This window comes from Hyperoodon ampullatus (genome assembly GCF_949752795.1).
Source record: "Hyperoodon ampullatus genome assembly, chromosome: 15".
NCBI classification, from domain to species: Eukaryota; Metazoa; Chordata; class Mammalia; order Artiodactyla; family Ziphiidae; genus Hyperoodon; species Hyperoodon ampullatus.
In genome coordinates this window covers 86565255-86852387 of record NC_136928.1, presented here as the reverse complement: position 1 = coordinate 86852387, position 287133 = coordinate 86565255, and the positions used below count along the sequence as shown (strand labels likewise).

The 287133-nt window shown below is 51.9% G+C and overlaps 4 protein-coding genes and 1 long non-coding RNA gene across 8 annotated transcripts; 1 reads left to right on the top strand and 4 right to left on the bottom strand.

Annotated features, from left to right (window-relative positions):
- Positions 1-86551: 86551 nt before the first annotated feature.
- EIPR1 (EARP complex and GARP complex interacting protein 1) lies at positions 86552-175515 on the bottom strand. Of its 2 annotated transcripts, XM_079721244.1 has the most exons (9): positions 175384-175515; positions 170660-170743; positions 160327-160459; positions 123049-123205; positions 108073-108172; positions 93186-93322; positions 90572-90739; positions 89249-89401; positions 86552-87112 (listed from the first exon to the last, which is right to left on the bottom strand). In XM_079721244.1, the coding sequence occupies exons 1-9, from the start codon at positions 175423-175425 to the stop codon at positions 86938-86940; spliced, it is 1149 nt and encodes a 382-aa protein (XP_079577370.1). In that variant the 5' UTR covers positions 175426-175515; the 3' UTR covers positions 86552-86937. The 2 variants fall into 2 exon arrangements, with proteins under 2 accessions (XP_079577370.1, XP_079577369.1); XM_079721243.1 differs by lacking the exons at positions 160327-160459; positions 170660-170743; positions 175384-175515 and adding an exon at positions 132785-132797.
- A 10197-nt stretch (positions 175516-185712) lies between these two features.
- Positions 185713-240057, top strand: TRAPPC12 (trafficking protein particle complex subunit 12; the record flags this gene model as incomplete). Its single annotated transcript, XM_079721095.1, has 12 exons — positions 185713-186924; positions 194451-194567; positions 204954-205067; positions 206160-206298; positions 217861-217973; positions 225806-225882; positions 226015-226145; positions 227965-228038; positions 231540-231638; positions 236426-236526; positions 239583-239670; positions 239815-240057. The coding sequence occupies 12 exons, from the start codon at positions 185713-185715 to the stop codon at positions 240055-240057; spliced, it is 2508 nt and encodes an 835-aa protein (XP_079577221.1).
- A 2625-nt stretch (positions 240058-242682) lies between these two features.
- Positions 242683-244218, bottom strand: LOC307064831. Its single transcript, XR_013811308.1, has 2 exons — positions 244026-244218; positions 242683-243516 (listed from the first exon to the last, which is right to left on the bottom strand). It is a non-coding gene; the product is annotated as an uncharacterized lncRNA (long non-coding RNA).
- Positions 244219-249083: 4865 nt separating this feature from the next.
- Positions 249084-255372, bottom strand: ADI1 (acireductone dioxygenase 1). Its single transcript, XM_079721369.1, has 4 exons — positions 255065-255372; positions 253183-253302; positions 251393-251572; positions 249084-250266 (listed from the first exon to the last, which is right to left on the bottom strand). The coding sequence occupies exons 1-4, from the start codon at positions 255182-255184 to the stop codon at positions 250147-250149; spliced, it is 540 nt and encodes a 179-aa protein (XP_079577495.1). The 5' UTR covers positions 255185-255372; the 3' UTR covers positions 249084-250146.
- A 16063-nt stretch (positions 255373-271435) lies between these two features.
- Positions 271436-282359, bottom strand: RNASEH1 (ribonuclease H1; the record flags this gene model as incomplete). Of its 3 annotated transcripts, XM_079721094.1 has the most annotated exons (9): positions 271436-271661; positions 272391-272481; positions 273597-273721; positions 274213-274297; positions 274664-274718; positions 275548-275647; positions 277623-277787; positions 280962-281077; positions 282229-282359. In XM_079721094.1, 8 exons carry the CDS (start codon positions 282357-282359, stop codon positions 272395-272397), a joined length of 864 nt encoding a protein of 287 aa, XP_079577220.1. In that variant the 3' UTR covers positions 271436-271661; positions 272391-272394. The 3 variants fall into 3 exon arrangements, 2 of the variants coding, with proteins under 2 accessions (XP_079577220.1, XP_079577219.1); XM_079721093.1 differs by having other exon boundaries at positions 271436-272481; XR_013811293.1 differs by lacking the exon at positions 271436-271661 and having other exon boundaries at positions 272307-272481; positions 274213-274293.
- Positions 282360-287133: the final 4774 nt, after the last annotated feature.

The following is a 287133-nucleotide window of genomic DNA, read 5'->3' as shown; positions in this document are numbered from 1 at the left end:
GGCCTGTGTGTGTGTGTGTGTGTATGTGGTGTCGCCTGTCTTGTGTGTGCATGTGTTTGGTCTCTGTGTGTATGTGGTGTGGTCTCTGTGTGTGTGTGTGTGGTCTGTGTGTGTGCGTATGTGGTGTGCTGTGTGTCTGTGTGGTCTGTGTGTGGTGTGTGTGTGGTATGTGTGTGCATGTGGTTTGTGTGTGTGTATGTGGTGTGGCCTGTGTCTGTGTGTGTGTGTGGTCTCTCTGTGTGTGTGGTCTGTGTGTGTGTGCATGTGGTGTGCTCTGTGTGTATGTGGTGTGCTGTGTGTGTGTGTTTGGTCTCTGTGTGTGTATGTGGTGTGGTCTCTGTGTGTGTGTGGTCTGTGTGTGTGTGGTGTGCTCTGTGTGTGTGTGTGTGGTGTGCTGTGTGTGTGTGTTTGGTCTACCATAATGATGGTAGTGATGATGCTGGTGGTGATGGTGATGATGATGATGATGATGGTGGTGGTGATGATGATGATGATGATGGTGGTGGTGATGATGGTGGTGGTGATGATGATAAGGGTAATGGCAGTGACCGTAACGATGATGATGATGTTATCATGTGGTTTCCCCCACCCCAACACCCTTACCTCTTCCCTCTACTTTGCTAAATTCTGTTTATTCTAACTTCAGTTCTTATAATGTTGGCATGAGTTTTCTAAATGAAAATGTATATGCACACCTTTTCTCAACAGGAGTGAAATACCACTAATTAATGGGCAACGGATTAAAAAATGCTCATCATTTCATCCAATGAAAAAGATATTTAAAGTTAAACTATCAATTCAGCAGAGCAGTTCACTCAGCAACCCCAAATTAAAGACACGGAGCTTGCAAGATAGGAAATGACAGGCCTTTTTGATTTTGAACATGGTGAATTACTGTTAGTGATAATCACATATGGATTTGTAGTATCTAAAATGAAAATATAAATCATATTACCCATGATCACAAACAACAGGAGAACTTTTATGCTCATTTTACACAGTTGCTTTCCTTTAATATAACAGGCAGTCTTTTCATGTCGCAACACCCCACTTGACAAATACGGCACACTTGGAAAAACTTCGCATTCTTGGCAACCTTCTATTGTTAACGGTTTAGGTTCTACGGAACGTTTAAAAGCAGTGACGAGTATTTTACTTTGTTACTTCTATGAATTGCAGTTTATATTGGAAAACTGGCTTCAGAGAGGGAAATTACACAGTGTTGTTTCTGAACAGGCAGACTATACCCAGTCTGTTAAAACCTGGGTTTTAGAGATTTAACAATGGAAACCGTGTGGCAGCGGTGGCATCTGAACGTTTCTTTGTGGGGTCTGCCCCAGCTCCGAAAGAAGTGGAAGTGAGTGTCAGCATCTCCTGGACTCAGCATTCATTCAGCAAACATTTCCTGGGTGCAAATCCGGGAGCCGGGTCCTCAGTCGTTGTTGGAGGGCACAGATGAATAACACCCAACCCTGCCTACCAGAGGTGCCCGATCCAGAGAGGACGGCAGGGTTAGTTCATCACAGCACGGCGGCCACAGAAGGCGGTGCATGTGGGCAGTCCATGGAAGCACGCATGTTCAGACTTCGCTCCACGCTGGACCATCAGCCCCTGCAAGGCGGCAATGCTGCCTGACTTATATCACCAACTGTCCTGGCACCTTCTCAGCACAAGACAGGGCGGATCCCAGGACCAGAAGATTTTGTGCTTCAAGTCCAGAAGGGAATGGCTACATTACCTGGAGGAAACACTGTTTCCTCACTAACCTCCTAAATCTATTTCTCAAAGGAGTAAAAATAGGCATCTTCTGAAAAAAGCAAACAATCACCAGAGCGCTGTTAATTGTGTTGCTCAGGATCCCAGCACAAAATGACTAGCACATTCCAAAGGGGTGACTAAAAGGAGGTTACCAAAGGCACGGTTAGAACGATGTGGACAGGTTGAAAGGGAACGAAAGAGACTGAGGAGGCACCCAGGGGCTGCTGACAGTGGTCCTTAGGCCCTGGGGGCCAGGGGAGGGGCCGATGCCAGGGAGACGCTGCCTGGTGGGTGCTGTGCCCTCCATCACGGCCTGGCCGGGAAGGAGCTGGAAGGACATCCACCCACCCCTCTCTCCTCGCTGGGCGCTCCGACACTGGAGGTCAAGGATGGGCCAGACGGTGCAGTCCTTGCAGGCTGCCCCCAGCTCAGGGCAGAGTTGTGGGGGGACACACAGTAGGGCAGCGGGGAAATGCACACCCCACCAGTGAACAGACTATGAATTCTCAAGATTTTCGAGCCTCTAGTACTTGCCAGTACAAGGGCTGGTAGCGAAGGCACGAACAGTGATGGCAGGTGATTTCTTGGCCTCGAGGAGCCCTGCGGTCGGGGGCGATGACGACAGCCAGGTGACTCCAGCTCCTCACCCCACCCCCATCCAGTCTCCGCCGCCACTGGTGGGAGAGTGGAGACGATGGACGGAGCTCCATCCATCGCTCTCCAGACCCGACCAGCTCCAAGGGCCTGTAACTTCCTTGCCTTTCAGAGGTGGGTGGCCCGGGGTGCTCCCCCGACGTGCGCACGTGTGTGTGGATGGGTGTTGTCGGCTTAAAGAAAAACACACAACCTGAGAACTGTGACTTTAAGTTCTAGTCAGGGTCCTACTGCAGACTACAGCCCGGGAGACAGCCTCTCCGCAGCTCTGAGGGAACTGCTCCCAAGAGGAAGAGGGAGAGGCCAGTCTATATATGATTGTTGGCCTGGAAAAATGTGCCGTCAAGCACACATCTTGGTAACAGATCACTGCTAGTCGCAGAGAGAAGATAACTCAAGTTAACGATTTAGTGCTTTTCTACGTAGGGGAAGATGCAAGAATTAAAATCTTCCTGAGACAGACATGTAACTACCTAAGGGGCCTGTTGTCCAAAGCACAGAGGGCCTCGTCCTGATTTCACCCTGAATCCCTCTCCAGGTGCCCTGCTGCCAGCGACCGCAGTGGCTGACGGCTCAGTCCTTGCAGAGCTGGGTGCTCAGCAACCCTCCCTGTTCCCAGAAGGAGAGCCAGGCGGCTGAAGGGCATGGCTGGCCCCTGGGCTTCTGAGTCCTGTGTTCTTTCTCACCACATGTCTTGGGGAAAATTCTTCTCACATTTCCTTTTAGGGAAGAAAATCATGTATAAACACTGTCCAGGAAAGTGGGAGGCGGGTGAGGAAGAGGGACAGGAGCCCGGCGTGTGTGAGACCACGGGGCCCGCATCCAGGAGGACAGACCAGCTGCGGGCCAAGTCAGTGCAAAGAAGGGTGGAAATCATCTGCGAGGTGGCTTTTCTCTTTTCCTAAAGAGCCCTCCAGGGAGGTGATCGTTACTCCAAAGCTTTCCTGTGCCCTGGGTTCCACCCGCCGGCTTCATGGGCTGTGTGTGTGCTCCACGTGGGCAAAGGGGCGGCAATATTCACATCCCAGAAAAGAGGAGGAATGAAGAGACAGCAGAGGAGGCTGTGATGCCCGTGACAGTCACGCCTGGTGACGCAAGATGGAAAAGGAAAGGATACTTGCTTTAGAGAAAAGCACGTTTTCCCAAGACTTTCTGATATTAACCCAAACCCTTTCATCAGTTAACTCGGAGCACAGTTGGATCCCAAGACAAACAAGCCATTTGTCACTGTAGGGATAATTTTTCTTGGGGACATTGAAAGCAATTTTAAAAAGTAATAAAGTATTTAAAGGGGAACCGTCAGGTCAGAAATTAGACTTTTTAAAAAATGTTTTATATCTCTATTTTTCTACCTTACAGTGCTAAGCGAACCCTCATAAAAACCACTTGTTGGTCGACATTTCTGTTTTGTACTTCGGGTGCAAAGGACCTGACCTCTACACACCCGTCTGATACCAACAGCTCTGTCTCTGTGCCATCCGTCGGGAGAGCCTTGGAGGCAACGGCCCCGTGCTTCACCTCCGCTGCTTCCGTGGGAAGACAGGCCACCCACTGCCTGTAAGACCCGGTCCTTCCCCACAGCACGCTCAGCGGGATGTCCCCCAGACCCTCACTGTTAGGTCCACATAGCACCCACGTTCAGAGAACAGGAGAATAAACAGGCAGGCGAGGCCCCATAACACAGCCATCTGCGCGCAAGGAACCGAAGTCAGCTTACAGGGAGCTCTGGGCTCAGCCCCACAAACATCCCACACGTGCTGCAGAGATTCCGCTGCCACCCTCCAGCATCCCCGCCAGCCTCCAGCCCTAAACCCTGGCACGGCCCCTCCTCCACAGCCGACCATCAGCAGAATCCACTAGGACTGACACAGGTTAAACATGCAAATGTGCGGGACTGAGTCCCCAGAGGTCGGGCCCAGAAGGCCACGCGGATCTCAGGGACAGGGTCAGGCCTGGCCAGAGTCGGCCCCAGTGGAGAGCCGGGGACAGCAGCCGAGAGTTGGAAGGGCAGGTGACGCTGAGAGCCGGGGCAGGCGCTGGGGTCCAGGGAATCAGCCCTGAGAACCAGCTGATGGGGAAGAGGCATCGGGAAGGCACAGACACGACTGACAGTCTGCGAGGTCTGAGGCTCCGGGCAAGTGCTTTCTCTCCGCGACATCATTTGACTCCTCCTAATGCGGCGGTTGGGGGGGGGTAAGCATTATTGCCCCCATTTGACAGGTGGGAAAACTGAGACTCCGCTGAGTGACCTGCCTGAGGTCCCAGGTGGTCAGTGAGCAAAGAGAGCCACGACCTGAACTCACCCAAAACCAGCATCCCATTCAGGTCGATCCGGCTAAACTACCAGCCAGCAGGGTGAAGCGTGACATCAGCCCACTTCCCAGGGCATCTGCTTTATTATTAGGGACTCCTGAAATTTCAAAAGAAACTGTGGGTGCCAACAGCGAATTTTAGGTATCTCACTAGAAAAACACCCTGATCAGGCCCTCTCCCCATAAATCCAGGGCAGAAACGGGGCTCTCCTCAGTCAGGGAGCTTCCCTGACCACAGGGTGCCCCGAATGTCCCATAGCTGAAAGGAGGTGGCAGGACACCCAGCTAAGGAGTCGGGAGATGGGACTCTAGGCCCCCGGGCAGGCCTGCGGGGTCACTGGGCTGCTCCCCGGTCCCGGTCCGGCCGGTACAGCAAAGCTTGCCATTCCCTACAGGAACCACGCAGCAGCGCAGCCTTAGGTTCAAAAGCGGGGCAGCTGATTTCACCTCCCTCCCACTGCCCCAGGGACAGCCGACTTCACCCCTCGGCACCCCAGTCCTCACATCTGTCAAGGGCAGGGTGATCCCTGCCTTGCAGACTGGCTGGAACCCAGGGAGATGGTGCAGGGGGCCGAAGTGGTGGTGGGCTCCCTTCCAGGACACCTGGCTTTGTCCTCCCAATTCGCCTAAGACGGACGCCCCATGAGCTCCCTATTCTGAGAGGGGCTTTAAGGGCAACTACTAACTGTAAAGGAGACGGCGGGCCACCTCGAGGCTCAGACCCCTCAGCAAGCGGGATTCTGCGTTGGTAGGAAATTTTCCCCGTGGTAAATGTTTGAGTGAATGACCACATTCCAGCCGCTCTCGAGAAAGAAACCATTTAAGAAACTCTTTGAGGAATTCTGTCTAAACGAAGAGGAGCCTTTCCCCGACCACCCAGCTCTGTGCATGTGGACAGCCCCAGGCAGGGCCGCTATTAAGGACAGTGGAGGGATGCTGCCAGGTCACGACGCAGACAAAGCCCCTCTGGGCTCCCTGGGCCCGAAAGCCGCCCCCGACGGCTGAAAGCTGAGCGAAGAGAGTGACCACTTTTAGGGCCTGTTTTCCGTGTATGGGGCAGCAGGTGTGCATGGGAATGAAGAACAGAACAGAATTCCTGTGTATTGTGGTCACTGTTCCCAGGTTTCTGGAAGCCACGGGGTAACTGGATTCTTTTGCCCCAAGAAGACTCAGAGCAGGCGCGTTCATTCATTCACTCACTGGGCAAACAGGAGCGAGCACCTACCACGTGCCCGGCGCTGCTCGGGGACTTCCCTCTGCACGTTCTGTCGTTTCCTCTCCATCTGGAGACCGGACGCTGCAGTCAGAGGGTCCAGGGATTGCTGAAGACTTCGAGGGCCCCACCTCACGCGTGTCTCAGTCCCCACAGAGGGAACGGGCTGGAAATGCACGAGGGAGAAAGAGGCAACCTTGTCCCGAGTTGCTCGGCCTGCGAGGGTTTGAACCCGGCCCCGTGGCCCCAGCCCCCTGCTGTTCCCACCATGTGGTCCTCGGTCCCCTTCAAGGGGACGTGGCTCTTGTTCCCACACCAGCTGTTTGCAAAGTGAGCCAAAGCTCCATGAGCCAAGAAGCTGGTGTGAGCTGAGTGAAAATTGAGACCGTGAACACCCACTGGAGGCTTAGGAGGACCTGTAAGGATATGTTTTACTCATTGATGCAGAGGACGGAAGCGAATACATGAAGGATCGAAACAGCAAAGTGCCTTCCAGAGCACACGGTCCAACCCTCCCACCGTACAGGTGAGGAAACCGAGTCCTTGAGGGGTTTCTCAACCTCCACACTTTTGCCATGCCGGGCCAGGTAACTCTGTTGTGAGGGGGCCGCCTTGTGCACTGTAGGCGGCTCAGCAGCATCCCTGACCTCTACCCCCTGGATTCAAAGAGCACTCCCCGGCTGTGACAACCAAGATGGCTTCAGACGTTGTCAAATTCGTGGGGGCAGTTGAGAAGCCAGAGTTGAGGCAACAGAACTGTTTACCAATAGAGGCAAGACCAGGAAGCAGGTCCTCCAGGCACCAGTCTGGTGTTAGTACTCAAGACAGGGTTGATCTATAGTCTGTATAAAGATCTCTACAACTCAGCAACAGTGACGACGACAACAAAGCTAACTTGAAAACAGGCAGAGGACCTGACTAGACATTCCTCCAAAGAAGGTACGTAAGTGGACAAAAGCCACATGAAAAGATGCTCGGCGTCAGTGATCGCCAGGGAAACGCAAATCAAAACCACAAGGAGACACCACCTCACACCCACCAGGATGGCTGCCATCAAAGGACAGAAAATCACATGCGTTGGTGAGGATGTGGAGAAGCTGGGACTTTTGTGCACTGTTGGTGAGAATGTAAGTTGGTGCAGCCACTGTGGAAAACAGTATGGAGGCTCCTCAAACAATTAAACATAGAATTACCATATGATCCAGCAATTCCACTCCTGGGTATTTACTCCAAAGAATTAAAAGTAGGGTCTCAAGGAGATATCTGTACACCCTTGTTTATAGCAGCACTCTTCACAAGAGCCAAAAATAGAAGTAATCTAAGTGTCTATCGACGGATGAATGGGTAAACAAAATGTGGTATGTGCACACAGTGAAACGTTATTCAGCCTTAAAAGGGTAAGAAATTCTGACACCTGCTACAACATGGATGGACCCTGAGGACATTAAGCTCAGTGAAATGAGTCAGACACGAAAGGACAAATACTATAGGATTCCATCATGCGAGGCTTCTAGAGGAGCCACATGCACAAAAACAGAAAGTAAAACGGTGGCTCCCAGGGGTTGGAGGAGGGGCCCGTGGGGAGCTGCTGCATAATGCGTACAGAGTTTTCACTTTTAAACATGAAAAGAGTTCTGGAGATGGTTGTACAGCAATGTGAATATACTTAACACTACTGAACTGTACACTTAAAAATAGTTAATATGGTAAATTTTATGTTATACGCATTTTGTCCTAATTAAAAATAAAATAAAATAAGAAACAGGGTTGGAAGTGATGTCCTGGGGGCAGGAAGCTGCTGTGTCGTTCTTTTCCCCGTTCGTGGGCACGTTGCCTTGTCTTGAGTGGCCACGTCCCCCAAGAGCCTCCCTGTTGCCCCGCTGCACCCCAGTCCACTGCCCGCAATACTTTTGCTCTTGCCTCTAAAGCTTGGAGAGGCAACACCAGTGAGGTACGATATTTAGTAACTAGGGATCTTCAAAGCACAGTGGTTAATTTACTGGATTAAATTGTGACTATCAATGGGCAGGACAAAGCCTCTGGACACGAAAAACTTAAAAACTTAAAATCAAAACAAAAAAAAAAGAAAACCTCTTCTCCTGAGCCTATTGGCTCTGGCTTTTGCAGATGACAGAAAGAGGCAGAATCAGCAGAGGAATTATTAAGATATTTTAACATTTTTGTTGATATGTTGGAAAAGTTCTCTTTGAGTTAGATTTGGTCCAGAGCATCAGCCAAGTCCTGTGAGGTGAACCGTGCTGGTGGTTCTCAAAGTGGGGGCCGCGGCCAGCCTACCCGCACCACCCAGGACCACACTGGAAATGCAAGTTCTCAAGCAGCACCCCTAACTACTGGTTTGGAACCTCTAGAGTAAGGCCCTGAGATCTCTAGCTCAACAAGACCCCAAGGGGATTCTGAAGCACCTGAAATTTTGAGAACCACGAAACTGCCACAGAAACTACAAAATCTCCTGAGACTATTCCAACCAAGTAGGTCCTTATTTTGCCCCAAGTGGCTGCAAAGGGCCACAAAAGCTAAAAAACAGAGGAAGCATGAAAACACCTGGCAGTGATAGTAAATAAATACTGTGACCCATGTTATTCCAGATAACATTCTCCAGTTTCCTACTCCAGCCAGTCCTGGAGGATTTACCAAGCTCATAAGAAAAACAGTGACACCACCACCAGCTTCTCCATTTCTAGTGCTTGGTGGTGCCAGGCCCTGTTCCAGCAGCCTTATACAAGCTGGCCCTCTCAGTCCCCACATAACCCTGGGGTACAGATGCTGTTTTATCCCATTTCACAGATGAGGACACTGAGGCACAGAGGTTTGGAAACCTAGGCAGCACCAGATCCAGGACTGAACCTGAGAAACATGGTCCAGGATTTGTGCTCTAGGTCATTACCTTATGCTGCCACAACTCCTTCAGCAGATTTTAAACCACAGTGACCATCTTTTCCTTCCCCAAACCCTAATTCACACCGTTTCTAGAACTATCTTCAAAAACAGGAATCCAGTCACCCCCTGCCTTGCACGGTTTGTGCATAGGCACAAACCTCTATTGCAGTGATGTGCATAAAGCCCGTGGCACTGTGCCGGGCACGGAGGGCTGAGCTGAGGCTCTTCCTGCAAACATCGAACCAAGTATAGGCCAGCTAGACCATCATCTGAACACGCAGTGAGAATCAACTCGGGAAAGAAACAGGAGAAGATGCAAGGACAGATCAGGCAGGGAGGGGCTGGGGGAAGCCCTGCGCCAGGCTCAGGTCGGCCGTGTGGGTGTCCAGGGCCACAGGGCAGACGCGAGGACCCCACCTCCATAAAAACCGGTCGAAAGATGAATTTGGCTTCTGTCTCTCCTGCCCTCTGTGTCCAGTCCGTTCACCAAATCCTGCTGATTTCAACCACAGTTGATAACGTTCTCGCTTATATTAACCAGAGTCCATCATTTAAATACATTTTTAAAATAAATTTACTTATTTATTTATTTTGGCTGCATTGGGTCTTCGTTGCTGCGCGCAGGCTCTTCCCTAGTTGCGGTGAGCGGGGGCTACTCTTCGTGGCGGTGCGTGGGCTTCTCATTGCGGTGGCTTCTCTTGCTGCAGACCACGGGCTGTAGGCTCGCGGGCTTCAGCAGTTGTGGCTCATGGGCTCAGTAGTTATGGCACGTGGGCTCAGTAGTTGTGGCTCGTGGGCTCCAGAGCACAGGCTCAGTAGTTGTGGTGCACAGGCTTAGTTGCTCCGCGGCATGTGGGATCTTCCCAGACCAGGGTTCGAACCCATGTCCCCTGCATTGGCAGGAGGGTTTTCAACCACTGTGCCACCAGGGAAGCCCACCAGTGTCCATCATTTAAAAGCCACACTCCTGCAATGAAAGGTCCCAAACCAGCTTTTCCGTCCAGGTAATCACGAGTCAGGCAGTGAGAATTCTGCATCTCAAGGACAGCCCTGCCTTCCTCTCTTCCTCTCACTCACATTCTTTCTCCATGTCATTCAACCTCTCATTCTTTCTCTCTTTATTCCTTCTCATTTGGCTGTTGAAAAGTTGATAGCAAAATTTAGCAGCCAATTTTAGAAACTTTCTCAAATCCTAAGAGGTATTTTTATTCTTCCTTCTTGTGATTATTAATTTGTTATTTACTATTATTTACTTATTATTATTTTCATTATTTCATATATGATCTAACGTTGTAAGCCACCTCGAATCCTTTCTGGAGTCGAACAAACATAAAGAAATAATAGATTCATACTGAATGCAAGACATCCCCTGAAAGTACTTAGAAATAAAGAGAGAGGGAGCAAGTTGTGATATGAAGCCCTCATGATTTTTATTCTTTCCCTAAAAATTACAGCTTTTCAGATATTGCTGGTAAACTGAGGGTTCCACTCACATAGGTCCTTGGGTCTTTGTCTATTAAGAAATTCTATGACCTTCTTGAAACTGAAGGTTTCGAAACACCAAAACATAAAAGTTGATAGAAGGTGCTATTATTTGACGATGGTAACCACAGCTCAAGTGTAACCGAATTTTAATCCTACCGGGAGGCTTCGGGGCTGGTGAAGCCCCCATTGCCTTTCATGCTTCCCAAGCTGGCTCGTGTGCTGCACCACAGGGCACTGAGCTGCAATGCCGGATGTTGACCGAAGACGTTTTGATGAACTCCAGACTGTCTGCCATCCACAGCGGAGCAAGGCCACTGCAAAATCAATCCTGAATCCTGAGGACCAAGGAAACGCTGCCGAAGGGAGCTGGCTTTCTTTTGTGTTTTTAATTAGCGCTGAACTCAGAGGGGGAGCTAGATTACTATGAACATTTTCTCAAAGAAAAGCAAAATCGAATCCATGAAAATAACAGATAATTATATAGAAAGAGGTCTGAAATATCAGCTCCCTCACAGAGCGCCTCGGCGCCTGGAAAGGCCCTCCATCCTCTCGGGGACGTCCCCTCAGATGGATCAGTGCCTGTGGGCCGGACACGTCCAGCCGTGACTACTGTCAAACCACAAGAGAACTACTTCCTCCCCGGACCATACGGATGGCGTCAACTCTGCAGAGGCAGAAAGCAAACCCTCCACAAAACGAACTGCCCTGTCCCTTTAAGTTCTTCTCCTTGACATCAGATCTTACCCACACCACAAGTCACAGGGAAAGGCGATCTTTCATCAAAGCACAGAGGGACCAGCAACGCAGGAGGAGAAACCACACTCACATGATAATACTCATAGCCTTCCAGAAAAAGATTTCTCTCTCTCTGTGCCTGTGGACTGCACATTCACAGGGCTGCTGCCACCGGTGCAGTCCAGCAACCCCTGGGGCACCGTCCAGGGCTGTCTGCCTGCTCTCCCAGTACAGTCGGTAGCCCAGCACCACCAGCCATGAAAACAATCCACACTTAAATTAATTCATCAACTCCTTTGTTCAACACGTACAAGACAGGATGCTACTGCTGTGGGGAATCACCTTCCGCTCCAAGGGGTTCACAGCCATGGCTTCCAAGCAGTAGGACGAGTGTAAGTAAGGCAGGTACTTGATGTCTGGGAGCAGCTCTTCAGTCGACGTAACTGGGGAGACTGCAGGTCATTCTCGGTTAGGAATTACTGACCAGGAGCCGGACGGATGTGGACCTGGCCCCTGCCCCGCGGTGCCAGCGTAGGGCGTGTACAAATCACTCACATCCTTGAGTCTCCGCTCCCCTGGTGCCTGGAACTCAGTTCCTTCCCTCATTTTATAAATGAGGAAAGTGAGGAAGAACATGGATGAGAAGACCAGCATCCCGACTCCACGCTCTGTAAGATGTAAATAACCGATCTCCTCTTGTCCCCAGAGAAGGTGCAAACGAGGCCATGGCGCAGGGCAGGGCAAGCTTGTGGCCAACCTGGGGCTGGTGGGGAGGGGGCGCCGGCCGTGACGGGGGCTCAGGCAGCTCCCAGCCTCTCCTGGATCAAGTCTCCACAATGCCGCTCCTTCTGGGAAGCGAATTTCTAGAATGAGCAGCATGTTTGCACTTAAACAGGAGGATGAAATGCAGCGCAAGGTGCAGGCGCAGCGGTTTGGGGGTTTTTCCATCGTGAGATCATGGGCAGTCCTGCTTTTTTCCATTACTGACATAATCAGGAGTGGTCCCCCGTTTTAGCACAGACTACCCCAAAGTCACAGACAATTGGCAAATCAAGTGCTAATTCTAAGCAATTAAAAATGGAGTCACAGCTAAACTGCAGTTCACTTGAAATTTTATTATGAAAAACAGCGCAAAACAGCAAAAGCCTCATGTCGAACAGAGATACAAAGACCAGAGAAATTCCCCTCATTGCTCCAAAGAGACGGAACATGGCTGTGCACGCCTGCCCATCAGTGCCTCGTCCCGGTGAAACGGAGCCATTTCGTTTCCTGTCTCCTGCCTGAAATAAATGCCAGTAGAGGGGAAATGATGGGGTGGGGGGGCGGGCAGCCGGAAGCGAGGGGGAGGCAACGTGGCCGACGGAGAAGCAAGATTTAAAGCATCGCGGACGAGCTTCTCAGCAGCTGCACCGTCCCTTCCAGACAAAGGAGATGCTGGAGGGGAGAGAGCGATCCCCCCAAACCCTGTACCCCTGCCCCGCGCCAGGAAGAGGCTCTCGGGAGGGGAGGACCCCTCGTCCAGCCACTTCAGCGCCCCCAGCAAGAGAGAAGGGCCTTGCACATGCTCAGTAAGGCTGGCAGGAGAAACAATGGCTTCCAGAGCAGAGAGCTTGGGAGGCCGGCCAGGCGCGTCCTGGTCCAGACGACGCGCAGGTGTGACTCGTGCGCATGGGCCACTCCCGCGGCCAGAACCGCTGCAAATGTCAAGAAGGGAAAGACAGACTTGGGGACCCCACGGGCCCCCCCTGGGACGGCAATTTCCTGCTGCCCTGGCTGCTTTTAAAACCCCTGTGCTCTTTATGGCTCCTCTTAACTGCGCTGGAAATGAAGCACGGAGGTCAATGTCACACGCGCACACACAAAAGCTGCGGAGGACAAAGAGCCCTCCATGGCATTGTCTGCCCGGGAATGGAAAGACAGATGGCCCTCTGTGACAGGCTGGGTAACGTGAGCCCGAGATCCAGGCCACGAGGACAGGCTATCACCAAAGAATAAATCTGAGCGCGCGGCAGAGTAATCACTTTGGATTAAGGCCACTTTTCCAGAGCCAGGAGGAACAAAGGCTGTGTCCCAGAGCCCGCAGAATAAATACCAGTAGTTGCCCTTGACGAGAGAGGCTTGCAGGGGAGACGACCAGCACACCGGCCAGGGCAGGGAGGGCTGGCCGCCACCATCTGCCGGGACCTCTGCGCCGTCCTCCGGCCTTCAGTCCCTCCGGCCTCCCGCTCTCGGGACCCCTCCTCGTGGTGTAGGCCGGGCCCTTTCCCGGGCTGGAGTGCTCCAGGGAGCCCAGCTTTACCCAGAGCCAGACAATGGGGGGGAGAGAAGGAAAAGCAGCAGAACTGTACCCCTGCGTGGTCTCACGGCCCCCTGGGGGCCTCAACCCTCCAGCCTGGAGCTTTCGTCTTTCCATTTTTCTAAAAGTACCACATGCTGATTTCCAAATAAGAAGTTGTTTCAGCTCGGGGCACAGGCTGCCCTCCCCAGTCAGGGCTGACGCAGGGGGCCCGCTCATCCTGGGGATCCCCACGTCCAGGGAGGGAGCAAACGCAGGCCGCCCGGACGCCCGCGGTTAACCACCCAACCTCTGCGTGCTCTCAGCATCCCCAGACCTCCCGCAGCGGGTCCCCCAAACTAGGAGAAGACCCCCTCTGCACAGGCATCAGAATGTAGCCCAGAGTTTGACTGTTCAGGGAACGCCAGGCCCTCGGGGAGAAGCTGACGGTACCGAGGAAACAGCGACTCCTTCGCGGGGACGGCGTGGGGATGCGGGAGATGCCCTCTCGCGGGACCCAAACCTTTGGTAGAGCTGCTTTTCTGGAAACCTCTCCACATTGGTTGCCTGCACCCACCTTCTTAAACAGAGCATAGTGGTACCTCTCAGGTGATCTCTGTGATGAGCTAAAGCTGACCTGCGTCCCTGCCCCGGGGGCCTCCCTCCTCTCGTTCCTAAACGCAGGGGTCACGTCTGCCCCACAAAGAGGTGGTCACGATTAAAAACCAAATAAGAGGGACTTCCCTGGTGGTCCAGTGGTCAAGGCTCTGTGCTCCCAGTGCAGGGGGCCCGGGTTTGATCCTTGGTCAGGGAACTAGATCCGACATGCATGCTGCAACTAAGACCCGGCACAGCCAAATAAATAAGTATTAAAAATAAATAAATAAAAACAAAACCAAGTGAAATGTGGATTGAGGCACCCAGCACGCATGCGCTAAACAAATTCCGGATCCCCCATCTCTCTTTCTCCCGGCCTGCCGGCCCCCTAGTCCCCAGGCACGCACACACACACACACACACACACACACAGGGACAGAGGAGCTGAGAGCAAGGCAGGGCTTCTGTCCTAAGCTAAGTGATCTCAAGTCGACGTGCTCTGGATAGTCCCCCAGATTCCCCCTACACCAGGCTGTCAGAAGTCCTTTCTTGCTGCAGTAAAGCGTCCCTCGGGCCGGCACACACACAACGCTTCAGTGCATTCTCCAGGCTCCTGTACAAGCCGCTAGGTGGCCAGAATTCTTAACCAGAGCCTTAAGATCGGGCCGGCCTCGGGTGCTCTAGCCTGTGACATTTAAGCGTAAGGACTCAATCTATAGCTTATTTGGGCGCAGGTCTCCAAGGACCCCTGAGGCTGGGAGGCAGGTAGTTCAGCTCTGAGAAGCAGGGCCGGTTACTTCACCTCACCTTCCTCACCTGCCCCTGGGTATTCTGCATGGTCCAGATTTAGGGATGAAAACCCTCCTTAGGGGTGTTTTTCTTGCTCATTTTTTTACATTCATAAAATCTATGTCTCTGACCAACTGAGAATTATTTATCAAGTACAATGTGTTAAGCACGTGACCACGTTTTAAGGAAACTTAAGGTGTGGAAAGAGAAATAATAATAGCTTCTTTGAGAGGAGAGAGGAGCCAGGATCAAACAGGAAGGGCTTTACTTTTTACTCTTTGACGATCAAATTGACTTTTTCAGTTTTGAACATAACTTACCTTTTCTTTAAAAAAAAAAGGAAAATTAAAATTAAAATAATTTAATTTTCACACCCTTTGATCCAACTGTCCATGCTATCCTATGCCTATACTCAGAAATGGTTGCCAAAATATACATGGAAAAAAGAAAGATATTCATTGCAACGTTTTTTGAAACAGCAAAACACTAAAACCACCAAAGTGTCCATAAATAGAGGACAGAGGTGGACATCTACAGTCATTAGAGATAAAGGAGGTGAGGGACTTCCCTGGTGGTCCAATGGTTAAGACTTCGCCTTCCAATTCAGGGGGTGAAGGTTCGATCCCTGGTCAGGGAGCTAAGATTCCACATGCCTCTCCGCCAAAAAACCAGAACATAAAACAGAAGCAATACTGTAGAAGACTTTAAAAATGGCCCACGTAAAAAAAAAAAAAGAGAGAGAGAGAGAGAGAGAAGTAAAGGAGGTGGGAGGGTCAATGTGGGAAAATCCCAGGGTGTTTTAAGTAGGAAAAAAGGCAAGTGAGGCACGGACAGTGCTGTAGATTACCTTTTTTCATTTAAATATTTTTAAAATAAGTAAAAGTTTTCTTTGGGAAAGAATCACAGGAACTCAGTAGGTGCCTTTGGCGAGATGGACGGGGGGAAAGGGGTTTTACTTTTTATTCTGTGTTATCCTGAACTAGGCGAATTTTCTCCCTTTACACCTGTGTGTTGGGAAGAAAACTGACGCGTTCGGTAACTCAGATGGAACCCGCCCCCCCAGCTGTCCCCCGTTGGACGCGGTGCAGAGTCACACGGGGCTTCGGGTCCAGACCTCGGTTTCCTCCGAGGACCTCTAAGCCCACTTCTCGGGACCCCAGCACTTACCCGGAAGGCTCTGCACCTTGACCTCCTGTGGTTCAGCGTGTGGAAGCACGGACCCTGCTGTCTCACAACCTCCACCTCCCCTTTTCTCTCAAATTGCCCAGCGGAAGCTCTTCCACTTCCTCTTCCTGTCGGATGCCAGCTTCCGGATGGAGAACCCCCTCCCTCCCAGGGGTGCGCGGGCTTCGTGGTGTAGCAGAGATGGAGGACGGGAAAAAGTGAGACCAGCCAGCTCGCCTAAGAGAGAGCTGGTAAACGAAGATATTTCAAAATATGCAAATATTTTAATTTTTAAAGAAAATATCAACGAGGGATGCCTAGGTGGGGCTATTTAGTGATTTCTTTTGTTCTCTTCTATGACACCATCAATATTTAAGATAAAAAAACAAATGTTTAGAAGAGTCTACAATTATCAATTTAATCAGAAGAGGAAGCTTGAAAACGAAACACGTTCCAGCAAGTGAGTGAGGCTTCATGGAAAGGAGGGGTCAGGGCTGAGTGAGCTTGAAGAATGAGGCCGATCTGGAAAGATGGACCAAAGGAGGAGCATTCCGGGGGGGTGACCATGACACAGGAACCGGGAGGCGGGGTGACATGAGGCGGATTCAGGGAACAATAGGCTTCTGATCAAAATGTTGTCCAGACAAAAGATCCAGGCCAGAGGAAACGTACCTCTTCTTTTTAACTTTTTAATTTTGAAGTAATTGTAGATTTACAGAAAGTTGGCGGGAAACGTACAGAGAGTTCCCACGCACCAGTCACCAAGTTTTTCCCAAAGGTAACACCTTGCATAACGACTATGCAATGTCACCACCAGGAAACTGTTATCAGTAGCTCCACAGAGCTATTCAATGTCCCCAGTTCTACATACACTGTCAGGGGGAGTGTGTTGTCTTTTTTTCACTCGGCATAGTTCCCTTGTGATCCAACCAGGCTGTTGCAGGAAAGCATTGTTCGTCCCTTTTTATTGCTGAGTAGTACTCCGTGGCATGGTACACCACTGTGAGTAATCATTCACCCACTGAAGGACAGTTAGGCTTTTCCATTCTTTGGTTATTATAAACGAGGTTGCTATGAACATTCGTGTACAGATTTTGGCATGAATGGCAGTTCTTGTCTCTCTGGGATAAATGCCCAGGAGTGCAATTGTTGGCTCATATGATAATGAGTTGCATGTTTCATTTTTTAACTAAACTGTTTCCCAGAGCAACTGCACCTTTTACATTCCCACCAGTTCGGGGGATCTTGTTTCTCTGCATCCTTGCAGCAATGGGTGTTGTCAGCTTTTTATTTTACACATTGTGATAGGGGTGCAGTGAAATCTCACTGTGGTCTCATCTGCATTCCTCAATGGCTAATGATGTTGGGCATCTTTTCATGAACTTATTTGCCATCTGTTTAGCCCCTTTAGTGAAATGACTATTCCTGTCTTTTGCCCATTTTCTAGGTGGATTGGTGGTAGTGGTTGTTGTTCTTTAAACTGATGTTTATATATTCTAGATGCAAGTCCTTTTTCAGATATATGGTTTGCAAATATTTTCTCTCAGTCTGTCATTTTTGTTTTCCTAACAGGAAACTTTAAATTTTGATGAAGTCCAATTTATCCATTTTTTCTTTATGGTTCATTCTTTTGGTGTCAACTTTAAAAACTCTCGGCCTAGTCTTAGGTCCTAAAATTTTCTGGTTTTGTCTAAAAATTTTATAGTTGTGCATTTTACATTTAAGTCAGTGATCCATTTTGAGTTAATTTTTGTAATGTATGAGGTTTTGATCATATTTCTTTTTTTAAAACATATATATGTTCAATTACTCCAGTACCATTTGTTAAAAAGTCTTTCTTTTCTGCATTGAATTGCTTTTGCACCTTTGTCAAAAATCAGATGCCACCAAAAATGGCAGAGTAGGGAAATCCAAAACCCCATCTTGCCACTAAAGCAATGATTAAATTGGCAAAAACAGTCAGGTTGACTTTTTGGGAAACTCTGGAATCTAATCAAAAACTTAAAACACCCACGTGAAACTTCTTTCTTAATAAAGAAAGAATTTCAGTAATTTTGCTGAATTTCAGTAAAAGAGCAATGTGATATTTTAACTGACCTGCTTCCATCTCCCACTCCCCAGCTCAGTGAGGGCTGTGAAGGTGGCAGCCCCCAGAGAGCAACATTGGCCTCATTTTCAAGGAACTGTGGCTGTATTTCACCTTCCTAGGGGCTCCCTGAAGGACTGGCTCAAGGGCTTGCCTTTGTTCCACTGCCTTGGGCCTCTCCCAGGGATGACCCAACTCCCAGGTGATATTTGTCCAAGGTATTTAAAGGCACATGTGGTATCTGCAACCATCTGGAGCAAGGGATGCATGTCACAGAAATCAATAGACACACCAAAAAATCCTGGAAGGAAGATACTGGGGAAGGAGACATTTGGGGGAATGAGGGATCTGAAAAGCTCCTGCATATCTCAGGGAACCTCGAAGTCCACAAACACATGCAGGGCTGGACACATGCTCATAAAAACCTGAGACGACCCTACACTTCCACCTCTGCCTGATGTTTAGGCTCCATAAGAAGAGGAAGTGACGGTTATGGCAGAGCTGTAAACGGCCTCACTAAGCATTGAAGGAGCATTCCGACACAGAGCCAGTCTGCAAAGACCAGGAGAGGTTTTTTTTGTTTGTTTGTTTGTGGCTGCAGGCATTTAAGAAAATCTCTGCCATATCACTCACAGACCACTAACATAATGGAACAGAGACTTCAGTGACCATACATGACAAAGAATATAGTCTTCACAAAAAAAATACTTAGGAAAAGTCACTAAATCAAACAATCCAAACAAAAGCAACAATAAACCCTGGCCGGGGGGTGGGGGTAATTTCCAAAGTTGCCACACTATAATATATTAAATGTCCAGTTTTCAACAACAAAAAACTATGAAATTTTTGCAAAGAAACAAGAAAGTGTAGCCATTCACAGGAAAATAAGAAATTTATAGAAAAGTGTCCCTACAAGACATTGCAGTTACTGGACAAAGACTCTAAATTAACTGTCTTAAATGAGCTAAAAGAGCTAAAGAAAACCATAGACAAAGAATTAAAGGAAACTAGGAAAATGATGTCTTATAAATAGAAAACACTAATAAAGAGATAGAAATTACAAATAGGATTCAAAAATTCTGAAGGTAAAGAGTAAAATAATTGATATGCATGTGCAGGCAGAGGAAAGAAGCAGCAAACCTGAAGATACCTAAATTGACATGTTCCAGTCTGAGGAGCAGAAAGAAAAATGAATGAAGAAAAATGAACAGTGCCTAAGAGACCTATGGGACACCATCAAGCATACCAACATACATGTGATGGGTGCACATGAAAAGATGTTCAGCATCATTTGTCATTAGGGGAATGCAAATCAAAATCACAATGAGATACCACTTCATATCCACAAAGATGGCTGTAATCAAAAATATGGAAAATAATTGTTGGAAAGGATGTGGATAACTTGGAATTCTCACACATTGCTGGTTCTACTTTAAAATGAGGCAAAACAGTTCCACAAAAAGTAAAACATAGAATTATTACATGATCAAGCAATTCAACCCTAAGGTATATACACAAAGGAATTAAAAACAGGTGTGCAAACAAAAACTTATATAAGACTGTTCACAGCAGCACAATTCACAATAGTTAGAGGGTGGGGACAATCCAAATGTCCATCAGTGAATGAAGGGATAAACAAATTGTGGGATAGCCATACAATAGAGTATTCTTCAACCATAAAGAGGAATAAAGTTCTGTTATATGCTATAATGTGAGTGAATCTCAAAAATATTGTGCTGTGTAAGAAGCCAGACACCAAAGGTCACAAATTCTATGATTCCATTTTTATAAAATATTTAGAATAGGTAAATCCATGGAGACAGAAAGCAAATTAGTGCCTACTGGGGGCTGGGACGAAGGGGTAAAAATTTTATTTTGGGACAATGGAAATATTTTGGAGCAGATAGAGGTGGATGTTGCACAACAATTTCAATGTACTAAATGCCACTGAATTGTCCACTTTAAAATGGTTAAAATTTTTGTTTCATGAATTTCACCTCAATAACAAAAAAAAATAGTTGGGCATATTTGTGGGTCTATTTCTGACCTCTGTTATGTTCCACTGATCTCTGTGTCTACTCTTCTGCCAATACCACACTTTCTCAATAACTATAGCTGTATAGTAAGCCTTAACATCAGGTAGAGTATTTCCTCCATCTTATTCTTGTTTTTCAAAATTGTTTTAGCTATTATAGAACATTTGCTTTTATACATACATTTTAAAATAAGCTTGTCTACATCTACAAAAAAAAAATTTGCTGGGAACTTGTTAAGAATTGTGTTAAGCCTATATATCAATTTAAGTAGAAACAACACCTTTATTACATTGACTCTTCCAATCCATTAATACAGTATGTTTCTCCATTTATTTAGGCTTTGTTTTATTTCTTTAATCAGCATTTTGAAATTTTCAGCATATAATCCTGTATATGTTTTGTTAGATATATACCTAAGTATTTCATTTTCTTTCCAGAGATTGTTTATAAGTAACGTGTTTTTAGTTTTGATTTCCACATGTTTATCATTGGTATATAGAAATGTGATTGATTTTTACATGCTGATCATGTATCCTGATACCTTCCTGAACTCATTTATTAGCTCTAGGAGTGGTGGGGGTGGGGAGAGTTGACAGATTCCTCAAGATTTTCTGTGCAAACAGTCATGTCATCCGTGTTATTTCTTCCTTTCCAATCTGTATGCCTTTTATTTCTTTTTCTTGTCTTACTGCACTGGCTAGAAACCCCAGTACTGTGTTGAATAAGAGTGGTGAAAGTGGACATCCTTGCATTATTCCCAATCTTATTCAGTCCAGGGGAAACTTTTTAACAGAAAAGAAGTTAAGGACTAAAAATTACCCTCTAGTAAGACAGGCTGGATCTTGGATACACCAAGATTTCTAAGAAATTAACCTGTGGAAGGGGACTTGGAGAGAGGACCAAAAACAGGTAGGAAAATGCTAAATTGTGGTAACAAACAGGAATCAGCATTTCCAGCTTAAACCAAAGGAGTGGGTGTCTCTCTGTGTAGAGAAAGAAGTATTTGTCCAAATAAGTTGTATTTACACTTGAGTAAATACCATCATGTGGATCACTGTGAGTCTTTAAGATTGCATCTTAGAGTTACTTCCACCTTATTTACCTAAAAATGACAAAATTATAATACACAGTCTCTTTACTTGTGCACCTTAAAAATCTAAATATGTTTCTTTATTTTGAAAATATCACAGAATTAGAAAAAAATTGAATATAATCAAATATCCTGTGTCCAAGGGTTAAAAATACAATTATTTTCTCAGGGTTAACTGGGCCTTCTCATTACTCATTTCAACATGTGTGATCAAATAGTCATCTTTTCTTAAACCTAAGGGCTTTCCTAGTTATTGTCATTGCCATGGATCCTCCCCTAACATTCTCAGCCATTTTACATAGTCAGGCTCTATTTTTTCTCCTTGTCACAGGATGTTGAACAGAAATCTGCTTGTGTCCTGAATTTTGGACTTACTGAAAAGTAGAAGAACAGGTTCAGCTGCTCTCACCCCATTATCTCAACCAGACCATATAAAGAGAAAACAGAAATTCAAAAGGAATTCCTTGAAATAGGAGTGTTGGTGGCAGCCAGAGAAAGAGTCCATCTGAGAAGAGGGTCCTTATGGAAGAACTCTAGGGCTTTTCCCTCCTCTTTCTGTGAAGTAGGGGAGGGGTATCCCCATTTCCTGAAGTCAAGCAAGGAGGGCTCCCAGAGGAGCTGGGGCACCTACATGAGGGGCTACTGGCTCCTTGCTCCCTGCTGGACGCCAGCTGAACCCAGCCTGGCCACCAGGCAAAGCACAGAGGAAAGGTTCAAGACAGCACTGGCCGTGTCCCTGCAGTGCGGGGACATGTGTGAAACAAAGGCCTGGGTCTGCTCCTGTCCTAGAAATCCTGAAGATGCAAGTGGGGCTGGAGCATCCCTGACACCACCCTGATTCCAGCAACGACCGAGGCTATCAACCAAAAGACCACACGGCAGGCTCAGCCGCGTGAAACAATTTTCTGCCATCTTGCTCTCTGATCCCGCATCATCCGGAAAAGCAGGAAGGGGGGAGCAAAGGAGGCAGCGGGAGGCAGCGGGAGAGAAAGGCCCTTCCTGCTGGAGGGCTCCAGGCCACAGAACAGCCTGGGAGAGAAGAACTTTGCATCAAATGTGAGGCTGGTCTTTTCGTGGACTTTCAAATGCTCAAAAGTGAGTGGTATTTACCCGGACAGGACTCAGCTGTGAAGTCAAAAGCAACTCCGAAGCTGTGAGATCAGCCTGGGAGTTCAAATAAAGAGAACCACTATTAAAAGAATCTACGGAGAACAATAATACCATTTCCTGTTTGTATCCACTTATTTCAGCCCATTTGGAAATCAGTCACATATTATGAAAAATTAAACACATGCAGAAACGTGCAGAGAATGAAATTAAAAACACCCAAGTATCCTCCATGCAGCTCTACCATATGGTGACATTTTGCCATATATGATTTATATTAAAAGAATAAATATTTAAATATCAATGACAAAATCGAACCTTAAATTTTACCCTTAACCCTCCCTTCCTGAGAATTAACCACTATCCTGAATTTGGCATGTATCACTCCAAACATGTTTTTATACTAGCACTGCATATGTACAGATCAGGCTGTAGGAATTGTCTTGTAATTGGCTTTCTTCAGTTCACCATTAGATTATTGAAATTTATCTACCTTTATACACATAAACACATATATGTGGAGAGAAAAAGAGAGAATTTAGGCTCATTCATTTTAAGTACTATAAAACTAATCTCTCAGTATACCATAACTTATTCATTTACCTATCAATGGCCATTTAGATCGCTTTGATTTTTTGTGATTTTAAGTAATTCTGCAATACATGATTTTATTCATGTCTCCTCTTGCATATGTGTAAGAGTTTCCCTGGAGGTGTAAACCTAGAAGGTGAATTACTGGATTATCTCTATTATATGTTGCCAAATCCATCTCCAAATTGTTCTAATTTATACCACCCAACATAAACTCACAGGGTCTCTGGGATAACCCCCTTATTCTCTGAGCACCAAATGCTCCAGGCCATGCACTTCTATGCACTCTGTTTCCCATAAAGGGGGGATGTCCAGACCAACCAGTGGGTCTTCCAGCCCTTTCCTTCAGGCCCACTATTCTGGAACTGATTTAACTCTCCGTAGCCAAGCATCTGCTGTGGACCCCCACCCATCCAAGCATTTTGACAACATTTATTTTATGTTATTGAACTAACTGATTAATTTTTATTATTTCATTTTATTAAGTTTTATTCTTTAAGTTAATTTATTTATCTCTTTTTCTTATCCTTCTGCTGATGATTCAGCCATTTATTTAACAAATGTTGTCTTAGTGTTACCAAGTGCCAGGCCCTGCCCTAGTGACCAGGACTATGGATGAAAAAGATAAAGTTCTCACCAACATGGGGCTTAGGATTTAGTGCAGAACCAGGTAACAAAAAGCAATCAGTTAAATGAATAATGTGGTTTCAAGTGCTGATAAAAGGGTAAGAGTTAAGAGAACTACAGAGATTTGAGATGGAACACCTCTCTAAAGAGATGACACCCAGTAGAGGCTTAAGTGAACTGAAGAAATGAGCTGCGTACAGACAGGAGTGACCCTGCCAGCAGAGGCCACAGCAAAAGCAAAGATCTAAGACACACAGGCTCAGCATCGTCAAGTAACGAGCAGAAGGGCTGCGCCGGGAGGAAGCAGGCAGGGAGCGCAGGTGACGGATCCGCTGGGAGGTCTGGGCAAAGAGCGACATGATCAGAGAAACGATTTGAGAGGTTGTCCTGCTCCAGAGAGCAGACTGGAAAAGGGGCACAAGTGGAGGCCACCTGGGGCTACAGGAGGCCATGGCCGTGTCCAGGCAGGAGACAGTGGTGGCTTGGACAAGAGGAGCAGCAGCAGGAAGGCTGCAGAGAAGTCAGATCTGGAGAACACTTTGAAGGTCACTGTGACAAGACCTAGCAGGAGAGTCGCCAATCTTCAACTCCCTTCTGGAATTCTCGGTTTTCTAGGATGATGGGCTTCCGGGGAAAATGGATCCTAGGAGGTTTCTGGTCCAGCCCCAGGCCATGCTGCTTGCTCCTCCAAGCAGGGATTCACTGTGATGGAGAGCTCCTGCCTCAGGGGCCTGGCCAAGCCCCCCAGCGATGACCATGAACGAGCTCCCCTTACACTCAACCCCGCCTCCAGGAAGCTCCTGCTGTCCCCCAGCTCTGCCCTGGGGCCCCCAGAACAAGCCCAAGCACGAGGTGCCATGTCACACATTGCCCTTGTGGGCTGCTGTCAGCCACCTACCCCGAGTCCTGTTCAGGCCTCACACCTCCCAGGACCCTCCAGACCCTCCCCCTCCTCTCCTCCCAGCCAAGCCCGCGACGCACTCGGCAGGAATTTTCTGTCCAGTCTTCAGAGCCAACGATGAATATGGAAACCTTCTTGGCTTCAGCCAATGATCAATATGGCCTGGAATCAATAGGCTCAATCATGTGAAGGGATAAAAGGTTAATAAGAGGTTCCATTGACCCTTTCCTGGGGTATTTTCATATTTACCGACTTTTTTTTTTTTTTTTTTTTTTTTTGCTGTGTTAGGGCTTCATTGCTGCCCGCAGGCTTTCTCTAGTTGCGGCGAGCGGGGGCTCCTCTTTGTTGCGGTGCGTGGGCTTCTCATCGCGGTGGCTTCTCTTGTTGTGGAGCATGGGCTCTAGTCGCATGGGCTTTAGTAGTTGTGGCTCACGGGCTCAGTAGTTGTGGCTCGCGGGCTCTAGAGCACAGGCTCAGTAGTTGTGGTGCACGGGCTTAGCTGCTCCGTGGCATGTGGGATCTTCCTGGATCAGGAATCAAATCCGTGTCCCCTGAATTGGAAGGTGGATTCTTAACCACTGCACTACCAGGGAAGCTCCATATTTACTGTCTTTAAAACAAGAATGAGGTCTGAGAGGTGAGTAACAGGTGTCGAGGTCTGGCTACCACAGAGGCACATGGGGGCGAGGCTGTCTTTCCAGCGATTCCAGTTCACACCAGGGACAGTAGGAGTGGGACCCCCAGCTCTCCTTGCATCCGGCTGCTCCGCTAGGTCAGTGCTGGCTGTGGGCTGGTGCTTTGAGCATCCGGTAGCTGAACAAGAAGGAGCCCCAAGATGGGCAATGCCTGCCACGGGCCAGGGGTGAGCTGTGCACACAGCAGCCGGAAGGTGGTCACCCTTGAAATCGAGTCTGCTTCTCTGTTTGCACACAATTCCCATGTGGACCAGCAGAGGTTGATGCTCACCTTGTTGCCCTAGCAGAGCAAGACTAACCATTGCAGTTAGTTTACCAAACCCACGACGCCAGGCCAGCAGTGCACTTGGAAGCACACTATTTTCCCCTCAAGTTTTCCCAGGTAAGTCCCAGGCAGGTGTGCACATGCTTTCTTAGTCAACCAGAAACTTCTAGCTAAGACACTGGACTGCATGTCAGGATTTCTGGGCTTTAGACAGTGGCCTTGGTGACATTTTAGCCCCAGTGATTCTCTGTTGTAGGGCCACCCCACCCCCTGTAGAACGTCTAGCAGCATCCTCGGCCTCTACCCATTAGATGCCAGCAGCACCTCCCTGCAGCCATGACGATCAAATGCCTGCAGTATCGCCAAAGGAGCAAAATCACCGCCAAAATCGCCCCCAGCTGAGAACCACCGATCCGGCGAATGACTGCGCCTGTGGGGTCTTCATTCTCCCTTTGGGTCCAGTTAGTCTAGAGTGGCCCCCAGGGCCACCCCACTCCATCAGTCAGGACCCCATCATTCCTCCACAGTCACCCTCTTCTCCAAACCGTCAAAGCCTCCGGATCATCCTCCCAGCATCTCCTCCCCGACTGTGGCCTGGGACCATCTGCGTCAGACCACGGGGGTCCTGGTAGAAACCTGCTGAGTTCGTACAGCTTGGGCACACAAGACATGTGAGCCTCTGTCCCGACCCAGACCATTCTGACCACCTCGCTCTTTCTAAGCTGCGTGGCCTGCGGCTCCTGGACGACAAAGTTATTTTCAGTAGAAAACCCAGCAATCTGTGCACATGTTATTAGGCCTCCAAGAGGACACAGGCAGGGCTGGCGCATTCTGCTTTCTCAACGCCTTCTAATGAAAGGATTTCAGTTTATTCTGAAAAGTCTTCATTCTCTTATGAAAAACGTGCGTGCAAAATGCACAACTGTAGAAACATAATCCTGTTCATTAAAAAAAAAAAAACTCCTCTGACAAAAGCTCATTCCCTTTCAAGGGCTGTTTTTCTTAACCCTCATGGTGAATAAACATCATTTTCACCATAAGGAATCTAATTCCTACAGCAATTCTATAACAAACTGAGAAAGTTGCCAGGAGGTAACTTGGCTAGGCAGCTGAGGAGACACCCATGTAGCCTCCGGGCCCTGGGGTGGGAGGAGGGGAGGCCACGGTCCTCTGCACTTCAGCCCCGCTTGGGGGGGTCCTCCCCTGTCTCCCTGACCCTCCCCATGGTGAGCCCCCATTACGCGCCCTCTGTGGGCTGACTCTCAGCAACCACCTGGCCCAGGTGGAGGGAAAAGCAGACAAAGGCAAGGGTCTCTGCTCTCCTTTGGGGAGAGACCCTTCCCTGTGCTTGGCTCTATTAACACACATTCACCACTGCTCGTGAGGTGCTAACAGCATCTGTCTACCCTGGGCCCAAACGTCCCCTAGCACTGCTTGACCGCTGGCATTTCTGTCCCATCCCCCGCCCACAGGAGCTACTCCCCGGCAGGCCCCATGTGGTCTGGCCTGGGTATGCGCAGCCCAGACCCCTAGGATCTCAGGGAGAGCCCACGCGTGGACCCCGGGGTTCCCCTCTGCACGGCTCCCTCCTCCCCTGACCCCTGCCCTGCTGACCCCAAGTGCATCAGCTTCCCCAAATTCTGACCTTTGCCTTCTTGGCCCAGTGGGATCACCGTGCGCCTTTGGACTCCAGCTTTCTGTGCCAAATGGGAAGCTTACACCAGGGCAAGCACGGGCTCACCTCATCAGCTTCCCCCACTTGGGGTCACAGTCTCGCCCTGCCTGCTGTCCACGCCTGAACACAGGTCTCGCATAAACGTTGCCCGATCTTCTGGCTGTTTAACATGGGGGGGGGGGGGTTCGTCCAGGGCTGGTTACTCTGCTACAGCCCAAAGCAGAAGTTCTCCCGATGTCCTTTAATCAGCTCCTTTCACCCAGCTCAGCTATGATCGCTGGCAACCAGGAACCCTGTCTAAGCCACGAAATGATAACATCTCAACATCTTCTTACAGCAGATGGGTGTCGTGGCACCGTCTCCCGTGGTGTCCCTCAGGACAAAAACATCACTGCAGAGCACAGCTCAGCAGAGGAAGTCTTCTGTAGGGAACGGAGGGTAGATAAAACGCAGTCCCCAGGCAAGTCCTCGTTGGTCTCGCTTCATCTACGGAGAGCTCTCAAAGCACCTAGAGCAACAGACTCCAACCTGCAGATTTCAGAGACATCACACCCTCGGGGACCTGGGAGTCACTGTGAGGTTCCACTAACCTGTGTGACTCCAGGAAACAGCCACAGACTAAATTAACACTGTATTCAAATGTGCGTAGATGCTGCTGTATTTTATAAAACATGATTCCATTTTAAAACTATAAATAAATGCACGGTGGTTTTATCTATGCTTTTTTCTCAATCAGCAAGTGTTTAAAGATAACCCACAAAATCGTTGAGGAGGGTGCGCTGAAAGTTTTTGAGATGATCAAGGGGGCTCATTTTCTAAAACATCAGGAGGGCTGGTCCAGGCGAGTATGTAGTCTGCACCTCTGGCCTTCCCCCACCCAGGACTGTGTTACCAGCCTTTGGTCTACATTGGCTCTGGCCACATCGAACACAAGGCCACACTCCCGGACAGAGACAGGGCGCAGGCTCTGGGCTGCCGGCTGAAACAGGCACCCTGGGCCTTTATCAGCAGGTGAGCTGAGGGTGAGGGCGAGCATCATCTCCCCGAGGAAGATAAAGAACGTATTTAGAAGATCTAGCCACCAAGGAGGTATCCCACGTCTCCTCAGAGGTCACCCCAAGGAGCCATGAGCACCACGCTGGAAACGCCGGCTGTCAAGTCCAGTTGGTGCACTTGCCCCATCTAAGGCAGCACATACGACCATCAGCAGTGGCTGGAAATGTGTACGGGGCAACGAAAGCCTTTCTGGTGACCTGGCATGACGCCTGCGTTCTCCTTGGCCGTGGCTGTGTCCCACTCTGCACACCTGGAGAGCCAGGGCGCGGGGCAGGGCGGCAGCGGAGATGCTGGAAGAAAAGATGGGGGGCGCGCTGGGGCTGGAGGGAGGGAGCTTCAGAGCGAGTCCTCCACTGGCTCAAAGTGGTGTCTTACTTTAAGGCAAGAAAGAGGGAAACAACAAAGAACAGGACACAAATAGAGGATGAACGGGGTGGGGGAGGACCAGGCGGGAGAAGCAAGGGATGCAGGGATGCAGGAGGGTGAGCAGACAGAGCAGGGAGGAGGTGGGGCACAGGGCAGGCGGCTGCATCCAGGGGCCGCCACATCTGGGCCAAGGTCGGCACGGTCTGGTCTGTCCACCCAGCGGGAGCGTGGTCCCGCACTGCACAGGATTCCCACGACCGTGCAGAGAAACCCAGCATCGGGGGCCCCGGCCGGACTCCGGGGAGTCGCGAGGGTGGACACCATGGCGCTGGCGACTCCCCACCTCGGTCTCACGGTCCCCACTGTCCCCGCTGCCTCCGCAAACCGGCCCACCCCCTGCTCTGCGTCTCTGCACCCTCCCCGGGGTCCACGGCACCGCCATTCACAGCTGTGGCTTCAGGGCACCTTTCCTTTATGACTCACATACATTTTATTTACACAGATTTGTCTTCTCCAGGTAGCCTCACGGGAGACATTTCATTTTTTTCCCGACTCCTGTAAAAATGCATTTTCATGCAGTATTCATGATGTATCAATTCCCAGAAATACCCAGCACACTCGGTGGGGAGTTGGGGGGTGGGGGGGCATGGAATGATAGTCCAGCGTTGCCAGACTTCAGTATGATCTTCAATACTTTGCTCCTGACTCATTCTATTTAGTTAAAAACATGGATTCTTCTCGTTTCAATATGAAACAATAGTCGCCGAGCGTGAATAGTACCACTGTCTTCACAAGAGCTGTCGAGGGCTCCCTGAGGGCCGTGGACCACGGCTTGGCTTTCGGTCCTGAAAACTCTCCTTCCCTCTGACCGTGAGCCCCGCCCGGAGCGCAGATCCCGTCTCGGGGGCCTCTCTCTCCTGCGCCCGACACCTGCCCGGGAGACGGGAAGTGCTAAGTGACCCCGGATGAGTTAACGAGCTCACGGAGGACTCCGAAGGCTCCCCGCCGACAGCAGCCTGGGTATGGGGAGCGGCCCCAGCACAGGACATACAGGAGGTGCTGAAACAGGAGGCGCAGCCAAGCCAGAAGCCCACACGGTCGGTTCAGGGAAGACCCGAAGCACAGGTGGACGAAGCACGAGGTCCAGGGGGGACCCCACTGCCCGTGTGCCTGCAGGAAGGAAACGCCTCTGGGAAGCGGTGCCTCCGCCCCGGCTAGTGAAACGCAGTTTAGAGAGAAGACTGTACCCATCAAAACTATAATAAGGAATTGATACGCTTGCACAATTTCATGCTGATTTCAAAGGCCCACCCTCTCCACACACCTGAGGCCGGGCGATGCTGGGGGCACCTGGTCAAGGTCACGGAAATCATGCCCGTGAAGCTCTCATCGTTTGGAAGCTTCTCCTCACCAGCCACCTCCCTCGGAGTCAGCCTGCTCCACATCCAGTTGGGAGAGTGTCTGTGAACGTGCGTGCGTGCGTGCGTGCGTGTGTGTGTGCACGCGCACATGTGCACGTGTGTGTCCTCCCATCCGCTCACTCAACAGTGGGCTTTGTATCGACACCGTGCTCGGTGCTCAGGGCTGCAGGGACCATTTCTCAGCAGAAACATGAAGAGCTGGGTGTGAGTCAGCCTGGGAGCAGCTTCACCAGCTAACAGACCTGCTCTCAGATAACAAGCGTTGGCGACGGTGTTGGAGAAAGGGAGCCCACCTGCACTGCCGGTGGGAGCGTAAACTGTCACAGCCACTGTGGAGAACAGTGCGGAGGTTCCTCACAAAATTAAGAATAGAACTACCACGTGACCCAGCAATTCTACTTCTGGCTCAACTGGTGTCTTACTTATTACTTACTTACTTATTTTTCCAAAGAAAACAAAAACAATCATTTAGAAAGATATGTGAGCCCCCATGCTCACTGCAGCACTATTTACAACAGCCAGGAGATGGAAACAAACTAGGTGTCCATCAATGGATGAATGGAGAAAGAAGAGGTGGTGCATACACACAATGGAATATTACTCGGCCATAAAAACAGAAGGAAAGCTTGCCATGTGCAGTAACACAGATGGCCCTTGAGGGCATTATGCTAAGTGAGATAAGGGAGACAGAGAAAGACAAACACCGTATGATCTCACTCACATGTGGAATATAAACAGCAAACAAACAAAAAATAAATGTACAAACCAAAGCAAACAAAAACAAACATGTAGATACAGAGAACAGAGGAGTGGTCACCAGAGGGGAAGGGTTGGAGGGAGGGCAAAACAGGCAAAGGGGGTCACCTGTGTGGTGATGGACAGACGCTGAACTTCTGGTTGTGAGCGCCCTGTAGGGTGTCCAGAAGTAGAAATGTAATGCTGTAATATAAACAAAACTTATATAATTTTATAAACCAATGTTGCCTCAATTAAAAAAAAACCGTAAATAGAGACTTCCGGGTAAGATAGCGGAAGAGTACGACGCGGAGATCACCTTCCTCCCCACGGATACACCAGAAATACAGCTACACGTGGAACAACTCCTACAGAACACCTACTGAACGCTGGCAGAAGACCCCAGACCTCCCAAAAGGCAAGAAACTCCCCACATACCTGGGCAGGGCAAAGCGGAGAGATTCCCGCACAGAGGAGCGGTGCCGACCGGCACTCACCAGCCCGAGAGGCTTGTCTGCTCGCCCGCCGGGACGGGCGGCGCTGGAAGCTGAGGCTCGGGCTTCGGTCAGAGCGCAGGGAGAGGACTGGGGCTGGCGGCGAGAACTCAGCCTGAAGGGGGCTAGTGGGCCACAGCTAGCCGGGAGGGAGTCCGGGGAAAACTCTGGAGCTGCCGAAGAGGCAAGAGACTTTTTCTTCCCTCTTGGTTTCCTGGTGCGTGAGGAGAGGGGATTCGGAGCGCTGCTTCAAGGAGCTCCAGAGACGGGCGCGAGTCACGACTGAAAGCGCGGAGCCCAGTGACGGGCGTGGGACGCGGGGGCTGCTGCTGCCGCCGCCGCCAAGAAGCCTGTGTGCGAGCGCAGGTCACTGTCCACACCGCCCTTCCGGGAGCCTGTGCAGCCCGCCACTGCCGGGGTCCCGGGATCCAGGGGCGGCTTCCCTGGGAGAACGCACGGCGCGCCTCGGGCTGGTGCAACGTCACGCCGACCTCTGCCGCTGCAGGCTCGCCCCGCACTCCGTGCCCCTCCCTCCCGCCCGGCCTGAGTGAGCCAGAGTCCCCGAAGAGGCTGCTCCTTTAACCCTGTCCTGTCTGAGCGAAGAACAGACGCCCTCCGGCGACCTACACGCAGAGGCGGGGGCGAATCCAAAGCTGAGACCCAGGTGCTGTGAGAACAAAGAAGAGAAAGGGAAATCTCTCCCAGCAGCCTCAGAAGCAGCGGATTAAAGCTCCATAATCAACTTGATGTACCCTGCATCTGTGGAATACATGAATAGACAACAAATCATCCCAAATTGAGGAGCCAGGAGTCAGTGCTGTGCCTCTGAGGTGGGAGAGCCAACCTCAGGACACTGGTCCACAAGAGACCTCCCAGCTCCACATAATATCAAACGGCGAAAATCTTCCAGAGATCTCCATCTCAACACCAGCACCCAGCTTCACTCAACGACCAGCAAGCTACAGTGCTGGACACCCTATGCCAAACAACTAGCAAGACAGGAACACAACACCACCCATTAGCAGAGAGGTGGCCTAAAATCATAAAAAGTCTGCAGACATCCCAAAACACACCACCAGACGTGGACCTGCCCACCAGAAGGACAAGATCCAGCCTCATCCACCAGAACACAGGCACTAGTCCCCTCCACCAGGAAGCCTACACAACCCACTAAACCAACCTTAGCCACTGGGGATAGACACCAAAAACAACGGGAACTACGAACCTGCAGCCTGCAAAAAGGAGACCCCAAACACAGTAACATAAGCAAAATGAGAAGACAGAAAAACACACAGCAGGAGAAGGAGCAAGATAAAAACCCACCAGACCTAACAAATGAAGAGGTAATAGGCAGTCTACCTGAAAAAGAATTCAGAATAATGATGGTAAAGATGATCCAAGATTCTATTTCCCAGATCCAAAATCTTGGAAATAGAATAGACAAAATGCAAGAAACAGTTAACAAGGACCTAGAAGAACTAAAGATGAATCAAGCATCGATTAAAAACACAATAAATGAAATAAAAAATACTCTAGATGGGATCAATAGCAGAATAACTGAGGCAGAAGAACGGATAAGTGAGGTGGAAGATAAAATAGTGGAAATAACTGATGCAGAGCAAAATAAAGAAAAAAGAATGAAAAGAACAGAGGACAATCTCAGAGACCTCTGGGACAACATTAAACGCACCAACATTCGAATTATAGGGGTTCCAGAAGAAGAAGAGAAAAAGAAAGGGACTGAGAAAATATTTGAAGAGATTATAGTTGAAAACTTCCCTAATATGGGAAAGGAAATAGTTAATCAAGTCCAGGAGGCACAGAGAGTCCCATACAGAATAAATCCAAGGAGAAATACGCCAAGACACATATTAATCAAACTGTCAAAAATTAAACACAAAGAAATCATATTAAAAGCAGCAAGGCAAAAACAACAAGTAACACACAAGGGAATCCCCATCAGGTTAACAGCTGATCTCTCAGCAGAAACTCTACAAGCCAGAAGGGAGTGGCAGGACATAATTAAAGTGATGAAGGAGAAAAACCTGCAACCAAGACTACTCTACCCAGCAAGGATCTCATTCAGATTTGATGGAGAAATTAAAACGTTTACAGACAAGCAAAAGCTGAGAGAGTTCAGCACCACCAAACCAGCTTTACAACAAATGCTAAAGGAACTTCTCTAGGCAAGAAACACAACAGAAGGAAAAGACCTACAATAACGAACCCAAAACAATTAAGAAAATGGGAATAGGAACATACATATCGATAATTACCTTAAATGTAAATGGACTAAATGCTCCCACCAAAAGACACAGATTGGCTGAATGGATACAAAAACAAGACCCATATGTATGCTGTCTACAAGAGACCCACTTCAGACCTAGAGACACATACAGACTGACAGTAAGGGGATGGAAAAAGATATTCCATGCAAATGGAAACCAAAAGAAAGCTGGAGTAGCAATTCTCATATCAGACAAAATAGACTTTAAAATAAAGACTACTAGAAGAGACAAAGAAGGACACACATAATGATCAAGGGGTCGATCCAAGAAGAAGATATAACAATTGTAAATATTTATGCACCCAACATAGGAGCACCTCAATACATAAGGCAAATACTAACAGCCATAAAAGGAGAAATCGACAGTAACACAATCATAGTAGGGGACTTTAACACCCCACTTTCACCAATGGACAGATCATCCAAAATGAAAATAAATAAGGAAACACAAGCTTTAAATGATACATTAAACAAGATGGACTTAATTGATATTTATAGGACATTCCATCCAAAAACAACAGAATACACATTTTTCTCAAGTGCTCATGGAACACTCTCCAGGATAGATCATATCTTGGGTCACAAATCAAGCCTTGGTAAATTTAAGAAAATTGAAATTGTATCAAGTATCTTTTCCGACCACAATGCTATGAGACTAGATATCAATTACAGGAAAAGAGCTGTAAAAAATACAAACACATGGAGGCTAAACAATACACTACTCAATAACGAAGTGATCACTGAAGAAATCAAAGAGGAAATTAAAAAATACCTAGAAACAAATGACAATGGAGACACGACGACCCAAAACCTATGGGATGCAGCAAAAGCAGTTCTAAGAGGGAAGTTTATAGCAATACAATCCCACCTTAAGAAACAGGAAACATCTCGAATAAACAACCTAACCTTGCACCTAAAGCAATTAGAGAAAGAAGAACAAAAACATCCCAAAGTTAGCAGAAGGAAAGAAATCATAAAAATCAGATCAGAAATAAATGAAAAAGAAATGAAGGAAACGATAGCAAAGATCAATAAAACTAAAAGCTGGTTCTTTGAGAAGATAAACAAAATTGATAAACCATTAGCCAGACTCATCAAGAAAAAAAGGGAGAAGACTCAAATCAATAGAATTAGAAATGAAAAAGGAGAAGTAACAACTGACACTGCAGAAATACAAAAGATCATGAGAGATTACTATAAGCAACTCTATGCCAATAAAATGGACAACCTGGAAGAAATGGACAAATTCTTAGAAATGCACAACCTGCCAAGACTGAATCAGGAAGAAATAGAAAATATGAACAGACCAATCACAAGCACTGAAATTGAAACTGTGATAAAAAATCTTCCAACAAACAAAAGCCCAGGACCAGATAGCTTCACAGGCGAATTCTATCAAGCAGTTAGAGAACAGCTAACACCTATCCTTCTCAAACTCTTCCAAAATATAGCAGAGGGAGGAACACTCCCAAACTCATTCTACGAGGCCACCATCACCTTCATACCAAAACCAGACAAGGATGTCACAAAGAAAGAAAACTACAGGCCAATATCACTGATGAACATAGATGCAAAAATCCTCAACAAAATACTAGCAAACAGAATCCAACAGCACATTAAAAGGATCATACACCATGATCAAGTGGGGTTTATTCCAGGAATGCAAGGATTCTTCAATATACGCAAATCAATCAATGTGATACACCATATTAACCAGTTGAAGGAGAAAAACCATATGATCATCTCAATAGATGCAGAGAAAGCTTTCGAGAAAATTCAACACCCATTTATGATAAAAACCCTGCAGAAAGTAGGCATAGAGGGAACTTTCCTCAACATAATAAAGGCCATATATGACAAACCCATAGCCAGCATCGTCCTCAATGGTGAAAAACTGAAACCATTTCCACTAAGATCAGGAACAAGACAAGGTTGCCCACTCTCACCACTCTTATTCAACCTAGTTTTGGAAGTTTTAGCCACAGCAATCAGAGAAGAAAAGGAAATAAAAGGAATCCAAGTCGGAAAAGAAGAAGTAAAGCTGTCACTGTTTGCAGATGACATGATACTATACATAGAGAATCCTAAAGATGCTACCAGAAAACTACTAGAGCTAATCAATGAATTTGGTAAAGTAGCAGGATACAAAATTAATGCACAGAAATCTCTGGCATTCCTATATACTAATGATGAAAAATCTGAAAGTGAAATCAAGGAAACACTCCCATTTACCATTGCAACAAAACGAATAAAATATCTAGGAATAAACCTACCTAAGGAGACAAAAGACCTGTATGCAGAAAATTATAAGACACTGATGAAAGAAATTAAAGATGATACAAATAGATGGAGAGATGTACCATGTTCTTGGATTGGAAGAATCAACATTGTGAAAATGACTCTACTACCCAAAGCAATCTACAGATTCAATGCAATCCCTATCAAACTACCACTGGCATTTTTCACAGAACTAGAGCCAAAAATTTCACAATTGGTATGGAAACACAAAAGACCCCGAATAGCCAAAGCAATCTTGAGAACGAAAAATGGAGCTGGAGGAATCAGGCTCCCTGACTTCAGACTATACTACAAAGCTACAGTAATCAAGACAGTATGGTACTGGCACAAAAACAGAAAGATAGATCAATGGAACAGGATAGAAAGCCCAGAGATAAACCCACGGACATATGGTCACCTTATCTTTGATAAAGGAGGCAGGAATGTACAGTGGAGAAAGGACAGTCTCTTCAATAAGTGGTGCTGGGAAAACTGGACAGGGACATGTAAAAGTATGAGATTAGTTCACTCCCTATCACCATACACAAAAATAAGCTCAAAATGGATTAAAGACCTAAATGTAAGGCCAGACACTATCAAACTCTTAGAGGAAAACATAGGCAGAACACTCTATGACATAAATCACAGCAAGATCCTTTTGGACCCACCTCCTAGAGAAATGGAAATAAAGACAAAAATAAACACATGGGACCTAATGAAACTTAAAAGCTTTTGCACAGCAAAGGAAACCATAAACAAGACCAAAAGACAACCCTCAGAATGGGAGAAAATATTTGCAAATGAAGCAACTGACAAAGGATTAATCTCCAAAATTTATAAGCAGCTCATGCAGCTCAATAACAAAAAAACAAACAGCCCAATCCAAAAATGGGCAGAAGACCTAAATAGACATTTCTCCACAGAAGATATACAGACTGCCAACAAACACATGAAAGGATGCTCAACATCTTTACTCATTAGAGAAATGCAAATCAAAACTACAATGAGATATCATCTCACACCAGTCAGAATGGCCATCATCAAAAAATCTAGAAACAATAAATGCTGGAGAGGGTGTGGAAAAAAGGGAACACTCTTGCACTGCTGGTGGGAATGTGAATTGGTACAGCCACTATGGAGAACGGTATGGAGGTTCCTTAAAGAACTACAAATAGAACTACCATATGACCCAGCAATCCCACTACTGGGCATATACCCTGAGAAAACCATAATTCAAAGAGACATGTACCAAAATGTTCATAGCAGCTCTATTCACAATAGCCCAGAGATGGAAACAACCTAAGTGTCCTTCATCAGATGAATGGATAAAGAAGACGTGGCACATATATACAATGGAATATTACTCAGCCATAAAAAGAAATGAAATTGAGCTATTTGTAATGAGGTGGATGGACCTAGAGTCTGTCATACAGAGTGAAGTAAGTCAGAAAGAGAAAGACAAATACTGTATGCTGACACATATATATGGAATTTAAGGAAAAAAAATGTCATGAAGAACATAGGGGTAAGACAGGAATAAAGACACAGACCTACTTGAGAATGGACTTGAGGATATGGGGAGGGGGAAGGGTAAGCTGTGACAAAGTGAAAGAGCGGCATGGACATATATACAGTACCAAACGTAAGGTAGATAGCTAGTGGGAAGCAGCCGCATAGCACAGGGAGATCAGCTCGGTGCTTTGTGACCGCCTGGAGGGGTGGGATAGGGAGGGTGGGAGGGAGACGCAAAAGGGAGGGGATATGGGAACATATGTATAACTGATTAAATTTGTTATAAAGCAAAAAAAAAAAAAAACAGTAAATATTAATAATAAAGACACAGGCCCCACGCGACTGAGACCCTTAGTCACTCGCTTGGAGGCAAGGCCAAAGAATTAGGATTTTCAAGCAGCCCTCACCCTCTGCTGGTCCCTGGACCACCTTGGGAGATGCTGAGCCCACATGTTTTGGGGATCCGTTACTTCCCAAGCGCTGCAGGCCTTGAGGGGCACTATACTGGGAGCAGAGTCAGGATGCTGTTCCCAGGGGTCCCTGGAGGGAGAAGCCCGAGTCTGGAGGCCCCCAGCCAGACCCTGTGCCTGACGGGCAGAGGAGAGGCAGGAATGGGTCAGTGGTTTTCAACTGTGCTTAGCTTTGCCTTCTCGGGTGGGGTACAGTTGGCTCTTTAAAAAAAGTGGTTTGGGGGCTTCCCTGGTGGCGCAGTGGTTGAGAGTCTGCCTGCCGATGCAGGGGACACGGGTTCATGTCCCGGTCCGGGAAGATCCCACATGCCGCGGAGCGGCTGGGCCCGTGAGCCGTGGCTGCTGAGCCTGCGCGTCCGGAGCCTGTGCTCTGCAACGGGAGAGGCCACAGCAGTGAGAGGCCTGCATTATCACAAAAAAAAAAAAAAAAGAAAGAAAAAGTGGTTTGGATCCCCCAACAGCTCAGGTCATAGCAACAGCCCTGAGACCCTCAGGCTCGGGGTTCCTATGGTCACTCACAAGGGACACTGACAGGGAGGGAGACCAAGCCCACCTAAGTGCCCTCTGCATACTGCCATGTGTCCTTAGAGCTGGGGCGGGGGGAGGCATTCACTATAGTTGGTCCCTGCAGGGAAAGGTCCTTGCTTTGCAGACAGGGATGCTGACAGCCAGAAAGGAAGCTCACTCTCCAGGTCAGAGCTCCACAGCCAGGCACCGGGCGGACAGAAGTGTTACTCGCTGTTCTCATAAGCACCCCTTGAACCTTGGGGGCTACAGTGCTGCCCTCTTCACAGTCGGCTTCTCACGTCCAAAGTCAGGCATCCATAGGAGGTGACTCTGCATGGCCTGGTCACCCCACCCGGGCCCTGCTCACCACGGTCCCCTCCTCACCCTGCTCCCCCACTTGGCATGCAAAGCTGCCTGGTACAACCCGCCTCATGTCTGTAGGACTAAATTTTTCAAGAAGGGACCAGAGGGAGCTGGGGTAGGAGATGCCGGCTGGATGCTTCTGGATGGTGGGCCCCTGCCTCCACCTCTCTTCCAGATGCTGACATCGAGGTTTACACCCGGCAAAAGTCTCGGGAATTTTTCCCTGAGGAAGCTGGCTAGCCTGAGGGAAAAGCCCTGCCAATTCTGTCAGCCGGGGCTCCATGACAAAATCCCTGGCCCCCCAAACTGACATCCTGCAGCAAAGCTCCCCACCCACCAAGACCTACCAGGCCCACAAAGCTGCCATCAGGTTTCAGTGAGCCATTCATAGACACGAGGAGAAGTGCTGATTATCGCCAGATATTTGAGGGAAACTTCTAACATAAAAAACAAAAACAAAACAGACAAACCCAGAACAAGCAAACAAAAAACAATTCAGACAGAAAAAAACAAAGTGTAAATCCTAAATTATCATCACAAGGATATACATATATATGTGCGATGATATATGTATATGTATACAGTATCTATGTGAGATGCTATATATATAGCATCTAGGTGAGATTATATATATATATATTGTATCTATGTGAGATGATATATATAGTATCTATGTAAGATGATGTATATATATATATATATAGTATCTATGTGAGATGATATATATAGTATCTATGTAAGATGATGTATATATATACAGTATCTATGTGAGATGATATATATATAGTATCTATGTGAGATGATATATATATAGTATCTATGTGAGATGATATATATAGTATCTATGTAAGATGATGTATATATATACAGTATCTATGTGAGATGATATATATATAGTATCTATGTGAGATGATATATATATATAGTATCTATGTGAGATGATATATGTACATAGTAACTGGGTGAGATGATATATATATAGTATCTATGTGAGATTATATATATATATATATATATATATATATAATATCTATGTGAGGTGATTAGCTAGATGGTGGACCATCCACTAAACCTATTGGGTTAATCACTGCATCATTTAAGTAAGTCAGATCATTATGCTGTTCAACCTAAACTTACATAGTGCTGTATGTAACTTATATCTCAATAAAACTGGGGTGGAAATTGGAAAAAATTAGAAACAGGAATATAAGAAAAATTTTAAAAGAAACTATCATTAATTTGCTCAGCAAGAAAAGAACAGAAAATGAATTTGTAAAATGAGACCACTGTGCTATACAAAAAAAAAAATTAAGAGAAAAAGAAAAAAACTCATGGAAATTAAAAAGCAGAATAACAAACATTGAAGATACAATAATAAGTTTGGATTATAAAGTAGAACAAAATAAAAAAGGTGGAAAATGGGAATGAAAATTCAAGCAAGTTACAGAATCAGTTCAGGAGATCCAACATCAAAAAAAAAAAAAAAAAGTAGCAGCACAGGAAAGAGAGAGAAGAGCAGAGAGAAGGAAATTATCAAAGAAATAATGCGAGAAAGTTTCCAAACACTGAAGGATAATTGTCTCCAGCACTTATTAGCCCAGCCCTGTGAGCAAAAATGTCCACTGAAAGCACAACCTTGTGAAGGGTTGCCAACATCAGGCTAAAGAGAAGACACCGTGTGGCCTGGTGGTGAAGACACAGGCCCAGCAATCATTCCACCCAGCTCTACCACACACCGCCTGTGCAAACTGGGACAAGTCAGCCACTCCAAGTCCCAGGAGCACTTGTCATCCTATTGCAACGACTTGTTCAATTACCTGGCTCCCTTTATGTACTATGAACTCAGGAGGGTAAGGACTGTCTTATCCTGTTAAACAATAGATCCTAAACCTCTGGGACAGTTCTTGGCACATAGCAAATGCTCAATAAGTATTTATTGAATGAATGAGTGAATGAAGGGAAGAGCGTGGGTAAGTCAAGTGGCAGGTTGAGGACAAAAGGAGCCACCTAGCTGCAATGTCCTAATTGCCTAATAAATCATGAACAGTTCTTCTACTACTCATGCAACATTTGTAAAGGACCTACGGGGCGGCAGGCACTAGGAAGGTAAACACGAGTGGGATGCAGTCCCGGGCATAGAGGGGCTTGCGGGCTCGCGTTACGATCACCAGTCATCCCCTCCGACACACCCTCACACGCTTACGTGCGTTTCCCCAATGCCTGGACCTCCGGCGGCGAATTCGCCAGCGCTGAGCATCGCAAGTCAAGCAGGACCCCCGAGACAGACGCCACCCACTTCAAAGAGCCCAAAGAATTCTGGGGTCACAGTGTACGCCAGGAACAACACGGGGCAAGGGTCCGGCCGTGCTGCACCCACGGAGCACCTGTGGTTCTCACCTCAAAGGGCTGCCGTCCGAACAGCCCACAGGCAGACACCTGCTCGCTCGGCTTCAGGATGTGATGAGCTCACAGCTGGAGGAGTTTGCCCCCATCAGCCTTGACTGATAAGCCTTGAAGAGCGGCTCTTTTCTACCTCATTACTGTGCAGCTACCACCGCCGAGCTGCTGGCATAAATAAGAGCTATTCCTCCTTGGCTTATAATAACCTCACTCTAGTTTCTTCTTCCTGAAGCAGTTATAGTGTAATGATGTCATGTATTTAAACTTGATCAACATAATTACTATCAACATTTAATTGATTCTTGATTACAATCAATTATATTTCTGAAACAATCAAGCATCCTACAATTAAAAATAATTGATTCATTAGCACACCCCCTTACTTGACAATTACACAAATGCATTATTTATGTAATTAGACACATTTACAGTTCATTATTCCACATTTTCTGCTATTGTTACAAAGCTACTAAACTCTCCGGCTTACTTTTTAATCTTCCTCTGGCTAATACTGAGACGGAACACAAAGTTTATTCAAATGGATCCAGAGAAAAATTGGAAGTTACCTACAGCAGCACAATTAAGTTATAAATCAGAAGCCTGAGTAGCACATCAATTCAAAAACAAAAATTAACCAATTGACCTCCCATATTTTCAGAGGAAGATGTGAGGGCCCGGGGTAGCTGGGATCCGATCATGTATTTTACCAGCTAAGCGCAGGCCAAAATCTTCCGAATGTGGAGCAGGGGAAGGGTATTAAAGAGTCAGGAAGCAGGCTGACCCAGAGCAGTGGCTCCTTCGGTCCAGGACAGTAGCTGAATCTTCCCTTGACCCTCCCCCCTCCCTGCAGGGCCCTCTGACCTCCTGCCCCCAAAGGGCATGGCTCACTCTGCTGGGTGGCCACCGCAGCCAACATCTTAGTCCAAGCCGTTCCCTGCTCTCCAAAGGCCTCTTTCTCCATCTCTCCCAATAACCCTTGACCCACCAAGTTCTTTTTTCAAGACGGTCAAACTGGCATATGTGCATTTTCCTTGTTCACTCCCAAAATTCTATTGCATGAAGAGAAGAATTCACGGGAGCCCCTGAGTCCACACTAGAGCGAGGCTCAGGAACAGCAGCCGTAAGTGGGCCACAGGTATCGGGACAGCTTTCCGGAGACAGAAGGCAGGTGGGGTCGCACTACTGGACGAGCTGGAGCAGGTGACACGATGGCTCCACTCACCTCCGGAAGAAAGGGCACCAGAGGCAGAAGCCTTCATCCCAGCGGGGCAGCGGGGCCGCCGGCACGGCGAACGTAGGGGCAACTGGTGCTAATCTGGGCAGTTAATCAGAAGAGTTTGCATGCAATCCCAAAACCACTGCTTCCCACCCGCAGAGTCCCTGACTCCCAGGATAAAACCGGGGGGCGAAAGAAACCAGCCATCACTCAGGAGACAAGGGCCTTCTCCTAGGGGTGCAGCACCCGTGAGGAACAGAGCAGAGACTGGCTGCCCCAGAGCATCACATGGGAAGGCGAGAGGCCAGGTGTGGGGAGGAGGCGTCGCGCTCAGGAGGGCGGTGCTCTCACACACACCAGGGCACCACGTTCACCAGGGCTGCGGGGCCCCTTTCACATGTCCCACCCTCCTAACGGAGGCAGCTATAGCAGAAGAAAATGTCCTTGAAACAAACAAATCTGGACACTTCACAGACATTCCACATGTCAGTGACAACTGATTCTGAAATCCATGTCAGAACACGGAGAAATTTTTGAATTTTGTGGATAAAGCTCCCTTCAGCAATCCAATGTTAAAAAATAGGTTTTTTTTTTTTTTACAAACAAGTATCAGCCTGGCCTCAGTTTCCCTCCCACAACAGTAAATACTAGAAAAAAGTGAAGTAGGGACTTCAGGGTGTTAAGGAAAGTTGGTGACCCCAAAACTCTATACCCAGCCAAGGTTTCAGAGCCAACACCCACGGGCTTGTCCTCAGGAGTGCACGCCAGGCCACCAGCAAAGACATAAGGAGAAAGTCCCTCAAATATTGGCAAAGGGCAGCGTTAGAGCCACATCATCAAACAACTCCGGACCATTGTTATAAATTAGATGCACCTGTCCTGTGTATTTCTTGAATGTGAAAACATTTAACGTAAAAAACAGCCTGGTGACAATGTAAGGGAGAGACACCCAGGAGAAAGAAGGTGAGGCCAAAAAATAAATGTACCAATTCCCTCCACTTATGTAGGCAAGATCGATAAACAGGTTTCATTCTTAATGTTATATTTAGACAGTATATTCTTTTCTCTTTTCCAGGAAAATGAGTCACCATAATTGAATCAATAAGCAATAGCAAAAAGCTGTGTGAAATTGAACATGTTGTTCAAGAATTTTTTCAAGCAAGCTACCAGCCCCAGACATTTCACAGGCTAGGTTTTCTGACTGTTGTGGAACAGATCATTTCCATGCTAGATAAATGTTTCCAGAGAGCACAAAAAGATGGCATGCTTCCCGATCGTTCATTTCCCAAAGCCAGCATATCCTAGAGACACGAGCAAGAACAGGTTGAAGAGGAACCTAAAGGCAGATGTCCTTTATGAAGACAGACACAAAAATTATATGTGAAATATGATAGCAGTGTGTTAACAACAATACATCTGCTACAGACATGACACAAAGTAAGGACTGATCCAGAGCAGGAGTCCTTTCATACTGAGTGATCGCTCATCACAAATACAAAGGAAAGGAGAAAAGCACCATGATGACGTCAAGAGATGGTGAAAAGCATTTGTGAAAAGTTTTTAATGAGCTAAAGAAGAGGAATACTTTCCTGACAAGATTAAAAATACATCCTCAAACTGCAAAGCCAATGGCCAATACCCAACAGTAAACAAGGGGGAATACAAGGCAGCTGACTGTGGCCAACATTCTGTGGCCACACAACAGAGTGAGAAAGAGCAAAACAGATTTTAAAAGATTGAAGATATATATATATATATATATATATATATATATATATATATATATAATTTTGCCCTTTTTTAATTGGTAAAGAAGAGGCAAAACTGACATTACTCAAATATGATATGATTATCTACCTGAAAAAAATCAAAAATGCACTAATTTTTTAAATTCCATGAATATAAACATAAAAAAGCAATAGTTTTCCTACATGTCAGCCTTAACAGGGCAAAAATGGAAAAAGAATCCTATTTACAGTAGTAAAATTGAATATCTGGAAATTAACCCCACAAAATGTACACTGAGCTCAAAGGACTAAAGCCACAAGCCAGGCAGAGCAACACAGGAAAAGATTTGGATCAATGGATAAATACAGTGTATTCTACATCAGAAGACCAATGTTAAGATGTGCACGCTCACCAAACTAACTTATGAATTTGGTGCAGTGAATGAAAATTCCAATGGGCTTGTTTCTGTAGAGTTGATCATAAAGGCCACCTAGAAGAAGGCAAAGTAAGGAGAAGCAAGGAAGCAAAGAAGAATAACTTGAAGGCACATAGGATCCTCCCTGCTGAGGCGCCAGGGCACAGAGAGGCCCAGAAACATGGCCAGCTGGGTCTAAGCAGTCAGCACACAGGTGGCTTGGCATCTAGAGGTGAGGCCTGGCTGCTGGGGCCGGACCCTGACTCCACCTTCGCAGAGGTGGCCCTGAGCGGCCTGTGTGACTTCTCTTCTCCAGCTCCCTCATCACTAAAGCCAGGGTGACAGCATCTCCCGCCTAGTCTGCTGTGCACATCGAAGAGGTCAGTACGCACAAAGCCCTCAGCAGAGGACCTGGCGCCGGGTAAGTCCTATAAAAGCATGCATGACATAACACAGACAAATGGTGCAAGGAAATGAGTTAATGAGCACGGCGGGGAGGGGGGAACCATGAATGAGACCCACAGGTGCTCACAACGCACACCCACTGCAGGGCTCAGAGTGAAGTCGCAAAACAATTGTGAAGTAGCTGTCGAAAGTGTAGATGGACCTATCACCTTGAGGGAATAAAGTGTTTTTAACCTGAGAGGGAGGGAAGGAGAGAGGGAGGGAGGGAGGGGGAGGGGGAGGGAGGGAGGCGGGGATAGAGAGTGGTGAAATGCGAAACTGGAAAACTGGAAAGGCAGCAGTGTTTAGAGTCAGAAGTCCTCAAAAGGCCGAGAGGGGTCAGCTTCCATTTGGGGGTCAATGCGATGGGCCACAGCACCTCCACAAACCCAAGTGAAAATAAACAGGTCGGGGCAGAAATAATTTCTGGCCTAAGATTAGGAATTCCTCTACCCTCAGCCTTTAATCTACAGGAACCTCCAGAAAACAAAACAAAACAACTAAAATATCTCTAATAAATGTCAGCCTTTTTTTTACATTAAAAAATATTTTCTAAGGAAGAGCATCTCCTCATTAGGGCTACAGAATCCACAAGAATACGAAAGAATGAGCGCTGTGTCCGAGAGGAGTGCGCCCTGGGCCCCGCGCTGTGGCTGTGATGGGGGAAGGCCTCCCGGTTCCCCTTCCTGAGTCCTGCTGCTGCGGCTTCACCGGCGGAGAGCTGCATCCAGCAAATCAAACTGCAGGACGTGAAGCACCGCTGCTCCCGCACTGCGAGCTCACTGCCCTCATTTGTAGGAAATACAGGGCACTAAAATTCTGACACCACGTTCCTTAGAAAGAACGGCGACAGGAAGAAGAAATGGCTCAGCATGAGTCCAGCCGCCCAGATGAGTCACAGCCAAACCCGGACAACCGACCTAGGGCTGCTGTGATGTATCCCATGAGATGCTGACCCCAAAGTCAAGTAGACACCAAACACTCTGGAGAGTGCTGTGTGGGCACCATCAGGCCGGGGCTGCAGAGGAAGCTGCGCCCTCGGCAAGGACTGGAAGGATTTTTACAATCACCAAACAGCAGCAACTGATGGGAAATCTATCCCTAGGCGAAAGAGAGAAGGGGGAGGCGCTTGTTTCTGGTGCTGCCCTCCCACCCCCGATACCTCCCTCCTCCGTTTCTCCCCACCCACCCCACCCGCCTAGGCAGCAGCTTGTCTGGTCCCCAAAATGGCCTGTTGTGTGATTGAAGACGTGACAGGAGGGCAAGCGTTACACCATGGAAGATGCTCGCGCACGCTATCTAATCTCAGCCATCTTGGAGAGAAGCCATGGCCCCATCTTTCAGAAAAGGAAACGAAAGCTCTACAGGCGACCTTGCCAGAGTTAGCCCAGGTCTGCCATGCTTGAGGCCCAGGGTGGAGGGCTCCAGGGAGGTGGTCAGAGCCCCGGGTCCTGGGTGACGGAGGGAAGGGGCCACTGCACACGGCCTCTCCCGTCTGCTCCCCACCCGACCCCTGCTCTGACTGGCAGATCCCCCCATCAACGCCCTCCTGGTCAGGACCCTACTTATCGTCAGGTAGGAGTTCAGTGACCGTCATGCCGAGGCAGCGAGGGTGGATGATGGACTCGATCACTCGTGCCACTCCCTCGACCAGGACCACAGAGGGCCGAGGCAGGGCCGGGCCCAGCGCTGCTCCCAGGGTAGCGGAGAGGCAGGGCCCCGACTGTGCAGACGGCAGGAAGCGGGAGGGGGACAGGGGTGTGTCCCGCTGTCACGGGATTTGGACAAGAGTACTGAGGTTCCCTCCTGCCGCTTCCACCATCTAGGATCCCGGCCCGGCCAGATGATGTGAATTTATCAAAACCCTTCATCTGTACAACGAGCCGACGCCTACACACATAGCCACGCTGTACCTTCTCAATAAGGCGGCTGCGCGGGTCATACACAGGGGTTGTGAAGATCACGACCTGAATCCCGGGAGCAGTGGGGTATGAACAGGCAGAGAGGAAATGAAAGGCTGACTCAGGCTTCAAGAGGACCAGAAACATAAAATGCTTGATTCCTGCTGGCGATGGGGTGAGCGAGATTACAATATTATTTTCTGAAGAGATATGACTCTTTTAATTTCGCTGGAGTACCCAGCTTTAGACAGGAAATCAATTGTCTATTGTTATCAGCCTAGGAGAGGAAATAAGGGCCCACGTCCTTGGGCTGCTGTCTTGGATGTGATTTATTGGAAACAAAGGTTGACTCCTTGATACAGACGCCTGATGGTGGCCCTGGAGCCAGGCTGGTGTGAGCTCAGGCAGCAGTTGGCGGAGCCGCTGGGTGACGAGGGGACAGCTGAGGGCACGTGGCCTCCACTCAGCCGGTCCAGCCACACCGGGAACCAAACACCCTGGCAGGCACAGCATCCTTCCCCATCCGACCTGGGCCGACAGCCTCCAGCCGTAAGTCATGAAGACATGTTCCAGCTCCTTCCTGAAGGACTCAGGGATGCGCCAGGGAGACACCGGCCGCACCACTACCCAGACAGGGCATAGTCACAGTGCTGTTCCTTGTGGAGTCTCTAACAGACGCGGGAGCGACTGAGAGAAACAGGACACGTTGGGCCTGACATCCTCCACGTGCCCGTAACGACCGCTCTGTGTGTGCTCCCACGGGCACACGGTATACATACCACATACACACTGTGCAGAGCAGATGTATCTGGAATGTTTCCTAGCTTTAGTAATTTCGTCTTTCGGAAGGCAAAATCCCTCCCTCCGCAAAATTGGTTTTTGATTTGCTGGCGTTTGCCTGACAGGATGCATCTCCCAGGAAGAAACAGCGCTGTTCCCTATGGCAGCCTTGCCCCCGCTCCTAAATTCCAAGCCGTCTGTTCCTTTAAATCCCACAGAGACCAGTCAGCTGCCAGACAGCACTCTATCCCTGAAATTATTTCCCGGGCAACCGCGCTCAGAGCCCGGAGGAGCCCGAGGACGGAGCTGCTGTCAAGGGGGCACACGGGGCCCTTACAGGGGGACCGGACGCACCCACGGGGAGCTGAGGTCACCAGGCTGAGCCACGGCCTCGGGATGGGAGCCTCCACCCACCCCACCAGCAGCGTCCAAAGGAAGGTCAGAGGCAGAGGAGCCTGTGATCGGGCGTCGGGACGACAGCCGGGCGTCCATCCACCAGAGGCCGAAGGCTGACTGGCGGGAGTGCGGGGACAGGCACAGGGACCGGATCCAGCAGAGTCTGGACCCTCCTCCCTCCCTCCCCCCCCCCCCCCCCCCCCCCCCCGGCAAGGCAGCTCACAGAGTGGCCCCTGGACAAGGTGACTGCATTTCTGAACCAAAAATTGAGATGCAGGTTTTAAAAAGAAAAAAAAAAGATTATTTTCATTTGTAAGTTTACTCGGGACGTCATAAAGGGATTTAACAAGTCATATGTACTTGTATGTTAAAGAATCAGGTTTATTACAAAAATGAAACATTATGAAATCAGAAAAAAGCCACTCACTCCTGTTCTCATTCAGTGTGTGGCTGCCGTGGGGTCCCTGTCACCACACTCCACCCTCCCGGGTCCACCTTTAGCTGGGGGGCTGCGGTGGAGGTGAGAGACAGACACGTGCACAGAAACGACCCCTTTAGCTCGGAAGCAAGAGCCATGAAGGAAACAGCCGGCCGAGGGATGGGGTTACAGGGTGATAATGAACCACTTGGTTTCCTGTTGCTGCCACAGCAAATGACCAAGGATGCAGCTGCTTAAACCACAAAACCCTTTCCTCACGGTTGCGTGGAACCCGGGCTGAACCCCCGGCACGGGCGGGCAGTGCTCCTCTAGGGATGCTTGCGGAGGAACCGTTCCCTGCGAGGCCACTCCCAGATCCAGAGGCCGCCTGCATCCCGGGGTTCGTGGCCCCTTCCGCCAGCCTCAAACCAGCAACGTGGGTAGAGTCTGTCACAGGGCACCCCTGACTCACCCTCATGCCCCTCCCACTTCTAAGAACACTGGTGGTCCCGCTGGGTTGGGTAGCCCGAACCCTAGGGTTGGGCTGAAAGTGCACCCACACCATCAAAGGTTTTAAGCGTCAGAGTGACGTGATCTGATTTCCATTTTTTGAAGATCACTCTGTTATTAGACATTGAAATGATATTTGAGATGTGTCTTGAGGCCACAGGCAGGATCCAGACATGAAAAGGCTGAGGAATGTGCTTTGGGTACACGGAGAGCAAGGACACAGGCCCGGAGGCAGGAAACCTAGACCAGAGACGTAGACCAGGAGCGAGGGGCGCAGGGCTGGGGGGAGGGGGGACGGGGTTGGCAGAGCCGGAAGGGCGGGGCCTCGGAGTGGGGGGCAGAGCCGGAAGGGCGGGGCCTCGGAGTGGGGGGCAGAGCCGGAGGGGCGGGGCCCGGGGTGGGGCGGGGCCCTGGAGTGGGCGGGGGCTCAGGCACAGGGATGCAGGCTGTCGGGTGCCACGTGACTCTTTAGCAAGCCGTCAGTGGCACTGAAACTCTGAGTCAGCAGCTTCCTTACATCATCGTTAGCTGCCATTAAAGAATCAATAATTGGAATAAAGGAGAATCTTTGCCCAAGGTCAGCTTGGGAGCTGCTGGGAGCGGCAGCCCTGGAGAACCTGCGCACTGATGACTCTCCTCACACACCCTCTGACCGACCAGAAGTCTGTGGGAAGCTCGTTAACTTGGAAACCTTGAAGTCAACCCCGTCCTTTTCTCTCTGACCTTCCTTTTTAAATTTTTCTTGTTTCCCCAGTGTAGGAAATTCCACCTCAGAAAATCAGCCGCTCCCTGGGGCGGGGGCGACCTGGGCAGCCTGGGGCCCGAGGGAAGGGGCGGCCGAGGCTGTGTCTGCCTTGTGATGTCTCCAGAACAACAAGGCCCCTGCCCGCTCTTGCTGTCGGGATCCAAACTGCGGGCCGGGTTGGAGCCGAGTATCACCGGGATTTGTTGAAACGGTAAAATGGAAAATGAAGAGAAAATAGTCAGATGAGAACACAAACTTACCTCTTTGAGCTCTGTCCTGTCCAAGCACAGTCAGTACAAACTTCACACACACACACACACACACACACACAGGTACACACATATATATACAAACACGCATACACACATGCACGCACACAAATGCGTACGCACATATACATACACACACATGCGCACACATGCGCACACACGCGCACACACAAACACGTACACACATTCGCACACACAAACACGTACACACATATACATACAAACACACATACACATGCACACGCGTACACGCATATACACACAAACATGCATACACATACACACACGTACACACATATACATACAAACATACATACACACGCGCGCCCAGCCAATCACTAGAACGACTCCAGTTTCCTTGGAAGTGTCAGCCACCCAGCCCCAGGATACCCACCTCACTTGGAGAGAGAAACAAAATCCGAGATCCCCAGCTGTGACCCGAGGCTTTTTGGCAGGTCGCGGTGTCGCGGCCAGTGGTCCGAGCGCAGCGTCGGGGTTGGCGAGCCCCGCTGGCCAGCTAAACTGAGGCTGGGAACCAGTTAAGGGCAAACCCACTTCTCAGCAGACACGGGTCGTTTAACCCTCCTTTCCTTCCACACACAGAGGCACCGCGGTTCAGACACCACATCCTGGGCCGGGGCCCAGAGGGCGCCTTGAAGCGCCTTCCTTCCCAGGCAGCGGGATTTGCTTGCCCGCTGGGGGCTGCTGACCCCTCGTCCTGGGCTCAGAAAAGGGATCGGGTGAGACCGTGTGATTCTAGTTTCAACCCCACCAATCCACTCGAGCACGCACAACGGACTAAACTCTTCACCGCAGGGAGACAGATCCAGACGGCCGGCGCTGAATGCTGCATGACACCGCCCCGCCCGCTCACCTCTGCCACCTGGGACCTGCCACTACCTGGGCAGGAGGCACCTCCCCTGCTCTGAGCGCTCACTGTCTTCCCCGGAGCTCGGGAGCTCACAGGCTGATCTCAGACCGTGGCTCCTGGACTCCTGGATGGGCCTGCGTCCACCCTTTCCTTCCACCCCTAAAAAGAAAACCAGGTCTGTATCTGTTATGCACAGCCGAAGGGAATGCAACACAGTGCAGCCGCTGGGGAAAACAGTATGGACGTTCCTAAAACAAAAAATAAACACAGAACTGCCAAACGATCCAGCATTTCCACGCCCGAGTGTACACCAAAGAACTGAGGGTAGGGCCTCACATTTGTGCACCCGTGTTCATAGCAGCAATATTCACAACAGCTGAAGGTGGAAGCAACCCATGCCTACGGATAAACGAATGGATAAACACAATGCAGTCCATCCACGCCAAGGAATATTATTTATCCTTGAAAAGGAAGAAAATCTGACACACGCTACAACATGGATGGGCCTTGAAGACACTATGCCCAGAGAATGAAGCCAGTGACAAAAAGACAGGTACTGCGTGGTTCCACTTACCCGAGGTCCCTAGAAGAGACACACCTGTAGAGACACACCTGTACAGACACAAAGTAGGGTGGAGGGGGCAGGGCTGGGGGAGGAGGGCAGTTAGGGTTTGTGGGCACAAAGTCTCGGGGTTTTTTTTTTTTTTTTTTTTTTTTTTTTGCGGTACGCGGGCCTCTCACTGCCGTGGCCTCTCCCGTTGCGGAGCACAGGCTCCGGACGCGCAGGCTCAGCGGCTATGGCTCACAGGCCCAGCCGCTCCGCGGCATGTGGGATCTTCCCGGACCGGGACACGAACCCGTGTCCCCTGCATCGGCAGGCGGACTCTCAACCACCGCACCACCAGGGAAGCCCAAGTCTCGGGTTTTTAAGATGGAAGGTCCTGGAGGTGGATGATGGTGAGGGCTGCACAACCCTGTGGACGGACGGACAGATGTAACACCGCGGACCTGTAACGTCTGAAAATGGTTAAAATGGTACATCTTATCAGGTGCATTTTATGGTGACAAAAATATTCAAAAAGAAAAAGAAGGCCAGGTCTTAACCAGCAGAACCGCGGGGAAGGCATTCTTGCCATTTGAACACCTGCCCTTACGAGGCCTCTGGACCTGCAGCCGTGAGAAGAGTGTGGGCTGTGAGGCCAGGCCGGGGCCCACCACCCAGGCCCTGAGCAAACGCGGGCCAGCTTTGGCTTCCTCCCGCACAAAATGGCGAGAATGCCCACTGCCTCATGGGCCTCCCAGGGAACCCGCAGGGTCCCCGCGCGTGTCCAGGTGGGAGCGCACATCCCAGCCCCCGCTGCCTTCTTTGAGCCCCGCCGGGAAGGCAGCGTGCTGGCAGCCAGCTGGGAAGCGCCCCCATGGGAGGTGTGAGGGGCACCCCGTTCACGGGACTTGTAAAACAGAAATCTGACTGATGAAGACATACAAATGGCCAAGAAGCACGTGAGGAGATGCTCACCGTCACTGGCCATCAGAGGAATGCAAATCAAAACCACGATGAGCAACCATGACACGCCCACCAGGACGCTGTTCTCCAAAAGCGTGGACAAGGACAAGTGTTGGCGAGGATGTGCAGAGATTGGAGCCTCGTATGTCGCTGGTGGGAGTGGAAATGGTGCAGCCGCTTCGGAGAACACTTTGTCAGTGTCTTACAATATTAAGCACATAGTTACCGTGTGACCTAGCAATTCCACTCTAAGTACACGCCCAGGAAAAATGAGAACACACGTCCACACAAAAAGCTGTATGCTGTGTCAGCGGCAGCTTTATCCACAATGTCCCCAAAGTGGAAGAAACAACTCAAATGTCCATCAAGTGGTGAACTGATAAACAAAATACAGGCAGACCTCATTTTATTGCACTTCAATAAAATGGGCAGATACTGTGTTTTTTAGAAGTTGAAAGTTTGTGGCATCCCTGCACCGAGCACGTCTATCGGTGCCATTTTTCAAACAGCGTTTGCCCATTTTACGTCTCTGTGTCACATTTTGGTAATTCTCACAATATTTCAAACTTTTCCGTTATTACTATATTTATTATGGTACCTGTGAACAATATCTTTGATGTTACTGTTAAAAAAGAATTAGGACTCACTGAAGACTCAGATAAGAGCTGGCATTTTCAAGCAATAAGGTATTTTTAAATTAAGGTCTATGCACTGTTCTTTTAGACATGATGCTATTGCACACTTAATAGACTACAGTATAGTGTAACCACAACTTTTACATGCGCTAGGAAACAAAAAAATTGTGACCCATTCTATTGCAATATTCACTATATTGGGGTGGTCTGGAGCCGAACCTACACTATCTCCGAGGTGTGCCTGCGTGGTATATTCATATAATAGAATGTTATTTGGCACTAGAAAGGAAGAAGATACTGCCACGTGCTCCAACATGGATGAACCTTGAAAACATGATGTGAAGTAAGGGAAGTCAGACAAAAAAGAAGACATATGGGATTTCATTTATACTAAATGTCAAAAAACAAAAGGCAAATAGACTGAGAAAAAAAAGTAGATTAATAATTGCCTAGGGCTGAGGTCACAGGGGAGGGAGTATAAACGGCCTGATGTTACTTTTCAGGGAAATGGCAAAGTCCTGAAATTAGACTGGGGTTGGCTGTACAACTCTGTAAACATACTAGCTTTCACTGAACTGTACCCTTGAAACAGGTGAGCTTTCTAATATGCAAATTATATCTCGATCAAGCTGTTTTTAACAGCAACCCTGTGCCCTCCCTCTGACGGCCACGCCCCTCTGTCAGATGAGGATCAGCCCTACAGCAGCAAAGAAATAAAACCTAGAGTCGTGAAACCTACTCATTTCGTAGGAGCATTAAGGGCTCGTAAGAAAATGCCAAGCCCTGCAGGACCCTCAGGTCTCAACGTTTCTTCTTCACTGATGATTTTCTTTCTTTCCTCTTTGGCTGTCATGTGAAATGCATACTTTACGAGAGAAGAGACAAAAGTTATAGCCCAAATCACACCCTGGCTGAAATGAGGTAGCTGGCGGATACGCCCATGGAAACGCCGGGGGACGTGGGGTCAGCAGATTGCTTCGTGCCTTCCTCTTCTCCAATATGAATCTCCTCCAACAAGGTCAGCGCTGTGGCATTTAGATACAGGGCCGCTTGGGGAGATAATATGCTTGTGTGCAACAACATGGCAGAGGCAGCAGGCTGACAGGCCAGGAGGAAGAGCAACGAGAAAGACGGGGCCCTTGACGAGTGTTCATCACACGTCAGGGACAGCAGTGCGGGCTCACCGAGGACTTAGTTTCACTTAAACCTCAACACAGCCTGTGTAGTAGCTACCATTACTCCACTTGACAGATGAGGAAACAGAGGTTCATTATGCGCTCCAGCGCTCGCAGTGCAGGGGGCCCGGGTTCGATCCCTGGTCAGGGAACTAGATCCCGCATGCCGCAACTAAGACCCGGCGCAGCCAAACAAATAAATTAATATGTTTTAAAAAATTATGCGCTCAAGGTGGTGAAGCTGCATTCAGGGTCAGATGTGATGCTCGGGGCCTGGCCTCCCGGGAGACGGCAGGTGCCAGTGCTCTGGAAGAGCTGCTGAGATGCTGTCAAGGACGTTATGCCTCACAGGGGAGGTGGTGGAGCCGAATTCCTAGGACAGAGGTCAGGAGAGGAGCAGTGACCGGCAGCAGACACAGCCGAGGTCCCCATCAGGCAGCTGGTAGCACACTCTGAAGATGACAATGAAGCTAAGCTCCTTAAAAGGAAACAAAACCTGGGCTTCCCTGGTGGCGCAGTGGTTGAGAGTCTGCCTGCCGATGCAGGGGACACGGGTCCATGCCCCGGTCTGGGAGGATCCCACATGCTGCGGAGCGGCTGGGCCCATGAGCCATGGCCACTGAGCCATGGCCGCTGAGCCTGTGCGTCCAGAGCCTGTGCTCCACAATGGGAGAGGCCACAGCAGTGAGAGGCCCACGTACCAAAAAAAAGAAACAAAACCAAAACTCCTGGAAATCCTCATCTAGAATTTCTTAACCAATTTTTTGTTGGTTCAAGGACTCTGAGCTTCTTGAATTATTAATTAATAATTATTGTTTTAGCAATTATTAATCTACTTTTTTCTCAGTCTATTGCCTTGTGTTTTTTGACATTTAGTATAAAGGAAATCCCATAATATGTCTTCTTTTTTGTCTGACTTCCCTTACTTCACATCATGTTTTCAAGGTTCATCCATGTTGGAGCATGAGCTCAGTTTTACCTTTGAAACCGTCCTCGTCAGTAATGAGCACTAAGGCCACCCCAAGCCCCCGGCACCGCCCTCACCCTGTGTCTGCAGGGAGGCCCGCGAAGCTTGAATCCCACACACTCAAGGTCACCCTCTGTGTCTCACCGGCTCTGGCGGCACCCAGTTGATTTCCAAACCCGCCTCGCGGGCAGATCTACCCGCGGCCTCACACAGACACAGCTCCTTACTCAGACACCTCGGCAGCGCTGCTGTGAAGCCCACGGCTTCTTCAGGGAGCGTCGCTCACGCAGACGATTGCTCCCCTCCCGGGGCAGCGGCGCGGTGCGTGAACAAGAGTAAAAGCCCCGTGAAGAGCATCCTGTCTCCAGCCTACAACACTGCCTTCCTGCCGAGAAAGCTCCTCCGTGGAAGCGGGGGCCTGCGTCTCCCCCGCTCCCCGCGGGTCCCGGGGAACGAAGCCTCCTGTGCGTGCTGCCGGGCAGGGCTGGGGAGTCCGGACCTCGCCACCGGCCCGCTCTGGCTCCTGGCCTGTAGTCCCTCTGGGGCCCCCGGACGCCGCCTCCACCTGCTGGTCTGGGGGCAGAGGCGGCTGGTGGGGACAGCGTGAAAGCCTTTCCGGGCTCCCGGCCAGGGCTGCCCCTCCCCGGAGCCATGTTCTGTCCTTTTCCCATGAGGAGTCCTCGGAAGCCTAACTGTCCTCTTCCCCTCGATGCCCGGTGTTCAGAGGCACAGCCACGGGGAGGCAGTTCCTGGTCCTCCGAGTTCCCTTCCCTTCCCCCCGTCCCCTCCTCCCAGGACCCCGGGGCAGCGGCGAGGACCTGTACGCGCCCTGAACCCACAGCAGGCCGTGCGCAAGCAGGTTTAACCGCCCGTCCGCGCCCTGGACGCCGGCCTCAGCCCCCGCCCGACTGCCTCACCTGCCTGCCGTCCTCCCGCAGTTACCTCACGGGGGGTTAAGTCACCTCTTACAAATTACTCCTCAATTTAGTGGCTTCGCACAACGACTGATTATCGCTCCAGACACCGAGGGTCAGGGATTCCGGCCGGGCTCACTGAACGGGGCTTGTCTTCACTTCACACGGTGTTGGCCGGGCGGCTTACTGGGCTGGAGGGTCCGGGTGGCTTCCTCCCATCTGTGGGGTCTGGACGGGGTTGTTTCTGGAGTACATGTGCCCTCCCCCGATGGCATCTCCCTGTGTCCACGTGGTGTCATTCTGTAGCGGGCAGAGTGGAGCCAGACGCCCAGAGCAAACACAGGGCTGCCAGGCTGCTCGTGGTGAGGCCTGGCTCGGTGTCAGTCCAGCACATTCGGCCGTCCAAGCGTCCCAAGGCCGGCCAAGATTCGAGGGGGAGGATGTCCCGGGATGGGAGGATGGCCTGGCACTCAGGAAAGGGCCCCATGGCCACCTGTGCAGGGTGGCCTCCACATGGCCTTCTCATGTCCCCATGGTCCTTGTCTGCTGTGCACACTTGCCTGAAGCCAGGACGGGCTCCTTCTTGATGACTCAGCCCCAGGAGGGTGTCCATGAGGACAGCTCCACTGCTGTGCACGCTCGACTCCCAGCTCTGCACCGACCAGTGATGACCTGGAACGAGTCAGTCACGCGCCCCGGTGACCCGACTGTAAACGGAGTTTGCCTGCGCGCACCTCGCAGGGTTGTCAGGAAGGTCACTGGACGGCAGGCCCTCGGTGGGTGGAAGCGCGTCTGTGCTGGGACAGTGCGGCAACGTCCCTCCAGACTCACCGCCTGATCCCCAGGGGACTGGGACTCAGTCACCCTGCCCACCGTCCCCACCGTCTGTGGGCAATTCCTTGGTGAGGCACTTAGCGGGATGGGGGATGCGGGACTGAGCTGCGCCTCCTGCCCCTGGGGAACTTGCACGGGGAAGGTGGTGTAGACCGAATCAGGTCGGCGTGTGGCCGGGCGTGTGACAGTGATGTAGACCTCCCTGCGCCTCTGGGGAGAATGAGAGCACCGTCAGCCCCATAGGACCAGCGCGCGGATGAGACAGGCAACGTGCACAGCACCCTGAGGACGGTGGGCACGGGACAGACGCGTGGACGCATCTGTGTCCCCACCGCCAGGCGGCAAGGAAGATAACAGGGCTTCTCCCGTGTCCCCCCTCCGACCCCCGCTTCCCCTCACTCCCCAGACCGGGCCTCATCACTTATTTACAGCGCGCAGTTTTACGCTATTTTCTATCAGCTGGGTGAACCCGCAGCGAGACGAAGCAGCATAAATAAGTGAACACACTCCATAAAGCCTCGAGGTGCCCGGACCCCGCATCGATCGCCGCCTGGCGCCCCCCGACCCCCGGTCCTCAACCTCTGCCCTCGGAGAGAACAGACGAGTCAGCACTTGCCCCGCTGCCCACGAACCTCGCTGAGCTGGACCCCGAGTCCCCTCCCTGGCTGGCCCTTCCTCTCGGTTTCCATCTGGAAAATGTCACCGGCTCTGGTGATTTACGCCACTTGGGGCATCGAGCTGCCCGTGGCCTCCTTCTGGGGGCTCCATCTCTCAGAGCCTGACTTGGATTTACTGTGAGGAACGAACGTCCCTGGAACAGGAACGCCTCGGCGCCTCTGCAGCGAGATCGATGCCCAGGGCTGCCAGCTCCTCCAGGCGGGGCCTCTGCACACAGACAGGCCTGGAGAGCCGGCTGGGGACCTGCAGGCGGGTGGGCAGGACAGGCCTCGTCCTCCCACGAGTGTGGGAGCCTCGCGGAGGGGCCCGCACGGCAGCCCCCTCCGCCCTTGTCTCCCGCCCCCTTTGGCCTCACGTTGGCCCGACCTCCTGACCCCTCAGCTGACCAGCACAGGCCCTCCGAGAGCTCCTTCCTGCCTCTTACATTTTTAACGACTAAATACATGTTCTTCCGTTCCATTACAACAACAGCCAAGCAACCTTCAAATGCACCTCTGTACACCTTTCTGAGCTCAGGGGAGGCCACGGGCTGACGGCTGAAAGGGGAAGAGAAGGCTTTATTAAATATGTATCTGCATCCGGCAACGATTTTCCACTCCACTGCTGCAACACAGCCAGGGGTTCCCTGCAGACACCCCGTGCTCGGCCCCAGCCCAAGTTTCTCAATTAAAATCACAAGGACACAGCTGCGTTTTCAGCCAATAGAAAGCAGCTTTCCTGAAAACTCCTTTTCTTCCTCAGACCTCGCCTGACTCAGCGCCCAGGGCCCCTCCCGGCTCTCCCCGAGGCTCCCCGAGGCGAGGACCACGTCTCGGGGAGCCTCGCACTTACCCGGGCCCCTGGGCCCTCCACTCGGCCTGCCCGCTCCTCCAGCCTTGGGTCTGTTCCCCTGGGGACGCCAGCCTGTCCTCAGGCGACAATCTCGGATGCCACCTCTTCTCTGAAGACTTCTCTGCTGCGTTCAGTCCTGGAGTCCCAGGAAGGACCACGGCTCCCTCCTCGCCGCCACCAAGGCCCCCCACCCCCGTCCTGTGTGACGGTGACCACCAGCACTCAGGCCCTCCCGGGGTCACGGCCTCTGTACACTGATGTGACCTTGGCCTGGGCTGGCCGGTTGCTAGGTCGACCACACCCCTCCAGCCCTTGTTAAATAACCACAGGACTTTGAAGTGATCACCCATCTCCACGTCACTCCACAGGAAGCTTCAGCTGGTTGGAAGGGCTGGCAGGCCCAGGCCAAGGAACAGTAGTGGCGCCGCAGCCCGGGAGGCGTGGCGAGGGCGTGAGGACAGGGCGGGGATGGCGGCGTGTCCGTCGTCCGTACGTGAGTGCCAGCCCCAGAGGTGCCAATGACACTGCTGCTCGCACGGCACTGGGACATGTGCAAAGAAATGCCCGTCTCGCGGAGGCTGTCGCCCCGTGGGAAGAGGAACGGAGCAGCGTGGGGCCGCCATGCCGCAGAGGACAGGATGCCCGGTGACGGCGGGAGGCGCTCCCCTGGTGGCCAGTGGGGAGGGAGGGCGGCTGGCGGGGCTGCAGGCGGGCGTGCCCGAGCCTGGGCTCTTCCTGGGCAGCGGGGATGGGGGCATGTGCTGCTCCGCCTCCCCCAGAACATACCTGCCTTGCTGCACAAGATCAACTGTAGAGTAATGCTTCTTGAATAAAAAGTTAATTGTAAAAGGAACTTCATACCTCATTCTCAAGATTACATAATTTTTATAAACTAGAATAAAGTGCTGACATTCATGTCTTGATAGATTATAAAAGCCTCTCCCACCCTCCCTTCTGCTCGGGCGGCCGTAACAAGATACCACTCGCTGGGGCTGGAACATAAGCTCCGAGGCTGGAGGACGGAGACCAAGGCCTCGGCAGAGCAGCATCTGGTGAGGACCCGCTTCCCGGTTCCTGGACGGCGTGCTCTCGCTGTGTCCTCACCTGGAGCAGGGTGCTCGTGGGGTCCCACCTATAAGGGTATGGATCCCATCGTGAGGCTCCGCCCTCGTGACACTGCCACGGTGGCAGTTGGGCTCCAGCCGGGCGGGTGGTCCTGTGGCCTGGCCTGGCCGGGCTGAGGCGGCATCATCTCACTCACACCGGACAGCACCTGCTCTCAGGGACCCGCCTGCACAGACACAGGAGGGTGGGAGTTGCCCAGTGGCAGCCACCTGCACCTGCTCTGCCCACAGGCCGGCATCCATGGACACGTGGGCCTTGTCTCCCTGGAGCTGGCACTGCCTCTGGGCAGACATCTTCCACTCAGAGGAGAGGGTTCCTAGTGCCACACTCAAGTGGTTTTCCCTTCTCACACACAGCCAAGCATTCAGAACTGGCCCTTGTTTTTACTGAACCGTATCTGGGGCATGTACTTATTACGGAGTTTCTCCCCCTAGAATTTTGAGCTCCTTTTCCTCACGGAGAGAGAAGAATTAATAACCATCTTCACCGTCATCCCGACTCTGTTTGAAGTTCTTACACTTTTCGGGCAGCGACAGAGCCCACTCCATCCCAGTAGCACCTGTGCTGACTCACACCGGTTCTCGCTCTGCTTTGGACCAGCCACTCCACGTTTGGGCCATAACTTCCGGTTTCCATCAGTTGAGGGTCAAAAACTTGTTGAACTCATCCAATTATACACCAAGCGCTGCGCTGTCATTTTCATAAATTCTCTCATTTCTTACTCCTCAGGAAAGAAGGAGCATCGCTGTTAAAAATGCAAACAAGGAAACTGATGCACAGAGTTTTGACTACTGGGACAAGTGGTGTGGCCAGGATTAGAACCTGTGTCTGCTTGGCTCCAGAGGCAGGCCTCTTTCAAGCACATCAGAGCTGTTTCCAAATACCATGCTGCCACCACGCTAATTCCCTGCTGCCACCAAGCTGCCACCACACTGCCGCCATGCTAGTATCAGCTGCCCATTCAATTGCAGAAGACAAGGAGTCCATTGCTGGGAAAATACTGGCCGCATTTAGGACACGGAGGTCTGTGCTCCATTCCCTGCTCCTATAGGACCCAAGTTTGAGTTGTTTTGGTCCAAACCCACATGAGGCCGGGGTGACTGAACAAGCCTCCCACACGTGTCCCAGGAGTTCCCTTCCCTGGTGAGTGGCAGCCAGAGACCAGATCCTAGCATCCCCAGAACATCTCCCTGGGAGCAGGGGGACACGTCCACTCATTGTCCCCTACTTCAGTGTAACTCAATAAAAGTAGCCCAGTGGGCTACCTGGAGATGCTTTGAATATTTTTAAAATTTAATAATTGGATGTAGACCCACCTACATCTGTTTCTTGTCGCACACGCAGACACACTCCAAGAGAGAACAACCCCCACTGTCAGACGCTGTTCACCACACATCGTTTCATACCGTTTGGCCTGATCTGATTCTCCAGGGTCTCGTATATTTTGACAAGTGCTTCCACATCACTCTGATTCGGCACAGAAGCCGACAGTCCCCACCACTGGGCGCCAAATGGTCCATTCAGCAAAAGACTTATGGGGTCCTTCCCACAGCCCCGGAGGTGCTCTGGGCGCTGGAGATAGTGATGGAAATGTGCCATATCTGGTGGGTGCACACAGGGTAAAACCCCATATAACTGGATACGCACAAGTACAGATGAACACAAAGAAACCAGGGACATCAGAACAAGACTGGGGGGGGGCCACATCCATGCCAACATATTGGTAAGAGATTGACTGTAGTTTTGCAAGATGTGTCTATTGAGGAAGCTAGGTAAGGAGTATGGCGGGGTCTCTCCACGTTATTTCTTTTTTTTAATTTTAATTATTTATTTTTGGCTGTGTTGGGTCTTCGTTGCTGCGCGTGGACGTTCTCTAGTTGTGGTGAGCGGGGGCTACTCTTTGTTGTGATGCGCAGGCTTCTCATTGTGGTGGCTTCTCTTGTTGCGGAGCACGGGCTCTAGGCACACGGGCTTCAGTAGTTGTGGCTCACGGGCTCAGTAGTTGTGGCTCGCGGGCTCTAGAGCACAGGCTCAGTAGTTGTGGCACACAGGCTTAGTTGCTCCACGGCATGTGGGATCTTCCCCGACCAGGGCTTGAACCCGTGTCCCCAGCATTGGCAGGCGGATTCTTATCCACTGCGCCACCAGGGAAGCCCTCTCTGAGTTATTTCTTACAATCAGTGTGAATCTACGACTACACCAAAATAAAAAGCTAAAAAATAATAAAGGCGGGGAGCCCAGATTCTTCACTTACCTCCAGAGACTCTGACCCAGTAGGTCTGGCTGGGCCTGGAGATGGACACAGAATGAACTTTCCCAGGGACCTAGAGGTCACCAGGACTGAGGGCCACCCCCCGAGCAATGACGTCCTGCAGCATCGCCCTCCCGGCCTCCCATCGTGGGAGGGTAGAGGCGGACATTTCCCAGGATGCCTCGAATTCAGCCGAGCGTGTGTAGCTGCTTCTAACGTGACCACGGGGGTGAGCAACTCCCCTCACTTGAACCACCTGGTTTCTTTAAGGAGCTTCCAAACATTTTAACTGTCTCACTAATCAAATCGGGGGCGGTGCGGGCGTCCCCACCATGCCCTCCTTGTTTAATTAACCCGCATCTCCCAGCGGCAGGGGCGGGCCGCGCGCGCTGTGCTCTCCCCGGGCAGATCCACGTCTCGGGCTCCTGGGCTGGGTCCTGACGGCTGTCGTGGGCACGTTGCCCGTGAACGATGCGATTCAAGGGCACCGCGGTGATCAAGGGGGAGGGTAGCGATCGGGAGGCAGAACACCGTGCTTTTTAATTATCTGCAGATCTCAGTGGCAAAAACAACATTCACGTTCTGTTCAAGTTAATATGATTAACTATGATTACTCATTTTTCTCTGTGTACTTGGTGGAGTGGTGCTCCAAATTACGATAATAATAACACCTTGTCTTATAGAGTCTTTCCTCCAAAGATTTCAAAATCTTCCAGAGATTGCTTTGACTTATCTTTCAACATTGCTGTGCGAAGAAAAAAATGTAAGACTATTGGCTCAGATTAATATACCCCATTTGGTTGGGGTTAAACTAAGATGAGAGATGGAAAGTAATGCATCAAAAGTCTGACATTTCCTCAGTGTCAATCCAGGGAGAGCTTCTAATTGCCCGTTAAGACTGTGTCTGTCGGGATATAAAATCTGACGGCACAACAGACATTTCAGCATCTTAACCCAGCGACACCCACTCGCCACTCACGTCACAGGCTCACGAGGCCCAGGGGACCGGGGTTCCTCCAACGTGTGGCTTGACCAGAGTGGCCACAGATGCCTTGCTGACCTCCGCGTTCACCTGGCTGTGAGCACAGCCCGACAGCAGGAAGGACAGCACAGGGGGTTTGGGGCGAGTCCTGGGAGAAACGCAACGCAGGGCTGTGCTCTCTTTTGGCCCCAATCACGCGGCCGGAGGAACTGTAAAAGCCTCAGAAATGCAGGTGTGCACAAGCACAGGTGAGCCTCTGCACCTGGAACAGCACGTCCACTGTCTCATCCCCACACTCGTGCTGCCAACTGCAGCCACCTTCTTCAGGAAGAACATCAAAGGAGAGGAAACCGTGAAAAATAACTCGTGCCAACCCACACGGAACTTCAAAGTCTCACGAGGAAAGAAACAAGCCCCACTTGTTTCTACGGAGAATCTACTTACCTCCCAGACTCACTTTCATTCCTTCCCTTTCTCCTTCTTATCAAAGACAACGAGTCACTTCTGGTGCCGCCAGCCGAGATGGAGTAGGTCCCCCCCAAGCCGTCCCTCCACTGACCACAGCTGGAAGCTCAGACGGAATCCAAACAGAGTGTCTGGGGACCCTGAAACGTAGCCAAGAGCAGGCAGACTGGGGAGGGAAGCCAAACTGGAGGAATGGTCAGCACAGGGGCCAGCTGCTTGTTCCTTTCCCTCCTTTATCTCGGCTTTGTCCTAAATGCAGCCTGAGTCTCAGAACTCTCGGTGAGGGAACTCCCCGGTGGTCCAGTGGTAAAGAATCCGCCTTCCAATGCAGGGGACCCAGACTCGATCCCTGGTCAGGGAACGAAGATCCCACATGCTGCGGGGCAACTAAGCCCGTGCACCGCAACTACTGAGCTCTCGCGCCTCAATGAGAGAGCCTGAGTGCCACAACTAGAGAGAGAAAGCCTGCATGCCACAACTAGAGAAAAGCCCACACGCCACAACGAAGACTCGACGCAGCCAAAAAAAAAAAAAGAAATAAAATAAATAAATATTTTTTAAAAAAGAGAACTCTTGGTGAGCAGGACAATAACTCCCGGCCAGAGGACGTGTGAACGGGGACCTGAGAGGCAGGGAGTTGGGGGAGCCCGGGGTCCTCTTCCTCTTCCCTCCCCTGGCCCTGCTGCAAGGTGGCTCCATCAGGAAGCCACAGCCACAGCCAAGGTGGGAGCTCCTAAAATGCCAAGAAAAGCCCACTTCTCTGGGGCAAACTGGGAAGATGGGCCCCTGTGTCCCAAAGGATTGGGGGGCGGATCCTGCTTGTCTTTCCTCTTTCTTTTTCTTTTGCCATTTGCCCTAAAAACTACCCCAGTTCTGTGAAACTGCAATACAGTGCATGTGGTAAGGCAGGGGGGCACTGAATCTAAGGCTCAGAGGAACCAGAACTTTCCAGCCAAAGGACTGGGGTGTGGGGAGTACTGGGGAATTCCTGAGTGGAGAGGCTTCAGAAGATGCACTATTATGTGTGTGAGCTGACACATGTCCCCGACTTGCTTCCAGCTGTGCAAGCAGGGGACCTACCTAAGGACGCACAGCAAGGCTTTGAGACGGAGCCGATACTGAAATCACTTCCCACAGGTGGCGGGAATGGCCCTGGGCAGAGGGTCTTACTCTAGAAAGTTTTAACGTTATTTCTGAAAAGGCAGCTCCCTTCACTTTATCACCTTTACCCCCAGCCCCGTCCAGCAGCCAGAGAAAGGTGCGGGTCACCACCGCGGGCACCATCCTTGCAGAGGACGGGCGGCAGGTGCGATGGACCGAGTGTTTCTCACTAACAGACCCCTCCGTCCCGCCCAGCGCCACCCCAAACGTCCGTCCACTCAAGAGCTCAGGTCACTGTTGGTACCTGTAGTGGACTGACTGCACAAGGTCGGCGACCTCACTCTGTGATCTCCAGAGTTTGCTCCACATTTGTAGGTTCTATTCTTTGGCTCGTTCCAAGGCAGCAAATCAGAATTCTCTTTCTTTTAAAACCAGAAAAAAGGGACTTCCCTGGTGGTGCAGTGGTTAGGAATCCACCCGCCAATGCAGGGGATGCAGGTTCGAGCCCTGGTCCAGGAAGATCCCACGTGCTGCAGAGCAACTAAGCCCGTGCGCCACAACTACTGAAGCCTGCGCTCTAGAGCCCGCGAGCCACAACTACTGAGCTCACGTGCCACAACTACTGAAGCCCGCGCGCCTAGAGCCCGTGCTCTACAACAAGAGAAGCCACCGCAATGAGAAGCCTGTACACCGCAACGAAGAGCAGCCCCCACTTGCCGCCACTAGAGAAAGCCCGTGCACAGCAACAGAGACCTAATGCAGCCAAAAATAAAATATAAATTTATTAAAAAAAAACAGAAAAAAATAGTTTATACACAGAAGGAAAAGGAAATAAATCAGAATTCTCTATCTTCCTTTTGGAAGGGGAGAGAAGGAAAAAGGTATTGGTTTGTACACAAGAACAGTTTACATCACGCAGGTGCTAGTTTTGTGGTTATAAAGTTAAAGGTGGGTTAGTAAACTCTGGTGACTGGGGCGGCCGGCGGAAGGGAGCTCGGCTGATTGGATCATCTTAAGACAGTTAACTCAGCGGCCTGTGCGAATCCCTGATTTCAACAAATTAGCCGATGAACATGTATAACATGTTCACTAAAACATCTTAAATTGGGCTTCCCTGGTGGCGCAGTGGTTGAGAGTCTGCCTGCCGATGCAGGGGACACGGGTTCGTGCCCCGGTCCGGGAAGATCCCACATGCCGCGGAGCGACTGGGCCCGTGAGCCATGGCCGCTGAGCCTGCGCGTCCGGAGCCTGTGCTCTGCAATGGGAGAGACCACAACGGTGAGAGGCCCGTGTACGGCAAAAAAAAAAAAAAAAAAAAAAACCCAAAATCTTAAACTAATTTATGTGCTTCTTCTGAGTCTTAGCCACAGTCACCAGCATCAGTGATCAGAGTTACACAGGTGGTGGGGGCTAACGGAGACTGAATTCTGCTGCACTTTTATAACCACAAAAGCAGCTGGGGTGAGCGTCTTCCAGGGAGATAAGGCCCCCCGTGCGCCTCCCGACCCCCCGCCCCACAGGACGGACACCTGGTCTCCTCTCCAGCCTTGCAAATCGATCCCTATAGACTCCACTTTACCCATTATTATAACACAGCCCTCTGGCTGGTCTCATTGTTTTCCAGGCAACCCTGAATAGCTGCTCAGGGAATGTCCTCAAATTCACGTCCTGAGCCTAGCCTGGTGCGCACACACGCCAGCCCTCTCGTTCGTTCCCCAGTGGCCGCTGTGGGTGCAGCTCAACCCGCTCACCCGGCGTCCACGGCCCCATGGGCACCACCCGTCCTCCTGCATCTCCCGAGGCCGCCCGGCGCCCAGCACAGCCTCGGTCTCTCGAGCTCCCTGTTTCCCTCAGGCCTCTTCAAGTGCCATCACTGGCCTCTTCGCCAATCTTTTACCTCTTCTGAAACCCTTGATATTTTATTCTGATCTTAATTCTGCTTAGGATTAAATCACACATTCACCAGTCTGTTGCTTGCTTCTACTGTCAAAGAAAAACCAGAGCAGGATATCATGATAAAAACAGATTTTATTCAGGAGTAAGATGGGAGAAAAAAGGCGTCAGTACAGAAGCAGTACAACGGAAGCACGTGGGGATTCACAGCCAAGGAGCGGGTGGGGTTGGAAAATTACTCAGAGGAACCATCAGGGATGTGGGAGGAGGAGGGAATCCAGGGAACCGGACCCAGCAGCGTTCTCGCTGCAGGCAGACGCGGGACCCTCACCTGCGGGAGGAGGCATCCCATTAGATAGGCAGATGGGGCGATTCCCGCTAGACCAACTTAGCAGGACGCTTGCTGTGACCGGACAACGCAGAGATGGATACAGAGGCCCAAAAGTTGAGGGCTAGTTGAAAAGCTGAGGGGGGCCTGCAGAGCGGGGTCAAGGAGAGAGTCCTGGTCACTAGACTGTGAGCCCCAGGACAGGGACTCTGTCACCCCCTGCCATCCCGTGCCTGGCACAGGTGCCCGCCTGCCCGCTGCGCTGCAGGGCGCTGAGCAGTGCCGAGGGCAGGTGGTGACGCATGGGGTGCGTGTCCCCCTGGCTGAGCAGGAGCCCCGTGCCCCCCACTCTCCCCACCCCGGTGCCTGGGCCCCGGCTGGTGGCTGTGGTGCCAGGGCTGCTGGGTGCGGGCACTGAGCAAATGCTGGTCGAGGGAATGGACGAATCACTGACCCCTCGACACCTGGTTAAGGGACTGAGGCTGAGATAAGTGGGGAGAGTGGACTGGCCGTCAGAGGCTGTAAGGCTGTTTCCCTAGAGCAGCTGCGTCTAGCAGGGCCCCGGCCCAGGCCCCAGGCAGCGCTCCCATGCACATTTATATGCCAGCATGTGACTACAAATGCAAATCAAAGCTCATCCACCACAGGAGAAGTCGGGGGAGAGGGCCCTGGTCGTTTCCATCTGGAAATGAATTCCGCTCGGTGACAGGAGAGGCCATTACACACACCACTTCAGAGGAATCCAGTCAGGGGAGTTTTTAGGACGCTCGGTATGACAAGCTCCGGGTGGCTGCTGTGTGAGGGCTACAGGTGGGAGAGCACAGTGGCCAGTCCTGGGTAACACAGGCCCTCTTCAGGACGGGTGGACTCTCCCCAGGAATCGGCAGCCCGAGCACGGGGCAGAGGGTCCTGGTGACACTGCTGTCATGGGGACAACCTGTAAGAAGCTGCCACTTCATGGGGTTCTGCATTGGGCCAGGCACTGTTCTCTTTTCATACATTATAACCTGAACCCTGAGGACACAGTTACGGGAGTAGGTACCACTATCCCCACTTTACAGATGGGGAAACTGAGGCACACGGGAGGTGAGTCATCCTCCAACAGGAAGCGGCAGGTCTGAGCCCAGGCCCCAAGCTCTGCAAGGCCCCCTGCACAAGTGGTGCCTGCCCTGACCCTCACGGCGACCCCGCTGGTGGGCAGAGCAAATTCTGCCCTCCCGATGGGTGAAGAAGCATGCTCGGAGGGCCCCACAGTGAGGACTCCTCCATCCTAATCCACCTCGCTCTCCTCTGGAATGGGTCCCTGGGGACTCACCCTCAGAGCGGATGTCCTGGGAGAGAGGATGTCCCGGGGGAGGGAGGATGTCCCAGGGGAGAGGTCACCCCAGGGGAGAGGATGCCCCGGGAGCTGAGCCTTTCTGCTCTGGTCTGCTTCCGATGCATGGGCAGGAATGTTGAAGGTAAAGGCTTCACAAAACTCGGATGGCTGTGGATGGACCGTCTGCTCTTTAGAGGCTGGTCTGTCGGGTGCTTTGGCCCCTGGTTAGGGACACAGTCTGAAGGAGGAAAGGGTCCAAAGAGCTTGACAGAAAGGTGGCTCGGCAGCACCTGGACGGCACCCAGGTGCCACAAGCGCCAACCACAGCTCTCACACGAGCCTCCAGGAGTACTCGGGCTGTGTCACTGTCTTTGGGAGGGAACAGAATGGGCTGGACTCCTGTCCAGATCTCGCCAGGAAGACTGCTTTATGGCACCTGTAATGGATTCCACCCTACACTGCAACACATCATTTCTTGAACCACCACATGCTCTTTGCCCCATTGGATTTTAAAGCACTTTCAGTCCTTTCCCTTAATAAGACGACCCCAACAAGCTAAAGTTTAAATAAAGCAGTAACTCACTTTAACCTGTCTTCAGTTTATCACACCCAACATCTTGAATATTTCAAAAGGAGCACACATTAACAGTTTTTAGACAAGGATGCATGAAGGTCACACAGATTTATCCCCTCAGCAGGATGATGGATGCGGCCCAACTGTCGTGAAGACAGAGTGCCCTGCAGTGCGGACACCTGAGAGGCACCGTCCCCTGGGAGTCTGCACGATCCCCTTGAGGTGGGGTCTGTGCTGACTTCAGGGGGCATAAATGTCCATCAGATCCTCCATTCCTAGCAGGATTCTGCACAGCAGTTAATCTTACCTTAATCATCCCGGGCATGGGAGCTCCAAGCATCAGCCCTGGAACCTTCCTGAGGCTGCAAGTAATTATCTGGGCTGCAGGCAAGCCCAAGGCAGCTGGAGGAGGTGCAGGGCCCCAGGGCTCCAATCTCCACTTCCTCTGACAGGGTCCCCATGAGGACCCTCACTGCTGGGATACGGGGTCCCTAGACTCAGACTCTGTACCCCGGATATGAGTGCCCTTGACTGACATTCCTCCTCCTCCACGTTTTTTTGCATGAATGGATAAATTGTGAGCTCTTCTGAGGCAGGACAATGTTTCATTTGCTTTATATCCCTAGAGCCCAAAGCCCAATATATGTTTGCTAAAGTGATGACCTCAAATACTACTTTGCCAAGACAGATCCTACGGCACTCTGCCCTGAACACCTGTGATAGACCAAGTTTTAAGAATAAGCTCAAATGTTGTCACTCCATTGTTTAACAGTATTCTCTTAAAATTTTTTATAGTTTTGTATAAGGTTCAGATCATTTTTGGAATTAAGTCTATCTATTTACTTAGTAACAACATTTGTTAGATGTCTATGGCCCCAGCACTGTGCTAGGTACAGATAATTCAAAGATAAAAATAAAATATTTGCATTAATAAAAAAGAAAGATGTCACATAAGCAACCTAACTTTCCATCTCAAGGAACTAGGAAAAGAACAAACTAAGCTCAGAGTTAGCAGAAGGAAGAAAATAATAAAGGTAAGAGCAGAAATAAATGAAATAGGAACCAGAAAAACAATAGAAAAGATCAATACAACTAAGCTGTTTCTTTGAAAGTTTAAACAAAATTGACGAACCTTTAGCCAGACTCCCCAAGAAAAAAAGAGAGAGGGCTCAAATAAATAAAATCAGAAATAAAAGAGGAGATGTTACAACTGATAGCACAAAACCACAAAGGATCATAAGGGATTATTATCAGCAATTAAACGCCAACAAATTGGGTGACCTACAAGGAATGGATACATTCCTAGAAACATACAACCTACCAAGAAGAAACTGAAAATCTGAACAGACCAATAACAAGTAAGGAAACTGAATCAGTAATCAAAAACCTCCCAACAAAGAAAAGTCCAGGACCAGATGGCTTCACTGGTGAATCCTACCAAACATTTGAAAAAGAATTAACACCAACCCTTCTCAACTCTTCTAAAAATTTGAAGGGGAGGGAACACTTCCAAACTCATTTTACTAGGCCATCATTACCCTGGCAGCAAAGCCAGATAAGGGCACTACAAGAAAACTATAGGCCAGTATCTCTGATGAATACAGATGCAAAAATTCTCAGGAAAACATTAGCAAATCAAATTCTGCAACACACTGAAAGGATCATGCACCATAATCAAGTGGGATTTATCCCTGGGATGCAAGGATGGTTCAACCTACGCAAGTCAATAAATGTGATACACCACATAACAGAATAAAAGATAAAAAGATATGAGCATCTCAATAGATGCAGAAAAAGCACTTGACAAAATTCAACATTTTTCATGATAAAACTCAGAAAATTAGGTGCAGAAAGAACATAATTCAACATAATAAAGGCCATATATGACAAGCCCACAGATAACATCATATTTAACAGTGAAAGACTGAAAGCTTTCCTTCTACAATCAGGAAAAAGACAACAATGTTCATTCTCACTACTCCTATTCACCATGCTACTGGAAGTCCTAGCCAGAGCGATTAGGCGAGAAAAAGAAATATAAGGCATCTAAACTTAATAGAAGTAAAACTGTCTCTGTTTGCAGATGACATGATCTTATATATAGAAAATCCTAAAGATTCCACCAAAAAAACTGTTAGAAACTAAAAAACAAATTCAGTGAAGTTGTCAGATATAAAATCAACATACAAAATTAGTTGTGTTTCTTTACACTAAAAACAAACTATCTGAAAAAGAAATTAAGGAAACAATCATGGGCTTGTTTCCCACGATTTTGTACAACAGTATCAAAAAGAATAAAATACTCAGGAATAAATTTAACCATGGAGGTGAAACCTCAGTACACTGAAAACTATAAAACATTCATGAAAAAAACTGAAGACACAAATAAATGGAAATATATCCTGTATTCATGAATTGAAAGAATTAATATTGTTAAAATGTCTATACTACCCAAAATGGTCTAGAAATTCAATGGAATTCTTGTGAAAATTGCAGTGGTATTTTCCACAAAAATAGAAAAAACAATCCTAAAATTCATATGGAACCTTGAAGTCCATGAATAGCCAAAGAAATATTGGGCAAGAACAAAAAAGCTGGAGGCATCACACTTCCTGATTTCAAGTTCTATTATTATGGTATAGTAATCAAAAGCATTAAAAAAAGACAAATGGACCAATGGATCAGAAATAAACTCATGTGTATATGGTCAACTAATCTTTGACAAAGGCTACAAGAATACACAATGAAGAAACCATAGTCTCTTCAATAAATGGAGTTGGGAAAACTGGGCATTCACCGAGTGAAATTGGACTCAACACCAATGACCAAAATTAAATTGAAATGGATTAAAGATTAAACATAAGACCTAAAACAGTAAAATACCTGGAAGGAAACATAGGAGAAAAGTTCCTTGACATGGGTCTTGGCAATGATTTTTTGGATAAGACCCCAAAAGCACAAGCAACAAAAGCAAAAATAAATAAGTGTGATTATATCACATTATACAGCTTCTGCACAGCAAAGCAAACAATCAACAAAATGAAAAGGCAACTTACGGAATGGGAGAATACACATGGAAATCATATATCTGGTAAGAGGTTAATATTCAAAATATATAAGAACTCGTACAACTCAATAGCAAAAAAACAAAAGCAAAACCAAAAACCACCCAGATAATCTGAATAAAAAATCGGCCAAGTACCTGAATAGAGATTGCTCAAAAGAAGACACAGAGATGGCCAAGAGCTCTATGAAAAGGTGCTCAACATCACTAATCATCAGGGAAATGCAACTTAAAACCACAATGAGAGATCATCTCACACCTGTTAGAATGGTCATCATCAAAAAGACAAAAGATAAGTGTTGGCGACGATGTGGAGAAAAGGGAACCCTTGTGCACTGTTGGTGTGGATGTAAAATGGTGCAGCCATTATTAAAGACAGCATGGAGGTTCCTCAAAAAATTAAAAATAGAACTACCATAAGATCCAGCAATTATTACCTCTGTGTATTTAGCCAGAGGAATTGAAATCAGGGTCTTGAAGAGATACCTGCACCCCTATGTTCATAGCAGCACTATTCGTAATAGCCAAGACAGGCAAATGTGCTAAGTGTCCCCTGATGGATGAATGGATAAAGAAAATGTGGTAGATACATACAGTGGACTATTATGCAGCCTTTAAAAAGATCATCTTGTCATTTGTGACAACATGGACGGACCTGGAAGGACGGTACGTTACGTGAGGGGTCCCCAACCCCCAGGCCGTGGACCGGTCCGGGCCCGGGCCGCACAGCGGGAGGTGAGCGGCAGGTGAGCGAGTGAAGCCTCATCTGCCGCTCCCCATCGCTTGCGTCACCGCCTGAACCATCCCCCCGTCCCCGGTCCATGGAAAAACCGTCTTCCACGGAACCTGTCTCTGGTGCCAAAAAGGCTGGGGACCGCTGTGTTAAATGAAATAAGCCAGACAGAGGAAGACGAATGCTGTGTAATCTCACTTACGTGTGGAATCTGAAACAGTCCAACTGAGAGTAACAGAGAGTAGAATGGCGGTTGCTGGGGACTGAGGGGAGGGGGTACTGGGGAGACACAGGTCAGCCTGCATGCCAACCCCGCCCAGCCAGTGTCACTCTGTCACCCTGCTCGACGTCGGGACACGCTGCAGAGGCGGTAAAACGCTGGCTCGCCAGGGAGGCCACGGGGCACGGCTCTGAGTGACACCACCACTTAGTCCACGGTGCAGAGCTGTCCCAACCCCAAAGGAATCGGCCCGAGGAGGCTGGCGCAGACCCTTGCAGGCCAGTCATGTGCCTGTGCCCGGCCGGCCGGCCTGTGTTCAGAAGTGCCCGGAGCCCAACACCCGCCAAAGAAGCCAGACTCTGACTTTGCGGTCCGGAGGCGGAGCCAGAGAGGAGCCGGCCCGCAGTTCTTCTGGAGACGGGAGAGGGATTAACAATTTATTGGACACCTGCTCGTCCCGGGACCTTGCGTGCGTCAAACAATTTAGCCTGCACCTTTAGGTGAGGGCACGATTATCTTTTTACAGTTGAGGGAACTATCGCCCAGAACAAGGAGATCCCTCAAGTGTCCCACTTAGTAAAGGGGCTGTGACCCAGGTCCTCCGGCTGCAAATCTCACACACCCGGTTCCTGCTCTGAACGATACTGAGAAGCGGGGGGGATCCCCTCGTGCGTGTGACGGGCTCCAAGGTCGTCACTGGGTCTGGCTGACCCAGGCGAGCTGCACGGCGGGGGGGCGGGGTGCCACATCTGCCCGCCAGCAGCGTCAGGGACCCGCCCACGAGCACAGCCACCCTCTGCCCTGCGTTTTTCTCTGTCTGTCTGATTAACATTAAACAAAATGAATTTCTCCGTGGCCGACTGCAGAGCTGCTCCCATATGTAAACACGTACAGCTGTCCAGAAGGCCCGGCTTCGGGACGGTCCTACAGGACGGCCGTGCCGCCCAGGAACAATCCGACGTCCTCAGTCATGGCCAGAGCTGAAGGCCACCCTGTGGCCTGGAGAGGGCGGCTGAGGGGCAGCGGGCCGTGCCCTGAGCAGCCCTAGCGCTAACTCTGAGCACTCCAGGGGCAGGACAGGGAGTGTCCGGCCAGGAGCCCGGGGCCCCGAGCGCACGAGCCAGCGTCAGAGCTGGAGAGCCTTGAGGTCACAGGTGAGCTTCCCCGTGTTGTGCATGAAGCCGGGAGGGGAGAAGGAACTCCACCCATGTCGCCTGGCCAGAAAGTGACCACTCGCCATTCTGTGACCACACGATGGCGATGCCGCTGCCTCCTGGCCACGACCTCCTCTGCCCCTCTGGGCCCGGTTCCTCCCCAGGGAGGTCGGGAACCACGAGCCCCATGTGGACCCGCGGGCTGCCTTGTTCAGGCACCGCGGGGCACAGACTCGGTGTCTGCACGTGCGCCAGGCGCTGTGCCAGGACACCAGGGTCCCCACCGGGAGAGGAGGAACCCGGGAGGCCCAGTCCGGCTGCTGAGGACCACGGCCAAGGACGGAGGGGACTGGTCCAGAAAAGAGGACCGTGGGGACCTCGGGCAGTGGGGCTTCCCGTGCACTCGAGCCGGACCCAAGACCACGCATGGGGCAGACGGGGCCGGGTGACAGCAGTTGCCCCGGTCAGTGGGAGTGGCAGTTTTCACCCGAGATGCAAGACATGGCGTCAACTTTGACCACGTCTGGCAGATGCTGAGCCTGAGGACGGGGAAGAGGTGACTCCACGCCCACGGGAGCCCTCCCGCGGGCAGGAGGTGGCGGCTGTTTACTCTGGCCTCTGGCGCCGGGGCCCCTAACGGCTCCTGTGGGAGCGCCCAGCACCCTGCAGCCACCACGAAGCACAATTTAAACGGCACCGAATGACAAGAGGAAGGCAGCTCCCACATAACCATTTTCCACACGCTTATTAAGCGGTGAGACACACCAGGGCGTGAATTATTATGCAATAACTCCTGCCTCGAAGCGATTTCAGACCCCAAAGTCGGAGGATTCATCATTATCATATATTCAGTTCTATTTTTCTTTTTCAAGCCATAAAAAAATCATGTCTAAATCTCCTAAACCCATCACGCCTACATCAAAGAGTGGATGGGCCGTGAGCTTCGACAGTTGAAAATAAGCCACAGCTGCTGAGCAGGGACGGCTCTTACAAGTTCTTCACCTCGGGTCTGGGTTCTGTTACTGGCAATGAAGATAAGTGTCCTGATTCTTACTGTGCTTAAAAAACAAGGCAAGAGAAGGAAGCTGCCAGCGAAAGGCCCCGTGGGCTCAGGTGTAGGAGGGGCCTGAGGCCCAAGGCTCCGGCACGGGAGGCGCCAGCGCAGACAGGGCCTCGCATCGCTATAGCTGGTGGCAGACCCTGAGGCCCTCCCCAGGTCTCCACACGGGGCTCTGTCACGTCCCAAGGATTTGTCGCGCCCCACCGTGTGGCGGGAATTCCACTAAGCCCCGGGAGTCCGCCCCACCAAAGTGCCCCGGACTCCCAGCAGCACCAACGCCTAGCGGGCCCAGCGGGGGTGTTCGTCAGCTGTCGGAGAGCAGCGATGCTGGAGAAAAGAGGGTGGGACACGGGGCGATTCTGCCGAAGTCCCTGAAGCTGCCTCTCTTGTCCTGGTAACTGGCTTCGAACACTTTTAACAACAGCTTGATTACTACAAGCCTTGAAAGTGTCCTGGTTATTTTCCGAATGAAGCGCCGGCAAGCCCCTGCTTCCCTGCAATTAGTCGGAGGTGCTGACACCCACCGCTGACATTTACAAAACGACCGCACTGAGTCACGAGGGGCAGAACCGAGGAGGTCCCGGGACACGCTGCTCTAGCAGCCCGGGGAGCCGACGCCCACCCTGGCCTTGGGGAGCCCGCAGTCGTGCGTAGGCGAACAGGAGCCACTGGCCGTACCGGGGCCTCAGTCACACGCGCAGGCGTGTGCACGGCCGCCCGTGGAGCGAGGTGCCCTGCCTGCATCTCCCTCCGTCTTGGAACCCAGAGGCCCCGTGCTGCGTGGGTCCGGAGCGACGCAGACGAGCGCCCCGTCCGCCGGCGTGTGACTGCAGGCCTGTCCCCCCGGGAGGAAGCCGTGAGCCCCGAGTGGTCCTGATGGGTGGCCGAGCAGAGAGCAGCAGCTTGTCCCTGAAGGCCTCTTGGGTGACGACACCCCGCCTGGGCCGCCGGTCGCATGTCCTTGGAGAGCCAGGGGCTGGGCTCCCTCCCCACACGCCTGCTGCGGGCCCCCCACCCCACCCCCGGGAACCTAGCAGCCTGGGAGCCGGGGCTTTGCGGGACTGAGACCCACACCCTGCGCTGGCTGGGGGCCGGCCCCTCCCCCTGCCACAGGGTCTGCAGGAGCTGCCGCCTCCTTAGATCCCTCCCTGTGAGGAGACAGGAATCGTCTAAGAAACGCCTGGGCCGTTTATGCAGGTTCCGGCCCGTCAGCGAGCTGCCCTATCAGAATGTCTGCGTTCTGAGCCGCCCGGTAACCCTGGTCCGCAGAGCTCTTCTTCAGAAGACGGCGCTTGGGGTGGAGGCTCCTCAGCCTTCCATTCTCTGTCCTCTTCCCCAAGGGTCCACCCGCCCCGGCTGCTGTGGATGAACGGTCTCCTCCCAAATTCACGGGTTGAGGCCCTAACCTTCAAGGAGGAGGTCTTTGGTGAGCTCACGAGGGTGGAACCCTGATAACGGGGACCCAGGGAGCTTGCTTCCTCTCTCTCCCTGTGAGGACGCAGCCAGGAGGCACCGTCTGCAGGCCAGGAAGCTGGTCCTCTCCAGAGCCCAAGCCCGGATGTCCAGCCCTAGAGCTGTGAGGTGTCAGCCGCCGGGTGGGCTCAGGCACTGGGGAAGGCTCGCCGCCCGGCGCTGATGAGAGTACAGGGTCTCCCAGCCCCGCTCTGGGCCCCCACTCCCAGTCCACTGCTTACTGCGCGTCCCCCCTCGAGGCCTCACCAGCATCTCAAACTACAGCCTGAAACGGAATTATCACCACCACAGCCGCAAATAAAGATTCGTGTCTCCTCCGTCCCATCCCGTCAGAGTCACCTCCATCCTGAGTCGTGCGAGAAATCAAGCTCTAAACCCAGAGGCGTCCCTGCTCCTCCATCGCCCCTGCCCCCGCTCGCTGATGGTGTTTCCAAGGCGACTCCTGCATCCCTGGTCCAGGCTTTCTAAGCGCCTCCTGCCGCCATTCTCTCCACGTCCTCGCTGGGTCACGGGGGCAGCGGGACAGAGCTTCTGGATCACGAGTGGTCAGTGCACGCACCCTGCTGGCCCCTTGAGACACGCAAGGCCAAGGCCGGCAACCGAACCGACCAGCGGCCTCTCTGCACACCCTCCCCACCCGACACCTGCGACGGGCATGCCCGCCACTCCGGCACTCCCCTGCTCTGCCCAGGCTGTGCCTCTCCTGGGGGCCTTGCGGGGATGATGTCGGGGTCTCAGGGGACAGGACGGTCGCCCAACTCGCTGGGGCACGTCCCCATGCGCAGAGCAAAGAGGCCAATAAGCTCTGAGGCCCCAACGCTTGTGATGCCGGGTGAAGGTGACTCCGTTTACAGCCGCACACAAGCCAGGTGCCGTGAGTCTGCCGATCTCCTCCTGGAACCTTCCCGGCTGCGACCGGATCACGCGAGCTCAGCCTCCCACTGCCCACTGCTCCCCTCAGCCCTCCCTCCCGCCCAGCGGGGGTGGGGGTCATGCTGAGTTTTGGGCACGTCGGTTTGGGATGCAGCGCATCCTGAGTGCAGCCAGACCCAGGGAATGCTTTCTGGCTTCATGGGAAACCTGGAAAACCGTAATTCCACTGTCTTCTCCATCGAGCTATTTAAGCGGAGGAGGAAGGCTCCCACCTGCTCGCAGAGGGACAGCCTCACCCCTCCTTTACCCGGGCACAGGCGGCCGGGAGAGTGAGCGGGCTCCTGCCCTGCTCCACGTGTGTGGCCCAGCACAGCCCTCACGGGTCTGCGATAAGACTCCCTACGGACCCCACTCCTGCAGCGCCCTCCCCAGGCCCCCGCACCCTTCACGACTTGGCGCTTCCAGGGGACCAGAGACTTCCTGCCTCCTTCCTGCTTCTGCCCAGAGCCCCCACGGTGCCCCCACCTCCACGGCAATCTGACCACGCCGCATGAGCACACACGTGCATCTCCTAAGAAACACCTGGGCTGTTGAAGCAGGTTCCAGCCCCACCAGCGAGTTGCGTTCTGACCCTCCTGGTAATTCCAGTCCGGGGAGCTCTGTGTACCATCCTCTCTCCTGTCTCCAGTCATTCTCATCCTGGGGAGCCAGGGCAACCTATCCCCCCATCCCCCGTCCCTCCACCCATCCCCCACCCATCCCCCACCCATCCCCCATTCTTCCCCCCATCCCCCCACCCATCCATACAATCTTTGGGCACCCGTGTGCCAGGCCCTGGACTGTGCACTGAGGGACAGCAGTGAACAGAGAACAGGTTTCAGGCCCCCATGACACAGTCCGCTGCACCAGTAACGTTTATCAATACTTCCCACGTGGGTAAGTGCCATGCAGAAGGAAGTCATATGAGCGAGAATAACAAGGAGGACCTACTTTAGACCTAGTGGTCGGGGAACCTCTCTGGGGACTTATACTGAGTCTTGAAGGATGAGCACAGCTAACCAGGCAAAAACAAAAGGGCACCTTCTCCGTGCCTTGATCACAAAGGAGCACGCCCCATCTTCAAAGAGGGCTCATTTGGAAGTTAGAGACGGAATCATCTTCCCGTGCTATAGCTTCAGCCACGTCACCCTTGGGCACGAAACTTCCCGCAGCCCTGACAGCCTGTGGACCTCCCAAGGAGCGCCTAGTCAGCGCGGTCTCCTTAGAGGCATCCCCACCCCCGGTCTGCCCGCTTCTGCCGTGCCCTCCTGAGACTGAAGTCCATGGGGCGGTGCTGAGTCACTTATCTTCGTCTCTTCATCTTCTTTCCTTTTTTGTTGCTGCTTCCCAACAATGTGTCCTTTTACTACAGGGATTATTTTAGGGTGATTATTTTGAAGAAGCAGAAGATTCAGGAAGAAGTCTTGCTTTTTATCCCCCCGTTTCCTGCCTAAAGGAGTGCAGATAAAGGGCCTGGTCCAGGAAGTGCAGTACCACCAGAGACGTCCACAAAGAAGACTGGTGGGGTTGGCGGGGGGTGCTTTAGGGCCTGGAGACCAAAGTCCCATCCACGTCCCACTGTCTCTGCGTGGCCCAGCAAACACCTGTTTACCAAACATTTGTTTTTCCACTTCCGTGTGAATCTCTCCTCCCCTGTGAAGTCCCAGACCCTCCCCACTGCCTCAGATGGCTCAGGCTTCCACTGCCCAGCCTGTCCTGGGGTCTCGGTCTTCTCATGGGGCCTCTGGACCTACATAATTAAATTTGATTTTCTCTGATTGTCTGTCTCAGGTCAATTTAATTCTTAGGCTCAGCCAGAAGAATCTAAAAAGGGTAGAGAGAAAAATTTTCCTTCTGCAACATATTATGTAATTTCTGATCTTTTATTTTGAAATGGACCAATGTATATGTGTTCCTATTAAGATGACCATTAACACCCATAGAGCGCCTACTGTCCTAAGTGGGCTATAAGGATAAAGTAATTTAATCCCCCAAAGCCCTGTGAAGGTCATCCGATTCACAGGTAACTGAGGTAACTGAGGCATCCCTGGGGACGTGCCTTGGCCGGCGCTGAGCCAGGCCTGAGCCCTGGAAATCCGTCTGGGGAGCCTTCGCTGTCACCGCTCGGCCACGTGGCCGGGAGGGCCATGGGCGTTCGGAAGGGGCGCCCCTCGTCCCGTCCTGCTGGACCCCAGCAGGCTCAGTGAGCGCTGGCTGAGCTGACTGCCACTCAGGGGGCGAAAAGCTGTCCAAGGAACTGCAGAGTTTAACTCAGCACGGAAAGGCTCGAGGCTGACCGAGCGCGACATGAATTCGAGGGGGCCGATGAACACGGGCCGAGTAGCAGGAGGCGGCCTCAGGGAAGAGGCGAGAGCTGAGCTCGGCCGCGGAGGACGGACAGGCGGGAACCACAAGAAGCCGTGAGAGGCGTGTTGGGTGGGGAAGGGGTATCAGGAGCAGAGTCAGGGAAGTGGACGTGGGGGAACACGCCAGGAGAGAGGGCAGCCATGGACAGTGACCAGCACGTGGTCTTGGTGACTCTGGAAACTAAGGCTGGAAATCCTGGGTCACCGCGCTTCAGGATTCAGGAGTGTTGGACCCCGGGGGCAACGGGGTCCCTGAAGGCACCTCCTGTGGGAGTGGGTCTAGGTGCTGCTCTGCAGTAGCCACGTTTTGTTGTTTTTTAACCATTTTATCTAGATTTTATTTGTAGACCCTGAAAATTCCCATAAATTCCAAGGTTCACAGGAGAAACAAGCTTATTTCTTTGAGCTTGCCTGAGATAAAATCTCCCTTAATCTTGGGTCTTGAAATATAGCCATGGAGAAATTTGGTTTCAATATGACAAATCTACAAATTTCCACCTGCATCTCAACTTTCATTTCATGCACATTGATTGCAGCACTTTCTGTAGTAATTCTACTTTATAACAGCTTGTAATTATTTTATGGGTGAATGTCTAACTCTTCATCTCTTCACATGGATTATTTTCTTCAGATTCTGAAGTTCTCTTCTGCTCTATTGTCTGTTTTTCCTCTTGGTTCCTTTAATTTGTATGGTTTTTTTTTTTCAAATAACTCACATCATGAGCAAGACATACTGCTGGGCAATGTGGAGGTTAGAAAAACACTGTAAGAGCTTTTCCTTATCCTCTTGGGCCTTCCAGTGGACTATTCAGGAAAAGTTTTGCAAAGGAAGTGAGATTTGAACTGGATCTGGGGATCTCTGAGAAGTCTAGTTCCAAGCCAAGATTCTGCGTCGGCGTTTTCAGGCCAGAGGCCGGGTGATGTGAAAGGCCTTAACTGGCAGACCTCGCAGGGAGGCTGCCCTCCCCACACAAGACTTGTACACGGCCAGTTCATCGCAGTCCCCGGAGTCTCAGTCAGGGTCTCAGGCCCCCTGGCTGGCCATGCTCTCCCGCCTGCCAATGCAGGGGACACGGGTTCGAGCCCCGGTCCAGGAAGATCCCACATTCCACGGAGCAACTAAGCCCGTGCGCCACAGCTACTGAGCCTGTGCTCTAGAGCTCGCGAGCCACAACTACTGAGCCCGTGTGCTGCAACTATGGAAGCCTGCACACCTAAAGCCCGTGCTTTGCAACAAGAGAAGCCACCGCAGTGAGAAGCCCGTGCACCGCAACAAAGAGTAGCCCCCGCTTGCCGCAACTAGAGAAAACCCGCGCAGCAAAGAAGACCCAATGCAGCCAAAAATAAATAAATTTATTTTAAAAAATAAAATAAAATGACTCCGTTTATAAAGCCTACATATATAAATGTGAAAAAATAAGTAAACATAAAACATCAAAAAAAGAAGAGAAGAAAAAACATGGGACGAGCCCATCTCAGGCTAGATCCACCAGTGAATGAGTTTCATTCTTTGAGTTTTGAGGACTGAGGGTCTGTAGCCAGCCTTTGCTTTGCCTTGACCTCTGAGGTCCGCCTGACCTGTGTACTGCAGAGGCCCACCGCCCCGGGCCGCCGTCCCAGCACGAGTCCGTGCAGAGCCTGCACGCGTTCAGTCGGTGCCGCACGTGTGCCGCACGCATTCAGTCGGTGCCGCGCGTGTGCAGGGTGATGCCCTTGGTCCTCTCCCAGTCCAGTCGTGAGCGTGGGAACGGGCAGCTGCTGTGACGGAGACGGGGGGGCCGGCCCCTCTGAGGGGGCCCCCCGGAGGCGAGGGGCCCAAGGGTGCAGAGTGAGGGGTGCAGGCTAGGGGTGCGGGAGCCTGCGCTGGGCCTGGACTGCAGAAGGACCGGCGGAGGCAGCCAGGGCACGGAGGCGGGGCCGGGGCGGAGGAGGCGGGGCCGGCCGTGCGGAGCCCAGCAGACCCCGGAGGGACCCTCAGAGTCTGCGCTGAGCACACAGGATGCTGCCCAATGCGGGGCTGGACCTGGCCTCTCGGGGAGTCGGTGCAGCCAGTGGGGTGGAGGGCGGGCGGCCGTCCGCAGGGAGACAGCAGAGGCTGGAGCCCGAAGGCTGCTCCAGACACGGGCCCACGGGGCGCCGTGCTCACTCCTCCTCACCCGCTGGAGGGAGCCCAGCAGGGCTGCTGGGCGGCTCACGACCTGATGGCATCGTGTTTTAGGAGGCGTGGGGCTGGGTGCAGGGTCAGCGACGACCTTGCGCAGCTACCGGGGCTCCGGGGGGATGAGCCTGCGGTGGGGCCAGAGGGAACCCAGGAGCAAGAGGCCTCACGACAGAAGGACAGGGAGCGGGCGGCCCTGCAGGGGGCACAGGCGGAAGGCCCACCTGGCCCTGCTCTCCTCAGCCCCACCCCAGGGCCCAGCGCCTGGCAGTCCACGTGTCCCCTCAGCCCCCTGGCGGACACACGTCCAGACCGAGCCCGCTGCCCGTTGGCCCACCCCGGTCCACGTGCCTTGATCTGGTCTCTGCCCACGTTCTCGTCATTCTTTTGTTTTCCTTGTTTTTCTTGTTTTTTCCTTTATTTTGGTCCTTTGGATTCTCTTCCCCCCTCTCCTGGAATCTTCACATCGTTTTCTGGGCCGTGTGTTTGCCCCTCCGGCCGCAGAGGCAAGGAGGAGGCCCGGGGTGGGGGGAGGACAGGAGAGGACCCCGAACCTCCGCTCGGAAGTCGCTTCTTCTGTTGCAGTGAAAGCTGCTCTGCTAGAGTCCGCCTTAGGGCTGTCCTGACACTCGGTGGCAGCCCCCCAGGAGCGCACCAAGCATTTAAAGGCAGTCCTACTCCCCCACCCCAGCTTTTCCGCCTCCAGACGACACGGCTCTTGCCATGTGTCACAGACTGGGGCCTGCCCTCGGCGCGCCCATGGCCCCGGCTGGGCTGCCGCAGCTCCCCGCCAAGCAGGAGGATGGACTCTGCCCTCATTCACGTGACACCCCCTCCCCTTCCCCGGCCCCAGGCCCCCAGCCCTCCAAGAGCAGCTAGGTCCCAGGCAACACACGCCACAAAGGGCTGGTGGAAAAGTTTAGGTCCAGAAGTGCACTGTTCTGACCCCTGGCACAGCCCTGGGGTCTCCGTGCAGCCAGGGCCTGGCTTGGTAGGTGTCCGGGGGAAACGGATCACTAATCTTGCCCCTGCTTCGTGCAGTCGGACAGGTGACAGGGAGCACGACCTCTCAGGGTGACATCAACCGCGCCAAGCGCCGACCCTGCAGTGACAGCCCGCAGGCGGCAGGTAATGGTGCTGCACAGCCGGGCAGGGGGACCAGGCACCTCCTCCCCAACCCCAGGCAGAGGTCCACATCACAAGCCCGGCTCATCTGCAAGGAGGCTCAAACGTAACAAAGAATGAACAAGACTGCCCTCCAGCCCTGCCCTCCTGCCCGCTCCATGGAAGGAGGCCCAGAGGCCTAGCTTGGAAAACAATCTGGGAACCGCGTGGGTGCTGGGAATAAAACATGCACGTTCATCCCAAGCTCCTGACTTGTCACCCCCACCCCACGTTTCCCCTTTGGTAATCACAAGTTTGTTTTCGACATCTGTAAGTCTGTTTCTGTTTTGTAAATATAAGATAGATAACCAACAAGGACCTACTTTACAGCACAGGGAACTCTGCTCAACATTCTGGGACAACCTATATAAGAAAAGAATCTGAAAAAGAATAGATAACATGTATATGTATAATCGAATCACTTTGATGTACACCTGAAACACAACATTGTAAATCAATTATACTCCAATAAAATTTAAAAAGGATAAGACACATTTGACTAAATGCAATAAATTTTTTGTATAGCAAAAAGACAAAACAAAAAAATTAAATTTATTTGATAAATAAATCCAAATGTGTACATTAAAAAAAAAAAGCGAACATTCTCTCTGCATCGTCACATCCACCACACCCTTCCGTCTGGTCCCGAAGGCCATCAGGCTGCACGCGGTGAAGGAGGGGAGCCCACGGGGCCCATGTGGACGGGGAGGCGGCCAGGGCCCAGGGCTGCCCGACCCCAGCAGAGGACCGTCAGGCCCGTCCACTCCCGGCTGAATCCCTGCACCCAGAGACGGCTCCGCTTACCTCACAAAGACGTCAGCAAGGTGGACCGTGTCACGTATTTGAAAGTGTGCACATTTCACAACAGGACTGTTATCTGCACCGACTCACAGGGGACCCACTGGATGATGTGACGGCCGTGGGCGTGAGAAGAGCAGCCCTGGGTCTGGGGCTTGGTCCCCTGGTGCCACCGCTTCCCGCAGTCCGATCACTCTCCCCTCTCGTCCTGCAAACGGCCAGCGTTTAAACACGTAGCTGTCCCCCTTCTCGAAGCGGACAGCAGCCCTGCTGGCCCCTGCCTGCTGCGGGACCGTTCGGAGGTGCCGACACGTCTGCCGGCTTATTCCTCCCCATTCTCTCTTGAAGCCCCTCCGCCTGCTTCCCGTGACAGCTGCTGTGTCAGGTTCCCCAGTGACCCCCATGCTGCCAGGCCAATGGGCTCTCAGCCCACCTGATGCCCCGCAGCGGCACTGACAGAGCAGACGGGCTCCCCAGCTTCCAGAACACCCCACACGCCGGGCCCTCCCAGCTCCCGGCGGCCTCTTCCCTCCCCTTGGCTGGATCCCCTGTGCCCGACCTCACACTGGGGCTCGGCCTCTGGTCTTCTCTCCAGGGACGCCGTTGGCCCAGAGCTCCGCACGCCCGTCTGCACCCGGAACACAGACTCCCACCTCCGCTCGCCCGGCCTGGACCCTATCCCACCCGTCTCAAGTCTCCAGGCACCTGGTTGGCTGGGCCACGTGACCACTTCACAGGCATCTCAAACTCAACAGCCCAAACCCGGCTGCTCATCTTCCCGCCCCACCCCCCAGCCTCCTTCCTGTCTCGGCCACCGTCCCAGTCGCTCAGATCAACCCCCTGGGCCCTCCCGGGTTCCTCTCTCGGCCTCACACCTACTCTAATCTGCCAGTACATTCGACGGCTCCATGTGCCAATCCATCCAGTAAGCAACCACGCGCCGGCATCTCTGCACCAGCGCAGCCGGCGTCACCGGCACGCCTGCACCCCAGGCTGGCTCCCTCGCTGCTCTGCGCCTGCGTCTCCACAGGGACACATTCAGTTATGTTGCAGGGAGTTCCGGTCCCTGATAAGATGGAGGAGGCTCTCCGAAAACGCAGCCACACGCGGACAGGACTTATGAACAGCTCTCTCCTGTCATTTTAGGAAAACAGAGGCTTGTCCTCTGGCATCCCAGCCTCCCTGGCGGCAGTGGGACAGTCTGCAGAAGCCTCGGACTGGGGGAGGAACGCCTCCTCGCCTACTGCCCGGAGGCTGTGTCCCGGGAGGGGCCCTGCTCCCTCTCTCTGTTCTCCCACCGCTGGCCGGGCGGCTCCGGCGTGGAGACGGTGCATCAGAACAGGGGGAACAAAGCCACTGTCTGGTGTGTAAAAAGGAAAGCACCAGAAAGACCTCAAGAGAGGGAGGAGCTCATGAAAGCACCCCATAAAGTTGTTCAGGAACTCCTCAGTGATAGACAGACACACAGCTGAGCAGAACAGGACGGTCCAGAAATAGCCCTGCACAAATAGGGCCAACTGACTTTTGACAAAGGAGCAAAAGCAATTCAATGCAGGAACTACAGTCTTTAACAAATGGTGCTGGAATACTTGGATATCTATAAGAAAAAAAAAAAAACCCACAACCAAAACCTCACACCTTATTTAAAAGACTCAAAATAGATCATAGCTCCAAATATAAACTGTGAAACTACAACTTTTAAAAGAAACATTGGAGAAAACCTTCCTAACGTTGGATTTGATTCCAATATTTCAATCTATAAAAAAAGAAAAAGTTGGGTAAATGGGACTTCAACGAAACTCAAAACTTTTGCTCTGCAGAGACGCTGTTAAAAGGATGAAAAGAGAAGATAAAAACTGGGAGAAAATATTTGCAAATTACACAGCTGGCCAGGGACTTTTATCCAAAATATATAAAGAATGTTCTAAATGTATTGGACTTAAACACAATAATTAACAATGGATGTAACTTTAAAAACGGGCTCCACCAAAGAGGGCACGCGGGTAGAAGGTGAGTTAAGTGCACGGAAAGCCGTTCCGCATCATTGCAGGGAAGCACAAGTGACAGCACCCCGTGCCCGTGGGCGGCTGAGAAAGCCGAGCACCCGTCTGCCCCTCGGAACGAAAAACACCGCGGCCCCTCAGGAAGCAGTGCAGCAGTTTCCTCCCATAGAACCCAGTGCTCACACTCGTCAGCGCTGACCCTGAGGCAGGGGCTGCAAACTTTTTTGTAAAGGGTCGGACGGAAAAGATTTTAGGCGCTGAGGTTGCCTGGCCACTGCTGCACGTGTGCCGAAGCACTTGAGGAAGGGCAGTGCTGCGTGCCAATAAAACTTTATTGACAAAAACATGTGGTGGCAGGGATTTGGCCCCCATGACTTCAGGCTATAGTTTGCCAACGCCTGCCCTGGAAAATGAAAACTTTTGTTTACACAAACACCCATACACAAAGATTTACAGCAGCTGACAGGGCTTCCAGCAGGACTGCAGACCCCACGTGAGCCCAGAGCTTTGCCTCGGTCGCTGCGGGGCTGGAGCATCTAGCACGGCGCCTGGCACACAGGAGGCGCTCAACAAACACCTGTTTGTTGAGGACTTTCACTAGAGCTGTTTTGCACTCCTCACAAATGCAGGTCTTCCCTGGAAGCAGAAATGCCGAAGGGCCTTAAACACCACCAGCCCCTGCCGGCCCCTCCACCACAGCCCCGTCTGCCCTCCGTTCACCCACGGTCCCCACTCTGCCCACGAACTCTGACCCCTGAAAAGAAGAAACAAAACCCAGATGTGCCTCTCCAGGCTCACAGCGCAGCTAGAAACCACCACACAGACACTCCGGGGACGACAGATGGCTTCAGCATTTAGAACGAGTCCATTCTTAGGCTGAAGCCTGTTGTGAAAAAAGGAGTACGCCTGACAGCCATCTCGGTACAGACACGACACCTGGGCAGGTGAGGCCACGCCCAGAACAGACCCCTGGACCCACGGGAGGAGGAATAGGCAAGAGTCCCATGCTCAGAGTTTTAGGATCACCTGACAATGTGGGGTTTCAACGGGTAAGCGTGCTGGGCGACCCGGGAACACGCGCGTGACCTCCAGGCGATGAGGATGCCATCGGAGCAAAGGAGCAGGACCCAGTGGGGCACCATGCCCGGGGACGGCGCCCAAGGCCGGCAGGAGACCCCTGGTCACTGACAGCGCCAGGGCTCCCCCAGGCCAGGCCCGAGCACAGGCAGGTCAAGCCCAGGACGAAGCATGGGAGGCCCATCTGCCTTTCTGTCTGGACCAGCACGCAGCAAATGAACAGAGACCAGGTGATGGGGCCGTACCGGGGGCAGAGCTCCTGAAGAAAGAGCTGGAGCCCGTGCAGCGTGGCCCTGCTCCTTTTATTTCTTTTTTAATCTTGAGAGAAAGATGAGTCAACATTATGGAAGCAGATTACAGTGAGACTCCCGACACCCTTAAAAGCGAGAAGAGGAAGTGGGCAGTGACCAGGCAGAGGCCAGCCCGCAGAGCCCCAGCTCGGTCTGGGGACGGTGCTTCTGCTTCCATCAAGGGGAGACTTCAGGTGTCAGTGGTCGGCTGGCAGACGCTTTGTCATTATTCACAGGTGCTCGCATCAGGGGAGAGTGATGCTGGTTCTCCCAGACGGGGCTCCACCTGGAAAGCCAACACCCGCCACACGGCTGCCCGTGGCTGGGAACCTGCCCAAAGACGGCCTGGCGGGTCAGAGCAGTATGTGGTACTTCAGCGCCCGGGGCACCCTGTTGATGACCAGCCTCCCGTCATAGCTCAGGGAGGCAAAGAGCCAGGGGTCGGCCGAGGACCAGTCCACGGCGTACACGCTGTCCTCGTGCTCCTCGTAGGTGGCGATGACGCTGTCCTGGGGAGGCTCCTGGCTCCTACAAGGCACCAGAGACACGCGTGCGTGAGTGAGGCGGGCGCCCTGCCCGGCGGTGGCAGTGGGCCTGGTCTTCTCACCTGAGCGATCGGGCGGTCCCCAGGAGCCAAGGGGGCCAACGGGGGCGCCCCTGCAGGAGCCCAGAGCCATCCCGTCCCCAGCTGTGGGCCCTCGGGGCTCGTGGGGGGCCCCCTACTGCCTAACACCTCCCTCCGCGGCTCTGCAGCAGGACGTGCTCGGGCTCCGGGGACGGGGGCTGGGGAACGTTCATGGGGCTAAGTGGACAACGGCCAAAGCTCCTGTGACATCTGCCAGAGGGACCTGGGGACCAGCCGGCACAGCCCCGTGGGGTGGGCGTGGGGAGCCCTGCTCAGGACGAGGGTGAGGGGCTGGAAGGCCGGCAGACCCTGGCCTGGGCTGTGACACCTCCCGGCACCCCATTCACATGGGAGTCGCTCGCCCCTTCCCTGGGATGCCTGCCCGGGTGGTGCTCACGTGCACGGCCCTGTGTGGGAGCACGCGGAGCCGGGCCGCCCGCCCGGGCCTCCGAAGTCATAGGCCTGCCACACGCCGGGCTGCTTCTCCACCCGGCAGGGCCTCCTCAGCACTTTTCTCCCCATTTCGTGACTCTCTCTACCTGAGGAGCTCTCAGCAATCTGGGACTCTTCCCAGGAGACAGCCCGCCCCATGTGCCCCCTGGCTCGGACCCTCACGCATCCCACGGCCCGACCCTCCCAGGAAGCCAACCTGCGGTGGCCGAGTGCCCAGGTACAAACGCCACATACAAGTCCTCAGGGGACTCCCATTCTCCTGAACTCACTAAGACATGGGACCAACCCCAGGAGCAGGACTGCGGGACACCGCGGAGGCACCTCGCGCCAGTGCCGCTGCCCGGCACGCCTGCCCGCCACACGCGCCTTCCTTCCTACTGCGCTTCTCTGAAGCTGGCCGCGTGCAGGCAGGACCCCTGGATTAACACACGGGGCCAACAAAGGGGCCACCAACTCTGTCCCCGGTACAGACGGGGCTCGGATGCCTGCTTGGCCATGAGAAGAGAGGACAACAGAAAACACCCAAGCCCTGCACGTGGCAGGTCGCCGGACTGAAGCTGCTGCAACTGTATCTAAATACTGAGTTTGAATAGAAAAATGATTGTGTTTGTCTCAAGAGAGACAATCGGTAGACTGCCACCAGCCAGCTTCTCCCACAGGAATTTTAGGCTCATCTCAGGTGAGCAGAGGAAGAAATCAGACAGCAGAACAGTGTGAAGAGTCTCCCACAGAACGACAAACCCTCTCGTATTTCAGGGCTCAGACCACTGAGCTCGACAGGGTTTTATTCCAGAACCTCCTCCCCTGGAGGCGGGAGACTCGACTCCACGGTAGCGTCTGAATCACAACAGGAAGCAGCCGCCGCACACGAAGGTGCATCTACTCCAGGAACAAGACGTGTCTCCTTTACACCCACGTTGCTGACAAAGGACACGGGCTCACCCCGCCGCCGCTGCCCTGGACCAGGCCGCCCTGTGTGAGCCCCGAACCCCAGGACCCCACAAGTCTCGGGGTGCGACCCCACTGTGAAGAGAGAGCCCCTGAGCAGAGCAATCAGGATTGGAAAGAGTTTGGAGAATACTCAGCCGAGACGGTGAGGCTGCGGGAACAGGCAGCGAGGTTTCCCGCACGGCGACCAGCATCTCCGGGGAAGCCGTGCGGGGGGGCCGGGCCGGGTCTGGGCCCGAGGTCCCCGCCTTGACACCTGCCAGCGAGGGTGGCCAGTCCACGACCCGATCCAGGACGGCACGGCCAGGAGGGACGCCCGCCACTGCCTCTCCCACAGGGTGTCACGAGGGCCGGCGGACGTCGCTTCTCACTAACCAGGGCTGCAGACGGGCCACGATCCTCACAGCCTTACGTGTGATGCTCAGTAAGAACGTGGACAGACACGCGTTTCAGAGGCCACAGCGGACGGCGCGGCTGCCCTACCGGACTCCATGGCCCGCAGCCCCTCGCCTGCAGGCAGACACACCGGACACCAGCCGCAGGGACCGAGCCACACTGCACACCGAGCCACGCCCACACACCGAGCCACGCCCACAGCCACGCCCACACACCGAGGGCCGCCACACCGGAGCGCTCACCTCTCCTCCTGCTCGCTCAGGTCGTCGTCGTCCACCAGGTGGCCGAAGGGCTCAGAGGAGATGGACACCATGTTGGAAAGGATGACCCTGCTGTCGCTGCTGCCCGTGAGGATGAGCTGGTCATGCGAGTGGTTGTAGCGGACGCCCCACACCCTGTGGGAGGACAGGGAGGCCGGGTCCCACCTGCTTGTCTGTCGCTGGGTGGCTCCCAGCAGGAGCAGGCACGTGGCACGGCTCTGGAACCTTCTGGATCCCGACTAACAGAGACCAAATGGCAGCACGGACCCCAGCGGGGAGGTTTACTGCTCCGGAGCCACACAGGCTTTCCAGAATTCTAAAGGCAAAGGCTGCCCAAGAAGCAAAATACGGACTAGAGAGAACCTGTGACATAGGTCGCACCCCAGGGCAGCCTCCCAATGGCTGCTCTCTGGCCGGGTCACTAGGCCCAGGAGCTTGTGAGCTGGGCAGCCCGCCGGCAGACCCAGGGGACAGCGGAGAACCGGACTGCCGCTCGGGACCAGGGGACGGAGCTCCTCCCCAGACCGCAGGAATTACGGCCACTCACTGAACCTGTCCAAACCATACTCCAGCATTCAGGTGGTAAATACACACACACACAGATGTGCACATGCACACAAGTGCACACACAAGCATACACACCCATACGCATGCACAAAGAAGCCTACATACACACACCAGTACACACGAACATGCACACATACACAAGCACACACATGGAGACAAACACACAAGCGCACACACACGCATACACACAAGCATGTACACACAACATGCTTTATTTGAATAAAAACTGGCTCATACTATGCACGATTTTCTATGACTTGATCTCTTTCACTTAGCAAAAAGTAGCCAGCACATGGTATATACATAAAAACAACGTCTCAGGGAGAATGGCCAGTCTTGGGCGCTCTGCGTGTCCCTGCACACAGCCAGCCCTCACTCCCCGCTGTAATGACGCCACTGGACAGATTTAACCAATCCCCTGCTGCCAGGCACTGGGCAGTTCCCAGCCTCCCTGCACTGTGCACAATGCCACGTGTACATCTGTGCACGTTCATTTTTGCCTATCTGAACCGGCACTATTTCAAGAGAAAACAGAATCTAGTGTTTTTCTTCTTTTCCTATGTTTACGAATCACAAACATTCAGATTTGGAATTAGTGCTTCTTTAGGAAAAATAAAACGGGGTTGATTGAATGATTCACAGCAGCACAAACTAAGCTGGTTTGTGCCTTTCCAAACGGTGAAGTAATTAGCAAAATAAATTGCCTAAGCCCCTCCCCCAAGCGGCCCGCGAACGCACCAGTGGGAGTGCTCCTCCAGCGTCTTGACGGGCTCGGTGACGTTGCGGGTGTCCCAGAACTTCACCCTGCAGTCGTCCCCGCAGCTGGCCAGGTAGTACTGCTTGTTGGGGTTGAAGTCCAGGTCCCGCACCAGCTGGCCGTGTGCGCTCTCAATGCAGTAGATTTGGCTGTGCAGGGGCGGAGGGGGGTGGGCACAGGTAAGAGGTGGGACGGGGGAAGCCAGTGACTGCCCCCTGCACCTTCTCCCGGACCCCATCCAGCGCAGGATCCAGGCGGGGCGCTCCTGTGCGCAGGCCACGCCTGCGACCCTGCAGAAGGGTGGCTGGTTGGCGGCACTCAAAGGTGTGACCCGGAATCTTGAGGATGAGAGCGATCCGGAGGGATGAGACTGCCACGGAGAAGCAGAGACAGACTCCGGACAGAAAGGCTGACGGACGTCTGGAAGGACGCAGTGAGACGGGAGAAGGAAAAGGGAGGGGCTGGGAAGTGGAATACAGCGCTGTTGGTGTCGGGAGATGGAGACAGAGAACAGGCAGGAAAGGCTGGGAAAGCTATACAAACACCGAAGGAAACAGTGCTCGTCACGGCTGGGCCTGTGCCTCATCCTCGCACACGACCCGGGTGCCGACACTGGGCAGGGGCGGGCGCGGGGGCCGAATCGGCCACACCGCTGTTCAGAGCTCACGCGTGCCCGTACATGTGTGTGCTTGCACGTGTGTACACAATGCACAAGCATGCACACACCAGCCATGCACACATGCACACGCATGGGTACCTGTGCCCACACATGCACATGTACACACCCACACATGGGTGCACCAGTGTGCACAGAGGTGCAGGCACACATGTACGCAACAGACCTAACTGAAGCCCCGCCATCCACCTCCTGGCTGCTCCTTGCAGGGTGTGGAATCAGAACATTCCACCTCCTACAGCGGCCCCCTCTGATATCACAAACGCAAACCAGAGGTGCAGGTCACCTGAGGCAGGACAGTGGCTTCAGACGAAGAGCTTGTGTCCCAGCAGGATGGACAGGGGCCCCCGCCAGGCCCACAGTCGGCCCCGCGAGACACCCCGTCCACTCTGCCCTCTCCACTCCCTCCCTCGGCTGTGACTTCACCTCTCCTGCAAACACTGGACCTCGTGCTCTGCACGGCTCCCATTGGGACTGCTCCCGTAACCAGCTCCCTCGCCCGGCACCAAGGCCTCCACAGTCCCATCTCACGCCAGATGACCTCAGTCCTTTTCATCTTTTCTTCCATGTTGGGTTTTCTGGCCCCAAAAACCACTTTTAAATCTTGAACCGGTTTTTACATCCTGAACCTTCCCAATAGCCGAATATTTTTTACTAAAATAAGATACCTGAACCTTAAGATCTTCCGAGTGAAACAGGGAAATGAATAAAATTAAGCCCGGTGAGGTCCTAGGGACCTGGGGGGAGTCACACAGGCAGAGTATCGACTCAGGCTTTCCTGGGGCTCTGGGGGCGGCGATCTGAATACAAAAGCACAATACGTTCCAGAAGCAGCACTGAAAGCACCAACACCCAGGCTGTTTGCAAAAGAGACACGACGCCAAGGAGAAGAGCCCCCGGGTCGCCTGCTGCCCGTCCCCCCCAGGGACAGCAGGCAAGGGGGCAGCAGGGCACTGCCTCCCAGGGCCCCTCCTGCCCCCTGGCTTTGGGGTCTGTAATGTCAGTCTTCAAGGTTCTCGTCTAGATACCGAAATCTTCACATCCTTCAAAGAACAATGAAAACGGGAAAAGATAGCCACAGGCCCTGGAGGAATGGATTCCAGTCCCGACATCCAAGCCCACAGCTTTCAGCTTCTGACAGGAAACCCAACAAACCCCCCCACACACGGCACAGACACACACACAAACACACACACACACACACGTCGAATACTGATTACCCCCTGCGCTTTCAGAGGGGCCGTGGACCTAGATTTAAAGCTGGGCCCCTGCCCTCGAAGGCAACACGAGCTATTTCACGACATCCTTCTTTGCAGCTTAGTGATAAATTACGGTGTGCTGAGGGGATAAACTGTATCTTAAAAAAGACTGCAGGGCCCTGTTGCCATGACAACAGTGTGCACACCACCACTCCTTCACCGTCAACGCCACACCTGGCACAGAAAAGCGGCTCTCCTGTGTCCCATTAGAAGCACTAGCTGTGCTAGTGCTTAAAGGACAAACTACGGTCACCCCATGGGTGTGCATCTCGAAGGTGCAGAGATGGCCGAGCTCCACACACTTAACCAGGGGACGGCAGCCCTCACCTTGTGGTCGCCGACCATGGAGACCGAGAGTCTGCGGTCACCACCTCAGGCCTGAGCTGCTACAAAAGCCCGACCTCGATCTCCACCGGAGACCTCCGCTGCCGCCGAAGGGCACCCACAGGAACAAGACCACCGGGGCGGGGCGCGGACCCCCAGCACGGGCGCACTCAAGATGGGGCGGAGAAAGAGGACGAGGCGTACGACTTCCCACAAAACCGAGGCCAACACAGACAAGCCACGTGGCCTCAGCACACGAGCCCTGGTGGATGGACGTCGGGGGGCAGAGAGGGGAGGGGCCTTCGGGGCGTGTCCCGGGCCCGGGCCGTCACTGACCTCATGGTCCGCGTGTCCCACCCTCGGACGGCCGTGTCGTTCGCCGTGGCCACCTGGGTGCAGTTGTGATGCGGGCTCCACCGCCCCGTCGTGAGCCTCAGCTGTCCCTTCCCTTCCAGGGACGCCGAGCTGGCCAGCTGCACATTGGGTGATGTTTTCAAAGGAAGAAGAAAAGACAAGGAATTTGAACTCTTTTCAGAGCATTTAAGAGGATATCTTGTACAGGCTATCGTTGAAGACAATTACTGAAAATAATTAGGAAGCTCTGTCTTTGTTTCCTTCCCTTAGAAGGTAAGAATGTTTGAACCTTATTTGGAAAAAAAATATATAAAACTGAACGCAGCAAAAAATAGAAGGCACGTTAACAGAGCCTCTATTAGACAGGACCTGCCAGTGTGGGATTAGGGAGAATCTGCTCGAATCTGAAGACAACACGCAGCAGCTCCAACATCTGGCTTCCTCCAAAAACAAGGCCGAGGCCCGCCGGTCTGCACGGCCGAGCCCAGGTGGAGAAGGACAAATGGCTGCGACCCACCCAGACGTGTGCTCAGACGCGGGCCGTCCCCTCCCTGCCGCGAGGATCTCGGCGTCCGTTACTTGGGGGTTAACTAAACCCCAACAGGTAACGGACAGCAGAGACCCTCGAGACCACCAGCGCAGTTGAGGCCGGGCCCTGGTGCGAGCCTGGGAGAAGGGCCCCCTCCGCCCCCGACCCCGCTGCCCCACCGGCCCTCCCACTTGGCCACCTGCGATCTTATGCACAAAGGCCTATCACGCGGTGGCATCTGAAGGCAGGAGGGCTCCGGGCTCGTCTGTGGTCCTCGGGTCACCCAACCCTCCGTGATTCACTTCACTTTACCCTGAACACCAGCCTCGCCCTGCGGACACCCTGAAAGGGACCCGGGCACGGCCGCGGCAGCACTGGACAGAGGCCCGAGGGTGTCATCGGGCCCCAGACTTGGCCCCGGCTGGGGCGGGCGCACGGAATGGGCGGTGAGTGTGAGGGGATCGGCCAGAAACCGGGGGAAAACACCCGGTTTCCTCTCCAGAGAGCGTGGCCCAGTTAGGAAGCCTGACGGCGGGCACGTCTTTAAAAACGACTTCCGAGTGAGGGCCCCACTTACTCTAGCGCCCACTGCAGCAGAGGTCGCCCAGCCAGGACACGCTGGCCAGCCAGCAGTGGCAGCTCGCCTCTCTCTCTTCTGGACAGTTTTGTGTCTCGACCTGCCCCAGAAAAATCCTTCTCCCAAAAACCCACTTTCCTGCCTCACTGATTCAGCAAATCACATGGATGATGGGCCTCGTGCCCGCCCATCTCGGCCGCTGAAGTCCTCGCGGGCACACACGCCCCCCTCCCGGGGACTGAAGCGCTAGAGCTGACGGGAGGAAGGAGGACGGGTGTCTGTGCCCGTGAGCGCGGGGTGGGGGACGGGAGGGACACGTCACATCTCTAAGGAGACGCGCAGGCGGCTTCTGTGCCATCCCGGGTTCACGGGGAGCCCTGCTGGGTGTCCGCCTGGCTCCTGGGCCCCAGCCCTGCCCTCCCCTGCCCCATCCCCTGCCCACAGCCCAACGAGGCGGCGGAGGAGAGAGCCCGTCCCCCTGGAAAAGCGGGGGCTCTTGTTTTATAAGACCCCAGTTAAAATACCTGTTCTGCCATTACAGACCGAGCACCACTTAATAATCTCCTCTCCACAAAAGTTAAAGGGTTAGTCTGGTCTGGGCGAGACGTTTGTTGTGTTAGTGTCGGGGGGACCCCACCAGGCACGGCGGCGACGGAATGAAACAGGGGTGCCCACCCGCACCTCAAGGAGGAAGTGCCCGCACTGTGGGCACTCCCAGGGCTCACATTCAAGCTGCCAGGGAGGCTCCGGGGAGCAGCCATCACCCGAGACAGGCCCCGGGGTGCCTGGAGTGGGGAGAAGGGGCAGGGAGAGCGGCCGAGGGTGGAGAAGAGCAGCTCCGGGGCCGGCAGCTCAGCCTCCCGCCGGGGGGACACACCCCGGAAGCTCCCGGTGGCCAGGCTCCGACGCACCCAGCAGCGCCCCACCCGTGGAGCATGCCCGGTGGTGGGCGCAGAACTGAGCCTGGCCGAGGGCAGTGCCGCGGGGCGAGAAGAGCCAGAGGCCGGGCGAGACGTCAGGAAGGACAGAGCGGCTGAGGGACAGAAAGGGGGCCGCCGGCCAGCGGGGCCTGGGCGCTCCCACGGGACCTGGCAACACCCGCTGCCCAGGCCGCGGCTCAGGCCACCTGGGCAGAACCGGGCCTGAGCTAACTTGGCGGAGGGGGCCACGTCGGGGACCCAAACCCAGGGCCGTCCCAATGCCTCCCCTCCAGGCCAGCACCCTCATGGCCACCCACGAAGCGTCCGTGCCCGACACCCCACGAGCGGGCCCCACGGGGGACCCCACTGACCCTTAGACTCACCCCCAATCTCCTGGAGGACGCTGACCGGCTCAGCCGGGTGGGGAGCCCGCTGGGAGGGGTCAGCAAGGGCCAAGGGGCCGGGGGCGGCGGAGGGGCTGCTCCTCTGATGACTGGCAGTGCTCCCTCCCCTTTTCCCCTGCATCAGGGGCCACGGCTTCTCCTTCTCTCGTCATCTGAGCAGCGGAGGCAAATCAGCCCAGGAGCAGGGGTGCCGTCGCCTTCAGGGGCACGTGGGGGGCACAGAGCGTGGACAGGTCACGGGGAGGAGGCCCGGTCCCCAGGCAGGACGCAGAGGGGACCACACGGTGTGGCCACCGCAAAGCCACGGAGGAGAAAGGGATGGTGGCAGGAGCCTCACGATGCAGGACCTGGACTCCCAGCCACAAGGGACGGCCAGTGAGAGCCGGTGTGGGCAGAGGGCATCTCGGCCTGCCCGCAGCAGTGACACACAGCCTCCCGAAGAGGGACGGCGGCACAGAGCCCCATACCCTGAAACGGGCCTAAAACACGAGCATCAGACACACAGGGTGAGCTTTTCCACACTGGGCTTCGGCTTTTCCAGCTGTGGCTGGACGTTTAACATCCACGTTGACAGCACCAACCAAGAAACAGTTTTATGGCCTCTCCTTTAGGGAAAAAAAAACCAGCCAAAAGAAACATGTACAGGTGCCATTTCAGTTTTCTGAAGACTAGTTAAGTAAGATCAACAATCAGGTACATAAAACGGTTGGGTATACAACTCAGCCATAAAAGAGAGAAATTCTGCCTTTTGCAGCAACATGGATGGGCTTGGGGGGTATCATGCAGACAGAGAAAGACAAATACCGCATGATATCACTTATATGTGGAATCTAAAAACTACAGCAAACTAGTGACTATAACAACAAAGAAGCAGACTCACGGGTATAGAGAACAGACTAGGGTTCCCAGTGGGGAGAGGGAAGGGGAGCGACAAGGTAGGGGGAGGGGACCAAGAGGTACAGACTGCTGTGTATAGCATTAAGCCACAAGGATGTAGTGTACAACACAGGGGACATAGCCAATATGTTATAATAACTATAAATGGAGGATAACCTTTAAAAATTGTGAATCACTACAGTGTAAACCAGCTATACTTAAATTAAAAAGGGTTCAGTATATTTTCTAACTAATCAACATTCAATGTTCTAATTAATTTTCTATTAAACACGTGGATTCATTATCAAACTCTTCAGAAGCATAAACACATAAGGCCCTATCATCAGAAGACAGGCACTATAAACTCAGCAGAGTGAATTCTTGAAGAGGCTGGCGTGAGAAGCACCATGAAGTGTGCCAAGCGGGGAAGATCCGTAACAGTGCGCGAAGCACCCAGGTCGAATCCTAACAAGCAACGCTGCCAGCAAAGCTCTCTGCACTTGCTCTACTCTGACTCCATCAGGGCTCCAGCAGAAGTTAAATCAGCAAAACTTAACAAGCACTGTCTGCTTCCAAAACCCACACTGAGGAACAGCCCGCGAGGAACCCAGGCCCTGGGTCCAACTGCATCCTGCCACAAACGCGTCCGTGAGCTCGGGACCAGGTCCTCCCGGTAGAGCCCTCGGATGAGACGCCAGCCCCACTGACACCTGGCCTGTGGCCTCACGAGAGACTTGAGGTTGCAGACTCTTGACTGTCCCCCCAGGAACCACGTGATGGCCGTGCTGGGCAGCGGGAAGCGCTAACTGGGTGGTCATTTGTTAGGAAGCACAGATAACTGATAAAGTGTTAACCTGAGGCAGGGGAGACTCCGAGTGAACTCAACAGCCTAGAGACAGCCCCTGTCCCGCCCCTTACTTCACAGAGAGAGGAGGTGTCTCGCCCTGGGCCACACAGCCGCAGTGCAGAACAGGACCAGCTCCAGTTCCAGCTCCACTGGACACTCTAGTGCAGGAAACACCAGGGCGACGAAACGCCATGCCCACAGGTGCCAAGACGTCTGCAAGGTAGATTTTAATGAAAACCTGGAAGAGATCTCACCATCAGTTTTTAAGTTGCTACTCAGGGCAGCATGGTGCAAGTCGTAAGGTTAATCAATCACTTTTTCTGGTTTCCTGGTGACACAGAGACAGAACTCAGCAAGAACTCCAGAGAGTGCGAAGCACACAGCACTCTGCTTCCCAGAATTAAAGAGAAATATTCAGTGCTTCCCAGTCCAGAGGGAATGATTAAAGGCTCCCCAAATCCTCTCTGAAGGAGTAACTAGTGCAGGACAAGAGCAAGGAAGGCACCTTCCATGAACAAAATGCTGTGACTGGAGCCTTCAGGAGCGGCTCAAGGGAGGCATGAGGTTCCAAAGACCAAAGCTGCAGCCCCGCCAACAAGCCCCACGGCGCCGACAGAGGACCAGACCTGGGGAGGGGGCGGGCCTAGAGGACGCGGGACCGAGAACGTGCTCATCAGCACTGAGGGTGACGCAGGACCAGAGGGGACAGCGAGCGCCACCACACCCCCTCTGGAAGGAGAGTCTCGGCGAAGCAACAGCAGGGCTGCAGCTTTTCGAGCGTAAGAGACATAAAGTGTCCACGCAGGCAAGTCCACCGCGTGCCCTGGCCCAAGCTGCCGGGAGACAGCAGCTTGTCACACAGCAGACGCCGCCACCACCAGAGCCCCTCTTCTCGTCAGACCCCGCAGAGCCCCCGGGGACTGAGACGGCCCTGAGCCAGGGCTGACGGGCTTGTCCCCCTTGCCAAAGACAGGTTTAGGCCTGGACACACGGTCGTGCCTGGAAAGGGGACAGAGGGACTTCCAGGAAAGGCTTTCCTTTCAAACCAAGGGAGACACGGGAAGGAAATCTGCTTTCTCCTCATGGATGTGGTGGGAATCTGGATGTGATGCCTGGAACCGCTGCAGTCACCTTGAGGTCACGACGGGGGACAGCAGTGACACGTGGACATGGCAGAGCAGAAACATGCAGAGCATCTGGGTCCTCTGCTGTTGAGACACTGAATTAACCAACCCCAGAGGGGCTTTGTTTCCATGTTTCTTGTTACAGCAGATGATTAAACCTCCTCTCTATCTAAGTCACTTCTTATGTCCTGCAGCCAAATGCGTTCTAACCGACACACCCACGATGCCCATCTGAGACGACGCCAGGGATGCCTCCAGCTGTGGGAACGGCAGCCCCAGCTTTGAGCAGGACCCCTGAGCTGGGTCCCCGCTCTGCTGCCTAGGGAGTAACCTGACGAGTTACTTCGTCCCTCTGAGGCCTGGCTCTCTCTCCTGTGTCTCACTTGTAAGACGGGGATATTAAAGAATCTGCCCCCCAAGGCTATGAGGATTCCATGAGATGACATTCCTAAAGAGCCCAGACACTGCCTGGAGCTGTGCCCCGCCTTCAGGGACTGGGCAGCAGGGGCGGGGTGCCCTGTCTTCTGGCGCACAGGGTGGGTCCAGGGTCGTGCTGGGTATGGGGCTCGGCAGGACTCCCCCAGGCCCATCGCTACCCTCAGGACGTGGAAGAAAGGGTGCTGCCGCCCCCGCCCCTGCTGCCAGGGTCAGGGCAGGCGGGCCCCCTCCCCTGCGCGTGGCCCACACCGGACCCAGACCCAACAGGGCTGGCGGCTCCCACGCCCAGTCAAGGACTCTGCCAGCCCAGAGGAAGCGTTCCCGGCTCCACAGAGCTGACACGGGAAGGTTTTGAGGGCAGCCTCCTGGAAACCAGAGTCCTCCTGTGTTTAGAAAATGCACACGAGGCAGCAGGTGCCAGCACGGGTGAGGAACTTGAGGTCATTTTCAATTTATTTTTAGTTCATTTCCAACAGGACTTTATTTGTAACAACAACAGAACTAAAAGGGCTTTTCCCCTTTGCTGCACCAAAACCCAACCTCTCCTTGTGGAGAAAAACGTGTGTCCGACACCCATAAATGTGCTTGACCTCGGCTCCAGACTCAAAACAGGAAAGGTTGTGGGGGCAGATTTAAAGTTTTTGGCCAAGATGGACGAGAATGTAACAAGTATTTCTGTCACACCAGCGATACACTAGTGATGTGCTGGAGAGACAGACCTCACTGTGGCTCACTCTTTGGGGAGGGAGGAAGAGGGAAGGACAATGAAGTTCAGAGCACCAGGAACTCCGCGCCAACCAGAGCTCACTGCTCCTTCCTGTCTGAACTGGGATTAGCACCTGCCGACTTCGGGGAAAGTAACCTAATTGCCAAGTAAACGCAGACTGCTCTTCCGCTCCTCGATTTCTCCGCCCTGTACCTCCTGCCTTTGTACTAGGATCCTACTGGGCGACCCGACGCTCAGTTGTGATCCACTTGTGGAGACCACGTACTCTAGCCGCTCGATCTGTCCACGCGTGCATGCATCCCTCCGTCAGGCCTGTACAGACCGCTCGCGGTGCACCAGGCACCACGGGGGATGTTGTCCTCACATAATGTTACTGTTAAACTGCCCCACTCTACAGATGTGGACGCTGGGGCTTGGAAGGCCAAGCAACTCGCCCAAGGTCACACTGTGAGTGGGACTTGACTCAACTGTCAGTGTTTCTCCCGTGTCCACGTGTCCCCAGTCCCCCACGTCCCCTTAGCCACTGGCCCACGCCTGCCCCAAACTATTCCAGGAAAACCTGAACATTTGAATTAAAGGCTCACCTGCACCTACAGCCCCTGTAACTGGTGGCAAACTACAAAAAAACAGAGACAATATCTCCATATTTGTCACACCCCAGGCTGTGTGGCCATGGCAGGCATTCAACCCCAATGTCAGTGACAAGCACGTCAGCCCTCCCAGCTCAGCAGCTGCTTTTTCTCACACACTCTTAGTTTCTAAATGTACATTTACTCTTTCTTACAGAAAGAAGTCTTTTGCAAGCTCAGGAGACACTTCCTAGCTAAATACCTCCGTTCAGCCCACTCTGCATCTAATGATTCTTTCCAAGATCCACCTGGAAGATTAAAAACTACTCATTGTCTCCAATATTTACAAAACCAAAAGGCATATGCAGCTATTAAGCTATGATATTAAGATATGTTACTAAATCCATGTTTTCTTAGAGATCATGGCTTCTTTTTTTTTAAACAAATATCCTAAAACATAAATTAAAATGACTGCTATCTGAGAGCTGTGGCTCTAAAGGTATTATTATGGTAACAATGCAGACACCACTCAAAATATTTTGGAATACCTTTTTACGAGTCGCACAAGAAAACCAGTTTTCTGTCCATGAACAGAGAAATGGATAAAGAAGTTGTGGTATATATACATACACAATGGTATATTACTCAGCCATAAAAAAGAACAAAATAATGCCATTTGCAGCAACATGGATGGACCTAGAGATTGTTATACTGAGAAGTAAGTCAGACACAGAAAGACAAATAATATATGATATCACTTATATGTGGAATCTAAAAAAAAAGGGGTACAAATGAACTTATTTACAAAACACAAGTAGAGTCACGGATGTAGAAAACAAACTTATGATTATCAGGGGATAAAGCAGCGGAGGGATAAATTGGGAGACTGGGACTGACAAATACATGCTACTATATACCAAATCTGTATGGAAACACAAAAGACCCCGAAGAGCCAAAGCAATCTTGAGAAAGAAACATAGAGCTATAGAGGAATCAGGCTCCCTGACTTCAGACTATACTACAAAGCTACAGTAATCAAGACAGCACGGTACTGGCACAAAAACAGAAATATAGATCAATGATACAGGATAGAAAACCCAGAGATAAACCCAAGCACCTATGGTCACCTAATCTATGACAAAGGAGGCAAGAATATACAATGGAGAAAAGATAGTCTCTTCAATAAGTGGTGCTGGGAAAACTGGACAGCTACATGTAAAAGAATGAAATTAGAACACTCCCTAACACCATACACAAAAATAAACTCAAAATGGATTAAAGACCTAAATGTAAGGCCAGACAGTATAAAACTCCTAGAGAAAAACATAGGAAGAACACTCTTTGACATAAATCACAGCAAGATCTTTTTTGACCCACCTCCTAGAATAATGAAAATAAAAACAAAAATAAACAAATGGGACCTAATGAAACTTAAGAGCTTTTGCACAGCAAAGAAAACCATAAATGAGACGAAAAGACAACCCTCAGAATGGTAGAAAATATTTGCAAATGAAGCAACTAACAAGGGATTAATCTCCAAAATATACAAACAGCTCATGCAGCTCAATATCAAAAAAACAAACAACCCAATCCAAAAATGGACAGAAAACCTAAATAGACATTTCTCCAAAAAAGACATACAGATAGCCAAGAGGCACATCAAGAGATGCCCAACATCAGTAATCATTAGAGAAATGCAAATCAGAACTACAATGAGGTATCACCTCACACCGGTCAGAATGGCCATCATCAAAAAATCTACAAACAGGGGCTTCCCTGGTGGCGCAGTGGTTGAGAATCCGCCTGCCGATGCAGGGGACATGGGTTCGTGCCCCGGTCTGGGAGGATCCCACATGCCGCGGAGCGGCTGGGCCCGTGAGCCATGGCCACTGAGCCTGCGCATCCGGAGCCTGTGCTCCGCAACGGGAGAGGCCACGGCAGTGAGAGGCCCGCGTACCGCAAAAAAAAAAAAAAAAAAAAAAAAAAAAAAAAAAAAAAAAATCTACAAACAGTAAATGCTGGAGAGGGTGTGGAGAAAGGGAACCCTCTTGTACTGTTAGTGGGAATGTAAATTGATACAGCCACTATGGAGAACAGTATGGAGGTTCCTTAAAAAACTAAGAAAAAAGAAAACTAAGAATAGAACTACCATATGACCCAGCAATCCCACTACTGGGCATATACCATGAGAAAACCATAATTCAAAAAGACACATGTGGGGCTTCCCTGGTGGCACAGTGGTTGAGAGTCCGCCTGCCGATGCAGGGGACATGGGTTCGTGCCCCGGTCCAGGAGGATCCCACATGCCACAGAGCGGCTGGGCCCTTGAGCCATGGCCGCTGAGCCTGCGTGTCCGGAGCCTGTGCTCTGCGACGGGAGAGGCCACAGCAGTGAGAGGCTCATGTACCACAAAAAAAAAAAAAAAAAGACACATGTACCCCAATGTTCATTGCAGCACTATTTACAATAGCCAGGACACGGAAACAACCTAAGTGTCCATCAACGGATGAATGGATAAAGAAGATGTGGTACATATATACAATGGAATATTACTCAACTATAAAAAGGAACGAAATTGGGTCATCTGTAGAGATGTGGATGGACCTAGAGGCTGTCATACAGAGTGAAGTAAGTCAGAAAGAGAAAAACTAATATCACATATTAATGCATGTATGTGGAATCTAGAAAAATGGTACAGATGCACCTATCTGCAGGGCAGGAACAGAGACACAGACGTAGAAAACAGACATGTGGACACGGAGTGGGGAATGGGAGGGTGGGACAAATTGGGAGATTAGGATTGACATATATACACGACCATGTGTAAAACAGACAGCTAGTGGGAACCTGCTGTATAGCACAGGGAGCTCAGCTCAGTGCTCTGTGATGACCTACATGGGCGGGATGGGAGGGAGGGAGGTCCAAGAGGGAGGAGATATATGTACACATAGAGCTGATTCACTTCGTTGTACGGCAGACACCAACACAACATTGTAAAGCAACTATACCCCAATAAAAAAAAAAAGAAAAAAAGATAACTAATAAGTACCTACTGTGTAGCACAGGGAACTCTACTCAGTACTCTGTAATGGCCTATATGGGAGAAGAATCTAAAAAAAATTTTTAAGAGTAGATATATGTATAGCTGATTCATTTGCTGCACACCTGAAACTAACACAACATTGTAAATCAACTGTACTCCAATAAAAATGAAAAAAAGAAAGACAGAAAGAAAACCAGTTTTCGGAGAGTTTGAACATGGTTTCCACTAACTAGCTTTACATTATAAAGCCTGCTTAACTACCTTATTTACTAGATTTTGCTCCAGATAACTTTTGACTCTTTCCCAAAATCTAATCCCCGCTCACAGGACAAAATGCTGCTGCCCATCCAAGACACGCAGATTCCAAGCGCAAGCTCTGCAGGAGGGTCGGCTGGGCGTGTGTGCACGAGAGGCCCTCAGTACACGTCTCTGTGGGATGACGGGGCAGAGCGGGCCTGAACTGCAGACACACATCTGTCACCCAGGCCACCTTCAGAAAGTCCCTTGCTTCCTGAGCCTCAGTCTTCTCACCTGTGAAGCGAGGGGTCAGATTACAGGATCCGAGGTCTGTGCCCCGCTTTAAAGGAGCTACTTTAAAATGAGTGAGCAAGGGCAGGCTGTTGCACCCTCAGTGAGTCCTGGCTACGCCTGCACAGCGGGTCCAGGGAGCCCCCGCGGCCCCTCGTCTGCCCCCCAGCCAGCGATGCCCCCCAGGCGCCTGGGCAGGCAGGACTTTCCTCTCTCGTTAGAGGCAAGAGCTGTCACGCCCTCGGGCATCACAGGCATCGAGGGAGGGAGGTGAGGGGCTCAGAGGAGGGCTGTGACCTTCAAATTCCCTTCAGGGACGTCTGCGGCTTGGAGGGTGGGGCGGATGCACTTTTCTTTACAGCTCCCACCAAGTGCAGCAAAAACCCGGGACTTTATACACAGAACAAACACAGGTGGGGAACAGGCTGACCAGGGAGGGCCCTGGGGCACGAGGAACACACAGAGTCGAGGGTCTGTGTTTTCTCTCCCGCATGGGGCCCAACCCAGAAACACCCCTGGGGACAGACCCCCAAAGCTCCAGGAACGCTGCTCCCTGCAGCCCAGGGGCCAGGAGACTTCTCGACAACGGCTCTGCTCCAGACAGACACCCCACCCAGGACAGTGAAGGCCCCGAGACTCTGTCCTCGCCTGAGTCCCCAGAGAGGGCACAGGCATTGTCTACCAACACCGATTCACGATGGACCATGGCTGAAATGTAAAATGCAAACTGTAAAACCCTTAGGGAAAACACAGGAGAAACCCTTCAAGATCCAAGGCTGTTCCCAGAGTCCTCAGACCTGACACCCAAGGCACCATCTGTAAAACTCATACACTGAACTTTATCAAAATGAAGAAGCTTGCAGACAACGGAGTATCTCTCGGCGCTAAAAACACACGAACTGTCAGGCCATGAAAAGCCACGGAGGAACCTTACCTGCAATGACTAGAGAAAGAAGCTGGCCTGTAAAAGCTACACCCTGTACGACCCCAGCTCTAGGACACTGTGCAAGAGGCAGAACTGCAGGCGAGTAAAAAGATCAGTGGTTGCCACAGGCTTAGAGGGAGGGAGGGCCAGTGGGGCAGAGGGTTTTAGGGCAGTGAAGACACCCTGTATGAATCTGTAATGGTGGATACGTGTCAGCACACGTGTCCAGATCCGCAGACGCACGGCCACAGGTCGGTGCGGGCTCGTCACTGTAGTAACTGCCCTGTCTGCCCGGGCCTGTGCAGGGAGGGATGGGGGATCCCTGCACTTTCCCCTCAAATTTGCTGTGAACCTAAAACTGCTCTAAAAGATAAAAGTCTGTTGAAAAAAGAAAAACCTCAGCACTGCGAAGAAGAAGGGAGGCGACACCAGGACCTGCTTCCCCAACGGGACCAGGGGCTTGAGTGACAGAAACGCACCCTCATCTAGGGCTGCTGTCCAGACCCCTGCTGTCTCGGGGGCGGAAGTGAGGCCCTGGTCCTGGGGCGTCCGGAGGATGGGCGTGTCCCGCGGCCATCAGGGCGGAGGCAGAGACGAGCCCCCAGGCGGGGCCACGCGGCCTTGGCTGCGCTGCGGGCACCCAGCCTGCCAGGACCGCGCCGCAGGGTCTGACCGGGGGCCCGCTGAGCAAGCCTCCCTCCTCTCTGTGGCCACACTCGGAGCCCAGGAAGCCGGGGAAGGTAGGGCCACGGGCGAGGATGCAGGGAGCCCGGGCCGCACCACCAGGCCCGACCCGCCTCTGCCCTGGTCCCAAGGGGCTCAGCCTGCGCCCAGTGCTCTGTGCCCAGACGGCAAGCACGTCCTGTGCTCCGGGCTCAGCGGGCACGGCTGCGTGGAATGGTCTCCGGTCACCGCCTGCTCTGCGTCTGCCTGTGCTCGGGCCTCCTATGGTACGTTGTAAACCTTGGACTACTAATTTCTGAAAACACACTGTGTCCTTGAAGCCCGTTCTCTCCCTTCAAAGAAGTGCTCCTGTGGGCAGCTGCCCCCAGGCCTGCACCTTGAGTGGGTGACACCGGGCCCCCTTCCTCCCGCTCTGCCGCCCCTGCACCTCAGGAGAAGCTGCTTCTTTCCACAGCCAGTGAAAGGAGCTAGAACCCAGAGATGCACGCGCACAGACCCAAACAGGGAGGCTCCGCCTTGGCCCTCATCGGGGCCCAGGACCCCATGGAACCTCCGCCTCAGGCCTCCCCTGGGCTCCACTAACGATTATAAATGGCAGAGAGCCTCCAATTTAATTGCAAAAGGTAATGATGCAGTGAACATAAGATTAGATTCACCGCAGAAGGCAATATCCTCAAACAATAAGAAAAAAAATTGAGGAGCCGGGTATGAAGACGGTCGAAATCGATAGGAAGGTTTCAGTATTAAATACTCCAGCCGAGGGTCGCAAAGTGGTATCGACAAAACTGCTGACAGCAGATAAAAAAGGGGGAGAGAAAACGAAATTGGTCTCTGCAGAAAATAAGTTACAGATTATTCACCCACCATAAAGTCATTTTGAGATGACTGAGGGTCTGAAGAGGTGTTCACGCTTTGATGACAGGACGGGGCCCGCAAAGTCGGGGCCCTGGGAGCCACTGAATCCTAACGCCACCGGCTCCCCTTGGTGCCTCCTGCTGGGCGGGGCGGCAGCCGCTCAGCCGGCCCCGAGCATCCTCTGGACCAGGACCAGGCTCCCCGCCCCAAGCCTGCCTTGAGCCCCGGCACTTTCATAGGAGAGCACTGTCCCTTTCTGTCCTCAAGTGCAGTCCGGAGGAACACCCCACCGAGAGGTAGGCTGGAGTTAGTGGACGGGAGGGGCCCCTGGACTCTGGCCCAGACAGCCTCGCAAGTCCGCCTGGAAGGTGGGGGACTGTGCAAGCGTCTGCCCAGACCTGCGGGGGCCACGAGGACAATCGGAGGCAGCCAGTTTCCTTCGAGTTCCCTGCTTGAGCTTGAAAGTCTGGGTGAAATTTCTGTTCTACTCCATGATACAGAGATGTGTCTTTTTTTTTTTTAACTTTAATAAAAATAGTGATTTCTTTCCTGAAGTATTATACTCTTAAGTTCACATTGAAGCCTGGGAGACACCCTTCTGACAATGCAGCTTTAAGACTCAGACAGGACACCCCATACTGTGAAGGGTCTGCCTTCTGGGTCACGTATCGACAGTGATAAATCACCACTCACGCATCTCTTCACCCAGAGGGTGAAGATAGGCTTTACGAACACTGTGGGTACCACGAGGGGAAAGTGCTGACCACGCATCCCAGGAACAAGTGGATAAGGTGAGATGCAGGCTCACTGAAGAAACCTGTCCAAGAGACGCCGTCCATGAGCCCGTGGCAGGTGGGCCCCAGGCCCAACTGAGTGGGTGGCATTAGAAGCTTTCATTTCAAATGTCTTGGTTTTCTCTCTAAAGTTGTCGCTTTGACATGCAAATGCAATGAAATTATGAATGCATGCAAAAAATACATTTTATAAGAGGAAACTTTAAGGGATCATATATGAAAATATACCAATTGGCAGAGTATTTACTCCATGAAGGACAAAGCATTCAAAGTGATGAATATTTGAAAGCCAAACTGGTTCCCAAGAAGGTTGCTGCTAAATATTAAACAGGTCTGGGAACGAACAGGCCTGTTGAGAGAGACGTAACCTTCTGGTTGGGAACTTGCGGAGACAGCTACTCTCGGCCTCGGTGGCAGGATCTGAGGGTGACATGTGGGTGCGCGACAGGACGGGTGGAGACGGGACGGCGAGACAGCCTGTGTGCAGGCCAGGGCTCCAGCGTCCCCGTGGACAGATGGCTGACGTGCCTGACGGCTACACCCTCAGGACCGTGCACACACGTGAATGAAAGGAGGGCAGGCTGAAAGGTCACTGGGTCACAGTCAACCATTATTTTCACAACCAGGAAATTTGCCTACATGACTGCTCCTACCTGAAAGATGATTTTAACCAAATACACATTGAAAATCCATTCATTAGAAAGACTTATACTTGAAACAGAAGACTATTATTTTGGATATCCTGCTAACTCTTTTGGACAAATCATGGCCAAAGGAGGGAGTTTTGTCAACGTCCAGGGTTTTGTGTCCTATTTGTACATGGCCCTGAGGCCTGAATCCCAAACAGCTTTTGCCTGAAAGAGACAATCATTCAATTCTTTGACTGATGATTCAGTCTGTTCATTAATTATTTCACAAACAATGTCAAAATTCTAAACATGTATGATCAAGAAGTGTATTCTGAATTTGGCTGAAAGGTCAAATTAAAAAGATACAAAAAACCCAAACTGTGTAATTCCTGTTACTCACCACAGCCTGGCTGGAGCTTTCCTGCAAATCCCACAGCAGGATGTGGTTGTCAGCCAACGAGATGACTCTCTTCCCGTCTCCCGCGGGCTCCCACGTGACACTGAGGAAGGAGGGGGTAAAGCATTACATGACGTGTGAGAGTCCCACCTTGAGGCCAAGAGCTCTTACACATGGCCCTCAGCAAAGCCTCTGCCCGGCCCTTTGTCATCAGCAGTGTTGTCAACAGCTCTGCAATGACATGGTGCAGTACCAGGCTACCACTCTGCTGTGGCCTGAAAGTCTGTGTCCTTTCCCAAAGTCACCTGGTGTTGGGGGGGTGATCTGGGAAGTGATTAGGGTTCAACGAGGTCAGGAGGGTGGGGGCCCATGATGGGATTAGTGCCCAGGACAGACTGACACCAGAGTTCCCTGAGCTCTCTGTCTCTCTCTGTATGTATGTCTGTCTCTCCTTGTCTATTTCTGTCTCTCTCCCTATATATCTCTGTCTTTGTTTCTATATCTCTGTCTCTCTCTCGCTGCCATGTGAACACACAGTGGGAAAGCGGCCGTCTACAAATCAGGAACAGAGCCCTCACCTGCACCGTGATCTCAGACCTCCGGCCCCCAGAACTGTGAGAAATCAACATTTCTGTCGTGTAAGCCCCCAGCTGTGGTGTTTCGCCATGGCAGCTGGAGCTGAGACACTGCTGACAGGTTCTCCCAGAGCCTGAGGCATGGAGAGCTGACCAATTCTGGCCACAGAGACGCAAGGGGGCCTGCTGGGCACTGGGTCTGAAGAGGCACAGGTGGACAGTGTGATTTTTGGAGAGGATGCCCATGTCTTTCGCTGCCACCTCCTGGGAGGGCGGAGCTGAGAGCAGTGTGGGGCGGGGGGTGGGGAGTCACAGCCCTGAAGTACCCACGGGGCCTGAGATGTCAGATAACAGCCTTCTGTTTCAGCCTATGTGAGCCAGTGTCCTGTTACCTGCAGCCAAAACCTTCTTAACTGATACATATTTGAATAACAAAAGACAAAAATCACATCATCTCTGTGATAAAACCATGAAGAGATCAAAAATTTTTCAGTTTGATCACAAGTGTGAATTTCTGTCTTCCCTGATGAAATTCTTAAGTGCTTATAAAGAGGAGAATTTCATTTCACATCCTCCAACACGTGAGTATTGAAGACATCAATAGAGACCCTCACAGTTTCTCTTTCACACAGAATACAATACTGATTGATTGGGTGCTCCCCCCAATACCATTCTTCAAGACTGTCAATGAGCTATTATTACTTTTATCACAATAATGTAATTCAAAACTACAATTTCTTTCTCATTTATAGTTTAAAAACACACACAAAGCTCTCACAGTACATCACTCCTGTATTGAAGAGCTTACTGTATCTTTTCTAATAATAACAAAGAAAAATGCACAATATCTAGTAAACAAGAAACACCATAACTGGAAGAGACACCAAGAAATCTGGTACTGAAATCTGTGGCTCCTATTTTGTTAAGATAATGGCAATTCTAATTTTTAAGACACATCTTTGGAGCAAGCTGACTGAACTTTTGGTAGCCTGTTTTCATGGGGACACTTATGTAGAGTTCAGACAACTGACAATGAACACCAAGGAAAAATGAAAAACAAGGAGAGAGGGAAGAAAAGGGCCACCCACGGCCCTGTCCTGGTAGAGGGTCACCCACGGCCCTGTCCTGGTAGAGGGTCACCCACGGCCCTGTCCCGGTAGAGGGTCACCCGCGGCCCTGTCCCGGTAGAGGGTCACCCGCGGCCCTGTCCCGGTAGAGGGTCACCCGCGGCCCTGTCCTGGTAGAGGGTCACCCTCGGCCCTGTCCCGGTAGAGGGTCACCCACGGCCCTGTCCCGGTAGAGGGTCACCCGCGGCCCTGTCCTGGTAGAGGGTCACCCACGGCCCTGTCCTGGTAGAGGGTCACCCTCGGCCCTGTCCTGGTAGAGGGTCACCCACGGCCCTGTTCTGGTAGAGGGTCACCCACGGCCCTGTCCCAGTAGATGGGCAGGTGACAGCTGAGAAGGTCCAGCTTGCACACCTATTCCCAAGCTCTGCCCAGCAATAAAGACGTCTGACTCGGGAGAAGACAGCCCCACCCCAGGGGAGGGGGCCATCCCACAGCCACAAGGCCACGTGCTCCATAAAAGTCTAAAACCTCAGAGTTTAGCTGGCCTCAGGTACCAAGCCTGAGGAACTGGAATCGCCATAAAAATAGCTTTTTCTTTCATAAAATGAGAATTAAGAATTTCAGCAAAGTAATCCTTGGGCAGTTTAAGTACATGTACGTTTTCCACTAGTAACTTAGAACATCTTAAGGCTGACACACAAGTCAACACTTCTCCTTGGGAAACGTATATCAAAAAAGGAAAAAGGGAAAATCTGTGAGACCATCTACCTATTACTTCTCTCTTCAAAGACCTATAAGCAGACTAAGCATCACGATGACTTTAAAAGATGGTTCCAATAGGGCATTACAGTGGCATCACTCCAGCCGTCACCAGTCTGAAGGTCAGGAGCTACCACCATGCGCACATCAGCAGTTTGCTTTTAGTTACAGAGGATGTTTCATCAGAAGTATGCTTTGAAAACACACACACACACACACACACACACACACACACACGCACACACGCACACACACACCCCAAGCAACAAAACCTCTCCGTGACTTCTGGAGGTACCTGGTAAGAGGGAGAAGGTTCTTCAGGTCCCTGCCATAGACCCGTCTAATTTTTGAAAGCACCTGATAATAACAGAAAACTCTAGGTGCTCCTGGAACTAAAATTCTCTGAATAAGGCTCAAAATGGACTTGCTGTTTCAACTCCAAGTGATGAGAAATCTTAAGTAAAGATTTGTTGCCTTTATTATAAAGTAAAAATTGTAAAGGCTTATAATACACATGAACAAAATTACCAGAGGCAAGCCAGAGCCCCTCCCTTTGAGCAATCACTCCGAGCTATTAATCTGGGCCCCTAGCAGACGCGGCCCCATCGGCGCTTGGTCCAGATGTGGAGAAGGACCTCGATGAGACAGAAGTGTCTGGGCACAGCCCCTGTCTGACCCACACCGTCCCAGCCCCGCCGGAAAGCTGAAGTCTTACTGCAGGCCTTCCTTCCAGCGCAACTTCCCGTGAGGACGTGTTGGGAGAAAGGGCGCTGTCTGCCTAGAGAGCCCTGGGTGCCGGGGCTAGGGTGCCAGCAGCACGACGGGCAGCTCCCGGGGCAGGGCGCCGGCACTCTCCTCTCCGTCCGCTGCACCACAGCCCACGAGGGGAGTCCCCTTCCCTTCCTCAACTCACAGACGAGGGGCCAGACTTGGGAGGCGGAGTGGCCTGCCCCAAATGCAGTGGCTGTGGAAGGCAGGGCTGAGCCTCCAACCAAGGGCTGACTCCAGAACCACAGGTCACGACCAGGCCTGAGAGCTCATCGTTTTTAAGCTCCTTAGCTTCAATATCACCATTAGGCAAAGTGACGAAGGAACACTGCCTGACACCTCGAGTTAAAGCAGCTAATTAGGGGCTTCCCTGGTGGCGCAGTGGTTGAGAGTCCACCTACCGATGCCGGGGACACAGGTTCGTGCCCCGGTCCGGGAGGATCCCACATGCCGCAGAGCGGCTGGGCCCGTGAGCCATGGCTGCTAAGCCTGCGCGTCCGGAGCCTGTGCTCCGCAATGGGAGAGGCCACAGCAGTGAGAGGCCTGCGTACCACACACACACAAAAAAAGCAGCTAATCATACTGACTTACTGTGTTGATACACTTGGGAAAAACAAAGCAGATAATCACTGTTTCCTTATGGTGCCTTGGTCCCCGTGACACACGCATCTCTACCAAGACACATGCATACGCATCTGAGAAGTGGTTCCATGCGGCAACCCCCAAGCGTGTCCACAGGAAGAACCTTCCAGAAAGGTAAAGTGATGACTTGTTAACCCAAAGAAACATCCCACTTTTCAGAATTAAGGATTTTTAAAGACTAAACACACTCAGACAAAACATACACACAACTGAAAACACAGACGGCATCTAAGGTAGATGGCCCAGAACAGTGAGGGGCCGCGGGTCAGCTCGGAGTCCGAGGCGAGCCTGCTGGAGTGGGAGTCCCAGCTCTGGATGCCGTAATCGCCTAGCACTTTGATTTCCTCGTCTGTCCAGTGGGGGTAACAGGAGTGTAAAAGTAGTCAACAGTACTGGTTTGTGAAGATCAGGGTGATATTTAGAACAGTGCCTGCACACAGTAGGTGTTGAATAAGTCCTAGATATATATTATCAGATGCAGTTAGAGCTGAGCCTCTTAAATTGAGGACCGCACTGGCCTCCAGGGGTATTTGGTGGGGGGGCACTTTTGGGTTTTCATGATGACTGGGAGGGCCAGGGCTGCTGGATGTCCCCTAATATGCCAGCAGCCTTCCACAACAAAGACTGTCCACCCCAAATGCAACAGCTTCCCTTCGAAAAACCATAAAGCTTACTTTGAAATTTGCCTGGAACATTAAAATTATCACCCTTACATGCACCAAAAATAATTCCATGGAGATTTATTTTAAGGGAAAAAAATCCTCGAGCGAGAGCGTTCAGAAACTCAGGTCTTCACCTGCCCTGAAAGGCGCCCAAACTCAATGGGGCTTCACGGTCTGCTCTTCACTCCCAGCAGCTGGGGTCCTGAGTCACCAGCCCCACTTTCTGGAGCACCCAGGCTTTCCTCTGGTGGTCTTTGTCCAAAAGTGAGCCACACATCATGATCCCCCCTCGGGGTCTGAGAACCTTCCAGGGTCTGGAGTTACTGACCCAGGAACCAGTGACTTGGCTCAAGAGCCCAGTGCCCAGGCCCTGCGCCAAGGGCTTCTGCTCGGCACTGTGTTAAGGTCAATACATGAAATGGGAAGCCTTCCCCATATTCTCATTCTCTTTGTCTCTCAGCATCTTCGCCCCAACCTTGGCTCCCCTCAAGGACGGCGTAGGTCCCTGCACTGCCAGGCAAGTGTCAGCCCCCCTCCAGCCCCCGGGCAGCTGTGCTCCAGGCACCCGAGCTGCTCCCCACGGAGCCCTGGCTGCAGTGAGCAGAGACCAGGCAAACCCCAGAGCCGAGACTCGGATCGAAGCTTCAAAATAAGCGGACAAAGGGGAAGGGGGGGATGGGTGAGAAAGATGCCCAAGTCTGTTCCAAAGCTCGTCTCCCTCGTTCTGAGTCACAGACATGCGCGCACACACACACACACACACACACACACACACACAAGAGCAGTGGGCAAGCTGGAGTTAAGGGCTTCTTGGAACTAATGCAACATCTGCCCCTGAGCTGGGCCATTCATGCTCAGCCTCTATGTGTCCTGAGGAAGGCAGATCCACACGGAAGAACCTTCAGGAATTAAGGCGTGCCTCTGAACATTTGCCATTTACTTCTGAGGGGATTTAAGTGTGTAATCTCTGACTTACGTGCAGTTGAAAGGAAAGGGCGCACGTCTGCCTTTTCCCTGCTACAGGAGTTAACCTTGTCATATTTACTTGGATGACCAGAGATGCCCAAAGTAGAAAAGGAGAGGAAAAAAGAGGTACTTCAGAAAACGTATATGAGTTATGTCACTAACAGTCTGTTAACTGCCCTTGAAAAAGACTAGATTAAGCAGAAAGCCACCAACCGTCCTGGGACGGTGAGAAAGCCCACGGATCTTCTCTCCTGGGATCCGTCTAAACCAGGTGTGAGGACTCGGGGAGAGCACGGAGGGAGAGGTAAACACACCGCTTCCGGGTATGGGACCCGCTCCAGAGCCTCACTGCTGCCGCACCACCAGCTCCCACCACAGAGCCTGGAGAGGTGCTCTAAAAACACGAGAAGGGGGCCCAGCGCCCGGCACGTCTGGTGGAGGCTCTGATCGGGACGTGCGTCTGCCAACCCCAATGTTAGGGGTGAGTCTGGGCAGCTCACTGTTAAGAATGATAAGAAAAAGCAGACAAAACCCCACACGTACACAAAGAAGGGCGTGACTGAAAGATGCATCAAGCATAAACAGGACTGAGGATCAACCAGCAAAACTAAGTGCACTTTCCAGGCCGCGGAGCGGGATGGTGGTGGGTCCCGATCGGTGGACAGTCTCCGATGTGGACAGTCCTTCATGATTACCACCGGCGAGATGCGCCCAGACCCTCGCCTCCCGCCTTGTCAGCCTCACCCTGGCTTCCCAGGTCTTAGTTTCTCTCACCTCGTTCCTTTCATATATTTGCCTTTTGTCCTATAACTTCTGCTCCCGTGGAAGCTGCAACAAACCAATTCTGTGTGTTCTTCTCCGGGTGGGATCAACCCGGGACAGTGAACACAGCCGTGGGATCGGGAGCCCTCCTAAAGAAGAGGGTCCCCAAGGTGCACATAGCACTGTCGCCAAATGAGACGCCATGTATCACAGGGGACCTAACTGCTGAGCAAAGCTTCTATTTATTGTCTACCCAGGGCGACACATACGAAAGTAAGCGTGGCGAGCTTACAGGGGGCAACCCCTATGATCACGAGCGTTTGGAACAAGTGGAGTGTGCAAAGTGCAAAAACAGAAAGGAAATTCTACTGCGTCACGGTTCTTCACCATGAAACTAGTGCTGTAAACACAGGAAAATACCCCAGAATTTCTGCTACACTTGCTACTCCAAACTAAGTTTATTTCTTTGTTCATAAAAATCATCCACGTTTCTGCTTCATCACACTCTACCCATGAATGTGAGTGGATATAAGATTATATTAACAAGTCCTGAACAATGTAGCATACACCTAATATACGTACTCTATATCCCTTCAGTAATCAGTGAGAGAAAAACACAAGAAAAGGGCCATTTCTGCAAATAAACCCCAATTAAAAACAAATCTAAACTTCTCTGAGGCAGTTAACAAGGACCTAACGGCAGGAACATGGTTCTCATCTGGCAGGTTTCATGCTGATCAAACAAAACACACACGTCTCTTCTTCAGATAAGTGACTCCAAAATGAATGATTCACACTCTGGATTTTGGCACCTGGGGTGAGGACGCTCAAAGGACACTGAGAAACTCTTAAAACAACCTCAATATAAAATTAATTTTAATTCACGTAACTGACATATACTACCTATTCCCTGCAGCCTCTTCGGGTGGGAAGTGGGGCCGTCAGGGCAGCATAACTGCCAGGAGGACGGAAACCACCCCGACACGACAGGCGGGAGATGGCTGCACATGCTGCGGAAACCAAAGAGCCAGCACACGAGGGCTGAGCCAAGACCACTAGTTCCCGGGGCATTCCGAAACCCACAGTCACTACTTTACTGAAAAAGGGAAAACCCCAAGGCAGAAACGAATCTACTAAGTCATTGGTGATTATATCAGTGGTTACCAGTCAAATTTTGAAAACCCTTTACAAAAAGAATGTAATACATTATTTCCCCAGTTTATACATCTCTCAAAATACACAGATTTGGCAATCTGGTTAATTTCTTCCTGCTCAAAAGTCCAAAAAATCACAGCAGAACAAAGATAGCTTTTCATAAATGCTACAAGGATTAACAAAAAAGATCACTTTAAGAGTTACACCATTAAGTCAGGAAGCCTTCATTGATTGAGTCTGTGGATGCAAGGTTTCCTGTGGCCGAGACACACGGATACTTGTAGTGAAAGAATCCTGCTTATGCACTGCCGGGTACCCCTTACTGACAACAGACGACTGTGGGACTTTGGGCACTGGGTGACTTAGTTATTGAAAGTCTCTGTTTCTTCTGACACTGCTCACCTGCACACACACACTTCCATCAGCCACGTGCATGGCTCAAGAGAAACACACCCTCCCACTAAGAACCCAGCCATGGACAGTGTGTGGGCAGAAAGACCTGTGCTCCTCAGAAGCCTCCGTGGGCGGGACACGTCCGAGGCCCAGAGCCTATCACAGCGCAGGGCGGGTGCGGAGCCGATGGACACAGCTGCACTGGCCCTTCTGGGGCGAGGCTCCTGTCCCGTCCTTCTGCCCCAGAGAGGGCAGTGCAGGGCCCTCAACCCTGGAACGGCTGACTCTCACCAGCCCTGAAGTCCAAGTTCGCACAGGCCCACTGCGGCCGCTCACTGCAGACTCCACCCAAGGCAGGGAGAAGAGGGTAAGTGCAGGGCAGGGTGCGCGCCATGCGGCTTAGCGGTACGCCCAGGAAGCTCAAGCCTTCTGCTCCTGGGTCTCACCAGCAAGTTCAGGGTTGGCTTGGAGCCACGACACATTTTGACGTGAAACAGCCCCCGAACCCCAAGCAGCAGCCCTGGCTGTCCCTGCTCTCCCCCTCTTCCCACACGCTGTTTCTCAAACAGCAGAAGAAAAATCGACTACAGCTTAAAATTCTCCAGGCAGAGTTAGTGGTCCTTCGGGTTTACATTTTTAAATTATTTAAACCTCAAGTTTAAATAATCACAAACAGAACTTCAAAAAATACATTCTCCTAAACTATCCCACTGGATACAATGGTATATGTCTGCCCAGCACGGTCTGGGAAAGACCCTTTGGGTTCATGAGAGAACCAACTGAAACACACTTTGAACCCTAGTATTTAATGGAAACTTGAACTACAATCTCAAAAAGAATATGAATTTATCCTGTAGTATAAATAATTATTTATACTCTGCACCGTACGTTCAGATTTTCGTATTTTGACTCTTCCTAGATAAGCTGTATCTGTACAGTGCATTTTACTATTTTTTCCTCATCACCCCCTTCCTAATACTTAGCTTCAATGACCCTCACAAGGCGCCAGGGTGGCTCTGACGACCATCCCCGTTTGACAAATGAGACTCTAGCCAACGTGAAAGAGGAAGACATCTTTATATTGTCCTGTAAAACCACTGACTGTTCTTTTCCTACAATGTAAGGGATGCGAGGCCTCATTCCAGGCTTCTCTTAAAGCTAGCGGACCACTTCAGCAGTGAGCCAGTAACCAGGGAAGCAACTTCAGGGCTCCAGTTTAAAAACCTTACACCTAAGTACATCTAGGTTGGATGAAACCAGAAAGCACAAACCTGGACCTTATAAAATCTGATAAATCTTCTGTGATGACACTGTCATAATCACAGAGACCTTTCCACCGTCACTGGCAGCAGAATCATACTGTAAGATCTCTGAAAATTTCAAACATCTTTTCTTACGTATCCTCAGAGACAACTTTGGAAAGATATCAAGGATAACTTTGAATTTACTCTTTGTAACATTCACCCAAGTCAACTTACACTGTTCTATACACTGAAAAGAAGAAACACAAAATCAGAGAGGAGGCCAAATCCTTTCTTCTGGCCAAACAACCTCAAGTATTTGGAGACCTGCACAAGTTTCTTTTCTTCTCTTTCCTCTCTAAGCTCAACACCAAAGCTTACGGCCCTTTTTCCTTCTTCTAATAAGAACGGTAACATGCACACCCGCTTCCCAGGAATTTCTGACCCTCTCAGCCGGCCTGGCATTCCAGTGTGATATTTACCTCCATCTGCACTGCAGGGGTATCTTCTCCCCAGAAAACAGAGGTCAGCGGTCACTGTGCAAGTGCCACGGGCATCTGCAAGGACAGCAGAGAAAGACCCGGCACGTGCCCCGTAGTGAGGCTAACCCAGCCCGTCGCGGCCCCTCCACAATCTGGGGGGGGCTGCAGCTGACTGCCACTGATTTCGCTTCCATCCCCCAAAGCTGCTGGTTTCCGACTTTAGTGATTTCTCCCTTAAGGAGATTTTCACCGGCCGTGGAACACTGCAATCTGTATGACTGCTCCCGACACACCACTTGGGAAATGGTGCGTGTTTCCATTATCTTGACTTTGCTTCCACTCTCCAGCAGGAAGCATTAATCCACAGCCAAGGTGCGTAACTCCTCAGCAGCTGGAGAGCCTCTTCACCATCAGAAGGAGACGGAGAGCCACAAAACTACACTGTGGTGGCCAATCAGCCCTTGGGCCGATCTCCGCGGTGATACAGCCCCTACCTCATAGGGAGCCGGTGCCAGAGAACGGTCACTTCCTTCCTGCTCTTACCTGCCGCGCTCCGGAACACCTCCCCTTCATCGGGGCTCCAAAAGACGCCGGTGTACACAGGAGACAGGGGTGTAATGCCAGGAGGCCCTAGAGAGCTCTGTGGGTCTGCAGGCCCCCACGTGCCCAGATCACTGTCCGTGTAGACACCGCACGTGCTGATAAAACGCATCACCCGTCAGCGTCAGCGCTGACCCTGGGAGACCCCGAGCTCCAGAGAAGAACGAGCACACAGCACACGGAGGGGGAGCTGTCAGCAGCCCTTCCTCACCTACCCCCGAAAAGGGAAAGAGTGTCAACCACACGTGTGACACTAGGACGAACTCTCACCTCAGTGTCTTCAACATAACAAGGTAAAATTGTATTAATTTTACTTATCTAGATCCCATATCCTTCCAAAAGGATTTAAGGCAGCTAATATACATAACCTGGAGTATGACGGGATGAGGTACCCTGAAAATGGTGAAAAGACCACAGTTCGGTAAAAGCATCCTCATGGTTCAGTCCAAGCCCTGCAGGCAGCCCGCCACCAGCTGAACTGACTTCACCCAGGAGGACCTCACGTGAGTGGCGTGGTCACAGCCGTGCGTCTGTTGAGCAGCAGAGCAGCCAGTGCCCCTCACCTCAGCATGACAGGCAGAGTGGAAAGAGGGTCACGAGTTATGACTAGATTCAGGGAAAGGCGCGCAGCACTGAGCAGGTATGGAAGAGAGCTCACTGCATCCAGTGAATTTAGAGCTGGAAAGAACAGAGACTCCTGAGTTCAACCCATTTTACACACGAGGGGATGAGGCCCAAACTGACCTGACTCGCCAGAGGGATGCCGTGAATTAGCTATAGATCTGCAGGCAGAGCCCAGGGCCATGGACCCCAGGCCCACCATTTCTTCCATAATCACTATGCCGACTGCAGGAGCAAACCAGGAGGGAGAGGAGAAACATGCGGAAAAGACGATGACTCTAGTATCCGCAAAATGAGGGGGTCCCCTCGAGAGCAGAAGTCGTTTACACTGATCATCCAGAAAGGACCAGCAGGAAGATGCATGAACACTCCCCGAACTTATTCTGATGAAGGTGAGTCTATACTCCCAGCGCCTGACACCACTTCCAAAGCACAGAGTGACGGCCACAGGCGGTTCCCAGTCCTCGTCCTGCAGGCGCGCTCCTGCAGCCAGACTGCCCAGCTGTGAGGCCCAGTGACTCCCCTGAGGAGCGAGGGGCCCTGGACGCGATCGCCTCCTCTCTCTGGCCTACAGTTATCTTACCTACAGTGGTCCCCACTTTACAGGGTCACTGTGAGAAATGACAAGGCGATGCAAGCAAACCCCCGACGGCCCGGTCACAGTCCTGACTCAGCATCGTTTCTACGGCCCCAATTCGCTCCTTTTCTCACTCAACACGCAGGTGGAGTGCTCCAGGCACTGTCCTTGGTGCTGATGCAGGCTGCAGGACGCAACCTGCATCCTGACAGGCCCCTGCCCGGAGGAAGCGCAGGCTACAGAGAAAGACGCAGGAGCACAAGCACAGAGAGGGGAGGGTCAGGAGGTGGTGACTGCTATGACGAGATAAGATTGGATAAAATGACAGAAAGGCGTGAGTGGGGTTGGAGCAGTGATCATTTCGGAGACAATGGTTAGGAGGACCTCTCTGAGGAGGGGGCACTGAACCCAGAGGAGCTGAGTGCTGCAGGTCACGGGGCGGCCCCTCCAGGCCAAGTCGGGACCTGTGTCCCCACAGGGTGAAGCCAGGGAGTCAGGCCCGGAAGGGTCTGGGGGGTACGTTACACCAGCCCCCTCACTGCCTTATTTACAGCCACGCAAAGTACCACGTTCCAGAGACCCTGCCATCAGCACGAGAAATGTCACCTCCTTTTCAGGAATGGAGACCTGATCTACAGAAACAGGTGACTTTCCAGTGACCCTACGGCCACCTCGGGGAAGGTGAGCGCAAGAGACCCACCGTGCGCTAGCTGACCCTGCTTGCTGCAATGCAGACGTGGGAGCCGTCTACCCCACGCCCCACCCCCGCTCCAGAGCAGGAGAGGCTGGGGGGCCCTGAGGACAGGAGCCCCACGCCTCTGCCTGTCAGCGCAGCCGCGACTCCAGGGCACTGGGACTGTGTGGCGTGCCTGGACACTCCCTTCTGGCCAGCAGCGGCCGATGGTCAGAGCTCCTGGGAGCCCCTCTCCTGGAGCCGCTCTCGGCACAAACAATAAGCCAAAAGGAAAGCACGCAAGTGAACATGAAACACCGACTGCCTCATGTCTGACCACAGACAGTGTCCTTCACCTCCACAGATCCACCAGACTTAAATCTCCAAAACTCATATTCCCTATCTAATAATGAAACTTTGACACCACCGAGGATACTTAAAAGAACGGGCACGACAACCCCACGTGCTGATGAGGATGCCGAGACTGGACCTGCACACATGGCTGGCACGACTCCTCTGGAGCAAAACGCGGCCGTTTCCACCAAACTAAACACGGCACCACGTGGCCCAGCAGCTGCCCCCAGGCACCTGGCCAGGGGAGTGGAGACCCAGGTGCGCAGGGTACTGTTCAGAGGCTCTCTACGCACAACAGCCCGGAGCCGGGGACCCAGATGCTCCACAGGGGAACACTTACACGGACGGTGTCCACCCCACCCGGAGTCCTACTCAGAGTAAGAAGGAAGGAGGGACGATGATGTAGAAGCCGCCATCAGATGCACACGGCGTGACGCCACGTGCAGCATGCTCTCCTGGTGACAGCGCACCGGGTGGCGCGGGCTCACGGCGGCCCGGGATGAAGGGCGGGGCATGGGGGGGCGGCGGTGGCCGCAACAAGGCGGCCCGAGCGATCCTGGTTCTGTGCCCTGACCGTGGTGGTGACTACACAGACTGACACGCGTGATGAGATGCAGGGAGCTCAGGGCACACACAGGCGTGGGTGCGCAACACGTGAACCTGCGTGGGGCTGTGGGATGCCTCAATGGCAGTGGTGCAGGGTCCCCGCTGGGGGAGACGGGCGGGCACGCAGGGTCTCTCTGAGCTGTTGCAACAACCACACCTGCAGCCACAGGTGAAAAGGTCAAAGACACAGAGCAATGCAATGGATAACAAAAAAGACTTCAAGAAGCACTTTGAACAGGAGCAGCAAGTCGGGAGCAACGGCGTTCCGAGGACACTCCGAGGAGGACGGGTCTAGACACCGACACTCACCTCCTAGCACGCTCCCTTTCACGGAGCGCGGGCGCGCTGCGTCCACCTCCTGACGATGCCCGTGGGCGGGCGCGGCCTGCTCCCCCACGACGGCAGCTTTGATGGAGCATTTGGGCCCAGGTGGGGAGCGGGGAGCGGACGACGGCCCCTCCCTTAGCCCCTCGCCCCCTCATCCCCTCGTCCACAGGGGCAGGCCCCCTCCCGGCGCTCACCCCTCTCTGCACTCGCCGAAGGCACGGACGCCGCCTGTATATGCCGGCCTCGCCCGAAACGACTGCGGGCCTGCGCTGTCTCACTCACCCGTTCCCCAGTGCCGGGGTAGCTCCTGGAACAGACACACGTGCACGCACATATGTGCACACACTCTTGCATTCACACACACACGTGCAAACGTTTGCTGGGGAAGCAGGGCTGCCACCTGAGACGTGGGCTCCGAACAGCTCTGTGTGGTGTGCAGCGCTGTTCTGCTAGTTTCTCAGGGGGCAGGACAACCCCTTCTGTGCGGATGGCCGGCCTCCTGGGAAAAAGCAACAAGCCCGACCTGGCGCCTGCTAACCACCTCCACACACAGACCGACAGACGGAGGCCCCCCAGGGCCCCAGCTCTGCTCCCCCGCCCTCCCCACATCCAAACGCAGCTGACGGTGGGGACCAGGATAAGTCCCGGCTCCAAACGTCACCTCCTCAGAGACCCCGTCATCAATTCCTCTAGTAAAAATTAGGGACTCTCTCCTCGGGGGCCCACGGCACACGGTTCATAACGACTCCGGCGTGGTCCCCGCCTGCCCCAGGTCTCGGTTAGATGTTTACACCATGGCCTCCCCGAGAGACCGTGACTCCTCGAGGCCACGTCCCCTGACCCATCACCCTGGGCCCCTGGAGCCTGGCATGCGTGTGCAGGAGGTGCTTAATAAATACCTGCTGGATTAAACTTGTTTAACTGGTAGGGGTGACTAAGAAGTGACTACACGGAGGCTTTTTCTCATGTACATGCACACACACGCACATGCACGCACAAGCACACACACGCACACGCACGCACATGTGGGAGTGGGACCGTATTAAGTAAAACAATTACCGTTGTAACCGTAAACACCCATAACAAGGGTACGTTCCCACGGCCCCTTCTAGAAAGCATGGCTTCCTGAGTTTGCCAAGGCTTCAGCGACTCGACAAGTGAGCCCTAAGTGGTGTGAGGAGGATCCGTGCGTTCCCATGGGGGGCACAGCAATCCCGCCACCGCCGCACGCGGCAGCCAGGGGCCTGGGAGCCCTAAGGGATGGTGGTGGCGTCCCTCCGTCCTGAGACTGCACAGGACATTTGGGGAAATAAATGCAGGACGAAGCCTCAGAGGGCTGGGGGCACAGCGCGACCTGCACACAGGGCGTCCACACTTGGTCCACAGAAGAAGACATCATAAGCCTTCGACCCAAGGTAACAAGTAAGTTAATTTATGCATAGGATTGCTGAGTGAAGGTGTGTTTATGAGGTAAAAAGCAATGCAGCGCTTAAGTGCTGTATGGCACCTGACTGCCATCCTCCCGGCAGGTACCCGGCAAGACTGACTTTAGAAGAAAAGGATCTGGACGCAGCTTTTCTCAGTACGTGTACAGCAGGGTGTCCACAGATTTGTCTCATCTGGGAAACAACTGACACTTAAGAGAGAGCGGAAGCAAGCAATTTATGCCATCTTCTTCAGAGAGCAGAGAGGCCTCTGTGGTGGGCGCCTGCCTCCAAGCCTGCCAGGGCACACAGGGGCGGGACCTACCAGGAGGTGCTGCCGTGGGCCGCGGGGCCCAGGTGACAGAGCAGCTCCAGGGCGTGTGCAGGGCTCGCTGCATCCTCTGGGGACTCGTGGCCGCCCGGCTCCAGCTCCGCTGGCATCCTCCACACCGCGGCGCACGTCACGACTTTGCCGTCTGCAGCTGAGGGACAAGGGAGACGTGAGCAGAGCGTGGCCACCCGCCCTGCAGACGGCGCCCGCACACGCAGCCCCGGGCCCGCACCCCTGCCCCTCGAAACGCCGACCAGGCGGGAGGCTCCAGCCCCTGCTCCCCTGCGCTGTTCCAACACATCGTCCTGCTTTAGAAGAAAATTTAATTTCCTCAAAATCGATTTCCTCCTGTTCTTCTTCAACAGTTCTTCAAAAAAGGGAGTGAAGTGAAGGTGGGGCGCAGCTAAAGATATAATCACCACGGGTGCAGCTGGGGTCTAAGAGCGGCATTAAATGGATTTTCCCTGAAAGCTCTGTGAGAGCACCTTGCACAGGGGCTGAGTGCCCTGCACACGCTGCATTCACACGTACATGCTAAACGGTGTCAGTGCTGGCGCAGGCCCCCGTCCACTGAGGGGATGAGTGCGGGCCGGATGCCACAGGCTAAGCCCTGGTGGAGAGCAGTCCGGCACCCGATGGTAACGCAAAGCCACTTTGTGGACAGGGGCACTGAGCACAGACAAGAGAGGCGGGTCACCTCTTTTCAGGAACCTGTCTGGCTCTAGGTCTCTGCCCTCTAAACAACTTTTTTTTTTTTAAAACAATTTTTCAGTAAGACACAAAATAAGGTGAAAAGACAAAACAAAAAGAAACAGATTTAATATTATGTGATTAAAAACTGAATCATAAATTCCTAAATGTAAACCCTTTCAAAATTTGCTTTCCATTTAGTTCTAAACGGCATATGTGCTAAACACCTTCCCCTTTAAAAAATGGTCTTTAATAAATGATAATAAAACAATGAACAGGCTTCAGCATTAAATCGTCAATTGGTATCATGTGAAGAATATGAAAGAATTGTAGAAAAAGAAAGAATACCCCAAGAAATAAGAAAAAAAAACAAAGGACCTTAGAGTACATTTGAAAACGTCCCACTTCTTATTAGATACATGGTCCTCCAATCTAAACACCAACTAATGAAGCAAGAAATACAGCAGTGAACACAACGGGCAAAATGCCTGGCTCCCCAGGTACTGTCATCATAATACCATTATTACCCACGATCAAATCGTCAGTAGAAGGATCAGGATTTCAACCAGGGCTTCCTGATCCCAATCTCAGTGCTCAGTCCACATACTTCACTGGGTCTGAGAGAGTATGGAATTGCAGCTTAAAGAAAAAAGAATCATGTATATTACATGAAATTTAATGTTAACACATCCACCTTGAACCATGAAAAAGTAGTTCAGGACAGCTTCTGTCTAGGAGAGAAATTGATTTTTTTGCTGAGATTTTCAATTCCACAGTCTTGCTGTAGAGCCCATGGGATTGGCAGTGGAACTCCTGAAACAGGAGAAGAACTAACTGAAGAGAGTTGGCAACTTTAATAAGCTGGAAAGAATAAGCAAATGTCCGAAACATTCACCCAGCAGAGGCACAGATTATACTAATCTCCTTAAATGACAGAAAAAGAAATTTCTAATCTGAAAAGTGATGGGACTTGATAACACGAGAACTGAACTGTGGCTGCAGTGCACAACATGACAGAAGATGACACAGCAAAAATAGCTACTGTGCGGGAAGCAACTAGTGTGCAGGAAACAACTAGTGTGCGGGAAGCAGCTAGTGTGCGGGAAGCAGCTAGTGTGCGGGAAGCAGCTAGTGTGCGGGAAACTAGTGTGCGGGAGAAGCAACTAGTGGCGGATTTCCCACTGAACGGCTCCTTCTTCTGAGAATTCTGTGCATGTGTCAGGAAAGTAACTCCTCCTGTAGCTGCCTGCTCACCCAGCAAACATAACTGCCAGGGGGTGAACAGTTAAATGCTTTCCTCTTGAGAAGAGGAATGAGACGAAAATGCTTTGTGCTACCACCTGTAGCTAACGTTACACCAGAGGTCCTAACTACTTCAGTATGGCAAGAAACAAAATAAAGATATGAGAACGTGAAAAGAATAAAAATACTGTTACTTGCTAATGATTATATGTATAGAAAACTTAAGAGAATTTACACGTATAGACATTAGAAATAAAACAGGGAATTTAGCAAAATTGCTAGACACAAGGGTGATATATATAAAATTCGATTGGTATCTATAGATTAACAACAAAAATTTTAAAGACAAAATTTGAAAAAGTATTAACGATAGAATTAAAAAATGAAATATCCAATAATATCTCAAACTAAAGAGGTGCCAAATGAAGAATACTGCTGAGAGAAAGCAAAGGCCTCAGTAAATGGAGGGGCATACCATGTTCAAGGATGGGAAGCTTCACTACTGTAAAGAGCCCTTGAACCCCAAAGTTCTAGATGACTTTTTTTTCTTTTTTTGGTAGAAATCAACAACCTGATTCTGAAGTCCTAAAACTTACATGGAAACGTGAACCGCCCAGATGGCCAAGACAGTCATGCAGAAGAACAAAACTGGATGGTTTACAATCTGATATTAATTTACTGCTGATACACAGATAGATAAATAGTCCAGAGAAAGAAAATGGAATCCAGAAATAGAACTTACAGAGATGGTCGCCCGATTTACAACAAAATGTCATTTACTGGAGTGGACAAAGGATGGTCTTTTCAATAAACGATGCTGGATCAATTTTATCAATGTATCCACATGAAAAAAACGAGCTGCATTCTACCTCACAACACACCCAAAAACTACCTCCAGATAGACTGAAGATCAAAATGAGAAAGACAAAATCATACAAATCTTTTCTAGACTATATAATAGAATATCCTCATAACTCTTCAATAAGCAAAGATTTCTTAATCAGGGCAGAAAAACCACTAATCACAAAGGAAAAGACCGATAACAGACTACTTTATAATTAAGAAGTTCTATTCACCAAAAGACATTGGACTTCATCAAAATTAAAAACTGCTGCTCTTGGAAAGACACTGCTTTAAAAATGAAACAAAACTTGGAGAAAATATTCAGAATACATATGTCTGTATCCAGATAAAGGACTTGATACAAGAATATATAAAGAACTCCTACAACTTAATGATAAGACAAATAACCCAGTTTTTAAAAGTGGGCAGAAGACTGAATCAGACATTTCACAAAAGAAAACATATGAACGGTCAACAAGCACCAGAAAAGATGCTCAACATCAACAGTAACTGGAGAAATGCAAAGCAAAACCAAAATGAGATACACTACATACATGCCAGAACGGCTAAAATTTAATGTAAAAATGATCAACACCACCAAGTATTGGCAAAGATGTGGAGCAATCAGATCCCTCAAAGGATTGTGGGAAACAGTGTAAAATAATTCAAACACTTTGGTGGTTGGACATCCACATACTGGGTGACCAGCAATTCCACTCTCAGGAGAGGCTGTCACAATGCGTGGCCTGTTGGTAACGGGCTTTGTGGCCGCTCTCTGACTCCAGCAGTTAAACCTGGCCCCAAAGCAAGAGTGGCCTGGTGATGGTATGTATGTAACTGCCAGAAGCCAGGGGCCAGCAATTAGCCTAATGACCAACAGGCCAGGTTACCAGCCAAGGAAGGCCAACTGGCTGATAGACAACAGGAGACGGTGCTGCAAGGGGCAAAACAGATGGCCCTCCGACCCAGTCCTGGCTGCCCGTACACGCAGGCAGGAGTCCACACAACGGCAGAAGGAAACAAGAGTGAGTGAGCAGGGGGCTGAGGGGAGTAACCCCACCAAAAGTCGTGTCCTTTACCCAGGCCTGGTCTGAGCCAGTTTCAGACACGGGACCCACTGTCGGAAATATGGCCGGATGCCCAGCAGTCAGAACCCCGCAACACCAGGGCAGGTGTGTACTGAGACGATTCCCCAAGTCTTCGCCCAGGGACCTCGTGCTGCTTACTTGGTGATCACACGCCAGGCACAGGGCCACACCCTGGCAGTTCAAGGTCCACTGAACCCAAAGCATCCCATATCCCCCTGTTAGACTGAGGACATTTGGGGGCCAGGCAATCAATGGACAAAGACAGGTCACAGCAGACCCAGTGGGCCTGAAGACCCACCCGGACATATGTCATTTCCATGGGCCTGACATGGCAGCGGGTAGAACACCCACCACCCCGTGGCCTGTGCGGTCAGGGGGTGGAAGCCTCAGAAAGTGCCCTCCCACCCCATCAAAGGGTGGCAGAGACGTGCGCTGACTTTAAGGACCAGGGCGTGGAGCGCCAGGGCCCTGTTTAATCCGCTCTCTGGCCTCTGCAGAAAGCCCGTGGGCCCTGACGGGCAAGTGCAGACGGCCATCAGCCCAGCGACGGGGGAGCCCTACCTGCTCACAGCTTCCCTCGGCCTCAGGGACAGGACCTGTGGACGCTGCCCCTGAACGTTCTTTCCTGCCCCAGAGAGCAAAGAGGCCTGGGAACCACCTGCGCCTCTGTGAGGAGGAACCTGGGTGTGTTTCGCCAGAGCTGCGCTGGTGCGCCGCTCGCTCCACCCTCCACGCCTGGGAATGCTGGGTCCGCCCAGCCACAAGGGGACGTGGCGGCCGCCTGCTGCCGGTGGGGTAAGGGCCAGAGGGCTCTCAGCAAGGTTGGGCTGGGATGCACGTTTGGGGGACCTGCTGGTGTGGAAGATGGTGGCAGAAACGGTAGAGCATCGGCTTCACGGAGGGACCCCAGGCTTCCAACAAGTCACATGCCTTTTGAAAAGCTGCTCCGACCGTGTTTCTGGGCCCTGATGCATGGATCGCAGGACACCAACTGACCGAGCATCACTCCTGCAAGAGCTCAGTCGTACCCACCAGGGCACAGAGCCAGGCAGGCCCAGAGGGCACAGACCACAGAACACACATCCCCCACCAGCGCCCGCCTGTGCCCACACCGATGGTCAATTGGCTGCAGGGGGAGAAAGAGCCTGAGCGGGGTTTACAAAAGGGTGGGCTTGGGCAGGCACAGCCCACTATGGGCAGTGGCTACAAAGCAGCTGCACTCAGGGCGGCTGGGAAAACGATGGCAGTGGCGGGGGCGCGACACGGAGCTGCGAGAGCCGTCCTGCCCCTCCTCCCTGTGTGCACCCGAGGCCGGAGGCCAACCGGTCAGAAGCCCAGAAGAGAAGGACTGGAAGACTCTGAGGCACGGAGCCGAGTCCGACACAGACGCTGCCCACGAGGATGCAAAACACCATCAAATGGTTAAGTAATACAAGGTCAAGATCGGCAAGTGCTTTGAGAGGTCCAGGTGAGGTGCTAAAGGAAGGAGACGCCTTCCCTGAGTGGGGAGGGCCAAAGGAAAGGGTGCTGGGAACAGGGGCTACTTGACCTCAGCCCCAAGGAGGGTTTGGGCACACGGAAATGGGCACAGAGGCGTTCTGAAGCAGGATTAAGGGCCCAGGGACCTCGGAGGATGAAGAATGGCCAACGGTTCTACTTAGGATACGGTAAAGGTGAATTAAAGCTGGGAGAAAGGAGGTTTGAAGCCCTCTGAGGACCAGACCGGGAAGGGCCTTGAGGACAGGTGAGGAGTGTGGAGGATCTGCTCCAGATACCGGGTGGAGGCTGGCGGGGCTGAATCGGGACACAAGCGCCTGGCAGAAAGTAGGAATTCAATCGGTGCAAGGTACAAGGTGAGTCCGAAGCCCCTCACTGGAAAATGTACAGGCTAGAAGTTATCCTGAGGAAGACCAGAAAGTTACCAAGTTCGGTGCCCACGGGAGGTGCCTGCCAACGTCACCTACCCTAGAAGTGGGCAAACCTGCAAAACACGCTGCATCAGCGTGTGCCTTTCGTCTTAGGAATACGGTAGGCATTATCAGAAACTCTCCAAATGCTCAGAGGCAGATGAAATGGAAGGTAAACAGTACTAAATGAGAAACGCTGGAGGTATACCCATCGAGACATGCAAATTGGCTCTGAAACTCTAAGGATTTCCATATCTATATGAATCTCAACAGCATTCAGCACACATCCACCAGCTATCAAAGAAACTAAGGTGGTTTTAAGAAGGAAAACCCTATCTTTAGAAGGAAAATGCTGTAATACCCACTGAGGCATTCTTCTTTTATCTCTGTTTTCAAAGCTATCCTGAAGTTAGGACCTGCAGTGTAACTGCCCGAACGACTGCTCCAGTGACCAGGAGCCCCCAGAGGGCAGGGCCTGCGTCCGAACAAGCCCAGCCTTCACACAGCAGATTCAGACCACAGCACATCCGAGGGAAGGGAACTCCGCACCACGCCTCTGCATCCTACAGATGAGGAAACCGAGGCCTCTGGGACCTAACTGCCCTCCCCTGGCTCACACGGCTCATAAGCACCAGAGTCAGAAATAAGATGAGGCCTCAGGCTTCCCTGGTGGCGCAGTGGTTGAGAGTCCGCCTGCTGATGCAGGGGACGCGGGTTCGTGCCCCGGTCCGGGAAGATCCCACATGCCGTGGAGCGGCTGGGCCCGTGCACCATGGCCGCTGAGCCTGCGCGTCCGGAGCCTGTGCTCCGCAGCGGGAGAGGCTACAACAGTGAGAGGCCCGCGTACCGCGAAAAAAAAAAAAGATGAAGTCTCCTGGGTCCAGAACAGCCCACTGCTCTGAAAGGGAAAATACGAGCCGTGCCTTAAAGGCCAATCTGATGCCAGTCTATCTTTTACAGGTAACACACGAGCTAAAGGCACTTAGTGAGATAAAAAGATAATCGGGCAAACGAGTGGAAAAGCCGTACTTGAGGCTGCAAGTGTGCCCACGCAGTGCAGGGATGTCGAGTCCAGGGCTTAGGGGACTCAGAGGAGATCAGAGCCTTTGTAAGCCTCAGCAGCCGCGCCGGTCGGCTCGGCTAAAGGGCTAGCGGTGCCTGGCTGGGGACACAGTATGATCCCCAGATGGAGGGGAGGGGCTGCCGCAGGTGCTGCAGCTCAGAATCCCAGGCTATCTTTAGAGACTTCAGCCGGCTCTGAGTCTGACACAGGCTGAGCAGGGTGAATGAGGCAGAATCCAGCTCCACTAAGCAACCAAGCAACCGCCCAACCAGGCATAGCTCGGCCTGCCCGCCAGTGAGCCCGGAGACGCGCCCCAAGGCCCGCCTATAACAACCTCAGCCTTCTAGGTGCTTGAGGAGAGCGTCCTGCGTGAACTATACCGCCCGGCGCAGGAAGGAGCCTGCAGTGAGGAACAAAGGAGAGAGAGGTGCCTCACCCCAGCACTAGTGCAGGAGCCCCAGCACCAGAGACGCCATCGCAGGGACAGGATGGGGTGGGCGGCTGGCCGTGAGTTCCACAGACGGGGTGGGCCCAGGAAGGAAGCACGCTAGCCCGGGGGCCCTGGCCTCGGAGAAAAGAGAGAGGAGATCTGGGCGGGTCCTCAAGTGCCCCTGACCTGTGTGACCAGCAGACTCGGGTCTGGGTGGAGCCTGCCCTGAGTCCCCACGGTGAAGAGTCACAGCCTCTCACTCGGTTCCTGAGACAGTTCACAGACCAGGGCCCCTGCTTTTAGGGAAACCCAGGTCCCCCTGGGGAAAGACCCGATAGCACTGCCACAAAGCCTTCCCCCCAAAGAAGCCAGGCACTTTCCGGGACAGCTGTGCCACGAGGAGAGGGCCCCGTGAGAGCTGACGGAGCCCCCGGGCTCAGCACACCCCCCGTCTAGCCGTCAGACCTACGGGGTGGCGGCCAAGGCCCCCCCGCAAAGGGCCAGCAGGGCCAGCGGGCCCAGCTCCTGAAGGTGTACTGGGGAAGGCAGGGGGCAGGACCCCCACACAGCACCCACCCCAGGGGCAGCGGAGCCAGTGGTGAGATGTCCCCACCCATCAAAACAGGAGGCAGAGGCAGCATCGCACACGGGCGTCAGAGAGCCCAGATGGCCCTGACCTTGGGAAAGAGCTGGCACACTGAGCGCGCTCCCGTCCACAGCAAACCCACAGGGCACCTGCGAGGAGGCGGTAGATTCCAGGGCGGTGGCAGTAGATTGTCACAAAGCTCATCGGGCAGGTGACGCCAACTGCAGCCACGATTCCGGTGTGCTGCCGTCACGGAGGCAAGACAATGCAGCCTCGGCTTCAGATTCGGGTATCGATGGAGGGTTTCTGCTCACAAGGCAGCTTGGAAGGGTCACCAGCAGCCAGGCCCCATCGCCAGCGGAGACAACAGCTCCCGGCCCCGGCACGGCCGCACCTGCTCTCGGGTCCTGAACCCACCGGAACCTCCTCCGGGGTGTGCATGCCCTGCCTGCCGGCCCAGTCGGGCCCGCCGCCTGTTTCTGCACGGCCCACGGGCTGAGGATGGGTTTGCATTTTAAAAGGGACACAAAGGGAGACAGGAAGAGCCTGAGAAAGGGTCCGCATGGCCCACGAAGCTGGAAGGGGTACTACCGTGCCCCCATCTCAGCTCCGGAGGCACCGGCCACAGCCTGCTCTGCGACAAACACGCAGCTCCTCGGGCACCCTCCTGTCGGCCTGCCCGGTCGGGGGTCTGGGAGCACTGCAGGAGCAAGGCTTCTGCAAGGGGTCCTGTGAGTGGCGCAGTGTCAGGGTGTCCAGGAAGCTCGACCCCGAGTGGGCCAGAACCCTCATCCCCCTGGGGCCCTGCTGTCTCCGCCTGGCAATGACCTTTCCACGGCCTCCCAGCCCAGAGCCCCGAGCCCAGAGCCCTGGCGGCCCACCCAGCTCCAGAAGGCCTCACACCCAGGCCAGCCTTCTGGTTCCTCCCTCAGGCCCGTGTGGCCCCTGCACCAGCCAGGACGGAACCAAGTGAGCACAAAGGCGCAGGTTCCCACTCACGGCCCTCGTCCCAGAGCTCCAGCACAGCCCTGCCCTCCCGGCTCTGCTGGGACCACCCGCCCCATTACTCCTGAGACCTCCAGAGACATTCACATCCGTGGCCCCAGCGCTGTCCAGACTCCCCCAATCTCTCTGGCAGGCCCTGCGGGCGGCGCTGGGGCGACCGCCGCCAACCTCCTCCGAGTGACCGCAGGAATGCGCCCAGGCCACCTGCCTCTCACCCTGCAGCCCCTGCCCACAGACCGCGCCCCGGCGCCCGGCAGGGAGCAGGTCGGCCAGGCCCCCCCTCCCTGACCGCCGACCCTGCGGCTCGGCCGGGCTGCTCCGGCAGGGGCCTCTCCCTGCCCACCTCTAAGGGGGCACCGGCTCTCCCTCCAGCGGGCCAGCTTCAGACCACGGAGAGTCAGCCCGTCTGGGAAACCCGACTTGTACAGACTCGGCTCCTTCCAGGGACTGCGCGCCCCAAAGCTGTGGCTGTGTGCCTGGGCCAGTGCCCTAAGAACTGCCGGCACAAGGGGTCCTTGGGTTTAACCTTGACCCGACTGCAAACGCTCTGCCGTCAGAACCTACGGAGGGTCAGGGTCGTGGCTGCGGCGCAGGCTCCCGGCAGGGGTGCGCTCTGACGGGCTGGGGACAGGGCCAGCTGGCCGCGCGATGCCGTTGCCCAGGGAACGGCCACTGAAGCGTGTGCCCCTCCACAGGCGCGGGAGCCCAGCTGGTGCCCATTACCGCTCTCGGGGTGGTGGGCCGGAGCCAGCTCCAGAAGCCTGATCCTCCCCACTGACAAGCAGGCTTATCTGGCGGCCTGGCTAATGAGCACAGCATCCCTCACCCACCCGACAAAGTGCGGAGCGGAGAGAAGGAAGCATCTCAGGGACGCACTCTTAGGAAACAATCCCCGCCGACCAGCAGTGAGAGCGAAGGATGATCCTTTTTCCTTTTTCTTATTGTAAATGTTCCTCTTTCCTCTCTTTATTCTACTTAAAATGGCTCAAAATGCAGGAAGTAAAGCGGGGGATTCTGAAACACAAAAGTAAAAGACTCAATTTAAAACATGTCTGCCTGATCATCAATCTTTTTCAAATGAACTGGCCACTATTTGGAAATTCTGGATCTTTCCACGAAACACACACACACACAAAAGCTGCTTGGGAGGCTTGACAACATCTTACACATTTACAGCACTTTCCACGGGACAATCTCCAAGCACTCAGATCTTTACAAATCCCGAAGGCGGCTGAAGTTGGTCTAACTGTGCCATTTTCATTTGCTGGAAAGCTCCTGAAAGGGAGGGCTGGGAAGCGGGCGGGTGGCGGGTGTGTACGCGGTGGACCCCCAATAACGTTCCCTCCTGGCACCTGACCGGCACCCCACAGCCCAGCTGCTGGACGAGGGGTAACGCGACAGGGAAACAAACGGCTGGAGCTGACAGACCCCAGTCCGCCGACACGGTCTCGGGCAACGGGTCTGCACGCTCCCGCATCAGCCCTTGCTCTCCCTCTGCCTCGCCGCCCCGTGCCCGAGGGTCGGTTATCCGCCACAGCTCCTTCCTGCCCTGCCTGCCCGCTTCCTCCAGCCCGTCCTCCTCCCCCTTCCCTCCTCTCCCTCCTCCTCCTCGGTTTCCCGGCTTCCCCTTCCCCCGCTCCTCGGCGTGTGGCATCTTCAATCAGTGCTGCACATGGGAACTTGGTTCCTTCCCTGGAGCATCCTTCATGGCTGGGGGAGCCACCACAAGTGGTGAGTAAAAGCGATGCCTGTCACCTCTGGGTGGGAGCTCTGTCCTCTGTACTGCAGGTGACACTCAGGTGGTGGCTTCCCTCGGCCTCGGCAGCAGGATGAGGAGACAGGAGCAGGGCCCAGTCAACCTGCAGGAACATTCACCGGAGCACAGGCGGCAGGAGGGAGAGAGAGGCAGCCAAGGGGGCGGGGGATGCAGTGGGACTGGAGGGCAGGAGCCCCTGCAACTCAGCCATGGAAGGACCAAGGAGCTGTGAAGGCCGTGGGAAAATACCCAGCAACCCAGCACTGCTTCCAGAAGAAAAGCTCAAACAAGAACAAAAGACGAGTATGTACAGATTTTCAATACAGCTTTGTTTATAAGAGAAAAACATTGAAAATATATGTCCACCAAAGGAGAACTGGTTACATACAAGAGACACTTCATACCACCACTGAAAATGACCGAGAGGTGCACCCGCTCTCAGCTCCCTCTCCCTTGAACCCAGTGCCCTGGCACCAGAAAGCCAAGCAGCCACGTCGAGAGCCCACGCAGATGTTGCAGCCGCTGCTGCTCAGTGTTCCCGGCCAAGGGCCAGTGTCAGCCGCTGCACCTGGGAGCAGATGGGCCTCGCGAGGACCCCGGCTCCATCCCTCCAGAAGCTCCGGCGAACCTCAGGGCACGTCATAACTGCCGTCACCAGGTACACCTGTGTGTGAAGTCCACGTGCACCACTGACCCTGAAAACACCTCACCTGACACAGTTTCCACTCATCTCCACGGCAGAGCTGGACCTCAGAAAGCCCCAGGACGGGCGCACAGGAGAAGGATGGTCCAGGAGGCCTTCCTGCCGGGGGTGTCCTGGGAACGTGGGAACACCAGGTGAGAGTCTGGAGCTCAGGTCTGGAGCTGCCATGGCTGTCAAGCTTCCAGGCGTGTCCTCTGAGAGGTCTTGCACTTTCACCTCATGGAGTGGGAAGCCCATTCGTCAGCGCACAGAAAAGGCAGTGTGCTCTGGAGGGCAGGGGTGCCCTGCATCGCCTCGCAGCCCCCAGGGCCCTTCGCAGGGCACAGGCAACATGTCCGTGTGCCCAGAAGCCCCACGGCGGGTCACCCATCTCACGTGCAGAGAGGAAACCAAAGCCCAGAGAGGGGTAGCCAGCCCAGGACACGGCCGAGGACACGGCAGCAGGGAGGAGCAGACGGACCGCAGGCCTGACTCCAGAGCAAAGCTGCCGACACCAGGCACTGGGCCTGCTGAAGAGACACAGAGATGCTTCCACGAAACAAAGCTCCACGTGGGCGGGGTGTCTAGGTAACGCCTGTCCTCCCAACACAAGAGACTCGCCCGGCACATGGCACGCACTCGACGGTACTTGCTGGGTGCATGGACCGAGGGATGGACGGGTGGACACGTGCTCTGGTGCCCGTCCAGCGTGCAATCCACCCACCCATTCACTGCGTGCCCAGCATCAGCCAGGCTCTCTGGCTTCCTAAGAGGAAAAGAAGACCAGGAAGGCCCTTCACGCAGGGACCAGCTCCAGTCCGTCTCCTGCTCACGCCGGCTGTATCCACCTGCCCCAGCCTTGACGCTCCACATTAGCTGCCCCCTCAGGGCCACTCCTGAGGCTGTTAGTGTCCTTTTCCCCAGGAGTTGTTCCTGTGAAATGCTAGACACACAGTCTGTGAGGTTTAAGGACAGGACCTCGCTGGCTCCTAGAAGACCAGCAGCGACCCCACCCAGGCTCTCTAATGCACTGGGGCTGTCCCCCCACCACCTACAATGTGGGTTAGAGAGAGGATCTTGGGAGGTGAGTCTGGACAGGGAGGGGCCGGTGCTGGAGGAAAGGGAGTCCGCAGGAGAAGCGGGCCATGCGTGACCTGCTTCCCTCACTGGAAACCAGGGATGTTCTTTTCCAAATACTCTTCTACTTCAACTAAGGGACACAGAGGTCCTCTAAACTACAGGCCACTATCTCATCCCAAAACAGAAAAGGAAGTCAAACACTGAATTTGAAGCAGATCTGGGAGCCCTTTAGTAGTTTCAGAAATTTTCATTAACGTTACCCAACTCCGCCAAAAGTTACCATGGGATAAACAGACAGATGACCATAAAACACCAGATGTTACAGCTGAAAAAAGGTTTTCCATCATTGGTCTGCTAGGGTGTTTGGAAAGTTCTTTTGCTTCTCTGACTGGCAGTATTGAGCAAATTACAGTCATTAATGATGCAGGACCACTACTATAAAAAACAAGACAATTACAAAGCCAGGCCATTGCTGTGGTCCTCGTAAGAACACGTGCTGACTGGAGTCATCGCTGGGCAACAGGACCCGCCTCCCCTTCCCTCCCTCCCTCGGGCTCCTCAAGGGTCGCTCCTGGACCTGTCAGCCAGTGCCGGGGTGGCAGACACTTGACTCGAGTCCCAAGGCGCAGATCCCAGTGGACAGGACCGACCCTTCACCATCTCAGAGAAAAGCTTCCACTGAAGACAGGGTCAGATGCTGCTGGATGGCGGAGACACACCCACCTTGGGAGCCCGACCTCTAAAAACAGACACATCTTGGGCTTCCCTGGTGGCGCAGTGGTTGGGAGTCCGCCTGCCGTTGCAGGGGACGGGGGTTCGTGCCCCAGTCCGGGAAGATCCCACATGCCGCGGAGAGGCTGGGCCCATGTGAGCCATGGCCGCTGAGCCTGTGCGTCCAGAGCCTGTGCTCCGCAACGGGAGAAGCCACAACAGTGGGATGCCTGCGTACCGGGAAAAAAAAAAAAAAAAAAGGTCCCATCTTACTCAACGCAGGGCCTTGCACTTACGGAACGTCTATGGGGAGGGGGCTTCTCAAAGGAGGGTCCAGGGCCTTCAGTTGGCCATCCTCTCACAGGATGAGAGCGGCAGAGGGGTGGCGGGGAGAGACTCTCTCCAACATTCACAGAGCGCGGCGTCACCTTGGCGCCACCCTCTGCGCAGGCTGGACATCCCCCCAGGCCACCGCGTCCCGGCCCGCGGACGGGAGGGCAGCCACCCTGCTGTGGTCACGGGGCTTCCCTCGGCCCCTCCACACCCGCCGTCTCCCCTGATTCAAGGCAGCCTTGCAAGCCCACGACCCTCACACACAGCTCCGCTTCTGCAGGTTCAGCTGCCCACCTGCGCTGTCCTGTGACGGGACTGGCCGGGCGGGGGGACAGGAGGCAGCCCCTGTGCTGCCCGCCCCGCCTCCGCGTGCCCGCCGCTGCGCCTCTGCCGCTCTTGCCCTCCAGGAGGGCCACGTCCCAGACTGAGGTTTAAAACAAAGGCCGCCAGCCTCAGAGCGCCCTTTCCCTCCGCGCAGACGGGGGTCGGGGGAAGGGGACTGACAAGACCCAGAGGTGACGCCTCCACAACCAAGGCGGGAACCGGGCTGGGAGACGCAGGCCCAGAAGGCGGTCGAGGCCCACGGGCGGCCCTGCGTCCTCGCCTCCCCGGCCTGGGCGTTCGGTGTAACAGGGAAGAACCCTCTTTCTTTCATCACACGTTCATCATTAAAGGGCTGCTGCCTATGAGCTTAAATTACCCATAATGGCCCACCTCTGGGAACCCTGCCTCCCAGGCAATGAGCGTTAAGCTAAAATACCCCTGTGTGGCCCCCAGGAAGCATCCTGAGCAGGTCCCCCTCTGAATGACGGCAGGAGCGAGAAAGTAACAGCTCCCCTGCGGAGGCCGATGGGAACCAGGAAGTGTCCGACTTTCCTCCCTCCCTTGTAGCGTAAAAGGAGCCTGGATTCTAACACAGGCAAGGTGGATCTCTGGCGCACGAGCCCACCAACTTCCTGGTTCGCTGGCTTTCCGGTACCTCACCTCTCAGCCACCGGCCTGTGGTGTGGCGAGCAGAGCGAGCTCGGACTTGGTAACGGAGGGCACAGGAACCAGCCAGCGAGCTCCCCACCCTCGCTGCCGCCTCAGCTTTCCCATCCCCGGCCGGCAGGCGCTGCAGGCCCAGGGCCCGTCCCCAACCCAAGGCCCTGAACACACAGAGGTGCCGACCGCACCCCGTTTTCACGGGCAGCCTGCCTGTCCTCCCGCAGCCCCACTGACCGGATGCGGGGCCCACTTCCAGCCCAGCACTGAACCCGAACCGCTCATCACCCAGGCTCCCAGGCGCCCCATCTCCACCAGCAGCACCAGCGTCGCTGCTCCTCTGACACCAGGCATCACGGGCATCCAGAACCCCCAGCTGGCACTGCCAGCAGCTCTCACAGGACGGCCCCCAAGTCCTCCCGCGGCCGCCACACTCCGCCCCCTGCTCTGCCCTGCCCCCGCCCCACAGCCCCGGTCCCCGGAGGCACAGGCCCGTCCCCAGGGGCAGGCTACAAGGACCTGTGCTCCCTCAAGCCCCGCACGCGCTGCGCAAGCAGCAGCTGGATACATACCCATGGAAAGGATGGATGGGCGAGCCGCCCCTCCCCTGCCCTTGGCCACACGTCCCACCGTCCTTAGAGCTGGGCCTGCAGGGCCCTCCGGGACCCAGCCCGCCAGCCTCCCACCTCACGAGGCAGCCCGGCTACTTCCCACTCCCGGCACGGCCAGCCTGGCCTCCGCGCTGTCTGCACCTGGACATGTGGACACTGCCTGTGTCAGGCCCACGGCAGCCCCTGGAGCGGGATTCTCCCAGATCTCTGCACAGTGCACACGTGTGGCACGCGCACACACGCACGCACGCTCTCCCCTCTCCTGCCCCAACCAAAACCACACCCTCCCTCACTTTAACTCGCCTTTGAGCCACTCTTCTCCACTGGGGTCTGTACCTGCTTCCCTGTGCAGCGGTCTTCCTCATGCGTCCGGCCCAGCGCTGCACCCACAGGTCTAGGCCAGGGCCAGCGGGTGGAAAACAGCCCAGGACAGTGCCGAGCGGTCGTTATCGTGTCATATACAGCACTCGAAAGATGGTGAGAGATGTAAAGCCCTTCTTTAAATGCAAAAGGATACAAAATGATGACCCCTCATATCAAAGATGCTATTTTGCCACTAACACATGGTAGGCAATCAGATACGAGGGCTGTGATTTGGAAAGTTAAAAGTTCACGGGGACCTAAAACACAGTCAAGAGAAAATCCTTTCCCCTAAGACGGGGCCACGGCAGTCAACTCCAGCCGAACCCCTTTAGGACCATTTCCTGAAGGTTATTAATTCCGACTCAGGCTTTATCACAGCTCTTGCCATCTGGCCATCGTACCGCATTTAAGGTGCCCCAGGGTTTGCCAAGGAGGAAGGTGATGGAGACAGGACCCAGGGAGGGCGGGGATGGAAAGAGGACGAAGTGCAGGCGCAGGACGCCTGGGAGGCAGAGCCCACGTCCCCGGTCCTGCTGTGACCGACCAGGCTGACGGCCACTGGACCACGTGGGTCTGTTTCTGCCTCAACTAAGCAAGAGGGACACGGAGAACGCCCATCTCACCTCCTAGGGCTACAGGCCAGGCTGGGGAGCAGGGGAAGCAGCCAGGGCTGTTGGACCTCTCCACACGCAGGGAGGCAGCCTGGCTCTCTGATCAGGAGGGAAAACAGGCTTGAACTTCGGCTTCTGCTCGAGCACCCGCGATTCCGCAGCTCCAGCTTTGAGGAGGACAACAGCCCTGAAACCCGGTGTCCACACCGAGAAACGAGCTCCTGCTGGGTCTGAGCACCAGTGCGCGCAGTGGTGGGGACGGCGGGGGACCCAGCTCAGGGAACAGTCGCAGTCGCACCCAGCGTCACCACACAGACACTTGGAGGTCAAGAATTCAATTTTTCTATAATTAGGATTCACATCGAGGCAAATGGGATGCCGTCTTATGTGAATAGCACACGGTTCATTACATACCTGAATGCCTTCTCTGTATCAGATTCTGTTAGGCACTGAAGATTTATCATTTATAACCCCTCTGCTTTCAAAAGGATCTAGGAAAGATGGCTACTTGCTAAATGCATGATGACATAGATCAAGATAATATTATTAAAAAGATGTATTTTTAAAATAGCTTTATCTAAATACAATGCATACTTCCATTAAGACAAGAGGTTTAAAAACAACCAGCATGAATGCACATTCAGTGGGCAACATCTTTAAAACGCATGTGGGATGACACCACGAGGGGACATGGGTGAGCAGCGGGGCCAGGTCCTGTCCACAGCCTCTCTTTTAATCCGTACACAGACCTAACGGTTATTCTCTTTTTGTATTATGGCATTATTAACATCTTACAAACAGCAAAACCAAAGTTCTTAAGTATCAACCACTTCCCAGACTTCCTTGGCGAGAACGTAATTGGATGTTATCACGTGGGACAGTTGGTGCGGCCGTGTCCCCACAGCCGAGGGCACACAGCTGGTGAGGGCACAGTCAGGAATCAGAAGGATCTCTGCCCAACTCCAAAGCCGTCTGTCCCTAGTCTTGCGGCCACCCCAGGGGCACCGCCTGGGCACCCACTGCTGGACAACGTGGTGGCCTTGGGCCCACTGTGTCCTGCTCTCTGAAAAAGGTCTTAGCTACCTGCTAAAACCTCTCAGGGATGGCTCAAAACTCCTGCCGCCTGGCCCTACTGTGAAATATTCTGGTTCCAGGTAAGGCCGAGGACTGAGACCTGCACGGGGAACTCTGGGGACCCTGGTGTCTGGCCAGGCTGACAAAGATTGTGGGCCTGATATGACCGGGATGCTCCTCACACCGCCACGATGGTGATGAAGAGCTTTCCTTTACAGCTGGCTACCGTGAGACCCACCTCAAGCATCTCCCGCGTCACCACAACGATCTTGACAAGTAGGTGTGTTATTCCTCCTTTACAAATAGCGATTCTAAACCTCAGAGAACCCAAGAAACTTCCCCAAGGTCACACAGCCTCATGGAGGGCTGGGATTCAAACCCAGGTTCATCTGATGCTACCAACACCACCCAGGCTCCTGTGATGAACAGATAACAACCTCCAAAAGAGCCCTCAGCTGCATCATGGCAACTTTTGCCAAGATGATGACAACAGCAGGCAGAGATTAAAGTAATGCCTATTTCTTTACACCGCATGACTATAGACTGAAAGTTTGTGTCCCGCCCACCCCCCTCCAAACTCAATGTTGAAATCCTAACCCCCAATGCAATGGTATCAGGAGGCGGGGCCTTTGGGAGGTGGTCAGGTCATGAGTGGAGCCTCGTGATAGTGTTCGTGTCCTTGTAAAAGACACCAAGGACCCCTTCACCATCTGAGGACACCGTCTATGGATGAGGAAGCAGGTCCTCAACAGACATGGAATCTATCAGGCTCAAGGCCTGACCTTGGGCCTCCAGCCTCCTGAACTGTGAGAAATAAATGTCTGTTGTTTATAAGCCACCCAATCTACAGTATTTATATAGCTGCCCCAATGGGTTAAGACAAGGATTCAACTCTTACGAAATGTCAATATAATAAAATTTGAGGCAGAGATGGGAGGGGAAATGTTTTGCAAAAAAACTAAAACTGAATATAAACCTTAATGGCTAAATCTAGAAAAATATAGCCATTAATAGGACAAAAAAAAAACACAAGAGTCGTTTTTCACATTAAACAAGATTAGCCATTCTAAACCAATTATATAAAAACTTTCAGTTCAATGCAGGCTTCCAGGTGAATAAAAAATGTATTCTTCCTCCACTGCATGAGTTTTCCTGAGTCCTGTGCCATCCTTTCTCAGCACTCCTTTTGTTTCCTTTCATTCCATCACAGAACAATCTTTGAGAAATTACCACATCACAAATCTACAGACTCATGACATGATTTGCTGAATGACTTTAGCTCAGAACATTCTGATACACATAGAGCCTTGCCACCAGCCCCCAGCGCCACCTGCCAGGCCACTCCAACGAGAATCCCCAGGGCCGTTCAGCAGATGCTGGGTAAAGGGCGTCGTGCCCTGGGTCAGAGGCTTCCTCCGTGGTGTCCATGGTCAGGGCAGGCCTTCAGGGCTCTTGGTGACAGGGATGGCATCGTCCTGCAGCCGGTGTGGTGCCCGACAAGCAGGGCCCCGGCTAGATGGGGAGTGGCTCGTGCTCTGCCCTCTCCGAGCGAGTGCTGCACGCTCCGTGGTGAGCCATCCTGCCCCCTGGACACCCATTTGGGCTCCGAGAAGAGCAGCAGAAAGCCTGGTCCACGGGCACCTCCCGGACTGGTCACCACGTGCACTGCAGCTCTACCACCTCTGCAGACCGCCTCACACCCCAGACACTCACTGCTCCTTCCTCCTGGGTTTACAGTGAAGCGCTACCCTCACAGGTGTTAGAACAGGTGTCTCCAGGCAGTGGATCAACTTTGCTGTCGGCTCCAGGTAAGAGCTACCCATGCCGTGAGAAATTAGTTGTTACTCTAGGCAGTGGTCAGGTCATGGGCAGCTTTACCACAGACCCCACCCTTCTGATGTCTCAGAGCTCCTGCAACGTGGTGGGAAGTTAACAGAAACCCCACAGAGCGCTCCGTAAGATGTTTCTTCTTTGAATTCAATCAGATGCAGTAGTGGCTATTTGAACATCACAGACTCCGAGCAGAGAGAGGCCACCCTGTCAGCCAGGCCAGCAGCTGTGGTCTTGGCCACTCTACACACAGACATACTATAGTGCTATACACACACACACACACACACACACACACATATGAAAAATGGGTTCTGTGTCTTTAAAAAAGAAAAGTTTGGAAATCCCAGTTCAGGACTCGCTGTGGCGGTTTTACCGGCGGCTGGCGTGGGGGGCAGCCCGGTCTTTCTAACGTCAGGTGATACCTGCTTCCCTGGATCTACCCGTCAGGCCCTCCCTGTGTCCTGGGAGGAAAAATTAATGCGAAGGGACTGACGGCTTCCAAAGTCATCCCGATACGACCTAGGGTCTTACTGTCTTGGCCGTGTCTGCAAACTGGCTCTGTGCTAAGGACCCTCCGGCCACTGTTCAAGGGCTGTGACGCGTACTCTGCGTCCTCCGCAGAGCTGTGCACCCCTCAATCTGCCCTACGGGGGGCACACTTGGGGGTCAGGCTGCTCCATCCCGTCACTAGCAGTGGAGATGGGGCTGACGCCCCAGGGGGAGACAGGAGCCCACAAACACACACCCCCGACCACGGTGAGAGGGACGACCCCGCCCCTCGTGCAGGACAGCCTCAAACCCGGTGCCAGCCGCTCCCTCCCCCGCTGCATCCGGACCTTCCCTCCGGCCCGAGCCCTCGTCGGCATGTCCCCAGGCACACGGCCACGGAGCTCTGCTCTGTCCTGAATCCTCTCCCCATGAAGCTACGCGAGCCTCCGCCTTCCCCACAGGGCGCTGCCCGCGGTCCTGCTGCGTGCCTCTGGTTCCACGGGCTCTCCCGACAGCTCTGAGACCCAGTGCCACAGGCACAGGGAGCTGACGAAGCTTCTCCTCGCACGTGCAGCTCCTTTTCCCGGAATAGAGCCCAAAGACATATTCGCTTTTTTTCCCCAGTGGGCAAAGCATACTGCTAGCTTTACCACACAGCCCACTACGAACACCATTTGTGCACAGGCTTTCAATTTCAGAAACGGAAATGTTCTCTCCCTCTCCCCATCTCTCTCTGTCTCTCTCTGTCTCTCTTACACACACACACACACACACACATACACACACACACAGAGCGGTTGCAGCCCAGGTCTTCTCTGGTTTTGCCAAATCATGAAAGACGTCCTGAGAGCTTACAGAAAATCTTACGTGTCCCTGAGATGTCACTCAGCGAGCAGGGACCAAAAGGACGTGGGCCCCAGCTCAGTCCAGCTCTGACTGCGGGTGATCCTGGTGCCCCTCAGGCGCTCGGGGCTCGAGTCCCACTAACACACAACGGAACGATCAGATGGATGGTCCCCATGGCACCTTGTGACTAAAACCTTCAATTCACCAGCACCAGGATGGAGCGTGCAGCAGGCAAAGCGCAAACTTCCGTGCGGGGCAACCACGGCCGGGTCACAAATGACCAGGGAGCCACAGGAAACTGCCATTCTTATCAGTCAAAACAGTCCAATTCCGTAGAGTTCTACCTAAAACCCAGGGAATCTCAAGCAAAACGCAGCCTCTCAGTTTTCACATGAATGTCCCGGGTTGCGCTAAGGTAGTTTAAAAATGTCAAAATTCCAAAATTCTGTTCGGTCAGTTCAAAAGACAGTTTTGCCCACGACATATGCATCTTCTATTTGTACGCAGCGGGCAGTTGACACGTGTGAAAGGCTGACTTCGGGTAACTCTGCCAGAGCGTCCTCTGCTTTCCAGGCACTCCCGTCTCTTCCTGACACTAACGGAATCGGCCCCTAGAAAGCCTGCCCGGGCGTCACCAATGGGTGAGGGCTGCGTCCCCCCCTCACGCTCCGATGAGTGTGTTCTAACCACTTCCCACGGGTCAAGGTCAAGTGGACTCTGTGAACTCACCCAACACCCTGTCACAGCCCCTGCCTGCCAACACCACGCTCCATCGAAGAAAGAATCACTCAGAGACAAAAACAGGAAGCTGCATGTCACCCACCTATGTCAGGAGTAAGGGAGAGAGTCCCTGTCATACAAGCACCTGGTGCTCCGATGGTGTGTTTGTAAGCCAGGTGTCCCCAGGGCACACCTTCTGTGGAAACACCTGTGCCGCAGGTCACAGCACTGAGCGAGCAAACAAAGCCTATGAACCCGTAATTGGTGGCAATTCCTGCAGTCGCCCCGGAACATCCTTCGATTATCCTTCATCACGAGACCTTGGTCTTCAGTGGCACATTCGAGTTTTCAAAAAGTGGAAAAGCTCCGAGTCCACCCTGATGAATGAGAAGGGCGACCCCGCAGGACAAAACCACGAGGAGCCACGGGAACCCCGTACAAGGTCCGCAGAGAGGAGTCTGGGCGGGCAGGGAAGCTGACTTTGTCAATATAAAGCAATTTCAGTCGGGTTCCCACAGCATTCGGGGTGTGGTGGTTTCCTGGGACAAGCAGAGGTCGGCACTCCTCGGGATGTGCGGCTTCTACTCTGTTTAAGATGATACGTTACCTCATTTTTTAAGCACCCCTTCTGAGATCAGCAACTCGGTTCCTAGCAAGATGCAGTGGACGTGATGGAGACAGGGCCCCTTTCTCAACAGGCAGAGGCGCGTCACTCAGACTCGCCCACGGATGGCCAAGGGGCGGCCACTTGGATGCGGGGACCCTCCTGACCAGGCCGCTGGGTCCAGGGACATGCTCACTCCTTTCCAGCTGGGACAGCTCGTTTCTGAGTGATTCGTAATCACCCCGAGGCTCACGACGCCCTGCAGGCCCTGTTAGCTTAAAAACCAAACAACTCTTGGGAAGGTATTTCTGGCCACATTATATTGGTTTGACAATTCACACCTCTCACTTTCAGTTCAAAGACTGGCCAAATGTAAGCTCAGAGTGATTCAGTAAGATGGTTAGACAACAACGAAGTTACAAGCGGCAAAGAATGATGAACAATCTGAAATCTTCGGATACTCAAATTCACCATTTAAAGTATCTTGAGCTTTGGATGTGGCGGGCGCTTCCACGAGGAACACGAGGGATTAAAGACAAAGGCAGAAGCTCAGTCGGAACCCCTGACTCAGCGCCAAGGAGGGGGAGCGGCAGCCGCTGAGGACCTCACATGACCCGCACGGGGCTCGGAGGGCGGGGCGACGGCCAGGAGTGACAGAGCAGAACCCAAGAGGACTTCCTAACAGGGCTCCTGAGTCCACACGGGCTGCGCGGACTCTCCGGGTGAAAGGGAAAGGAAAAACCCCTGCATAGAATAACCCCACAGTGACTCGGGGGGCATTCTGGATCCAGGCATTTAGAAACTTCTTGGCACAGGGCAAAAGAAACTCATTTCCCTGAACTCGATCAGCTGGAGTCCAACTCGGGTGCCGGGGCGTCTGGTGGGAGCACGGGGGATGCGAGGGGTGAGGGAGCCCCTGTCTGACACCCCGCACCCGCTGGGGAATCAGGACGGTGCCGCACTCCCGGATCACAGGGAAAGCTGATTTTAAAGTAGAGAAAAAAAATAAAAACCAACACTTCGGAGGATTTGGTTCTTCCTAGAAGGACCTGTCTCCTCTCAAGTCACTCACGAAAATGAACGACTCCAACACGAGTGGTAAATGGTGACCCGTCATCTACAAGGCTTTAGGAATTAGAAGGCCTCCCTCCTCTAAATCCAGGCCCTCAGCTTGGCCAGGCCGCCCCGTCCTCCTCCCGGCCCAGCGTTTTCCTCTTTGTCCCTGAGTTTTTTCTGCGTGGCCATCTTCTCAGTGCACTGACGGGTCACAGGAAGCTGGTCCCATGAAGCCTGGGAAACGATGGGCGCTGGAGGCAGGAACGGGGACGACGAGGGTACATCCAGGAGGGGCAGGTCTGTGTCGTGGCCGAGTGGTCGCCACCGGGAGAGCTGGTGCTGGCCCCGCAGCCCCGGTTCGTACCTGACCCCCATCCCTGGTCTGGGCAACGCCGCCGCGGGGGCACCAGGTAGGGCCCGTCCTCGCTGCCTGACGGTGAGCTCCGCACAGGCCGGGGTCTCCTCCGGACGCGGCGAGGGCCGCGCGGCGCACAGGCAGCCAGCACGTGGGAGCCTGGGTGGCCCGACCGGGAGGGGAACAGGCTGGGCCTCTGCGTCCTCCCCTGCAGACCTGGGGTGGTAACTAGAGACGGCCCAGCTCGGCTGCAGGAAGCGGTCACTGTCACCACCGGCTGACGTCACCACCCCTGGGGTGGGGCCTCCCGCCACCGACACAGTACATCTGTCAGACTTTGGTTGCGCCCACCAAGCCAACCCTGCTGATTGAAAGAAGAGATGAACAAGAGGGTGCATTGGTCGTCACGGAGAACCAGGCCCTCGTCTGGGCGGTGCTGGAAACCACACCCAGGACCGGCCCAGCGGGAGCCTCCACGGTCACCCGAGCATCGCGGAGGCCGGCCCACACCAGGCCGGGACCTGCTCCCACCTGGAGGCCACAGCACTGCTGCCGCCGACCCCCAGGCCCCAGCTGATGGTTCTGCAGCCCCACACCGGCAACAGTGGGAGCCCCCGCTGTCCCCTGACATGGCCACCTTGACCCAGGAGCCTGGGTCACCTGCTGGGTCCCTGCCCCAAGGGACACTGGAAACTTGATTATTTCCATAGGGAAATGGGACAATCACCTAGGAATCTCCCCCAATACAGGAAGACCATTCAAAAGATGATGAGCAGCCCCAAGTAAGTCAGGCGTCCCCGGCTTGATTTCTGAGGGTTCTGTCCCCGGCACAAGGGAAACAACGTAAGACAAGTGATGAAAACCACGGCCCCGGGATCCCGGAAGAGCTTCGCCCTCTGCTGTCCAAGCCCACCATCCCGTTACCGGACACGGCTTTCCTTCTGGTTCGGAATGGCGTGATTTAGCCAAGACAGAAACACGAGGCAAGTACAAGACCCGACTAAATAGTTATTGCTCGTTTTTAAATGGAAGATTTTTTTAATCTTATGTAATTACATTGTATTGAATAACGGAGAATAATTATCATAAAACCCCATCATTCAAAACCGATTTGCAGAAACAGTATCATGGTTTAAAACGAAGACTTTCTGAATTGCCATACTTTTCCGGTTTTTCTAACTCTGTACCTCTGCCATAAGGAAATGTCCCCAAGCGCAGAGGTAGCGACGCTGACCCGAATGGCTAAAGCAGCCCCAGAGCATGAGGGCAGGTGGCACTGAAGGTAAAGTGGTTCACAGGGAGGACCATGCGAGAAAATACATTTATATTTTTTAACTAAAAGAAAAACAAAAACAAAACAGATAAGAATATATACATATATAGAAAATAACACATCTGATGTCAATGTATGTAGAGAAAACCTTAAGATAATTATATTTTTTAAGTGGGGGGGCAAAGGTGGTTTCTTCTTTCTGCATAGAAGGTTTCTGTACTTCTCTGGAAGTAGACCTGAGAAGTTATGTACGTGAAGTGTAGTATCTAAAGTAAACACCAAGAAAACAATACACAGCAGTAGATTCAAAACATCATAAATAAATCAAGATGGGATTTGACAAATGTTCAGGTAACCCACAGGAAGGTAAGAAATGAAACAGAGCAACGAGAAACAAAGACACAGAAAACAGATCAGAAATGGCCTGCTTCAGCCCTAACACACCAGTAAATTAAATGGTCTAAATACATCAATTAAAAGACAGAGCGGCAGAATGAATAAACCGCACACACACACACCCCAACTATATATACCGTCTACAAAACAACTCACCTCCAAGACTACAGGGAGGGCCTTCCCCATGGCCGGTGCCTGCCCAGGACCAGGACAGACACCTCCCATGGGCGTGCGGATGAAATTTATCGGCTCATACCTCCCTCCTTGTCTCGTAACACCCATCCTGCTTTTTAGCCGGAGGGGAATTGTGACGGAAATGGTGGAAGCAATGGGATCGAAGCCACGCGCTCTGCAGTGGAAGCGCAGAGTCTTAACTACTGGACCACCAGGGAAGTCCCTACTGACGAATCCCCTTGCAGGCTGGGTCCACGCCCCGTCCACCTTCAGATCCTTAATGGCCAGAGCCGAGCCGAAAACCAGGGGCCATAAGGACTGCGTGTTGACGGCACAGAGGGATGCGGAGGGCCGGGCAGGACCAGCCCAGCTGCCGCGGGGACCGGGGGCGTGTGGGCGGCCCCCCACCCTCCCGGCAGCCCCTCTTCCCTCGCCCTCCCTGGGGGACTAGCTGAGGATGAACTGACAGCCGACCCCACCAAGGCACCCACTGACCACAGCTCTGGGCAGGTGGGACCAGGCACACAGATCCGTTCCCCGGTGACCCCCTGCCAGGATGCCTGCCTGCACACTCCAAGGAAAGGCCTGCTAATGGCGACACGTTGAGCTCTCAGGGCGGATGGTGGAAAAGCCCCAGTGCCTGTGGGGTCTCCCTTGCACGTCAGGTCTCATTACCTCCAGCCTCACCTGCCTGCCCCGTCTCACCAGAGCCCAGGGGCCACTGGAAAGATACGGAGTTCTGTGGGCTCTGTTTCTGCTATACACTCACACCCAGCGGCATGTGCCGTCCTAAAAGCCTCCTGTGGAATGAGGGAGCTTTCACTCTGGAACCAAGGATGCTTCATGCACTTGCATATTCATTTCTGGAAGCAGTAACGCATGTTTATTTTAAAATAACAGGCACACTCCCGTGCACGGTTCTGTGCCCTCTCCACAGGCCTTCTGTGCATCCCCTCATCCAGGAGTCACCACCCACGGGGACCTCGCTGCAGCCCTTTCCCGACACACAACCCAGCGCACCGTGGTGGAGGGGACAGGCTGGCTCAGGATAAGATGGACTGTGACGGGCAGAGATTTGGAGGAAGAACACTTGAGGCGGAGAGATCAGCATGAAGATCAGCCAGAGAACTGGAAAAGTACAGGCGGGCGGGGCGTGAGTGGAGCCCTGGGGCTGGACCGGGCAGTGGGACGGGAGGGCAGACAGGCAGTTTGGGGCAAGCTCACAGAGGACGCGGGACAGGCGGGACGGCCCTTCACATGGCCCCGCGGTCCCATAATTACACCCCCACTTCACAGGTGCAGACGGCGGCCCAGAGAGGGCCCCGAAGTGCTCCAGGACAAGCGGGATAAACGGGAGGGCCGGGACAGGGTCCCGGGGCCCCGACTGAAAGGTGGTGCTCTGGGCTGGCCGCACAGCTCGCGGAAAGCACTGCCAGCTTCTGAGAAGCAAGAGCTGAGAGCCTGCATCTGTGCTTTAGAAAAATTAGTTATGGGAGTCAAATTACAGCCATCAAGGTGAGAACTGAAGGCCCAAGCTGGGGCCTGGACAGGAAGAGAAAGGAGACAGTGGGCTCCTGGGGGGTGCGGAGGGAGGGCGAGGCCAAGAAGAGGTCATCGTGAGAGTCTGACCTTCACCCTTACCCTGGGGTCCTCGTCAGCAGGCGCCACGGGCTCCTGGGGCTTTCTCCCACTCCCACCCCGGCACACACACACACAGTCACAGAAACAGCTGGGGCCGTCTCCGAACTGTGGGCCTGGCGATGGGCCTGAGCTGCTGGGCCCTGGAAGGCGCAGCTGCCGTCCGTCTGTCCATCCCTCCCCAGCTCACTCACCAGGAGAGCAGGGTGGATGCGGCAGCCGTATTTCATCACCGCCACCCTGTCAGCCTTTCACTGTTCTAATTTCCCAAGGACCCTGCGCTGGCGTGATCTACAGTCTTCCTGACATTTCACCTTCCTCTGCTGAAAAATTCATCCCGTCCTAATGTGGGATGCTCTCTCCCGAGCGCGGGGGAGCGAGATTGATTCCGCTGCCGGTAATACCAGCTGCCAGTCACCCAGCCCTTCCTCCACGGGGCCTCGGGATGAGTGAACCTGGCCGCCAATTACATGGAAGTCTTCTAAAAGCCTGAACTCATCACCCCGTGCGTGTCTTTCTACCTTTGTTCTCCATCTTGGGTTAACCTTTATTTCTTTTTTTTTTAATTTTTAAAGAGCCTGTGTTGGTCTTCCTGAAATTTCACCAGCATATCAAGAAGGCTTTTCTCATTTCAGGGTACTTGCACCTTTTTTTAAAGACTATTTTCACAGGGTTTTATGTCTGGCAAGTCACAGGACCACACAGTGACATGAATGACGCTGACAGAGAAGCAGGAGCAGGACCTCCCGCGGCCCTCAGTGTCACGGCCCTCTTCTCCGTCCCCTCCTGTCCCTCAGGGGTCTCGTGAAAATGCAGATCTGACCCCAAAACCCCCCTGGCTGGGGGGCTCGGGTGCGTCACTCTGACCTGCCCTTCCAGTGGCTGCTCCCCACACTCAGCACCAGCCTGAAAAGCCTTCCACCCAGGAAATCCTTCTCTTCCTGGGGACCCAGCACACAAGCGTCGTCACCGCCTCAGCCCAGTTGTCCACAGACGCGTGCACAGCGCCTACCGCCATGCCTCCCGTCCACGGCCCTCGAGGCCACGCCCTCCCTGGCCACACCCCTCCCAGCCACATCTCAAACAGCCTCAACATGAGCAAGTCGGAGAAAATGCCTCCCTAAAATAGATGGCAGGCCTTCAAGGTCTCACCTCTAGTCAAAATCACAACACAAAGCGTGCACGGGGAGGCCTACTGTCCGGCCTGATGGGCAGAGCTACTCCTGAAACACCAGGAACATGCCGAGTGATGGAGGCTGGTTACTCACCCCTCGGTCTGCGAACCTAATCAGGATAGAACCCCCTCCCCAAACCTCTCACATAAATCAACGAATCAAAGAATCCACGGCTCTTAGAGGCTGAACCGTGTCCCCCAAAACTCACATGCTGAAGCCCTAACCCCAGCACCTCAGAATGTGACTATATTGGCAGACGCGGCCTTGAAATAAATGATTACGGTTAGATAAGGTCATTAGGGTGGGGCCCGGATCGGACAGGACCAGCATCCACATAAGAAAAGGGGCTCGGGACACAGCCAGACCCAGAGGGACGATCACACGGGACCAGGGAGAAGCCAAAGGGAGGGGCCTCGGAGGAACCATCCCTCGACTCCTGGATCTCAGACCGCAGCCCAGAGCTGTGACGGATACATTTCTATTGTTCACGCCACCGTCTGTGGGGTTTGTCGCAGAGACCAGGGCAGATGGAGACAGTGGCCAGGGCACAGCACCGTGGAAGGAACCACCTCGAGACGGGGTCCCGGCCTCACAAAGCCGGGCAGCTGGCGGTCCCTTCCCTGCATCTCCAGGGAGAGCCAGGCAGGGGCCGAGGGCACGGAGCAGACCGCCAGGCCGTGGAAGAACGCAGCCAACAACACATCTGGAGTTGAGAGAGGAAATCTGGCACAGTGTTTTTTACAGTCTTACTGGAAAAATTAATTCAAATTGGGCTTTGTCTAAGCACCCCCTCGTGGCCTGAAACCTGGAGAAAGGACCATAAACAAAGTGCACTGATACATGACAGAGTATTAAGCTGGGAGGAGGTGTCCAGTGGGGAGCCCTGGGGACCACGTCTTATCTAACATCTTCATTAGTGACCTGGAGGGAGCAGTAAACAGCACATTAATTAAATTTCCAGACGATACTGAAGTTGGAGGTGCTGCAGAAAGTCAGTGAGGACAGAGAAACAATGCGGAGGGGACCCAGAGAGCTCAGTCGGGAGTGTAAGAAACAACCCAGGATTCTGATTCCAAAACAAGAAGCTAATCAGAAACGTCCCCTATATTCTGGAACTGCATCTAACTTCTATCAGATGACTATATGAGAACAATGCAGGCGGCCCTTGCTGTCTGAACTCTCACTGCCCAAGCCCTCAGTATCCAAAATCAGGAACCTGATGAATTCGGCAAGGCTCAGAGGCACCCCCAGCAGTCAGCAGTCTCCTCACCTGCTGTGCAAAACTCAGAAGCCAAAACAGATTCTGGGGATGTGGCACGTGTCACACAACTCGGTGCCTAGAGGAATAACACCAGAGGGTTTGGGACACGGGGACAAGCAACTGAATACTGGGTCTATAAAATACAATCTACTTCTCAAGAGATAACGGGGGCCTGTGTTAAGATCTGTGACCTCATTGGCCTCTAAACCCCAAAATTTGAACATTATTACAAACATCACTCAAACGTGGGGGCCATTATATCTCTACTCTTTATGACAAAAACCAACAGGAAGAAAACATCTTTATAACAAGGAATGTTTGTGAAATTCTTGCCCAGAAACAACATCCTTGAAGCCGGAAGCCCTGTGGGTCAGGTGCTCTGGAACCGAGCCGCACAGATTCAAATCCCGGCTCCACTGCTGATAGGACCACCAGCCTGTAAATCACTGCAACAAAGTCCTCGCTGGGAAAGTGCACATAAAGCAGGATTAAACTAAAAACTAGATAGCTGGTGCAGCCCATGCTCACTGCAGAGTTACCCACAATAGCCAGGACGCAGAAGCAACCCAACTACCCACCAACGGGTGAATGGACAAAGGAGATGTTGCGAGTACACACAGTGGAGTATGATTCAGCTGTGAAAAGAAGGACATCCTCATCAGCGACACCGTGGGTGGACCTGGAGGGCACCACGCTAAGTGAAATGAGTCCGCTGGAGAAAGATCCCACACGTATGTGGGATCTGGAAAAAAAAAAGAAGAACGAGCTCACAGATACAGAGAACAGATGGGTGGTCGCCAGAGGTGGGGGTGTGGGTGGGAGAATTGGGTGAAGAGGGTCAAAAGGTACAAACTTCAAGTTGCAAGATAAGTGGGTCCTGGGCCTGTAATGTACGGCACAGCAACTATAGTTAACAATACTGTGTTGTATATTTGAAAGTCGCCGAAAGCGTTTAACCGTACGGGTATCAAATCGTTACATTGTACAGCTGACACTAACATGATGTTATATGTCAACTATATCTCAATAAACTGGAAGAAATTCTAATAACAGAAAACCAGATAGTTCACATAAAGCACTTGGGCCAGTGCCTGGCAGTTTAGCATTAAATGGCAGGTGTCACGGTCAACATCACCGGCACATTTCCTCAAGGGGAAAACGGGATGGTAAGTGACAGTGAGAGCCACCGTCAGTGCGCAGCTTCCCAGTAAGCACCGTGCGCCGTGGAGCAGGGGCCTCGACCCCAGTCTTCTGGGCGAGCCCACTCCCCACGTACCTGATGCTGGCCAGGCCCTCTGATGGGCTGCACCTCACCCCTGCACCCCTCAGTTGAGGCCGTCCAGAAGCTTTGCTTCCTCTTCGCGGGAAGGCAAGCGGCAGACGAGCCGGAGGTGGGTAGAGGGTGCTTCTCTTTGCCAGGCCACCTCATACTCGTCACTAAGAGATAAGCTGTTCATGGGAACAGGCAGCAACGACATGCGCAGTTTCTGGCAAAAAAGGGTTCATCACATCCATACCCTGAAGGAAACAGCACTGGAACGAAACAGTAACTTGGTCCCCAAAATCACAATCAACGGCCTCTGTGGTCAATATTCCAAGTGGCTGGTTTCCCATCGCTCACCAGACAAAGTGACCCCAGTGAAGTACATCCACCTGAACCCCAGACCGAAGAGGATGTGACGAAATACACACCCTCGTGTTCATGCAGCACATGCGTGCCGCAGGCATGGCACACATTCAACTGCAGACCCACCGGGCTCCCACCCCCCAGTGAAATCGTCTTCATCTGACACTGGTCAGCACACAGCTGTCCCAGTGAAGAGAGGCCCATCAGTTCTATGTGTGTTAGTCACACAAAACGAGAGCGCACAGAATCTGTAAGCGTTACATGGAGTACAAACCATTTCCATTTCCAAGCCCGTTCTTCTTGGCCTGCTGTGAGGAGGAAAGGCCAGCTGGCACTGCCGGGACCTCCCATGTCTGCAGGGCCGGGGACCGACTGGCACAGGGCTCCTCGGGGCCCCCAGAGAGACTGCGCCCCCCGGAGAACCTCCTGACTGCTTTCCTTTCACCACGCCCTTCCTCGGCACCGGGACCATGAGAACACTCACCTCTGCCCTTACTCAGCTGAGCACCTACACCCTGCAAGAAGGCGTCGGTCTTTCCACATCTGCACAGAAGACACAAAGTCGGGGTCAGCTGGGGGCACGCAGCCCGCGTGCTGGGGAAAGACCGGGTGGTGTGTGGGGCGGGGTCCTCCCCGGGCCGCCTCTACTCGGCAGGGCAGGTGACGGTGTCGTGGAATCTGGTTTCTCCCCCTGCTCCTCGGGCACGCCATTCTTCTTAGGAACCTCAACCATTTTATCTCAGAATTATGGTTTCATAAGGAGGGGCCTTAAATCGGTCTTTTCCCGGGAAAACCTACTTCCTCCCTTAGCTTATTTTCACAAAGTAACCATTTGAACTCAAACAATGCTATTTTCTTATTTGACGCAGAGATCAATGGGAAACTGCAGCTGTAAACAGAAACAACCGCATTCCGATCTGCTGCTACCAGAGACCCCTAGACGGGCAGCTAGAGGGACTATTAGCACCTCACTGCTCGGGTGACCCAGGGAGTCTGGGAGGATGGGAACAGTGACACGCGAGCGGGGAGGGCTCCCAACATCACCCGAGGCACGTGGTGGACAGAAGCCACACTCACTAACGTACTCCTCAGCGAAGCCCCACCATGTCATCCTGGGCCGTAGTTTGGGGAGTTATCATGCAAGTCCAAAGGATACTGATTCCTCTGAAAACTTAAGTGTTCCCACAGGCAATCATTGACAGGGGAGCCAGCAGTGAATCCCGCCCTCACGTATTGGAGGCGGCCACAGACCGGCCGCCGGGAAGCTCACAGTGGGACCAGGCCCAGGTCGGGCTCTGAATCCGCCACGGTTCACCTCCCCCCACCCCCTGCCCTCCGTGGTGCCCTGGATGCAGGACCGGCACAGACTTCCGACTATGCATTTGAGGAAAGGACCCCGACGTGGTTTTCCAGCTGCGCCCACTGAACGGGCTGCCATCAGTGTCGTCTTGCACCTGCCCTGTGGGATGTGCCATGGCCCTCGGAGCCTGGCACTCAGTCTCACATCTTCCCACCCTCAGCTCTTAGTGCAACGTCTTAAGCACAACAGAAACTCCAAGAAATAATGATTTAAAAATATGAAATGGGGGTGAATGTCTAAAGCCAGAAACTTGTACTACACTGGTGTGGCCTCAGGATAGATTAGCAGGTTCTAAACAGCCCTCTCATGTGTGGAACTCCGACTGAACAGGCGCTGTCTGGCAGTCAAGGGCACCGCCCGGAACCAGAATCCAATGCTCAAATCCCAACTCTGCCCCCACCAGACGCATGACCTTGAGAAAGTCACTCAGCCTTCCGATGCCTCAGTTTCTTCATCAATAAAATGGGAACTTGATGAGTGGGTGCTCCTCCAAGTGTCTAAACAGTGTCTGACACCCATTGCCAGCAATGCACATGGCAGCCACTGCCAGTCTCATGGCTGCTGATGGAGCAGGGACGGTTCTGCTGTAATGACTGTCATGAGCTTAAATGCAAGTTGTCACTCACTAAACCAAGTCTATAAACCAAAAGTGGCAAAATCCATTAAAACCAAGACTGTTACAGTCTCCCAAGGCAACAGAAATAAAAGCAAAATTGAACCAATGGGACCTAATCAAACATAAGCTTTTACATACCAAAGGAAACCATAAACAAAACAAAATGACAACCTACGTAATGGGAGAAAATATTTGCAAACAATGCGACCGACAAAGGCTTAATTTCCAAAATATACAAAGAGCTCATACAACTCAATATCCAAACAATAAACAACCCAATCAAAAAACGGGCAGAGGTTCTAAATAGACATTTCTCCAAAGAAGACATTCAGATGGCCAATAGGCCCATGAAAAGATGCTCAAAATCACTAATTATTAGAAAAGTGCAAATCAAAATTACAATGAGGTACCACCTTACACCAGTCAGAATCGCCATCATTAAAAAGTCTTCAAATAACAAACGCTGGAGACGGTGTGGAGAAAAGGGAGCCCTCCTGCACTGTTCGTGGGAATGGAAACTGGTGCAGCCACTATGGAGAACAGAATGGAGGTTCCTTAAAAAACTAAAAATAGAGCTACCATATGATCCAGCAATCCCACTCCTGGCCACATCTGGAAGAAACTCTAATTTGAAAAGATACATGCACCCCTATGTTCACAGCAGCACTATTTACAACAGCCAAAGACATGGAAGCAACCTAAGTGTCCATCGACAGATGAATGGGTAAAGAAGATGTGGTACATATATACAATGGAATACTACGCAGCCATAAAATGAATGAAATACTGTCATTTGCAGCAACATGGATGGACCTAGAGATTATCATACTAAGTGACGTAAGTCAGACAGAGGAAGACAAATACCATATGATATCACTTACATGTGGAATCTAAAATATGATACAAATGAACTTATTTACAAAACAGAAATAGACTCACAGACACAGAAAAAAACTTATGGTTACCACAGGGGAAAAGGCGTGGGGGAGATAAATTAGGAGTTTGGGATTAACATATACACACTACTATATATAAAATAGATAAACAACAAGGACCTACTGTATAGCACAGGGAACTGTATTCCATACCCTGCAATGAACCATAATGGGAAAGAATATGAAAAAGGATATATATATATGGATAACTGAAACACTTTGCTGTACACCAGAAACGAACATAACTTTGTAAATCAACTATACTCCAATAAAAAACTAAAAAACAAAAGCAGGGGGCTTCCCTGGTGGCGCAGTGGTTGAGAATCCGCCTGCTAATGCAGGGGACATGGGTTCGAGCCCTGGTCTGGGAGGATCCCACATGCCGCGGAGCAACTAGGCCCGTGAGCCACAACTACTGAGCCTGCGTGTATGGAACCTGTGCTCCGCAACAAGAAAGGCTGCGATAGTGAGAGGCCCGCGCACCGCAATGAAGAGTGGCCCCCGCTTGCCACAACTAGAGAAAGCCCTCGCACAGAGGCAAAGACCCAACACAGCAAAAATAAATAAATTAATTAATAAACTCCTACCCCCAACATCTTCTTAAAAAAAAAAAAAAAAGCAAAAACAGAAAACCAAGACCACTGGAGCCCGCACAGCCTCTGGCTCCTCCCGGGGACCCAGGAACTGGCCGGCAGGCGAAGCTATACCTCGGCTCCTCTCGGTGTTTTAAAGGAGGAGGAACCCCCGCCACTGAAGGCCACAAACAGCCTCTCAGAGGGATCAGGGGGCGCGCCTCCCTCCCGCAGTCGGAACCGTCCCGCATGGGCACGGCACGGAGCCAGAGATGAAGGGCCAGGCCTAAGAAACGGCTCACCGCGCCAGCCAGGGCGTTGGGACCAGCCGGGCTGCCCCGAAGCCCCAACCCGGACCCTCAGAGGACCCCACTGGGGCCTAGGGCGCCGCCGTGGCTCATTCCACAGGTCGGGCGGAGACAGAGGCGGGGATCCTCCAACTGGAGGGCGAGGCCGAGGGGCGAGGAGGCGGTCTAAGGAGAGGAGCGCCAGCCCATCCGTCTGGGGCCTTTGGACCTGGCCAGGGAGGTGAAGGCAGGAGACGGTGCCAGGACCTGGGAGGCTCCCTGCCCGGAGGGGCGCCGGGGGAAGGGCCGTGTCACTGCCAAGTCTTTCCTGCTACGCTAGGAGCCTCCGTCCGCTTAGAACAGAGCCCCCGCCTCGTCCTCCCCGGGCCAAGCCTAAGCCAGGCAGAGGGCTCATCCTGCACGGGAACCTGAAGACTGGCCCGCGTCTGCCTAACGGGATCGGGGCGCTGTCCGAAAGGCCCCCGCACGTCTCGGGTGGTCAGGAGATGCAGGCGAGTGTGCATTCCCCTCAGAACCACGACACCCACTGGAGGCTATCAATGATGGTTTCGGTACGCTCGAGAGAGAGAGCACGTTGATCCTGTGGCCTCGAGCACCCCAGCACCTACCCCTGAAGGTTCTGTGCCCCAAACTCAGAAGCTCCCATGGTGGTGGGACGGCTGGAGGGGCAGCAGGGCTGAGGTGCTCCTGAGGGACCCTGCGGGCTGTGCCAGGCCGGGGCCACCACCGCTCCCAGCGAGACTCAGAGGGACCAGGCCGGGCGCCCGTGAGGACCTGGGCCGCTGGGGCCCCCCAAACCCTCACACACCCAGCCTGAGCCCTCCTCGCTCCTTGCTTCCAAATAATGGCGTGGGCCGAACTGCACCCATTTCACAGGCGAAATCGCCAGAGGCTACCAGGGTGGCCAGGAGGGAGAGCTGGGAAGCGGCTAGGAAGCAGGGCCCACTGCCCATCCCTGGTGGGGCCACCTCTCCTCACCGCTGTCCCAGCTCCACCTTAACGGGGAAATGCTGGAAAATAACTGGGGACGATCTGGCAGAAATCACTGGACCGTCAGCATCTAGTGCCCTATCCAGTTGTTCAGTCCCATGGCCTTGGGCCTCACTAACTACACGTGAGCTACAGAGAGGTTCTCACGGAGGGGTCACATTCGCCTCCTGGTCTCTGGCGCTCTCCCCGCTTAGGGCGCAAACACTGAGATTAACTCAGCATCCCTGGCATCTGGGCCTGGGTCTCCTGCTCACCTGCTCGGACGTCTCAGCACCCTCACTCCAAAGAAACTCACCACATCTTTTGAAATCCCAGAGACCTATCTTTCAATTCAGTTTAAATCAGCCGATTCCATCCGTAACTGTTTTCTGAGCAGTGATTACACAGCTGTGTGAGTGAGCTTCCAAAAGGGGCCACGTCCCACGTCCGCCCAACCATCTGCTCAGCGCCGTGCACACCCACCGCGGCCCTGGGCCGCATGGCCCCGCGGAGCCAGCCTCACCCACCCACGTGCCCTCGTTCTGCTTCCACGGTGATGCATTTGCTTGTAAAATTATCAGAAAGAAAAGCTACAGTGTTTTTTTAAATCTTCATCCACGTAGAATAAGTCCCAAAAGAGTTTACTACTCATACAGCTTCCCTGCCAGCACCTGGACTCTGAGAACATGTTTTCACAAAAATCCAGGTGATGGCTAAAGTCAGACTGACAGCAGTTAGAGATCCCTATCGATAATCTGGGACAAGCTACATCTGTCACTTGCTCCTCCAATGACAGAGACATAAGCTAGGATAGATGGGTGTGTGGCTTGCTTGGAAAAGGAGTTTGAATGTCTAGTTTACTTTAACCTACAGCAAATTCACTATCATTTTTCAAGACAGAGAACGTAACTCTGCAAGAAGTTTTTTGCCTGCAAGTAGTACCTACTTGGGCTGTGCAAGAGGATTTAATGCTGCTTTATTCACCTTCCCTCCTCAGCAGGAGAAAAAAAAAGGTGTGGAGGAAGGTTTTCTCACCTGCATTTATAAACGTAAGTTGTGAGTTAATCCAATTCTCTGTGGTTATTTACAAGGCTACTGTGATATTTATTCCAGAGTGTGTGTCTTTGTGTGTGTGTGCACACATGCACATGCATGTGTGCATCTATCATAGTGCAGACTTCTACTGATTTGCAGGGGGGGGTTGCATGTTGCAATAAACAGACATAATTTAAACACTGTTATTTAAAAGAAGAATCAATTCCAAGATTCCTCAAGAGCAAACAGTTTCTAGACGCTCTGTGTGGGAGCCCACATCTCCGTGTGGAAGCCCACATCTCTCTCCGTGTGGAAGCCCACATCTCCGTGTGGGAGCCCACATCTCCGTGTGGGGGCCCACATCTCTGTGTGGGGGCCCACATCTCCGTGTGGAGGCCCACATCTCCGTGCTTCCTTTCTCCTTTCCTCCCAAAGCCAGAATCTGAATGCTAGTTACTGACAACGACAGAGTAACAACAATTAAGGAAGTCGTGTGGCCAGTTTAGCACCATAGACTTTGGACTGACACAAACGCTAAAAGGTCCCAGAGACGGGAAGGCGGACGGTAGGCCGGGCAGAAGCCTATGAAGGATCGTGACCATACGGCATGCGTGCGCACCGAGAAGCTGTGACTCCCCGGTCCTGCTATCACACATGCTGATAGGTGATGAGAAAGATGCAAGTCCAGCTGCCCTCCTGAGCCTGCAGTTAATTAAGGACGAGGGCAGCTACGTCCACCCGTGGAGACCTTCGGGCACAACACTCCCGCTCCCCGGGGTCAACGCTCCTGGAACAGCCGTGATTCCAGCTTCAATTCTTAGGCTTTGGATTACAATAACCGCTTAGTATAATCTACATTTACCCACAGTATCACAACTTCTCTGTGAATGCAGCACTTCCCTGACTGGCACATCTTATAAATCACGGGCCAACCCAACAGCGGGAGCACACAGACCCCTAGGGATACTCACTCTTGTTGTAGCAGGTGGCCAGCACTCCCTTGTCTGCAGGGCTGGCACTAATGTGCCAGATCTCACCCGCTTGATGGAGGAGCACATTTTTATTTATAATGTTATTCTCATCATCAAAGTCTATGATGTGGATCTACAAACACAAGGAAAGAGAATGTCAGAACCTCACACACTTTCCACGTGCCTTCATGGAACACAGTGACTACAGGAATAATAATCAAATGCATCTTTCACATCTTTACTTAACAGTTATTCTTACTACACTAACAGTATACACTTAAGACGAGTGTGAAATCCCCACAAAGTATTGTTACGATTTGCAGCTACAGAACCCTGCCCCCTGCCACATGAACTCCTAAAGAGACAAGACACCAAAACCTGTGTCCCCGCCTCGCTTGGTTAGGCCATGGCTGGTGCCAGGACCAGAGTCTTCCAGGATGGTGCCACCCAGCCAAGACTGTCCCAGACCTGCTGCACAGCTGTGGGAGAACGGGGCAGGGCACTGCTGCCTGATGAGGCCCAGTCTTAGCCCTGCTCTGCCCACTCTGTAGTGGGCACAATTTAACTCACGTCGGAAACAAATGAGGCAGGAAGGGGTGAGAAAGCGCTGCATGTTAGCACATCTTAAACATCTTTTTAAAAACAAAGCCAACAGCTGTCAATGCTTCTGATCATATAACATTGATTATAACAACATGACATTTTAGCCACTAAATGAAAAGTTACACGTGCTATCGCCATGCTTTTCTGGATAATTTTTAGAGGAATGGAAATGATGTCCATGTTCACTCTCTTATCAATAGCCAAGTCACAGGAAAAAATAAAATTAAACATTTTAAAAATAAATTTATACTTGTAATCATGGATCTGCACAAAGATTTATATCCAAGAATGTTCACTGTGGCACTGATTGTCATAATGAAAAATTTAGAAGCCACCTAAATGTCTGGCAACAGGGAATTGTTCAAATAAACTGTAGTACTTGACTGTAATATAATACTATGAAGCCATCCATCCTAATATAAAAACTATTTAGTGCCAGGGAAGAGGGTCCATAACATATATCCAAGGGGAAAAGAACCAGTAAAAGAACTGCACACACGCACCACACGCTTTCTGTTAAAAAGCCAGCACATCTGAATGAGAGAACCAGAAAGCACTGGTTACCTTTGGGTGGTGGGATTATAGCGGCTTTTCCTTTACTTCTTTGTGGTTTGTTTTTATTTTTAACATTTTTCATGATGAATATGCACTACTTTGCAGTCAGACAAACATTAAATGATATTTTAAAAAATGTTTCCATGACACCCGAAGCATCTCCACTCTGCACTTGCTCAGGACCTCTCACTCTGTTCTCGGCTGCTTCCTTTGTACAGTGTCCTCACGTGAAAACAACCCCCGGTACCTTAAGGGGTCGCTTTGGACTCAGAGTAGAATTCAAACCCCACCATTCCCACTTACAGCCTGTGTGACCCCAAGCCTCAGTGTCCCCGAGAATACAATGAAGGTGAAGGGACAAAGCTCCTGGGATTGCTGGGACCAAGGGGTCGTGCAGGGCTGATCTCGGAGTGGGGGGACACACACACTAGCTCCCGCCCTTCTCTGGAGTAGGGAGATTAAAAACCATGACTGGGCTTCCCTGGTGGCGCGGTGGTTGAGAGTCCGCCTGCCGATGCAGGGGACGCGGGTTCGTGCCCCAGTCCGGGAAGATCCCACATGCCACGGAGTGGCTGGGCCCGTGAGCCATGGCCGCTGAGCCTGTGCGTCCAGAGTCTGTGCTCCGTAACGGGAGAGGCCACAACAGTGAGAGGCCCGCGTACCGCCAAAAAAACAAAACAAAACAAAACCATGACTACTGTTTTTATCTTTAAAACTCCTTTCAGTCAGTTTCTCCCAGCACTCATAGCCCAGTGTAGTTTTCACAGTGGGTTTGGAAATGCCCCTGGTGGACAGCTTCTACAATCTAAAGGTTATATGTGAACACAGGCTAAAAGGCAATACACAAAATCAGGCAGAATTTCTGTGTTGTTAGGGTGAACAGGAAATTTTTTTCTTAAGTATTTGACAGGTTTCCTCCTTATCAGAAAATCCATGAACACTTAAAAAACGAGGCACTTAAATGTACAACTTTTCCTCTCCCCAGAGCTCTCCCTCTGCAGTGCCCTGAAGCATCAGGACCACCACACGGGGAAGCACAACAGCTCTGGCTCCTCCTCTGCTGGCGCTGTGGACCCAGGTGCCAGGTGAGCGCACTGCCCCCCTGCACACCTGCGGCTCCTGGCTGGGAGCCATCCTTCCACCGGACCTCGGACCTCTGCGCCCGCACTCTGCGCTCCTCTGGAGGACCTGCTCCCATCTGGGGGAGGCTCTTCCTTCTTGTGAAGACCAGAAGCACATGGAGTCCAAACAGGCTCTAGTACGCGATCCCAGCTGGCCTTCCTCTGGGCTCGTTTCTTACATGCTCAGGCACACAGAAGTCAGCCTCTGCCCTAGACGGCTGGGCGTTGGGAGGAGTCCAAGACCCCCCGCAGGTCCACCTCTCCTAACCTGATACTCTGATACTATGGCCCTTAACCTTCATCATTAAGCTTGGGAGTCCTAGGATTCTTCCATGTCCTCACCTACAGTAGGCTCATGGACGGGTCCAAAGGACACGTCTTCATGAGATGTTGTAATCCGGGTACGCTCGGAGAGAATGGTAGGACATCATCACCACAAACAAGTAGGGGTCAAAAGAATAATGACTAATATGCAAAATGCGACAGGCACCGAGCTGTTTCCTTTAATCCTAAAAAGAGCCCTGAGATAATATGATAACCTATCATTATTAGCCATGACTACAGGGGAAGAAACCAAGGTTTAAAGAGCTGGAGTATCACGGTTTATTCAGTTAGAAACGGGATTCCAGAGCCTTGCTAAGAGCCTCCACAGAGTCGGGGCACGGGATACCCCACCCTCCCCGACACTGGGCTTTGCACTGCAGCAGGGCAGCAAAAGAGTAGCAGGCAGCTCCTGATTCGGAAGAAAGAGACTGTCACTTACCTGCCTGTTCTCAGGGCACCACCCTCTGCCCAGCTCACCTAAAGTACACAAAAATGTTCTGTTGCATAAACATATGGAGTTACAGGCCAATTACAAAAACAAGTACTATAGTGGAGAAAACACTATAATTGAGTGCAAAAGATTATGGATGCACAAAAGACAGAACATTTAGTGTTGGCTCAGAGGGTGGGGAAGACGTGTCGTTGTCTGGGTAGTGTGTCGATGTTACTTTAAATTCTTTACGCAACTGCTGAGGTTTTAAAATGCTTCCAACAGCTTGTAATGAAGCTCAAGGTCATATACTTTGAATCACCGTTATTAAAATTTTAAAGTTGGACTTACCCGTGCAGAGCTAAGGGCACAGATGACACTATAAAAATTTAGAAGCCAGAGTTATAAAACTTATTAGGAAGCCTGTAAAGATGATCGTAATCAAGCCCCCTCATCTTCCCACAGAATCAGGGCTCAGAGAAAGCTGTCCCTGTCCACAGTACCCGTCACTGGAGCATGTGACTCCAGGCCGCTGCCCTCTGTGTGCTTCCTTTCTTATTGAACTCAAGGTAAACTCTTAAAAATTCAAAAACAACAACAACAAAAAAATGTGGTAAAATTGGCAAGGAAAAAGAGAAAGCTCGCCTCCGGGGGAAAGTTAAGGATCCTCCCTTCTCGCTTCCAGAAATCGCCCTGGATCCAGCCTCACCAGAAACCCAGCTCTTCCTGATGCTTCCTTAACAGGAGCATAAGTTCCTGTAGTCATTAAAGGAGGAGCAGGAGGAGGGGGACGGGAGGGGGACGGGAGGGGGACGGGAGGGGGACGGGAGGGGGATGCGAGGGGGACGGGAGGGGGACGGGAGGGGGACGGGAGGGGGACGGGAGGGGCAGGAGGAGGGGGACGGGAGGGGGACGGGAGGGGGACGGGAGGGGGACGGGAGGGGGACGGGAGGGGCAGGAGGAGGGGGACGGGAGGGGCAGGAGGAGGGGGACGGGAGGGGGACGGGAGGGGGACGGGAGGGGGACGGGAGGGGCAGGAGGAGGGGGACGGGAGGGGGATGGGAGGGGGACGGGAGGGGGACGGGAGGGGGATGGGAGGGGGACGGGAGGGGGACGGGAGGGGGATGGGAGGGGGACGGGAGGGGGACGGGAGGGGGACGGGAGGGGCAGGAGGAGGGGGACGGGAGGGGGATGGGAGGGGGATGGGAGGGGGATGGGAGGGGGACGGGAGGGGGACGGGAGGGGGACGGGAGGGGGATGGGAGGGGGATGGGAGGGGGACGGGAGGGGGACGGGAGGGGGACGGGAGGGGGACGGGAGGGGGATGGGAGGGGGACGGGAGGGGGACGGGAGGGGGACGGGAGGGGGACGGGAGGGGGACGGGAGGGGCAGGAGGAGGGGGACGGGAGGGGGACGGGAGGGGGACGGGAGGGGGATGGGAGGGGGACGGGAGGGGCAGGAGGAGGGGGACGGGAGGGGGATGGGAGGGGGACGGGAGGGGGATGGGAGGGGGACGGGAGGGGGACGGGAGGGGGACGGGAGGGGGATGGGAGGGGGATGGGAGGGGGACGGGAGGGGGATGGGAGGGGGACGGGAGGGGGATGGGAGGGGGACGGGAGGGGGATGGGAGGGGGATGGGAGGGGGATGGGAGGGGGACGGGAGGGGGATGGGAGGGGGACGGGAGGGGCAGGAGGAGGGGGACGGGAGGGGGATGGGAGGGGGACGGGAGGGGGATGGGAGGGGGACGGGAGGGGCAGGAGGAGGGGGACGGGAGGGGGATGGGAGGGGGACGGGAGGGGGACGGGAGGGGGACGGGAGGGGGACGGGAGGGGGATGGGAGGGGGACGGGAGGGGGATGGGAGGGGGACGGGAGGGGGACGGGAGGGGCAGGAGGAGGGGGACGGGAGGGGGATGGGAGGGGGACGGGAGGGGGACGGGAGGGGGACGGGAGGGGGACGGGAGGGGGATGGGAGGGGGACGGGAGGGGCAGGAGGAGGGGCAGGAGGAGGGGGACGGGAGGGGGATGGGAGGGGGATGGGAGGGGGACGGGAGGGGGACGGGAGGGGGACGGGAGGGGGATGGGAGGGGCAGGAGGAGGGGGACGGGAGGGGGACGGGAGGGGGACGGGAGGGGGACGGGAGGGGGACGGGAGGGGGATGGGAGGGGGACGGGAGGGGCAGGAGGAGGGGGACGGGAGGGGCAGGAGGAGGGGGACGGGAGGGGGACGGGAGGGGGACAGGGGAGAAATGGAGGCTCAGTCTGGAGTGGGGCTGGGAACCTGAATTTCTAACACACGCCTCCGGTGGTTCTGAGGGTGGACAAAGACAGGAACTGCAGGCAGAGGGGGCACATGAGCAAAGCTGCCCTCAGTCAAAATACAAATACAGAACAATAGAGCTGACACATTAAAAAAAAAAAAAAAAGATTACAAAAGAAAAGAGCCATCGGGGAAAGAAGGCAGCTGTGTCGCCAGCCCCTGGGGGATGGCGGCCCTCTCAGTGACTGCTGAGAGAGGGCCGGCCACAGTGGTCCTCTCTGTCACCCTGGCGCTCACCCATCTACGCGACAAATAGGGAGAAGCACCACGCAGAGAGTTTCTGCAGGGAGAGCACGGTGCGGAAGCAAACCAACCCCTGCAATGCGAAAGCCCCGCCCCTGGGCTCTGCCAGAGCTTCCCGCTGGCCCGGAGGAGCACAGCCTCCCAGGAGGGCCCACCTTCTCACAAAGGAGAGCTCAGGGGAGACGAAGACTCCAGACGTGCCCTTCTGCTGCAAACACAGGCAGGGCAAAATTAAAGGCACAGAAACTAGAGCAGCTCATCAGACAAAGGAAGGCCAGCAACTGTGACAGCTCCTCAAATTTTCACGAGAACAGGGAGCTGAATTAAGCAGCGCTGATTCAGGTGCGGGGCGCTTTCTAGGGAATTAACAGTTGCCAGGGAGGAGCTGATGGCCTGAGGCAAGGCTGGGGTGGGGGCGGGCAGAAACCCTACCAGCCACCCCTCCTTCCGCAGGCAGGGCTGAGCTCCGGAGGGCGGGGCTTCCGAGCTGGGCTGAGGTCACGTGAGGCCACTGTCACTGTCACAGCTGGCACTGCAGGTGCTTCGGGGCAGGGGTGGCACCTCCTCCCACAGGGGCATCAGCCGTGGGGGCGCCACAGCAAGAGTCCAGGACGCGCCCTGGCCCGGCGGAGCTTTACAGTTCACGGCACGTGCAGGCGAGGAGGACGCGGCGAGAGGGAGCCGGCGGCTGAGTGGCCATCCTGCCGCGCTTCAGCAGGGCCCCCGGGAGAAACCGCGTGGCTGCTTAGAGACCATCCCTCCCTTTAGAAATGGGGCCAATAGCACCCGCCCTGTCCACTGAGGGCGCAGTGGACACCACCCACCTGCACTCCCAGTCTGGCCCTCAGTCCCCCGTGGCTCACAGGCCAGGACCCCCATCATTATCTTTCTCTCTCACCAGCTCATGGCTGGAGGCGGCTGGGAGCACGTCCCAAGCAGGGGAATGACAGACGCACAGCACACAGCACTGCCAGACGGGGACACACACGACACCGCTGACGGGAGAGGACACAGAGGGGAAGCCCCTGTCCACCCCCACTGCAGGGAAGCAAGCCGGAGACGGGGGAGAGGAGACAGGGGCGGTCGGCGAGAAGGCCCTCATCATTTTAAAACGCAGGTGGTAATCATGTGATAACAGTAACACTGTCGGAAACCAGAGGGACAACGGGACGTCCTCTGGAGACAGAAGGAAATAGGGATGCTGTGCTCCCCACCCCCCGCAGGGCATCCTCTCCCAGGGGCAGGTGCCTCTGGGAACACGTGTCACACGTGGGAGGAAGCATGTGGCACACACGCAGGGAACCATGCACATCACACGCGAGAAGACCTGTGTCTCACGTGTGGGAGGAAACATACTCTATGTGAGGGGAAGCACTGTCACGTGTGAGAGGAACACACGTGTGACGTGAGCAGAACAGGCATGCACGTTTGAGATGAAACATGCACGCCGAGCGTGGGGACTGTTTCCGGCGGCACAGGTGTCCACGCACGCGGCCTGGCCCCCCGCTCCCTCTCGCCTCTCCCTTCCCCCGGGCTCCCTCCCCGGGGATGAGCCAAAGTACTTTGAAAACACAGGCCCACCGGCAAGTGACACAACTCATCGCAGCCTGAAGGCCTCAGCTCAGACGCCCCCTTCTCTGTGACGCTGGCTCTGATGCCACCAGGAAGAAACAGGTGTCCTTCTGGCCACGTGCCCCTCTGCCTGGACCTCTCTCCTCAGTGTCACTGCAATTATCTGCACATCTATGTCGCCGCATCACTGGAAGCTGAACTCGGGGCACAAATGTCTCTGTTCCTTCTGTGAGTCTCACACCTAACACAGTGAGAGGAATCAGTCCTGTCACCACACTGAATAAGCACCGCTGAGCAAATGAATGAATGCGTGAGTGAGTGGATGAATGACTGTCCCAACAAGGCCGCGTTCCTTCCCAGAAACAGAAAAGAAACACCAGCAGGTCAGAAACACTCTTTCTTTCCTATCGTCTGGATTCACAGCCAGAAGACCACCACAGGTGAAGAGTGTGAAGAGAAAGTTATAAACCTCAGCCTCCACCCTTTAATTCAACTGTGGCCAGAGAAAAATAACTGAAGCCAGAGGCTACAAGCCTGAATCAGCAGCTTAATGAGGACTTTGAAAGGAGAGGGCCGGCAGAGGACACAGTGGTTCTGCGCCTAGCACTCAAGGAGCTGTACACACTGGAGGATGCGGCAGAGGTTACCAAGAGTTACACACTTGTGACCATTAACTACCGAACTTTTCTGGACCTTACCTTTGGAAAGTTGGATTTCTAAGACTGATTTTTAAGAAGAACCAAAGTCTCTCATCTAATATGAAAATGTTTCTTTCGCTAGGCCCACGGACCGATGGCCCGTATTCCAAAAGCCAGGACCGTTCCCATAGAGAGTACATTTGATAAACAGGCATATGGAGCCGTAAACTACGTTTGTCAGGAGGCTGATGTCCCCCCTGGCTTAGATAATTATGATCCACTATGACAGGGCCACATAAGAGGTGCTCCCTGACACTGGTTAGCAATGCAGATGCTTGGGCCCACCCCCGAGATTATCTTGCTTCAAAAAGGATTTCAGGAAGATTAAAGCACTTTATGTCATTTGGGGCTGATCCTTTCTTAGTATCATAACCAAATGGTATACAATTTTGCCGGATAAAACCAGGTACATTGTAACTTATTAATGCCTTACACGACCTCATTTTGTTCTTAATTCATTTCTGTCAGCTTTTAATATTTTCTAGAAAAAATTTATAAGCATCCCTCATTAAATAATAATAATATTTTTTTTCTTTTCTTAAGAAGTTTAAAAACTGATGTTCAGGAGTCCCCTGGTGGTCCGGTGGTTAGGACTCTGAGTGTTCACCACTGAGGACGTGGGTTCAATCCCTGGTTGGGGAACTAACATCCTGAAAGCCACGCGGCACAGCCAAAAAAATAAAAATAAAAACTGATGTTCTACCAAGAAGGTCAATGGTACAGGCCCGGAGCTGGGTGGAATTGAAACACAAGTAGATGAGAAAAAGGCAGTTAGTCGTCCACCTGGCTCTGTCCCCAGGCCTCTAACACCTCCCCCATCACAAACTCCACCCGTCCATCCCCAGAGGAAGCAGCTGTGCCTCCTGTCACCAGCTCTCTGTGCTGTCACCTGGTTAGCCTTCCCTTCTCCCCGCCAACGAGCACCCCCAGGCTGCACGGTGCCATCACGGGGTTTCCTCTTGCCCTGTGAGACAGCCACTGCTAACTATCTTTATAAATAAATCATTCCCATCCGACATTTTCCAGGAGGAAAGTAACACATACACATACACACATGTTCAGAAAACTGGAAATTATAAAGAAACAATTTACATCACATTCACATTCCCTGAAGATAACCATGGCTCAAATTTCAAGCCCTTTTGACCTATTTCTAGTCTTTATTCTATGCTGAGATTCAATTTTGTACTTTACTTTTTTTATAGAGGTATAATTGACATAACATTACATTAGTTTCAGGTGTACAATGGAATGATTCGATATTTGTATATATTGCAAAACAATCTACTTTTTTTTTTTTTTACACAATAGTGATCACACAGTATATACAACCTGAACATTTCACAGAATCACCGAAGAATTTTTAGGTTGTAATGCTGAGGAGACTCAGCTTGTCACGCGTGCAGTGAGGGAGCACTATGCCAACAGTGGCAGGCCCAGCCAGGTTAATCACGTGAATCTGCCATCGTAGGTGGGAATGCCATAGGATCCAACCTACTACTTGCATGGTGTGATCACTTCTCGTGTTTTCTCCATTCTATGCACCAATACGATGTTATCCCTTGTATATAAAGCTTTTTCAATGTTTTGAGTATAAGAATCACGTGTTAAATAATATGAACGTTTATTTATGAAGCTCTAGATGTATACCATCAAATTAGCTGCCATAATGACTATGCCAACATAAAGTCCCTCATCAACATGGGAGACTGAGGATTTCACCACACCCCACATGGCACCGAATACTCTTGGACAGCGATTTTAACACCATTACCCCCCAGTGACAACAGTAACCGGATGGGGGCTGCAGCACGTGACACCGCCTGATGTGCGTCTCCCCAAGATCAAAGGCAGTGCACAACTCCACAACATCCACGGCACCTGCACACAACCCTATCTCTATGTGAGGATGATGAAGAGGAAGTCCAGCAAGGTTAATCCATTCGCTCAAGGTCACACTTTTGTGTCAAGCTGTGGACTGAACCTCAATCTTGTGAGTATCCAACAGCCTTTCCACTATAGTGGCCAGGTCAGCACATGGGTCACACCGTGTATATCTCCCTGGACCAACTGGCAGCAACAGCCTGGAACTCTGTGTTGCGATGGGATTATGGCCTCGCCCAGGCTCAGCTAGAGAGAATGCTGTGCGCCATCAGGGCAGTTGACCACGGGCTGGGGTCAAAGGGGTGATGCTGACCTCTACCCTGGGTTGCTTCTCAACCACTTACACGGTGAATCCTACATACCCACAGAACTAAAACACTAAACTACGGCAATAATGCTACACAGAATAAGTTTAAATTATTTAATTCAATCATCACATACAGTTGGCTATGTAAATCCCAATGAAAGTTTTATTTGTGTGGCATTAATTTTCCCAAATGTTGCTTGAAAAATCAAGAATGAAATGGTTATAAAACTAAGAACAGGCTTAGTAATTAACATGTATACATTTGTCAAAAATAGTTACCTGATTATCATATTTTAGAGACTGCGTCCCAACCAGAAACCGAATGGCATCTGTTTCTGCCGTTTGAGGTGTGAGAGCACGTGCCTGCAGGAGGGAAGGAAAACGCACACACATGTATGAAGGTGGATCTAACAGACAGATTAGAAAGGCAGTTGCCTCTTCTACCGCTGATGGAGCAGCAACTGGTACAGAGCGCCTGCAAGGCAATTTAGAACCATGCACGAAGAGCCCTCAACTCTTGGACACTCTGTGACACAATTCCACTTCCAAAGTATATCTGGAAACAACTGTAAGTGGGCACAAAAATTAAGCAATAAAGATATAAATTGTGTTTTTTTAACAAAACCATGATTTATTTTCAACAGTAACTGATTGGTTGAACAAATTATTCTTCAATAACAGGGCAGAAAATGGCGCCCAGTGATGGCAGAACAGGTGGTTTAAGCCAAGTCTCCTGCAGAGCCAGCTGGAAAAACTCAACCAAAAAGCCCGAGTTTGTTTCAAGGCTTCAGAAAGCTGCCCCAGTCGTGAAATGCAAGCTCCAGGAAAGGAGAGAAGTTAGAGGAGGGCTGACCTCCTACCCGCTTTCACCTGGAGGCCCTCATCAATTTGGAACAGGCGGCTAAGCGGTGATGCTGAGGAGAGCGTCTTACAGGCTCCCAGAGCCGGGCGAGCGGAGTGCAGGAGCCTCGGGGGAGGAGGGGCCGGCAGAGCGCGAGGCTTTGCGGTGGGATCCTCCCCAGCCCGGGTCACAGGCCGGGCGCGAGGGCGAACTAGAGTGAGACGAACCTGCTCAGCCTGGAGCTCCAAGTCACCTCAGCCCTTGAGTGGATCTCAGGTGACCTGAGCCCGCTGGCGCCCCTGTGCCCGCCCGCCGCCTGCCCCAGACACCTCGCCCAGCCAAGTCTGGAGCTCACTTTTCAAACAGTGGCGAAGGCTTCTCTCCTCTCTTCTCAGACTCTGGGAAGTCATACGAAAGCAGGAAGGAAAATGAAGAGCACAAACACAAACTCTGTCTTCAGTGAAATGCGGAAACATCTGTAATCCAAACGCGCCTGAGAACAAAGCCTCCGAGGCGGCGAAGGCCCCAGCTGAGAGAAGACGCCGCACAGGACGCTGGCAACGACACCCCAGACACAGGCAGGGACAAAACCAGGAACCGCCCGGAGGGGGTGGCAGAAACAGGTGCCCTGCACACGCTGGCGCAAGAACAAGAGCGGGGCTGGGGACGGACCGGCATCTCCTCGGAAGGCTGGGGCTCCGTGGGGCGGAGTGGGAAGCCGGACTCTGCCAGACTCCTTGGCCTCGGGGTAAATGCCAGCTAAAGGGTTTACTCAACAAAGCCGTGAGCTGCAAGAACTCCTGTCGGCCTGGGCGTAGGCCTGGCCCACCTCCACCTACAGAGCCTACAGCGAGCTGCCGCACGCGAGGGCTCAGCCCTGGACATGATCTAGGGGCCAGCACGGGAGCCCTGCAAGGGCACCACACGACGGACCGGGGAGGGGGAGGGGGAGGGGAGGAGACAACGGGAAAAGGCGTCAGAAGATGCAAGCATTAGGCGGATGCTGCCACAGAAGAGCCAGAACCCGTGATTATACACACGGACACTCACCTACAAAACTCAGTGGAGCAATCACCTCTTCAAAAGCGAGGGAGAAAACCAGAAAAGACTAGAGAGGGAAGGCAAGACACCCCCAGACAACTGAACCTGAGTCGACACAGCTGGAGGAACTGAAAACCAGACCCAACGCTGGATGGACGCAAAGACAGAAACCCTAATGAATAATGTATGCAATATCTGAAGATACAACAAATCTATAGAATGAAACTATAAGATGGCTTTGTGCTTAAATGTGTCACTGTTAAAATGCAGTGTCTTCGTGCATTGGGTTGGAAGCAGCAGATCCACTGGCTATTTGATCACGGTTATTGTACGTCCTATAAAATAATCTTCCACCCTTTGAGAAAAAGCGTCCTAGAACTCACCCAAGATCTGATATATTACTTGTCTTACTAGTGTAAACAGATTTCCAGTCATCATCTTGCAGAGCAAGTGTGATAGGGACAGCACACCCCAGACCATCTAGGTTATGGTAATAGAAACACAAGAACTTAGGCACTTGGCTCAAAGGGATGCAGGACAAGGAAGTGGAAACTCCAGGAGGAGAAACCAGCACCGGGTGCACAGCTAGTAAGGACGGCACTAACCAGGCAATTCAGGACATGCACACAAAAATAAGGTAAGGTACTGAACTTAAAATTCAAATTTTTTCTGTGCAAAAATCCTGAAAAGCTGGCTAAACAAGTCATAGAACCCTACTTGAATCAGCAGTCAACGGTGTAATTAGAAAAACGAGAAACCTGAGTATAGATTTGGCAAAAGATTGTAATTAGCTATATTGGGAGTCTGAAGGAAGACAGGAGAGCACAGAAAAAGCCAAAAACCCTCACATGCCATGCCACCCAGTCGCCAGGTTATATCGAGAGATAAAAGCAAGAAGGTAAATACTAGAAGTAACGTTTTTTAAAATGTTGAAAGTGGTTGTTCTCAAGAACTCAGATAAGATGGAAAGGGAGTGCTTAGGGCTGGCTGATTTTTAATCAGATTTTCAGCCACTGACTGCTTAAACAACTCGTAAGAATGACTTGTTTTAAAATTTTTAAATACACAAAAAGAAGAAGAGCTAAAATCATGAACACAAGTCAAAACGTTGCAGGAACATGGATGTGCTTGGCATTTTCTCATTTTAACGGCCCCTCCATGCCGGTCTTCTACCTCTTATTTGCACAGCGGTGCCTCATTTTACCCTCCAAGCCTCATCACCTTCAGTCAATGGTCAATAATCAGATCCCCATCTCCTCCGTAAACTGTTCTCCACAGTGATTTAAACATCACTGACAACCAAACCTCCACTATAACTTTCGGTTCTTTTATGTTTACTGTAGTAATGGTTCTTCAAATTCAAGAAAGCCATGGCCCACAGAGCTGTGTAAAGTAAACAAGTGCAAAAATCAGCTACTTCTTTTAACATAAAAAAGAAATTAAAGAAAAAAGATAAAGAGATTCAGATAAAATGCTTGATGCCCAAGGCAAGGATCTACTCCGTTGATTTGTCAAAATCCCAGGAAACAACATGTCAGTTACCTCAAAGATCCAACAGTGAAGACCAAAACCTCCGGGTTACTTAGGAGATTACTTAAGGAGATCAAAAAGTTATTAAGTAGCATTGGAAGAAGATGCACACTTTAGGTAGCACAAGGGCAGAGAACCTTCTCTCTCCCCCTGTGCACCCTCTGGATGCACCATCTGGATGTACCCACATGTGTACCTTGTTAAGGAGAAAGCAGTTTAACTTTGTGGTTAAGGAGCTTTGAAGTCAGTTTGGGTTTAAAGCCTACCTAGGCTAGAATCCCTAGCTAAGCAGCCATAGACCACAGGAAAAATAGCATCTACCAATACGACTGCTGTGAGAATTAAACAAAATATATGTACGGTGTTAAGCAGAGTGCCTGACACACAGTTAAGTTCTCAATAACTGGTCGTTAAGGGACCAGTCTGTGTGATAGAGCTGGCTGTCAAGCCCTGTAACAGTTCATGACTCATAGGACGCTAAGATACTGCCTTGTGCGGAATTTATCTGTAAGAATTTTGTCTCATTATAATAAACAGAACAACATTTACTGAATGCTTATTATATGCCAGGCAGTGTTCTAAGTGCTTGAACTAAATGTATTAACTCATTTAATTTCATAACAGCCACAAGGGGGAGATGCTCATTTTCCCATTTTACTGACAAGGAAACTGAGGCCCAAGGTCACACCGTAAGTGCTGGAGCCAGGATTTAAACCTCAGGAGTTTCAGTGGTGTCCAGGCTTTTAGTAACTAACACTGCTGCTTCTCTCAAGAAACTGCACGTTTCTTGAAAGCAGAAATCATGTATGGTTTTAACACACATTTGCTGCACACAATTAAGTATCAGGTACTTATACAGCAATGAATTGTGTTTTTATTTCTCTGTAACTGTCCCTCAGCGCCTCAAGCATAACAGATCCTCAAAAGCCATTTGAATAAACAGAAACCAATATAGAGCTGAAACAGGCCCAGCTCAATGCGACCTACCTGCCCTTCTAGTTCATCCCTTACCCCGCCCCCCCTCCTTCATTCTGGCCACACAGGCTCTCTCCCTGTCCTTCTAGACTGCCACGTGCATCCCCTAGGAGATCCACTGCTACACTAGGGGGGTCCACTCATCTCAGCCCTTCGCTGAGCACCAACTGTGCCACGGTCACGGTGAACAGGCACTGGAGAGTACGGGAGGAGAAGGAAACAGGAAGCAGGGGAAAGACAGGTGAAATTCCAGCAGACGTCAGCATTAGGGGAAGCTGGGTGAAGGGGACACAGGAACTTTCCGTGTCTCTTCGCAACTCTTAGTGTAGATTTAACATTGTGTCAAAATTAAACGCCCCCCCCCCAACAAACATAGAGTGCCTGCTTCCAGGAACGCCAATGCTGGAGGAAAGGTACACAAGCAAATACACCGAAGTGAGTGGTGAGAATCAGGCCACAAGGAACGCCCGGGGCTGAGGGGAGGCGGCGGGGGCTCCCAAGCCCGGGGGTCGCGGGCAGAACCGCTGCGCCCCCCGTGTGTCACGCAGGCCCCTGGCCCCCCGAATCCCCACTGATCTCGGCTGCACCGGCGTCGCGGGGCCCTCCTGTCACCCACCTGGAACTCCAGACCGTAGATCACCGGCGCGTCGTCCTCCATGCTGCGGCGGCTCACTCGCCTAAGGCCGGTCCCCGGAGCGGGCGCGCCCCACCTCAGCGTCCATTCATTCCCTCCAACCCCGGCGGCGCCAAACCGGAACCCTTTCTGGCCCACCCCGGCTCCCGTAGGGCTCACTTCCTGTGTTTTCCTGATGAGTCATCAATGCGCTCCTCGCCGGCGGCCAATGGCGGCAGCGCCGGGCTTGTGCGCATGCCCACTTGGCCCCCATCCGGGCTCTCAGCTCCCAGGCCCCGGAGAGTGGGACCGCGAGGGGAGGACCGGCCTGGGGACTCCCGCGAGGAGGCGGGGGCGCAGCGGAGCCGGCCCAGCCCGGCCCGGCTCGCAGTTACGGCCGCCCGGCTGTCTGCAGCTCGGGCCCCTCCCTGCTCCATCGCCCCAGAGGGAATGGCTCTCCTGGGGCTGTGACGCTGTCGTTGGACGGCTGGGCGCCGGGACGCATGCTTTGTAGACACTGTCGTTAAGTTCTTCGCTCCAGCCTTACGGCTAAGGCATCATTCTTACATTTTACAGATGGGCCGCTGCAAATTTCAGTGACAGGCTGAGGGGTGGGGGAAATGGGAAATATTGATCAAAAAGTACAAACTTTCAATTATAAGATGAATAAGTTCTGGAGAGATAATTAATAATAATGTATCCTATACTTGATAGCTAGTGGGAACATGCTATAAGGCACAGGAAGCTCAGCCCCGTGCTCTGTGATGACCTAGGTGGGTGGGATGGTGGGAGGTCCAAGAGGGAGGGGATATATGTATACATACAGCTGACTCACTTCGTTGTACAGCAAAAACTAACAACATTGTAACGCAATTATACTCCAATTTTTAAAAATATACTGTAATTGAAATTTGTGGAGAGTAGATTTCAAATGTTTTCACCACAAACAGAAAATGGGAAATAAGTGAGGTGATGAAAAAGTTCATTAGTTCCATTGTGGTCATCATCTCACAATGTATAGATATATCAGAACATCACGTTGTGCACCTTAAATATATACGATTTTTATTTGTCAAAAATAAAATATTTTTTACATCTTTATTGGAGTATAATTGCTTTACAATGTTGTGTTAATTTCTGCTTTATAACAAACTGAATCAGTTATACATATACATATGTTCCCATATCTCTTCCCTCTTGTGCCTCCCTCCCTCCCACCCTCCCTATCCCACCTCTCTAGATGGTCACAAAGCACCGAGTTGATCTCCCTGGGCTATGAGGCTGCTTCCCACTAGCTATCTATTTTACGTTTGGTAGTGTATATATGTCCATGCCACTCTCTCACTTTGTCACAGCTTACCCTTCCCCCTCCCCATATCCTCAAGTCCATTCTCTAGTAGGTCTGTGTCTTTATTCCTGTCTTACCCCTAGGTCCTTCATGACATTTTTCTTAGATTCCATGTATATGTGTTAGCATACGGTATTTGTCTTTCTCTTTCTGACTTACTTCACTCTGTATGACAGACTCTAGGTCCATCCACCTCACTACAAATAACTCAATTTTGTTTCTTTTTATGGCTGAGTAATATTCCATTGTATATATGTGCCACGTCTTCTTTATCCATTCATCCCATGATGGACACTTAGGTTAGATATCAAAACATCACGTTGTACATCTTAAATATATACGATTTTTATTTGTCAAAAATAAAATATTTTTAATCATTAAAAAATAAGAATAGGGCTTCCCTGGTGGCGTAGTGGTTGAGAATCTGCCTGCTAATGCAGGGGACACGAGTTCGAGCCCTGGGCTGGGAGGATCCCACATGCCGCGGAGCGACTAGGTCCGTGAGCCACAACTACTGAGCCTGCGCGTCTGGAGCCTGTGCTCCGCAACGAGAGGCCGCGATAGTGAGAGGCCCGCGCACTGCGATGAAGAGTGGCCCCCGCTTGCCACAGCTAGAGAAAGCCCTCGCACAGAAACGAAGACCCAACACAGCAAAAATAAATAAATTAATAAACTCCTACCCCCAACATCTAAAAAAAATAATAAGAAGAAGAATAAAGAATTGGCTGGGTCTGGTTTGGCTTAGTTGTGCTCCAGCGCCTAGCGCTGTGCCTGGTACTTAAGCTGGATAGGAATCATTGGATGAACGAAGAGATCTGGGTGGTTACACCAGAAATCAAGGAAGCAGAGGCACAGACGTGGGCATCCTATTCACCGGCACCGTTTGCCTAAGATTAAGTTGTGGCGCTAAGGAATACAGGATCTTCATACTGCTGGATTAAATCCACCCAGCTATTATTTGTATTATTATTATTACCATTTTTATCGTTAATGTGGTTACACAGTAGTACAGATGCATGGCAGGAAAAGTTGAAAATACATATAGGCACAAAGACAAATCCCTGAAAATAAATGTTTCTAGGGTGCTTTGGCCAGGAAAAAAAAAGAGCTTAACCATCTCCCTTCCAGCTGCCCCTCTGCCACAGGTTTGTCTGTCGCCTCTGAGGGTCACAACGATTTCCCTCCCCAGTCCCAGGGAAGGGCTGAACTGACCCCGCGCATTCCCCGCCCCCGATTCCCACCTTAGGGCCCACGCCCCGCCCACCGCAGCATGAACCGGAAACGCGCCGGGCGCTTGACTCCTGCACTGGGCATGCGCGGGAGCAGACGCGCGCAGGCGCAGAAGCCGCAGGAGGCGCAGATTCCAGTCTCTCCTTCCCGGCTTCCTCTCACCTTCTCCTTGCACCCTGGGTTACGGCTGTAGGTGACCCTTTCTCCAACCCCAGGGGGCCGGTGGCAGGTGAGGACAGGGCCCGGGCTGTAGGGAGGGGGTCGTGCTGTCCCTAACCGCAGCCCCGCCGGCCCTCAGACACAGTCCCCCGGGGGTCTTCTCTCCGGATCTCCTCCCCGGGGTGTCCTCCCCGAGGGTCTCCTCCCGGGGGTTCTTCTCCCCGGGCCTCTCCTCTCCGGCGTGTCTCCTCCTCAGGGTTCTCTTCCCGGGAGTTCTTCTCCCCGGGGTTTCCTCTCCGGGGGTCTACTCCCCGGGGGTCTCTCCTCTCCGAGGGTGTCTCCTCCCCGGGGTCTCGTCTCTGTCCCTCCTCCCGCCAAGCCCAGGCTGGTCCTGCCGGGTCCGCAGCGCGGGCCTTCCCTTCCAGGGGCGGCCGTTGGCTGCACACCCCTGGAGCAGCCCCCAACGCTTGGCACCGAAAGCTGGGGAGGGGTCTGCGGCCCAGGTCCCAGCTGTGGCCCTCAGTGACTTCCTAGTCCTGGTTTACTCTACGGCAGGTGGACGTTCACAGTGACTCGCCCGACCAGAGTCAGTGTTGTGAGGGCGAAATGCGGTGGTTTGTGTAAAAGCATGTAAGTCTTATAAATGTTGGATGATTCCTTCCAGGACAGCATCCAGGACAGAGCTGACTAATAGGAGTGCATATACTGGGAAGATTTGAAAACACTTTTATTGTAAAAGGGCATAAGGCTCAAAGATGTGCTTTAAAATATGCCTGTTTTCCTCACCCTTATCCACAAAAGAGTTTGACCCCAATGAAACATTTCCTTGGACCTGCCATATCTCTTTATAGCTACTGGAAAACCCTGTATTTAAATACTTCTTGTTTCTTTTCGTCAATTCAGAAGGTTGTACTGGGTGGCATACGGCGAGTTAGGGCCCCTGTGTGATGGGCTGGGAGAAGGGATTGAGGACTTCAAATACGATAATACTCACCAGCCCGCACATCCTGTGATTTCAAACAGGATCTTCCCGGTTCCAAGACTGTGTTACCACTCTGCTTCGTCATTAAACATATAATTACTATGTTTATGTGCAGCTCATCACAGTTTAAATAAAAAGTTCCTGTGCACCCGTTGCTATTTAATCTTCATTATCCCGGTTTACAGATGAGGAAGCCGAGGCTAAAAGATTAAATCATTTTCAAAGGTCACCTTATTTATCAGTGAAGCTAAGACTCAAGCAGTTACTCAGTTACATTATTGCAATCTGGTAAAAGATTTGTAATTACAGAGTCTTATGTCCAGAAAGGGAGCCTGAACAGCAGTAGTTTTCATTGTTCTTGGTGAATTTAAATCACTTAAAGTTAGTACTTTAAACATATTTTAAGGCATTAATTAAGCTCATTGTGGAAAGAACTCAGCTGGACAAAGAGAAAGTCCGATTTCTTTGCTAGCATTTTGGTGCTGACATAGACTTAAAACCATGTCTATGATTTCATAAAATTTATTAAATCAATAGTAAGAGAAGCAAAGATTTATATCACATGCAAATCAAGAACAGATTCATATGCTTTTCCATTTTTAGATTATGAAATGTAAAGACTGCATGTAACATACATGGAAAACACAAAGTTCAAGTGCAGACCCGACGCCGTCTTCTGCCACTAGTGCTGCCAGCGGCTTAGACTCTCATGTGTCCCTCCCCCATCAAACCTCCCCTTGCTGTCACTTCCAAGCTCCTCCCCAACCGAATTGGTTGTTATTACCTTGTTTTTGTGTTTGTATTCCTAAAATAGTATATTGTTTAATTTTCATGTTTTGAACTTTATATGGAAAATCATACTGTTTATTTTTCTACCGGTTCTGGGTGCAGAATTAGCTTTGTGAGATTCAAACATTGTTGCATTCACTATAGGATGGCTCATTCGTTTTCACTGCTGTTTACTATTCCATTTTTGAATATACTACTGTTTATTTATTATGGTGCCTATGGGCAGTGGTTGTTTCCAGATTTTTTATTTTGGGGGCTTTGAAAAGGGGGCGGTATTTTGTTTCTATTTTCTGTTTGTGACATTCATGGTCATAGCTTTTGGTGCCCATGTGCAGGAGTTGCTCTGTGATACATAAGTAGTGGGACCATTTTTGTCTCAACCAGGACTCTTGAGAGTGAAAAGAGGTGCTTAATTTTACTGCAACCATGGGTATAAAGTGGAATCATTCTAGAAAAATCAAGTTGTATGGCTGTTGAAGTCACAGGACACATGCCTGTGAAATGTGTATCCCTTTCACCTTGTTCAAATCTTTGTTCAAAATATTTTTCTGTTGGATCATCTGTAATCCTATTGATTTGTAGGAATTTTTAATATCATCTTGATATTATGAAGTCTGACAGTATCAAGTGTAGGTGAATGTGTTGAACAAGAAGACTACTTACACACCGCTACTAAGTGTGTAAATTGGTACAACCACTTAGTAAAGCAATTTGGCGTTATCTGATAAAGAGGTGTATTCTCTATGAATGACCCACTGCACACGCTTAACTTTTAATAATGTCATGAAGGAGTTTTCACACGTACAGCAGGAGACATGTACAAGAATATTCATAACAGCACTGTCTGTAGATTCACAAACCTAACACCTCAAATACCCATCAACAGAATAGATATTAGGCTGTGGAACCATCACGCAATAGAGCATCGTCAGCAAAGATGAGTGAATCACAGCTTCACGCCACTTACAGGGTTGGGGCTCAGGTTAAAAGTGGGGAGGGGAAACTAAGGAAAAAACTGAGAAATCTAACATGTCTCAGGAAACAAACGTGGAAAATTAAGGAAAAACAAGGGTGTGACAAATCTCAGAATATTAGCCCAGAAAAGGAGGGGAAGTAGGTGTTACAAACATTGTATCCACTCCAGTTTAATAGAAGTTGTTTATAGAAAAGGGGCCTTCAGAAGAGTCAGGGAAAGGAGCAAGAACCTTCTAAGCTATTCCGGTGAAAGGAGTCAGAAAGCCGAGACGGGGCTTTCACCACTGTCCCGTTCCATAGACAGCCCTCTTTCCTGGGGCCAGTGTGGCATGCGTGTCACAGTTACTTAGTTTCCTCTCTGTCACCTCCTTGAGAGCCAGTAATGTAGCCTTAATGTAGCTGGTGTCTGAGACACAGTGGCGCTCCGCGAGCAATGATCCCTGACTTGCAGGCCATCTCAGCCCAGTCCTTTGGCGGTGTTTCTGATAAATGTGTAGTTTCTATTCAGAAATTAAGGTAAACAATTTAATTTTTACTCTGGGCTGGGTAACATCTGTGTAAACAGTGTCACTAGGAAACGGGTGACGTTGATTTTCTAAATTAGATTGGATTAGAAATAAGATTGCTGGAGAGAATCAAGACATAGTTACAGACATAAGCGTTGACTTGAAAGACCGTTCCTCTTAGCTCTCTTCCTTTCAGAAGATGATTTCTTTAAAAACAAGACTTTCAGGTGAGTTGGTAAACGCAGAATTGCTTGTCAGAGTTTTATTCCTTGCCAAGCTGTTCTTCAGAAAGGTTGCATTCCCCTTACCAATAAGTAAGTTTCCCTAAAATTCCCCAGAACTGTCACTTCTAAAAATCTTTGCCTATTTCACAGGTCAAGTTTTTTAAAATCATAGTTTTAATCTGGGTTTCTTTATTTATTGCTTAAGCAGTTGTTTCTTGCTGTAATGATCCAGTCCACATAATGAACGGGTCTCGATAGTGATGAGTCTTCTCTTATTGCATTGCCTTGTGAGAAGTAGCTCAAGGTCATCTGTGCACAGTCTTTCCTAGGTCCCCCCATTTTAGTCTGTCTTTCTGTATATCTTGTAATACACACAAATTAACCTGGCAGTGATTTCTGCTTACTTTAAGAGTAGACTTTTCTCCACTTTTCCCTGCATATAAAGAATGTATCTATGTAATTTTGCCAGTTTTGATATTCTTCGTCTTCTCCTGTAATCGTATGTATTGGACCTTTTCTTATATCGTACGGTTTTTCACAGGTGTCCGTTAACGTAGTAATGGGGCACCTGGCATTATCATCTGCACTGTTTTTATTCCAAGAAGGGCCCACTTAACCAACAGTAGCTCCTGGCATCTCCCGGGTCCCAGGCACTGTGCTGGGCGTGGGGGGTACTTCAGTCCTCAGGGGCTTAGTCAGGGGGGCCTGCTTCCATTCCTGGTCAGATGAGTCCCATCACTTCTCTGGTTCTCAGTGTCCTCATCCGTGTTTTAGGGCAGCCGATGCCTGTCTCATCTGGCTGTTGCAAAGGTTAAACAAAGTCATTGCCGTTCCGTGGTCTTCATGCTTAGTCTTCACGTCCTGCCTGGGGAGGACCAGGGAAGAGCCTTACACGTTGGGGTGCGTCCACTCTGATGTTCCTGAGGCAGCCTCCCATTGGAGCTGCGAAACATTACAAGTAAAGGGACCTTCGTTCCTTTTCATTGTATTTTTGACTAATTTATAGCTAATAATTATTAAGTGAATATGTAGTAAATGGGGAATTAGTAACTGACTATGCTGGTCAAGAAACTTCTCCAGAATGTTTAACCTTGAACCTACTTTAAAGTAATCTTGCTTTGGGATCTCAGGGTGGTCCGGGCTATAAAAGGGAAAGAGAGCTAATTTGGAATACTGTGATGAAAGTGTTGACAGAGAAAAAAGTAATCTTATCTAGAGGCCAGCTGAGTATAGTTATTTCTTTTTGTTTTTTCTCTTTTTTATACAATTTTTAAAGGTTACAGTCCATTTACAGTTATTACAAAATATTGGCTATATTCCTCGTGTTGTGCAATGCATCCTTTTAGCCTGTCTCATAGCCAGTGGTTTGTACCTCTCACTCCCCACCTCTGTATTGCCTCTCCCGCTCCCTGCTGCTAACCACTAGTTTGTTCTCTGTATCTATGAGTGTGCTTCTTTTTTTGTTATATTCACTTGTTTGTTGTATTTTCTAGATTCAACAAATAAGTGACATCATACAGTATTTGCCATTCTCTGACTTATTTCACTTGGCATAATGCCCTCCAAGTCCATCCATGTTGTTTCAAATAGAAAATTTTTGTTCTTTTTTATGGCTGAGTAGTATTCCATTGTGTGTACGTGTGTGTGTGTGTGTATGTATATACACACATACATACATACTACATCTTCTTTATCCATTCATCTGTTGAGGAACACTTAGGCTGCTTCCATACCTTGGTAATTGTAAATAATGCTGCTATGAACATTGGGGTACATGTATCTTTTTGAATTAGTGTTTTTTGTTTTTTTTGAATATATACCCAGGAGTGGAATTGCTGGCTCATATGGTAGTTCTATTTTTAATTTTTTGTGAAACCTCCATACTGTTCTCCACAGTGGCTGCACCAACTTACATTCCCACCAACAGTGCAGGAGGGTTCCCTTTTCTCCACACCCTTGTCAACATTTTTTGTGTTCTTTTTGATGATAGCCATTCTGACAGGTGTAAGGTGGTATCTCACTGTGGTTCCGATTTACATTTCTCAGATGATTAGCGATGTTGAGCATCTTTTCATGTGCCTGTTGGCCATCTGCATTTCCTCTTTGGAAAAATGTCTATTTGGTTCTTCTGCCCATTTCTCAGTTGGGTTGTTTGATTTTTTGATGTTGAGTTGTATGAACTGTTTATATATGTTGGCTATTAGTCCCTTATGGGTCATATCATTTGCAGATATTTTCTCCCATTCAGTTGGTTGTCTTTTCATTTTGTCAAGGTTTCCTTTGCTGTGCAAAAACTTTTAAGTTTAGTTATTTGTTTATTTTTGCTTTTTTTTTCCTTTGCCTTACAAGACAGATCCAAAGAAATATTGCTGTGATTTATGTCAAATAGTGTTCTGCCTGTGTTTTTCTCTAGGAGTTTTATAGTATCCAGTCTTACACTTAGGTCTTTAATCTATTTTGAGTTTATTTTTGTATATGGTGTTACTATAGGCTGAAGTGTCTTGGGAAGGCTTGAGGGCAGAGGCGGAACCTCAGCTGCGTCTTAAAGACTGAGTAGGGTTTAAAAGGCTGAGACCTCACACCCGTTAGGACGGCTGCTGGCAGAAAGACAGAAAATTAGCTAGTGCTGGTGAGGATGTGGAGGAATTGGAACCGTTGTACACTCTTGGTGGGGATGTAAAATGGTATAACTAATGGAAGATAGTTTGGGTAGTTCTTCACAAGATTAAAAGTAGAACTGCCACATGAATGATCCAGGAATCCCACTTCTGGGTTTTTACCCAAAAGGGTGGAAAGCAGGGTCTCAAAGAGATATTTGTACACCCATGTTCACAGCAGCAGTATTCATAGTAGTCAAAAGATGGAAGTAATCTAAGTGTTCATCAACAGATAAATGGATAAGTATGGTATGTACATACAATGGGATATTACTCGACCTTAAAAATAAGGAAATTCTGGGACTTCCCTGGTGGTCCAGTGGTAAAGAATCCACCTTACAATGCAGGGGACGTAGGTTTGGTCCCGGGTCAGGGAACTGAGATCCCACATGCCGCGGGGCAACTAAGCCTGTGCGCCGCAACTACTGAGCTCACGCACCTCAACTAGAGCCCGCGTGCCCTGGAGCCTGCGCACCACAACTAGAGAGAGAAAACCCACACGCCACAGCTAGAGAGAAGCCCGCGTGCCGCAGTGAAAAGCCTGCACACCGCAACTAAGACCCGACGCAGTTGAAAATAAATAAAAAAAAATAATAATAATAAATCTTTTTTAAAAAAATAAGGAGATTCCGACATATGCAATAACATGGGTGAGCCTTGAGGACATTGTGCTCAGTGAAATAAGCCAAACACAAAAGGACAAATACCACGTCATTCCACAAATACCATATCTAGGGTCCCTCCCTAGCGTAGTCAGATTCAGAGACAGACAGAGAATGGTGGTTGCCAGGGGCTGGGGGAGCGGGAGATGGGGAGTTAGTGTTTATTGTATTATTTATTTCGGTTTTATAGGATGAGAAGAGTTCTGGAGATGGGTGGTGGTGATGGTCGCACAACAAACTGAATGTACTCAATGCCACTGAACTATACACTTAGCAGTGATTTCGGTGGTAGATTTTATATGATGTGTCTTTTACCACAAAAATAAATAAATAAATGGCTGGAGAAATGGAGGCTATTGAATTTTAAACCATTTGAATATATAGCTGATAAACTGATAAACATTTTTAGCAGACTTTTATTTTTTAAAGCAGTTTTAGATTCCCTGCAAAATTGAGAGGAAGGTGCAAAGACTTCTCATCTCCCTGCTGCCCCGACACAGGCAGAGCCTCCCGCGTTATCCACATCCCCGCCAGATGGTGCACTGGTTACAACTGATGGGCCTGTGTTGACACATCATCATCACCCAAAGTCCACAGTCTACGTTAGGTCTCTCTCTTGGTGTGGTACATTCTATGCATTTGAACAAATGTGTATAATGATGCGTATCCACCATTACAAGGACACGAATTCACCATTTTTATAAATTAAAAAACAATTTCAATAAGATAAAATCGTCGTAATAGTAACTGAGATCTAAGCTGATGAGGTGGATGTGTATTTGTCTTTGTTTCAGGTGACCATGGAGAGTGCTAAAGGTGCCGAGCAGCAGGCGCCCGAGCAGGGTGGTCCAGCCGAGGGGCCGGCCCCGAGCGTGGCTCCGCAGGGGCCCCGGGAAGATGAGCGGCAGCTCCTCTTTCACGAGGAAACTATTGATCTCGGTGGAGACGAGTTTGGCTCAGAAGACTCGAATAACTTAGTGGACAAGCTCGATGAGCCCATGATGGAGAGCGTCCTCATCTCTGATTCCCCGAACTACAGCGAGGATGGCGCGGGGGACCTGGGTTGTTTGCAGGATGTCGTGGAGACTGCAGAAGGCGGCGCAGATCACCGACGGGAAAGCGTCGTAGATGAAGAAGCGCTGGACGCTCTGAGTGATGACGGGGAGAGTGAGGGAGAGGACACACCTAGAGACGTCTCGGACATGACCCCCGACAGCAGAGCATCGTTGCAGGAAGACCCGGAGCAAGAGGAGGTGAAAGACCTGCCCACCTCGGAGCACGAGGGTGCGGAGGACTTGGGCCCAGGGGACGTGAGGGCGCCCGCAGCGGGGCCGGCACCGGGACTGTCCCCCCGGCATCCGTCCCCCAAGGACGAGCCGGTGCCCGTATGCACCATCTTCAGCCAGCCGCCGCCCGCCGGCTCCCAGCCCCAGGTCCTGCGCGATGGCTTCGAGTCCCAGATGGTGAAATCGCCCAGTTTCAGCGGCGCGAGCGAAGCGGCCGCCAGGACCCCTCCTCAGGTGGTCCAGCCGAGCCCCAGCCTGAGCAAATTTTTTGGCGATACAACCAGCACTAACTCCTTGGCCTCGGACTTCTTTGATTCCTTCACAACCTCCACCTTCATCTCCGTCAGTAATCCCAACGCCAGCCCTTCGATTCCGGAAAGCTTGTCTTCACTCGCCGCTACCCCAGTGGGAGAAAACTCCCTGAGTTCTGCCGACCCTTCTTACTCCCCAGGGACGGAAAGATCCGAGTCAGGCGTTTCCACAGCTTCTCTGGAAATTCCTCAGTCACCAAAACCGTTTTCGCAGATCCAGGCTGTGTTTGCCGGGAGCGAGGACCCCTTTGCCACCGCCCTGAGCATGAGCGAGATGGACCGGAGAAACGACGCCTGGATTCCCGGGGAGGCGACCAGGAACGTGCTGATTTCAGTCACCACCCAGCAGTACAGCACGGTGTTCGTGGACAAGGAGGACCTCACCATGCCGGGCCTCAAGTTCGACAACATCCAGGTGAGAGCAGCGGGGCTTCAGTGCGAACGTGGGCTGGTGGATGCTTCTCAGTGAAACTGGTGATTCTATGTCCACAGCTCATTCCTTTTCATCTGTTTCTGTTTCATGTATATACATGTGTAAAAAACCTTTCGAGGATTGAAAAACCCTTATTTTTCATCAGTTCCAAAGATTCTCTGATTGCGGGAATCTTTATGATGTCACTAGGTAACTTGGAACCCTGCTGATTTCTTTGATATAATGTGGTTTAGGTACTAATCAGAGTCTTAGAAATAAGTACCACAAGGTATTTGCATCACAATTCTCTGAAGTAGTTCTAAACTTTGCGTGATCAGTTTATTTATGACACTTGAGCTCTAGTAAATGATAAATCCCCGTTCCTTTTTTTAGATATGGAAAACTATATCTGCAATACATATAATGTGCTTGATGTAGAAAGAGTTCTTACAGATTCGGTTAAAAAAAAACGAATGGCCCCTCAAAATAATAAATCATAAAAATATATAAATATTACATACAGTAAATAACAATATTAAAAAGTTCAATCTTACCAGCAATCAAAGGTGATAAAGTTATTTTCATTTTCTGTTGTCTAAGTTATTTATAATTATTCCATGTTTGTCAGAATGTGAGAAAATAGCCTGCTTAAGCAGCCCTGGTGGGACTGATAATTTGGTACAAACTTTCTTAAGTAAACTTGTAAAACGCACGTCCAAATGTGCATATCCTTTGACCCAGAAATCCCACCCTTAGGAATTATTTGTAAGGAAATAATCTCACTGATGTACAGATACCCAGCTTTTGGGCTGCCCATCAGAGTGAGGTTTATAATTGCAAAGAACCTGAAACCATCTGAAAGTCCATTATCAGAAGGCTGGTTGAATACATTTGACACATCTTGTTTTGTCAGTGGAATATTTACGTAGGTATTTAAAATGATGTTATATTGAAATAAATATTTTTATCGTGAAAAAAAGAAAAAATAAAAATGATGTTATAGCAGAATACTTAATGAGGTTCGTATTTTATAAGATGGCATGTAGCCTGCCTTACGTGATAATGTTTTTGTAGGTATGTGTGTTACGTCCATGTGAGGTTAGCTCAGTTGCATGTCAGGTGTAGTTTGTCCCGCCCGGGTTGCAGGTGGGATCAGCAATGTCTGTGCCACACGAGGTCCTGCGTGGGTCTCTCCTCTGGGAACTGAAGGAGGACCCTGCGGTCCTCAGCAGGCCCTCCCGGGGGAAGGAGTCCCCCTTCCCACACACTCGGCAGGGTCAGAAAGCCCAGTGCAGGCAGTGGAGCCCTGAGCCCCGTGAGGCCGAATCCCGTAAGAAGTAGAGTGGCTGCTGGAGAAGTGAGGCCAGTTGGAGAAGTGAGGCCAGTTGGCTGTTTTTCTCAGTAACTGAAGTGAAAGCCTGCAGGTTCCAGATATTTTGCACGTCCGTCTCTACAGCGTATTTGCTCACTAAGCGCACCTTCCTTGTGGGCTTGCTGCCCACCAGGCACTGTCCTCAGCCCCCTTCTCCACCCTCTCAAGCAGAATGTACTGAACATGAATTTACCTTCACAGGGTCTTTTCAGTGAATCACAGTTATGGACTCTGATTTCAGGGATATTTGATGTTCAGGATTTGATGACAACCCAGTGGTTCCCAACAGGGTGCTGAGGCCCAGGGCTCCTAGGGTGCATTTAGAACCATGTAGAGGTATTTCACTGTGGTCGCCTAAAGGGCTGGGCCGAGCACATGAGCTTTCATGGACAGGGCCCGGGATGCTGAATGCCCGGGGTGGCTGGCTAGTCTCCTGTGGTAAAGCATGTTGGTCATTCTTGAGTTGGGGAACACAAAGTGCTGATGTTCGTTACCAGTTTAACCCAGATTGAATCAGGCATGCAGCCCCTTTCTACCAGTGAAAAGCACGGGTTCTGTGACAGCTCCTCTGCAGCTTGGAAGCTTCCAGGCGGCTAATTGTGAAATAAGCAGGGCATTGGGCGAATCAGCCAGGGTCGGGGCGCCCACTGCATGGGCAGGACCCACACTAGCGGCCAGCCAGGAGACAGCGTGTTTCCTTTCTGCTTCCTTTAAATCCTAAGGCAATGTCTTCCGTACCTCTTGCAATTCACAGTGATTATTTTGGAAACCTCATGGTAAACTGAAATATGAATTAAGAATAGTTCCTAAAATGTCTTTGACTTTCCCATAGGACAAATGTGCCGGTTGTTTCTTCACCTGTGTCTCTTCAGTTGTATACTATCCTTCAAAGAACTCTTCATTCCCAGGATAGAAAAGAAAAGCTGTGTGGTTTACCTTGGAAGTGCTGTGTTTATTTGCCAGAGGACTTACGATCGCGGTAGAACACATCTATTAACTCACTGTGCACACCAAGCTTGTAAGAGGTCAACGAAGCATTTGTTGGATTTACCTGTTCACAAGTTTCTCCCTGTGCCACTGTAACTGTTGCAGCGTTGTTCTAAGTCAGCTTTCTAAAACACCTTGAAATTTTTCCTAATCGCTCACCTATCGGTGCCTAATTAAAAATTCCTTCCTATGGGGTAAAATTTTGGGGGAAAACTGTTAAATTGTTTCCTTATGAAGTGACTTCTATAGCAGTCTGAGTTAAGTTAGAGGCCACGAAGGTGAGCGTGTAACACTTCATCCAACCGCATAGCATCAAAAGAGGAATGTCGGCATTTTTCACTAATTAGAGTCTTAGATGGCCTGTGTTCTTAAAGAGATAAGTGGAAAGTTTGTGGGGAAATGATCGTTCAGACATTTTCAGAACCAGTGAAGAATGGAAGTTGGAGAATATTTGTATGAAGCTTGTTCAGTAAGGAGAGAGAGAGAGGGAGTGAAGGAGGGAGAGGGAGAGACAGGAGAGATAAGGAAACTAGAAGCAGCAGAACGTCAGTGGTAACGGTAGTGAGATCGTGAAGCGAAGAGAGTAGGGTGGGGACTCAGAATGCCGTGGCCTCGCTGGTGCATCTGGAAGCCCAACGTCCAGACTGGAGACCGGGCCTTTCCACCACCCTGTCTCATTCCGTTCCCTGAGTCTTCCCTTCCCCTCGCCATTCCTGCAATTTGGATTTGACGGGAATCCCATCAGGGAAGCCCACAGTTTGTGAAAACCCCTTTCCCGGGCCATGCTAAGTCCCTGTGTTGGAAACCTGCAGATGGCCGAAGACGTACCTGTTCCTGCAGGTCTGCTAGCTACGAATTCTCTCCCCTTGAAGTCTGAAGAAATTTCATCTTCACTATCAAAGCTCTTTTCGCTGGAAATGCAGTGTGTTTACAACACGTAGACTTGGGGGTTGATTCACCTTTATTCCTTTCAGCACTTTGAGGGTGTCCTTCCATGGTCTTCCCGTTGGTATCATCACTGACGTGAAGTCTGTAGTAATTTTTGTGTGTGTGTGTGTGATACACGGGGCGTCTCACTGTTGTGGCCTCTCCCGTTGCGGAGCACAGGCTCCGGACGCGCAGGCTCAGCGGCCATGGCTCACGGGCCTAACCGCTCCGCGGCATGTGGGATCTTCCCGGATCAGGGCACGAACCCGCGTCCCCTGCATTGTCAGGCGGACTCTCAACCACTGCGCCACCAGGGAAGCCCTGTAGTCATTTTTATCTTTGCCCTTCTGTACCTAGTGTATATGTTTTCCTCTGGTTGGTTTTAAGATTTTATCACTGGTCTTCAACAGTTTGATTCTGATGTGCCTTCCCATGGTTTTCTTTTATGTTTATCGTGCTTAGGTTTCATTCACCCTGTTGGATTTGTGGCTTTATTATTTTCCTCAATTTTGGAACATTTTTGGTCGTTGCTTCTTCAGTTAGCGCTTCTGTTTTTCACTCTCTCTCCTCTGCTTCTGGGAACTCCAGTTTCACATATTACTTGGTATTACTAATGAGGTCGGTAAAGGTCTGTTTCTGTTTCTGTTTTCAGTCATTTTTCTCTTTGTACTTAAGCTTGGGATTCTGTCATTCTGTCCTTCCGTTTGTTCATCTTTCCTTCTGCACTTTGTGGTTTGCAGCTGATGCTAGTCAGTAAATTTTTCGTATTTTTTGTCTCTATAATTTCCATTTCGTTCCTTTCTATATATTTTTCTGTCCTCATTCTGTTCAAGTTTTACTTTAGATCTTTGAGCACATTTATAATAGCTCTTGCGCAGTTCTATTCTGAAAATTCCATCAGTTCTGTAATTTCAGAGTCTATTTGTGTTTACTTTTTCTTTTGGTCATGAGTCACGTGTGCCTGTGTTTTCACATGTCTGGTGATTTTTTATCAGAGGGTGGATATTGTGGATTTCCTAATGTTAAGTGTCTGTATTTTGTCATCTTTCTTCAAAAAGACTTGTATTTTGTTCTGGCCAGCAGATTTATTTGATCCTTTTCAGGTTTATTTTTTAGCTTCTGAGGGTGAGTTTAGAGTAGCTTGTATACTTGGGTGACCTTTCTGACGCCTGTACCGAGTGCCTGTGTGTCCAAGAGCGCTCTGCAGCAGTTGGCCTGGACGGGACATCTCTCAGCCCCAAGTGAGCTCCCAGCTGCCCTGTCCCGGCTCCCCGTCCTCAGAGCGTCCACCCTTCGCACGCACCGTTTACCGCTCAGCGGTACCCTCGAGGGCCCACGCGGATATCCAGCCCTGCTCTTTGTACGGTTCCGTCCTGTCTGGTGCTCTGACGGCCAGGTCCAGCCAGCCGCCCTCCAGCTCCCGGCCAGTCCCCGCTCGGCGAGTGCCCCGTGCGCGGTGTGCCCCCCGCACCACTGTGGTCCACAACTGCCTGTGGGTTCAGGAGCTCAACTCCTCTTCTCTTGTCTCAGATCACATCCTTCTCTGTGTCGGAAGACACCTGTTGTGTCTGTGTTTTCCATGTTCTAGTTGTTTACGTTCGGACGATAAGCCCAGGCTGGGTCACTCTGGGATGGACAGAAGCAGACGTCGCTGCCGCTGTATTTCTTCAACGCATTCACAGCTGGGCCTGGCTCCCCTTCCTGAGGTTCCTGATGTGAAGGACGCTGACCTACGTTGAACATGCGTGTGAGATGGGGAAGGTCTGGAGTGGCCGCTGCAAGCCGTTTTGTGACCGTCCTAAAGCTGACGTGTCAGTGAACAGCTTCCCTTAAATACCGATTTGTTTAGGGCCCCCTATGAAAGGGGTTTAGATCTGTTTTTGTTTTCACAGCTTAATTAAGAATTCACATACCATATAATTCACACATCTAGTTTACAATTCAGTGGGTTTTAGCATTTTCGACAGAGTTGTGCAGCCATCACCACAGTCAGTTTGTGGAACATTTTTCATCACCCCAGAAGGAAGCCCCAGACCTTTTTGCTTACAGTTCCCAGACCTTCACCCCACCCCAGCTCCAGGCAACCACTGACCTGCTTTCCATCTCTGTGGATTCTCCTCTTCTGGGCACTTCATACGAATGAATCACACGACATGTGGTCTGTCGTGACTGGCTTCTTTCATTGAAACATGTTCAGGAGTCATCTGAATTGTAGCATGTGTCAGTGCACCATTCCTTTCTATTGTCAAATACGGTTGACCTTGAATAACACAGTTTGAACTGTGCGGGTCCACTGACTGCTGGGTTACATAGTAAACCTGTGGTTAACATTTTGAGGAACATCCACGCTGTCTTCAAAAACAGCTGCACCATTTTACATTCCACCAGCGACGTATGCGGTTTCCGATGTCTCCACAACCTCGAGTTTGGAGTTTGTTTTGTTTTTGTTTGTTAGGATGTTGTCTTTTTGGGCGGTTTCACTCCCCCTGGACTAAGAGGACAGAGCCCTCCCGGGAGGAGCAGCCATGTTTCTCGTTGGTGCCCAGGCAGAGCGCCGGGCGAGGCTGGGCCACTGTCCTTTCAGCACCACTGCCTGTGACCACATGTGTCGTCAGGCTTCCTGACAGTGAAGCCCGAAGCCCGTACTCTGGGAGTCAGCTGCTCTGGGTTTTGCTTTGCTTTGACTTCATCCATTAAAACTTAGAAGGCACTGCTGAAGCCGTACCCTCACTGCAGGAGGGGAGGCCCTCTGCAAGCTGAGATCCAGCACCGGACTCGTTCACGCTCAGTCTCCCCACGCTCCCCTGCCCTGGGTGCCCTCCCCTGAAGGTGTGCTGATTGGAAGGGGTCCCTGGGCTTCTAGGTGGATCCCACCCCGCATAGCTCACAAGTCATCCTGCGGAGGAAGCTTGCTCCCTTCGCTCCAGTGAGCATGGAGGGTCTGAAGCAAAGGTGCCGTGACCCCCATGTCAGAACTGCCTTCAGCTGAGTGACACGGCGAGAGCCGGTCCACGTTAGGGCGTTTTGTCACGTCTTTGGGCTTTCAGAGGTGAGATGTTTGTCAGTTCTACATACGCTCATGTCTCAGGAACTTCCCTGCTAACTCAGGTGTTAACTAACAGAGAATTTTAAAGGGCAGGAGATTTTCGCAGTGTGGTCTTATTAACTGAGAAGGTTGCAAGGATGGAGAAGTTAGATGGGTCTTCCCTGGGCGGCATTAAGATGTGATTTTGCCCTTTCCTGGTTCGCAGTTCCTCTGGCTCAGATAAAGCTCCTTGTCTGACAGGAGTTACCTTTGCGCAAAGCTTTATGGAGCCGTATGGCTGAGTTCTTTTTATTCTGCCCTTTAATTGTCCCTCCTAGATCACTTAGCCACTTCTGTGGTTCTGGCATCTGAAGTATTTCACCTTACCCTCTGAAAGCCAAAAAGTCAGAGAACTGCGGCTCCTAGATCCCTGCCCCTGTGTAAGACGTGCGGCTTGGTCTCTGAGCAGCTGGGCCTCCGTCCTGGCTCCTCCCAGGTTTCTCCTGGGTCCCTTGGCCATGGATGATCCCGCTTTCCCTCGCCTCGCCCATCTGTCCTCCTGGACGGTCACTCAGCCCAGGTGCAGGCGGGTCTAACCCGAGGCTTGGGCTCTGAGAGCCCCTGTGTGGAGGCTGATGGGGGCCTTTCCGGAGCAGCCCGCTCCCCGAGCGGAGGGCCCGGCAGAGGGAGGGACCCCTGCTCTCTTGGGCTCGGGAGAGACGCAGCCCTGGGCGGAAGGCAGTGCCCTGGGCCACCACTGACTACTCTAGCCAGGCCCTAGGGGCTCCCGGGGGCCCAGGCTGGCCGGCAGCCTGGCGGGACGCGGGCAGAGGGCGCTCAGGCCTGCCCGCCCCAGCCAGGGTCCCATCGTGCGCGCCGCTTCTCCCAGGGGCGGTGTCGCTCACGCCCCCCATGCCCCGTGCCTGCGGCCCCTCCGCCTGGCTTGCTGTACCCCTTACGTAAGCCTGGTACAGGCGCTGGTGATTCACTGCTTCCTCTCCAAAAGAAAGAGCCATTCTAAACTGCACATTTTATTAAAGATCGCGATACCTTAGCGTCTGGTTTATTGAAGTTTGACTGTACTATAACCACATTTTGGCCTCCATACAATGGAGGTCAAATGGAGAAAAAGGAAATTTTGGTTAGCTGTGGGTTCTGGTTAGCTGAGTTTAATTAACATTTTATTGTCCTGACATGTTTTTCTTACATTCTTTCAAGGGAGATGCAGTTAAAGACTTAATGCTTCGCTTCCTGGGTGAAAAAGCTGCAGCAAAGAGACAAGTCTTAAACGCCAACTCGGTAGAACAGTCTTTTGTTGGATTGAAACAGCTCATTGTAAGTAACAATGTATTTGATTTTCTGTGTTTTGTTTTGTTGTTTTTTTTGATAAGTCCTGCTTTCCTTCATAATATTTAACCTCCAGTTAATTACTTTGAGTATTTTATCCTAAGCCCTTGCACAGAAATAGAATTTTGTTGGATTAGATAGCCAGTCCTGTGCAGCAAAGAGCATCATGTTAACGTACTTTTTATTTTTTAAGTCCAATTTTTAAAAAGCATTATTTCAAATGATAAATTACTTGAAGCAGTATATACTTTGATTAAATATGCTTCATCAAAAATAACTAGAGTAAAATAATTTTATGTTGATTTTCTTAAAATACTCTGTTTTCTCCACTTGGCATAGAAGGTTTATCATTAAATGAGTGGATTCCCCAGAAATGCACACAAAAGCCTTTCTTTATTCATTAACAGCAGTAAGTGCAAACACCAGAGGGAGATGCTGTTCTGAAATAGGAAACTCTGACTGCAGGCATTTTAAGCTGGGTGGGGCAGATGCTTCTGGTGGCCTGTGAGCCACTGGAAACTGTCTGCCCCACAGCATCTTTTATGATGTTACAAAAGCTTGTGTCCTCAAAAAGGTCAGTAAGAAACACTTGCTTAAAGAAAAGAGAGAGAGAGAGACCTAAAAAAAAGAGAAGAAGAAGAAAGAAACACTTGCTTTAGGTGGTTTGCTGACATTTTCACGTTGAAACCAATTAAAGTTTAGTTTTTAGTAAATGTAAATCAAATGTTTCATTGAGTTTCTTTCACTGAAGTGATTCTAGACTTATTCCCATGAATGAGAAGCTTTGGGAAGGAAAGATGTGGAGATATTCTATTTTTAAAAGGCAGAGGGAACAGCAAACCTTTAAGTGTCTGTATGCATTATCGTTTGTTAATGAAGTTACAGGTCTTAGAAGGTAACTGTGTCCACGGCCACGTGAATCTGGTGGAATGAACATGTCTCCCTTGTGGAGGGGGCCGCTGTCGCTCCCTTTACTTGGCCAGTGTCGTGAGCAGCCGGCTGTACCCAGAGTGTGACTTGTAATGCTTAGAGAGGACACATGGAGCTACACACAGTCAGGGTCATTAATTCTCAGGCCATCTTTTTACCTCCTTTGATTATTCCTGCTGTTAATAAATGTATGCGGTGGTTTGATTGTTTTTCATACATTGAAAATCCTTGAGGCCAGTAGAAATTTTATTAACAGTCCTAACAAGGAGACCTCTTTAAGGTGGGAAATGTATTAGTAAAAAGACCGTTACCTTGCCCTGGCATTTAAATTATGTCCTAAAATAATTGCTCTCGTCTTTAAGACTAGGAAAGAGTTTCTCAGTGTATTTTCCTAAGTAATGTCAGAGTATTCTAAGATTGTTAACTTACAGGGAAATGAATGTCACAGCCTCTGGAGAAAGACATTTTAATCACTTCAGTGGTGTCATATGTGGCGTTAATGATTTCCTTTGAGTCGTAGGTGGGGAAGAGTTATGTACAGACTATCAGTTACTTGAGTGATTTTTATTGGACTGTTTTTCTCATCTTTTGGAAGTTGTGGAATGCCTATGTTCAGTTTCTCAAATAGAGTCTATATCTTACTTCCTAGTTTTAAAAAAGTCATATTTATTTAAGCTTAAATCTTTTTCCCATATCTAAATACCTTCATTATCAGAGTTCCACATGTCATATACAATAATTATGAGATTTTTAAGATTTTCTCCACAGCACTTAAAGATTAACATGGTATATTTAAATTCTAATTTTAAAAACAATTTTTTTACCAAAACATTTCTGACATCTACTATTGAAAATGGAGGAGGACCACCAAGAATGGGAACTAGAGGTGGAAAACAATGAGATAGAAATAGCACAAGACACTCTGGAGAAATCCGTAATTATCATCAAGCAGCAGGCGGCCTATAATCACAGGCCCCGGCTCCCGCGGGCTGCGGAGCTGAGGTCCCGCTGTCCTGAAGGAAGGGGGCGCTGGGCGTTAGAGCCAATGCTGTGCGGTCGCCCCGGCCTGTCCTCGGGTCTCCTTCATCCCCTCCTGCACGCCTGCTACCTGGCTCGCCCATCAGGCCACCCAGAGCTGTGCAGGGAGATGGAGAGGAGGGGTCAGAGGCCAGCCCTGTCTCCTCCGGCCTTTTTCCGGGAACAGAGAGGGACCCTGACCCTGCCGGCTCCACCTCACGTCTCAGGCAGGTCGGGAGAGCCAAAGAGCATCCGAAAGCTGAAGGCAGTGCTCACTCTTTCGATGCTGGAGAAGTAACCCCCGCCTCCCTGCATCCAGCGCACACGTCTGTGCATACGCGCACACGCATGTGCATGTATGCACACACATGCACACATGCGCATGCTTGACGTGTGGGATAGAGGCAGTGTCCACCCTGCGTGCTCACTGGAAACTCACACAAGGACAAGAGCTAGAAAGTGTGAAAGTGGAGCAGGAGCCGCTTGCCCGCCACAGCAGCAGGACGGAGGCCAGGGGCGGTCCCCACACCGAGGGGCCATGCAGGATTGGCACGGGGGACGTGTGTGGGAAGAGCCGCGTGGCAGCTTATTGGGGAAAGAAGGGAATGAACTGGTGGATGAGGGGCATGGCATTGACTGGATGTTCAAGTGGGAAAATAAAAAGACCGCTGCTTCTAAGCACACCCAGAAGGGAATTCCAAGTGAAGTAATTTCAAAAAACAGAAGAGACTCTTAGTGACTCAGGCCAGAGACACTTCTTAACAAGACACAAAAAACTAAGCCTTCCAGGAAATATCGATAACCTGACTACTTTGAAATTTAAAACTGTGTTTAACAAAAACACCATAAACAGCATTAAAAAATGAGAGAAGATATTTGAAATATACATCAAGACCTTCATCTAATTTATAAGAAACAGATACAGCCCGATAGAAAAACAGGCGAAAGATATGAAGATGCAGTTCATGGAAACCAGGCAGCCAATAAGCATGGAAAAAACGCTCAGCCTCACTGGGACCACAGAAATCTCAGTGAAACAAGAGTGTCCTGCGTGTCAACCCCATCGTATTGGTAGCACCAGATGTCAGCAGGGGTGCGTGTGTGGGGCGCCTGAACCGGAAGGGCTGCCTTGCAGAGCAGTTTAGCAGCAGCTGGTAAAATACATGGCTTGTGCCGCTTTTAATCACATACTTTAGGAAGACTCTGTACATGCTCATGAAGATATGTTCAGGAATGTGCCGTATGATTTGTATTGGCCAAAAACTTTATTAAAAACCTTAATATCCAGAGCAGCTGAAATACGTGCAGAAGAGCCACATTCATCAGTATGGATAAATTTCCAGAACAGTGCTGAGCAAGAAAAACGCAGTGCGAAGGCTGCCTGTAATGCCCCGGCTCGTATTCATGCTTGAAAACGAGCTGATAATCCCTCAGCCTCAACTCTGAGACCGGGAGAGCCCTGGAAACCTAGAACTAGTTTGGGCCGCAAAATCTGCCTTGGCCAGGTTCACCCGGCGCCAGCGCTGGACGTTCTCCGCGTCTGTCCTCCAGCCCTGCCCGCCCTGCCCCTGCTTTCCTGCGTCCCCGCTGGAGAGGGGCCCCGGGAGCTGGAGGGGGGCGGCGAGCTCCTTCCTGGCGGCAGCCCCACGGCCTCAGCTCTCCTGCAGCCGTGACCTCTGGCCTGCGCTTGCTGCTGTCGCCCGGCCCTGGCTGCATCGCCGCCCCTGCGAGGTGCTCCTGGCCTCGGCCACGCTCCTGCCGCAGCCCCTTCACCCGGCACTCCTGGAACCCCCGGGAACAGTCAGTAGGCCCTGACTGCCGCCAGGCCTCTGGTGGACGAGACGGTCTGTGTTGATCCCACTCGGCGTGAACAAAAATATTCCTGTGCCCGGAAGTGTCTTCGAAGTACACAGTAAACGTGTAGTTTAGCCACGTAAATATTCTGTCAGGAAGGATACTATTTGGGGAATCATAAATTGTAAATGGTCAGCTTTTCTAACAACTTCTTTATGTTCTTTCCCTTTTTTTGTTTCTTTTTTTCTTTTTAAATTATGATACAAAGAAACTCATTTCATCTCTCTGTTTCCTCTGCCACCATGTCTGACTCTCAAACCGGAAGATAATCAGATTTAACGTAGAGATTAGAGGAGCTGTCTGGTCACCTCTGGGCCTGAGCCGCAGTGGCCAGAGCGGAGCAGGATGAGTCCTCAGACAGGCTGCCGGCGGGTGGGCAGGAGGCGCCCAGGCTCTCTCCACGCGCTGTTTGTTATTGTTGTCCCGGGGAAGTAGGTTGTTCTGACCTTGGCTGCCGGGTTAGTGTAAGCGCACTTAGAAATGACTACATGTCACTTACCAACCACTGATACTAACCAGAAAAGGGCTCAGCCGAAGAAAGGCCCGTGCCGTCAAGAGTGGCAGGTATCGGCGTGAGTCTTCCTTGGCAGTCGTCCCTCAGTGTCGTGGGGTTTGGTTCCAGGACTCCCGCGGATACGAGACCCCTGACGCTCATGTCTCCTGTATAAAAGGGGGCAGTATTGGCATGTAACCCGCCCACATCCCCCGTGTCCCTGACATCATCTCTAGATCACTGACAACACCTAATACAATCTAAGTGCCACGTGACTCTTTGCCGGTGCAAGGCACGTCCAGGTTTTGCTTTTTTGAACTTTCAGGAATTTTTTCTGAATATTTTCAGTCTGAGGTTGGTTGAGTCCTTGAATGCGGAACCTGTGTATATGCGGGGAAGGACGGGGGAGTGGGAGTGACTGTACTCAGTCGTCAGTGGGAAGAAGCTAACAGGAGCATAAACAGGTCTGCTTTCTAGTCTCAGTTAGGAAAGAAGCCACTTTTGAAAAGACTTACATTTACTAAAAAATGAATAATTAAGATGGTAGGTTTTGGCCTCATTTTTAATGGTGATCTGGTTTGAAATATAGAAAGCATATCTTAGTGTAAGAATCCTAGCAAGAGCCGAAGGCTTTTTATGTGATACATTTTACTATTTTTAATCGTTTATGGAGCACTTCATTATTTGCAAAGTACTGCAGATAATTTTATTACACGTTTAAATGTTTTATTAGTGGTGGGTACCTATATATATAGTGGATATAAAATAAGATAGGAGTCTTTGCTGTGTAATAACTATTTCTTATTTGTTTCAAAAATACATAAATATCCATGATCAGATAGTCTCATTAATATATTTCTGCTCCCAGACACATTCTTCCTGGGGTGGTGTCAACGGGCTCCTTATGTCCTAAAGCTAAAGCTCCCCGCACACCCACCCCAGAAAAAACCCTCTCCCCTCGTGCTTTAGCTGCCGTACTTAGTACTTGGTACACATCTGTACTTGGTAGAAATTTCTACAGGCATTAATATGGTTCCTGCACATCAGGTAAGAGTCGGGGCGCCATCACGTGGGGCAGAGGTGGACAAGCCACCATCCGTTCCTAGACCAGGACGTAAAGGCCGCGTCTGTGAGGCTGTTGTTCCAACGGGTGTTCAGCCTGTCCTTGAGTCCCAAACCTCTCTTCCTCATCTTACAAACAGCATGTTCTTACTTCAGAAAAATGGGAGAGAAATTGATTGCGTAAACCACGGTTGGTTAACATCTTGGTTAGTACATACTAGCATTTTTTTGAAGTATATTTGATTTACAGTGTTGTGTTAGTTTCAGGTGTATAGCACAGCAGTTCAGTTATATATCTATATATACACATATATATGTGTGTGTATATATATTCTTTTTTTTGTGGTATGCGGGCCTCTCACTGTTGTGGCCTCTCTCGTTGCGGAGCACAGGCTCCAGACGCGCAGGCTCAGCGGCCATGGCTCACGGGCCCAGCCGCTCCACGGCATGTGGGATCTTCCCGGACCAGGGCACGAACCCATGTCCCCTGCATCGGCAGGCGGACTCGCAACCACTGCGCCACCAGGGAAGCCCTATATTCTTTTTCAGATTCTTTTCCATTATAAGTTATTACAAGATATTGAATAGAGTTCCCTGTGCTATACAGTAGGTCCTTGTTGGTTACCTATTTTATATATAGTAGTGTGTATATGTTAATCCCAAACTCCTAATTTATCCCTCCCACCACTTCCCCTTTGGTAACCATGTTTGTTTTCTATGTCTGTGAATCTATTTCTGTTTTGTATATAAGTTCATTTGCATCATTTTTTTTTAGATTCCACATATAAGCGATATCATGATGGTATTATGTACTAACATTTAGTTTAGTATGTGTGTGTATACATGCAGTGTGTCTCTGTGTGAATATGGATAGATATATATATGTATTTGTGTTATACAGACACAATTCCATATTACAGTTGACCCTTGAACAACACGAGTGTGAACTGCGTGGATCCACCTACACGTGGATTTTTTCCTGCAGGTCCTGGATCCAGTCCTCCTTGGATTATTTCTTTAGAATCAATCCTAGGAGGAGAATGACTGGGTCAGAGTAGGGACAGTTCTGAGACATATTAATACAGACTATTAATACTTATTTTTCAGAAACAGTATAGCAGTGCACATTTACCAGTACCATGTGCATGTACTTGCTTTCATGTCTCCTTGTCTGCCCTGACTTGTTCTTTTTAAAAAATTGTTTTTTCTCATTTCTTAGGCTAGCAATAGCATTTGCTTTTTTTTCTCTTTTTTCTTTCTTTCTTCTTTTTGGGGGGGCGGTTGGAGCTGTTGAAGGTCAACTCACTAGTAAAGTGTGATTTGCATCTCTTCCATTACTAATGTATTATTTTTTTTACTGCCTTTCATAGTTCTATGAATTCACTATTTCATGTTTCACAAATCTTTGAGCATCTATATGTGATAAGGACCATAGTAAAGAAATACTGTTAGAGGCTAAAACCAGTGCCCTAGACAAGGCCACTGGCCCAGGGCCTCACCCAGAGGAGGAGACAGGACACAGTCGCAGCTGACGGTTACCTGGAATGTGAGGCTGTCTGTTATGCGGGCAGGATGGGTGAGCCAGACCGCACCCTAGAGCAGTGTTTCCCAACCCACTTTTCAGTACTGGCGCCTGAGGAACGTTGTTAGCCATTTCCCTAATCGCTCACCACCACCCTGAGCCCGCAGGAAGCTGAAGACTAAGGAGTCAGGTTTTACGTTGGGTTACCCGTTGTCCCCAAGACCCAAGTCCCATCCCCCGTGTGTGCGCCGGCGGGCTCTTCTGGCTGCTCTCAGTGCCTTTTTAAAGGATCCCTGCTTCTGTCAGACCCCGCCCCTCCCCCTACTCCTCAGTGAATGGCCTCACCTCCCCACGCCACCCCCAGACAGAAGCCTTCCCTTCCCTTCCCTCTGGGCACTCGCCTCCGGAGGTCTGCGGTCAGGATCCTTCCCCGACCACAGCTCTCTCCTTCCTTCCCAGCGGGCAGTCGGCCTGTCTCCAGCTTGGTCCGCCTTTGCTCTGTAAGGCTCCCAGTATTTGGTTAGGAACGAGCACTGAGTCTCGCTGTCCCTGGCGCTGCCCCCGGGAGCTTGGCGACTTGCAGACCCCCGGAGCTGCCTCCTCACTGCCCGCCGCTGCTCGTTCACCTCCCATCTCCTGGATCTGACCTCCACCCGCGCGCGTCTCCTCCCTGCTCCCAGGACGCCACCTTCCTTCACTCTGGCTCTGCGTCCCCGCCTGCTGACTGGACGGCCCGTCCCCCCTGCCCCGGCCGCTGCCCACACCCTCCACGGGCAGGTTCTCCCACGTTCCATCTCGGGCGGGCACAGGCCACACGGCCAGCTGCTTATGTTTCTTTTCCTCTGAATATCTCAGAGGCCCAGATTGTCACCCAGTCTTGTCCCCCTGCCTTCTGCACCCCACACACTGCTCCAGGCCACCTGCGGCCGTGCTGTTCAGGCTCGGCACAGAGGACAGTGGGGTTTGGTTCTGGGTTTTTGGGGTTTTCTCGTGGTTTTTTGTTTTTGACTTTCCAGTCTTCAGCAGACTAAAACTTTTGTAAAATTCAATATCAATTAATAATAATGTGAAAAATGAGATGTACCACATGCAAGCCCCCTTTTGTTACTATTTTATTCAATAGACATCTCATCCTGTAGAAGTTTCTCAGCCTCTGAGCCTTTCTCGCTGTGAACCAGTCACAAGCCATTGAGGGGGCATGGTACACAGTCCCTCCGAGGTGGCAGCGGCCGTGTGTCCTGTCAGGACCACGGAGTATCCTGGGCCCTGCGGGCTGCTCCGTCTCCAGGCAGCAGGTGAGCACCCACCTCCTCGGAGGGGGCACAGAGCTGCCTGGAGCCTGCGGAAGGGGCCAAGCGGCGGTGGGTGTGGTCCACAGTCCGACGCGGGGTCTGGGGGACTGGGTACCCTCCCGAATGCTGTGGCAACATCTGCATGGCCCCTCAGATTCACTCTTCATCACTGCAGGGGCTGCTGTTTGCAGAATGTCGCCATGCTCTTGGCAGCCTGCGCAGGGGCCTGGCCTTACCTGCCCCCGTCCTCACCTGGGCTGCCCACCCTCACCTGCCCCCCTCCCTCGGGCCACAGGGCCTTCCGTCCTGCTCCTGAGCTTCCCGGCCGCTCACGCCTGCCCTCCTCACTGGATCATCCCTTACTCGCTCTCAGCTGAAGTCCTTGCCTGGGAAGACTGCCCCACGCGCTCTGTTGCGACCTGGTGTCACCAGCAGGAGGGGTCAGCGTGTGTGACGCAGGCGGGCAGGAAGAGGCGTCACCAAGCCCTGCACACGGGACCCACAGAGATGTACACACAGAGCTGGTCCGAGCTCAGCAGCACACCTTCCCTGTCCCTTTCCACGTTTGCAGCTCAAGGAGGATACACACAGCCGCTGTTACCACAGAAAAGGGATTATCGCGCTGAGTTTAGACTGCAGAGAGCATCTGAAGATAGTTTTAGTATAAATTATCTTAACCAGCCTAAAAATATTTCTGAGCTACCCACCAGAACGTGGAAGTCCTGTGTTCCTGGAAATCGTTTCTGTCGTACTTTGGACCGTTTCGAGGGAAGTGGCTCCAGTCCGGTCTCAGGATGGACCAGTGGCTCTCAGAGCTGGACGGCATATGGCCCTGAAGCAGGAGGCCTGACACTGCGCTGTCTCTGTGCCAGTCTTCTCATCGTGGAAAGGAAAAGCTGCAAGATATATTTTAAGAAATTGGGTTTGCGTCATCCTGTCACAGTTGCAGCTTGCTGACAGGAATCCGATAGCTGGTGCTGGCTGTCGGGCCAGTGAGGAAAATAACGCGAGAGGAAAATAATGCGAGAAAGTGTTGAGAAGCCCGTGCAACACTGAGAGACCACTGCACGCCTATGAGAGCGCTGGAATCCAGGCTCTGACCCCGCAGGTGCCGGCGGGCGTGCGGCCAGCAGGCTCCACTCCTTGCTGGTGGAGGGCAGGTGTGCACAGCCTTGAGGGTCCTTGTAAAGCCAGACGATCCTGCCGTCCAGTCCGGCAGCCCTGCTCCTTGCTCTGCCCGGAGGATTTCAAACTCACGTCCACACAAAAGCCTGCGCTTGCATGTTCATAGCACCTTTATTCATCGTGGCCAAAGACTGGTGCCCTTCAGCAGGTGAATGGGTAACGGTCGTTCGTCCAGACGCTGGAATATCACTCAGCACTAAAAAGCCATGACCTGTCGGGTCGCGAGGAGCCTGAGGTGCCCGTGGCTGGGGCGGGCAGGCGGCTTGCGTTAGGGCACACGGCCAGTTCACCGTGGAGCCTGGACTCGTGCCGCACCAACATCCTTCCCGGCAGACCTGACCCGCCTCTGCCGTGCAGGCTGGGCCGTGCGCCAACGTGGCGGCGGGTGGTGCCTGTTCTGTCGGGAGAGCCTGCGTCCAGCATCCACTTCTAGCTCCTTAAAGGGTCAAACGTTCCCTCTGGTGTTGCTTCCCCGCCCATTTGCCTGGTGGCCCTCCTTTCTGTGTCGCGTCAGGGCAGAGATGGGCACGGTGAGGCCGAGTCCCCGAGCCCGTGTGTCGGTATCAGCCAGCGTCCGTGTGGTTCTAGTTATAACATGAAGCGCTGCATGTGGATACACGGCCTAGAACATGCTGCGTCGGCGGAGTTCATTGATTTATTTTTCATATTGAGAACATAGAATCATGTTAAACATATAAACCACTTACAGTCACACACAGACCTTAGATACAGATATACCCAGCACACAGATTAAAATTAAATATTCGATTGTAATTTGATAAAAATCACAAGATAGAGATGTCTTGCAAAAAAAAAGGAAAGCAGCCTTACAGATTTGTGGTCGGGGAGCTTTCGGCGAGAATTCTGCCCCCGCGCTCTGTCAGTGGTTAACTGGTAAGATACTCCCTTTCGCTCGTCTTGAAGCGCGTCTCCGGCTCGGCACCCGTCCTGCCTAACGCCCGTCCGGCCTTCGCGTCTGAGCGGCCGAGCCCTTGGTGACGTGTCCCCATGTCTTTCAGAGCTGCAAGAACTGGAGGGCAGCCGTGGACCTGTGCGGGCGGCTCCTTACGGCCCACGGCCAAGGCTACGGCAAGAGCGGGCTGCCGACCAGCCACACCGCCGACTCCCTGCAGGTACCGCTCTGAGCCTTCTCGGCTTCAGCAGCGCCTGGGGGCTGGAAGGGCCTTAAATTCTAAGGAGGGAGGAGCGCGGAAAGGAGAGTTCTGAACGACGGGGAGCTCCTCCGACAGGAAGGAGCAGCTGCAGAAGTCCTTAAATTCCCGCCTCTCCACGGGGCGTTTGCTTTTATTCGAAATTCTATGGGAACCCCCCCACCACCAAATCGAACCAGCCTCCAGATTCTCCAAGTCCGCGAAGAGCTGGTGAGAGGAGGGACCCTGGAGGCCTCCGGGCGCAGCGGTCTGGGATGTGCTCCTGTTTCTCCGCCTGCCCGCCGGGAGCTGGCGGGGCGCGGTCAGGAGCGCACGGCCACGTGCCCAAGGCCTCTGGCCCAAGCGGAGGAGGTTTGCCTCCCTCATCTCCGAAGCCCGTCCGCACGGCCAGGGTGGCCCTCCCCGGACACGGCTCCGCTTCCCGCGTGAGCCGACCCCCGCTCCCTCTTCACGGTCGTCCCCCAGACTGCCGCCACCTTCCTGCTCTGCAGCTGCGAGCCCCGCCCGCCGTCCCCAGGTTACAGGCGGCCGTGCACGGCGGGCGGGAGCGGGGCGGCCTTCGCTCGCTCGGAGCGGTGCCCGGCTTTTCAGTCCGGCCCTTGCCACGTGGTCGCTGCTTTTACACCTCGTTTCTCTCCGTGGTGGAACGCGGTTGACTTGCGTCACTTCCGAGGCCCCAACCCTGCCCTCTCACGTGGCCTCCCCTGGTTTCCTGAAGGTGCCGTGGGTTCTGGCCACCGGAACCGGCTGCGCCCCCCATGCCCCTCCCTCCGGGATGCCACGCCCTTCGCCGCTCCCCCGACACAGCTCCGCCGCCCGCCCCCGCTACCTTCGCCCCAGCCCCTGGATTCTGCTCTCCTTCCGGGAGGGGGTGTCTCTTTTCAAATCTGTTTTTATAAACCTGTAATTATGCAAACGTGCTAAGAAAGAAAGTTAGTTTAGCTCTTGTTTTAGTATATTTGAAATCGAGCTCTAATATCAAAAGGGAATAGGAATCTCTGAACCTGCGACACACGGATAACCTATTATTTCAATTGTGTTTTGTGTTTTTAGCTTTGGTTTGTGAGGCTGGCACTGCTGGTGAAGCTGGGCCTTTTCCAGAATGCCGAGATGGAGTTTGAGCCCTTCGGAAACCTGGATCAGCCAGATCTCTATTACGAGTACTACCCTCACGTGTACCCTGGGCGTAGGGGTAAGGCTGGGGGTTAACGTCAGTGCTTCTGCATGTGCTTTGCTTTGCCTGCACTTACGTATCCAGTCCTGGTCATCAGATGAGCGGCCCGCAGTGGGCCTTGACCTACAGGGTGACCTCACTCTGGCTCCTGAACACACTGAGCTGGACAGACCCACTGACGCATCCGTCTGCCCATTCTTGGGCACCTGCTGTGCCATGGCACTAAGATCTGGTATGAAGATTAGGTGGTGACATTCAGACTGTGCTCCGGAGTAAAAAATAATCTTGTATCGTGACCTAGTGCAAACGTACACAACAGAAATGAAACAGAGACAGACAGTCATGCAGCAGTACTTATTCTGTGCCATTTTCTCCTAGTCTCCATTCTGATTAATCTATTTAAAAGTCTGGTTGCAGCCCACCAATGGGTCAGGACCATCATTTGGAGACACTGGGCTGCAGCGTGGGGTAGTTGTCGCAAGGTGGCCAGAAATAAGACTTGGGGAAGGGAGAGGGCCGGTTACAAAGAGCCTTCTGGAGCAGCCTTGAGGTAGAATGAACATCTCTTGGTGGAGAACCTTGTAAATATGTTTGAAACCCATCAAATGTTTGTATTAGATGTAAAACAATTGGGAAGGACCTCTGAGAGGCAGCATAAGCATGGGAACTGAAAGCCCAGGTTGTGGACCCAGACTCCCTCTTAAGTCCCGGCCCCTCCTCTTACTCGTGTGTGACCTTGGCCCAGTGATTCGGCATCTCTGCCCCGGTGTCCTTATCGGTACCACAGGGGTGGTAACCGTGCTTCTTCCTGGAGAGTCACGAAGAGTGAATGAGGTCGTGTGTGTACGTTGCTTAGAAGTGGCTGCATGTAGTAATCACTGCACTGGCTATTTTTCTCATCTGTTCTTGATTCACGAGTGACACACTATAGATCGCTGCCATCTTTTGTAAGATTGGCTGGTCATCGTCTGTTGGATGCAGCAGTGGAGCGACAGAGAAAGGTCCTGGTTGCCAGGAAATGCAGAGCCTAATTGGGGAAGAAAATATAAAAACAGGACAAGAGACTACAAAGGCCCAATTAATAATAAACATGGTAATTTTTGTAGAAGTTCCAAAAAATCAAATCAACATCTTCCTTAACTTGGTAGGTAAACAATGAACTAAGAGGACTAGAAGTGAAAACACGTTTCTCAACTTCTTTTTGGGTTGTTTTTCCTTAAATCTCAGATCCTGTGTCTTTGGGGGACACAGGGAAGGTTGGGGGTTAGGCTCTCTTAGTCCTCGGTGCTTTATCCTTCATCGTCTTCACTTTTCTCGTAATGGGAGTTGGTCTGTATTGCCCTGAGTTTTCCCAGGCTTGAAGGAGGATTTTCAGCGTGAGGTACTGATAGACTTTTAGCCTCACTAGTGTAAAAATTATTTTTCTTCTTTTTGACTAAAGGAACTCACCCCTTGTAGAAAAGGGGGGGAAAAAAAGGGCAGAAATCAGACCGGTTGTCTCGATGAGGTTGGCTCGACTGAGTGGAAGTGAACCAGCGGTGCTATACTGCTCGGAGTCAGGAAGGGGGCGGCAGGGCCCCCGCTGCAAATCTGTGAAACTTCTTACCAGCCAGTGGCCTGTCGGGTCCAGCTAGTCTCCGGAGGACCAGGCGAGAAGGGCCCAAAGCCAGGAGCCCTGGTGAGCAAGTGTTCAGGGTGTGGCCCCAGCCGCAGTGGTGGCTCCACAGTTTTAGAAGTGGGTGGGAGGCCCCCCTGGCCTTGCTCACCCGCCCACGCTTCCTGCTCTGGGGCCCTGTGGTGTCTGCACAGGGCAGGCAGACACGGCCGCCTCCTCTCCCGGAAGGTCACCCTCCCACACTTGTGCCACGAAGCCCCCGGCACTGGCGAGCAGGACTGTATCCGTCCTCTCGCTCCGTAAGGCTCATCCGTGCGCCCGGCATTGTAGGGGAGTCCACGTCCTCCCGTGCTCATCTGGAGAGGCCCAGCATCCCCTGGTTGTCCGGGGGCTACTCCCCCAGCGTGGGAGGTCCTGCGTTCCTTTCTCGCCTACACTTCCTAGCCGTTTGTGGTCCGTCCCTTTCGCAGGAGGGGATGAGCAGGCTTCTACCCCAAATGAGGATGTCTCTCTGTTGCCACTTCTTAATAGTGGAAAGGTGTTCGATGGAAAGGTTAAAGGCATGTTACGTGGGGAAGTGCGGGGATATTTCTGTTCAGTAAATTCTACCTGGCAGCCTTGATAATCAACGGACGGCTGTTCCCATGCTTCTGGTTAGGAGCAGCTATGTTTCCCTTCAACATAGGAAAAAAATGTTTCTTCCCACCGTGCCTGACTGTGGCCTGACGGCTCCCGCGCCAGCCTCACCCCCAGGCCTGGTCACGCTCGCGGCAGAGCGGGACCCTCCGCTGGGTCCGGGCATTGGCAGCTGATGCCAACAGGTGTTTTGTCTGCCGCTGACAAAAACTCAGAACTCTGAGTGCGCAGGCCATCGCCCAGTGGCTCTAAACTACAGGTACTCTGTCCTGTGGCCACTGTGGCCCTGCTCGCTCTCCTCATGGACAGAGGTTCATGGAGGCGACGCCGAGCTTCCTGCAAAGGGAGGAATTGGGTCCTCGGGTCCAGGCGTACAACTCTGCCATCCTTCCCCTCAACTCTTAGAACATCTCGTCCTGAGGACGTACACACTGAATGCAGGCTTCTGATTCTGCCTGGAATTACATTGCACTGGGACGGAGATAAAGGGGAGCTGGTGGCCCTGCGTCATTAAGCAGCTCAGTTAGATTATGGAATAGACAGAAATCCTGCGTATATTTGAGCTGAAGCGTGTGAGCGTTCATCCATAATGACACGCTGAATGTTTACACAGTTTTCTTCTCATTTTGTGGTGTAACAAGCCTAAGTGTGAGATTTTGATTCATTCATTTCATTTTAGCTTCCAGTATATAAGCAAAGCAGGTCATTAAAATGTGCTTTTAAAAGGAAGCTATAATGATATAAACAAATAACATTTATGAATGAGCTTTAATATATTTTATTTAAATATTGGACATATTTTTACCCATTCAGAATATTCATAACAAGTCGTAATGAATCATAAGTAAAAATCATGAAATTTTCTTTTTTAATTTTCATCTAAGAAAGGAAGAGTATTGTGGTCTTATGTATTCTCTGACATTTCTAGCAGGTTTTGTTTGTTTGTTTGTTTGTTTGTTTTTTGCGGTACGCGGGCCTCTCACTGTTGTGGCCTCTCCCGTTGCGGAGCACAGGCTCCGGACGCGCAGGCCCAGCGGCCATGGCTCACGGGCCCAGCCGCTCCGCGGCATGTGGGATCTTCCCGGACCGGGGCACGAACCCGCGTCCCCTGCATCGGCAGGCGGACTCTCAACCACTGCGCCACCAGGGAAGCCCTCTAGCAGTTTTCATGGAGTTACTTTCCGGGAGTGCGTTTTTTCACACCCTCAGGCCGCCTTTGAATCAGTTGTTTGGAATTCTCACCCTTGTTCGCAAGAACGAATGCCGGCAGTGGTTGCTGAACAGCCCCGGAGGCTGGAGGGGCCCCTTCCGTGAGCTCTGTCCTCGCGCGTCCCTCACCTGTGTCCTCCCTCTTCTCGCTCTCCGTCGGTTCCTGCTCCCCCTCCTTGCTGTGTGTGCATCCCTGTAATTCCAGCCCCGAGGGGCTGGGCCAGAAGCTGCTCGCATCAAGCATCTCAGACTGCCCACGGCGTGGTGAGCAGAGCTTATTCTCAGGTGTGGGGTTTAGAAGCCCTGGCGGGGGGCTGTGAACAGACAGCTCGCGTCTCCTCCTTGACGTGTGGTCCCCACACCCCAGCAGGACACACCAGATGTGATACGCTAGGGTGACACCCAGCCACCGAGCTTCTCCACCTGTAACTGTCACACAGCTCGGGAAACCCAGAGCTTCAGTGCCGGTCGTGCCAGTAGAAGATGTCAGAACAGTGGCCTGAGCCCGGAGCCTCAGCGGCACCGTGAGGACCTGTCCCCTCTGCCGGGCAAGGTTGTCTTTCCTGTCGGCGTCCCGCTGCTTGAGGGATGGCAGGCCCCTGTCTAGAACTCTGATTGTGCTTCCAGCAGGGTCCTCACACACAGTTTTGCAGAACCAGATGTCACTGGCCTGCTTGAGTGGTTCCCGCAGGTGGAGACGCTTGATTTTTCTGTCAGTCGCGTCCTGTGTACTCTTACCCATCCAGTTCTGCCTTTTTGAGAAGTCCTATGTTGGGATGCCTCCTGGTTGAATCCACTCTTTACTCAACAAAAATTAAATTTTTTTAAATGTCAAAAAAGAGTTTTATTAAGCACTCAGATAGTTAACAAATATTAACATTTTTTTCATATTTACTTCAGGCTTTTTTTGTAATAAACTCAAGTATTATTGATTCAGCCTTTAAAGCTCCCCATTTCCATCCCCTCCCAAAGCAGCTTAATGTGAATTTGTGTTTCCATATCATGTTTTGACATTTCCACTGCATACACAAACATACCCCCACACACAATGCAGAGAGAACCACAGGCTTTTGAAATGTACATGAGGAGCGTGTCTTTCTTCATTTTGCCTCTTTTTCCCACGTAACATTATTTGTATCCATACGTATCCGTAAGGTGAGCAAGTAGGAACATGTGGTGCGTGTTTCTTTTTGGCCAAGTTTTTGTTTCCCCACCTGTGAATAAGTCTTATCAATAAGACTTCTGTCTGGTGGGTCTGAAATTCTACCTCTTATTACATCTTCTAGGGTTAAATGGCTTTTGTGTGTTACTGGCTGTTGCAGTTTCCTCTGAGGGGACCCACTCCTTCATAATCTTTGCCCACGTTTCCATTGGGTTATTTTTTGTTATTGATTTGTTGTAGTTCTCTACATATTTTAGGTATTTAATCCTTTATTTGTTATGAATCTTGCAAATATCTTCTCCCATTCTGGGAAATATTGTTTCTAACCCTAAAAAATACGAACATAACCTTTTTGTCAGCTTAGCAAGGGTCCCCCATGCTCCCTGCCCACACCATCTTTGGCCCTGAAGACAGACACCCCTGTACCACCCTACACAGCCCACGGAGCATTTACCCCTCCCTGGAAACCTGCTCCCACCTTAGCTCCTGGGGAGAAAACAAGAGGGTCACGGATGCCAGCCTTTTCCCAAATAAGTGTTTTGGGTTTTGTTTGTCTTTAATGTTGACAAGTTCAGAATTACTGTTCCTGTTAAGGCTTTAAAGTACCTTTTCAAAACCCTTCACGTTGTTTCTCTTTTGAGAGCCATTCTTCATATGTATATAATAGCCTTCTCCCTTTAATTTGCTTTTAATCAAATTATTTTTGATATTGTAATTGTTACACTAAAACAGATTGCTTCTCCTCCTGTTGGGTTTGTGTTCTTGAGAACTGTTGAGAGGGATTATATCCATGGATAATATTACGAGGTCATTTACTGTGTTTTTTTATGAACGTCTTGCTTTGGTCTGGTGCCTTTGTTACCATTGATAACCAGTGTTGATACATTATTATTAACATTACATTTGGGTTCACTCTTTAAGGTATGCATATTCATTGAAATTTTATCTTCAAATCAGATGAAATGTCCATTCCTGATGTCGTTAACATAACCATTCCTGATGGAGTTCTTTTCAGCCTCTTGTAGGACACTAAGGTTTCCCATCCCAGCACCATCTTTTCTGTCTGTTGTTGGAATTCTGTCTCCTGTTCGAAAGAAGCATAATGTTGGAAGTGAGCTTCGGGCTGTCAAAGTGCACCTCTGCGTAGGACAGTTCGCTCCAGCTTTCCGTGCACCTGGAGGAAAACTGTGAAGCCACAGATCTCTCTGTTAGAAATGAAAAACATTTTGATGGTTGTTTAAGAAACGCACAGATAGCAGTGCCTCTTCTGATACTAAATTCAAATTTGTGTGTTTAAGTTATTAGAGCTATAAATAATGATTTCATATGAGGTCTTATTTCAGAACTTAATCCTTATGAATTACTGAGTCAGACTAAAGCTGATGAGACAGACACTCTGATTGACCCTCTGGCTCCCATCAGCTCCCTCCCCGCCTGGTCAGCAAAGGTGAACTGTCGCTGGGTCTTCAGTCCTTTTCTGCCCTCCCTTCAGAATCATGCACCTCACATTTCTAGTTCTCAGACTAAATTCGGAAACTTTTAATCAACACATAACCGTACATGGTGGTTCAGAATTGTCCAGCACATTTCACATGTCTTACTTTGTTTTCCATGAGAAAATTCACTCATGTCTCAGAGTTAACACCTGCTGCTTAGGTTCGATTTCCCGTTTACTTTCCTCTGTGCCAAAACTCTTCCGAGTCTATCACTTCAGCACATTTTCCTCGGTCTGAGAAGGCTGGTTAGCAAATCCTACAGCTCTTCACGTTGCTCGCTCTCCTAGTGAACTCTGGCATGTCCAGTCTTTCCCAGAACAGATGGTTAAGAGAGACGAAAATGTGCAGTTCGGGGTGCCACCTCTATCGTCAGGACACCCGAGTGAAGCCTCCTGTAACCAGTCTCACACGAGAAACGTGGGAGACACGTGCGTTCCCAGCGCCACCTGCATCAGACTCAGCGTTTCAGGCTCATGCAGAGGCCGTGTGGACCACCCTGAATTCCCCTTCCTGCTTCAGGGCTCTGGGGCAGCACCGAATTACCCCTTTACTAATAAGTCGTCTAGGACTCGCTCAGGCTGGTTTTTTGTTTTCAGATGCAGCCTTGAAGTTGGAAGTGTCTCGTTGAGGGTTGTTTTGTGGCGGGTGAGGGACTCTGTGTTCTCCGCCAGGCACAGGCGTCCCCCGACCTGTGTCCTCAAGGCAGAGCAGAGGAAGCAAGGGCTCCGCTCCTCGCGTTCCGCCGGGTCGCAGGGGTCGGGGAAGGACGGGGGTGGGCGCCGGGTCCAGGGAAGCAAGTGCAGAGCAGCAGTCAGGCACCGGGTCCTGCTTGCCTCGACAGCAAGAGGAACTGCCAGGCCCCAAGGGGGAGAGCTGAGCCTGCCGACCGTGGGCAGAGGGTCCACAGAGTCTGCGCTCTGCTGGGCGTCCACCAGGCACCATGCGCCATCGCGGCAGCATGCTCGGGCCTCCCAGCAGCCTGGCCGTGTCCCAGTCCCTTGTCCTGCTGGGCGGGTGGCCAGGAAAGTTGAGAGAGGACGCCACCCGCCCAGCACACAGGGGAGTGGGTGGCGGGAGGTCCAGACTGTCTCCACGCCAGGGAAGTCCTGTGCCTGTGTGCCCCCCTGGAGTCAAGCTGACATTCCTCCTCTTGCTTTTTCTTTCAAGTTCGCTGCCCAGCACGGGGCCTGCATGATTTGTGGTGCATCCCGCTCTGACTCTGTGGCTGCCGAGTGGGTCTGCAGTACTGCAGGGGGCCCGATAACATGAATTGTGTAGGAGTGTTTTCATTTAATGTTTTCTAAATGATTAATGAGAGCACTTCTGTGTATTTATACCGACCTAGATTTTGGCAGGTCATGACTTTATGTGGGAACTTTCCAGAAAAACAGATCCACTGGGAAACACGTTTCCTTCCAGACTCTGACTTGCCCTCTTTTTCAAGGCGTGCCCTCCACGCGGGGGAGACAGGCTTCTGGCTGGTGCGGAGCCGTGCGTATCTCATGTTGCTGGATTCTTCTGGCATGAGGGCTTCACTGATGCCCAGTGACTTCACACGGAGCGAGGCTGGGTTTGCTAGACTGAGAGAATCAGTTTAAAGGTACTTGTATCTGCATTTCTTTAAAACAAACAAAAGCAGGAAAGGCCTGAGTTACGTTGAAACCGTTTCTGTTGTGTTTTATTGGCGAGGTTGTGGGGTTTGCTTGGGAACAGTGGTCACATCCCCTTCGTGACCAGCGTACATCCAGCGCCTATGCTTGCATTGGCACCTAAAACCCACTGAGTAACTGGCTGTTCACCTGTTCAAGCTGGGATTAATAGGCAGCGTTTCTCCAGCTGCTTTTCTTGGTTTGGCTCTATGAACAGTATATTTTTCTAGAGAGGGGCATTTCTCTTTTTGATGTGTCCTGAGGCTGTGTGTGTGCTTCCCTCTCGACTTCTTAAGCAGTATGAGACCTTCCCAGTGGTACCAAGAGAGAAGAGGGGGAAACCGCTTCCCACTTTAGCCCTGGCTTTCTCCTGGGCACCCCCAGGAAAGCCACGCGCGAGGGTGCCGTGGTCTAGGAGGACCGGCGCTGGCTTTGCTCTTCCTGCTCCCGGCCGTCTGGATAGAGTCCAACTCCAGATGCGAGTCACAGGGAGGCTCGTGGAGTGTCACCTGTCGCCGGCGTCGGCCTGCGTCCACCTCCCAGAGCTGCGGGAGCCTGGTCCAGCACAGACAGGCTCTGGTGGAAAGCTCGACAGTGTGGGACAGGGATGTCTGTTACTCCATGGAAGACGGTGCCTGGAGAGAAGACGGTGTGAGGGCCCAGAGAAGACAGAACCGCAGGCACGTTCTTTGGTCTTCCAGAAGGTCTTTGTTCTGTCTGCGTTAGTTAGGACTTCCAGTACCATGCTCAGTAGGAGTGGTAAAAAGGGGAGGGACATCCCGGCACAATTCAGGACCTTAGGGGGAAGCATCTAGCTTCTCACCATTGATTGTGTTGTTAGCTGTAGCTGTTTATAGATGTTCTTTATCAAATTGAGGAAGTTTTCCTCTATTCTTAGTTTGCTGAGAGTTTTAATCATGAATGGGTGGTATATTTTGTCAAATGCTTTTTCTGCTTCTCTTGATTTATTGTGTGATTTTTCTTGTTTAGCTTGTTTGATGTGATGGATTACGTTAATTCATTTTTGAATGTTGAACCAACCTTGCATACCTGGAATAAATCCCAGTTGGTCATAGTGGATAATTTCTTTTATACACTGTTAGTTTTGATTTGCTAATTTTTTGTTAGATTTGATTTAGTTGGATTTGACTTGCTAATTTTGTTGAGGATTTTTGTATCTATGTTCATTAGCTATGTTCATCTATAGTTTTCCTTTCTTATAATACTGATTTTTCTATAAGGGTAGTGCTGGCCTCATAGAATAAATTAGGGAGCATCCCCTCCACTTCTGTTTTCTGGAAGAGGTTGTAGAGAATTGGTACCACTTCTCCTTAAATGTTGTATAGAATTCACCAGTGAAACCATCTGGGCCTGGGCCTGGTGCCTTCTATTTTTGGAAGGTTATTATTTATCAGTTTCATTTCTTAAGTAGATATTGGCCTATTTAGATTATCTATTTCTCCTTGTATGAGTTTTAGTAAGTAGGGTGTGTCCTTCAAGGAATCGGTTCATTTCATCTAGGTTATAAAATTTGTTGACATAGATTTGTTCATAATATTCCTTTATTTTCCTTTTAATGTCCATGTGATCAGTGGTGATGACCCCTTTTTCATTTCTGATATTAGTAATTCATGTCTTCTCTCTTTTTTCTTGGTTAGCCTGGCTAGAGTTCTATAAATTTTATTGATTTTTGTCAAAGAACTAGGTTTGTATATTGATGATTTTCTCTCTTGATTTCCTGTTTTCAATGTCATTGCTTTCTGCTCTAACTTTTCTTTCTTTCTGCTTTTATATTGCTTGTTTTTCTCTCGTATCCTACAGTAGACGCTTAGATGATTAATTTTAGGTCTTTTAAATATATGCGTTTAACACTGTAAAATTCCCTCTTAGCACTGCTTTTGCTGCATCCCACGAATTTTGATAAGTAGTATTTTCATTTTCATTTAGTTTGAAATATTTTCATATGTTCTTTGAAATGCAAAAACTTCCCCAGGTCCATGGGCAGTTTCCAGGGCAAAGAGCAAGTAACTCCCGGCCACCTTGTCATATATTCAGCTCATTTATAAATTGGGCTTGGGAACTTCACAGACGTTTTGTTTCTGCATTTATCTTAAAAAGCTTAAAGTGTTCTAGAGATTCTCTCCCTGCAGGTAAATTCTAAACCATGTGGGAACGACTATTGCCTGTTCTCTGTTTGACGTATAGGGATGACAGACACAACTTATGTGTGACTTATCATGTTAGCGCAATCCCACCTTAGTGAGGCCGATGGTCAAGAAATGGTTCTTTCTAGGAAAGCTGAAATGACTGATGCCATGATGTCAACTCAGTCATCCATCTTCTTCAGACGTGGCAATTATTTAGTGTCATCAAAAAAAAAAATTCAAACATTTAAATTGAATAATTGTCATCTTTCTTTTCTCTAGGCTCACAATCACAAAACTATTTTACATAGTATTTCTTAGTTTGGTTTGTCCTTTTGACCTTTCTTCTTCCTATCCTCACTGAAGACCATAGAGCATCATACAATTTTTCAAGATAAGAAGCACAAACATGGGCTCCCCTGGTGGCGCAGTGGTTGAGAGTCCGCCTGCCGATGCAGGGGACGCAGGTTTGTGCCCCAGTCCGGGAAGATCCCACATGCCGCGGAGCAGCTAAGCCCCTGCACCACAACTACTGAGCCTGTGCTCTGGAGCCCACGAGCCACAAATACTGAAGCCCGCGTGCCCTAGAGCTCACACGCCACAACTCCTGAGCCCCGTGTGCTGCAGCTACTGAAGCCCACATGCCTAGAGCCCATGCTCCACAACAAGAAGCCACCACGATGAGAAGCCCGTGCACCGCAACAAAGAGTAGCCCCTACTCACCACAATTAGAGAAAGCGCACGCGCAGCAACGAAGACCCAACGCAGCCAAAAAATAAAATAATAAAGTGTAGTCCAGATCTAAGTATTGAGAGGTCCCTTCTGAATCTGTGTGATTGCCCTGTGCTGGCATTCTCACATCCTTTAAGTCATTCATAATCAGCACAGGCTGTTTGATTATTTGATAACATTTATATACTTATATACTTACTACATTATATATACTGATACAGATACATATCCAAGTCATGTCAGAGGGGAACGTGACACTAACAGAAAGATTCCCTCACCCTGAGAGGACACAGCCACATTCAGACACTGTGTAAAAGCTCATTTCAACTGCAGTCCTTTTCGGATCACTGCTGTCATGCCCCCAGCATGCTGTTGGAGGTGGCACTGCCCAGAACTCACTCCCTCTGGGGCAGCCCTGGGCAGTGGAATCTTCGAGGCCAGCTGCCGTGCCTTCCTTCTGCTGGGCAGTGGAATCTTCGAGGCCGGCTGCCGTGCCTTCCTTCCGCTGGGACAGCTCTGAGGTAGAACTTTCACTCCAGAGCGACACACGCACACACACACACACACACACACACACACACACACGTACAGAGAATCCAGGAGTGTTCTATTTTCTTTTACTGGAGCAGGCGGTGGTCTCTACCATTCTACTCATTTTGTGGTAATTCCTACACGATTGTGGCATAACTCTGGAAAAGCGGTAACAGCCAGCTTTCTCCTTTGGTCATTGTCTAGAACATAACAGCTTTACAGAGAAAACCAGGACACGTTTTATAATTGGCATCATCGCATACTTTACCAAGATATAAGGGATTCCGTCATCCCTTCTGGTAGAACATCTGCAGACTCCCTGCTGCATGGGTGCTCACTCTGAGAGGGTGCTTAGTTGTGCTCAGTTATGGCAAACAGACTCACTCTGCTTTGACTTTGGTTCTAGGCTCCATGGTCCCCTTTTCGATGCGGATCCTACATGCGGAGCTTCAGCAGTACCTGGGGAACCCCCAGGAGTCGCTGGACCGGCTGCACAGGGTGAAGGCCGTCTGCAGCAAGGTAACCATCACTCCACTTCGGGCCGCTGATGCCTCCCCTCCTGATGGAGGGCTCACCCAGACCTTCCCGCCCTCACGAGAAACACATCACGCCACCCTGTACCCTTCCCACCACTCTGCTTCCCCCTCCTGAAAGGCAGGCTGACCCGGTTCCTTGTGACCGTGCAATTCACTGTTCTTGCTGAATTTTTCTGGGTCGGGGGGGGCGGGGTTCGGCAAAGCTTGAAGCCTGAAATCTTTCTTCCCGGTATTATTAGTAAATGAAAAGCGGGAGCGTTTCCTCTTGTGTAGAAATCACACACGTGAACACGTGCCAGGCTGCCCAACCACTCACGCATCCTGCAAAAGGCTACGTGCACCTGCTTCATATCAGACGGAGGCATCAGAGCAGTATTTAAAGAGATAATGGTTTAAAATGTTCCAGAATCAAAGCAAATTACAGTGTATCATGACACGTGTCATTCGTAACACTGACTCCGGAGGCAGATGAGGTTCAGAAGTGCTTGCCGAGTTACTCTGGGTTGTAAAGTTAACAATTACGTGGAAGGCATCAGTTGTATCAACAAAAGATGAGATTGCTGTACTGAGTGATGGGAAGGAGAGATGTGGGGCTCAGAGTCTCCCCATCTCCAGGCAGCGGGCAACCACGCCCCCGAGAGCCGCTGTCTTCAGACTGGAAGTGAGCCTGCCTTTCCTACCCGCCTGGCAGCCTTGCTGTGTAGCTTAGCTGCAGCGTCATCTGTGGAAGGGCTTCCAAAGCTATAACAGCAAGCAGTTAGGGGCGGCAGCATGTGACAGATGTTTAAACGAGGTTATTTGTACTTGTCGAGTTCGTGCTTCCGTCCCCAGCTGGTCTTGGTGGACGTGCCTGGAGCTCCCGGGGGGTCCTCTGCGTTCCTGGCAGGGAAGTGGCAGGGCTTCCGCCCTCGCCAAGTGGACGCCGCAGCAGGCCACCTGACGCTCTTAAGCTTTGCATCGGCTTCTGGCTTTTATGGCTTAAAAGATAAAAAGAAGAACTTTGCTCTCTTTTAATTTGATCCGTTGATGGGGGAAATTGTGTCATCACTAGTTTTTAGAGTCTAACACTCCTTTGCTTGACTCTTAAAACATGGTTAAAATACAGTTATTTCCAGAAATAGGAAAACAAAACTTGTAATTGGTACTAAATCAGTGATGTTCTAAATCACAGACAGATGATTGTTTTTATTGCTTTTCACTCACCTCCGTGTCACACGGGGAAGTGCATATGAATTCTAAGGCTTTAACCCTCAGGCCGTCTCCCGAGGCCTCCCCGGCGGGCTCCACGCTCTCCATGCGTCTCTGGGCGCCCGCCTGGCGCGCCTGCTGCCACGTGGTGCTGCCCTTGACGCCACGGGCTCGGAGGTCGGACACGGGGGTGTGCTCAGTGCTCCCTCCCACACGACGGGTGCTGTGCTCCGTGCTTTATGTTAAAGCTCCGTAAATGCTCACAACGGCTGTACAAGACGTGTCATGCCTGATGTACAGACAAGGAGACGGAGCCCCCGAGGGTTAAGTACAGCTGAGGTCCGGCCGCGAGGGGCCTGAACGAGAGCAGGTCGCCGGCTGTGAACCGGCCGCCGCCCACGCCTTGCACCCTCTGCGGGTCCAGCCGCAGCCCTTTTTCCCGCACGTGCAGCGTGTGCCCGGAAGCCTTGGCACGCGGCTCCGGCCTCGTGCGTCGTCACCCTCCGGTGCCAGAGAGCGCCAGCCGCGCTTCCTCTGCCAAGAGCTGCTCTCGGTCAGGGGGCGCTGGGCTCCTCGCTGGGGGCGGGGGGCGAGTCCAGCAGGGAAGGAGATGAGTCAGCCTGTGAAATAGTCTCTCCCAGGGTGACGGCCGCACCCGGCCCCCCGCCTCGGCTTCCCCTCCCCAGCCTGCTCGCCGGGCCTGGCCTCCTGCCCGCCCCAGACCCAGGGGGCCCAGGCTCAGCCAGCGCCCACCAGGCCCCCCAGACGCAACTGCCTGCTGGGGTGCAGCTGCGGGGTCGAGCAGGGCCCACCCGGGCCGCCCTGGAGTCGTCACGGGGGCTGGGGCGGGCAGAAGGCGCGCCGGGGCTGCCCTCTGGAGCCGCCGACCGGCCAGCACCGTGACGGCGATCGAGGGCTTCGCTCCGGGCGTCGTTTCCGGAAGGAAAGCAGCAGCGCGGTCCACACCCCCGAAGCGCTCTGTGCCCGTCGGTTTCGTTGCGTGTGTGGCGTCTGTCGTTGCTCTGGAGGTCAGGGGTGGGCGTGGAAGCCGCGCCTGGGAAGCGGGTAAAGAAGAGAGCACGAAGGTTTCCGTCCTTAGTGAGAAAGCCGAGGCCCCGCTCGGTGCTTGGGAAGCGCACACGCTTGCGGCGGATGCAGGTGTGTGTGCAGATGTGCTCGGAGCCCGCTGTTGGTCGCTGCCTCTCTAGCACACGTCAGGTCTTCACAGGTTCAGCCCGAGCGCGCGTTTCCCAAGGGAAAGGGGACGACGCGGGGTGGCAGCTAGAGTGAGATGCGGGCGGGCCCGGGGCAGCCGGGGTGGGTGTGGCGCGGACACCTGCCGCCCGGTGGCCCTCAGCCTGGGCAGCCGGCGTCCTCTCTGCAAAGGGACACACTGGGATGGAGGTCTCCCGCTGCTTCAGCAGGGCCCAGAGCCGGGGTGTCCCAGGGCGCGGGCTCCAGATGGATGTCTCGTCTCCACAGCCGTCACGTGGGGAGTGTTTAGGATGTGACATCCGCTGTCCAAGCCACCCTGCAGAATTACAGTTACAGGATGGCCTCTGTGAAGGAAGTAATACGCCCTGAAGGAAGAACACTCCAGTACGTTAGTGGTGTGGGTAGTGGGATTAAAGGTCATTTTTATTCTCTGTCCAGGTCTTATACAATGCACATGGTAGTTTTATAAGTAGAATTTTTTTTCTACTGAAAAGAAACTAAATGAGGACTGCGGGGCAAAGGGAAGATGAAATTCAGACAGCAGTACGGTCGGTAACGTACAAGGTTTATGCCACACACAGGTTGGTGCTGAGGTCCAGGTAAGCAGAGCAGAGAGGGACATAACACCAGTTATGGAATCCCTGGCATTGTTTGCTCAGCAGAAGCTGAGCTTTTCCTTATACGGAAGATTCACTGGAGAATGGTTAGAGCCTGTGTATTCAGCCTGATGAGAGCACTGTCTCGATTTTTTAGGTGCGGCCCAGTTTTAGCAGAACATCACTCACGACCTTTACGAAACGGTCCAGGGTTTTCTCTGCTGTCTTTGAAATAGGAGGTGACAAGTAAGAACCGCGTGGTGAAGTAGTACATGTTTGGTTCAGATGTAGCGGCGTCGATGAAGAACAGAATATGCCTCGATGTAAAATAAGCGTGCCCCGTGGCTTGGGAGAGCCACCCCTGTCACGCCACAGCAGCGGTACCTCTGCCCTCCATCCCTGCTCCTCGGCTTCTCTGCGGGCCACTGCACCTCTGGGTCCCGTCGGCAAAGAGCCAGGGAACACGTTTCTAAGCCCGTTTGCATATGTCATGATGCCAGATCAGCGTGGGGTTTGGGTCGCCGCTGATGGGGACGTGCCGCGTGGGTTTAAGTTCAGTGCTGCCCTGCCCTACAATTTGACTTCTGCAGCCTCCGCCCGCCCCACCTTAGCCGGGCTCGGGGCACCAGGTAAGGAAGTGCCCCTTTACAGACCCTCACTGCCGAAGGAGCCCCTCGGGAAGGGACGTCGGTTTGCTCTGTTCTTGGTTGGACACCCTAATGAGGCAGAGGTGAGAGAGGTGTTTCTAGGAAGGGTTCATATCTTTACTAAAAAGGAATTCCAACAGATGGACCTGCTCGGTTATGCTGTTTTACTTGTAAACAAAGTTAAGAACGGAAGAGAACATTGTCTGCCCTCCCCCTGCCAGCCGCTCTGGGAAGCACCCAGCTGGGCGGGCCATCAGGCGTGCTGACCACGCCCGCCGCTGCCCGGCTTCACCTGATGCCCATGGTCCCCATGCCCCTCTGTCCTGCCGCTCCAGCAGAGAACAAACTGATGGTGCCTTCGTCAGATAAGATGGGAGTGGCTGGCAAGTGAGGGAGGTGGAGGAGAGGGGAGGTGGTGGCTCCTACTCCCTGGTCAAGGCCACAGCTCTGCCCTTTGCCATCAACACTTACGCTCCTGGGCCCGGGTGTGCTCAGAGGGCCCAGAAGGAGGAGGTGACAGGAGCGTCCCTGTCGTAGGGGTTTGTACGATTTGTATCCTGACTCGGCTCACGGTGGAAATTCGCGCCTTTGGAAACTCCAGGTTGCATCTTGCAGATCCCAGAACAAAGACTTGGGAATGTCGACCATACCCCTCAGCAGCCCCAGCCCCGGGTGAAATCTGATGTGCCAGAGGTGACCCACAGTGTGCCTGTAAGGTCACCCGAGTTGGCAGGCGGTCCCTCCCGACACCTGCATGATAGCCCAGCAACAGGCAGCCCTCGGTGGAACAGAGAGGTCTGGAATCTCCATCCTGGCATTGTTTACCTGGGCATCGAAGGTTCTCACTCTCTGACCTACATGGAAAGAGAGAGCATTGCTTCACGGTGTGATGCCCTGCTGGGGGGATGTCCACAGGCCGTGGTTGGAGGGGCTTTGGAGTCAGGCAGACGGGTGTTTCCAGGTGTGACCCTGACTCTTCCTGGTGGGGTGACCAGCCTGTGGAAGCCCGGGGAGGAGTGGTGTCACCAGCCACCGCCAGGCTGCTGTGCGGGTTAGATGACCAGCGACCTGGCACGGTGCGTGGTCCATGGGAGTGTTTAATATTCCTGCAGCGGCTTGGAGCAACTCCGAGAAGCCTCTTTTCACTTTGAAAAGCCTCTTTTCCAGAAGGTCCCCTAGGAGACTGGTAGGGCTGAGAAGGCCCCAGGACTTTCCAGAGAAATCTAAGCCCCTCTAGGGAGACCTGCTCTCACCTCAGTCTGAACACCGCAGGTCACTAGTGAGTCCTTGGGTCCTTGAGTTAGGGCCGGCCCCCAGGGGTCCAAAGACTGGACGCTTTGTCCATAAACCTGGTCCCTAGACCTTGCCCACCCACAGCCCGTGACAGGCCGACAAAGGACAGGACCAGGGCTCCTTCCCCGAGAGCCTTCCCACAAACCAAGGTCCCCAGACCACCCATACTGGTGTTGCCTGGAGCCCATCAGAAGGGCAGGGTTTGGGCTGCACCCCGCATATGGCTCAGAACCTGGAGTTTAAAATACCGGAGTCCAAGGTCCTGCATATGCACCAGGGCCCACGAACTTCTAGGATTCCTGCAGAGGTGTAAATGGGGTGTTTCTTGTGGGCTGCTCAAGTTCGCTGGGAACCCAAAAATGTTTGTAAGTGATCTTCCAAACCCAGGGTAACTGCAGAGAAGTTGGGGCATGGGTTTGGTCCCTTTAAATATGAGTAGGTGACACATTGCCTGTTTGAGATCAAGTGGTCCTTTTTATTTATTTGTTTGTTTATTTATCTATGGCTGCATTGGGTCTTCGTTGCTGCGCGCGGGCATTCACCAGTTGCGGCGAACGGGGGCTACTCTTCGTCACGGGCTTCTCATCGCGGTGCGGTGCGCAGGCTTCTCATTGTGGTGGCTTCTCTTGTTGTGGAGCACAGGCTCTAGGTGCATGGGCTTCAGTAGTTGTGGCACTTGGGCTCAGTAGCTGCGGCTCGTGGGCTCTAGAGTGCAGGCTCAGTAGTTGTGGCGCACGGGCTCAGTTGCTCCGCAGCATGTGGGATCTTCCCGGACCAGGGCTGGAACCCGTGTCCCCTGCATTGACAGGTGGATTCTTATCCACTGCGCCACCAGGGAAGCCCTGAGATCAAGTGGTCTTGGTTACATGTGGAGTCAGGCAGCTGGGACATTCGTGCGAGGCGTACAGTTTTCTCCGTGGACAAAACAACCGAGCCCGGGCCTTCTGAGTCCTTTGTCCTCCCTCCGCTGCTGTCTAGAGTGTTGACGGCGTCTGCATTGCTGGAGTGACACTGCCCGTCCCAGAACCAATCCAGGACGGCCCAGGACCCGCGGGTGGGGCAGGGGGTGTCGATGCAGCCTCTCGGCTCTGGTCACACCCACCTGCTGACAGAATGGCGGGTCCAGAACCGTCTCCCAGGCCCACATTTCCTCCTGGCCGCTCCCTGTTCATGTCCAAGCAGCATCTTCACATGCTCAAAACCACTGTCATTTCAGTATTGTAGTTACTTTCGGAAGTACGTGGCTCACCCGGAGCCCGGCTGCTGCCGACCCGCCACCCCACGCTCGCGTTTCCAGAGCATCTTCCAGAATGGGTGCCGTGGGCGCGGCCCGCGTTGGTCATTCTGGGAAGCAGACCCAGAACCGCTCGCGGGCGTGCGACCTGCACCTGGACAGGAGGGACAGGAGGGGATGCGGCCACGTTTGCCATCTGAGTAGCTCAGGCTTTGGGTGGGAGCGTTTCTACACTTTCCTCTACAGAAACGACCTTCACTAGATCAGCGTGCTGTTACCGTGACTGTGTGAAGTCATATGGGCGGGAATTCTCTCCCCCAGACACTGTTCTCCTGCGATTTAGCTCAGGCGGGAGGTAACTGTGGCCCCCCAGGTGGGTTGCCCAGGTGCATGGAGACGCCCTGCAGGGGCCAGGGCCACTCCCCGACCCCGCCCTCCTGGGGGCTCCTGACTCCCTCACGCTCTTTTGTTGTGGTTGGTTTCGCTGTCAGGCCGGCCCCTCCCCCACGTCCCATGCGTGGAGGCCAGGCCTCGGGCCCTCTGCGCTGTGCGTGGCCCCCGGGGCTGGGAAGAGCCAGGCCTCCCGGTTTCTTCTTCAGAACCTCTTTGTCCTTCTCTTTGTTCCTGTCCCTGCTCAATGGCACCTTCGAGACCTTCTTTCCTGGGCAGTTTCTGTTGTTACGACTATCAGAGGACCAATGAGCTGAAAAATGTCATTTGACCTCGTTGGGACCAACTAGCTCATCTTCGAGGTTACAGTTCTGAAGCCCGGGTGTGTCCTGAGTGGTCACGGTAGGACAGGCCTTCGTGTTCGCAGCGAACTCTCGTCCACCTTTTGTGAAGCTCTGACCCTTGGCACCAGAGGAGGCCCAGCTGGCCCGTCTCTGCGTGGATGGGACGAGGCCGGTGAGAGCCCGGAGCAGCTGCTTCGCTGGCCGCGAGCTTCGCCTCCTGAAGGTGGGCCGTTTGGGGCAGTGCTGCCAGCCAGGGTGGCCCACTGCACGAGGGGTGTCTCCCCAGAGCACGTGGCCTGAAGTCGGCCGTCACAGAAGCATGAGACCCCCGTTTTCAGTTAGCACGTCTGTCTTTTCCTTCCCTGCAAACAGTGTTTATATTAACACGTTTTTTCTCCTCGTTCTGCCCTCTGCCCAGATCACCGTGGTAGCAACTTCTTTCCTTTCAGGGAAACCAAATCACAGAGGAGGCAACTCAAGGTTATTAGCCGAACAGTAAAAACTATGTAAAGTGACAGATGTTCAGAATGTATTTGATACATGTAAAAAGGCTGCACATCTCAGGTGCCCTGGAGGAGCAAGACTGACGTTTTCACAGAAGTTAATAGTCATCCTCTTGTGTAACATTCCTGATGCTTTCCTGACAAACAGAGAATATCTGCCCCATGTCTGGGGTCTCTGATGTTTTACGAGTGTCATAAACCCAACCCCGCCCCCCCAGTCAGAGAGCAGCTACCTGTTTGCCATCATCTCCGTGCCTTGTGAGCAGCGAAGCTCAAAATGTGTCCCTGCGAAACGCTCCTTGACGAGTGGGCTTCCATACAGAGAAGTCTGCTTCTCCTGGAGTTTATCATGACAACGTCTAGAAGCAAATTCATTTCTGTTGCTCTTCCCTCCATCTCCCACAGATCCTGACAAACTTGGAGCAGGGCCTGGCCGAGGACGGCAGCACAAACAACATGGCCCAGGAGAACAGACAAGGTCAGTGCGGACTCGCCTTCCTTAGCTAATAGCCGGCATCGCCAGAGGACTCGGCCCCGAAGGTTTCTCTGTCTCATTCCTTTCCTTCTCACTCCGTAACGCACTCATCCTCTCATGCATTCATCTCCTCGGTCCTTTCTTACACCAAGCCAGGCACCGTGGTTGGTGCTGGCATAAGGCATGAACCCCGCTCTCGGGGAGCCCCGTCAGGCCGAGACCCGCCTGCAGCAGATAACCCCAGAAATCGACGTGAGCGTCCACAGCAAGGTGGGTGCCTGGCCCACCCGCCCGTGGGGAGCCAGAGGCCTCAGCCAGTGAGTGGCAGGAGGGAGCCTGAGGCCTGGGCGGAGCTGGAGAGGAAAGGAAGATGGGGCCCTGCGTGTAGAGCCTTGGGGGCCAGGCCGTGGAAACGGGTCTTCATGTGAGTGCTGGGCGGGCAGGGGGCCAAACTGCATTTTGAAAAGATTATCCTGCCTGAGATTTCTTGAGAACATTAGAGAGGAGAACTTCTAATCGTGCTTCAAAACCCAGCTCGGATGGCACCTCCCTGAGAGGCTGGCACCTCCGCACATGAGCCTGTGGGCTTATGTGGTCTCCAGGGGCTCGGTGGTCCCCCGCTCTGCGCCTGACGTGGAGCGGCTGTCGGTGACCACGGGCGAGCACGGATGATGTGGGCAAGAGGTGGGCTTCCTCTGAAGCCACGCTGTGAGGAGACGGATGTGCCAGAAGCAGGAGAGGTGGCCCGAGAGGACAACCCCCCGGGCAGAGACCTGTGCCCGTGCCTCGGGCACGGCGGGGCCCTGGGCGCCGTGCACCCCGGACGCGCTCGTGACTGTGGGAAAAGGGGAAGCATCCCAGGCAGGAGATGTCCATCCTCGAGGACCAACAGCTCTGGCTGCGTTTGTGCTTTAAGCACAGATCCCTTTCTTTGAGAAATCCCAGGGGACCAGGTCTGTAGGTGCGACGTTCGTGCATCCTTCTCAGTGATTTAAGTGCAGGTAGACAACAGGGGTCTGACGTGGGCATCTCCGTGCCCTGGGACATCCCGCCCTCAGCATCTTTCCCACTCTGGCCATGTCATCCCACGGGGGGTCCGTGTTTCGGTGGCAAAGAGCAGGTAGTTGTTGGAGCTCAGGAAGCAGTGCCCGGAAACCTGACAACTCACAGCAGATCAACAGATTTATAAGGCAAAGAGGGGAAGAAAGCACTAGAAAGTCCTCAAAGATAATCAAAATAAAATGCAGTTCACTGAGAATCCACATTTTACATTCGTTAAGGAAAGATATTCAGAATTTTTCTTTTCACAAAAATGATGTCCTAAGGGGAATGTAAGCAGCTAATGCATATTTAATTGCTGAAAGGCAAGGTGAGTTAACGTTCTTAATTCTGACAATTGAGTTTTTTGTCCTTTTCTCAAGCACTCCAGGAATAAGCGTCATTTCTAGGAGACTCTTATCCCAAAATTGACCCTTGGTCCCGGCAGCGGGAGGAAGGTCAGTTTAAGGCAAGCTCGCCCAGTGGTCACCATTCACATGTGTCTGGGACGTGCTTCTCCCTGGGCCTGAGCTGGATGGCAGATTCAACATCTGACCGAGCACCGGCCTCTCCAGCCTCCCCGCCCCGCGTCCGCTCCGCTCCCCCTGCCCTCAGAGCCTGCTGAGGCAGATGCGTTAGGAATTGTTGCTTCCACTTAAAAGGTCACAACACCTAGGCCTTAGGCAGGCAGGCTGCTGTTACCGGGGCGCAGCTGCTGACACCGGGGTGTGACCGTCCACCAGCCCTGCAGCCGGGAGGCCTCCAGCCCATCCAGGTCACACCAGGAGTGGCCCCTCTGCAGGGCGAAGGCTGTCGGCTGGCTTTTCCCATCTTTTGGGCGTGCCAACCTGGGGACGTGGCCCTGGTCGGCTCATGGGATCTGTCCTCCCCGAGGGTGAGCAGGTCGCCAAGAGCACAGCCCAAGGTGTGGGCTGAGCAGCACAGGGAGCGGTGGCCGAGGCCAGGTGATGGGGGCGGGGCGTCCATCTGTCTGGGTCGGGCTGGCGGCAGGACCCACTCCCCATGCACTCACCCTACTCCCCTCTTGCAGCCTCTGTGCAGCTGTGGCGGTCCCGCCTGGGCCGGGTGACGTGCTCCATGGCCAACTGTCTGCTGCTCATGAAGGTATGATGTTCTCAGGGCGGGAGGGGTGGGGACCGCTGGGACCTCGGGGTGGTGTGCATGCAGGGGGGCGTTATCGAGCAGAGAGGCCAGTGAGACACTCGGGATAAACGTGCTTTAACTTCTACTGAAAGAAATGTCAATAGAATGTAGAATTTACACTGCCAAGTTTAATTGTTCAAACAGGGGTCGAGATGATTTAATTGAAATCCTCCTCATGCTCTCAATTCTCTCTCCCTCCTGTTTTTCTCTGGATTCAGTCCCAGAGTTGGCCTCCGTTCCCCCCATTAGAGGAGGTGGTTTCACTCGTCCTGACCTGACTTGGCGCTCAGTGGTCATGGCATCTGGGGACAGGCTTCCCAGGGAGACCTGCTCCTTAGCCCCACCCCACCATGGGCCCCCCGCCCCCCCCACTGCCAGCCCCCCGGGAGGCGGCTGGGGGACGAGGAGGCTGAACCGAGGGCATCGCTCCTTTGTTCCTCCATCCGTGCCTCCTTGGCAGGGCCCAGCTGCAGGGGCTGGAGGCTGCTGCCCGAATCAGTGAGCCGCAGACACCTGGAGTAGCTCCGTTAACATCTTCTGAGCCATTAAGAGGCCAGGTCGTGGCCCTCCCACGGGCCAGCCCAGGGTCACTCCTGAGCTTGGTTTTAGCAGAGCAGAGCAGGCAAATGGCCAAAGGGAGACGCGGGCTCCGGGAGCTGGTGTCTAACCCTGACAGGGCAGCCCCGCGAGGGGACCGCGTCCCGGGCCAGCTGTGGGTCCCGTGCAGAAGGCCACGCTGGGTGTGCACTCGGCTCCTGCCCCAGGGCCCTGCCTTCCGTGCGTCGCTGTGACCCTGGGGTGCAGACTGCCTCGCGTGCCCCTCCCACCCCCGAGCCCCGGGGACCTCCCCTGAAACGAAGGCCCGGAAGGGATGCACTTGCAGCCCCCCTTGGACAGCGCCTTGGGGTTAAGGCGCTCTGGTTCTCGCAGCTCCTCCCTTCCTGCCACCCCGACCCACGACACGGCGCCCCGTCCCTCCCGCGGGTGGAGGGAGCCGCCCAGGGCCACTGCCGCCTTCCGTCCGCGGAGCTCTCCGGCTGACGCGCAGAAACAAAGGACACATCGTAAAGTCACAGGCCGATCGGTGTCTCCTTGGTCACGGGCTGGGACTCCTCAGGAGGGTCTCCTGTTCTACTGGTGGGTTCGTATGTGCATTTTCAAGGCACATTAATAGAAAATTGTGGGATAAGAACACCCTTCTTTGTCTACTGCTGGAGTGATGATACCACCAGGCGCCAGACTAAGTCTTGTACCTACTTTGTCGGGACTCAGTACAGATCACTGTGCTTCAAAAATACTTTTACCACAAGTGCAGTTTAATTTGAGATTTTAGATTATGCTTTCATTTCCACGAGTTAAAAAAAGGAATGAAAAATTTTGCGGCTGAGGCGCCAGCACACGTGCGCATCCTGTCGCCGCCTAGTGAGCGAGCCCGGCATTACAGCAGCGTCGGCCTCACCGGCGCGTCCCGTCCCTTCCGTTCGCGTATGGGCGACGCTGGGTTACTTCAGCAGCCGCTTCTTATTCTGAATAACATTTCTGCTACGGCGACGTGAACGCTGATTGACCTTTTTAACGATGAGCCGTCTGTACACACGCTGCAGCCCGAACGTGTGCCTGAAACACTGTCGCGGCCTGGGCACCCCAGCCCGTCTGGGAGACTCAGGGCGCCGCGCCGCCCGCCTCCGTGCCCCGCCCGCCCGCACTGCCCGTACGCCGCCTTCTTGCTGACCTCGCCCCGCCAGGCGGTGCAGCTGCTGAAAGAAGCGGGGGACGGCGGAGCTAGAGCGGTGGGTCCCTGCGAGCGGGCCGCGCCCGCCTGACCGCGGCCTGGACGGCGCTCGCCCTCAAGAGCGCCCTTCAGCCGGGGCCGCATCCCTCGTTTCCTCCGGTAAATAAACGATTTCGTTAAACGGTCGTCCGCTGACAAGCTCTGGGCCGCGCTCCGCTCTGGTTTACTGGAGGCCGGGCTCCTTGGAACTGCCAGGGCCCGGGCCCGAGGCTGCAGCCGCCCGGGGCTCCCGTCCGGGCCCGGCGCCTCGTCTGAAAGCCTCCGCACGGGGTCCCCACGGCCGTGTCCGCCCAGGCGTGCTCTCCTAGGAGCGCCGCTCCGGCGGGACAGCGGCCGGGGCGCCGAGACGTGGAGGTGTCAGGCGGCGACGCTGGCCGCAGAGCCACCCGGAGGCGCGCTGCGTCTCGCCGGCCAGAGACGCGGGCCGGGATCTGGGCGTGTGCACTGGCCTGACCCGGTGACACTTGGGCGCCGCCGGACACGGACGGCGAGGTGGCCTTTCGTGCGCCCGAAACCGGAAGTGAGGCGTAGGCGTTCCGCACAGTGGGTGATTCTCAGATGCTCCGAGGTGCCCCCGTCTCGCCGCAGAAGTCCAGGGCTCAGCGGAGCCGGACCCCAGCCGGGCCTCAGCGTCCCGCGGGCCCCAGGCACCGGGGGCCACTGCCGCCCCGAGAGAGGGCTCTGGGCACGCCCTCACCCGGGCGCTCCCGCTGGGCAGGGCGCGGGCAGCGGTGCCAGGAGCCGAGGGGGACAGGCAGGTGCTGCCGGCTCGCCGCCTGCACCCCCGAGTCCAGTTCGTTGTGAAGAGCTGCTCTTGAAGCTGCCAGACAGGAGAGTCTTCCCATTGTTTTTCCTGCTAAACTGGAATGTTCCTTGTCATCTGTCTTCATAACATCCCAGTTAGCGAACTAGGAACACCTGTCCCAGTTTTCATGAGATTGAAAACGTAGACGATTAAAGAAAGAAAAGTACCTTCTCGGGTTTTACGAAGACGCAGTGAGGAGAACACTGCCGCGCGGCCTGCTGTTTGCTGACCCGGGCGACACGGGGAGCTGTCACACCAGCCCGGGACAGTGCCCACCAGCAGGCGGGACGGTGACCCTGCCGTCTGAGCTCGGGGCTGTTGGGGATTTGTCCTTGTGACCCTGGCAAGACGGCCAGGTGCCCTGGATGGCCTCCTCACGCCAGAGCCAGCGAGCTCTCCCGGCCCAGCTGTTTTACGGGGCTTATGTTTGTCTCCATTTAACAACTTTACCTCGAGTTTTAGTAAAGAAAATGTTTAAGAGACGCTATTAATAAATTCGGTTTCTGTGTCTGGCAGATGGAGGCAAGACAAAATTCACCAATTAAGGATTTTGTCAGAAAAGAAAGAGTGAGTCCAGGTGAAATACTAATTGCTACTCAGGAGCTGGAAGAAGAAAGCCCCTCTGCCCTAAGTGCACAACCAGAGCCCCTCCGGGCAAGGAAGGCTCTCAGGACCGTAGTTACACACACAACTCAGAGCCTGGTTTGCTGGGCCGTCTGCCGCCCTCACGGCGGTGCCACGTCCCACCTGCCCACGCATTCGTGTTCCCGCTTCACGTGCGAGTCTGCAGGTACCTGAGCTCCTGTCGCGTGTAACACGGAGCGTGAGCCTCCTAACTCTAGGATGCTCTCTGGGTCCCCCACAGGATTACGTGCTGGCCGTGGACGCGTACCTCTCGGTCATCCAGTACTACCCAGAGCAGGAGCCCCAGCTGCTGAGCTGCATCGGCCGGATCTTCCTCCAGGTGTGAGCCGCGCGGTTGGCAGGGGGGGCCGGGGGTTGCCTTAGCGTGGATGCTGTAGATTTAAGAAGGAGCACAGGGAATACATCAAGTCAGACTTCTGTGACTGTAGAAGGGGTAGTTTTCTTGGTCCTGGCTTGACTGTGCTCTGGGCTTTGACGTGATTAGGAAGCCAATTGCTAGACGTGCCTTTTCGTAGATTTTCATCTGGGAAGTGCTGAGATGGATTCCTTGAGAAACTGCCCTGTTGCAGGTAGAAGTGTGTTGACAAAACCGTCAGTAATCTTATTTTAATTGGCTGATAATGTAGCCAGTTGCTGATATTTTACTGGAAAGCGCGCTTGAATCCACATGCGTGGACAGAGGAGGTCCCGCTCGGAGCCACGGTCCCGACAGTGCGGGATGTACCCGCTTTGCCAGGGATGGTGCTGAAGCCGGGGCGCATTTGGTGCCGGGGTGCCGGGCTCCCGTCCTCGCTCCTGTCCTCCCCAGGATGGCAGGCCCACACTTGCAGGCCGAGCGTGGGTGCCTCGTCCCTGCACCCTCAGTCTCAAAGAGTGTCGACCGTAGCACCCGCAGCCTGGGCGGGAGCCTCACGGGGCCGTCCGTGGTGGTCAAAGCAAGGGGGATGGATGTGGGGAGGCGCTGGCCCTGAGTGGGTGCCCTGCTGGGCCATCCTCCTCCGCCGTGTGACAGCCCACTTTACAGAGGAGCAAACTGAGGCTTCCCGGGGGTCGAGTGACCTGCCCGAGGTCCCAGAGGTCAGGCCCAGAGGAGGAATTTGAACAAGGTCACCCAGAGCCCAGGTTCTCTTCACTGACGTTGGTCCTGTCCTCCTGCACCTCCCGGCCACTGCGCACACGAGTGCGTGCACACACGCGCCCCACCTCCACCCCGTCCTCCACGCCACGCACAGACGCAAGCGCACGCACACACACAAGCGCACACACGCCGCTCCCCCAAGGGGGCGTCCAGAGACAACCCAACAGTGAAGGCCGCCTGTGTGTCGTCCAGGTCCCTCCCAGGACACCTGGGGTCCCTGCCCCAGGCTCTGAAGGTTGACCTTCACTGAGTAACTCATGGATGTTGAAGAACGTGTGTTCTAGCATCTGAAAGGCCCGGGTTTCTGTTTGTCCTTGGTGCTTACCTAGCCTTGACCCTGGGCTAGCCACCCTCCTGAGCTGCGTCCTCTCCTCTGTGCACCAGGGACGCTCGTGGCTGCCTCTTGGGGTCCTTGTGCCGATGAAACGAGACAGCCGTGTAAAGAATGCAGTGCCGTGCCCGGGATCTCGTGGTGCCCGGTTATTATCCTGATTTTCATACTAAAAGAATGTTCTGTATCTGCTCTAATTTCTCACTACTCAGGACAATCTCAGAAACTTCATTTCTGTCTTAATTTGCATAATTTGAGAAATGTATGCTGGAGATCCATCTAGGAACCCTGAAATATGAAAGCACAGTCTTTCTGTGGCAGTCACGGACCTGACGGCCCTGGGGAGGGACCCTGACGGCCAGACTGGGGCTTGGTCGGTGCTTCCCTGGAGACGTTTCTGGCCACAGAAATATTCACATTTGCACCTCCAATACGTTGGGCTCCCCGGGGAAGTGTCCCCAGATCTTTGCAGTTATCGTTATAAGTGAAATTGGTTTGGGTTTGTCTGTGTGTATGCGTGTGTGTGTGTGTGTGTGTGTGTGTGTGTGTGTGTGAGCGTGCCCTTCTCAAAAGCATTTGGTATCTGTGTTCTGTCTTCATAAAAATAGCTTGCTTACTTGCCTTCTCTGTTCTCTGGCATATTTTGGATACTCTGGAATTACATGTTCCTGGGAGATTTGAATAACTGACCTCAAAGAGGCCTCAGCCATCCTCCTAGGATTTGTTGGATAACTTAATATTGTTACTAATGGCTTTAGTGTTCCACGCGTGAGGTTTTTCCTCTCTGTTTCTGGGATCAATTTTGGCAATTTAGAGTGCCAAGGAAATCACCTGTTTGGTCTGTGTATTCACATATGTTTTTGCTTAGAGTTCTGTAAAATATAGTCTTTCATAATTACTTCAATTTCACTTTAACTCTAGTTATTTCTCCTTTTACATTTATAATTGTTTACTCATGCTTTCTTTTCCTTGATTAGTTCATCCACTTATTATCTGTTGTTTTCTTCAAATAACTAGTTTGGGTTTGTTTATTTGCTTACTAGACACTTTGCAATACTTTTTGTTTGTTTGTTTGTTTTTTGTGGTACGTGGGCCTCTCACTGCTGTGGCCTCTCCCGTCGCGGAGCACAGGCTCCAGACACACAGGCTCAGCGGCCACGGCTCACGGGCCCAGCCGCTCCATGGCATGTGGGATCTTCCCGGACTGGGGCACGAACCCGCGTCCCCTGCATCAGCAGGCGGACTCTTCAACCACTGTGCCACCAGGGAAGCCCTGCAATACTTTTAAGTGCCTCTTTATATTGTTTAATTTTTTACGCTGCCTCTAAGTCTTAGAAAATCAGTAAGATTTTAAATCCTAATTACGTTTTAATAATTATGAAGATGTGGACTTCCCTGGTGGTGCAGTGGTTAAGAATCCACCTGCCAATGCAGGGGACACGGGTTCGAGCCCTGGTCCGGGAAGATCCCACACACCGCGGAGCAACTAAGCCCGTGCGCCACAAGTACTGACCCTGCGCTCTAAAGCCTGTGAGCAACAACTACCAGAGCCCGCGTACCTAGAGCCCATGCTCTACAACAAGAGAAGCCACGGCAATGAGAAGCCCGCGGCCCACAACGAAGAGTAGCCCCCGCTTGCCTCAGCTAGCGAAAGCCCGTGCACAGTAACAAAGACCCAGTGCAGCCAAAAATTAATTAATTCTTTAAAAAAAAAAAACAGAAATATAAGGATGTGAACTTACCTTCTAATGACCAGAAAAATCAGTAGGTGGCAAAGAAAATTCTAAGATTCCTTCGTTATCTCCCACTAGAAAATAGTTTCAGCGCAAGTCCTGTCCCAGCTCCTCGAGGCCATGTGGTGCAGAAGGCCAGCACGTGGTCTGGGAGTTGGACAGTCCCGTTCTGTTATGTTAGCTTTGTGACCTGAGAAAACGGCCCAGTCTTTCTGAGCCTCGTCTTTGTAATCCAGAGAGTGAAGAAAGGAGTGGGATCAACAGCACAGCTTGTTAGAAGTTGTGAGCTGTGGGAAGCACTTAGCACAGCACCCAGCAGACATTTAGGGCTTGGTGCACCTTTGTCGTCAGCTGGTGAGCGTCAGTATCTCCATCAGTATGCACCTGGGCCCTTGGAGGGTGCAGGGTAAGTGAGCGCACTGCGGGGAACGCAGGAGTTCAGGCCTCCGTGGGGGACCCCGGTGCTCCCACCGTGGGCACGAGGAGGGCGGGGCCGGGAGACACATGGGTGGCGCCACTTTGTTTCCTCCTCCTGCTGGGGTGTTTTTCGGGGCAGCATTGACAACAGAGAGGGGCCGGAGACCGTGAGGGTAGCTTGATGGGCGCTGGCGGAGGACCCGAGATCCCCGGGTCGGTGACGAAGGGCACTCATTACAGCAACAGCGGTGCAGCCAGTGTCACTGTCACCAAACACCAGGCCCTGGTTTCCCAGGGTGACGTGAAGGGGCCGGTGCTGCCTGCAGGGCGGTACCGCGGGCTTCCCTGGAGGGCAAGGGAAGGGAACAAGCGCTCCCGGCAGGTGGCTGGAGGACCCCGGGATCGGGATGGGGGTGAGCGTGCGGAAGAGAGGGCGCTGGCCACTGCAGCTGCGATGCTGTTCCCTCGGCAGATGCAGAGGCATCGCGTGGTGTGTTGTGACGAGATGCCCTGGAGTCGGCCGCTCCAGAGCTGCTCCTTTAGGCCTGGAACACAGAGGCCTTTGTTCTTCCTTCCCCCTGGTTGTAAGGTTTTTGTTTTCACAGGATTTTCATTTTTCCTGTATTTTGCAGTCTAAGCCTTAGATCATTGATCTCCTTCCTCATGCAGAAGGAGACCTGATTCCCTCTTAACCCCCCGCCCCCCAGGCTGTGGTCCGTGGCGATGGCAGGACGGGGGAGGGGGTTTAGCCCTCAGGACCCCCAGTGGCTCTGGCTTCATTTTAGAAGGAGCTGAGGAGGTCCCCGTAACCGTTTGATAAGAGCGCGGCCATTTGTTCGTACGATAGAATTCTGTATTATTGGGTCAGAATGTGACTGCAATTTGTTAGTTTGATGATCTCTACCATTTTACTGGTCACAAATAACCCCCCAATAATTGATTGGGAGACTGTAATATTGTACCAAAAGGTAAATGTTGTATTTTTTTAGTCATTCTTTTTTTTTTTTTTAACGATAATATCAAGTTTAATTTGCCAAATATACAAGTTGGACTTGTGGAGCATGTTTTGCCCGGGTGCTACATAGCAAACAGAGGTTTCTTGAAATGATCCATGGGCAGGTTTAAGAATGGGCCTGGGGCCGGGCCAGAGTCGGGGGTTATTTTTATTTTTCATAATGCTATGCCAGGATTCCTTTTGAAGGGTACAAATTAAAAACTGTAAGACTTGTTAACACTCAGGTGTATTAACCACTCACTTTCTGACATAGAGATAGATGTTGACATCCCACTGTATCCTAAATGGCTCTTACTTTTTTTTTTTTTTTTTGGTAACAAAAAGTGATAATCAGTAAATGGTTATACCAAAGTTTTACCCTGCCTGATACATAAATGTCTTCAATATCCTAACATAACATTAGGAAACTATATATGTGGGTGTAGATTTAACTTTTGTCAGCTGAACTGACTGCATAATTTTGTCAAAGCAGATTGGAGACATAAAGACAGCTGAAAAGTACTTCCAAGACGTAGAGAAAGTAACACAGAAACTGGATGGACTGCAGGGTAAAATAATGGTTTTAATGAACAGGTTTGTATTTTTTCTTTATTTTTCCTTCCAGTTTTATTGAGATATAATTAACTTACAGCACGGTGTAAGTTTAAGGTGTGCAGCACGAGGATTTGATTTACATACTGACATCATGAAGTGAGGACCGCAGTAAGTTTAATGAACATCCATCATCTCATATGTAACATACGGCCGTGTTAATTATGTTCACCATGTCGCACACTGCATCCCTAGTACTTATTTATAACTGGAAGTTTGTACCTTTTGACCACCTTCATCTAAATCCCCCGCCCCCGCCCCCGGCAACCATAAATCTGATCTTTTCCTGTTCGTTTGAAGTATCATTGACTTGCAACACTGTTAGTTTCTGTTACACAACGTAGGGACTTGATACTTCTATAGCCTTCAAACTGATCACCACCATTAGTCTAATTATGACCTGTCTCCACACGAAGTTCTCCCATTATCACTGACTGTATCCCTCACACCTTACATTCCAGACCCGTGACATGTTTCTTTTGCACCTGGAGTTCGTCCCTCTCTGTCTCCCTCCCTTGATCACCTGTTTCTGTCTTCACCTCACCCACCCCACTTCTGGCAACCACCTGTGTGTTCTCCGTGTCTGTAACTCTGTTTCTGTTCTGTTTGTTCATTTGTTTTTAGATTCCACATATAAGTGAAATCGTACAGTATTTTTCTTTGACTTATTTCACTTAGCATAATGCCCTCTAGGTCCATCCATGTTGTCACAAATGGTAAGATTTCATTCTTTTTTATGGCAAGTAATATTGTAATGTTCTGTGCACGCACGCACACCCCTTTATCCATTCATCTGTTGATGGACACTTAGGTTGCTTTCTGTGTCTTGGCAATTGTAAATAATGCTGCAGTGAACGTAGGAGTGCATGTACTTTTTTCTAATTAGTGTTTTTATTTTCTTTGGATAAATACCCAGGAGTGGATTTGCTGGCTTATATGGCAGCTCTATTTTTAGTTTTTTGAGGAACCTCCATACTGTTCTCCACAGTGGCTGCACCAGTTTACATTCCCACCAACAGGGTACAAGGGTCCCCTTTCTCCACAGCCTCACCACCACTTGTTGTTTGTGTTCTTTTTGATAACAGCCATTCTGACAGGTGTGAGGTGACATCTTATTGTGGTTTTCATTTGCATTTCCCCGATGATTAGTGATGTTGCGCATCTTTCCATGTGTCTGGCCATCTGTATGTCTTCCTTGGAAAATTGTGTATTCAGGTCCTCTGCCCATTTTTTAATCAGGTTTTTTTGATGTTGAGTCGTTTGAGTTCTTTGGCTATTAACCCCTATTTGATATATCAGTTGCAAATATCTTCTCCCATTCGGTTGGCTGCCTTTTCATTTTGTTGAGTTTCCTTCACTGTGCAAAAGCTTTTGGGTTTGATGTATTCCTGGCTGTTTATGTTTGCTTTTGTTTCTCTTGCTTGAGGAGACATATCCAAAAAAATATTGCTAAGACTCATGTCAGAGAATACTGCCTATATTTTCCTCTAGAAGTTGTATGGTTTCAGGTCTTACATTTAAGTTTTAAATTCATTTTGAATTTATTTTTGTGTGTGGTGTGAGTTAGGAGTCTAGTCTGATTCTCTTGCATGTAGCTGTCCTGTTTATCCAACACCATTTATTGAAGAGTCTTTTCCTCATTGTATATTCTTGCCTCCATTGTCACAGATTAATCGACCATGTAAGTAGGGGTTTATTCAGGTCTTCTGCCCAGTTTTTAATCTTTTTTTTTTTATGTTGAATTGAATGAGCTGTTTATTTTTTTAGTAGTTATTTATTTATTTGGCTGCATTGGGCCTTGGTTGTTGTGGCACACGGGATCTTCGTAGCGGCAAGTGAGCTCTTCTTTGCAGTGAACGGGCTCTCTAGTTGAGGCATCCTGTGGCATGTGGGACCTTAGTTCCCCAACCAGGGATCGAACCCACATCCCCTGCATTGGAAGGCGGATTCTTAACCACTGGACCACCAGGGAAATCCCTGAATGAGCTGTTTATATATGTTGGATATTAACCCCTCATGGGTCATATCACTTGCAAATATTTCCTCCCACTCAGTAGGCTGCCTTTTCATTTTATCGATAGTTTCCTTTGCTATGCAAAAGCTTTTAAGTTTAATTAGGTCCCATTTGTTTATTTTTGCTTTTATTTCCTTTGCTTTAGGAGACGGATCCAAAAAAATATTGCTACTGTTTATGTCAGAGTATACTGCCTACGTTTTCCTCTAGGAGTTTTTTGGTTTCTGGTCTTATATTTAGGTCTTTAATCCATTCTGAGTTTACTTATTTTTGTGTATGGCGTGAAGGGATGTTGTAATCACATTCTTTTTTTGGGAGGGGGGGCCACGCCACGGGGCTTGCAAGATCTTAGTTCCCTGATCAGGGGTCGAACCTGGGCCCCAGCAGTGAAAGAGCCGAGTCCTAACCACTGGACTGCCAGGGAATTCCCTCTAATTTCATTCTTTTACATGAGGTTGTCCAGTCTTCCCAACACCACTTGCTGAAGAGACTTTCCTCCGCTGTATATTCTTGCCTCCTTTGTCATAGATTAGTTGACAATAGGTGTGTGGGTTTGTCTCTGGGCTCTCTATCCTGTTCCATTGATCTATGTCAGTTTTTGCGCCAGTACCATACTGTTTTGACTATTGTAGATTTGTAGTATAGTCAGACGTCAGCGTGAGTCCTCCAGCTCCAGTTTTCTTTCTCAAGATAGTTTTGGCTATTTGGGGTCTTTTGTGTTTCCCTACAAATTTAAAAATTTTTTGACCCAGTTCTGTGAAAAATGCCATTCGTATTTTGATAGGGATTGAATTAGACTAACAGACGTTAGACCCAGTGCAGTTTACTCCCCAGAATGCCCTGTCCCCTGCCACGTCCAGAAAGCACTGACACCACCCGGTTCGGGTGATGCCTGAGGGGCCAATGCTGCCTGGTCCTCCCCTTGGGGTTCCAGTTCTGGGAGCTGCCCCGTCGGTGTTGCTGCCACGCACCTGCCCGCATCCTGACTTTCCTGGTTAATCCTCTGTGTATCGCTTATTTCCAGAGCTTTCCTTCACCTCGGTCAGAATAACTTTGCAGAAGCCCACCGATGCTTCACAGAGATTCTAAGGATTGACCCAGCAAATGCGGTGGTAAGACACCCAAGCAGAGGTGGCTCCCCCCACCCGTGCCCCCCGCCCCCCCGACAAGTCTGCCGGCACCGGGTGCTCTCATGGGGGCCAGGGAGGTTCTCGGGCCCCATGAGGCCGCATCCAGTCCCACGTGTCCCCCTCCAGGCCAACAACAATGCGGCCGTGTGCCTGCTCTACCTGGGCCGACTCAAGGACTCGCTGCGGCAGCTGGAGGCCATGACCCAGCAGGACCCGCGGCACTGCCTGCACGAGAGCGCGCTCTTCAACCTGACCACCATGTACGAGCTGGAGTCGTCCCGGAGTCTGCAGAAGAAGCAGGCTCTGCTCGAGGCCGTGGCCAGCAAGGAGGGGGACTGCTTCAACACGCAGTGCCTCAAGCTGGCCTAGTTCCCGCCTGACGCCCGAGCCGACAAACCCCCCGCCCTGGCGTCCGCGAGCCGACCTTCTCCATCCAGCCGAGGCCCAGGCCGCTCCGGCCATTTGCACACGCGGGGTGAACGTAACCTGAGGGAGGGGGTCCAGGGCGCCTCGGCCCCTCCTGTGCATTCCTGGAAGCTGACCTGCTTTGTGTGCTGAGCTGAGCCACGTAACACAAACCGTTCTCACTCCGAGCCTGAATGTTCTTGAGGATTCACAGATAGATAGATGAGGGGGAAGAGAGACCCTTCGTCCCCGCCCGCGTCCCAGAGCGAACCGCGTCCACCAGCCGTGCTGGTCACCTCGGGCGGGCCTGGTGACGGGTGGACGAACCTGTCCTTCCTCCTCCTGCGTTTGCACATCAGAGGGAGCGCGGGCGGGGACGCCTGGGAGTGGGTTCCAGAGAACTCGGGGCCCTACTGCACAGAAAGAGGGCGGGCCTCGCAGCGCGGACACTGTCCTCTCAGGTCTGAGGGTCAGGGCGTCTGCGGGCCTGTTTACACGGTCACTCCTGCTTTTAAAGTCTCTGAAGTACCTGAGTGCTTCTTCACTAAAGAACTCTGGCCAGGGTCCTTTAAATATCCAGCTATTCTAGTACACTTTAAAATGGAACTCACTTTAAAGACTCTGAGATAAACGTCTACTGCATAAAGCAAAGCGAAGCTGTATTTCTGGTCATTTTTGTAATAAAGTAAAAACACAAATGCAGCATCTACTGGGCAGATGGTCCCAATGCAATTGTTGAAGTACAGATTCATTACACATTAAAATAGGAGAAAAAGATGAGACTACCAAGAGGACTGTGGGATACCAAGGAGGTTCTAAAATCGTCTCTTTTCAAGAAGAAAAATCAGAACTCCTTATGTTTCAAAAGCCCCAAAATATGCCATTTTAATTTCTTCACCTTGAGGGTTTTCCTTCAAATCTGGCAGCGGGTGCCAGGGTGGCGGGGGGAGGTGCTGGTAAACAAGGCTCAGCCTCCACCTTGAACCTGTGCAGGGCGGGGGAGGCGTCCGCTCGGATCCCTCGGATTCCGGAACCGTCCTTCCCGGGTCTGCTGTGTACAGAGCGGGTAACACTGCACAGGCTCCCGGGGGCGGAGGCCAAGCCAGTCAGAAACCGGACTCCAGGTTCCCCAGTAAATCAGTATTTGCATCCTGGACGCACCCTCCCCGACCCCCATTCCCCCTGGGGGCGTCGAGACAGGCAGGGCGAGCGCTAAACCCCTGCCGTCTGGGGCTCGCTGGGGCTCCGCACGTTTGCAGGTCCTCGGAGGCAGCGAGGGAAGCGCGCCCCGGGTGTCTGTAAGGTCTGGGGTAACAATTGTACCTTATCTAGTTCGCACTCCTTTTTCCTTTTCCTTAATTTCTTAAAAGATTAAATTCATCAGGTGCTGCTGTGTGTGGTCTCCTCCAACCCCCATGAGGTAGTTCTGGCCCAGGAGACGAGGCCGGGTCTGCACCCGCGCCCTGGGCCCAGACCCAGGACCCCTCCGCCCATCACACAGACTCCTGGGAAGCGCCCAGAAAGCTCTTCCCGCAGAGGCTCCCCAAAACTCACGGTTTGAAGCCCTCAACCCAGCGTGACCGTCTGTGGAGACGGGCCTTCAAGGAGGTGACACAGGTGAGATGAAGTCACAGGGTGGGGAGGAGAGGCCACGTGCGGACTCGGCCACGGAGCGAGGCCTGGGAGCGGCCAGCCCTGTGGCACCTGGAGCTCGGACCTCCAGCCCCCAGAGCCGCTGTCGGTGGCATCTGTCACAGCAGCTGAGCTCGCAAGACACCCGCTCCCCTCCCTGCGGTCCCTGCGCCAACGCCGTGGGCAGCCCGCAGGGAAGCAGGGCCCCGGCCACCCCTCGCCTCCGCCCTCCGTGACCTGTGTCCTGGAGGGCGCGGGGCGGCCTGTCCGCTGTGGCACCCTCGGGCCTGGGACAGCGTCTGCAGCCGGTGAGCCCAGGAGTGACTGAGCCAGCACGAGCCAGTCCGAGACGGGGCCAGCCCCGCCCCCAGCCAAATGCTCACCAGGCGGGAGACCTGACAGTCCATGAACCTCGTCGGGACGCACGCCCAGACCTGGCTTCTAGGAGCAGAAAGAGATGGAGCTTTTCTGGAAAAGAAGTTTGCAACTGAGTCAGAATTTTACAGGAGGGGAGTGGTTTCACTAATTGCCCCATATTCCTAAGATGCGTTTATGCAAGACCATGTTTAAAAAGTTAATGACATGGAAAAGTAATCAAAACAAATGTATATTTACATAATACGTGCATATGTTAACGGAAGGGACTGAAAAGTAACACTAGATGTTAAATCACAGTCACAGCAAGGATGGGCACAAAGGCATTTTTATTTGCCCTTCTATGACTCTGAACCTCACATTTTTCCACATTGTGTGTGTGTTGTTTTTATAACCAGAGGGGAAAAAATCGTCAAAATTGGTAAATGTTTTGCCTTTAAAAAATAAAAAGTGATTTAAAAATCATAGTGATAGTGTGACATGCTCTATAATTGAACAGTATATACAGCGATTAAAAGGAATGGTCTGGACATGTATTCACATGGACATATCCAAAACCTGCTCAAATAACCAAGATTAGGATTGTATATACAATGAAATGCCATTTATTTTTAAAATACAAACATTGTTTGTAGGTACACCTTTGCAGAACTGGAGAAAAACGTGCAGGAACCACGTGGCTCAGTGAGTGTCCCAGGGGAGCGAGGAAGGGGCTGGGGGGTGGTCCTGGGAGACTCACTGGTGTCCGCCGAGGGCCCGTCCGTTTTTAGAATGGTTTAATGTCACCCTTTATGTTTTCTCTCGATTTCTGGAAATACAAAGTAATTGACGCCTGGTTGAGGATGGCTCCCACTGCTGCCACGGAAGGCCAGCCGGTCCCTGCGGGTCGGGTGTCACGACACAGGGACACTCAGACAACCTCGTCATCCTGGCTCCTCAGCGGCCCGTGAGAAACAGCGCTAGTGCCCTGGGAGGGGCGAGGTGAGGCCTGGCCTGGCGGCGGGAGCCGCAGCGCAGGGCTTTCCAGGCTCCACAACCCTCGGGCCCGGGGAGGAGGGGGCACACGGGAGCGAGCGGAGCAGAGTGAGCAGGAGGGTCGCTTCACCAGCAGCCTTGGCGGGAGCGCTGATGTTGCTGGACCGCAGGCGCCCGAGATCCACGGCCCACAAGGGTGTGCGGCACCCTTCGCGATCACGGAGAGCAAAGCCAAACCATAAACCGGGACACAGCGTTGTGTCGCCCCGTCCGGAATCCAGATACTTCAGTCCATACCGTCGACTCCAGAGCCGCTGAGGAAAAGTCAGTCCTTCCTTCCACGTGCTGACGCTAACAGGACGTGCTGTTCAGGAAAGCAGTCTTGCACCCAGCAGTGCTGGCCCGCACCCAAGGCCTACAGTGCGTTTTCCAGGGGCGTGGCTGGGGGAAGGGGGCGGCGTCAGCTTCACACGCTGCCTCAGAATTGTTAGGGTTAGCGACGCGTGTATTCATGTACTGTGACGCTCACCTGCATGTGCACACGCATACACGCACACACACACACACACACACACAGAACGGGCTGTGCAGGACGAGTCCCTCAGATAGACCTGTGGAGCCCGGGACGGTCCCTCTGTCCCCGCGAGGCTCGCCCAGGGCCGGAGCGGCCACTCGCCCTGGACCCCACGCAGCACACGCTGCCAGCTGCACGTGAGGACCAGGCCCGGCTGGCACGGAGCTGGGCTGCAACGCCGAGACCCCGGCCACCACCTGGGGGACAGGGCCGCTCATTCAGCAAGGTCGGCTGGGCCACCAGTGCTGTGATTCGGCGCAGCTTCCACGGCCTTGGGTCTCCTCGCCTGGTCCTCACGGCCAACCCCAGCCACTCCCAACAGCAGGGCGTCTGGTGGGTGCCAGGCAAGGTGGGAGAAGGCGCGGGAGAGACTCACTTCAGCCAGGAAGACGACGGGGCAGCCCACGGAGGACGTCCCCTCGAGACGGCGCCGATGTGGCCGGCAGGCAACACGGGTGCCCAGGGTGACTGTGATGCCAGGTGGCCACGTGCGGGCGCACAGCAGGGTGGACTCCGGCCACCAGTCAGGAGCCTTCAACTAAGGATCCTTCCAGGAGGACGTGACCCGGGTGCACCCGTGCGGGGGGGTCTGGGGACCAGCGGAGCCGGGGGACAGCGACGGGGGCACCAACAGACACGTTCCTGGGGCAGGACCGGCAGGGCCGGCGGCGACGGGGAAAGGGTTCTGGTTTCAGAGACGGGCGCCGTCCACCAGGACGACAACCCGGGACTCCTGGGAGCAGCGGGGACGGTGCCCGGGGCTCCCTCCTGGCCCACAGGTGTGCCGGGTCCTCCCCACACCCAGCACGGGGGAGACGCCGGCCCGAGGCCAGCCTCTTGCTCACCACCTGCACGACCGTGGGTGGGAAGCTGAACCCTCCCAGCCCCGGGGTCTCATCTGAAAGACTGGGTTAGTTTCCCGAAGCTGCCGCAGCAAATCACCGCGGACGGGGCGGCTGGACACCACCCAAGTCCCCCATCTCACGTGCAGGCCAGCGGTGCGCACCCCAGGCATCCGCGAGCCCGTCTCCTCTGGGGGCTGCAGCGCCCTCCTCGGTCCTCAGGGGTCCTCACACGACGTCTGCCTCCGTGGCTGCTCGTCTTCTAAGGGCCCCAGGCCTCGGTTCAGGGCCCGCCGTCACCCAGGAGGACCGCACCGAGAGCCCCGTCCAATCACGTCTGCAAAGGCCCTATTTCCACATAAAGGCACGCTCTGAGGTCCCAGCTGACGTGAATGTTTGGTGGTTAGTATCCAGCCCACGACCCCTGCTGGTAGCACTCTCGGGGAGGATTAAAGCGGATTTGTTGGACACCCGGGAACTCCTTACACCCTCTACAGCCCCCAGGGAGCGTGGCTCTGCCAGCGTGTCCTTGCGTGCCCCCTCCATGCCCCACAGGGGCCATCGATAACGTCGGGGCACCCCACGTCCTGCCATCAGGCAGCCATCAGGGTTAATTAACGATGGAGCGGCCCGAAAACACGGGTGCAAAAGCAAATCGCGTTGATTTCACTGTATCCTTTGCTGGGCTCCTGTATCGCTCAGATGAGATCCCCTTTGGGTTTTAGAACTGGGGATTGCTTGGAAGAGTTTGCGCAAAACAAACACAAGCATCTTAAACCTGGAAAATAAAAGGCATTAAAATACAATAACAAAACGAAGACAAAGGAGGGGGTCTGAGCGGAGGGCTTCTTTCCTTGGAAAAGCAGACCTCATTCCACGACAGGTCGCCGTGCACACAGGCCCAGGGTGCTGAGCTGCAGGACGAGCCAGCCCCAGACCCACCGACCTGGGGGCCCTCCTCCCAGCAGGACCTTGGACGCCACCGCATTTCAGAGGATCCTTTGAAAAATAACGACGTCCTAAGGCAGAGACCTGGGAACACCTGGAAACTCAGAGAAGCAGCACCTGCTCCCTGGGAAGCTGCCGAAGGTTCTCCCAACGCAGCAGGGCCTGGCTGCGCCAACAAGGGGCCCCGGGCCCCCCAGGCTCCTCCCCTGCCTCCAGAAGGGCCCCTCCCGCCTCAGGGCCCCCAAGCACACGGGGAGGGGCACGCTGGGAGCCTGCAGCACCCTTGTCCAGGACTGGGGTGTGCGCGCGCGCCACGCTCAAACGTCTTCGGAATCAGATTTCCCATCTTCGTTAGCAGGATTAGGGCTGTTTGATTCAGCACCGGTGCTGAGCTGCCTGTCGGCCTCGGCAGCCAGGGCAGCCCCCTTGGTCAGCGGAGGGCTCTCCACCGCCCCTGGACGTGGGAGGCTGGTGTTCTGCGCCAACACAAGGCGCCCGACTTCATTTTCCAAGGGAAAGCTCTTCAGCTCCCGCTGTCAGTGCCACGGACCGAGTGGCCCCAATGCGGTGGCGTCAGTGCCGCAGACCCCAGGGCTGGCTCTCCCTCTGCGCCAGGAAGGGGCCCCCCAGAACCCGACCTGCCGGCCCCAGTTCCTGGTCTGCGGCCCCAGAGCTGCGGGAACTCGGGGTCTGTGCTGTGTCCCGCGCTGGTGGCGGGAGCGGACGGAGACACAGGGCTCGGCCCGCGTCTCGCGGCTCCGGAGCGGCTGTTCCCTGCATCAAGGCCTGCGGCTGCCCTCACTTCTGAGGAGCTGCAACCCGCAAAGTAAGCGTGAACCCCGCTCTGATCCGCCTCCAGGGGCTGCCTGCCCTCGCCCGCGGGCTGCCGGGAAGTGTGTTAAAGCCCAGGGAGACGGGCTCCCTCGCAAAGCGACAGAGGCCGCGGCTTCTCGCGCTGGCGTGGAGCCCGAGCGGCTCCGCCCCACATCCGGGAACCGCGCGGCTCCTTCCGCACGTGGGAGACGCCCGCCGCCCCTCCTCTGAGCTCCCGACCCAGAACGCCAGCCCCGGGAAGCGTGCGGCAGGAGCCGGGCAGAGACTCACCCCTCCCGGGAAGTGGGCTGCGAGAAGCGGGCTGCGAGCAGCGAGTCCCCAAACCCGTCTGCACCGAGTTCCCCGGCGGGAGGGGTAGAGGATGAAGCCGACCTGCGGGATTGAGGGTCAGGCGCCTGCCCGTCGCCCGGATGCACTCCCGCCAGCCCTGCGAGGCCTGAGCTCCTGGGAGCAGCACAGGATCGGCGTCCCCGGTGGGACGAGGCCCATCACCTGGGCTAAGCCTCCTTAGCAGCAGGCGTCGGCCCTCCCCTCAGCACCTGCCCACCAGCCTCCACGTGCGCCCCCGCCAGCCGCGGGCACCACCTCCTCCTGCCCTGCTCGCGTGTCTGAGCTCTGGCTCTGCCTGCAGGGTCGGGGGGCTCTGCCTCCAGGGTCGGGGGGCTCTGCTCCTGACCTCCGGCCAATCAGCCCGAACCACCACCTGGTGCGGCCGGGCACCGCCCTCGCGCGCGTTCCTACAGGTCATCCCGTCAGTACCTCCTTAAACAAAGACGGACTCCACCTCCACTCAGGATAACTCCTCCCAAGGAAACCGAAAAGCCGTCTGGGGCTTACCAACAATTTGGTCCAAATGAATGCTTCCTCCCAGTTCTCTAAGGACTGCCACCAGCTTCTGGGTGTAAACGTCTGGTTTTCCTGAGCCTGGTGGGAACCGGAGGGTGGGGAGTGGGAGGCGGCCGGTGCGCAGCCCCCGGAAGGGCGTCGGCCGAGTGGCAGGGAAGCCACACTAGACAGACTGGAGGCTGCACCTGGCCTTCGCCGACTCGTTCTGGCAAGATCGGCATCCGACACTTTCCTATTTGAAAGCACTGCTTTGATGCAAGAATTCAGTCTAGCGGCCATGTTTTCTCAACCAAAACTTAGGACACGGGGCCCGCGGACAAGACACGAGAAACAGGGACCCAGAAAGCAAACCGAGAGAGACGTGGGGTGGCTGCGCCCCAAGCCCCCCGCAGCCCTTCCTGCTTCACCCCGGTTCCAGTCCTGACGAGACCACCACACTCCCTTCTCTCTGGTAGAGGCCGACTTAGGAGTCCTAACGTTGAGAGCTCAGACGAGTAGCTTACTGTGTTCTTTGTAGACAAATTATCAACTATATATGGACAAAACTAAAAACGTAACCAGTAATCTATAATTTTGCTATCCAGAGAAAACTACTGAGAATATTCTTCTTTGTGTGTAATGTATGTAGATATATTGTTACCGAAAGGAGACTGCATTTTTTCTCTCAATAGATTATAAATAGCTTACATTTCAAAACGTATACAGTAATATCATTGGGACGTGAGTGAACACAGATGAAAGTAAATATAGGGAAATTCGCTGTAATATACTTACAACTTCTCTGTGCGTGTGAACAGAACGAGATGAGAACTCTTATCTGAAAGGCAGAAGCAGCTGAATCCCCGCAAAGCTCTACCTGCTTCTGATTAGCGACCATCAGTGGAGCATCTGGCCGGGAGTATCTGCAACAGGGACGGGGGCTGCCCTGCTCGCCCACCACCCTTCCTTCTGGATAAACGTCAGAGACGACGTGGCCACGCCCACTCAGGAGACACGGACGAAGCACACAGAGCGGGAACACCGTGGGAAGACAGGAGCCTTAAAGGCTGGATTTCAAGCAGGGAAAGTATCGAGCGGCTAAGATGTCAGTTTGCTACATGTGTGATCTGGATCAAGGCAGGACAAGGTTGGCCATTTCCTGGCTTGGCCACGCCTGCCTCTGGACGGAAACCACGGCGCTGGCCCAAACCGGGCTGTCTCCTCGCACGGTCGGGGTGCACGGCAGACACCTTCAGTAGGAACAAGGGGAAAGTGGGCATTTCTTTAAAGTGCCGACACGTGAACCAGTGTGAAGCTACACCCAAGGGCAATCATTCACGTTCTGGCTCATCACCTCCCAGCCGTACGCCGCCCTCCAGTAAGTGCTACATGCCTTCAAGAGAGGACACGTGGGCTTCCCTGGTGGCGCAGTGGTTAAGAGTCCGCCTGCCGATGCAGGGGACAAGGGTTCGTGCCCCGGTCCGGGAAGATCCCACATGCCGCGGAACGGCTGGGCCCGTGAGCCATGGCCGCTGGGCCTGCGCGTCCGGAGCCTGTGCTCCGCAACGGGAGAGGCCACGACAGTGAGAGGCCCACGTACCGCAAAAAAAAAAAGAGGACGAGTTTGTAAAATAACACACGTGGAGACGTGTCTTACTCAACAAGCGGGTGCACCTGGCTCCAGACGGACAGCTCACAGCCGTGTGCTCCTGGGAGACCCCCACGTAGCGTCCTGACGACTGTGCACGCACGAAGGACCGTGCTCTCTAGCGCTGAGCCAGGCCTGCAGGAGGAGCCGCCCTTGCTCCGAGGCGTCCCCGGAGCCCCATCAAGGGGACAACGAGGACGTGCAGCACGCGGGGCCCTGGGGGGCTGGTGGTGTTATGGTCGTGCTGCCGGCGCACACGTTAATCCTAAAATTCGGAACTTCCTCTATGCCGTGGACACACGCCCCCAAGAACAATGTGGAAATGATGACAGATCACTTTTCTTTTTTTTTTTTTTAATTTGGCCGCGCTGCACGGCATGTGGGATCTTAGTTCCCAGTTCGATCTTAGACCAGACCAGGGATCGAACCCGTGTCCCCTGCATTGGGAGTGCAGAGTCTTAACCACCAGACCACCAGGGAAGTCCCGACAGATCACTTTTAACTAAAGATTTTTAATCCAGTTTAAAAAAAATACTTAAAGCAAACTGCCCTTCAAGTATGAGGTTAATTTAGGGTTTTTCTATGATTATAACGAATTAGATATAATTGTATCTCAGAATTGTTAACTGAAAAAAAGGTACAAGTTTATCTGTTAAAATTCAAAGGCTTGATTGTAAAAGAGATTTACTGTAGGGAGTTTAACCTAGAAATCTCACCTGGAACAAGTAATAACCCAGATAAAGTAAAAATTAATTATACACACATACAATCCCACAAAGGATCTCAATGGGATGATTTTAAGGAACCACATGTACCAGAATATAAGGTAACTCCAAGCCACAAGCATAACATGAAGGCAGCTAGTTTATCTTGAACAAGAACGTGGCATAATCCAGCGAGGGTCCCCCTAACACGCCAGCTCATCCCCCACGGCACCCCCTACCCAGCTTCCCCCGTGTTTTGGGAGAAAAGCGTCTTCTCTCTGCCCACTCCTGTCATCCACTGTCACTCCTCCGCACAGGGCAGGCGTGGCCTCGCCTGGTATCTGCTTAAAGTCCAAGAATCGGGTCCAGATGGGGCAGCTAAGTGGCTGCGTTTGGGGCGCTGAAACTCACTGGGTCACAGCTGAAGGCACGAGCTAACACAGGGCCACTGACCACTGATCCTGAATCAGGGAAAATGAGCGGATCTGCCCAGATCTTCACAGGTGCTTCCAGTACAAACCGCTTCTCCAGCTGCTCCCATTAAAACGTATTCTGATCCAACAATCTTGCAGAGAAAAGCTCACCTAGCCTCAAGTCTACAACACAAAAGCAAAGAGAATACGACTGATTTTCTGCTGCCATCAGGTCTGGGACCTTCACAAGGGGGGCCGGGGTGTGCCAGGCCCCAGGGCACCGCTAGGCCGTCTGCGCCAGAAACTCTAGGTACTGCCCGCGGGCCTCGAAGTGGTCAGCCGGCCGGTTGTACGCCGTCCACACTGGGTCTCCCACAAACAGCCGCATGGCCTTCACGTAGTTCTAGAAAACAGGCAAACACAGCAGCAATGGTTAGACCAGCTACGGAGGTTAACGCTCCTTGCTGTTTCATCCCTGGGTCTTAGCACTTTCTTCCATCTTCTGAAAGGCAGCGTCGGTGCCACGGCGAGAAGGCCTCGTGCTCGGGCGGCCAAGGCATCTGCAGCTCCAGCTGAGCACTGACCCCGCCTGGGCGTGTGCCCCTCCCCCGCTCCTGCTTCCCTTGGTACCGGTTTCCCGCGAATTAGAAGGGAGGGCAGCCTGCGTCACGGTAGAAACGTGCACACCTGTCCGTCCAGGGTTCACTTTCAGGAATTTATCCCTCAGGTACACTCACGTAAGTACAAAATGACGAATGTGTGAGGTTACTTATGACGGCACCGTTTACAACAGCAAAAAACTGGAAACAGTTGGCGTACCCATCTTTAGGGGTCACCCGTCAATGGGATAAATCAGGGTACGTCCCACAGTGGACACCAGGCAGCTGTAAACAGGAACGAGGCCCTTTACATCCTGAAACGAAACGATCCCAAAGCACCGCGAGCAGAAAAAAGGAAAATGCAGCCCCACCTACAGAAGTCGGCTACCTCCTGAGGAAAAGGGAAAGAATACTGACTCACATTCGCCTGATACGGGTGACATCGCTCTAAGGAGATTTTTAAGGACGTAACAGGGGTTACTTGCAGGGAGAGATACTGGGCGCTGGGAACAGGGGTGACAAGGCGACTCTTCTTCACACACCCCTCATAATCCTGAGCTCTAAACCTAGTGCGTTCACTTCCTAGCCAAAAACCGTGCTTAAATCGCAGATTCGTCCGAGTCACATCCAGAGACCCTCAGAGCTGCCCTGTTCCTGCTTGTGGCCGGTCTCGGTGGCTCTAGTGCACGACTGTTAAGGCCCAACTGAAATGCTCTTAAAATGACGAGGGAGCAGTGACCCTGAGACCCGCACAAAGCCGGACCCCTGGACGGACGCCTCCCGCTGACCTGCGGGCACGGGCCCGGGCGGGCGGGCGGCCCCGTGGCGCCGGCCACTCGCTCAGAGGTAGCATCCTCGCCTCACGCCGCAGAGCTGAGTGTCCACGTCCGTGCACAGACCAGGCCCCAGCAGAGAAGACAGCAGGCCCACCTTCTCGTCCAGCGTGAAGCGGTGGTATATCCCGGCGGGGAGAGTGATCATGTCTCCTTTCTCCATGAAGATCCGGATCCACCTGTCCTCTTTATCCCTTACGTCGAAGTACCCACTGCCGTCCAGGATGTAGCGAATCTCATCATCCAGGTGTAAATGCTCCTCATAAAACATCTTAATCTAGAGCAGGAGGGGGTTCTCGTGAGCCCTGAAGACCAGGACTGAGGGGCCAGACACGCGCTCCCCAGATAAGAAATATCCTACGTACGAGGGGGCAGGAGCTAGAATGTTCTGTGAAACCGACCGGTGGACTAGCGGGAGAAGAAAGAAGGGACACACAGCGCTTACCGCGTGCCGGGCAACGTTCTCAGTGGTTTATATTAATAACTCACTCAGGTGCTCTCTGTCACCCCCGTTGGACAGATGAGGGATGTGGCTCAGAGAGGCTAGGTCGCCAGCCCAACATCACACAGCCTGGGTGTGTAGAGCCTAGACTCCCACGCAGACATCCTGGCTCCTGCAGCACACATGGCAGGCACGCTGATCACACGCACACACCATCATGCTGATCACACGCACACACATCACGTGATCACACGCACACACCATCATGCTGATCACACGCACACACATGATCACACACACCCCATCATGCTGATCACACACATCACGTGATCACACACACACCATCACGAGATCAAATGCACACGGCAGTTGCACTGATCACACGGGCAGATCAGAAGCCACGTGTGCATCTGAGGAAGGCAGTCACCATCTCAACAAACACTTTCCACCTGTCCAAATGTACTTTTGTGTTTTTCAGATCTTTATCCCTCTCGTTTTATAATAAAAATATTCAGGGCTTCCCTGGTGGCGCAGTGGTTGAGAGTCCACCTGCCGATGCAGGGGACGCGGGTTCGTGCCCCGGTCCGGGAGGATCCCACGTGCCGTGGAGTGGCTGGGCCCACGAGCCATGGTTGCTGAGCCTGCACGTCCGGAGCCTGTGCTCCGCAACGGGAGAGGCCACAACAGTGAGAGGCCCGCGTACCGCAAAAAAAAAAAAAAAAAAAAAAAAAAAAAAAAGAAGGAAGGCTTCATGTCAATGACCTCAGCATCCACTTTAAAAAATTAGAAAAAGAAGAGCAATTAAACCCAAGGTGAGTAGAAGAAGGCAAATAAAGACAAGAGCAGAATTCAAGAAAATAGAGAACAGAAAAACAATAGAGAAAAATCAATGAAACCAAAAGCTGTTTGATAAGATCAACAAAATTGATAAACTTCTAGCAGGACTTGGGCAAAGGAGAGAAGGGACACAAATTACGGATATCAGGAATGAAGGAGACAGCACTACAGATTCTACAGATATTTTGAGGATAATAAGGGAATAGTCTGAATAACTTCATGCCAATAAATCTGACAACTCAGATGGAATGGACAAATGCCTTGAAGGACACACACTACTTAAGATTATTCAAGACACAGATATTCTGGATAGCCCTATATCTGGTAAAGAGATTGAATTCGTAGCTAAAAACCTTCCTACAAAGAAAACTCCAGGCCCATATGGCTTCACTGGTTAATCTGCCAAACATTTAAGGAAAAATTAAACCCATTCTAAACATACTCTTCCAAAAAACTGAAAAGGAGGGAATATTTCACAGCCTATTCTATGAGGCCAGCATTACTCTGATATAAAACCAAAATGAAGACATTAAAAAGAAAGAAAAGCTTGTGTTTATTAGTAGCAAATATAATGATTCCCCTTTTCAAATAATTTAGAGCTCCCTCACCTTTTCTTCGTAATTTGGTAGTTTGTCTTTGCATATGGTTATTATGTCCATCCAGGAGTAGTTTCTCTCTTTTCGGATCTTTTCTAATTCTGGATCATTCTCATATTTGTCAGCATCCAGCTAAAAGAGTTTAAAACACAAACAGGAGGTCACATGAATGCATCGAAACATTCTCTTTCTGGATCTCCAATATGATTATACTCCAAATTTATCATCTAGTCCTTTGTCCAGACTAAACCAACCTTTCTCCCTCTCCTTTCCCTATTTCTTTTAATGGTTTTCCCACTCTCCATAACAGCTAAAAACTACGCAGTTGTGTTGAATTCTCACCTCCCTTCTCTGCAAGGGTCCTGCCTGGGGGATTCCAGTCCCACCGCCAGGAGCCCAGGGGAAGCTCTCATCGCCTCAAGCCTGTCCACACTGCCATGTCCTGTTCCTCTGCCACCAATCCACTCTGCAAGTCTAACTGATCTCTCGATGGCATCTCTTTGGTTATTTTGCTTCCCTGGGCCTGAAGCTGTCAGAGCCTACAAATAAAGGGCAAATCCCTTAGACAGAGACAAGAGGCTTTCTACCACCTGGCCCGGACTGCCTTTTCTACTCCTCGTTCCCTATTCCCTGTTTTTAAAACACCTACATTCTAAACCAAATGCGATTATGGGCTGCTCTTCAAAAACACCTGATGCTTCACAGCCCCACACCCCTGCTCCTGACACCTTCCTACGCCTGGAACGGCCTTTCCCTGTTTCCACTTATCACAATCCCATCAACTGTTTAACGTCCAATTTTAAGGTCATCTTCTTCATGAACCACACCCCTTGGGCCCCAGACACCATTACTATGAACTCCTCCTTAAAACCACTGGCAAAGAATTTCACATATTTTGCCTTCTGTTGCAATAAAGTGCGCATGGTATCCCAACTACTGAAGAGCAAACTCAGAGTACCTCAAAGTACTAGTCAGCGATACGTTAGCTGCTAAAAGGCGACTCCCCGGATGAGCAGATCCACACAGTAGGCACTAGTGCTCCATCCACCTTCAAACCCTGAGCGTGTGAGCGCTTCCTACCGCCCTGCGGCGGCACTAACAGAACAGGAAAAAAGGCTCCTCCTGCTGTCGCTGCTCAAGGGCGGTGATTATTAAGAAAGGTACGAAAATACACAGAGTAATCGAAGTTTAATTTCGACAGCCCTTTGCCTCACCATCCAGAGCACAACGAGAAGGCAGGAGAAACTGGGTTTGATCTCCTGGAAAACCGCAAGGGTGACTTTCACAGCGTCTTACTGTATACTTTGGGTACATTCAGAAGTTGGCCACTGTCTCACACCTGCTCTTAAAATGTCACATGTACTGCGAAACCCGAAGTGCAGGGATTTGCGGTAAAACTAACTTATTTTCTTCTCAGAACAGACGCGATACTGCCCTGAAGACACCGCCTTCCAGGAGGTCGTGGGGGGCGCCCCGGCCCCTCCCCCGGAGACCCGCACTCGCCGCGGGCCCTGCAGGGACCCCAAGCCCTCCCGCCCCGCCCGTCCCGCCTTGAACCCGGGCGGCCGACGACCCCGCCGGCACCGGACCCTCCGCCGCGCTCCGACCGCTCACACCCACCCCCCGCCTCTCCCTGGGCGCCGACACCCCCAAGCCCGCAACCCCGCTACTGAGCATGCGCAGTGAGCACCACGGCCTGAACGCCGACCCCCGGCCCCGCCGCCGGGCATGCGCACGGCGCACGGGGTCCCATCATGGCGGCGGCCTCTGTTCCCCGGGGCGCGGGGCGCGCGGGAACTCGGGGATATGAGCGGAGGGCTCTCCCCGCCGCCCGCGACCCCACCCCGGAGCCCCCGCCCCGCGAGACCCCGACCGCGCCCCCGGTCCCGCGTACCTTCCAGTAAAGGACCCCGAGCCCGCGCAGCTGCTCCAGGCCGACCGGGCGCGCGGGCTCCCCGCGGTGGGGCAGCCGCGGGTCGTCGGCCGACTTGTCCATGTACCAGGCCTGCACCATGGCCGGGCCCGGGGGCGGCGTCACCGCCTGACCCCGGACCTGCTCGGGCCGGTCTGAGCCCGAGACCTGCACCCGGACCCGCGCGGGCCGCCCCTCCCCCGACCCCTCCCCCGGGAGCCTCCGGGAGGGAGGGAGGGAGGGCGGCGCGGGAAAGGAAAGCGGGCGGGACGCGCTCCGAAGGCCCCGGGCCGAGGGCTTCCTTCCCGCGGGCCGGCGGATGGGCTCCGAGCGCGGGGCAGGTGTCCCCCGAGGGCTGTCCGCCGGCTCGGCTCAGGCCCGGTGACCACCCGGAGCCGAACCTGAGCGGGGCCAACCGCCCACCCGTGGCTGTCAATCAGCTCCTCGTGCAGGAGGCCGAGTGTGGCCCGGCCCTGCGTGAACTCAGTCGTCCGGGGGAGGGGCTGCTTGGCTGGCACTGTGTTCCCGGTGCGCGGGATCGGGTCAAATTCAGCGCCCTCGAGCACCGGGCACATGCCTCGCGGGATGAGGGCTACAGTCTCCTTGAACATCCAGACGCCATCTTGTGAAGCAATTTATACCGAGATTAAATAGTTTGTATTTTACAGCGAAGAAAGCAAATGCCAAAAAAAAAAAGAGTGATTTTTGTTAAGCCAGTGCCACTGAGATGGTGCACAGCTGTGGCTTGAAGCCAGATCAAATCACCACAGAGGACCCCCGGCATCATTCAGGGTGGGATATTGTACTCTCCATCCCCCCACCCATGTTTACAATATCTAAAGTCTGCAATACCACCCTATAATTTTAAATTGCTTCCTTTTTCCCTTTTTCATCTCATCTCCTTTCCCTATATAATGTCATGTCCTAGAATAAATAGAAGCTTCCCAATCCTTGAATTTCTAATCAGTTTAGCTGACAAGGGGGAAAAAAAATCCAGCTGCTCAGTCAGCCTAGGTTTATCTCTTCAAATCGATCAATCAAAGAGATCAGCTTATCTCAGCCATTCACCCCAGTGTCTTTAACAGGGAATCAAGTAACTAGATCACGGGTGGGACTCAGGCTGGACTGCTCTCAGACAGCACATCCCCAAAGCATACAGCTGACTCTAGAACCTCCAGAAATACTGTGTGAAGAGCACACTTTTATTTCAATTCGGTTCTGTTGCACCCTGACTGCAAACACAGGACGCAACGTGTGGGCACGTGCGTGCCCACATCCTTCTTAGAGAGCCTGCCTCTCCAGCGCCTTACTCGACAATCACTGCTCATCCTTCAGGGTTCCACGTAAGACCACTGCCCACGTTGTTTCTGCCCCTCACTGCTCTCTCCTCCCCTCCTCACCCTTGTCACCACTCCCTCAGGTTCCCAGATCCAATCACAGCCTCTGTTCTTATCAGCCAGTTCATCACAGCCGCCACTCCCTGTTCCTTCAGCCCGTTCCTTACTCCCTACCGCGCCCCCCCCCCCCCCAGTTCTGGCTCCTCTGGGCACGACCACGACATCGTGGAGTGTCCCAGGGCTAATAAGCACCGCAAAACCAACGTGGCCAAACCGACCTCTCGAGTCCCGCACATCCAAACATGTTTCTCTCTATCCTTTGCCAGCTCCGTAAACAGCAGCACCAACCGCCCAGTGCCTTGATCCAAAAGCCTAGGGGTTTTCCTGTTTCCTCTCCCTCACCCTCAACATCCAGTCCTACCTACAGCGAATCCTGTGGACTTGACCTTCCAAACACACCGCAAATCCACTCACATCGCTGCGTCCCTCTCCTCCTGCCTGCCTTCTTGCCTGATGGAGCTGACAACTGAAATTGACCGCCTGCGTCCATCTTTGCCCACTGCAGTCTGTCCTATGCAGAGCGTATATTTAAAAACACAAACCAGATCATGTCACTGCTCGACTTTGACCCTCCTTGCTAACTCTGCCCTGGCTCCACGGCCCATGTGGCTGGTGCCTGACCACCTCTCCCTCTTGTTCTCTGCCCTCCGCGTGCCCGGGCCTCTGCCTGCATCTCCCGCTCCTCCTTGCTGCCAGGGCTTTGACATGCAGTTGTCCCACCTTCCTTCCTTGCTCTTCCTTTCTCCAAGCACTTTTCTCCTGCATACTTCCATTTTTCAGTGTAAATATCCTTTTTTTAAAAAAAATTTTTGGCCTCATGGTGCAGCTTGTGGGATTTTACTTCCCCGACCAGGGATCAAACCCGCGCGCCCTGCATTGGAAGCACACAGTCTTAACCACTGGACCGTCAGGGAAGTCCTGTCAATTGTTTTCTTAAAAGACAGGTTCAGGACTTCCATGGTGGTGCAGTGGTTAAGAATCTGCCTGCCTATGCAAGGGACATGGGCTTGATCCCTGGTCTGGGAAGATCCCACATGCCGCAGAGCAACTAAGCCCTTGCACTATGAGTACTGAGCCCACACACCACAACTACTAAAGCCCATGCACCTAGATCCCATGCTCTGCAACAAGAGAAGCCACGGCAGTGAGAAGCCCGCCCACCGCAACAAAGAGTAGCCCCCGCTCGCCGCAACTAGAGAAAGCCTGCACGCAGCAACGAAGACCCAACACAGCCAAAAAAAAAAAAATATATATATATATATATATATATATAAGGCTCAGTTCATTTTGGGGAAAATGTCTGCCAAACACCCTGGTTGGAATAACCATAGTTATTTGGTGGCAAGCTCAGCTTGCAGCTCAATCATACAAGAGCTTTTTCCCTCAAAACAACCAGGGAACTTTGGCGAACAGTGGAGATGCTTTCTGTATGCTTCCTGCTTTGTCCCAGACGTATTACAAAGATGTCTACTGGCGGGGGTGGTGGTGGTCAAGATTAATAAAATTAACAATTTTTACTACTTCATCAGGACATTCTTAAGAGAAACGGGGCTTTGTTTGCTTTGTCTTGTGAAGGACACGATCACTGCTGGTAGTTTTGTGCTGCAGCCCAAGCCACGCTCAGGCAGCAACAATGTGACCCACCTGGCTTCAGCCCGTTCCTGCAACACGCAGCCCGGGGGGAAGCGGGCACTGTCCTGGCATCCTCACCAAGCTGCTCTCCTCTGCTCACCTGCCCTTTAGAAACGCAGCTCTCTGGAACAGACCCAAACCACTATGGGTAAAATAGAGAAGCAACAAGGAATTATACCCATTGTCTTGTAATAACTTACAATGGAGTATAATCTGCAAAAACGCTGAGTCACTATGTTGTACACCTAAAACTAACACAACACTGTAAATCAACTATATTTCAATAAATAAAAAAAAATGCAGCCCTCAGCTCTGTTGTTTAGGGTGCAGGTGACAGAAATCCAACAAGCTGCTTAAGCAGACAAAACAAAACAGAGGTCCTGGCTCACAATACTGAGAAACGTTAGAGCATCCCTTGCCTTGAGCGCAACTGGACTTGGGGCTCGGAGGAACTTAACAGGTCTGTCCGTCTCTGCCTGTGTCTGTCTGTCTGTCTCTCTCTCCACATCCCAACTAGCTTTTCTCTGTGCTTTGGCTTAATTCTCCTCCACCGGGATGAGCTTTTTGTACATGTCAGGAAACAGCCACCAGTAGCTCTGAAACGGTTTGCTTGTAATTCAGGGAGAAGGAGCTCTTGATGTAGTGTCTGGACATCCAGTCTCATGGAAGTTTCCAGGTGGCCCAGCAAGAGCCACGCGTCCACGCCGTGGGTCTCTCTGGGAGCCCGAGGCCCGGTTGTGGCCACGTGGGCAGCCGTCAGGGAAGCCCGGAGCCTGGCAGCCCCATCACAGCCTCAGGATGGGCAGGGAGACAGGTGGCCCCAGGAAAGAAGGAACAGCTGGGCAGACAGCGCAGCGGATGCTCACGAAAAACACAAACTGCCAAATTCTCCTACTTTTGGAGAGTTTCTACTAAAGAGAGAATGAAAGAGGTGAGCAAAGCAGCTCTCGGCTTCTCATCCTTCTGTGTCTTCAGCTCAGCACCCGTTCCTCCCGGGCCCTCAGGCTAACCCCAGTCCAGGCGATGCCACAGCAAACCCAATTCCACAGCAGGAGGCTGTGTCTAAACTCCTCTCCCATTAGGGCCAAACTTGAGTGAATGTCTTTAAATGGAAGAACCTGGAAGCCTTTCCGGAAAATATAGAAAATGTTCAGGGAGATTGGGCGTAATAAATAATGGAGGACATGGCAACAGCTAGAAGCTACAAAAGAGCACCTGGGCGAAAAGCACTGTTTCAGGAGCGTTTTAAAAGAGAGTGCTGGAAATAAAAGTTTTTTGTGAAACACAAGGGTCCGTCCATCAATAAATGTAGAGTTAACAGTAAGACCTACGGAATGAAACCAGTGGGACGGCCCCAGATCCCACAAGTCAAGAAGACCTGGCAAGTTCACTAACTCAGCACATAAAAGGACAAGAACTTTAATAGAATGGAGCTGGGTGACTGAGAATTGGATGCCTATGAAACTGTTCTTTTTTGTGTGTATATTTGAAAAATTCTGATACTAATTTTTACAAAAAGTTCTGGGATTTTGAACTGAGAAACAAGCCATCTGTGCATGTAAATTTTTTCAGCTGAAAAAGGGAGCACGAGTCTGGATTTCTTAACAAAGAAGGAATGTTCAGGACCAGCTGCCTAGAGACCCCAGTCAGCAAAATTTTGTTCAAACTAATTAAAAGGAAAACGTTTCTCTTGATCTTAATACATCTCTGAAATGAGGTCGAAGACATCCACACAACCTTAGCCTCCTTTTCCTGGGGGGGAAATGCAGGCGTATTTACAGCATGTCAGTGAATTATCGCAAACCTTCGTGCCTCCAGGATGAAAATAAAACCGAGTGTTTATTCCGGTGTGAGGTCACCTCTCCCATCTTCACTTGTCATCTTTGGGATCCTACTGTCCCCAAAACACTTGTTCCAATAAAGCCTTTCCCCAAATGTGTTCCAAGTCACATATGTTGAGGAAAATGACTCAAAAAAAGGGTTTTGAGGTCAAACACTTTGAGGAAACTCTGATGATGTTATCTCTCTTCTGAAAACTGGTGATGTTTGTCATGGAGAAATTGTCTAATGGTGACAAAGCCTGTCCCCATTCTAGAGTGGCATCCACTAATTTTAAATATGTTCCACAGAACAGTCTCTGGTAAACACTGTCAAACCTTCAGAAATATCAGAACTAAAACCAGTGCAGCACCAGAGTGGTAATTAGTAACCATTTATTGTGCACACACCAAAAAGAGTCTGAAAACCAGGAGGACTCCAACCAAAACACAAAAGGTGGGGAGGGATAAACTGGGAGACTGGGATTGACATATACACACTACTATATATAAAACAGATGAATAATACCTACTGTATAGCACAGGGAACTCTACTCAATACTCTGTAATGACACATATGGGAAAAGAACCTAAAAAAGAGTGGATATATGTATATGTATAACTGATTTGCTTTGCTGTACACCTGAAACTAACACATTATAAATCAACTATATGCCAATAAAAATTTAGAAACAAACAAACAAACAAACACAGAAGGAAGCTGGGGTGTATGGTTATAAAGCAGCAGGTGTAGCAAGGAGGCCGTGACTGCTGACTCTTCACAGTGATTGGCTAGAATACTAGAAATTTTTTAAAAGATAGGGAATTGGTCAGTGGTTACCTCATAACCAATTTGAGGGAAACCATTTGAGTTTTGCCCGTGATTTGCAGAGGCCTAAGCAAGAAATGACCCAGATCAAGGTGGTCTTACAAAATAAGCTAAATTAAGCTTTGTTTGTGTGGCCAAAGTCATTTTGTCTGCTCAGGGCTGGTCTCCGTTTGTTTTTGATTTTAACCCCGCCCATGTTGGGCGCAGGAAGCAGAAACACGAGAAGGCCAACTGAGTAAAGTATTAGGACTAAATCTTCTTAGTAATAAAAACCACAAGACTGTATAAATAATAGATACTGAAATCTGAACTATAAGGATAATTTTTCAGAAAGCAAATCTCACTCTGATGAAAAGTAAAACTTTTGCCGAAGTGACAGATTCCCACCGGTCAAGTAAGTATGCAGTGACTCAGCACATCTGGGCCCTTAAACAGCTGATCCCCTAAACGCTGGGCTGGGTCCAGCTGTCCCTGAAGGAATCAGCGGGGAGCTGGTGTCCTCTCCGAGCCGGCCCCGCCCCACCCCTTCCCCCACCTCAGTCGGCCTGCTCCATGCTATTGCTATTCCGAATCTCCTACTTCCGGCCGAGAGCCTGCCCCTGGTTTCTTTTTATTTATTTATTTATTTATTTATTTATTTATTTATTTTTTAATTTTTGGCTGCGTTGGGTGTTTGCTGCTGCGTGCGGGCTTTCCCTAGTTGCGGGGAGCGGGGGCTACTCTTCGTTGCGGTGCGTGGGCTTCTCTTGTTGCAGAGCACAGGCTCTAGGCACGTGGGCTTCAGTAGTTGCAGCACTTGGGCTCAGTAGTTGTGGCGCATGGGCTCTAGAGCGCAGGCTCAGTAGCTGTGGCGCACGGGTTTAGTTGCTCCGCGGCCTGTGGGATCTTCCCGGACCAGGGCTCGAACCCGTGTCCCCTTCATTGGCAGGCGGATTCTTAACCACTGCGCCACCAGGGGAGTCCCTGCCCCTGGTTTTCTGCTCTGCTCAGACCCTTCAGATAAGGCTCTGTTTGGCAACTCATTCAACAAATATTTACCGGGTACCTGCTCTGTGCCAGGCGCTGTCCTAGGCCCTGGGATGCAACAGTAAGCAAACAGGAAAAAAAACCTCCCTGGCTTCACAGAGCGTAAGTTCGAATAAGGGGGACAAGAGAAAAGCAACAGCCTGTGGGTCAGATCGTGGCAGGAATATGACACAGGTGAAGAGGAAGAAAAGTGCCAGCCCCGTGCATGTGTGTATGCGCACACGTGTGTGAGACAGAGAGGGAGACAGGGAGCTGGCACAGGGGACAGGGGAGCAGAATTGCACTCGTCTGAGGCGTGGCCAGGAAGGCTCCAGGTTAAATGACCTTTGAGCAGGTGTGGGAAGGAGGCAACGGAGCAGGTCAGCGGGCTGGTGGAGCCAAAGTGCGCCGCTGAGGAACAGCAAGGGCAGGGCCTGAGGGCGGGGTCCCGGCGCCCGGAGGGGCTGCGGTGCGGGAGGTCGGGGAGGAGAAGGCGGGGAGGAGAGAGTGGAGGGGGCGTGGGAGGAGGAGGGGCGTGGAGGAGGGGAGGGCAGGGCGGAGGTAGGGGAGGGGCGGGGAGGAGGGAGAGGGCGGGGAGGAGGGAGGGGGAGGGCGGGAAGGAGGGAGGGGGAGGGCGGCCCCCCGCGTGCGAGCGGGGCTGAGCATAGCCTGCGGGGAGCCAGGACCCGAGCTGGGTCCCGGGCTGGTGGGCCTGCTGTGGTTGAGGGGCACTGGCCCGACTCTGCATCTGTCTTACATGAAGGCCAACAGGATGCGACGGGGAACGGACCAGGCATGGGGGTCAGGGCAGTTCCCAGGGTTTCGGCCTGAGCGCCCGCCCGCAGAGAGGGGATGCGCCGCGTTGAGATGGGGAAGGCTTGGGCGCGGCGGGCTGGGTGCAGGCAAAGCCGACTGCCTGGCTGTGCGCACGCCTGACAGGTCTGCCAGGGGTCTGAGGGCAGATGCCGAGGAGAGTCGGCCCGGGCTTGGGGAGGGTCCAGGCTGGAAACCCCGTGCCCATCGGGCAGCTGTGTCTCACAGGCGCCGGAGCCAGCAAGGGTAGCGCAGGCGGGAAGCGGGCCGCGTCCTGAGCCCGGGGCGGCTCCCCGCAGTGGTGGGGGACGGGTGGACGCCGCCTACTGCTGGGGCCCGGCTTCCTCTAGGCTCCGCCCAGGTTTTGTTCACTGCTGTCTCTGGGGTCCCTCCCAGCTCCACCCAAAGCCCCGCCCAGGCCCAGCACAAGTTCCCAACTGACAGATGGCAAACTAGAGGCCGGGGCACAAAGCCCGAAGTTCTAGCTCTACATATGGGAGCTCTGTTTTTAGTTTTCTGAGAAACCTCCACACTGTTCTCCACAGTGGCTGCATCAATTTCCATTCCCACCAGCAGTGCAGGAGGGCTCCCGTTCCTCCACACCCTCGCCAACATTTTTTTTAAATAAATTTATTATTATTTTTTAGTTTTGGTTGCGTTGGGTCTTCGTTGCTGTGCGTGGGCAGCGGAGGCTACTCTTTGTTGCGGCGCGCGGGCTTCTCACTGCGGGGGCTTATCTTGTTGTGGAGCACGGGCTCTAGGCGCACGGGCTTCAGGAGTTGTGGCTCGCGGGCTCTAGAGCACAGGCATAGTAGTTGTGGAGCACGGGCTCAGTTGCTCCGCGGCATGTGGGATCTTCCGGGACCAGGGCTCAAACCCATGTCCCCTGCATTGGCAGGCAGATTCTTAACCACTGTGCCACCAGGGAAGCCCTGCGAACATTTTTTATTTGTGGGGTTTTGTTTGTTTTCGGCCTGGGCTGCGCGGCATGCAGGATCTCAGTTCCCTGACCCGGGATCGAACCTGTGTCCCCTGCGGTAGACGCTTGGAGTCCTAACCACTGGGCCGCCAGGGAAGTCCCCATTTGTGTTCTTTTTGATGAGAGCCATTCTGACAGGTGCGAGGTAATCCTTCCTCAGTGTTTATGTTCAATTTGTACGTGTTTGTATTAAACACGTAACACAAGTTCGTTGAGAAACTTAGCAACAATAACTCAGTCAACAATCTGCAGTCATCATGACCCCATCACCTGCGGTCGCCATTTCTATTTTGGAATGGAATCCTCCAAACGTTCATGTGTGTATCTGCACCCGTCTGCTCAGGCTGCCAAAGCAGACCACCACAGCCCCGGGGCTTAAGCAGAGAGGTTTCCCTGCCCTTAGTCGTGGAGGCTGGGGCTCCGAGATCAGGATGCCGGCAGGGCTGGTTTCTGGGAGGCCTCTTGCCTTGCCCTGCAGACGGCCGCCTGCTGGCTGTGTCCTCACGCAGCCCTCCCGCTGCAAGTGCATCTCGGAGCCCTGTGCGACGAGGGCCACCCAAACAGCCTCATTATAATGCAGCCACCTCACTGAAGGCTCAGTCTCCAAACGCAGCCACATTCTGTACTGGAACCAGCGCTCCGACATACAATTTTGGGGGCACAGTTCAGCCCATGGCGGCACCCGTGCACACGTGCAGCTCCACGTTCTCCAGCCGGGCCCTGATTACTTGACGTTTGTCTGAGAAGTGCTGTTTGCCCCTGACCGAGCCGCTGTGGCCCGTCTTGTCTTCTCCCCAGGTGGGGGCGGTTCTTCCCGCGTGTCCTGTCCCCTGGCCCCAGCCCGCTTCCCAGACTCAGACCACGTGGCCTCTGCACCCGGGAGCTCTCAGCACCCGGACACCCTCCAGGAGATGCACGGCGGCTGGGTCTGTTTTCTACTTGAAGCTCCTCCACACTCACGGCACGGTGGGCTGCAGGAGGACCCCAGCGCCCAAACCGGAGACACTGCCTGTGGATTGAGTCGCCTATTCCAACACATCCAAGACCCCCCAACCATAATAGTGCAGTTATTTCACGGCCCCTAAGGAGTGAAGAGACGGCTGAAGAGAGACACATCCCTGACCATAAGGCACCCCAAATTCAGAGATGTTGAAACCTCAAATAACGAGCATCTTCAAGCTGCTGAACTGTGGTGCTGGGATCGCCCTCCCTGGGGGCTCTCAGTCTCCATGACCCTCAACCAGGCGACGCTGGCAGGGCCCACGTGGCACTGGGATGTGACAGGACACGTCTAAACCCCAGAGGGAAACACAGGTGCAAAGGAGGCCCTTGTTACAGACGCAAAAATGTAAAATCTCCCCCAAACAGGAAACTCACATTCCAACTGGAAAGACAGACAAGCAGGAAATGATTTATATGGAACCGTAAGAAAACTACCAGGAGAGCCCACAGCTTCTGGAACTCTCTCCATTCACTGCATCCTTAATGTCTCAGTAAATGTTTTCATGCCCCCCCTCCAGGCCAAAACAAATACCTGACAGTTCCCGGATGAACAGTTAGGTCTAAACAACTAATATTTATGCCCAGCACCTTAGTCATTAGAAAAGAGAATCCACATATATCAAAAGAAATTTCTGTTTCACTCCTTAGCAAACACACCTGTGGACGACCGGGACGTGGGCCCGGCGGACCCTTCCCAGGGTGGACACGTGGCCTTCGGTCGGTCCTGGCAAGTACTGGCTTCTTATGCCAGCAGCCGCTCCAACAGCCGCTTCGCCAGGGGGCGAGTCACTGGAACGCGAGCTTCCCCAGGCTGGAGTCTGGCTGTGTTTCCCTCCGAACCTGAAGCTCCCCGGAGAGTTCCTGCGGCCCAGTGGGGTGCCTCAGCACACAGACTGGGAAGCTCAGCCATTCAGCCAGGGCCACCATGGTGCACACCTCCGGGCCGGGTGGCTGAGGTAAAGGAGTCCTCTTGGATGAGCAACAGTGAGAAAGGAGAAAGCAGGAGCCGCCGCAGCACCTGAAAAGGCAGGGAGCAGAGGCGGGGGGCTGGCCGTGTGCAGAACCTGGGCACCAAGGGGGCGTGAAAGGCGGAGATGGAGGCGGCGCAGGGGACACAGGCTGGGGGCCATGGCGTCCATGGGACTATCCTTTGTAAAATCGACGACAGGAAATAAACTCGACAGTGTGCTTTTGGATGGTGGGATACGCCAAAGGTAAGCGTGAGACGGCACCACACACTTGACAAGGTTGAAAGCACACGTAACTGAACACGTTTGCTCTGATGCCCTCCTTCCCCGCCGCTTCTCACCTGAACGGGAAACAGTCAGGAAGGGCCAGGAGAGGCAATCAGACACGAGACTGTAATAAGCGACATAACGTACAGGAAAGAAGAAACGAGATGATTGTTAGATGACGGGACTGTATACCTGGACAACTCGAGGAAGTTAATGGGAGCAGTTTTAAACACAGTAAGAGCCTAGTAAGCTGGAATTACTAATGTTTCAAAGGACAGTGGCTTTTCTATACATAAATGATAATCAGTCTTAATAACTGCATTGAAAAGGAGATTAACCTGGAATAAACTTACTAGCAATTCTGAAGATGCTGTGGGAATACTCTTTCTTTTCCGTTTTTCTTCATTCATCTAACACACTGTTTACATTTTTTGCAGCTCCCCCTCCACAGGTATAATGGACAAATAAAACTGTATACTTTTAAAGTGTACAAGCCTGCTTTCAGAGCAGCTGTGGGTTGGCAGCAAAGAGGAAGGTACAGAGAATTCTCATGTTCCCCCCCACACACACAGACCGGCCCACTATCCATCCCCCCTCCCAGAGCAGGACGTTTGTTACAGTCGATGCACCTGCACTGACCCAGCACCATCGCCCGAAGTCCACAGTTCTCCCTAGGCTACACTTTGGTGGTGTACAGTCTGTGGGTCTGGACACATGGATCATGACATGTATCATCATTGTGGTTTCATACAGAGTATTTTCACGGCCCTAAAATCCTCTGAGCTCTGCCTATCCCACGATCCCCCAACTCCACCCCCATAACCACTGATCTTTTTACTGTCTCCATAGCTTTGCCTTTTCCAGAATGTCATAGTTGGAATCACAGTCTGTAGCCTTTTCAGACTGGCTTCTTTCACTGAGTCACATGCATTTAAGGCTTGTCCATGGCTTTTCATGGCTCGATTGGTCATTTCTTTTTAGCTCTACATAATATCCCATTGCCTGGATGGCCCCCAGTTTGTTTATTCATTCACGTACAAAAGGACATCTTGGTTGCTTCCAAGTTTTGGCAACTATGAATAAAACTACTATAAACATCCATGTGCAGGTTTTGTATGGACAGAAGTTTCCAACTCCTTTGGGTAAACATCAAGGAGCACAATTGCTGGATCATATGCTAGGAGTACGTTTAGCTTTCTAAGAGTCTTCCTCCCAAATTGGCTGCACCATTTTGCATCCCCATTGACAATGAATGAGAGTTCCTGTTGCTCCACCACCTCACCAGCGTCTGGTGCTATCGGTGTCTGGATTCCAGCCACTCTTAACAGCTGTGTGGTGGTCTCTCACTGTTGTCTTAATTTCCTTCATGACGTATGATGTGGAGCATCTTTTCATGTCCTCAGTTGCCGTCCACATATCTCCTTTAGTGAGGTGTCTGTGAAGTCCTTGGCCCATTTTTCAATTGGGTTGTATGTTTTCTTACTGTGGAATTTTAAGAGTTCTTTCTCTATTTTGGTTAACAGTCCTTTATCAGATGTGTATTTTGCAAATATTTTCTTACAGTCTGTGGCTTATCTTCTCATTCTCTTGACGTTGTCTTCTGCAGAGAACTTTTAAATCTTAGTGAAGCCTGTTTATCAATTATCTCTTTCATGGATCATGCCTTCATTTTTTAAAAAAATTAATTTATTGATTGATTGATTTTTGGCTGTGTTGGGGCTTCGTCCTGTGTGCGGGCTTTCTCTAGTTGTGGCGAGCGGGGACTACTCTTCGTTGCGGTGCGCCAGCTTCTCATTGCAGTGGCTTCTCTCGTTGCAGAGCACAGGCTCTAGGAACATGGGCTGAAGCTGAAGTAGCTGTGGCATGCAGGGTCAGTAGTTGTGGCTCACGGTTCTAGAGCACAGGCTCAGTAGTTGTGGCTCACGGGCTTAGTTGCTCTGAGGCATGTGGGATCTTCCTGGACCAGGGCTTGAACCCATATCCCCTGCATTGGCAGGCAGATTCTTAACCACTGCGCCACCAGGGGAGTCCCATGCCTTGATTTTTTATCTAAAAAGTCATCACCATACCTAAGGTCATCTAGGTTTCCTCCTATGTTATCTTCTAGGAGTTTCATAGTTCTGCATAGTTTACATTTAGGGAGTGTGGAAATTTTTGAGTTAATTTTTGTGAGAAGTGTAGATCCACTTTCTGCGTGTGGACGTCCAATGGTTCCAACACCATTTGTTGAAGAGACTATCTTTGCTCCCATTGTATTTCCTTTGCTCCTTTGTCAAAGCTCACTTGACTATATTTATGGGGTTCTATTTTGGGGCCAATGTGATGATTTGATATATGTATACACTAAAATGATTACCACAATCAAGTTAATCAACACATCCATCACCTCAGTTACCTTTTTAAATGTGTGTGTGTATGAGAGATTTACTGTCTTAGCAAATCCAAGTATACCATACGGTATTGTTAACTAGAGTCACCATGCTATGCATCTGCTTCTTCTGAAGTACCCTGTAGGAGGCCTGAATAAAGTGTGATATCACCTTCTTTAGATAGGAACTCATATATGCAAACGGCTGATAAATTTATAAAAAGATGTACAGCCTCACCCTGCATCTTGGTCAAACCTTAGGATGGGTTGCATCATAGCTGGCAGTCTCTCTGTTTTTGTAGAAGAAATGTTCTCTTGCCCTCACCCTTTGTCTTGCATGTGTCTGTGTGGATTCAGGGGTGAATGCCAAGGGGGGTTAGCAGGAAGAGGAAAAGCATCGTGCTCCCAAACTCAAGCTAATTCGTGACTTTGTTCACAGAGAAGTCCTGGGGGAGGCCCAGCAGATTCACTGCTACTGACAACGAACCCTGAACACAGGCCCTTTGGAGGGCGAAGCTACGTGGCCTTATGAAAAGACCCGTCACATTGTGTCACGATAACGTGGTGGCCAAGGGGCTGTAACTGAATGATCCAAGATTTCCAGAGCCTTTTAAAAAACACCATAAGGGGTGCAGCTTCTCTGGGGTATGATGGGGAGAAGAACCAGACCACCTTTCTCTCCTTTCTTGGTTTGAATCCAACTTCTTTTTACATTTTATCCTCTTGCTACCCAATAATCTCAATACAGGACGTGCCCATCAGACTTTAATAAACACACAAGAACAAAACATAAGACAAGCACTCATAACAGAAAGAGACAAACACCCCCATCTCCAAATAGAGCCATACTGGGGGTCAGGGCTTCAACACAGGAATCTGGGGACACTAACATTCAGTTGGCCCCTGGGTTCTAAAGTGTTAGGTTGAAGCATGTCGCATACCTGAATGGGGCACCCTGCTCATCATATAGACCCCCGGTACAGAGAACACCGTGGTGTTGGAGAAGGTGTTTGGCTATAGAGGACGTGGGCTGAGAGGACAGAGGGTGGGATTCAAAAGCCTCAGCTGAGCAAGGACCCTCCTGGACCCAGGGATTCTGCCAGGGGGAATCCGTAGGTCAGCACACCCCTTCCCTTTAACTGCCCTCTGAAAACAGACCTCTAAAGATACGTGCACCCGTATGTTCATAGCAGCATTATTTACAGCAGCCAAGACATGGAAGCAATCTAAGACAGATAAAAGATTCAAGATAAAGTGGTAAATGCTGAAGATGGGTAAATCAGATTTCAACATACAGATAACGGGGGTCCCCCCAAAAAGAAAACCAAAGCAAACAATCAAACAGAGCACTAGGCCACAATTCAAGGAAACTTTCTTGAAAGAGCAGATGTGAAAACACATACAGAAAAAGCACACCATATACCTGCAAACACTGACCCCGGGCCACCAACACGTGACACGTTCTAATAAAACTGCTGAGTTGAGAAAGAGGAAAAAACCCTTTGGACATCTAAGCAAAAAGAGTACATGACTTGGAAAGAAAATAAGATTCATCAGGCTCTTCATGCATCACTTTATGCTGGAAGAACACAGAATATTTAAGACACTCAAGGAAAGAAAACGTAGGCAAGGATTTCATATTCTGCAAAACTTCAAGTATAAAGGACACAAGCTGAATTCAACATACAGAAGCCCAGGGAGTATGGTTCCCAAGCTGACACTGACCTAAACACTGGTTATGAGCATTAAGAACATTGAAATAAGACTAAATGAGGGCAGCAGGGAGAGATTTTACTATGTAACAGTTGACGATGTGGCTCCAGTGCTGTTTTCATTGTAATTAATGGTATATTAGGGTTAGTATCCACGTAGTACATGTTAAAGTAGAACAAGCAAGCGTGTAATAAAGGAATATTCTGCTCCGTAGTCCCACAGCCTGAGAACCAGGATCTCAGTGTAGGAGACACAGCTGTAACATGGAAGAGGTTGAATGCCCTGGAATCCTGAGTTTGTTTTAGGACTGTCAACATGAGCTCAGAAAACACTTGCTCTTTAAATGTGTGTGTGCACACGTGTGTATTTTTTAGGCCTAGAAACAACAACCAACCCTGTAGCAATGAGCACCAAGGATCTGAAATACCTCTTTTTGCCATTAAAAGAAACTACAGATCCTTAGAGAAAAAGCCAATTCCAGGTCTAGAGCAGGAAAGGTACAAGATGGGTTTAGAACACCCTGACACATCAGACTGCAAGAAAGCTCTCTCTGACCGTATGCACAGTCTGTGCATTAGTGTGTCTGTGTGTGGTCAGTGTGTGTCTGTGCACGCATGTGTACATATATGAATATCAAAAGAAATCAAGAGCCAACTTGAAGAGGCTCCCTCCTACAGGCCAAAGCCGCTGCAATTTGGGTTCAATAAAGAGGAAAATTGCGATGGACTGAAACCCATAAAACAGGCTTAAGTACATGAGTTCATGACATGTACATATGTTTACATGTTATAAAAATATATAAATAAAAACCCCTAATTGGGCTACCTTTTTAGGATGACCGGGAGCCAATCTTAGCATTTATCCCTCCTTTTGTACGTGAATTCTACACTGAGCACCAGCATTAGGTGAGGCGAAGTATCTTCTAAAACTGTTCCAGCCAATAAATGTAAGCAAAATGACAGAATATCAGCATTCTGCAACCTAACTAATGGATTTAGGCCCTGAGCACTGGCAGCTGCCAACAACAAAAGAATGAAAACCACTCTGCCTTCTGATGAAAGCACATAACACACGTGCCCAAGGGGTGGAGCCTGACTGTGATCAAGCCTCTGGACCCAGCCGCCAATTTGCAGGAAATACCGAGGACAGAGTAAAACACTGGACAGCACCTCAAGATTGCGAGCAACAAAACTGACAGTGGGAAACAGTGGGACAAATGGCTCAGGCTCTTCAACAGATAAACTGTAAGAACAGTGATTGAGGGGGAACCTGTAAATTAAAGAGACTTAAGAAATATCAAGTTTAAAAAAAAAAAAAAGAAATACCAAGTTAAAAAAAAGAGTAGACTAGACTAAAAACTGCCACAAAGAAAAGCAAGGAAGTCATTTCTGTAAAAGTCGGGACTAGTTCTGGAGGGAGAGAAGGGCTGTGACTGGAGGAGCACGTGAAGAGCCTTCTGGGCATCTGGCAAAGTTCTACTTCTTGGCCTGGGTAGTAGTTACAAGGGTACTCACCTTATAATAACAATAATAATTCAATAAGCTATACATTTGTTTTGTATCGTTTTCTGTTTTGTTTTTTTTTTTTTTTTTTTTTGCGGTACGCAGGCCTCTCACTGCTGTGGCCTCTCCCGTTGCGGAGCACAGGCTCCGGACGCGCAGGCTCAGTGGCCATGGCCCACGGGCCTAGCCGCTCCACGGCATGTGGGATCTTCCCGGACCGGGGCACGAACCCGTGTCCCCTGCATCGGCAGGTGGACTCTCAACCACTGTGCCACCAGGGAAGCCCTCTGCATGTTTTTATGACAAAAAGGTAATAAAAGATAAAAATAATGTCATTTTTTTTTAACTTGCATAGTGCTTTTAACAAAAATAGCCCACCCCTCCAATTTTAAAACATTTATTTACAATCTTGGTCTTTAGAAGTTATGACTGTTGCTATCTACCAGTCGGGCAGCCAGGGCTGCCCGTGTGTAGGCGGCCCTATCACAGTGCCCCGCCAGGTAAGACCAGCCCACCTTCCCTCTGCCGAGGCGTGGGCTCTGGCAGGACTGCACCCAGCAAGGGAGCCGTGCCTTCCTCCAATCCTCCCGTAGGCACAAGCCCACCTAAAAATCATGACTCAGTGTTGCCAACTGTAGGGTAAATGAACTCTTAGAATTCTTCTAGGCTTCTTGCCTGCATTTTTAAACCGATGTTTTACTCATCCTTATTAAATCAAAGCCCTAACACTTTTGTCTAGACTGCAATAAAACTAATGAGAACAGTATCAAGCCCAATAAAGCATACTTTTAACAAAACCTCAAATAATGCTCAAATCTCAAAGGATGTTCAGTTTATGACACATCTAACCACCTTTAAGGCACATGCCACGGACCACTACCCTGCTTTTCTGATTTAGTCTGAAAGCTGTGTCTGCCCATCGACTGCAGTGGTCCAGCCTACAGTTTTATTTTTCACACCAGTCAGTAAAGGTGACAAACAGCCACTGGCTCAAGTTGTTCCAAGAATTAAAGGACCTGGTCAGTCTTCAGGTTGCTTCGCGCCTTGTCTTGCTAATCTGTCAGCTTCTTCGTTGCCTATAAATCCCGAATGGCCAGGAACATGCATCTGTTAAATAAAACATTTCCTTTTATTTTTACTAATTTTTTACAGAAGCAACACACGACTACATCCTCCCTGTAAAGCACGTCAACCGTTCAGAGGAGACAAGTGTGAAGGCTCCCTTCACAGCTCCTTCTCACACAATTCTGACAGCACAACGCACTTGTGCGCTGGATACACCGACAGAAATCCCATTTTGTTTCTCCAAAAGTTGGATTTTACTGTTGTATTGCCTTTTTCCCACTTGACAGTGGGACCTGGCAAGCTTTCTCGACAGAGCAGATGTGTGGATGGATATGTATACGACATACACACACACCTGATTCTTCCTCAGCGCTGGAGATGCACTCATGTGATTTAACCACTGTTTGCACTTATGTTGCTGAAAGGCAAGTTTTGGTTTTTTGTTTGCTTGCTTTTTTTTGCTACACAGCATGGCCTGTGGGATATTAGTTCCCCGACCAGGGATCGAACTCATGCCCTTGGCAGTGAAAGGGCAGAGTCCTAACCACTGAACAACCAGGGAATTCTCTGAAAGGCATGTTTAAATGTCAGTTTGTCAAACGGTCATCAGGGGTCCTGGGCTGGGAGAGCACGGTAGTGTTAAGAAAACGGTTGCCGTTTAACTCGCTCTGTATTGTTCGAAAAGGTAATTTTAATAAAAGTGACCTAGTGTAAGAAAAATACCTCCATTTTGGGGAAGAAAATCATGTTACTAAGGTCTAATCACACAACAATATTTTTAAGAGGATACATCATAAATTAGCCTGAACTGACATTATGGCTGCTTCCAAAGAAACCAGGAGGCTGACGATCACAGGTCACTCTTAACAGTGCAAGGTATGGCTGGACGAGGACGATGTGGAGAGCCCGGAGGCCCTCAGGCTCAGCGCCGGGACCCAGCACTCTGCACGCAGGACCCGCCTGTCACAGCAGCATTCCTCAGATGATGGTCAAAAGACTCCACTGTGCTCTAACACACGCTACGACAGCAATTCCGTGGACACTGCTATTTTAACTGAAGTCATCAAATTACTCACAGAAACCACTGAACTGTCTAGCTAGTTTATTTCATTTGGTCATAACGGCCACAAGCAGTGACCACCTAAGACAACACTCACCCACTGAATGTCCATGCCCTGGACAAGCCTGTCCAGCGCCATGAAGTCCTCTTTGTTGATCACCTCCTTCCCTGTGCTTGTCCTCCATCCACTCTTCTTCCAGCCTTGCACCCAATTCGTGATGCCTAGAAGGAACACTCACAGATCATTATTCTCGAACATTCTGGTATTTTTTCCTCCCTAGACTCCCCTCTGACCATTGCTCCTTGTGTACCTGAGTGGCTTTCTGGACTTCTCCTTTCCTTACTGGGGCCATGCTCTGGCTCGCCCCGTCCCTTTACTCTCACCCGTGTCTGCCCTGAGGCCGTCGGGCTGAGGCACCACCCCCTCCAGCCTCATCAGCGCCCCCCAGGCCCCCACCCCACGGGCCCTACACACGGTAGCCCGAGGGAGCACACATCTACCTCGCGGCCACGCCCTCAGCGCCTGGCACAGCATGCCTCCGCGGCACATACCAGAGCAGCACGGGCTTCCCTGGCACCAGACACACCCAACGCCATCCCCTTCACCGTCTGGGTCCTGCCGTGATGCCGCACCTCTTCCAGGGGAAGGAAATAGCTATTTCCCTTCATATGTACTCGAAAAACCCTAGAAGAAGTCAAATGTAAACGCTTACCATTGATAGTAAACATGCTGTCTGTGTAGAGAACCAACTTATTGATGTTCTGAGCCTTCGCCTGTTCGATGGCTTTGCAGGCTGCCTTGAAGATACAAATCAGTTGTCATGCTGCAGAAATTGTTCAACTTTCGACACTGATGTTCAAAATTACCAAAAAATTTAAAATCTAAATTCCTTTTCCTGTGCTAACCGTGATGATAATATTGTCTATGTGAAATAACGCTACACCTACAATTCTCCTGTTTAGACATCTATTTGAAACAAGTTTTATAATTTTTCTAGAAAACTCCTGTTCTTCAGAACTGTTACTAGCCCCAAACTAAGTTTCTTCTGGACTCTGAGTATCTTATACACACAGAGAGTAGAAAGTACATTGATACCGTTCTAGTCAATGGTAAAGAATTGATAAACTTACATTTTTAGTGGAAAAATACCTCTGATAACTTACATGAATCTCTGCTCTTTGGTTTGTTTGTCGCCCAGGAAGTCTAATTCCTACATTTCTGGTTTCAAAACAGTACAAAAGAAAATAAAATTATAAGCTAATTCTGAAGTGATTCCTTAAGTCTCTTAATTGATAACAGGCTTGTATACTTTTTTACTTGAAATATGAAATCATACAAAAATCAAACCAACAATACTAACAATTTATTGAAAAGTGCCATGGTGTGGTCTTGTAGGAGAACTCTGGACCAGAAGGCAAAAGCCAGGTTTAATTTCTGGACCTGAAATACACTAGCATGTGGTCTTGGGCAGGCACTAAACCCGCGGACACTCATGCCACCCGAGCCTGCCACCCCTTAGAGGGTTCCAGGCTAAGTGAAACATCGAAGTGAAGGCAGAAGGACTTACAGGCCAGGAGGCTCGAGAGCAGCATCACTGGTGCGCAGCTGACCTTGCTCACGCCCAGGGCTGCTCAGGCACCTGGACACTGGTGAGTGGCTACTTCACAGGGGTCCAAGCCCTCTTTCACACTGAATTCTGGGGCTGTCAGTTACTACTCAAGTTCTTGCATATTTGGGGGCAGGTGTATTTGAATGATCTCACGTCATATCACCTTGACTTTGTGCCTTTTGAAAAACACGGGTCACCTCTAAGCTCACTCATCTTCAAGACTCGTAGGGGCACGCAGGGCTCCCAGGATGGTGACCTGCCCCGCGTGCATCCTTGCCAAAGCCATCTCCCAGGGACGTGGGACTCTTCCACTACCCCTGCCAACGCTACCAAATAATCAAACAGTAAGCGGATCCTGCCTCAGTCTTTCTCAAGTTTTGGAATATGATTCGGTTAACTGTGAAGCTTAATAAAAGCCAGCTTTTCTGGTTTACTTACAAAGGATGGCCTGGCCCCCAGTAAACACCGATTCCTGCTCGAGCCCTCCTCCGCCCATTACTGGAGCAGCAGCCGTCCGTGTAGACGACGACAGAGTGCCCTGTAAGCGGGAAACTTAGTGAGCGCCACGGATCACCGTCACTAAAAGCTGAAATTCACCTAAAAACTTACTACGATTGAATTAGCATTTTAAACTGAGACAGTATTTATGCTTTGGAAGCTTTCCGTGCAGGAAAACATTACCAACGCCTTACATGGGGGCACTTGATGCTTTTTGCTTGGAATCCACTCCTGTTTCGGTTCTGCTTGCCGGGGGGAGTTAAAGGAGGAGGCAATCGCGCTGTAAACCCAGACCCCGCTGCTGTTTACATTCCCTGTTACAGAGGCCAACAAACAAAGCCACTGCCCCTCTCTTCACGTGTGTGTGGGGGGCAGTGCGGGGAGGCCACGTTCACCCCCAGGAGCTGCCCTTGCAGACAACAGTGCCTTGATGATGACCTGCCTGCCAGAAGGTCAAGTCCTCCGACAAATGGTGGCCTAATTTTGTTTCTTGGTCCTTTTGCAACTAGTGAACTGTGGTCCCGCCTCTGCTTCTTTCCATCAAGACAGAGTTTGATCAACACACCAACGCGGTAAAGAGCAAGGCAGAGAAGGAGTGACACGAGGCCATCCTCGGGCCGCTGACGAGCAAAGAGCTCGGCAGGGCGGAGGAGAGCTCGGGTGCCGGGCGTCAGCGAGCTGGGCTGTGGAGCAAACGGAGGCCGTGCACCGTGAGGTACGTGTTAAACGGAGGGCAGACTGAACAGGCAGAGGCAAAGCGGGGAGGAGGAGAGATGTCAGCGGAGCACATTCCCAGCCGGAGTGGGGCTGGGGGTCCGAGAACGCGGGCGCCGGGCAGGGCTCCTCCGTGCAACTCAACGTGATGCCCAACACGACCCCTTCCTGGTCCCTGACGCCGTGTGGCTGCCAGTGCCCGTCAGGCACTGTGTCAGGTGCCCCGGTGCTTCAGGCAACTCTTAGTACACTGGAAACGGCTCATCTCCCAGTCGCCCCACCAACATCTGCTTCAATTACTATCAGTAAATAATCAGATCAAGAACGTTTGGTTTTGCTTTTCACATAACTGCAAAAATTGATTTATACAGTTTTCATACAGTTTGACCAAACATTTTCTACTGGTTTCCCTTGAAAAACTTAGAATCTACAAATACACTGACTTATATAAAAAATGCTATTTATTCTTATCTTCTATTCATACATGTAGAAGACAAAAAGGAGACTCACGTACCACTGTTACTTAATATAAACACTGTATTCCTGGAGCTAAAGGCAGAGCAGAAATTCACAACTATCTTGTTTCTCAGGGTAAGGTAGGATCACTTCTGCTTTGCAAAGATTACATGTAAAACGTTAAGATGCTGGTGCCAACCAATTATATAAAGGAGCTCTGTCCAGGGCCTTTCTTATTTGAAGAGCTGAAGTTTTTGCATTTTCTTAGTGACCAGAATTACTGTGTGCACAGGGAACACTGGTGTTTACAAAGATCAAAGAGTTTTTCATGCATAGCCTATATAACGATTTTCCTATGTATGTCCAAAATTCTAATAATTCTACACCATTAGATCAATTATAAAATAGTGACCTCAGGACTCCCCTGGTGGACCAGTGGTAAATAATCCGCCTTCCAATGCAGGGGACGTGGGTTTGATCCCTGGTCGCGGAACTGGGATCCCACATGCCTTGGGGCAACTGAGCCCACGCCACAACTACTGAGCTCGCGCACTTCAACTAGAGAGCCCACGCGCTCTGGAGCCTGCACACCACAACTAGAGAAGGGAAAACCTGCATGCCACAACTAGAGAGAAGCCCACGTGCCGCAACGAAAGATCCCACATGCCGCAACGAAGAACCGACACAACCAAATAAATAAATATGTAAAAAGAAAGGGGGAAAAAAAAAAGAATGTTATACATCAGTTCAAATTTCCCTCATTAAGAAAGTGGGAAAAGTTTTTACACATGAATATATTTATATGATTACTGTATTAAAAATTTTAAAATCCAAGAAAGACATACCCATATAAGAAAACGTGTCTTTGCTCACTGAAGGCAGCGGTTCTGCATTCTGTTTCACGTGCTTTGCACACGGCTCTGTGGTTTCACCTTCACCTTCATCCAAGGGCTCATGAAGTCGCTTGTTTGCCTTCACTTGTGATTCCTGTACATGTTTATTTTTCTGCCCTGAAAGGCAGAGTCTACTCAAAAGCCAGGAACAATGGACACACCATGAAATGACTGAGAATCCAGAACTTCACTAAGTCAGGCTTAAATACCCACCGTATGTGGCTCTAGAGAAGGAAAGACTTAAGACAGGCCACACCACCTCACACACTGACGTCCTGGGAACTTAAATTTTCCATAATAAGTTCAGGGAGGGCAATACGAAGACTAGAGCAAAGCTGCTGTTAAAAAAGAAATCTGGTTTCGATGGAGACAGAACAGATACCAAGGGCGCTGAACCCTTTAGCGCTCACAGACAGTTTGAAAATCTGAGGGGCTCTTTCCCCAGAGAAAACAAGGGTCCAAATTTCATATCTAAGGTGAGAACAGATAATGGGACATATTAAAAAAGGGATATAGGGGCTTCCCTGGTGGCGCAGTGGTTGAGAGTCCACCTGCTGATGCAGGGAACATGGGTTCATGCCCCGGTCCGGGAAGATCCCACATGCCGCTGAGCGGCTAGGCCCGTGAGCCATGGCCGCTGAGCCTGCGCATCCGGAGCCTGTGCTCCGCAGCGGGAGAGGCCACAACAGTGAGAGGCCCGTGTACCGCCAAAAAAAAAAAAAAGGGATATAGAAACCAAAAGGTAACGGGATTGGGTCCCTGCAGGGACAGCACTGTTGGAGAGCTTCCCTCCAGTGGCCCAGCCAGGGTGGACCTGAGGGTAATCCCCAAGGCATTCTCACACCCACTCAGGTTGTGTCTCACTCACTCTTTAATATAATTATGGCAGCTGACGCAGCAGATGAATTAGACCAGGATTCAAAAAACTAGTTTCAATTTGAGCTTCACCTTTTATCAGTTGTGAACTCAGTCAACGGACTTAACACCCCTCAGCTGCTATAAAATGAGGCCCAGCACTAGGTGATCTGAAACAGCTTTTCCTACACTACCCTTTTATGGAGTGGAACTAGAAACACAGAAGGAGCAACTCATTGTATCTCCAAAATAACAACCTTAACTCAACACTGCAGAGTGCACTTTTTGCTCTAAACCCCTAAACCAGGGGTGGAGAGATGATGCTCCAGCATTTACTGAGCACCGACTAGACAGGCATAAGCTGGAACTTCTCGCCTGGCATAGCTTCTCAGCCCACACCTCTCCGAAGAATGCTAAGGTCAGCCAGGCAGAGCTCGAGGGGAGCGCCACCACGTCCAGAGCAAGGATGACATGTCCGCTCTGCTGTCCTGGTGCTACCTCATACTGACCTTGAAAATACTCCTGCAGACCCCCAGAGGTACAGGCTGAAGTGCAATTTTGCAGAATTTTCATATTGATATAAATAATCGGTTTTACTTACTATAACAGAGAAAGTTAAATTGAAATGAAAGTTGTTGAAGAACAGATATGACTGAAGGAAAAGGATACTATGGTTGTCAGATAATTTTTCCTTCACAAAATTGTGGTTTTTCTTTAACTAAATTAACCTAAAATCAACTTATATAAACCACAATAACTAGCAAATAGCTCAGTAATCCCCAAATAAGGATAAATGTAATATTAAGAGAAAAACTGGGAAAGAGGCTAACAGGTTTGCTCTGGTACGGCTCTCTAACATTCATGATGCTACATCCCATTTATATACATTATGTAAGTCACTAACTGGAGGTCTCTGTAAAGTTTAGTTTTGTTTTTTTTTTTTGTGGTACGCGGGCCTCTCACTGTCGCGGCCTCTCCCGTTGCGGAGCACAGGCTCCGGACGCGCAGGCTCAGCGGCCACGGCTCACGGGCCCAGCCACTCCGGGGCATGTGGGATCTTCCCAGACCGGGGCACGAACCCGTGTGCCCTGCATCGGCAGGCGGACTCTCAAGCACTGCGCCACCAGGGAAGCCCTCTGTAAAGTTTTAACAAAAGCAAATTCACAGATATAAAAAACTACCTTGCCTTAAGACTTGGAGAACTTAATAAACAGAAACATACTGATACTGGAAGAACTGAGATATGAATAATATCTGAGATATGAATAAATTACTAATTGGTTAAAACGAAAAACCCGTGACAAGGAGTATTAAGAAGCCAACCAAGACAAGAGTCGTACTTGCACACTAGCTTTCTATCCCAAGCCGATTTCTCGCCTGGGTAGAAAACGGAACTGTCACATCACACCCCCTTTAAAAGCTGCTGGGAAACAGAGGGTGAAGCAGCCACGCAAGGAGTGTCTCCTCTGCCTCGGAAACTTGCCTTTCAGGGCAGATTCCTAGCGTGATCTGCCTCTCCCTGAATCCTGCTTTGTCCAGAAGTGTCGTGACACCACAGAGGAGCACCTGTTCAATGCTTGAGCATCTCAGTGGGCTCGAGAGACTGTTCAAAAGCTGATTTGGGCTTCCCTGGTGGCGCAGTGGTTGAGAGTCCGCCTGCCAATGCAGGGGACACGGGATCATGCCCCGGTCTGGGAAGATCCCACATGCCGCAGAGTGGCTGGGCCCGTGAGCCATGGCCGCTGAGCCTGCGCGTCCGGAGCCTGTGCTCCGCAATGGGAGAGGCCACAACAGTGAGAGGCCCGCGTACCGCAAAAAAAAAAAAAAAAAAAAATATATATATATATATATATATCCTCCTCTCAGTCTTCATCCACTGTAGTAAAAAATGTCTGTGAGTAAAGTTAATGAAAAACACTTCTTCAAGGTAGGCTACATTTTAAACCCTTGGGCTCTAAGGCAGCCACCCTTAGTCTTGCCTACCTGATGTCTCTTATATTGGGCCTTAAACTTCAATGAAGTCTACTTCCGGTAACGTGAAACTGGAGGAAATTCCGATTGTGTGACTCTATCCTAGGTAAAAATGAAACACCATACAGGTGCATGCTGTGAAAAGAACTACACTCATCATTTTACAACTAGAGCCCATTCAATCCAATAACAAGAATAAGTATTTTTAAAAGGTGGAATTGAGTATAGTGAGGACACTGAATGGAACAGGAGGTCCGCATCCAGGCTTGTCTCCAATACTGTTACCAACAGGAGTCACTACGCTAAATTGCTTTCAGCCTGTTTCCTAATCTGTAAAATGGAAAAATGGAAACAATCATATTCTTCTCTATCTGCTTAGAGAGTAGCTATATAGATCAAGTGACACTTGGGATATGAAAGGTTTTGAATAGGTTAAAACGTTACAATGATGTGAGTCGTGACTACCTTCTGAACCATCAGAGTTTGCGGAGCTTCTGACAAAGGCCCAGGCTTCCTCTTCTGTGGCAAACTTCTTAAATCTGGCTGCAGGAAACCGGTCCACCTGGGCTCTGCATTCATCCCTGAAACAAAGTGCAGTGTTAAGCTCCTCCCTCCCTCTGTCACCCTATTTTTTCACGGATCCTTGTCTTAGGCTGGGAACAGTGTGACAAGGGCTGGGGCTGTCAGCTCCCTGGGGGCAAAGGGTCACGCCTTACAGTTTGTAGTCTTATCTTGCACGTCCAACCCTTCACCCTGTGTCATGCTAGGTGCCAGCCAGACAATACACCTGCACCATAAGGCTTTCCTCAAAGCATACTAGAATTTGGGGGTCTTCAATCATTTCATTACAACAGAAAGGCCAGCTTCTGAGATGCTTCTTCCTCAGTAGCCTAGCTGCACAGGGAAACACTATGCACTCACGTACACACACAAAGACTGATAATAAACCTTGATATCATACAGTGGGAAGAGTCCTGGTTATGGAGTCATAACACCTGGGTTCAAGTCCTACATCTGTCACTTACTGGCCCCAAGAATTTCTTGACCACGGTAACTACACCCAAAAATGAGAATAACCCCACCTACCTCAAAGGACTGCTATAGGGATACAAACATTAGTTTACAAGAATTTCTCTTTTTAGGACTTCCCTGGTGGTGCAATGGTTAAGAATCCGCCTGCCAATGCAGGGAACACAAGTTCAAGCCCTGGTCCGGGACGATCCCACATGTCGTGGAGCAACTAAGCATGTGCACCACAACAACTGAGCCCTCGAGCCACAACTACTGAGCCCGTGAGCCACAACTACTGAAGCCCGTGCACCTAGAGCCCATGCTCCGCAACAAGAGAAGCCACCGCAATGAGAAGCCTGCGTGCAGCAACGAAGGTCCAAAGCAGCCAAAATAAATTAATTTTTAAAAATTTCCCTTTTTAAAAACACCCGTAAGATTAGATTAGGCATTGAGTTCCACCACGTGTAACCCTGTGGAAACTCTTTCATTGTAACAGATGAGAAAAAGGATTAAGTAGAGGCCTCTGGCCAGCCCAGACTGTCAGTGGCGTTTCTGACACTCCCAGCAAAAACGAATTGGAGTCGAGGCCTCCCATGTCGCGGCCCCCGCGCGCCGACTCCAGGCCGAGGGCCGTGAGCTCCGGGGGTGGCAGCCGCCTCCCTGCCGCGGAGCCGCCCACCGCCGCCCTAAACCCGCTCCCGGGAAGGCGCGGCTCCCTCACCAGGTCAGGAAGACCCCGGCCTTGCGGCCCCTCCTCACGGCATAAAACATGGCGAGCCCGCGGCAGCTGCGGCCACAGCAACGCACGGCAGCCAAAGCCACTCTGTGCGCCACACCCAGAAGCCTGGTCATCGCTCACTGCCGGTCACCGGCGAGCAACCATTCTCCCGGCCACAAGCCCTCATCACACATGCCGGACTTCCGGCGCCGGCGCAGGGAGATGACGCAACTAGGGGCGGGACCTGGGGCGGAGCCCAGACTCGCGCTTTTCTGACTCGTCAATTTCCTGGACGTCAGTGAGACTGTGGGGCCTGGGCGGAGGTCCCGGGGGCGGGGCCTAAGGAGGGGCAGAGGCGGGGATATGGGCGCCTGGGCGTGGCCCAGGGTGGGGCGGGGTCTGGGCGGTGGGGGCGGGACCGATCGGGCTGAGTGGGAAAGCGGCCCTGGTCTCGCCCAGTCCCCGACACCTGCAGCAGCTCGGGCGGTTCCCCACGCTTGGTGGGCGCTGCAGGCTCTGCGCGGTGGGCATCGGGCGCCCGGCCACGGGCCCCGACGTCGGCCTCCCGTGGTTCTGGGGCGCTCCCGCGGTGCGGGGTGCACTCAGGACTAGCCAAGCACGTGGATGGGCTGGCTTACTAGCTCACTGCTGTCGTGGCCGGAAAGACATTGGGGTTCACAAAGGGAAAAGAGGGGTGGGTGCCTCTGAGGGAGAGGAGTAAGGGGGTGTGAGCGCTGCATCCCGCCGCCGCCTCGGTGCTCCGCTCAAGGGGGTGGCCCTTTTCCCCACCCCACCCAGGCCGGTGTGTAACCAGTAGGATGTCCAATACTTAACGCACTACGACCCAAGGGGAAAATTTAGTTGGAAAGGCAATGTCTTAGAATTCTGCCCAGTATTTCCCATTTTGCTCTGTAAGCAAACCGACTTCCAAGTCCTCTCCATTGACAAGTCTTGCTTTTCAAATTAACTTTACTTAATTTTCTTGAAGTCTTCAGTTCAACAAACGTTATCAAACACGCACTGTGTGCTACCCAAGCCCCGGGGGATGCAGAATTGACTAAGGCAGTCTGAGCACCAAGGAATCCCGAGATAGACCCGTGAACAAATAGAGGACGTCAGCAAAGTGTGTGCCAGGCAGGGGAGAGTGAGCACCCTTGCCTGGAGGGCCAGGGAACACAATAGTGCCTGAGTAAGTCTTTGAAGGATAAAAGGAGAGTTCATTCAGGTGAGTTAGGCAGAGAGAAGGAAGTAGGATATTCCAGGAAGAAGGAACAGCAAAGGTGTGGTCAGTGTGTTCTTGCCTGTGAACTCAAGGAACATCCATTTTAAAGATTTCAACTTTCCTAATTTAAATTTAAACTGGCTCTAGTCCATTCCTCATCCCTATCTTTATTGCACTTCAAGGTAGCTTCTTTCAAAAAAGTTGTCCTTAAAAATCAATTAATGATAGATCATCTCATCTCTTCTCCTGTAGATATATGATGAAAGCTAGGGATGCCCCAGTGACTGCTCTCAGGATGACCAGAGCCCCTCTTTTTACGGTCATTCATTCCCCCTCCGCCCAGGGCCTCTGGAGCTCCTGTAGCCCCTGGATGAGCACAGGCCAGGCCTTGGAAATTTTCTTTCTGGACCTACTTTTCTTTAGAAGCATCTCTAGCTCATGTCCTCCTGGTGACACAGCTTAAGTTATGGACACAGATGGCACCTGGAAGCACTGATTTCTGATTAGGAAGGAAGTCAGGGTAGTGGCCAAAAGCAAGCGTCTTCCCTTCAAAGCTCTGAAAGAACTGGGATCCTCAGTCAGATATGAAACAATGACAGTTGTGTAGGGTATAGACACAGCTGTCGACCGACCGCAGTATTCCCTGGGGGAGGAGAGAGGCTGGGCCCATGGAAAAGTGCTGCCTGACCCTATCCCCCTGACCTTGGGGTCAGACCTACTTAGGACTTGCTTTTTCATGTAAATTAGCTGGCTGTGGTCCTTTATTTAATTAATTTTATTTTCTCTTTTGGCCCCACTGCACAGCATGCAGGATCTTAGTTCCCCGACCAGGAATTGAACCCGTGCCCCCTGCAGGGGCAGCACAGAGTGTTAACCACTGGACCGCCAGGGAAGTCCCTGTGGTCCCTTATCACAGAATACTCACGGTCCCTACAAAGTTGTGGTTTGGAATTATCTGAGTATGTTCAGACAATCATCCATGCGGCTTTCTACAATTACAAAACTGTTTCTTCTGGCATTTCATTGACTGATTACTCATCTGAAAATGTTTTCTATCTTAATCTCTGGCTCGCAGTGTGTGATTTTACTTATCTTGGGCAAAAACTGGCCCATTCTCAATAAGGTACTGAGCTCTGGACCAGAGTCAGAAGATACCTACCAGGGGATATGTGCCCTCAGTCAAATCCTTAGCCCTTGGAGACTTAATTCCATCAACTGAAAGATGGGAATGATGGGAATGAAAATTCCCACTGCCAAAGGGTTTTCTTTAAATTGAGATATTAGGTGAAATCATAAATTTTGCAGAGTGGATAGTTTACTGCCTGGCATATAACATACTCATATAGAAAGGGCGATTGTCATTTTCCACTGTAATCTGTACATGAGGGGTAACGGAACCATCTGCTGTTTCTCAGGGTCCACTGAAAAATTCCATAGGCATTTACTGAGTGCCAACAATATACCAGGCACTCTTCTAGACCTGGCCACATGTGGCTACTGAGCATGTGAAAGGGGACTAATCCAAATTCCACTGGATTTTGAAGACTGTGAAAAATAAAAAGAAGGTAAAAGTCATTAATTTTTCATATTGATTCATATTGATTGCATGTTGAGCTGATAATATTTTGACTATCTTGGGTTAAACAAACATTTAAAATTATGTTTTGTTTCATTTTACTTTTTATTTATTTATTTTTTGTTTTACTTTTTAAATGCGACAGCTAGAAAAGTTTAAATTGCTCTTGTGACTTGAGTTCGTGAAGGGCACTGTTGTAGACACGAGTGAGATGACATGGAGCTTCTGCTCCAGGAAGGGGAATGAATTACTAGACACATGAGACGGGTACTTGACCATTGTTGTAAGGGATAAAAAGAAATAACCTAGGCAACAGGAAAGAGGAGTATGCAGATAAGAGATGTGGAAGAAAGTGCGTTGTAACAGTCGTGGGGTTTTGTCTACCAGTCATCACAGGACGTCGTTTTGCTTTGTTGACATCAGTCGTAATGTGGTAGGGAGCCCTCTTCCTCAAGTGGTCAATCAGGAACAAGCTTTTAAAAGGTATCAATTCTCGATGTAATCAGAAGGGACTTAAGAAGTTGTGACACACTTTTGCAAAGTAGTTGCACCAATTTTTACTTTCAGCAGGAAATTCTCAGAGAGCCTGCAGAACCCTACTCTCCCCATAACTGAGTTTTTCAGACTTTTAATTTATGAAAGTGGGTGTCAATGGTGTCTCACTGTGGTCTTCATGTACATTTCTCTGATCACCAGTGACAATGGACATTTCATCAAAAGCGTTTCCTCACCTGGGTTCTTTTTGTGACGTGCCTGCTCAATAAATCCCAGCTGCTGCTGCCGCTGCTGGCCAGGAACCACACTTTTTTTTTTTTTTTTTTTTTTTTGGCTGCGTTGGGTCTTCCTTGCTGCGTGTGGCCTTTCTCTAGTTGCGGCAAGTGGGGGCTACTCTGTTGCAGTGCTCGGGCTTCTCACTGCGGTGGCTTCTCTTGTTACAGAGCACGGGCTCTAGATGTGTGGGCTTCATTAGTTGCGGCACGCCGGCTCAGTAGTTGTGGCTCACGGGATCTAGAGCACAGGCTCAGTAGTTGTGGTGCACAGGGTTAGTTGCTCCGCGGCATGTGGGATCTTCCCAGACCAGGGCTCAAACCCGTGTCCCCTGCATTGGCAGGAGGATTCTCAACCCTGCGCCACCAGGGAAGCCCCAGGGACCATGCTTTGAGAACCACTGCCCATAAAAAAGATTCCCCTGTATGTTTCACTAAAAGTTTTAAAGTTTTGTTTTTGACCTTTATGTCCTTGACATTACCTCTGAAAGTTAAACATTTTTATACCTTGTTATCTCACCACACTTGGAATTTCCTGCGTGATAGGGACATCTTTTGTTCTAAGCAGACGACTCTTGGTGCGTTCCTTGATGGCTTCAAATCACCAGAAAGGCCAAGCCGTGGTCAGAGGGTTGGAACTTTCAACTCCATCCTCTGTCCTCTGGGGAGGGGAGGGAGCTGGAGACTGAGGTAATAATCAGTCATGCCCACATGAGGAAGCCTCCGTCAAATACTTAAATGATGGAGTTCAGAGATCTGTCAGGTTGTTGAACACGTGGAGGTGCTGGGAGGGTGGTGTGCCCAGAGAGGGCATGAAAATTCTGTTTGTTTGTTTATTTATTTATTTACTTACTTATTTATTTTCTGCGGTATGCGGGCCTCTCACTGTTGCGGCCTCTCCCGTTGCGGAGCACAGGCTCCGAACACGCAGGCTCAGCGGCCATGGCTCACGGGCCCAGCCGCTCGGCGGCATGTGGGATCTTCCCGGACTGGGGCACGAACCCGTGTCCCCTGCATCGGCAGGCGGACTCTCAACCACTGCACCACCGGGGAAGCCCAAGTTCTCTATTTTATACATATTAGTGTATATATGTCAATCCCAATCTCCCAATTCATCACCCCCCCCCACCATGGTTTTCCTCCCTTGGTGTCCATACGTTTGTTCTCTACATTTGTGTCTCTATCTCTGCCTTGCAAACCGACTCATCTGTACCATTTCTCTAGATTCCACGTATATGCATTAATATACAATATTTGTTTTTTCTTTCTGACTTACTCCACAGTGTATGACAGTCTCTAGGTCCATCCACGTCTCTACAAATGACCCAATTTCGTTCCTTCTT

Excerpts from the sequence above, each read along its gene's own strand:
- EIPR1 (XM_079721244.1), bottom strand. The coding sequence starts at position 175,425 with ATGGAGGACGACGCGCCGGTGATCTACGGTCTGGAGTTCCAG. Across the intron at positions 170,744-175,383 it reads TCTACGGTCTGGAGTTCCAG|GCACGTGCTCTCACACCTCA; the intron begins GTGGGTGACAGG and ends TCCCTCCTGCAG. Across the intron at positions 108,173-123,048 it reads GCCCACGGCAGCACCTCCTG|TGTCACGTGGGAGCCCGCGG; the intron begins GTAGGTCCCGCC and ends CTCCTTCCTCAG.
- ADI1 (XM_079721369.1), bottom strand. The coding sequence starts at position 255,184 with ATGGTGCAGGCCTGGTACATGGACAAGTCGGCCGACGACCCGCGGCTG. Across the intron at positions 251,573-253,182 it reads TACCAAATTACGAAGAAAAG|ATTAAGATGTTTTATGAGGA; the intron begins GTGAGGGAGCTC and ends CTCCTGCTCTAG. Across the intron at positions 250,267-251,392 it reads GCTTCACGCTGGACGAGAAG|AACTACGTGAAGGCCATGCG; the intron begins GTGGGCCTGCTG and ends CCTGTTTTCTAG.